At 41.8% G+C, this 288,358-nt stretch overlaps 1 protein-coding gene, 2 long non-coding RNA genes and 1 other non-coding gene across 6 annotated transcripts; 1 reads left to right on the top strand and 3 right to left on the bottom strand.

The window, feature by feature from the left end:
* Window positions 1-1,936: 1,936 nt before the first annotated feature.
* On the bottom strand, window positions 1,937-2,365 carry LOC101127811 (peptidyl-prolyl cis-trans isomerase A-like). The gene has a single exon (XM_055380083.1). The coding sequence runs from the start codon at window positions 2,363-2,365 to the stop codon at window positions 1,937-1,939; it is 429 nt and encodes a 142-aa protein (XP_055236058.1).
* A 52,853-nt stretch (window positions 2,366-55,218) lies between these two features.
* LOC109025896 (uncharacterized) lies at window positions 55,219-248,955 on the bottom strand. 3 transcript variants are annotated; one of them, XR_008677646.1, is made up of 5 exons: window positions 248,818-248,955; window positions 245,998-246,193; window positions 203,366-203,594; window positions 138,286-138,458; window positions 55,219-55,450 (listed from the first exon to the last, which is right to left on the bottom strand). It is a non-coding gene; the product is annotated as an uncharacterized lncRNA (long non-coding RNA). The 3 variants fall into 3 exon arrangements; XR_002004853.4 differs by lacking the exons at window positions 55,219-55,450; window positions 138,286-138,458 and having other exon boundaries at window positions 203,337-203,594; XR_002004852.4 differs by lacking the exons at window positions 55,219-55,450; window positions 138,286-138,458; window positions 203,366-203,594 and adding an exon at window positions 238,784-241,638.
* LOC115933894 (small nucleolar RNA U13) lies at window positions 71,222-71,325 on the bottom strand. Its single transcript, XR_004069736.1, has one exon. It is a non-coding gene; the product is annotated as a small nucleolar RNA U13 (small nucleolar RNA).
* LOC129532053 (uncharacterized) lies at window positions 248,104-253,486 on the top strand. Its single transcript, XR_008677647.2, has 3 exons — window positions 248,104-248,372; window positions 248,865-248,984; window positions 253,185-253,486. It is a non-coding gene; the product is annotated as an uncharacterized lncRNA (long non-coding RNA).
* The last annotated feature ends 34,872 nt before the right edge of the window (window positions 253,487-288,358 follow it).

The raw sequence follows: 288,358 nt of genomic DNA, 5'->3' as shown, positions 1-288,358 counted from the left end.
TTCTTTGTGGGATATTTTAAATTACTCATTCTATATCTTGTTGTAAGCTTATTTCATTTTCTCTTTTTTCTTGAGTCAGTTTTGTGAGTTAATTCTTTCTAATAATTTGTTCATTTTATAGGTTATCCTTTTTTTTTTTTTTTTGCCAGAGACTTCTTCATACTATTTCTTCATAGTACTACTTCCTTATAATCTCTGTTTCTGTAAAATTTTATTGAACTATACTTTTTTAGAGACAGAGTTTTTGCTGTGTTGCCTAGGCTGGTTTTGATGTCCTGGGCTTAAGTGATCTTCGTACCTCAGCCCCCTGAGTAGCTGGGTCTACAGGTACCTGCCACATGCACCTAGCCTAATCTCTGTTTTTGTTTTTTAAATAAATTTCTGTAAAGTCAGTAAGGATGTCCTCTCTTTTATTCTTAATTTCATTAATTTGAGTTTGTCTTCTTTATTCTTGATCAGTCTTGCTAAAGAATGGTTAACCTTTATCTTTTCAAAAGTACAGTTGTTGATAGTGTTGATTTTTTCTACTGTTTTTATGCTCTCTGTTTCATTTAAACCCAATCACATATTTATTATTTCCCTCTTATGCTTGCTTTGGGTTTAGTTTGTTCTTCTTTTTATGGTTTCCTAAGGTTGAGAGTTAACCTATTGATTTTGCCTCTTTCTTACTTTAAAATTTTTTATTATGTATATTTAAGGCATACAACGTGAGGTTTTGACATACATATATAGTAAAATGATTGCTACAGACAAGCAAATGAACATATCCATCACAAACACAAGGTTACCTCTTTTTGGTCTATGTGGGTGTGTAGCAAGAGAACCTAAAGTGTACTTTCTTAGCAAGTTTCCATTATGCAGCACAATATTATTGACTATAGTTCTCATGTGTACATCAGATTTCTAGGCTTATTCATCCTGGATCAATGCAGCTTTATACACTTTGATTTATGTCTTTCCATTTTCCTCTTCTCCCATAACCACCATTCTACTCTGTTTCTATGTATTCAGCTCTTATTTTTTTAATATGCATTTACAGCTATAAAATTCTCTCTTAGCTGCATTTTATAAGTTTTGGCAATTTTTTCTTTCATTGGCCATCCATTTCAAAGTATTGTCCAATTTTACTTGTGATTTGTTGTTCAATTTATTGGTTATTTAAGAGTATGTTATTACTTGCCACATGTTTGTGAATTTACCAAATATTTTCCTATTATTGATTTCTGATTAATTACTTGTGGTGGGAAAACGTACTTGTATAATTACAGTTCTTTTAAATTTATTGAGGCTTTTATGTAGACTAGCATATGGTTTATGCTGGAGAATATCTCATATGTTCGTGAAGACAATATATATCTTGCTGCTGTTGGGTGGAATGTTCTGTCAATGTTTGCCAGCTCCATTTGTTTTTTAATGTTGTTCAGGTCCTCTACAGTGTTGTCTTTCTTTGCTGACCTTATGTTTAGTTATTATAGCTATTATTGCAAGTAGATTACTGGAGTCTCCATCTGTTCTTAAATTGTCCATGCCGTTCTTCAATTCTGTCAGGTTTTTTTCTCCTGTATTTTGGGATTGTATTGTTTGTTAAGTGCACATATATTTGTAATTCTTAGATCTTCAGTCAATCAATCTTGACTGATTATTTTTTCTTTTTTTGACAATTGCTATTCAGTTTTTATTTCATAATCATAAACTTAAGTCTGCAATCCAGCTAGGCATGGAAGGGAACAAGGAAAACATGGAACCCAAAGGGAACTGCAGCTAGAGCACAAAGATTCTGGGATACTCTGAGCAAATGGGGTGGAGGGGTGCTCTCCTGAGCTACTGAAGGAATGGTCTGGTGGTTAAGATAAAACACAAGTCAAACTTATTAGAGTTGTCCATAGTCAGCAGTGGTGATCTTCTTGCTGGTCTTGCCATTCCTGGACCCAAAGCGCTACGTGGCCTCCACAATATTCATGCCTTCTTCCATCTTGCCAAAGACCACATGCTTGCCATCCAACCACTCACTCTTGGCAGTGCAGATGAAAAACTGGGAACCATTTGTGCTGGGTCCAGCATTTGCCATGGACAAGATGCCATGACCTGTATGCTTTAGGATGAAGTTTTCATCATCAAATTTCTCCCCATAGATGGACTTGCCACCAGTGCTGTTATGGTGTGTGAAGTCACCACCCTGATACATAAACCCTGGAATAATTCTGTGAAAGCAGGAACCCTTATAACCAAATGCTTTCTCTCCAGTGCTCAGAGCACAAAAGTTTTCTGCTGTCTTTGGAAACTTGTCTGCAAATAGCTTGAAGGAGACGTGGCCCAAGGGCTCGCTGTCAATGGCAATGTCGAAGAACACAGTGGGGTTGACCATGGCTGATAGTACAGGGCTCCTGGTGGCAGCGGCATCTAAAAAGGCTTTAATAACATTTTTGTTGAAGTCTATTTTGCCTGTTGTTATTATAGACATTTCAACTTTCTTTGCTTATTGTTGGCATGTTACATTATGTCTCATGCTTTTACTTTCAATCTGTTTATTTCTGTTCATCTGAAGTGTGTCTCTTGTAGAAAGAATATACATAGACATTGTTTCATTTTTTATGCATTGTGTAAAACTGTTTTTTAATTAGAGTGTTTAATTCATTTACATTTAATGTCATTACTGATAAGGTAAAATTTACTTTTATCATTTTGCTATGTGTTTTTTGTGTGTCTTATTTCTTCGTTTTTCTATTGCTGCCTTACTGACTTCTTTTGTCTTAAGTAAAAATTTTCTAATGTAGCATTTCAATTCCCTTTTTGTTTCCTTTATTATGAGTTTTGAGTTAGTCTTAATGGTCACCCTGGATATTACAATTAACATCTTAATTTATAGCAAACTAACCTGAATTAATATTAACTTGATTCACGTGTATATTGACACTTTGCTCCTGTATAACTTCATTTCTTCTCTATTGCTTAATGCTATTATTGTTATACAATTACATCTTTATGCAGTCTACATTAATCAACACAGCATTCTAATAATTGCTTCACACTGCTGTCTTTTACATCAGACAGGAGAAGAATTACAGAAAAATACATTTACTTCTTTCTCTCTGACTTGATGACTTTTCTTTCTCTTGCCTAATTGCTCTGGCTAGAACTTCCAGTATACATTGAATGGAAGTGGCAAGAGTTCACATTTTTGTCTTTTTCCTCATCTTAGAAGAAAAGCTGCTGGATTTTCACTGTAGAGAAGAATGTTAGATGTGGCTTGTGATATATGAACTTTATTGTGTTGAGGTATATTCTTTCTATACCTAATTTTTTGAGAGTTTTTTTTTAATCCAAGAATGATGTTGAATTTCATCACAAAATTTTTCCGTATCTTAGATGATCATATAATTTTTTTTGAGACAGAGTTTTTTTTTAACATTCTTTCAATATGATATATCACAATTGTTCATTTGCTTATGGTAAAGTATCCTTGCATCCCAATAATAAATCCTACCTGATCATGGTGTATGATCCTTTTAATGTGTTGTTGAACTTGGTTTGTTAGTATTTTGTTGAGGATTTTCTGCATTTTGAATCTTACTTTTGGGTATTTATCCAAACAAAATAAAATCAGGATATCAAAGAGATGTCTGCACTCCCCTGTTCATTGCAGCACTATTCACAATAGCCCAGATATGGAAACAGCCTAAGCATCAGTTGATGAATGAATTGATAAAGCCAAATGTGATGTGTATGGAATATACATTCTATTCAGACTTAATAAGGAAAGAAATTCTGCCATTTGTGACAACACAGATAAACATGGAGGATATTATGCTAAGTAAAATAAGGCAGACACAGAAAGACCAATATTTCATGATCTCACTTCTATGTGAAATCTTTAAAAAGTCGAACTCATGGTAATAGAATAGAATGGTGGTTGTCAGGGGCTGGGGGTGGTAGAAATGGGGAGATGTTGGTCAAAGGGTATAAACCTGTAGTTATAAGATGAATAATTTCTGGAGGCCTAATGTACAGCTGGGTGTGTATAGTAATAAAAATGTATTGTCTACCTGAAATTTGCTGAGAGTAGATCTTAAGTATTCTCAACACACACTCAGAAAGGACAACTTTGTGAGGCGGTGGATGTGCTGATTAGCTTGATTGTAGTAAGCATTTCACAAGGTATACATATACCAAAACATCACACTGTATACTTTGAATATATACAATTTTTGGCTTTCAATCATACCTCAATAAAGCTGAAAAATATATTTATGCTGTTCTTTATATTTACACAAAAAATGTAGGTATTTTGCTGGTGCTCTTGTGTCCTTTGTGGATATCTGAGTGACTTTATAGTATGCTTTCAAAGTAGCCTGAATTACTCCCTTTATTATTTCTTTGTAGGGCTAGTGACAAATTGTGTTTTTGTTTATCTGTGAATGTCTTTTCTCCTATTTTTTGAAAAATATATTTTCTCAGTGGCAAATTATTGGTTTATAGTCTTATTTCCCCAGAACTTTGAATAAGGCATCCTGCTTCCCTCTAGCTGCCATGTCTTTTGACGATGAGACAGCTGTTAATCTTACTGAGGAAGCCTTGTCCATGAGGAGGCCTCTTTTTTTCTCTTTTGAGATTCTCTTGACGGTTTGATGTGTTATGATATGGATCTCCTTGAGTTTATCTTACTTGGAGTTATTGAGCTTTTTAGACATGCCTATTAATTTTTGTCATTACATTAGAAAGATTCTGGCCACTATTCCTTCAAATATTTTTTCTGCACTCCTATCCATCCCCCTGCTGGGATTCTGATTACGTGTATCACGGCTGGTGGATGATGTTCCACAGGTCTCTGATCCTCTGTCCCTTCTTCTTCATTCTTTTTCTTTCTCCTCCTTAGATTGTATAATATCATTTGATCTATCTTCAAGTTCACCAATTCTTTCTTCTCCAGCTCAATCTGTTGTTGAGGCCCTCGAGTGATTATTTTATTTCAGTTATTGTACTTTCAAATTTCATAATTTGTATTCAGTATTTGGTTATAATATCACTCTTGGTTAATAATCTCTATAATATCTCTCTTCATTCATAATCTCTATTTGATGAGACTATTGTCATATTTTTCTTCTATTGTTTACACATGGTTTCCTTCAGTTTCCTGACCATAGTTGTAATAGCTTATTTAAGTGTTTTTTTTTTTTTGAAACCTCAGCATCTTAATAGAAAGTATCTGTTGACTGCTGTCCCCATCCCCGTTGATGGCCCATACTGTCCTGTTTCCTTGTATGTTTCATATAGTTTTGTTGAAAGTGAGACATTTTAGATAGTGCAATGTGGCAACTTTGGAGATCAGATCCCTCTCCCTCCCACCCCAAAAAACAGTTTGTTGTTGCTACTGTTTCTGTTTTGTTTCTATTATTGCTGTTTGTTTATTAAGTAACTTTTCTGCACTAATTCTGTGGAGTCTGAATTCTCTGTAGTGTGCAAGCCACGAACTCTTTGCTCAGTTACCTTAGTGGTCAGGCAATAATTGAACAGAGGCTTCCTTAAATTCCTTGAACTGATAAGCCTTTGCCCCTCTGCAGAGGCACCCTGTGCGATTGCTGAGGCACATGGCAACATGAATACAGTCTGTAACTGCCTGTGCGCGTCCTCAAGGGCAGCCGCAGGTGAGAGCCCAGGGTTTGGCCAGGTCTCACCTGGGCATGGTCACAGCACCCCCACCTCGACAGAAGCCCTTCCAGGACTCCAGGAATATGTCAGAGCTCCTCAATCCCCTTCATCCTTGGCCCCATGCTGGGCCTTTTGCTCCCTGTGTCTCCCTTTTAATGATTTGGCCAGAATCTCATTTGCCCCAGCTGGCATTGCAGCCTCAGGCAGCTGTGACATTTAAGCACATGTCATTCATGATTTGAGAAATGGCTTGTGAATGGGATTTTTCCACAGACCTGTGAGACAGGCCAATTAGTGACGTAACTCTGAGGATGGGACTTTTTGAGACACTCCAAATACAATTTCCCCCTTTCTGATGGTTCCACGGCTGCTGGTTTTCACAGGCACTGTGGCTGTGAGGCTTTCCAGGCTCCCTGAGCTGGGCGAGCAGAATGAGGTGTGGCAGGTTATGTTGCTGCAAGCCCCACTGTTCTGACTGAGGTGCAGTGTTCTAGAATAAATTCTCCTGCAATTGTTGCAAACATGGTTAATTTCCAGAGCTCTACAAAAGTTTATTCGGACAATTTTTGCGAGTACTTTTGATGCTTTATGGAAGGGCTGATTTACGCTAGCTCTCAGTGCACCGTTCCAGAATTCCTGCTTTTTTTTTTTTACCTCATTTCTCCTATAGCACAGTGCCATGCTCACCAGACCAGTGCCGTGCACGCTCCTGTGACTGAGGGAGCTGTGGTGTCTCAGTGCGTGCTCAACATCACCAGCTGGTAATCAACTGGCTCTCATATCTGCCTGTCCATCCTCTTTAAAATGTACGATTTGGCCAGGTGCAGTGCTCACACCTGTAATCCCAGCACTTTGGGAGGCCGAGGCGGGTGGATCACCTGAGGTCAGGAGTTTGACACCAGCCTGACCAACATGGAGAAACCTCGTCTCTACTAAAAATACAAAAATTAACTGGGCATGGTGGCGGGCACCTGTAATCCCAGCTACTTGGGGGGCTGAGGCAGGAGAATCGCTTGAATCTAGGAGGTGGAGGTTGCAGTGAGCCAAGATCGCGCCACTGCACTCCAGCCTGGGCGACAAGAGCAAAACTCCATCTCAAAAACAAACAAAAAATGTATGATTTGCCCTTCACAGACCAAAGGAGTCCAGTGTCCTTCACCCAGGAGCTGCACATACCCCTTCAGGTCTGTGATTCACTTTTGGCTGCTTTACTGGGCTAGATCCAACCCATGACTGTCAATCATGGAGAATCCCAGAAGCAACAGCACTGGCTCTTCCTCCAATTTATGTATCTGTTCTGGCTGGTTCTAGTATCCTGGGTATCTTTTTCCTTTTTTTTTCCCTTTTTTCCTTTTTCTTTACCAATTGTTGGAAATGATGAAGTCAGCATTCTGGCACAGCCATGCCTGCAGCTAAAGTCATGGAAATATTACCCACATCTTATCTAGTAAATACGTATTTCATTTCACTCCTGACCTTTCTTTCCCGGGGAACAAAGTCTTAGTGATGCCATATTGCATATTCAGCAGAGTTCCAAGCTGTCCTCAGACAGTCTCTTGGTGAACTTTGCATTAGGGTGTGTGGGTGCAGGGCAAAAGCCCAGCTGTCAAGGAGAGAGTCACTCATTCAGGATATTCTCCTCCAAGTTGGAACGGCCTCTTTTCCCCTCTTCTCTGAGCTGGGGAGCTGGTGTTATTCAGGCTCTGCTCTGGCCTCTCTGACAAGCCACAGCTTTTATAGGAGCGCTCTTCTCCAGGCAGATTGAGTTCTTTCTCTGGAAAATAGTACTTGGATTTAATTTTGAGTGCAAACATCACTGGTCCCTGCAGCTGAGGGATTGCAAAGGAGGAAAAGGGTCTCAACATCTGCTCAAGTAAATACCTGCATTAGACAGAACAGACTACCCTGCCGAGGAACGAATTCAACCTGGCCACTTCTGTGGCTTCATATCAAGGACTTATTTCTCATTCGTTTAAATTTTGATGCAATTTTCCAGGAAGCGGTGGCCCATGCAGACGCAGAGATCTAGTTGGCTCCATCTCGTGGTTCTGCCGTGACAACCCAGGGCCTCACTGTTGCAGCTGTGGAAGGGTGAGGGGGACTCAGGCTCGCTCTTCTGTGCCTCAGCATGGACTGGCACATGGATGCTGGAATCACCTCTCCTCACGCCCTGCTGCACAGAAGCAGTCACATGGTCCTCCCTTGTAGCATGGCTAGGAGGAGTTTTCTCCCCATGTGCCCATGAGGAAGAGGAATTTCCATGTGGCTTAGCACAGAAGCCTTATGGCTCCACCCCAGGGTTCGCTGTGGCCTTGTTCTTTGACTCACAAACTTGGCTCAGAATATTTGTGAGATTTGACACCACATTTCTCCCTGGCACACTTTAGGCTAAGATTCTCTTCCCTCTGATTTCTTCTCAGGATGAGCCTCTCTATTTAGCATCTTCCAGGAATCTAAAAAAAATTTGGTTTGCTAAGAACTCCCTTATTTTCTATGTAGTATTGTGATCTAAATAAGGCCCCCTGAGGAACTTTTCCTTATTTTAAATTATTTTTCTTAATTTTCAAGTGATTTTGGACAGACAGGGGAAGGAGTTCACTCTATTGTATAACTGCATTTGTACTTTGAGGACTGCTTGGTGCCCATGCCCCACCAAATTCTAGAACTTCCTGGGTACACGGACCACATCCATTTTGCTGACACAGTGCCTGGCACACAGTACGCATCTGGTGTTTATCTGCTGAATGAACAACTATCTATGGTGGGAGAGGTATGGAAAGAACCCTGAGAGAGGCCGTGGAGCAGTGCAGTCGGCTGTATGGCGTTGATGCCTCAGGGCTTGACTGTTAAAACTGCGAACTCTTCCCATTTAAAGTGAGAATAGCACACAGGTAAATATGTGGTCATGTGAACAAAAAACTTGAGGTTCAACTTAAAAATCATTAGAGTTGAAAAGGAGTGGCTCAACGAATAAAAAAAAAATAGAGCTACCAATCCCATTACGGGGTATATCTCCAAAGAAATGAAATCAGCATAGGAAGAGATGGTGGCACTCCCATATTGGTTGCAGCACCATTCACAATACCCAAGATATACACTCAGCTGGCCGGGCACCGTGGCTCATGCCTGAAGTCCCAGCACTTTGAGAGGCTGAGGCAGGTGGATTACCTGAGGTCAGGAGTTTGAGATCAGCCTGGGCAACATAGTGAAACCCTGTCTCTACTATAATACAAAAAAAAAAAAATAGCCAAGCGTGGTGGCGTGCACCTGTGATCCCAGCTTCTCAGGAGGCTGACACAGGAGAGTTGCTTGAACCTGAGAGGCGGAGGTTGCAGTGAGCCAAGATCGCACCATTGCACTCCAGCCTGGGCGACAGAGGAAGACTCCATCTCAAAAACAAACAAACAAATAAATAAACAAACAAACAAACACACAGATATGCACTCAGCCTAACTGTCCATCACTGAATGGGAGGAGAAAGAGAATGTGGTATAAACACAAAACAAAATACTACTCAGCCTTAAAAAAGAAGGAAATCTTGCCATCTGTGACAACGTGAATGAACTCAGAGGACGTTATAAGTGAAATGAACCAGGCACAGACACATGCTGCATGACCTGACTTATGTATAGAATCTCGAAAAGATGAACTCACAGGAGCAGAGAATAGAATGGTGGTTGTCAAAGGCTAGGAGGAGATATTAGTGAAAGGGTGCAAAATTTTAGTCAGACTGGAGGGATAAGTTCAAAAGATCTACAGTCCATCATGGTGATTACAGTTAATAACAACATATTGTATACTTGAAAGTTACTACAAAGTAGATTTTAAGTGTGCTCACCAAAAAAATTATATGTGAGTTGATAGATATGATAATTGGCTTAGTTTAGTCATTCCACGATGTATATATACTTCAAAATATCATGTTGTACACCATAAATATATAAATTTTTATTTGTTAGTAAAAACACTACTACCAGTTCTCCCCACATCCCCAAAAGGAAACAAAAGGAACGGCCGCAAAGCACACTGACTGTCAGGACATGGCTCTGAGTTGACCTCATGCTGCATGCGGGTCATGTGACCTTAGGCCACTCAACGAATCACTTTTTGCTTAGCTTTCCCATCTGTACAGCGGGTCGACAAACATGGTCTCTGGTCTGTATATCCTGCAAGTGTGTTCTGATGATCAAACCCGCTGCCTATGGTAGGGCAAGTTCCTTTACAAGCTTAGCATCTCTGCAAGTATCCAGGGCATTGTGGGGGCCCCTGCTCTGTGGAAACCATCAGTACTTGCAGGAGTATTTTGTCACTAGCTCAGCCTACCATCTGTCTGAACTCGCTGCCCAAGTCAGGAAAGCACAAGTGACGTTTCCACAAAACTAGATTGAACTAGAATTAGCTGGCTTAGTTGTCAGCTTGGTTTCATTTCAGCTCAGGTGAATGAAGCTTTTAATGAAATCTATTCTTATAGTCTTAATGTCCCCCACGGGCACTTAAAGAGTATTATTATTCCAAGCAGAACCGTTTGGCATGAGAAATAGAATTGATGGCATTTTAGAATTATGGGGAACAATCAGCATTGGAAGATACTGAAAGAAAGTCAACATAAAACCAGGCAGAGAGTCTTGAATCGTCTGGGGAGGAACAGAGATTTCTGATGTTCTGAGGAGTGTCCCAGCATCAAGACTGGGAGGCAGCTGGGAGAAGGGAGTTGGTGGCACAGTGAAAAAGACCTGGACGGGGGTCCCCAAGTCCTAATAGTTGTAAACTAGATCACATGTGGCCCTCCTCAAGCAGGCCTGAATGTGCATTATGTCACTTAGCTGGGGCCTGAGCAGCAGGTCACAGAAGGAGTGGTTCTGGATGTGGCCATGGAAAGAGGAGTCCAAGCATCTGTAGAGATGGTCTGCATTTTCCTCCCACTTAGGGTGCAGCTTTCCATCTCTTCTGCAGGCCCTGAGTGCACAGGCAGCTTTGCCAACCCACTAGGGGCTCCAGAACACACCTCTTGCTTTAGCACCTGCACCCTTGCTGTGAGGATCTGTGTGCACTTCCCTTCCTTTAAGTCCTGGCTTAGACATCCCACTCCTGGAAATGCTCCCCTCAGCCCACTAAGCAGAAACCACCAGCCACTGTTGTCATCTCCCAAGGGAGAACATCGAGTCTCAAAGAGATCAAGGCTTTTGCTCTCAAAGCTCATTTGGACTGAGCAGGCATTCACACTGCACAAACTCAAATGGATGCCGAAAACTCTAGAAATGTTTTAAAATTTCAATAGCATTAGGGGTACAAGCTAAATTGAATTGTATAGTGGTAAAGTCTGGGCTTTTGGTGTACCTGTCACCTGAAGAGTGTTTATTGTATCAAATAGGTCATTTTGTGTTCCTTGTCCCCCTCCCACACTCCCCCCTTTGAATCTCCAATGTCCATTATACCACTCTGTATGCCATTGCATACCTATAGGTTAGCTCCCCCTTACAAGCAAGAACATGCAGTAATTGGTTTCTGTTCCTCAATTACTTCACTTAGGATAATGGTCTCTGGTTCCGTCCAAGTTGCCACACAAAACATTATTTTGTTCTTTTTTGTGACTGAGTAGTTAGTATTCCATTGTGTGTGTGTAATACACACACACACACATTTTCTTTATCTTCTCAGCTGCAATTGTGAATTGTGCTGCAATAAACATACAAGTCCAGGTGTCTCTTTGATATGATAGCTTCTTTTCCTTTGGGTGGGTACCCAGTAGTGGGATTGCTGGATCCAATGGTAGTTCTACTTTCAGTTCTTTGAAAAATCTCCACACTGTTTTCCATAGAGGTTGTACTAGTTTACATTCCCACCAACAGTGTATAAGCATTCCCTTTTCACCACATCCATGCCAACATCTACTGTTTTTTGACTTTTTAATAAGGCCATTCTGACTGGGGTAAGGTGATATTTAACTTTGTTTTAATTTGCATTTCCCTGATGATTAGTGATGCTGAGCATTTTTTTCATACGACTGTCGTCCACTTGTATATCTACTTTTCAAAAAGGTATGCTCACGTTGATTGTGATTATTCGTTTTTTTCTTGCTGATTTGTTTGACTTCCTTATAGATTCTGGATATAAATCCTTTGTCAGATATATAATTTTTGAATATTTGCTCCCATTCTATAGGTTGTCTATTTACTCTGTTGAGTATTTCTTTTGCTGTGCAAAACATTTTAGCTTAATCGTCTCATTTATTTTGTTGTTGTTGCTTTTGCTTTTTGGGTATTAGTCATAAATTCTTTGCATACATAGGCCAATGTCCAAAAGTGTTTTTCCTAGATTTTCTTTTAGGATTTTTATGGCTTCAGGTCTTACATTGCAGTCTTTAAGCCATCTTGAGTTGACATTTGTATATGGTGAGAGGTAGGGATGCAGTTTCATTCTTCTGCATGTGGCTATCCAGTTTTCCCAGCACCATGTGTTCAGTGGGGTGTCTTTTCTGTAGTGTATGCTTTTGTCTGCTTAAAATCCGTAATTTTTCTGAGTCTTGTCTATAGACCTGTGTCATGTGAGCCTCTTGCATTCCTTTGGAAGGGGATCTCACACTGACCTTGTGCCAGCTGTGCCCTTCCTATGGTACAAGGAGGCTGTCAGACAAAGAAATTTGTCTGCTTGGAATAAAGATATCCTTCCTTCTAGATATAGACTCCTTTCCTGACCTAGGTGAGCCTCTTGCTTGGGCCTGCCCTCCTGAAGGTTGCCTCTGACACCAAAGTGTGCAAGTGTGTGCCTGATCCCTGACTGGGGCAGGAGTTAAGTGATGCAGAGGGTGGGGTGGAGCTTGGACAGGCAGATTCAAGTGTCTGCCCTGCATGAGGCCAGCCCCATGGTGCAGGACAGTGCTGGTGTGGGGAGAGGACCAGTCAAGTTGAGCCTCAGGGCAGACAGGTGCTGGTGCTCACCCTGCTGCTCTTTTCTGGCTCAGATCTCTGAGGAGTCCAAGAATTTTAAATTTGAATCTCATCTTCCAGGTTGTTATGAAGGAATACTCATTAAAGACGAAAGGTAGAACATAAATTGCTCAGCAATTTATTAACTTGACTTAGCATTTTAAACTATTTGGACATATGGTTCCTGGACCTCCATTTGTGTTCTTGCCCTGAACCCTACAAATGTCAGGAGGCCTGTTTCTAACACAAAACACCACTCCTCAGAGAATGATGGCTCTATCTTGTGCATTTTAAGCGGCCTTCATCTATTAACCTCTTAGGCCCATGAGCAAAGGCACACATGGCCTAATTCACTGTGCATTCCAGCACCTGGCCCTGGAGACAGCCGTACGCTGTTTTGACTGAATGGAGCCAGGCCTGGAGGGTCCACAGAGCAGGGGTTTTTCATTCTCTATCTTTGAAGAACGATGAACAAAGAATGGAGCTATTAAATGTTTGCTCAAAACCCTGGGAAACAAAATGGCTCTGTATGGGAAGAATGAAAGGGCCTGAGTTTGTAGAAGGCCCTTGACTTAGGCCGAGCATGACATCAGGGAGGGACAGCCCATGGGGGAGGAGGCTGCTATAGACAGGCTTCCGTGAGAGCCCCTCCACTGTCACAGAGCACCCCTGAGTATGGTAGAACTTACTGAAGCAATTGTGGCTATGGGGAGACTCCTGCTGCTCAGTGGCCTTCCATTCCATCCTCCCTGCCTTCCTCACCCACTCTCTGGACTACCCAGAGGACTCCTGTTGACTCTCCCTCCCCATCTCCGTTGTCCACCCTTACCTGCCTGGCCCACCATCAGGGCTTCCCACACGGCCAGCTCCACCCTCCACAAAAGGAGCTCTCCTCATCAACACCATCAACAGCAGGGCTGTCTTCTTTGTTAACAGATGCTCGCTCATGGAGCAGCAAGCACTCAAAGGCTCACTTGGGTGGGACTTCTTAGCAGTCTTTCCTGCTTGATTGTTCTTACATAAACCTTCTGTTTATTACATGTGATCACATACCTCGACCCTCTGTCATGCGTGGTGCTGGGAATATCATATCAGTTCCCAAATTTTATTTCCACAGCAACTCTGTGAGATACGCACGGTCATTACCTCTGTATTGCAGGCAAGAATGCAGTCTCAATCTCAGAAAGGTCACAGACGGGCATTTGAAATCACCTGGTAAATAAATAAATGGCAAGGGGCTGGGCGCGGTGGCTCACGCCTGTAATCCTGGCATTTTGGGAGGCTGAGGCGGGTGGATCAAGAGGTCAAGAGATGGAGACCATCCTGGCCAGCATGGTGAAACCCCGTCTCTACTAGAAATATAAAAATTAGTCCCACATGGTGGCGGGCGCCTGTAGTCTCAGCTACTCAGGATGCTGAGGCAAGAGAATTGCTTGAACGCAGGAGGTGGAGGTTGCAATGAGCCAAGATCACGCCACTGCACTCCAACCTGGTGACAGAGTGAGACTCCATCTCAATAAATAAACAAATAAAATAAAATAAAAAAATGGCAAGACCAGGCATCAGCTGAACCCACATGTTTAATTATTACCATACCTTGTCTGGCACTCTTATGGAACTTTTCCTTTCTATCAGTTTTCCTGTTTCAACTCTCAGTGACCTCCTGAGGAGCAGGGGCTGGATGGACCTGGTACCTCCAGGATCCTCGTGTTCATCCTCCTCCCTAGTATTACAAGAGCTCAAGATATTAGTTGGGTTATTTTGCTAACAACTAATAGGTTAGAGGTATTTTTGATCATCTGACAAGGGGCAGAAGTCCCAGGACTGTTAGGCTGATTTTCACACTGCTGTCACCTGCACACACTCAGGAAGAACACGCTGTAGTGCGACTTTGTTCTGGGGATGCTGCTGTGGTCTTCCAGGGCCATGTAGATCGGTGGAGCACATGCATGTGCCATTAAACACACAAAGGGACACTCATGTCCATTTAAAAGAAAGGTTATTGCCGCTGCATCAGACAGACATGGGCTTGACAGGGCTCAGCTCTGCCCCTTAACAGCTATTTGACGGTGGACAGGATTCTGAACATTTTTTGCATATTATCCTCTTAAAAGACTTCTGGAAAAACTATTGATCAGGTACGGCTAATTTATTAAACCTAGTTGCAGTAAGGGAGAGCACTCCCTTAACTAAGTCTGAGCAGAAAGAGGAAAATGGGGGAGGACTCAGGTTGGGGCTGATTGGCATCAGACAGAGTGAAGGAGAGTGGCTTTGAAATGATGGCAAGTGGAGGGCCTGCAGTGAGCCTGGATGACAGCTGGCTGACAGTCCTACCTCCCAGGAGTCAGTATTTCCTGGAGCAAGTTGCTGAGTGACTTCTGCTTGTTTTTTTTAGCATGATTTTTTTAACAGAGGAACAGGGAAGGATGCTCAGCAGAGTTTAGATGGAGGCTGGGAGTTACACTGTTTTTGGTTCCCACTTTCTAAAATGAGTCCCTAGCAGGGAGCCCTACACATGGTGGGCATGTGTCCCAGTGCCTATCACAGATTATTATAGTGACTGCGTCATGTGTGACGGTGCAGGCAATGAAAGTAGGAAGTGGTGTAGTTTCATGCTGGGGCAGGTGTTAGAGTTTTGGAGTATGGTCCGAGCACATCTACATTGGGAGATGCCTTGAGGGGCAACTCCTTCATCTGGGAGATGTGATCTGGAGAAAGAATGCCGAGAGTCTTCATAGAGGAATTATTGGCCAAACAAGATTTTGAAGGAAGAGTGTGCCCAGTGGAAAAGAGGAGGAAAGACCTTCAAGATAGAAGTAGTGATTTACTCAAAAGCACTTGGTGGGATCTAGAATGCCATGGACTAGAATGGGAAAGGGTATTCTGGCTAAAGTATAGCAGAGGAGTGAGGCAGGAATGTTGGCCTGCTCAGCACTCAGTAACAAGTTACTCCGCAGGAAATTGTTCCCTGGAGGTCACTGCTGTGGCCTGACATGCAAAGATGTAACCAAGGCGAGGTGAGAAGCACATTTGTCCTTTTGCACCCAGAACAATGACAGCCTGGGTAAGTCTGTCCTTGAGTGTGCTAGACCTGAGAGCACTCCTTCCTTAGAGGACAGAACCCTAGAAGGGCAAGATCAGGTTTGGGGACAGAGAGGCCCAGTGTGTCTCCGTCGGCCTGGGCAGATGCTGCGACCACGCAACAGCAGACTCTTCAGGCAAAGGCATCCTCCAGGACGTGGTAATTTCATGGTGGTCCTGATGTTGCTGTCTCCGTGGGCCAACCCTGCACTGGGACAGTTTCTTCCCCAGACTTGTACTTGCACCAAGTTAGGCAGGGGATTGGCATAAGCCTGGGAACATCAGTTTCTCCATCACGTTTGTAACTGATGAAAGATTGCTGGGGCAGTGGAGATGACAAAAGCCACCCACAACTCTCAGTGGTTCATGACAAGGCAGGAATCCTCATATGGCACTAGGATTCACCCTTAGTAACCCACAAGCAACAACTGTTCTAGGAGTGTGTATACTTTGCTCGGGAGTATGGCTTTTTGATTGTTTGTTTTTAAGGAGCATTCTGGGATGGCTCCTAGTTTGATTAAAAAATATTATACATGTCCATATTTAATATACATATATATTTAATGTCTTTAAATACACAGGCTTAGATATGTTTTTATCATGTAGATTACTTTAAAAGGTATTCAGATTTTTAAGTACAGTAAAAATGGATTCTCTTTGGAAGAAAAGCATTCCCCATTATAAAAGTAGGAGATGTTCATTTTAGAAAATAGGAAAAGCTGTCTCTGGTCCTACTACCACAATTTAACAATTGTTAAGATTTGGTTCACTCTTTTCTTCTTCCTTTTAAAAATATATATGTTTTAATTTTAATTGCCCTGTTGAGATATAAGCCACCAATTTAAAATGTATGATGCAGTTCTTTCAGTACATTCATAGAACTGTGCAACCATCACCACAATCTAAGTTTAGAGCATTTTCATTTCCCTCAGAAAAATCCCCTACCAATTAGCATTCTACCCCCAGCCCTCACCCACCCAACCTTAATCAAGCACTAATTAGGTGCTGTGGCTCCACTGGATCCATTCCCATGGTAGCTCATTCCCATGTCTGGCAAGTGGGTGCTGACCGTCAACTCCATCCACCATGGAGTGCCTTGTGCATCCCCATGACATGGTACCTGGGTTCAAGAGTGAACCTCCTGGGGCAGGAGTGGGAGCTGCCGGTTTCCTAAGGGCTGGACCTGGATCTTGGCTCAGCATGACTTCTGCATAATACTGATCAGGCAGTCACCAAGCCCAGATTCAAGGGGAGAAGAATGTCAAAGGGTTTTGGAGCCATGTTTTAAACCATCACAAGGGTAATGATATTATATTGAGAAAGCCACGTGCAAATGAAATAAAGAGGAATGCAGAAGAGTGATGGCTGGTCAAACTGTCCCTTCCTTGGGGAAGGTGTGGGGAAATCTGGGGAGGTCTTGGCCTTGCCAAAGAATGGGGTCACAAGACAGTGGCTGTGACTTTTAAACAAAGGGACAGCACAGTGCCTGAGAGCTCCAGCACTTTTCAGTTGCTGACACTCTATTGTGTCTCCTCCTGTTCAGTCAGGGTCTTTACAAACAGTCCAACTGCTCCTGGACCGAGCTCTCCCTTGTTCCATGAGATGCACAGCGTTTCCTGGATGAAAACTTCAGCACTGGAGATGGCAACTTGCTTTCTTCAGGTCAGAGATAAATAAATCCTTTTGAAATCAAGGATTTGCAATGGCAATTTGCAAAGTTAACTTTGAAGATTTGAGGGCTCAGGACATTAAGTCCATCCTACACACATCTGTAAAATACTTGCAGAGCAGTTTCCTTATCTGAAAAGAAATAAACATGCCTAGACTTGGGGAGGTGGAGAAAGAGAAATGATGGAGAGTGGAGGGGGGTATTTGAAAAGGGGAAATTGTCCCCACAAAAGGTCAGGACTTGGAGGCAGAGAAGTGAAATAGCAGAACCCCAGCAATGTTTGGCATCTTTGAGCAGAGACTTGGCCTTCTTTCCAGGGTGAAGTCCAACATGGTGGCCGCTTTCACAGAGCACCTCCTGGGTGTTAGAAAGGGCAGTCCACAGGGAGGCCCAGGCACCAGCTCAACTCCATAGGTCCTGAGCTGGGGCTTGGCTCTGGACCTCAGGGTATTTTGGCAGTAAAATGTGTTCTTTTAGTGAAATTGATAATTCCACTCCTTAAAAAGTAATAGCTAGCTAGGATTGCTTTCACTGCTTTTTTGCAAATCTGTAAAAAAGGGAAAGCATTTTCTAGCCAGGTCTAGAGGGAAAAGAAAAGAAGGACTATGAAAGCAGAGACCTTTTGACTTAGTACGGGGGTCGAGAGAGGAGGGAGAACTCATTACAGAATGGAGACCATGGGAGGGGACACAGGAAACACCTGTGATGAGCACGTGGCTGGCTCACTGGTGACAATAGGTACATGAGAAGGTTGCTAAGGACTGCAGTGGGTGGTCACCTCCTGTCCTGGTCAGACAGGCTCCTGTCTCCAGAAGCATTAGCTGTGATGGGCAGGTTCCTGGGAATCCTCACCCTCCCTGCTGTTCTCAGGCTTCCTTCAGTAGAGACACCAAAAAGCCCAGGCAGAGAGCCCCAGGCATTGGTCTTTTCTCTCTCTCTCTCTCTCTCTCTCTCTTTTTTTTTTTTTTCCTTAAAAGACAGAAACTGGCTCTGGACTGAAGATCCCTGAAGGTCAGAATGGGAAGCTCCATCCTGGTGACCATCATCCCTTTCTGCTTTCATTAGAAATTATTTTAACCGATAGGGATTCACACCCGAGACATTGCCCTGTATGTGATAAATGTCAGACTCACTCTGCAATTCCCACTCCCACCATAGGCTCTGCAGGAAATTTGCAGCACAGAAAGCAGGGACTTCGTTACATGCCTGTCATCACTGTTAATGGAAATGGCACAGCAAAATCTTCAGGCGCCACTTTGAAACAGCCCCCCTGGTGTTATGATAACATTCCTTCCCATTACTTCTTAAAGAGTGCAATGGAATGTCAAAGGAGATATGACACTCCAGGAGGGAAGGTCTTTGCCTCCTCAAAACCAAATAATGTGTTCACTTTGCATTGACATAAACTGTTGTATCTGATTTAATAAATCTAAATTGATTATGTATAGGCACACAGGGGATACAAAGAGAGCAGCTATTGAGTTAGATAATACTGCTTATGACAGTAAAACCTTTCTTGCCCCTGCGTTTTCTTTAAACCTGAGAGGAGGATGATGTCTCTCTTTTGGAAGGAAGCTTTCTGTGTTAATGCTGCTTGTCAGAGACAGTAATAACACAGAAAGTTTGCTTCAAAACACCTTGAATGCTTCATTCTTCTTAATAACTCATAGAAGGAGAGAGTCCCACCTGGGGTGGAGGAGTACGAACTAATCAAAGGGCACAGTGGCAAGAATGGCACAGCCATGCATTTGGGCAAATCCTTAAAAATGTCTCATCTCCAAGAAAAGGCTAACAGCATCATTTCTTTGGCTACAGAGTGGGAATTATTCCTCAGGATGCTGACATTGGGAATGTCAGCCTCCTGATCTATGGTCTGATTTAGCAATAACTCTGCCTTCCTGTCAAGCCCGGGGAGAAAAGGGACTTTTCATAAGCCCACACTGTAGCTTGATGCGATCTCCTCTCCCTGGGAATGTCATATGGCCTCATCCTGCAGCAGTGTCTCTTGAAATGAGATGCTCTGCAGATTTCTGTGCTGCAGGATCAGGGATGCCAAAAACAGCATATGCACTGAATAAGTCAGTCTGGTGCAAGCCATTTGCACCTTGTAGTGCTGTCTGACAACCCATGGGTCATGATCAATGCACTCTCATCCCTTAGCATCAGGCTCAAGCTCCTGAGAGGCAGCAGGACTTAACTCACTCTGCCTTCACAGTCAGCAGCCACTCTCTCAGAGCTGGTGTGGGAATCCAAAGTGAATAAATCAGAGCCCTCAAGACACTGAATGCCAGGAGCATGGTCTGAGGGACAGTGTGCTATAATAGAGATACATATGGAGGAAGTGGAGGAGGAAGGAGCAGATTGTGTTTGAGAATGGCTTAAGCAGAGTTGAAGCTATTTCTCAGGGTTATCAACTTCCACCAGAGGAACTGGAACTTGTTGTATTTCTCCTAAAATTTTGATGGTGAAACATTTATGTTTAGAAATCTCCTCTTAGTGCCTTTACATTATTAAACATTAAGAGATGGTTGAAGGGAAAATGCACTTTAGACCAGGTGAAATTATGGCATCTTAGACCTATCCTGGGGGCCTCGCTCGTGGGGCCCAGATTTAGTAGAAGAAACTTGTTGGAATTTAGGGGAAACACTGAACATCCTGTGCCCATCTGCCTTCCCATGAGCTGTGTCTCTCCCCCGACCTTTGGGGGAGTTGGTGAAATTAAGCAGTAAGACTAGGCCCACATCAATCCTTCACCTCTCTGTAAGGAGAGGAAACATCCTCTGGACCCCTCTGGGGGTGATCTGGCCCAAGCACCTTCACATACTATGGATTCACCATTGTACCCAGCCCACCATCAGGGCATCTAGCTGCCACACATCTGTGTCATCCGTTTGCCTTATCTACAGTCAAAATCACTTGAGATGCTCTGGGATGATGCATTTAAAATGACAGTCAGATATTTCAGGGGGACCAGACTGGATAAAGGAATAATGACCATTCTGCCTGCCTGTTTACGGCATGTAACAAATAGTGAGTATGGACAGGTGGTGATGATGGCCGATCTGCACAAAGGGGGAAGAGGAGGGGCCAAAATACTGGGAAATTCTATTTATTCTGGGATTCTTATGCTTGCTGCTAGTTTTCACCTCCCTCCATCTTTAAATCTGGAATATTTTGTGTATGTGCCCAAAATGCATACAGTTGTATTTAAGTAAACAGTTTACATTATAATGGTTTCAGGCTTACAGAAAAGTTGCAAAATTCTCATCTATCCCATACCCAGCTTCCTTTATTACTAATATCTCCCATTAATATGGTATATTTATCACAATTAATGAACCAAATTTGATATATGATTATTAACTGAAGTCCATACTTTCTTCACATCTCCTTGGTTTTTAACTAGTGTCTTTTTCTGTTCCAGAATCTCATTCGGAAATAATAGTTGTCATGCCTTCTTAGGCTCCTCTTGACTGTGACAATTTCTCACACATTCCTTGTTTTTGATGACCTTGACAGTGTTGTAAAATACTGGTCTGCTCTTTTGTAGAATGTCCTTTAATTGGGATGTTCTGCAGTGATCAAATCTATGCACACATATCCCCACAAGGCTAAGGGAACTGAGAAGCTGAAGAAAGAAGCTGACAAATCCAGTTTCTCAGAAAGAAACCCTTAATAGAGACTTACAAGCAGAAGCCATGTCTCAGGCAGCTGCAAGATGGTGGATCTCCGCTCCTGCCCTCCAGAAAGTATCCTTTATACAGCAAGCTTTTAGGATAAAACACAGGCAGCTGCTGATGTCTTCAGACTTCCTTGATAAATTCACAACCACAGGGAAGTTAGATAAACTTTTTTTTGTTTTTTTTTTAGATGGAGTTTTGCTCTGTTGCTCAGGCTGGAGTGCAGTGGCGCGATCTCAGCTCACTACAAGTTCCGCCTCCCAGGTTCAAGTGATTCTCCTGCCTCAGCCTCCCTGTAGCTGGGATTACAGGTGTGCACCACCACGCCTGGCTAATTTTTGTATTATCAGTAGAGACAAAGTTTCACCATGTTGGCCAAGCTGGCCTTGAACTCCTGACCTCAACTGATCCACTGTCCTCAGTCTCCAAAAGTTCTGGGATTACAGGCATGAGCCACCACGCCCAGCCTAGACAAACATCTTTATGAGGAGTTATCTATGCTGCAGATGTCGTTTAAAGATCTTGCTGCAGAGCACCTGGGATGTGGAGTTTTGCTTTAAGATGGCATCACTCTTGCCATGCCACAGGCTGTTCTCTTACGTGGAATTTGTCTGATTTTTTTTTTATGATTAGACTGAGTTTTGGATAATTGGAAGGAAAAACACAAAAGTGCTATTCTTATCACATCATATCAGGGATAAATACTATCAACATGACTTACTGTTTATGTTGATCTTGATCACCTGGCTGAGGTAGTATTTGTGAGAATTCTCCACTGTAAGGTTACTTCCTCATTACTAGATAGTTGTTACTCTTTGGAAGGAAGTCACTACCATAGTCCATACATAAAGGTTGGAGACTTATATTCACTCCCTCTCCTTGAGCTGAAGTATCTACATAAATTATTGGAATTTTTCTGAGTAAGAGATTTGCCTGTTGTTCCACATTTATTCATTTATTTATTCAATCATTTATTTATATCAGTATGGATACTTAGATATTTATTTTGTATGTTGGGTCATAGTCCAATACTATGTTATTTATTTTGTTGCTCAGATTGTTCCACCTTTGGCCATTGACAACTTTTTCCATTGTCTTGTGGGTTCCTTTGACATACCCCCATCATTGTATTTTTTAAAAGCATTTCCTTACTTTCTGTCACTACAAGGTGACCCAGGCTCATCTGGTGTATTTCCTGCCTCCAACCTAGAATCATCCATTTCTTCGAAGATTCCTGGTAGAAAGCAAGAGCTGGTCACTGAGTGTGCTCACTGCTACTGGGATGTCATTGCTTCTAGGTCTTCTTGTTATCAGAGCAAGAAAATATATGTATACTGACCCACTTACATATATATCATCAAATATTTCTAAATGTTTTCATCTGTATACTAAAATAAACACAAATTCATCCTCATGTCTCCAATTATGCTCCATTACTGTATGAATTATTCTAGCTTTTGCCCTTTGCCACACCTCCTATGCTAACAATAACAAACTTAGCTCTCACCCTTCATCATCTGTTTACATGATACAGGTTGGGCATCACAAATCCAAAAATTAAGAACTCCATTTTTTTATCATCAACATGACACTCAAAGAAAATGTTCATTGGAACATTTGAATTTTTGATCTTCAGATTTGGGATCTCGACCCATAAATGTAGGGCATATATTCCAAAATTCAAAAAAAAATTAAAATTTCAAAATACTTCTGGTTCCAAACATTTCAAATAAGGAACACTCAACCTGTAATGTGGTATACGACATTGGTTGGCTTTTGTATGTTGAACCATCCTTGTACTCTAGGAATAAATTACATTTGGCCATGGTGTATAATCCTTTAAATATGCTGCTTAATATACTGCCAAGTATGGTTTGCTCTTTTGTATCAATATTCTTAAGGTATATTGGTATATAGTTTTCTTTTCTTGTAGTGTCTTTGTCTGGTTTTAGCATCATGATAATGCTAGCCTTATAGAATGAGTTAAGAATTATTCTCTCTTCCACAACTTTTTGGAAGAGTTAGATAATAATCGAGAAGGACTAGTTAACTAATTAATCCTTTTAAATATTTGATAGACTTAGCCTGTGAAACCATCTTGTCCTCAGCTTTTCTTTGTTGGCTGGTTTTTGAGTACTGATTAAATCTCTTTGCTAACTGAATTGTTCATATTTTCTCTTTCTTCCTGAGTAAGTCTTGCTAGGTTGTGTGTTTCTAGGAATGTGTCTAGGTTATCTAATTTGTTAGTGTACAATTGTTCATAGTACTCTCTTATAATTATTTTTATTTCTATAAAATTGGTAGTAAGATTCCCACTTTGATTACTGATTTTAGTAGCTTGAGTCTTCCCTCTTTTTTTCCTTAGTCAATGTAGGCAAAGATTTGTCAACTTTGTTAACATTTTCCAATAATCAATATTTGGTTTTGTTGATTTTCTCTGTTGTTTTTCTATTTCTATTTTATTTTTCTCCTCTCTACTCTCTAGTATTTTTTTCTTCTGTTAGTTTTGGATTCCATTTGCTTCTTTTTCCCTAGTTCCTTAAGGTATAAAGTTAGGTTATTGATTTAAGATCTTTCTTCTTTTTCAGTGTAGGCATTTACAGCTGTAAATTTCCTTCTTATCTCTGCTTTACCTCATCCTATAAGTTTTTGTTGTGTTTTTATTTTTATTTGCCTCTGGGTATTTTCTATTATTTTGTGATTTCTTCTTTGACTTATTGTTTGTTTAAGAGTGTGCCAGTTAATTCCTATAAATTTGTGAATTTTCCAGATTCATTGTGTGATTGATTTGTAGTTGCATTCTACTATAATTGGAAAATATACTTTACATGATTTCAATCTTTTCAAATTTATTGAGACTTTTTTGTGGCCTAATGTATAATCCATCCTGAAAAATGTTCTATGTGCATTGAGAAAAAATGTTTTTAGTGTTGTTCACTAAAAATATAAGTTAAAAAAACAACCTGACAATACTAATTGCTAGCGAGAATGCAGAGCAGCAGAAACTCTCATTCATTGCCCAGACTCAGTGGAAGACAGTTTGGCACTTTCTTACAAAGCTACACAAAGTCTTATCATAAGATCCAGCAATGACACTCCTAGGTATTCACCTAAATGATTTGAAAACACAAAAGCCCATACTTGAATATTTATAGCACCTTTATTAATACTGAAAGCACTAAGATCCAACAGGTAAATGGACAATCAGACTGTGGTATATCCATACACGTGGTTCTATCTATACACATGTACTATTCAACAATGAAAAGGAATAAGATTTCAAGCCATACAAAGAGGCAGATAAGTGTTAAGTGCACGTTGTTAGGTGAAAGAAGCCAGTCTTTGAAAAGGCTACTTTCTTTATTATTCCATTTATATGGCATCCTGGAAAAGACAAAACTATAGAGAAAGTAAACAGATAAGTGGGTGCCACCAGTTTGAGGAGAAGAGAGGGTTGAATAGATGCAACACAGGGGATTTTTTTAGGGCAGAGAAACTATTCTGTATGATGCTATATTGGTAAAAACATAACATTATGCATTTTTTAAAAAACCTTAGAACTTTAACAGCACAGAGAGTAAAACTTAATGTATACAAATTTTTAAAAAATCATTGAGGAGGAATTAATTTTTAAAATATCAGCAGATCCCAGGGTGGAAAGTCGACTATGAGAAAGAAAATATCTATTATGAGTGTATAAAGTGACCTCAATAAAGGAGGTAAGAGAAAAAGGTGCTAACCTAAGTAACTTTGGAAATGAATGGGGGCTGTGAGGCTAAGTACAAAAGACACTGCTGGTAAGTACTGCATGCTTGTTGTTCACTTCTTTCCCACAGTGGTATAAGTTAACAGGGCAACAGGTTAATGCTTCTGAAATGTTCATATAGGTACACTGGAATTGAACTATACATAATAGAACATAGGGTAAAAAACAACATGATTATCTTAATTGATGCTGAAAAGGCATTTGGTAAAATTCAATTCCTTTACATGCAATAAACTAGGACTAGAAGGCAACTTTCTCAACATGATAAAGGCCATCTATGAAAACTCACAGCTAACATCATACTCCTTGATGAAAGACTGAGAGCTTTTCCCTAAAACTAGGAACAAGCATGCTCAATTTTGCCATTTCTATTCATCAGAGTATTGGAAGTCGTATACTAACTAGGCAAGAAAAATAAATAAAAGACATATAAACTAGAAAGGAAGAAGTAGAATTATTTTTGTTTGAAGATGACACGATCTTATATGTAGACTCTAAGGGTTCCACAAAGCAACTATTAGAGCTAATAAAGAAATTAAGCAAAGTTGTAGGATACAAAATCAACATGCAAAAGTCTGTCATCTTCTATACACTAGCAATCAATAGTCCAAAAAAGGAAGTTAAAAACAATTAAATTTACTGTAGCATTAAAAATAATAAAATATGTACCAATCAATTTAAGTAAGGTTAAAGAGTTGCACACAGAAAAGGCCAAAACATTGCTGAAAGAAACTGAGGAAGGCATACATAAATGGAAACACATTCTGTGTTTCAATCCGTGGATTGAAAGACTTACTGTTAAGGTGACAATACTATCAAATAAAAGTATAGATTTATTGCAATCCTATGAAAATCCAAACAACATTTTTTTATAGAAATAGAAAAACCCATCTTAAAGTTTATGTGGAATCTCAGTGGAACCCAAACAGCCAAAACAATGTTGGAAAGAAAGAACAAAGTTGGAAGACTCACACTTCCTTATTTCAAAACTTATTACAAACCTACGGTAATCAAAAGAGTGTATTACTGGCATAAGTACAGGCATATAGATCAATGTAATAGAATAGACAGCCCAGGAAGAAATCCTTGTCAACAGATTTTTGACAAGGGCATCAAAACTCTTCAATGGAGGAAAAGAACAGTTTTCTCAAAACTGGCACTGGGAAAACTGGATATACGCATGCAAAATATTGATGCTGGACTCTTACATTCTACCATATGCAAAAATTAGTTCAAAATGGATTAGAGACCTAAACATAAGAGCTAAACTTATAAAACCCTTAGAAGAAAACATAGGGGAAAAACTTCATGACATTGGACTCGGCAATGATTTCTTGGATGTGACACCAAATGCTCAGGCAACAGAAGAAAACAATATATAAGTCGTATTTCATCAAAATTAAAATTTGTTGTGCATCAGAGAACACTATCAAGAGGATGAAAAGGCAATTCACAGAATGGGAAAATATTTGTAAATTATATATCTAATAAGATATTAATATCTAGCATATATAAAGAATTCAACAATAAAAAACCCAAACAACCCAATTCAAAATAGGCAAATAAGTTGAATAAATATTTCTCCAAAGAAGAAATACAAATGGCTAATAAGCACATGAAAACATGCTCAGTATCACTAGTCATTAGGTAAATGCAAATCAAAACTGCAATGAGATGCCACTTTACACTCATTTGGATTATTTAAAAAAAAGAAACACATTCAGGAGAAATCTGAACTGTGGTGAATTTCTGATGGGAATATAGAATGGTACAGCTGCGGTGGAAAGCAGTTTGGCTGTTCCTCAGAAAGGTCAATGTAGGATTACTATATGATCCAGCAATTCCACTGCTATGTGTCTCACCCAAAAAATGGAAAGCAGGGTCTCCACTAAATACTTGTTCATCAATGTTCATAGCAGCATTATTCACAATAACCCAAAGTCAAAAAGAACCCAAGGTCCATCAACATGCATAAACAAAATGTGCTGTATGCATACAATGGAATATTACTCAGCCTTAAAAAGAAATGAAATTGTGATACAAGCTACAACATGAACAAACCCTGAAAACATTATACTAAGTAAAATAAGCAAGATACAAAAGGATGACAAGTATAGTCTCATTCTACTGATGTGAGGTACATAGAATAGGCAAGTTCATAGAAACAAAGTAAAATAGAGGTTACCAGGGGTTGGGGGAAGGGGAATGGGAGTTACTGTTTACTGGGTATAGTTTCTGTTTAGGGTAATGAAAAAGTTCTGAACATGGATAGTGATAATGGTTGCACAACATTGTGAGTCTACTTAATGCCACAAATTGTACAATTTTGTGTGTGTATACACACACACACACACACACACACATATATTTATTTATTGGGACTGAGTCTCACTCTGTCACCCAGGCTGGAATGCAGTGACATGATCTCGGCTCACTGCAACCTCTGCCTCCTGAGTTCAAGCAATTCTCCTGCCTCAACCTCCTGAGTAGCTGAGACTACAGGTGCATACCACCACACCTGGCTAATTTTTTGTATTTTTAGTAGAGATAGGGTTTCACCATGTTGGCCAGGCTGGTCTTGAACTCCTGACCTCAAGTGATCCACTCATCTCGGCCTTCCAAAGTGCTGGGATTACAGGCGTGAGCCACTACGCCTGGCCTATGTTATATATATATTTAAAACAATATCGCAAAACCTCCCAGGTGATGCAATGTGTACAGGGATGATAACCTTCCTTTATTTTTATTTTATGTTATTTTGAGATAGGGTCTTGCTCTGTTGCTCAGGCTGGAGTGCAGTGGTGGGATCACACCTGGCTAATTTTTAAATTTTCTGTAGAGATGAAATCTCCCTATGTTGTCCAGGTCTTGAACTCCTGGACTCAAATGAACCTCCGACCTTGGCCTCCCAAAGTGCTGGGATTACAGGCATGAGCTACTATGCCAGGCTGATAACCTTCCTTTAAATAAGCTTCTTCACATTTCACTGTCCATGTGGTAGTATAGACATAGACTTCAAATTAAATAATGTAGCATAGAAGCCTGGCTTTTACCATATGTACTGGGGTGGGGTACATTTTTAAATTCCCTAATAGTCAAATCTTTCGTCTGTAAACTTGGTATGTTTCATAATGTTCTTTTGAAAATTAAACAAGATACTTCTCACAAAAGGGTTATAACGGTATATGGCACCTGGATGTGCAATGGAATAAGCACATGCAGATACCTTGGCCTCAGAAACCAGCAGGAAAAAGGACTCAAGCCCCTTTCCTGTAAGCCCAGTGTATTGTGTGTGAGGCCTGAAATTCCTGCCATGGACTGTAGGTACATTGACAAGTTATTTGATCTTTCTTAGCATTTGTAATCCCACCTATAAATGGGGAGAACAATCTCTACCTACTTTGAAAGGCTGATGTTATACTTGGCACGTGGTAGAAATCTGATGAATGATTGTTGGTATTATTGGTGTTCTTGTTATTCAATGACCCCAGGAGTAGAGATTTAGTCTGAGACTCAGTCCTTGCAGATCATGAAACACACTATCACGTTGATTCTGTTTTCTCCTCCTCTTCCTCTTCATCTGCCTCCTCCCTCACATAAGCATATTTCATGTTGGCCAACTCTTATAGGCAAGTTTCTCAGCAGGGCTTCCTGGAATGTGCTTGTATATTGCCCCCTCCTGCATTGCTCCCTTCTCAGACCCCATTAGGAGAGGTAGCATTCTAAAGAGCTGCTCTAATTCCACTTGAACATCCCTAAAATCAGCTAAGCCGAGGCAAGTAGCAGCCCATGCAGCCTCATTGGTATGCATTCCACTCGAGAGTGTGGGCACGGTAAATGACACATGAATTATGTATGCCAGCGTTCAGTACAACATTTAGCATGCCTAAAGCAGCATGCATTTTGAGGGAAAGTCATTTTGATTCTGTGATATATTTCACATCCACATGATTAGCAGGATCCAGGGCCTGCTTACTGGTTGGTGTCTAGAGCTTGCTGGGTTCAGAACACATGTGGCGGCAGCCCCTGCTCCAGTTCCGCAATCCTCTGCCCAAATTGGGAAGCCTCTCTCCCATTGATCCCTCCCATTGTGCTAAATCTTCAGATTTTAGACTTTCTTATTCCCTGCTATGTGCTGGCTTCTCAAGCATTAAGTTCAAGCTCAGTTAAACCCAGCCTCTCCTTCTAAACCTCGTGGCAGACATGATACCCAAAGACCACTTTGCCCTGGGCTCCACAGGGCTATGGTTCTGCAATCCTTCTGCAGTGATGCCAGGATTCACATGAATCATCCTCTACTCACCGGGCACAAGGAGTAGAGATGGCATTCTTGGCAAGGGAACTAGTGAGTGCCTCCCTGCACAGCTGGGGAGCTGATTAGGGAACTTTATCTATAGAAGTGAAGCAGATCACTCCTGAACTGTCTGTGGCGCCCCGAACTCCTGAACTGCCTCGGCACTCGGTCTCTGCCTTCTTTATTTGAAAAACTCCAGGCATCCTCTAAGGATCTGTTCCAGCTGAAACCTCTATTAAATTTTCCCTACTTCTCCTTTTTGCTGGACCCCACAACCATCCCCTTCTCCCCACAAAAGAAACACACAAAACAAAAACAAAATATCAAATGGACATTTACCCTGTCTAGTAAAAGCCCATTGTTGAACACGTTACATGTACTGTCATTCTTTTGTCCCCACTAGATTCCTAGCTTCTTGAGACACAGAACTATGCTCTCTTTTTAACCAGCCTCTAGCATCATGCCTAGTGCTGGGAAGTTGCACAATAAGCTACATCTTGATTTTGTGAAAATGTGATTTATTCAAGAGATAGCGCTTGCACAAAGTGGCACGTGGCTAGAGGTATCAGCGACTTAAAAATCAGCACACTTTGGCTTCAGTGCTGGCCTCGTTCCTTACCAGACTCTTGACCTTTGACAGATTTACCCAAGTCTGTATGGCTTCTTTGGCCAAAAGGACCAAATCAAAATGGTTTAGGACATCGCCTCGTTTAACCCACAGGGTGGATGTGAAGGGCTTTCAAGCATATGTTACCTGGAAGAATGTGTTCCAGGGAACCATGTGTTACCTGGAAGAATGCATTTCACTTCGAAAGCATTCCTAATTTCATCTTAATTATTTGAAGAAAAAGTTCTTAGAAAGTTAGATATGGTATCTGAAAACTGTCATGTGCATCCTTCCTATTGCCTATACTAAAGGATATTGGACCAAGCAAAAATAACATAGCTACTTTGCTTTGGAAAGCACTCACTTGTTCCTGAAACGTAAGACTGGGAGGCAAATACAACAGCTTCCTTGCCAAACTAACTGCTGGATACATCAGTACTCACTTCAAGACCCTCACCTGTCTGTGTCCATGGATCCTAATCTGTTATGCAAAAATCCTTTCCAATCCTAGTCTGTTTCTTTCCTCAAAAGGCCAGGCTTAAAGTAATCTGGCTCATATCCTAAAATCCTACAGATATCCTCCTAGGGGTCTCCTTTTTGAGATGTTGCTAGAATTCTGTCAAGGTAGTATTCTTCCTTAACGCAATAATTTGATAAAGTCGGCCTTACCCAGTCAGCTTTCTTATTTTTATTTTTTTGAGACAGGGTCTCACTCTGTTGCTCAAGCTGGAGTGCAGCGGCATGATCACAGCTCACTGCAGCCTCGACTTCCTGGGCTCAGATGATCCTCCCAACTCAGCCTCCCTAGTAGCTGGGACTACAGATGTGCACCACCGTGCCTGGCTAATTGTTTTTGCAGAGATAGGATCTTGCTATGCTGCCCAGGCTGGTTTCATACTCTTGGACTCAAGTGATCCACCCGCCTCAGCCTCCCAAAGTGCTGGGATTGCAGGTGTGAGCCACCATGTCCAGCCCTCAGTCACCAGTTTTTAGTGGTCTTTTGGGCAGCTGTCAGCCTATGGCCCCAACAGCTAAAAACATCATACTTATTTGGATGTCACAGGATCTCTCAGCTCTTTAAATCATTGAAGATCAGGACAGCAGCAACAAAACCCTTAAGGTAGGAAAGCCAGAAGAATATCCATGCACTCTATTTCATGCATTTTACTCACCAGTCAGAGAATAGAATTTTTCCCCCTCCAATCTAGTTGCTTCTGTTCTCAATGCTATTCTATAGCCTTGGTTGCTTGATTTCCCACCCTACATCAAAAAGAAAAATTGCTGAGCCTTTACAGAAGTGTGGACAAGGAGTCTCTCTTTTTAGAGCCAGAGAGCACAGGGCCCTCCAAATTGCATCTGGCCTGGAGGGCACCTGCCCAGCATGCTGCTCAGAGACAGAGCCCCGCTGCGCCCCAGGACAGTGCTTCCCCAGATTTAGCACCAGTGCTCTCTGCCCCAGCTCTGATTCCTGGCCTATCCAGTGGACCCTGCTGTTTTGTCCCTGTTATTTGGTGCTGTGGGTGACTCCCCAGGCCAAGTCCCTCAGAATCGAACTGGACTCTGGTACCTCTCCAGAAAGTGCCTGTCTTATCCATGTCCGAGCTGGGATTTTTGACCCAAAGATAATGTTTCCTCTACTTCCTGAACTAATTCAATTTAACGTGAACCTAATCAAAACGTGTGTGTTAAGCCTTCTTTCTCACATGGCCCACCACCTCCAGGCATCTCCTGCAGGCCACCCAGGACGCCTCCAATCAGCCTGCACCAGGTAGAGCCATCCCAGCTTCTCCGGAACTTTCCCTTGTCCTGCACTATCCCAATGAATGATGCTACTCTTCTTCTGGCCATTTAAGGGAAAAACTTGGGCAGTGCTCTGAAGTCCCATTCCTCTCTTGCCAGCCCCATCTCATCACCTGTCACCACACCAAGAGATTCTACTTCCTCAAGTCTGTTTCTCATTCTAACCGCTCACTCCCTGTCTCTTAGATTATTTTTGTAGTTTCCAGAAATGCCGCTTTCAGAAATTGGTGTCCAGCCTCAAGTCTCTGCTCTCCCCTTGGCCCCGTCCAAGTGACTCTGCCTAGCTACAAATCAAATGGTGCCACTTCTCAGTTAAAACCCATTAGACCAACCCTGGCTGCCCTTTAGAATCACTTGGCCTTAAAAATACCGAGCTAGCCCCACTCCTAGAAACCCTGATGTGATGGATTGGCATCAGGGAGTCTGAGCTTCCCAAGTTCTCCAAATGATTCTAATGTGCAGCTGGAATTGCAGACTCTGCTGGAGGACAAGGCCCTCGCACCTTGTGTTCAGCCAACCCCTCACCCTCCCCACCATGGTGGACACGCTCCTGTGGGCCAGACCACACGCAGGCCTCCAACTGCGAGGACGGCCCCAGCTCTCAGCGTCTCTTTTCCTCCCCTCCTCTGCTGGCGCCATGTGGCAGATGCTTACCTTCTTCTGGGAAGAGGCGAGTGAAGGGTCACCGTCTCAGTTAAGTTTTTGGTCCCTTCTGGGTATGATGGCGGCTTCCTCCATGGTGTCCCGGCCTCATCGGTCAGATTTCTTTACTGGCTCACCTGGCACACTGAAGGGCACTGATTGCCACGTGTCCAACGTGTATTTACTGACAGCCAGCTCTAATGATGGCTGTCTGTCAGAGAAAGGACCCTCTAGTGAAGGAGGTAGGAATTAAGTAAGAAAACAAGAAGAAACACAATTGTGACGGGTGAGAAAATAGAAGAAGAGCATACTACGAATGAGGACATGGGAGTGGGTTTGCCCACGGTCTGCTGGGTGCTCAGGGAAGAGCCTCTTTAATCTGTAGCACTGAGTCTCACTGATTCAGGAGGCTGAGAGACCAGGCCAGAAGGCAGAAGAGCAGCCCCAGCCTGAGCTGGGCAAAATGACTTGTGAAGGCCGGGCCTCGAGTGCAGGTTTTAAATTATTTGCAGTGCATTGCACAGCCTGAACTCCAGTACAACACTCAGCTATTTGTTTTTTCAGTCAATGTTGTGTCCTGTGTGCTCAAGTCAATCTGTCTGGTGGGAAGTGAGAAAGAGGCTGCAGGATTCCACGTGGGGACTGATGTGATGGGAACAGCCATGCCACCTAAGGGCACTGTCTTAGTCTGTTTTGTGCTGCAATAACAAAATGCTTGAGACTGGGTAATTTATAAAGAACAGACATTTATTTCGCACAGTTCTGGGGGCAGGTTTGGTGTCTGGTGAGCGCTGCTTGCTGCTTCAAGATGGCGCCTTCAGCACTGCATCTCCCACGTGGAAGATAGAAGGGTAAAAGGTCAATGCTGTGTGAACCCTCTTTTAAAAGGGCCTCCATTTCACTCACAGGGAGAAGCCCGCATGACCTAATCACCTCCTGAAGGCCTCATCTCGCTACACTTTTGCAGTGGAGATTGTTCCCACATGAATTTGGGGGGGGGGGGGCACAAGCATTCCAACCGCAGCAGGTGCCCAGGGGCCATGCACGTGCAGCACCCAGCCCTGGCAACCCTGAGGAGGCCTCCAGCACCCCCAGAGCCCAGAAAGGGGCAGAAGGCACCTCAGACCACTGCCCTGAGGACATTGTGCTTCCCCCACCCCTTGGGCTTGGTCTGGACAATGGGGCTGGGAGGACTGGCTGAAGGGATGTCAACAGGGCTCTTATTTTATATTTTGTGCACGTGCCCTGTCTTTTGTCTAGGTTGGAAACAGTGTGGCCCCTCGCCTCCTGCGCATATAGGGGCACGTCCTCACCATAACAGCCTCACAGCTGTCCACACAGTCAGTCTGTCCCAGATGAAGCCCAGGCTCCTGCCGGAGTCTGCACGGCCTGTGTTGAGTCCATTTCTCAGTAGAAGTGAGCGGTGAGTAGGCTTTGATGTTGGCCTGGCAGTGGGTCAGCCACAGTCCACATCCACAGAGTGAGCAGTCAGGCACCGTTGAAATGTCACATTGATCACAGCACTCATCCAAGGATGTCATCATAGGGCAAGAATGGCCATGCTTACTGAATCATGAAAAAGTCTCTAGCAAGAAGAAAGTCCCTCCTACAACCAGCGCGGGCATCTTGAAGGAAGGTACTGATGGGCATGACCTGAGATGACCTGAGATGACCTGAGGTGGTTCCCTGGCTTCCCACTCTTGAGGGTGGCGGTGTGCATGAGGCGTGGGGGTAGGGGAGGCCCAGAGGGCCGATCACTTGGGACCATGTGACCACATCAATGAAACTTCCATCCTGGCCTTGGGGCGGAGCCTGTGTGCAGGGTGGAGCGGGCCAGCCTGGGGAATCCTTCCCCACAATGTTGTCAGGGAGTGGCAGGGACCTGGAGAAGAGGGCAGGGTCCTGGCTAGGAAGGGAAGGGTAGTGGGAGGCCTGGATGGCCGTCACATGTGGACTGGTGGGGCGGGGGCGTCAGTGTGGAAGTAACTGGCAAAACCCACAGTGGGAGGGAGCTGAGGGAATGAACAGAGGGAGCAGCAGGAAGTGAAGGTCAGCCGGGTGAGGTGCACTATGGGCTTGAGGAGGGCATGAGCCTGAATGTGGCCCTAGCTTTGCCCTCTGAGACACGAGGATGGGTTTCTTCAGGAGTGGTACTTAGTTCTGTCCACCATTTCCATCCACAATGCAGATTTACACAGAGAAGGCCCAGAAAATGTGAACCAATACATGATATACTTCAGGCCTCTCAAAGTCTCTGAGAAGTCACCACTGCTGCTCATGGAAAAGGGGAACACCATCTATATAAGTCATTGAGGGGTTGGGCTGCTTTACCAGCTACACAGTTGTGCGATGACTCGAAACTTGCATCAGGCAAAGCCAGAGAAATGCGCCCAGGCTGTGGTTGGCTGGGGGTTTCGGTTCTTCCATCTAAGGCTCGTAGAATTTTGTCTCAATTCTAAAACCTAGGTAGAAGTAACTGACATTTTCAAAAAGTAGAGGTATAATCTGAAACAAAAACCCACATGCAGCTAGCTTATTTGGGAATGGATTCCAGGTAGCAAGGGAAAGAAACAGGGAAGACAGTGGTGAAACCCAAGGTAAGGAGGTGAAATGCATGTGGCGGTGGCTACCCTGGACTTGGGCTCAGCCCTGTAGGTCTTCTGAGTAAATTTATGGTATGAACTCTGGAGATCAGAGGGTTTCTTGGTTCCTGTAGGTAAGTGTGTCCCCAAGGTCCTGGGCTGTTGTGGTGCCTAGAACTTGAGGTCTGAATTCAGTTCTGGCCCCCACCAGAAGAGCACTGGAGTATCAACCTGATTTCAGGCAGGTGGATCCACCAGTGCTGGTAAGGAGGGGTCCTAACATCTCCCCTGCTTAGCTCTCCTGCATTTTCAGAGGGGTGGTGTGGGACATGGGGAGCACCTTGTCCCCCCACCAGGTAAGGAGTGCATTGCAGGAGGTTATGGACTGTTGCCAACACACCAGCCGTGAGTAGAACCCACGCCCAGAATTTTTTTTTTCCCCCTGAGATGGAGTCTTGCTCTGTCGCCCAGAGCTGGAGTGCAATGGTACGATCTCAGCTCACTGCAACCTCTGCCTCCTGGGTTCAAGCAATTCTCCTGCCTCAGCCTCCTGAGTAGCTGGGATTACAGGCATGCACCACCATGCCCAGCTAATTTTTGTATTTTTAGTAGTGACGGGGTTTCACCATGTTGGCCAGGCTGGTCTTGAACTCCCAATCTCAAGTGATCCACCCACCTGGGCCTTCCAAAGTGCTGGGATTGTAGGCGTGATCCACTGTGCCCGGACCCCATGCCCAGAATTCTATTCTTAGGAGAAAACTGTGGACCATCCAGCACAACCTCCATCACCACAAAGGGCAGAACCCAGAGCCAGTGGCACAGGCCCACGGCAGGGACTGTCCCTGGATGGAGGCCCCGCTCCTGTAGAATGGGGACGCTCTGCCTTCACAGCCTGTTCTGGCTGTTCTCTGAGCCACATCTAGGAAGCCAAGGACTACCCAGTGGCTGAGAGCACATTCATTCCTAAACCAAGAAGGAGGTTTAGGGAAAGAGATCCTTTGCCCTGATTCCACTGCAAGGAGACTTGTATATGCTAAACCTCACAGCAGCTTTAGGCAAACACCAATCCTTGGTCCCACCCAGTTCTCAACAAGAAAGCCTAGGATAAAATGGAGCTTCGGGGAGCCGACTGGTCTTTCTCCTTTCATGCTCACTACCGTGAAAGCCTTGGCTACTTTGCAGAGCCATTTCTTCTCTCCCTGCTTTGTCCTCCCTGAGGTCCCTATAGTAATGGCAAAGGGAACTCTGAGGCTGAATGTGTATGTACAATGGTTATTAAGATGAAAACCCATCCAAGGAAACCCAACAGTGGTTTCAAGACACTGCTTCATTCAGCACTCCTGGAGCAAACCTTCATCTACATTATTAAACCATAGGAGAGCCAGGCTGGCCTGAGCCTCACACACCTGCCTAGGAAACCCTTAGAAAAGCATTCCCATGCAGGCCTCAATTTATCTGGGTCTTGCTGTTGTACCCAGAGCTTCAGGACAGAAGCAACAAACAGGCAGCTAGGACCCTAAAAGAGAGAGGAGTCACCTAATTGTGTCACTCTCTAGGTTTCTACTGCCTTTCATAAAATGTCCACATTCCTAACGTGCCCCATCCAGTTCTTTGCCCATTTTTGGCTCCATCACACTGATGTGCTGAGGTTTCACAAGCACCTATGTTCTTGTTCTTGCCACCTGACTTCGTGTACACCTGCCCCTCTGCTGTGTGCCTGCAATGGTCTGCTGACTCCTCATCTCTTCTTGGGCCCACCCTGGTTCCCAGCCAAGTTCACTTCTGCTCATTTTTTGGGCCCTGACTTGACTGTCATTCCTTCCAAGAATGGCCACAGACTCCTGTGACTGGGTGGGTGACCCTTCTTAGTACAACCAAAGCACCTGACCTGACTCTATCCTGGCACTGAGCATACCTTATCGTGCAGGTGTATTTCCTCGTTTGCCCTTCCTCAACCATCCCAGCAAGGAGCAGCCTGAGGGGAAAGATGCTTGCTGTTATGTCTCCAGCATGAACAGGAACTCAGCAAAGTTCAGTTGAATGTGTCAACCTATAAAAAGAATACCAGAAAAGAATCTCCAAATGTGTTAAATTTATTGATAAATAGAAAAGAGGATTATAATCTGGAATATACCATGGCAAGCCATAGGTGTGACCAGCGATGACCAGTAAGAGGAAGCTTTTTTGGCCAAAAGGGAGGAATTCACTTAAGCTGCTGGGAAATAGACTTCACTAGTTCTGGAGGCCCAAAGTCAGCACTGGCATCGGTCCATTGGTGGAGGTGTTGTTACTGGGCAGGTGCTCTCTCAAGGGCATTTTATCTGAATTGCTGCCGTCCCAAAGAATGTCCAGTGATAAACCTTGTCGTAGAAATGTATGCATGCACGTGAAATGTGCAAGCCATGCAGAGTGGGAGATGCATGAAAGATGTGAAGGGTTTTCTTGTGGGGTTTGAGAAAGTCCTTGGAAACTGTTCTTATCTCAGACAGGCAAGCATGAGCACCCTCCTTCATGCTTAGTTTGCCCTGTTTTGTCTGGGTCTGTCTGACAAGAGTGATTTCATCCTGGTGTCTGTAGCTTTCACAAATGCATAGAAAATAACTGGTAGATTGCTCCTCTGGTTGAACACACCACTTCCAGAGACCCCGAGAGGAGGGAGGAATCTTTAGATTGAATAAAATGTCTGGCAAATGAGGGCATAAATTCTCACCTGCAAAAAGTCAATGAGTAGATGGTCTATCAATTTTTCTCACTGTTCTCAGTGGTTCTGCACTGCCTGAAGACATAGAAACTGCTGCTACTGCATGATCTGGCCTCCTTTTCTCTTCTTCCTCTTGGTTCTGGGCTTCAGCACTGGCTTGGGGAACATTCCAGCTTCCCTCCTATCCATGCTTCAGACTTCACTCTGCAAGGTTGGCACTCGGCCCCAGACTGACCCTTATTGTTTCCATTAGGGCCTTGCTGTGGTCTCTGCTCCTCCATAACCACATTTGTGCTGTGCTCTGGGGAGAGACCGGAGGCCCTGCCACCTGCCAGCTCCATTCCTGGTAGCCCTCAAGCCATTGCTGCCTTACCTGCCCTGGGTGGGCAGACATGATGTGCGTCCACGGCTGCTCTGTAGGTTTCCTGCCTGCAGGAGAGCGTGTGCTTTGGCAGATTCACAGGGCCTTCCAAGAAGAGAGCTCAAAGGGGCATATTGGGTTCCCTCCCTGCAGAGTGACTGGGGGAGGCCCAGAGGCTCTGGGTGCTCGCCAATGCCTGTCCCCTTCTCCATAGCCTGTGCCAGTGGTAGTGGGAGTGGGGACATGAGCAAGGAAGAGACAGTGAGATAGAAGAGAGACAGTGAGACCAAAGAGAGACAGTGAGACCAAAGAGAGACAGTGAGACTAAAGCTTCCTGTAGCTGAGCAAGTCAAGTGCCTACAACTGGAATAATCTCCAAGGTCATCACATGCAATCCATCGTTTGACTCTGGAATCACCACCACACCCTGTGACATGGTCATCTGGACAGTCCCAGTGCATCCTGCCTAATGCAGTAATTGCATCATTACTATTCCCCAGTGAGCATCCTGGCACACTGCTGTTTTTCACACTGCTGTGGGTATTTCTGAAGGATAGGTGTCTGTGGAACGGCTGGGCAGGGGTATACATACTTCACACGGTGCTGCCTATTACCTGCAGGTTCACACACACACATAGCAGTGTACAGCAATTATGGGCTCAAATGAAGAAAGGCCTTTCTCATAAACTGCCCCTTTGCAGATTGGACTACCTGGGTTGAATAAGTGTCAAGAATCTGGATGATTAGGATGCTGTAGCGGGGATTTCCACCCTGAACTCAGCTTGTGAGAAGCTCTGGAGAAGCCCCAGGGCCTCCTCCTAGGTGGCCGGTCCCCAAGCAGGGCTCGCTTGTGGAGACAGTGGATTCTCCAGGCCAGCCTGAGACAGCACCTTCTCCCAGGTCTCTGTGAGGCTTTCCACTGGACCCTGCTTGTCCTCTCCTTAAACTCAGGCTTGTCAACTGCAGTCTCAGCTGGAGGGCCCGGGCACTGCTGTGACCCTGTCCCGGTTGTCTCAGGGAAACAGTGAGTTTTTTTCCCATTAGGCAGGAGATCTTCCTGGGTGTCCTGAATGCAGAAAGAGCAGCCAGTGGCAAGCATGGGTGTTGGATGCTCTACACTGACTCTGAGGGAAGGACCTGCTGGTTCTGTAGGCCTTTGCTGGCTGTGGCCACTCCCTCTGGTGCCGGCCCTGCCTCACCTGGCCTGCTCCTCATAGCCAGGACAGCTGATGGCACTGATGCCAGATAGGGATGATGGGTGTGATGTCACCAACATCCTTGGGAAGTGGGGTTGTGCACAGCTGTCGCCTCTCATTTTGTGCTGATCTGGGCGAAGTTGTTAGCACACATTAGTGCACAGTGAACATTTCACGCTGTCTTCCCATTTACAGCTGTCCCTCCGGGTCCCCAGGGAAGGCACTGGATCTGCCCGTGCCCACAGTGAGGCTGCTGGGGGCTGAGCAATACAGCAGCAGAGTCCTGCTCGTGCTTCTGTCTGATCAGGACAGTTCAGCCCCCCGCTTTCGATTCCCCAAAAAGGAGGCCACTGAGCGTAGGGGAGGAGCAGTGGCCACGAAGTGTCCAGGGCCTCCTCCTTGACCTATACCATTCCATGCAGCTGCAGCTGCACTTCCTTCGCTTTGTGACCAGCTCCTCCTGAGCTGCCCCTCCATGCTGAATGCATGGCCTAAAGATGGGACATCAGGCCATGGACTGGATTAGATCTTGGAAGGAGGAAACTTAGTGAGAGTGCCTCCCACCCCACCCTGCATTTATACTGAGCTGAGAAGGGGGAGAGCTCAACGGGGGGTGTTATGGGCTACACTGTGTCCCCCAAGTTTATATGTTGAAGCCCTAACCCCCAGAACCTCAGAATGTGACTGTATTGGGAGACAGGGTCGGTAAAGAGGTGATTAAGTTAAAATGAGGCTGAGGGTGGGCCCTAATCTAATATGATTGGAGTCCTGATAGGAAGGGGAGGAGACACTAGGGGTGCAGAGGCACACAGGAGAGGCCACTCCAAGATGCAGCGAGCAGACGGCCACCTCCATGCGGATGAGGGAGGCCTCAGGAGAAACCAAACCTACATGCACCTTGATTTTGGACTTCCAGGCTCCAGAGCTTGAAAAAATAAATTTCTGTGGTTTAAGCTGCCCTGTCTGTGACACTTTGTTAGGGCAGCCAGAGCCCACTAATATGGCAGCAGTGGGAGCAGGAGCGTAAAATGAGTGCAGCCGAGAAAGTCAAAGGGGGCTTCGTCTCACAGAACAGGCAGTGTTTCCTACAGATCCACATGGGTTTGGCCATGCGGGTGGAGCTAGTGACCCTGACACTGGCATCCCCTCCCTCCCTGGGGACCATGTATGTTTCTTCTCATATTACTCACCCTTTGGTGTGTGGCAGGGAGCTTTCATTATCCCCATTCAGCAGCTGAAAAAATGAAGTTCACAGATTGTCTGATTGGCCTGTCATTTTATAAACGGTTTGGGGCAAGTCTCCTGACCTCTTATTGAATCCCCCAGAGCAAGGCTCCCAGATTGCTCTATTGAGCAGGGTGATTCTGAAACTCCAGGTTGGAGCCCATTTGCAGCTGCTGCAGTTATTACAGCTTTGCCACATCGGTCTGGCCTGATAGAGCAAAGCCAAGCACAGGCTTCTGTCCCAGGTGGATGCACACATGACGGCGTCTCCACCACCGGCATGGTAGCTGCAGCTGGCAGGAGCCTTTGGTAAGCCCATTGAGGGTGGCGGTGAACTTCAGGCTGGAGCTGGGATCTCAGAGTGGAAGCTGGTTTCCCTCCCAACCAGAGAGGGTAGGGGAGAGCTCAGGTCTCCAGGAGAGCAGACGTGGCTGAAAGGAGTTGACTACCCGCATGGCTTTGACCTGTGGCTCGTGGGGAGAGCCCCTCACTGCTGTCCCCTGCAGGGTCCTCAGCAAGTGTGTGGCTCTGCAATACCTGGTGCAATGGTCTGCTTGTGTTTGTATGCCTGTGTGTGTGCACGTGTGTTTGTTTCAGGAGTGACAACCAGATATTTAGGTTACTCTGGGAGAAAACCAGCCTCACAGAGGCAGCAACACTAATTCTGCTAGCTCCCGCCTCTTTAGGGCTCCCTCTTGCTTGAATACCCCACTCATCCCACAACAGCAGACATGTATTGTGATCCCTCCCCTGGGCCTTGCTTGGGCTTGGCCGTGTGTTGTGTGTCACCATAGAAGACACCTTCTGTGTCTTCCTTCTCTGGAGCCAGAACTTTCTACAGAAGACTTCCTTTCCATGGTTGGCCTAAACACTGCCTTGGTCGTTTCATAAATCTTAGCAAAATGTCCTCTCTCACCTTGGCAACTCTCCCCCGCCCCAACCAAGTCATGGTTGGGATATGGTTCCAGTTGTCTGGAGCTGTTGGCAGCTGTTTGGAGTGGCTCCCACTTTTGTGGAACCCTGAGCCACAGGGCTAGGTGGCAGGCACCCGGGGTGGATGTAGTGAGGAAAGAGATTCCTTTTCTTCCTTGTGTGTGTGGTGAGGGGGTCCACAGCTCTCTGCCAAGGTCCTCTCTGGGTGAGAACAGGGTCTTGGGGAGTCCCTTGATTCATGGGTGAGAGCTGGATCAAGTGTCACAGGTAAGTGAGTAGCTGCAAAACCCAGATGCATGGTGGGTGGGTGAGGGGCTGTCTAGCCCCTAGCCACAGCTGCAGTGTTTGGGAGCAACTTTTTAATGACTCAAACTCATTCCTTGTGAAAAATGGCAATTGGAACACATCATATTTGAGAGGAGAGCAAATGTGCAAAAATAAGATAAGGACCTGAACTGGAAGCAGAAAGAATTCTTTTTTTTCCCCTTCCAGAATTACCGGTATAAACGATCCTATTTTACATTACAAGCTAGCTTCGACACTGAGCAACTTAATTGCATGTTTGTTTTTACAAAATGATGTCCATGACTGGTGGAACTGCAGAATTTAATTGGGGAGGGAGAATCAAACAGCACCTGTGTCAAGCCAAATGAACATCAGCTACGAGTGCCCACCCACGCCTAGAGCAGCTGCATTGCCAGCACTTAGCCCAGGGCTGGGTCATTCTGTGGCCGAGCAGAGAGCTCTCCTCCCTGGCTCACAGCTGGACTGGGGTCTGCCAGCTATCCCATGGGATGCAGGGTGGGTGGGCCTCTGTTCAGGTCCCAGCCCTGATACGGTGTGTCCCCTTCTTATTCTTTTGCAAAATCATCTTTGTTATACTTGGGCCATTAAGTTTCTACATAAATATTAGAATCAGCTGGCAAATTTCAGGGAAAACTCTGCTGAGATTTAGATTAGAATGACATTGAATTTGTAGATGAGTTTTGGGAGAGCTGACATTTTAAGCTGTTGGATCTTGGCAGACATTAGGCTGATGGAGTTCTTCATTTGTTCAGCTTTTTGCTGTGCCTTTCAGTCAAGTTATCATTGATATACACAGAAGTCCTGCCTGTGTTTATTTGGAATTATTTTATATGATTTATTTTCTGTGCTATCATGACTGGAATCTTCTATTTTATTGCCTATTCTTATTGGTTATTGCTAATCAATGGAAATGTTTTTAATTTTTGCATATCCATCTGATAATCAACCATTTATACTAAGTAGTTCCACCATTAGTTCTACCATGTTTAACCATTTATTCTAATTAGTTCTAATGGTTCTAATAAATTTCCTAAATTTTCTAAGTAAGCAATCATAATGTCTCTGACTTCTTTGTCTTGTTTTGTTTTAGCTGACTTAGTGTGGTTATCGTGACTTCTGTGCTAAAGAAAATGTTTTTAATGACTCATTATTAAGTGTTCGTTATAGATGTTCTTTATCATTTAGGAAATTCTATTTCTTACTCACTGAAATTGCCTATTTTTAAACCATGAATAATAGGTGGTAAACTTGATTTAAGCCTTTTTAGTATCTATTGATACAACCCAAATATTTTTCCGTGTTAAAGCATGAGTAATGTATTTCATTTTCCAATGGCTTGTTTTAATTACTGTTTATCATCTATCTAAGACATGCATATCAATATTTCCAAAATAGGGATTTACCTTAAAATCAATTGTCTGTTATAGGTTTGGAGAAGATTTTTTTATCAAATGGAAAGTCTTTTCTGCTTAGTGTTGCATTAAATATACTTGTGTTATAATCAATAGCATTTCAGATAAACAAAATGCACTGATAGGTTTTCTAATGTTTAAATATTTAGCAGTTCTGGCATAAACTCAACTTAATGTATGTTATATAAGATCTCTGTATTTACTTCACAAGAATGGGCTGTCATTTTTGCCTTCTTTACTGTCTTTGATTTTGGTATTAAGGGGTTACGCTTGCTTTATAAAGTAGCTGTGGGATATTCCTTTTAATTTCTTCTCTGGGAGGGCCTTTTCAAAAAGTTGGTTTTATTGAAATGTAACTGCCATTCAATAAACTACATATATTTAATGCATACAGTTTGTTATCTTTTGACGCATGTATGCACCTGGGAAGCCGTCACCACGGCAGGGTAATGAACATACAGGCCACCACAAAAAATTCTTCCTCCTTCTTGAATCCCATTCCCTCCTCTGAATTTTCCCAAAATAGTCCCAGGCAACCACTGCTCTGCTTTCTATTACTAAAGCTTAATTGGCATTTTAATAAATTTATTTAAATGAATCATAGATTACATACTCACTTTTGTCTGGCTTCTTTCACTTGGTGTAATTATTTTGAGCTTCCTCTGTATTTTTGCATGTGTCAAAAGTCCATTCCTAAATGGACTTTTTCTTTGAGACGAAGTTTCTCTGTCACCCAGGCTGGAGTGCAGTGGCGCTGTCTTGGCTCACTGCAATCTCTGCTTCCTGAACTCAAGCGATTCTCCTGCCTCAGCCTCCCGAGTAGCTGGGGTTACAATCATGCACCACCACGCCCAGCTAATTTTTTTTTTTTTTTTGGTATTTTTAATGGAGATGGGGTTTCACCATGTTGGCCAGGCTAGTCTCGAACTCCTGACCTCAGGTGATCCGCCCACCTCGGCCTCCCAAAGTGCTGGGATTACAGGCGTGAGCCACCACGCCCAGCCCTGCTTTCTATTTTGAAATACAGGCTTACAAGGAGTTGCAAACAAATGTTCTGGAGGACCCATTTATCTTTCACCCTGATTCTCTCGATGGTGACATCTTGAACGATTATAGTACAATGCCAAAACCAGGAAATTAGCAATCCACAGAGCTTATTCAGATTTTACCAGTTTGACATCGTTGCCTGTGTGTGTGTGATTTTGTCACATATGTAGATTTGCATCACCACCACTACAGTCAAGAAACACGGTTGCATCACTGAGCAGCTCACCCCTGTTACCCCCTTATACAGCCACACCCACACAACAACCCCCCTCCCTAACACTGGACAAACACTACTTTGTTTTCCTTTCTGTAATTTTGTTATTTCAAGAATGTTCTATAAATGAAATCATATACTATGTGCACTTTTGAGATTGGCTTTTCTCCCTTAGCATAATATTCCTAAGGTTTATTCAGGTCACTGTGTATATAAATATTTCTTTCATTTTTGTTACTGCTAAGTAGTATATACCTTGGTATAGGTGTACCTCTCAGTTTCTTTATTATTCAGCTCTTGAAGAGCATTTGGGTTGTTCATGGGTTTTGGCTATTAAGAATAAAGCTACCATTAATATACCTGTACAGGTTTTTGTGTGAACGTAAGTTTTTATTTCTCTGGGATAATGGCCAAAGAGTGCAGTTGCATGGCAAGTACATGTTTAGTTTTAAGAAACTGACCATTTTCCAGGGTTTGGTCTACATTTGGCATTCTCACCAGCATTGTATGAGTTCGTTTTTCTGTATCTTCACCAGCATTTGGTGCTATCATTTTCTTTTATAAACCTTTGCGATAGGTGTAAAGAGAGAGAGCATTGTCTTTAATCTGCATTTCCCTAACAGCTAGTGAGTTGAACATCTTTTCATGTGCTTATTTGCACTTTGTATATCCTTTCTGGTAAAATGTTTCTGTATGTCTTTTGCCATTTTCTCATTGGATTATTTGCATTTTTTACTGTTAAGTTTTGAGTGTATTATATCCTCTCTATATAAGTCCTTTTAAGGATATGCGTTTTTTGAAAAAAAAAATTTTATTTTTAAGTTCTAGGGTCCACATGCAGGAGGTGCAGGTTTGTTACACAGGTAAACAAACATGTGCCATGGTGGTTTGCTGCACCTATCAACCCATCATCTAGGTATTGACCCCAGCATGCGATAGCTATTTTTCCTAATGCTCTCCCTCTCCCAACCCAACTCCCTCAAAAGGCCCCAGTATATGTTGTTGCCCTCCCTGTTTCCACGTGTTCTCACTGTTAAGCTCCCACTTAACATGGGAGAACATGTAGTGTTTGGTTTTCTGTTCCTGCATTAGTTTGCTGTTATACACCATGGAATACTATGTAGCCATAAAAAGGAATGAGATCATGTCCTTTGCAGAGACATGGATGAGCTGGAAGGATATGTGATTTGAAAACATTGTCTTCCACTCTGTAGCTTGTCTTTTCATTGTCTTTAAAGGGTCTTTTACGGACCAAATGTTTTTAATTTTGATGAGATTCAATTACATATTCTTTTGTGTGTCAACTTTAATAACTTCAGCTAGCTGTAAGTCCCAAAGATTTCCTCCTATGCTTTCTAAAGGATTTGTGGTTTTAGGTGTTACATTTAAGCATATCTTCTCTTTTTTTGCCTGTGGATGATCAGTTGCTCCAGGACCATTTGTTGAAAAGCTCTTCTTCCTTTCCTTTACTGCGTTTGCACCTTTTCAAAAATCAGTTGGGTATATTTGTATCAGTCTATTTCTGGGCTTTCTATTGTGTTTCATTGGTCTATGTGTCTATTCGTGTGCCAATACTACATTGCCTTGATTACTTTAGCTATATAGTTATCATTAACATTGGGTAGAGTTATCCCTCTAACTTTACTCTTCCTTTTAAAATCATGTTTAGTTATCATAAGTCCTTTGCTTTTTCATGTACATTTATGAGTAAGCATCTATGTCTACAAAAACTTTTCTGGGAATTGGATCGGGATTCTGTTAAACCTACTGATCTATTTGCGAAGAGCTGATGTCTGCACAATGTTGAATGTTCCAATCCGTAAACATGACATGCGTCTGTATTTATTTAGGTCTTATTTGATTTCCTTTTTAAGCATTTACAATTTTCAATATACTAATATTTTCAATTTAGTTAATTACTGCTTTTATATATATATGGTGTGGGTTTTATGTTAGTTTTTTAGTTAAATAGATAACTATTTACACAGTATGTTTTGATGAATAAAAATTTAATTTTGATGAAGTAGATTTATCTACTCTTTCTTTGGTTGCTCATGCATTTGTCATATCTAAGAAATTGTTCCCTAATCCAAAATCATGTAGATTTATACCTATTCTTTCTTCTAATGGTTTTGTAATTTTAGCTCTTGCATCTAGGTCTTGATTCCCTTTTGAGTTATTTTTTGTATATCATTTGAGGTAGAGGTCCAAGTTCATTTTTTAGCATGTATACATTCAGTTGTACAGCCATCATTTGACAAAAAGGTTATTCTGTATCCCCTTACATGATTTAAGCATAAGTGCCAATCATCAGTTAACCATATAATTACAAGTTTATATTTGGACTCTCAATTCCATTGTATTTATTCATCTACATTTCTAACATAATGCCAGCACCACACTTTCTTGATCACTATAGATTTGCAGTAGGTTTTGATTTGGGAAGTGTGAGTCCTCCAACTTTTTTCTTCTTTTTCTAGACTTGTTTAGCTATTCTGGCTGTTTCCTTGTTATCCTTGTCTATTGGGCTATTCCTTTGCTCAAATTTCCATATGATTTTAGTTTCCACTTACCCATTTCTGTAAAAATGGCACTTGGTATTTTGATAGGTATCGTATTGAAACTGTAGATCAATTTGGGGATTGTTGCCATTTTAACAATATTAAGTTTTCTGATCCATTACATAAGCTATCTTTGCATTTTTAAGGTCTTGTTTAAATTTTCAGCAATGTTTTGCAGCTTTTAGTGCACAAGTCTTCCCTTTTTATGGTTAAATTTTGTTATTATTATTCAACTTTTATTTTAGAATTGGGGTTATATGTGCAGGTTTGTTACAAAGATATATTGTGTAATGCTGGGGTTTGGAGTATAACTGAGCTCATCATCCAGGAAGTGAGCATAGCACTCAATAGGTAGTTTTCAACACTTGCCTCCCTCCCCTCTCTTGTATCCCCCAGTGTCTACTGTTCCCATCTTTATGTCCATGTGTACCCAGTGTTCAGCTCCCACTTACAAGTGAGAACATGTGGTATTGGTTTTCTGTTCCTGCATTAGTTTGCTTAGGATAATGGCCTCCAGCTGCATCCATGTTGCTGCAAAGACATGATTTTTTTTATAGGTATGCAATATTCCATGGCATATATGTATCACATTTTCTTTATTCAATCTACTGTTGATGGGGCACCTGGGTTGGTTCCATGTCTTTGCTATTGTGAATAGTGCTGCAATGTACATATGGGTGCTGTGTCTTTGTGGTAAAATGATTTATTTTTCTTTGGCTATATACCCAGTAATGGGGTTGCTGGGTTGAATGGTAACTCAACTCTTAGTTCCTTGAGAAATCTCCAAACTGTTCTCCACAGTGGCAACTAGTTTATATTCTTATCAACAGTGTATAAGCTTTCCCTTTTCCCCACAGTCTGGACAGCATCTGTCATTTTTTGACTTTTTAACAAAAATCATTTTGACTGGTGTGAGATGGTGCCTCATTGTAGTTTCGATTTGCATTTCTCTGGTGATTAGTGATGTGTGTTTTTGTTTCATATGTGTTTTGTCTTCTATATATGTTTTTTGGCTTCAATATCTTCTTCTGAGAAATGCCTGTTCATGTCCGTTGCCCACTTTTTAATAAAGTTGTTTGTTTTTTGCTTGTTGATTTAATTTCCTTATAGATTCTGGATAACAGGCCTTTGTCAGATGCATAGTTTTTGAGTTCCATCTTGTAGGTTTTCTTTGCATTTGGTTGATTTTGTACCTGGGAATTGTTTTCTTAATTTTATTTTTAGATTTTTCATTGCTAATATATAGAAATGGAGATTATTTTATATGTTGATCTTGTGTCTACTACCTTGTTGAATTAGCTTATTAGTTCTAATATTTTTGCAGGTTATTCTTTTGGATTTTCAGTATAAATTCATGTCATCTGCAAATAGAGATAGCTTTGCTGTCTTCCCTTTTCTTGCTGAATGTCTTTTATTTTACTTTATTGACCGAAGGACTGGCTAGACCTCCAGTACAATGTTGAATAGAAGTGGCCAGCGTGGACATCATTTACTTCTTCTTGAATTTAGGGGAAATTTTTCAGTCTATCACCATTAAGTTCTATATCAGCTGTGTTTTCATTCTAGATGCCCCTTTTCAGATCGAGTAAGTTCCCTTCCCCTTCTATTCTTAGTATTTGAGGTGTGTGTGTGTGTGTGTGTGTATGTGTGCGTGTGTGTTTTAATGAAAGGATGCTGGGTTTTGTCAAATGATTTTTCTGTGTCTGTTGAGATGATTATGTGTTTTTCCTCCTTTTATTCTACTAATGTGGTGTATAACATTGAGTTTTATATGTTAAACCAATCTTGTCTTCCTAAGGTACATTCCAGTCAATCATGGTATGTAATTGTTCTTACGTGCTGCTGGATTCCATTTGACACTATTTTGTAGAAAATTTTAGTGTTCATATTCATAAGGATTATTGGTCTAATAGTTGTGTTTTCTAATGATTTATTTGGTTAGTTTTCGAATCAGAATGATACCAGCTTCATAGAATGCATTAGGATATATTCCCTTTTCTTTTACTTTTGAAAGAATTTATAAAGGATTGGTGTGAATTATTCCTTAAATGTTTAATATAATTATCCAGTGAAGTCCACTGCTACTGGGCTTTTCTTTGTAGAATTTTTAAAGAAAACTCAGTCAATCTACTTGTTATAGATATATTCAAATTTTCTGTATTCTTTACTTAGTTTTATTTTTCTAAGAATTTGTCCATTTCCTCTTGATTATGTAAGTTTTTGTCATACAATTTTTCATAGTATTAACTTATAGCTCTTCTTATTTCTGTCATGTTGGTAGTGATGTTTCCTTTTTCATTACAATTTTTTTTTTTTGGAGATGAAGTCTCGCTCTGTTGCCCAGGCTGTGCAGTGGCGTGATCTCGGCTTACTGCAAGCTCCACCTCCCGGGTTTAGGACATTCTCCTGCCTCAGCCTCCCTAGTAGCTGGGACTACAGGCGCCCACCACCATACCCGGCTAATTTTTTTGTATTTTGTAGTAGAGACAGGGTTTCACCGTGTTAGCCAGCATGGTCTCGATCGCCTGACCTCGTGATCCACCTGCCTCGGCCTCCCAAAGTGCTAGGATTACAGGCGTGAGCCACTGCACTAATTTTTTACTAATTTGATTCTTCCCCCTTTTTCTCTTCATCAGTCTGGCTAAAGATTTGCCACTTTGTTGATCTTTTCAAGGACCTAGCTTTGGGTTTGTTGTTTCTATTGTTTTCTAGCTCTATTTAGTTTTTAATTTTACTCTAATCTTTATATATGTTTCTTCCTTCTACTTGCCTTTGGGTTAGTTTGCTCTTCTTTTATTAGTTTCTTAAAGTGGGAGGTTAGGCTATTCATGTGAAATTTTTCTTTTTCACCTTCATTTCTAAAAGGTATTTTTGAAGACATAGAATTAACAAGAAACAGTTCTTTACTATAAGTGCTTAAAAATGTTGTGTTGCTTTATCTTAGCCTCCATGATTTCAGATGAGAAATCAGCTGTTATTCAAATTGTTGTGCCCTCGTAAGTAATCTATTATTTATGTCTGACTACTGTCATGATTTTCCTCTTTAGTTTTCAGAATTTTAATTTTGTTGTATCTTGACTTAAGTTTCATTGTATATATTCAGTTTGGAATTTGCTCAGGTAGGGATACAGTGAGGGTTTCCATATGGGAAGGAGTTTGCATGGTTTAAAACTCCCACTGGTACCAAAGGGGGAATAACCTAGGACTCTTATTAGCTTACCTAGATGTGGTGCAGAAAGGAAAAAGGAGTGAGGCTTAGAAGATGTTAGTAGTAAGACATCACAAAATGCAGTCAGACTCTTTATTTTAGTTAAGGTGTGTTTTATAACCCTGAATGTGGTTCTCTCTTGGTTCTCATGAAGAAGATAACTTTCCAGTGAAGACTGTACTGATCATGTATCAAAATGGCTACTTTCCCCGTCCCCCTGCCAGAGACATAAGGTAATTTTTTTTCCCAGCTCTTCATAGTGAGAACCTGGTGGGGTTTCTGGGGGTAAAACCTGTGAAAGTGTGGGCCCTTCCCCAAGACTATGGCCTCAGGAGTTTCTCACTCTCCTGCTAGTTCTCAGCCTTCAGCAATTTGTCAAAATTACCATTTAAGTGTTTCTATTAGCTTATGACTTCAGGCTTTAGCTCCTAGTAAGCGGATCTCAGCTCTGAATCTCAGCATTCAGCTGTCTATCCAAATTTTAAGGTGGTTTCCTCTGCAACCTCAATTCTCTGATGGGTCCAAAGGTCATTGATTTTCAGTTTGTTCAGCTGTTTTCCTGTTGTAAGGAATAAAGTGATAATTTCCAAGCTCTTTTGAGGTTGAATCTGAAACTGAAAATATCCGGTAAATTTTCCATCTCCTAGGATATAGATTTCATTTCAGCAAGTTTGATTTTGGCCTTTATTATATCTCTGTGCCTCAATTCATCTTTTTGAACATATGCAGTACAGTTATAATAACTTTTTACATCATTGTCAGAGTTGACATCTGTGTCAGTTCTCGATTAGTTTCATTTGAATGATTATTGTTCTCACTTGGAGGTTTTGATTAGATGCCAAATATTGAGAACTGTGTTGTTAGATCCTGGGTATTTTTGTATTTCTATTATCATCCTTGAGCTTTGTTCAGGGATGCAGTTACCTAGTTTGAAACAGTTGGGTGCTTTCAAGTTTTTCTTTTACTGTGTTTTAGCTGAGTGCAGAGCAATGCTCAGCTTAGAGCTGATCCTTACCTACTACTGAGACAGGACCCTTCTGAGAACTCTACCCAATGATCTGTGTGTCCTAGATATTTCCAGTGGGGCTGTCGGAACAGACTCTATTGAGTTCTGTGTGTGTGGCAGGTATTCATCATTCTAATCTTTTTCGGTTGTTCTTCTTCAGCCTCAGTTTTCTCATGAATATGTGGTGATCACTACTCTACTAAATACGTGTTGGGGACCCTCTAGGGTTCTCTCTATGCAGCTCTCTTCTCTCTAGTACTCTGCTTTTGGAAATCTATCTGTCTTGGTTTCCCCATGGTCTCAGTTCCATCTTCTTTTTTTTATTATTACACTTTAAGTTTTAGGGTACATGTGCACAATGTGCAGGTTAGTTACATATGTATACATGTGCCATGTTGGTGTGCTGCACCCATTAACTTGTCATTTAACATTAGGTATATCTCCTAATGCTATCCCTCCCCTCTCCCCCCACCCCACAACAGGCCCCGGTGTGTGATGTTCCCCACCCTGTGTCCAAGTTTTCTCATTGTTCAATTCCCATCTATGAGTGAGAACATGTGGTGTTTGGTTTTTTGTCCCTGCGATAGTTTGCTGAGAATGATGGTTTCCAGCTTCACCCATGTCCCTAAAAGGACGTGAACTCATCCATTTTTATGGCTGCATAGTATACCGTGGTGTATATGTGCCACATTTTCTTAATCCAGTCTCTCATTGATGGACATTTGTGTTGGTTCCAAGTCCTTGCTATTATGAATAGTGCTGCAATAAACATATGTGTGCATGTGTCTTTACAGCAGCATGATTTATAGTTCAATCTTCTTAATGCAGGGAGTCTAATGGGCTCCCCTGGGATTTTTCCCTCCTGTGCCATGACTTTGAAACTGTCTCAGTGTAGTAAGTTGTAGCAATCTTAGGGCTCACTTCATTCATTTCCTCTCTCTTAAGGATCTCTGTCCTTTGTTGCAGTGTCTTAAAAACCATGGCTTTACATATTTGATTTACTTTTCGGATTATTTTATCTAGATAAATATATACAGTCTCTTTTATATTATTTCGTTTGGGAATATAGAATTTCCTTCCAAAACTGCCTGAGCTTGAGGCTTGTTTATTTTTGGTGGGTGTATGTGCCCTCCTAAACTTCATATGTTGAAATCTAACCCCCATGGTGATGATATGAAGATATGGGGACTTTGGAGCCTTCATGAATGGGATTAATGGCCTTTTAAATGAAGTCTGAGGAAGCTTGTCTGCCTTTTCTGCCATGTGAGGATGCATAGAAGGTGCCATCTATGAGAAACAGGCCTACACCTTCCACCAAATCTGTTGGCACCTTGATCTTGGACTTCCCAGCCTCCAGAATGGTGACCAATAAATTTCTGTTGTTTATAAATTACCCAACCTAACGTATTTTTTTATAGCAGCCCTAAGATATCTATTTTATATTTTTAAAATATCTACATATTTGTATACAGTTAGCCCTCTTTATTTGTGGGTTCCTCCTCTAGAGATTTAACCAACTATGGATTGAAAATATTTGAAAAAAAGTAACAATACAAAAATGAAAAAATAACACAAATTTAAAAATACACTTTAACAACTATTTACATAGCACTTACACTGTATTAGGTATTATAAGCAATCTAGACATGATTTAAATTATGCAGGAGGATGTGCATAGGTTATGCAAATACTATGCCATCTTATATCAGAGACTTGAGTATCCTCAGATTTCAGTATCTGTGGTGTGTCATAGAACCAATTCTCCGTGGATACTAAGGGACAACTTAGTCTCTACTTTATTCTTAGCATTATTTTTTCTTTTTATTTTTAGAGTCTGTTAATGTTATTAGTCTTTTTTAAAGTATAACTTTTGTTTTTCATGAACTTCTCTATTTTTGGTTTTCTACTGTATACATTTTCACCCATCGGAGTTATTTATCTGTTTAGGTTCCTCAATTTACCCTTGTAATTCAGTCCGCTCTACCTTTATGTATATTTTAAACCGTGTTATGAGGCATTTACAGGCTCTGGATCGCTATAGCTTTCTTGAAAATCGGTCATTTTATTGTGTTCAAGAATTCTTTTTCTCAATAACAATTGCCTTTTGCTTTAAATTTTCTTTTGTTAAACCAGTTTTCTTTAATATTTTCTTAGTATATCTTTTTCTATCCCTTTAGTTTCTTTTTCTTAATATTGAATATCTGAAGACGAGACTTGAGCCTTGTTTAAAAACTGAAATAGTCATAAGTGAGTGATGAACTTCTGGGATGCTCTCTCCGGAATAACTGTCCTGATCATATCTCCTGTCATCCCTGCTGCCAGCCTGTCCCTGACATTACGTTGGGCATGAAAAATCTTAGATTCTTGATTTGAGCATTGGAAAATATTCATGATCAGGCCAAAACTTGTATTTACCAATTTAATTTTTTTGCTTAATAATTATTTCAAAAAATGTTGTTGTTACATTATTAGAATCCTTGACATTATGCTAGATATTTGAGTTTAATTAGTCTAGGTTGGCAGTGTCCCAGTGGCCATGGAGTGGACTGTGTATGTTCTTTGCAACCCCGGGGGAAACAGGAACACTCCTCTTCTCTTTACATTTTTTGAATTAGTCTCTCTGCTATTTTGCCCTCAACCCCTGCAAACCCCAATTTTCCAACCACCTATTTAAAGAACGTAGGATGCTGAACTGGAATTGCCCATGGTTAGCCTCCAATCATCCTAAGGACAGGGGCTGAGACTCCAGCAGGGGAAAGAATGGCTCCTGCTGGTCAGTGCTAGATGCCAGTGTCCACCTATCCATCATGTGCTCTCACTCCCACAGCCCAGCGGTGCTTCTGACTTGCTGCTGTCAGTATTCATCCAACCTGCTCTTCACTCTGTAGCTCCAGCTCTGCATCTTCCACAGTCTTTTCCATCACCATGAACTAGAGCACTCGTCCCATCCTTCAATCTCATCTAGAGACCACACATGGCCTGCACACACTATAAACCTTTCTTCATTGTTGTTCTGTGCCATGAGCAAACTTCTGTTTTGTAAATTTGTGTGGGTTTGTGGACTGTTTTTCAAGTATGCTGTGAGCTGCTGGAGGAGAAAACAGCCTTCTATGCCTCTCTGTGTTCACCAGGGCCCTGATTCAGATATTAGGTCACTAGACACCTTTTCATAGGTTCCTGCCTTGAGTGCTGCATCGCACAGTGAGCTCCTCCTGGGCATGACTGGGAGGGAGCACAGGCAGGGCCTCGAGCCTATTTGTATTTACTGAGCTTCCAGCTCCGCAGCTGCCCCTGGGAGCGGAGGCTACAGTAACTATCTGTCGACTTGAGGAGCTAGTGTGATCCATTTCCTCTCCTTCTCCTTCACCTCTGCATATAAACTGCTCTTTTCCCAAGGTGCTTGCCTTCATTATGACTGTAGGATTACACAGAAATGCTGTTCTTCCTGCACCAAGACTGCACAAAGCTGGGGGAGACCACTTCAGGGATGAATACACCCAGTGACCCTTCAAAATTGCTCTCCCAAACGTTTAAAAAATTCTCCACATTTTTATCAAGAATTGTAATTTTTAATGCTCCTCTTTCAAACCCCCTCATCAAATATAACCTTTTCCTAGTTTTAGTGAGGAAATCTCCCCTGGTTCATTTGAGAGTCTGACAAGCTCTGCATACAAAATTGACAGCTGAAGATTTTTTTTAATAGTAGTCAAGATTAGAGCTGTGTTCTGGCATTTTCCTCCCCACTCCTCTCTCAGCTTGAGTCATTTTGCCTTTTCCTCCAGCTCTGGCACCACACAGGCCTCTCCGAATGGAGCACCTGAATTATTAATGCTGCCCAGTCCCTCAGAGTGCCCACGAAGCTGTGCACAGCTCAATCTGAAAGGATGCACCGAATCATTAGATGCTGGCAGCCCACTCTCAGCCCTGCGATCACACCTGTCTAGAGACATTAATTTACTAAATGATTTTACCACTGCAAGTTTTTAGATTACTTCATGTTTAGCTCAATTAAGTATATTTTAACACACATTTATTAACCACCTACATTTTCCCAAGAGACTGAGGTGGGAGTTATGTTCTAAGTGGATCTCATAAATTAGTGGGGGAGGCTAACAGACAAACAACAAGGCAGGTGGAGGCAGGTGTCTGTAAAGAGGCACAAGGGGCATCAATACAGAGCCCAGGTCATCATCTCAGAATACAGGGTGGGAAACTTCCCGTCCCTGAATGATGAGGACCTAGACAAAGGTGGAGAAGGGATGGGCATTCCAGATGAAGGGAAGGGCATAAACAACACAGCCCAAATGAGACTGAGTGAGGAACGTTAACCAAAAAGTCTAAGTTGTGGGGGCAAGGGGAGGTTTAATAGTGCAACACAGGAAGTGTCACATCATCCTGTTCCTCTAATGGAGGCTTCTCAGTAAGATCCACATTGGAGATTCCTTTAAAGATAACAGTGAACTGAGTGAATACTTACTTGCTGGCGTGGGAGAGAAAACTGCATGCAGAAGTTGGAAAACTCAGGACAGAAAACTCCAGGATAAGTCGGGGTGAGCTGGCATCCAATGGGGGCTTTGCTTCCATGGGGCTAAGTGAGAAACAGAGGATATAAGTCAGTCTTAGTTCTGCAGAGGCCAGCAGGAGGCCAAACCTCCTGGCAAAGCAGGTTATATAATTGGGAATTATTCTAGAATGATACAAATTTATGATGAAAGGCTGAGAATATATTATTTATTGAAATCTGACTGGAAGTATATAGAAAACAAATGAAAATTAAATGCATGGCTCTGGGGACCAGCAGAACCTGGTGATAAGAGGGAGAAGAACCAGAGCTGATCCAGACAGACCCTTCTCATAGATCCATCTGCCTCAGGGCTTGTACCAGTCTTTTCCTGAAGAATGAGGGGAAGTGTTTGTTAAAATATACTCTCTGTCTTTGTCTGTCAAAGTTTCCATTTCAGAAAATCCTACTAAAATTGGATTGACTTGCTGGAATTGTTGTAGTACTCACAGGTTTGTATGCCTGCTGCACAGTAACAGACCAAAACACTGAGACCACAGGGATGCAGCACAGAAAGAGTGTAGTGATCGCAGGCCACCAAGCAAGGAGAAGGGAGGAGACCCTCAAATCCCTCTCCCCAAGGAACTTTTGCCTGGGGTTTCTATGGGGATCATGGAGGGCGAGGGCCTGGAAGACTGGGGTCGTTGATTTGTTGGGGGAAAGAAGATGAAATTATCAGAATGTGGAAACTGCACTCTTCAGTGAGTCAGCTCCTCCTGGGGTCCTCAGACAGCTGGCATCAGTGGGGTCCTACAGACCAGCTGGCATCAGTGGCATCCTTCAGACCAGCTGGCATTGGTAGTTTCACTCTTATACAGGACCTAAAAGAATTTCTCAAAGGGAAAACTTAACCTTTCATAATATTCAAGTTGTTATCTATAGAGCAGGTAAGGATAACTGGAATCTTGTAACAGAGTCTACATGATTCTAGGACATCAGGCAACAAGCAACCATGAGGAAGCAGGTGAGACAGCAGCCTAACCTGGTGATGAATGCTGAATGTGCTGCAAGCCAGCTTTCATTTCATTTCCCCATCTCTCTTCTTCCTTGATTAATTTTCATAAAGTTTATAGGGGTGGTTTCAGAATAACTGAACAGTTCGAGGTCAGGGCAGTTTGGTCATGTCTGAATTGAGCTCAGTGGTGGATCAGGATGTGGCCCCTTCATCTCTTGGCCCTATTCTTCTCTGCCAGCCTTGCCCTCTTGGGGTCATCTCCAGGGCTCCAGGCCAACATGCTCCCTTGTGCACATCCAGCAAAAAGAGGAGCCTCTAGTGCCAATGGCACCAGCATGAGGCCCACATGCCATTCTCATTGGCTGTTACTGGGATTTGTGCACCTCCCAGGATGAACCACTGTGGTAAATGAAATATGCCAATAGGATAAAGGGAGTTAGCTAAGAGAAATCAGGGTGCTGGGAGGTAAGATGAGTGCTAGGTGCTCAAGCAATTACCTAGTGAGTGAGCGTTTAAGCCTCGATTCAAATCTCACCTCCTCCAGGAAGCCCTCTCTGATTTACTGAGTGTCTGCTTGTTCTGTTTACCTGCTTCATTTTTTACAGTCCTGTTTCTACCTCCAAGCTGTGCATTCCTTCAGTGTCCGTAACATCCTGCTACATAGCACCAAACCCATGGGAGAGGTGCTGAGATACATGTACACAGACATGGGGTGCACATATACATACTACATAAGTGGCAGAGACATGCATTTATTGGTATCATTGCATGGATACTTTGAGGGTAAAGTTGTAGACACTCCCACACTTCTTACCAATACTCATCGTATAGCTATAATTTATTGCAGGTAATCTCATTTAATAAAACAGTTCTTGTCACATGGAAGATGCTCAGTAAATAGTTTTTGGATAAGTGAATGCAAGCCTTAAATAATGATACATAATGGTGGATGAGGGAGTTGAGATGGAAACAAAGTTTGTCTATGTCCAAGGGCAATGCTTTTATTGTAATGACTCACATGTTTTCAGGTCTAACAACTTTGCCTAAAACAGACTTCAGTAGAGCGGCCACAGGCAAATGTGCTCTGGTTAAATAGCAGTGTGAAGCAGGTGTATATCTGTGTGGAAAGTTGTTGCCACCACCCACAGAGCCACCCTGAGGTGCTCCCTGGAACCATCTGCACGTCACACTCAAATGCACGCTGCCTGGTTTGAGTCCCTCTGACTGCTTGTCTCCCCAGTGTCACCTGGTTGGCTGGATAACTGGAAGGGGCAGTGAGACCCTGATGTCTCTGGGAGAAAGAGGCCCTCAGAGGCAGTGCTCACTCACCAGCTTTGAGGCTTTCTTCAAGGAAGTCCCCCTGTGCCCCGCTCCTGGATCCCACAAGCTGAGGCTCCATGCCTCAGGGACTGAAGAGCACAGGCCCCACACAGCTCACTCCAGGAGGTTGGGAGGCCTTGGTTGTGTGACCCCAGACAATGAACCTTGGCTAGGTTGGACCTTGATGCTCCTGGCCTGCTTGTCTAGTAACACAAACTATTTCTAATTTAAATGACAATAACAAATTGGAAAAAAAATGCTTGCATGCGTTCAGTGAACTGTGACCATCATCCGTGTTACTCCTGGATCTGGTGCTGACGGAACATTATTAAGCCCTTATCTACAACACCCACACTAAGCACGTTGCTGATGGAATTAGCAGAACAGGTGTGGTATTCTATACCTTGTGCTCTTCAGAACACATGCCCTCCTTGTCTTGTCAGAGCAATAACTGAGAAAATGTTCTCTTAAAAGGAGAGAGCACTCACAAAGAAGTTGACATTCTTTCTTAAGGTAAGTTAAGAGAACACGTTTTCAGATGGAAAATTGTGTTTCCTTTTTACTCTTTTCTGTCCAGAGTCAGCGATATGGAGTAAATCCATCACCAGGAGAACACCTTTCTCTTCTAGAATTGCTGATGAATCATTAGGTAAAGCCGGGGCCACCAGCAGAGTGGCCTTCTGGCACATGGCTGGGGCTTGGGAAATGCAAATCTTCTCTTGGCTCAGCTGTGTGGTTCTTCTTTCTTCAAGAAGCCAAAGTACTGGGTGTACCCCACAGAGTCAGAACTGGGCACAGACGGGAAAGGCTGGCTGTCAGCACCTTGCTGGCCATGGTTGTGGACCCCAGAGTGAGCTGACAAAGCAGTCAGTCCAAGCATGGCTGCAGGAGCGCCAGAAGGCGCTGGGTGCTAACATTTAGGAGGCAGCATGGACAGTGGAGGGCTACAGAGGAGGCCCCACATGAGAGACAGAACAAGGGTCCACTGGCTGCCTGCATTGCCTGATGCTCCTACTATGGCGGCAGAAGGCCAGGCCCCTAGCAGGGCTGCTGCTGTGTGGATTCTGATGCCACTAATGACTCATCGTGCATCTGGGCCTCTGACTCTGGGTGCCTCTTAGGGCTGAGATAAGGATGAGGGGAGAGAACAAATGCGAAATGCCCAGGCTTACTCTCAGCACCAAGTGGTCTGTGCAGCCCAGGAGCCTGAAGGCAAGCCCTCGCAGGAGCCCAAGGGATCCAAACTGAAGCACTGTTTTCTGACATCTTGTATTTAAACCTAACATTTTGCATGAATTTATTTTCCACCACACACTTGTATGAATAAAAACAGATGACTTCCCCTCATAGTTAAGCAGAACTGACATGTACTGGTGGCTCCTGGCCCATGGCGCACACTGAGGAGGAACAACAATAATGTTAGCATGAAAGGTGATAATTGGTCCTTTTAGAAAGCTGTGGAAGTGGGCACTGGAAGACGTGTTTGCCTCAGCTGCAGATGGGTGCGACACATCAAGGGAGCCCTCCTGGCCCGTCCTGCCCTGTACCAAGTTTCACCTGATGCTCACTCTCCCACATCTTCTGCTTCAGGAAAGCCCACCACGCCTCGGTCTGGGAAGGCAGCCTATTATTCCAGCCCCATAACCTTTCCTCTTGCCACTCCATGTCCCCACCCACTCCCACCTGGACACTTACAGGACTCCAGCACTGCCTGCTCCAAGAAGCCTTCCTGGACTCCGTCAGCCCACATTGGGCTTGTTAACACTGATTATCTGAAGAATTTGGGGTATCACCTCATGACATGCTGTGCTATATTCCATCACCACCTTGCCCAAGACTCACAAGCAGCAGGTGACAGTCCAGATTCAAATCTGGGTATGCCTGGCTGAGCACCCATGGCTTCTCTGCAGACTTAGCCCCAGCTGCAGGCCCCGTCTGTCCCATCTGTTTCATCATCTCCTCACCCAGTTTCTGGGTGCTCCTGATAATGTTCTGTTTGTGAGGCTGGGCCCTGAGAAGGTACCCAGAAAGCCTTAAGCATTCATGGAAATGAGTCCACAGGCTGTGTGATCCAGCAGACAAGCTGATCGAGCATGAGAGTGGTCCACAAGAGCAGCCGTGGCACAGCCAGGCTTTAACCTCCTTGTGCTTGGGCTCGTGCTCCACTGAACCATGGAAGTCTTGTGATAGAGTAAGGACCGGGTGGTGTGGGAGGCAAGAGGAGGATGGGTACACATGTTGCCATTAGTCAGCCTTGTCTTCGCCACCAAATCGGGCCTCCTTCATGGGAGGGTCTAATGGTTTATGGTTTTTCCTACAATGTGAGTGCTCAGAAGAGAAAGACTATTCTATTATACGCACGCCCATGTCCAGCACGGTGCCTGGAGCACAGTGAATGCTCACTCCCAGTGCAGGGATGAGCGGCTGATGGGCTGGGGAGGGAGAGGGAGCCTGGGGTTCTCTTTCATCCTAGCTGGGAATCCTGACCGGCTGCTAGGCCCACTTCAGCATCTATAAAACAAGGTATGTCGCTGGTCTTTGGGCTGCTGGAAGGAATAGTGATTTCACATAAGAGAGGCACCACCCGGCCCGGATAGCAGGTCCTTCAGTTTTGTCTCAAGGTGGCTGAGGACGCCTGGGGGTGTCCCAGGAGGGATGCTGAGGCCAGGTCTAGGGCATGGAGAGAGTTGGGCAGGTGTAATATGCATGCCCTGAGTGTGCCTGTATTTGCCATTTTGTCTTTGCAAGAACTCAGAAGAGTAATAATTTGTAGTTCTTCTCATGGAAAGAGTGAAGGGAGCCCCATCGTGCCCCGTGAGGCTGCTCTGCACCTGGCTCTCCTGTTCTGTGGCCCTGCCTTCCACGATGTGAGAATAAATCATCTAGTTAACTGGCTATGGGGTGGGGTGCCAGGAGGGAAACCAGGTGGGGAGATTGGCAATGAGACAGAAATGACTCGTTTTGCCACTGGTTGTGTTGGCATTTTGTAGACACAGCCCTGGGCTCACTCACTGCATCACCTCCCACATCAGGCCATTAGGAAGGGAATTTTTTGTGTAGAGTTCAAAGTATTGATTGTCCATCTTTCTTAACATTTTAATTGCATTTCAGAGAACACTGAGCTGCAGTCAATGTGGGGCTGCCTGGTTTCCCTTTGCCCTCAGGGGAACAGACAATCTGGAGAAGCAAGAATGAAGAAAGTAGCCTTATAAATAAACCAGAAGAATTAGAGTGAGGACAGCTCTACCCAGCCCGGCTGGCAGCTGGCCACACTGCAAACCCGCTTGTGGGAAAGCTGGTTTTTGGGGTGCAAAAGGAAAGTACTAAAATCAGCTTTCTGGTGTGGAAACTCAGGCAAGTACAGGCGCATACGCTCACCTTGGCTGTTCCCAGAAGTGCCTAAGCTGCCACATGCTATCTAGCTGTGTCCTGCTGAGCTGCCTGAGCACAGGGACCATGTTCCATCGCACAGGTCATGCAGATGGCCAGCAGGTGCCAGGAACCCAAGTGGCAGAAGGTAGAGGTGAGAGAGCCCTGAGAAGCTGGCCCTTCAGGGCTCATAGGGAGCCATAGACCGTTTCTGTTCCATGGGGAGTGCGTGCGCTGGGGACTGCAGAGAGGCAGGAGACCCTCCAGGCCCTTCCTTCAATCCACACCATCAGTGCTGTCCTTGGAGTTCTGAGGCTCTGGCTGAAAGAAGATGCATCGATCCAGTTTTAAACCATAGCTAAATAAGCCTGGGGTTATAAATTAAATATAACCAAGCAAAGTGCCTCCAGAAACTGCCCCAAGCTTGGTTGTGTTTAGAAAGCTTCCCAGCTCCCTCCAGGCCATGAGGTCTCTCCAGGTTCTGACTGAGGGCTGGAGTTGCTGGCTCCATTTACTTGGTGCCTGTCATTTTCTGCTTTGTGATTTATTTTGTGCTGGCATCTTCTACAGCTATTTAACTTTTCATGAGTGTGCATGTCTCATCTTTTTGCCTATATTGCAAAATGCCTCAGGGGTTGAGACTGCACCATATGCTTCAGAATCAGCATTTGATCTCTGTTTTGAAAGGTCCTCTTCTCCCAGGGTCTCACTTTGCGGGCGAAGGACCCTGGCCTGAAAGTTCCAATGAGTCTCCTGGGCTAAAGGAGGTATGGGGCAGGGCTGGGCTGGAACTCAGCTCTCCCGAGGCTTAGGTTCCCCAGCACTGTTGCAAAGACTGAATTGCTGCTTTTCCAACTAGGTGAGAGGGGCACACCCCTCAAAGTTATCACGCACAGTGGATCATCTTTCCTTCCTTTATTAAACAAAATCATTTTCACTGATATTCACACGTGCAATAACCAGTAATGGTTTCTTGAGTCATTCTTTAGTTTAAGACAATAAATTATTTAAAAAGAAAAACTTTTAATTTCAAATATATCATTAAATTCAATAAATTATTTCATGTATGAAATAAAGTTTGCGCTTACCAAACAAAAGATATCTTGTGATCTCTGCTGCTTCACTGTGTTGGATTTTCAACATAAAGGGGAAGTCCATGTGGTCACCTGCAGCCACAGTGTTGGGATAGCTCTGGGGAAGTGTGATTCCCTTTACAACCACTGTGAGACCATTGCTTCTTTTGAGTGTACTATTAGTATATAAGAACATGAAGTACCACAGGGCTGGAGTCACAAACTGCACCTAAGCAGGATTTGAATTAAAAAAAAAAAGGTGAATAGCTGAATTGCTGTGAGTTGTGGGGCATTCCATATAACTCGGAGCTCTCTGAATCAACTTCCCTGTAGGGTATAATATTTATTAAAGAGTACGTCATGTCTTCTTTTGAGAAGTGTCTGTTCATATCCTTCGCCCACTTTTTGATGGTTTTTTTTTCTTGTAAATTTGTTTAAGCTCTTTGTAGATTCTGGATATTAGCCCTTTGTCAGATGGGTAGATTCCAAAAATTTTCTCCCATTCTGTAGGTTGCCTGTTCACTCTGATGATAGTTTCTTTTGCAGTGCAGAAGCTCTTTAATTAGATCCCATTTTTCAATTTTAGCTTTTGTTGCCATTGCTTTTGGCATTTTCATCATGAGGTCTTTGCCCATGCCTATGTTCTGAATGGCCAGCAAATATATGAAAAGAAGCTCAATTATACCTGATCATTAGAGAAATGCAAATCAAAACCATAATGAGATACCATCTCATGCCAGTCAGAATGGCGATTATTAAAGTCAGGAAACAACAGATGCTGGTGAGGCTGAGGAGAAATAGGAATGCTTTTACACTGTTGGTGGAAATGTAAATTAGTTCAACCATTGTGGAAGACAGTATGGTGATTCCTCAAGGATCTAGAACCAGAAATACCATTTGACCCTGCAATCCCATTACTGGGTATATACCCAAAGGAATATAAGTCATTCTACTATAAAGACACATGCACAGGGATGTTTATTGCAGTACCATTCACAATAGCAAAGTCGTAGAACCAACTCAAATGGCCATCAATGATAGACTGGATAAAGAAAATGTGCAGAACATGCAAGTTTGTTACATAGGTATACATGTGCCATGCAAACCACCATGGCACACGTATACCTATGTAACATGTCCCATATACACCATGGGACACTATGCAGCCATGGCTGGGTGTGGTGGCTCACACCTGTAATCCCAGCACTTTGGGAGGCAGAGGCAGGAGAATCATTTGAGGTCAGGAGTTTCAGACCAGCCTGGCCAACATGGCAAAACCTTGTGTATACTAAAAATAAAAATAAAAATAAATTAGCCAGGCGTGGTGGTGGGCACCTATAATCCCAGCTACTGGGGAGGTTGAGGCAGAAGAATCACTTGAACCCAGGAGGTGGAGGTTGCAGTGAGCCAAGATTGCACCATTGCATTCTAGCCTGGGCTACAGAGCAAGACTCCACCTCAAAAAAAGGAAAAAAAAAAAAACCAGAATACTATGCCGCCATAAAAAGCAATGAGATCATGTCCTTTGCAGGGACATGGATGAAGCTGGAAGCCATCATCCTCAGCAAACTAACACAGGAACAGAAAACCAAACACACTCATAAGTGGGAACTGAACAGTGAGAACACATGTACACAGGGAGGGGAACATCACACACAGGGGACCGTGGGGGAGTGGGAGGCAAGGGGAGGGAACTTAGAGGATGGGTCAATAGGTGCAGCAAACCACGGCACATGTACACCTATGTAACTAACAAACCTGCACGTTCTGCACATGTGTCCCAGAACTTAAAGTAAAATTAAAAACAAAAAGGATATGTGGTGAAGATCTGCTCATTTGAGACCTACATTTATATTATTAAAACTCAAGAGTAACCATGGCAATTGTTTAGAACTCAGACCAATACAAGATGTTTGTGGAGAGAAGCATGTTATTGCCAACATTCTTTAGAATGGTGGTAATAAAAACTTGTTGATAATCAACTTTTAGTAAGTTTTCATATTGTTTTAAAATCCCCTCCAGGCAATGCATCCCCTATTGCTGACCCCTGGGTGGGCTGTTCCCACCACCGCAGCCTCAGCATGGCTCTGTTGCTGCAGATGGTTTGTGATAATCGTATTTTTTCTGAAAGGTGGGACTCTAAACACCCTTCTAGTCTAGCTGTGTGCATCAGAAGGTCTCTAGTGGGTGAGAATAATGATTAGCAAAGGAGCACTTGCTATTTGGCTTTGGCCCTAATACCCTGAGTGGAATCTCAGAGAGCATGGCTGGTCCACATGGAGGCTTCCTGTATAGACCAGAGGGGCTACAGGACCTAGAATGCAGCCAGATGAATGAACCTCTCTTTCAATGAGGCTCACATGTGTGACTTTCAACTCTGCTGCCAAGGAACATGCTGGCATTGGTAAGCAGGTCAGCCTGTAGGAAAGGGAGAATCACTGAGAGGGAGATGGAGTGTCCACCCACATCTGGAGCTTCCCCCATTCCTTGTTCCCCGTCTTAGGATTCACGGGTCAGTGTAGCACACCAGGACCACCAGACCCTGCCACTGGCATTGAAGAAGGAGTTCAAATAAAGAATAGAGAGGGGAAGAGCTTAGGCAAATGACAAACCCTGCATTTTCAAAGCCATCAACAATATTACATTTGGAGGCAAATAAATTAATTGATATTTAAAATTTCAGATGATTTTAACAAGCCTGAGGCAGAATAATGCATACAGGGGCCTCCATGCCAAGTGAGCTCCACCAGCCAGGGAGAGACATTGGCTTAGAATGAGTCTTGGATGACACCTGTGGTAGTCAGCTTAGGAGGGCACCCATCCTGCAATTATGGAGGCAGTATCTTTTTTCGCAAATAAATGAGAGTGGAGATCACGTGAGCTACTCTTTTCACACAGAGAACAGATCTTGATTAATTTTTCTCATGCTGTAGGATATTGTTGGTTCCAAATGAACTGGCTCTTACTCTTTAATTCTCTGTCGAGATCATGTATAACAATTCTTTTTGATTCCTTGGTTGATTGCAAAAGTTCTTATTTTTTTAATGATCTCTTTAAAATCCGGAGAGTTGCCTGTAGCCAAGGTGATTTGAGTACCCACTTTAAGAGGACTTGCTTTGACACCTTCCATGAAGTATCATTGCAAGATCTCTCCACTGAGTCTGGAGAATACCGGGGGAGGTTTACGCAATTTAACAAGGAAATCTGCAGAAGCTGCTCTTGGCTCCTTCTGTCCCATGTTATTTTTGCCATTTCTGAGCACATAGAGTTTAACAAATTTTCACTACTGTTTGAGGCTTCTTTCCTCAGCACCTAAATATGCAACTTAGTAAGATGCTTTTGCCAAAATCCTCTTGTAACCTCAAGCTTCTTTTGTCCTTGGGCTATTATTGATAAATGTCCAACATGTAACAGAGTGCGTGGTCATGTGTGGCTGTGCTGTTCTGGTGGAAATAGTGCAGTAGCTTCCATGGTATAATACTGAGGCTTGAAAATAACAGGTCAGGGCATGCAGCCTTCACTGAGTTCCATCCACCATCCTCTTACAAGAGGTTTGACAATGAGCAAGGCATTGATTGCTTTATTTCTCCAAGGGACAGAAGAACTGGAAGAGACGGCACTCATGGCACTGACTCTTAGCCGCCACGTCCACATTACCAGAGCTGCCATGCTAGCCTGTTATCACTTGCACACATGTGAGGACACAGCATCATACGTGGTGGTACTAATTCTGCTCTGAACACAGGACTCTAGTGAGCCTCTCACCACTGCTCAGCTGGGCTCCACATAGGAGCAGCCCATGATGCCCGTAGAAGACATCACTCACCAGAGATAGTCACTCTGTATTCTAAAATCCAAAGCACCAATGAACCTCGCATGGCCTGAATGTGAGGGAGACCCAGCATGCACTGGTGACGCACGCATTGGTAAGCGTCACCCAGGCCATTTAGGCAGGTGCGAGCAGGCATTGTTGCTTTCAGCTGGGCTGTCCTAGGTGCATGTGCGTTTGCCATATTTAGCACCTAAACCATGCAAGCACACTCATGGCCCCACAAAGGATGGCTTTCATTACGGGGGCGATTGTCTCAGAGAGAGGACCAGAGGCTGGGATCAGGCCCACAAACTCAGGAGTTTGCAGCATGAAAGCGAAAGCCGACTCCAGGAAAACCTCCTCCCTCCGTCAGACCCAGTGACAGGAAGTGCTGGTCCTCTCCGTGCGTATGTCCCATGGGCATAAGATTCTGGAGGACACTAGCTTCCCTCTGGGGCTGGTGGCCAAAGTGAGTGATGTCACTGGCTGCTGGGCAGTGGGGTGACAGCATACACCAGCCTCTAAGCAGTGAGGCAAGTGTGGGCCGAAGGCCCTGGGGCAGGCAGGAAGAGCACTCACGGGGGCAGAAGTAGAGGCTAGCCGAGTCCTGGGAGGCTGGTGTGCACGGGCCTGTGGCACCACAACACAGCAGCCAGCTCCGTGCCTGGGCCACCCTGTGAAGGAAAGGGGCTGGAGAGCAGCCCCTCTGCCCGGCTTGCCTTCCTGCCTCCTGGATGGTCTCTCAAGAAGCTGAATCTTGGGTCTTGGCGCCATGGTGGGTGCTGTCAGATGTCTCTGGTCTCCTTCCTCTCAGTTCTGTTCTGTGTGTGTGGAGTGGTTCAGTGCCATTTCCCCGCCTGTGACACTCCCCGGTGACAGCAGAGATTAGATCTCCCCTGGTGCCACAGCTGCCCACAGTGTGCCTGGCTCACCTCTCAGTTTCCGCTCTGCCAGCGCGGTCCCCTGCCGCACATCAGGGGTTCCTAGCGAGTGCTAGGCTCCTTTTAGCTCTCGCAGGACCACAGAAGCCCTCCCCCTGCTGATCTGATCCTGCGTCCCCACTCCCCGGCCAACTGCCATTCCTTGAAACCCAGCTCAGTCCTCAGCCCCCGAGGAAGCTCCCTTGACTTACTTCCCAGGCACTCTGTGTGAATTTGGACTTTGACCACAGATCCTAGTTCTGTTTCCATTCACCCCACCGCTCACAGATTGCGGGATTCCTCAGGGGAAGGGCAAGGTGTGATTTGTCCACTTTTTCTAACCTTTAGCATGTTCCATTGATATTAAATGTTCTGTTTGTATTTGTGAAGGAATTTGAAGATTTTCTTTTTATTTTGACAATTTGTTTTTCCTTTGTAGATTGTGAAGTCACTAGAGAGGGATGCAAAAGTCTTTTATCGATCATAGTTCTAAAGACCAAGCAGGAAAGTGTGAAATACGCCCACTGAGGCCAGTTATAAAAGCCAGAAGCGAGCCGGAGCATCCTCCCTGGAGCTGTCAAATCCCTACTTGCCTTAGGGCTGAGTATGGTGGACTCCTCTGCAGGTATCAGGAGGTATGCGCGGGGCAGGCGGCGCCTCTATCCTGTGCTCTGTGTGCTGCTGGGCTGGCCCTGGGGTGCAGCAAACTCTCCAGGGGCCTATAAGTCAAGCCCTGGGAGACAGCTTCTCCAATTCTGAGGGATTAAGCAAGAGGATAGGGCTGCTCTATTTTTTAAAAAAATTTTTATTAACTGTGTTCCTAAGCCTGGCTTGTAGTCAGGTTCAGGCATGGAGGGCAGCTGAGGCTTGCACTGTAATTTATTGCTACTTGCCATAATCCTGGAATCGCATCCCACTACGGCCCAGGCCTGGAAGGCAGAATCTTTCCTCAGCCAAGAGCATGATGTCTGGTTGTTGTGGGGATGCCTGCCTTCCCCTTTGGCATGGGCTGGAAAGCTGCCTGCACTCCACTCTTGATGGCAAAGATGTCGAAGGAAGAAGGAGACTTTAATTGACAGTCATTTCATCTTTGGCATCAGTTACCTAATGACAGAACCCATTGCGCTCCCCTGGGGAGAGCTGTGTTTTCATCCATTAGACAAAAGACAGAGAATGTGTCTCATGCATCACTTCATTCCCTTCCATGAGCACAGGGTAAGTGACTAAGAAATGGTAACTGTATGGATAAATGAACTTAGACCAACCTCAACTATTTTTCTGGGACTCAGTACAGAGATGGATAACTTTTATAAGATACATAAGTTCAAAGTGCTTCACAAATGCCATCTGCACCATGACTAGAGGAGGTGGTATTATCCCATTTCACAGATGCAGGTGGTACAAGCATGTGACCATGCAGTGGAGTGGTGCTTTGTGTTCAAGCCAGGTCTGCCTGTGAGCTCATTTTCCTCCTCAAAGACTTGCTTATCCTCTCAGGTCCAGAGAAGAGAGTCTGCTTTGAGTGCACGCTAGCATGACACATATTCCTGAGGCTGCACATCACAGTGCATAGCGGTTTGTGGGTCCTGCTAGGTGGTGAGATATTTGAAAACGTACAGGCTCCCACAGCTCTTGGATGCTCCTGAGTCTGCTCTGATTGGGTGGAGCAGGTAGGCAAGAAGGGCTCCTGGAGATCCAGAAGGAAGTAGTTGTGATGTCTGATGCCCGGAACCATGGTCAGCAAGGGGCACTGAAGGATGGGGCAGGGGAGGAGCCTGGGTGAACACAGACATGGGTGTCTGAGATGGTCACCAGGAACGTTCCTGTCTAGTTCCCAAGAACATGAACCCAGCAGGGAGAGGAAGGAGACTGAGCATCTCCTGCAGCCAGCATCACTCTCAGGGATGAACTCTGGTGCAGTTTGGAGAAAAGCCACACCATCAGCTGGCCCTCCCGAGGGAGTGTTGCAAGTCCTGGGCTTGCAGTGGTGGCCTGAACTCAGGAGAGCTTCACTTTTCACCTGGGGAAGGAGTCATGTTGGAACTAATCATAAAAATGATTATGGAATTTGAGACATAAACCCATGTAGCAAAATGTTTCAGTGGGCAAGTTGGAACTAGAAGCATTACTCTTGGTCTCTTACTGTTAATCACAATGTGATTTGTTTGTTCAATATGGGTACAGAGTATTTCTCCTATTTGTATAGTCCTGTTCTAGGCAAAGAAAAAAAAAAAGAAAAGAAAAGTCATTAATGGAATGTTCCTGTGAACACAAGACATTTTGCAGTATTCTTGCCAGTGGTCCCCCAATCCTTCTTGATCAGTGTTACTACCATTTGACAGTCAAGAAATATAAGCCTTAACATGGTTGAGTATCTTGCCCAGTTGTCACAGAAGAGAGCAGTTAGAGTACAGTCACATGCAAGTCTTTCTAAAACTTTAGCTCTAAATCTGTTTGCAATTTAAGAAAGAAAATGGCTGGGTGCAGTGGCTAACATCTGTAATCCCAGCACCTTGGGAGGCCGAGGTGGGTGGATCACGAGGTCAAGAGATCAAGAGCAGCCTGGCCAACACAGTGAAACCCCGTCTCTGCTAAAACTACAAAAATTAGCCAGGCGTGGTGGTGCGCACCTGTAATCCCAGCTACTTGGGAGGCTGAGGCAGGAGAATCTCTTGAACCCAGGAGGCGGAGGTTGCAGTGAGCTGAGATCATGCCACTGCATTCCAGCCTGGTGACAGAGTGAGACTCCATCCAGAAAGAAAAGAAAAGAAAAGAAAAGAAAAGAAAAGAAAAAACAAGAAAAGGAACAGAAAACCTTCAACAGGCTTACATTCTGACTGAGGGATGAAAATGAGTGCCTAAGACATGATGGCACAATAAGAAGAATAAGACACCGAAGAGCTGGCAAGTTACCCAGCGATGAGTTTGAGCTCAGTGCAACTCTCCATGGCATCTGGGCGACCAGCACGGTGGAGGGAGGGCAGAGCATCCATGCACCTGCCTAAGGAGCAGCTTGTCTGCCTTCAGACACCTCACAGGGACAGATAGGAAACAGCTCTCTGAAGCCTGTCCCCTGTCAACAGTGGGCTGGGCCAAGGCAGGGCTACCTGGGAGGTGTGCTGAGGCCTGGGGTAGGCCCTAGGGCCAGGGTGTACGGACCAAAGGCTGTAACAAATGGAGACAGCAGGTAGACCTAGAAATCACGTGGGCCAAAGAGGCTCCCAGGAAGTCACAATGGTACGTCTATCTGTGGAAGGACCGAGCATACATGGAGAAGCCCAGATGGGAGGCAAGGAGTGGATAAAGGCATCGGAGGGAGGTCTGGGAAAGTCCCGGAGAATTGTTGAGAATACTTATAGAAGGTGCACACAGGCAGTGAGCAGGCTTGCTCAGGAAGGGCTCACAGGTGTTGAAGCTGTGGCCGTTTAGGACTTGGCAGACTAGGCAGGCATGAACTTATGTCATATGCAAAACAGTGGGGACTTTGGCAGCTTTAGAGCAAGCCCTGTGCAGGCACTGCTGGGGCTTCAGCCTCCAGACAGATGAGCTTCCTGGAGGAGCGTGCTGCAATTCCATAGGTGCTACCTAACAGAGCACAGCACCAGGGAAGGCAGCCTCCGCATGGAAACCACCCCGGCAAAAATGCCTGCAAGCGAGGCCTCATTTGCATTCTTCTTTTAAAAACAGCAACACTGTGAGGCCAAGGTGGGTGGATCACCTGAGGTCAGGAGTTTGAGACCAGCCTGACCAACATGGCAAAACCCCGTCTCTATTAAAAATACAAAATTAGCTGGGCATGGTAGTGTGTTCTTGTAATCCCAGCTACTCAGGAGGCTGAGGCAGGAGAATCACTTGAATCCACGAGGAGGAGGTTGCAGTGAGCTGAGATCGTGCCATTGCACTCCAGCCTGGGCAACAAGAGTGATCTCAAAACAAAACAAAACAAAACACAGTGGTGTATTTTGCTGTAGTTTTGTTTTACTATTATCTCTATGTAAGAGGTTATCTTACACAGTTATCGCTATGGTAATATTTAAAGAAATAAACCTAAGGTCCTCCAGGATCAAGATAGTATCCTAAGTGAGAATATGTAAGCAATTTCCTCTACCAATTCCTGCAGTTATTTCCCACTGAAATAACTCAACTAGTAGAAAAGGCAAAATTATATCTCACAGTGAGTAACCATAAAAAATTGAACACTGACCTACAAAGCATCTGACAGATTTCATCTCAACTCTCAGTATGAATGAACCAGGTATCTCTATGTGAATGTTTGCAAAGAGCAAGATCACAGAATGGAAAGGCTACAAATCCCAAAGAGCAGTACCAGTGTGAACACTTCTTTTTAAATGTCAGACCGGTAATGTACTGACATTGGAACAAGATCTGAGAGAGGCACGTCTCACACTTGAGTATGAAAACCCAATCATCACATTCATAAACCACAAAAACATCCAGCGTGAACTATTTTTTTTTTTTTTTTTTTTTGGAGACGGAGTTTCACTCTTGTCGCCCAGGCTGGAGTGCGATGGCACGATCTCACCTCACTGCAACCTCTGCCTCCCGGGTTCAAGTGATTCTCCTGCCTCGGCCTCCCGAGTAGTTGGGATTACAGATCAAGTGATTCTCCTGTCTCGGCCTCCCGAGTAGTTGGGATTACAGACATGCGCCACCATGCCCAGCTAATTTTTGCATTATTAGTAGAGACAGGGTTTTGCCATGTTGGCCAGGCTGGGCTTGAACTTCTTGGCTTCCCAAGGTGCTGGGGTTAGAGGCGTGAGTCACCAGGCCCACCCCAGTGTGACCATTTAAAGCAAATGGATTCCTACCATTAAATAAAGATACCATGGGGAGGAGAAAAGAAGAGTAAAAAGAGAGAAAAAATGACTTCAGCAATAATAACCACAACCCCAAATCACGTGTTTTGAGAGAGGAAAAGGTGGAGGGACACGGTAGAACAGCCACAGGCTGCTGCAGAAAGCAGTCATCTCAAGAAGGGGCAAGTATACAAAAGGTGTGGTGACTGAAGTCAATGGCACAGTGAAGAGTGAAAAAAACAAAAAGTATTGAATTAGTTCAACGGAATCTCTTGAAGCTCAGATGAAAGTGATAAACAGAGGAAAAATATGAATGACAGGGAGACTCCCAAGAGTCCTAATACACGGACATTAGAAATTCCATAGGAACAGAACTGAACAGATGGAGGAAGGCTAGAAATAACTGTTTCTCTGAACTAACGGCCTGAGTTTTCTGACTGAATGAGCTCACTAAATGTTGATTAAAGTAACTGAAGAAAATACTGAAAACTGGGCAGCACCTTCTGACATTTCTCAATTTCATCTACACAGAAAAATGTTTTTAACCAGCTAAAAAAGAGACAACATTGTTTTTTTTTAAAAAGCATCAAACAGAGAAAATGACTTTCTCAACTAAAATACTGAAAATTAGAAAACATGGAATAATATTTACAGAGTTCTGAAAATTATTAAGGCTCTAGAATACTTCACTCTTCATTACATGTAAAGAAACAAGATAATTCCGACGCAAAGTCTCAGAAAAAAACTTCCTAGCATTTGTCTGTCCTCTCTGGGCTGGGGTCATAAATGCTCTAGAAAAGCCTGCTGCAAATAGAAACTGATATAGAATAGCTCAAGGCAGTGAAAGGTGTGGTATGGAACACAGTTTGCCAAAATAGGGCATTCCTACCACTGGGAAATAGAGGAGAATTTTAAATTATATACAAATGAATATTTGTATTTTTATAGCAATGTATTTTTCCATGAATTCAAAAAGCTGGCCAGGAGTGGTGGCACACACTTGTAATCTCAGCACTTTGGGAGGCCAAGGCGGGTGGATCACTTGAGGTCAGGAGTTGGAGACCAGCCTGGCCAACATGATGAAACCCCATCTCTATTAAAAATACATTAAAAAAATTAGCTGGGCGCAGTGGCAGGGGCCTGTAATCCCAGCTACCGGGGAGGGTGAGGCAGGAGAAGCACTTGAACACAGGAGGCGGAGGTTGCAGGGAGCCAAGATTGCACCACTGCACTCCAGCCTGGGTGACAGAGGGAGACTCCATCTCAAAATAAATAAATAAATAAATAAAAATAAATTGTAAGGAGCAGTATTCCACAAGGACACGTTTATGTGGAAAACTAAAGTGTGAAAGTCACGAGCATTAAGTAAATAACATTGAATAACAAAACCAGCAAGAGTTAAAGTAATGTTAAATGACTGGTTTTAATGTTTTTGTGAGACTTCATGCAAATACTAGGAAATAATTCTCTAAGTGTTGATTCGGGTCTTGGATGCATAAAACGATTCATGTTAGTAGATTAATACACAAAGGGATTATTAAGGGATAAGCTCATAGAATTCTTGGGAGGCTTGAAGAAACAGCATGTAGGCTAAGCCTCCAGGAGCAACAAACATCCTACACCACACGGTAAGCCAGGTCGCCACAGGAGCTGCTGCCCCCGCCATGATCAGAAACTCTGGTCCTATGTAATGACCTCCCTGTAGGCATTGGCTCAAGAACCATGAAGGTCCAGTGCTTCCCTCTATCCCCAAGTAAACTCCTGTCCATGCAAAAGTCTTACATGGGTTCAGAAAATAGGCAGAACCTAAATCACATGTCTTCTTCCTGGGAAGCTGAAAAAATAATTTTTTGAATTTGTATTGGAAAAGTGTAGCTAGCCCTGGAGGCAAATACAGGAATGTTCACAAGGGTGCTCCTAAGATTCAGGGTGGTTGAAATGACAGATAATCATGACAAAAGACATCATGCATTCCAGTGAGTTGATAAATTAGAACTAAACTGCCGTAGTAATACAAGAGAATCTGGTAAGTCAATGGAATTTGGGGAACAAAAGGCTCTGGAGTTCCTATATTAGGAATGAGTCCATGTAAAGTAGCCATTTTTGATGTTTACTTAGGATAAAGTGTGCTAATATTTTTAATGTGTGAATGGCGATCATTAAAAAGTCAGGAAACAACAGGTGCTGGAGAGGATGTGGAGAAATAGGAACACTTTTACAATTGGTGGGACTGTAAACTGGTTCAACCATTGTGGAAGACAGTGTGGTGATTCCTCAAGGATCTAGAAGTAGAAACACCATTTGACCCAGCCATCCCATTACTGGGTATATACCCAAAGGATTATAAATCATGCTGCTATAAAGACACATACACACGTATGTTTATTGCGGCACTATTCACAATAGCAGAGACTTGGAACCAACACAAATGTCCTTCAAAGATTGACTGGATTAAGAAAATGTGGCACATATACACCATGGAATACTATGCAGCCATAAAAAAGGATGAGTTCATGTCCTTTGTAGGGACATGGATGAAGCTGGAAACCATCATTCTCAGCAAACTATCGCAGGGACAAAAAACCAAACACTGCATGTTCTCACTCATAGCTGGGAATTGAACAATGAGAACACTTGGACACAGGGTGGGGAACATCACACACTGGGGCCTGTCGTGGGGTGGGGGATGGGGGGAGGGATAGCATTAGGAGATACACCTAATGCAAATGACAAGTTAATGGGTGCAGCACACCAACATGGCACATGTATACATATGTAACAAACCTGCACGTTGTGCACATGTACCCTAGAACTTAAAGTATAATTAAAAAATAATAATAAAAATAAACTCTGGAGAGTAAAAAAAAAGACCAAATGTCTTAAATTTCTTTAACTCACGTGCTGTTGATTGTTTATTGCATTGCTGATAAAATTTAAACAGCTTTTCATGAACAAAAAATACATGTCAAGTAAGAAGAAAGGACATGTTAACCACCAAGGTTTACATCAACAGCGATAAGCCATGTTGATAGTATGTTCCCTTGATAGGACCTGATGAAGATGTCACTTTACCTCTGTGGTCTTTCTCCCTAAAACCCACAACCACAATATAGTCATGAGAAACACACCGGACAAAATCAAATTGAGGAACATTCTAACCAGTACCCCTGCTACTTGTCAAGGCCACAAAAAGCAAGAAAAGTCAGCAACTCTCACTTATCAGGAGCGCCTATGGAGACTTGATATCTAAAGGGAATGTTGTGCCCCTGAAGAGATCTTAGCACAGATAGGGGGCATCAGGTTACAAGTAAGAGGATCTGAGTAAAGGGTGGGCTGTAGTTAATAATAATGTACCAATATTGGGCCATTAGCTTTAAGAAATGTCTCACACTTAGGTAGGATGTTAATAAAATGGGACACTAAACATGGAATATATATATATATATATACACACACACATATATATACACATATATATACACATGCCTAGATATATATCTAGATATGTATATATGTACATAGAGAGAGAGAGAGAAAGAGAGAAAGAGAAACAGAGAAAGAACTCTCTGTACTACACCTTTACCATTTTTTTCTGGAAATTTAAAATTATTCTGAAATAAACACTTTATTAGCAATAAGCACTCAACTATTAATGAAAGTACATACACATAACAAACAGAACATAATGAATTGCAGGTGCTATGAAGCAAAGTAAGGCTAGAGCGAGTGAGAAGGCAGGCATGCTCTTTTAGACGAGGTGGTCGGGGAGACCTCTGCTCTGGTGACATGTGAGTAGAGAGTGGATGGAGTGGAAGCAAGCCCTATGTCTACTGAAGGAAAAGCACTCAGAGAGAGGAAAAAGCAAGTGCAAAGATGCTGAGACAGAAATGTGCTTGGCAAGCTTGAAGAATAGCAAGACCAGCGTGGCTGGTAACTGACGAGAGGTAAGTGGGAAAGGGATATACGTGGGTTGTAAGTCTCAATGAGGCTTTGACGCCTCATCCTGAGTGCAATGAGGACCATTAATGTGATAGGCTTAAATTTTAAAAGACTTGTTTTGGCTTATTTGACAGAACAGGCTATATTTGGGCAAGAGTGGGTTCACAGATACTAAGGAGAAGGCTATTTTATTTGTCAGGTTGAGAAAGGTGAGGGTCGTGTAGACCAGAGTGGTCATGGAGAAGCAGTCAGATTTCTGATATAGTGTAAGGCCAGAGTTTTAGCTTCAACTGACTTACAGAGAAAAAGCAAAAGGTAGGCAGTAAAATTCTCCACTAGTGGCCTCAGTGAGGAACAGTGAAAGGAGGGAGGTAGCAAGTGCAGGAAATGAGACAGGAGCGAGCACGGATAGAACTTACTTCCAAGGGCCTAGGAAGTCTCAGAAAGGATGGAGACATAGTGCTCTGAAGAAAACAACAATTGTGGAACAAGGTTACCAACTGCACCTTTATGCTGTGTGGACGTTATATGAGCTGTAGGAGAGAACAATTCCAGCACTTCATAGGGCAATAGAGATACATGTGTTCAGAGAAAAGCTAAGTTTTGTTTAGAACAAGTGAGTGAAGGGAATTTTCAAAGAAGAGATTTACCATATAGATTATTTTGCCGATGAGGGTTTGCAATCTCCGGAGCAGAGTGGAAGGACTTGGGTGATGAAGGCTTGTTGAGAGATTGAGTAGGATTAAGTAAAAGAGAAAACTCAGTGAGAGTCTGCATGAGGAGTGCCTTGGGCTTCTTGTTACGACAACCTAAAGAGGGGTATACAGCATGATGTAATTATTCCTAATGGTCTGCTAGGAGCAAGAGAAAAATCAGTTCCAATTATCTCTCTTTTCTGGGACTGGTCACTTAGGCTCTTTATAGTGGTGAGGCATAATTGAATTATATGTCCTTCAGAATTAAATAGCATCCCTTGCAAGTTGCCTGGAAACTTTTGACAGATGAATGTCCATTCCTCGAGTCCTAGACAGTCATTTATAATAATGAAAAAAGTGGTCACACCAATCTGCTAGCTATGAAATTTCAGCTGCCTATTCCATGAGATCTGGCAATGGCCACTGACTATAATGATAATGTAATTCTCATCTTTGTTACTTTCTACATGTCTCTTTTTCCTTAATCTGATTTAAAAATGCCCTTGGTTTGCAGAAGTTTGCCTGACTTTTCCTTGTTCTTCGCGGAAGACAGAAGTCTTTCATGTGTACTCTTACATCAGAAAGAATGGATCCTTGGTTAGGTCCTAGGGACAGGGGAATTTTCTGTTCCTCCCCCCGTAATTTAAGGTTTTTATTTTGCAAGAGGAAAGGTAAAGGGAGCAGTCAGTGCTCCCTGCCCATCTCAGAGCAGCAGCCAGTGCCTTCCTGCCAGTCCACTAAGTGGGGCTCACTATGTCTGCTTCCCAGATCTCTGTACTTCTGGAGATTCAATGAAAGAAGCTTGCCAGTGATTGAAAGCTTGCTTGCTGACTGAGATCTTGATCATTTCAAATGATCTGTTCATGCATAGTTGATCTTCAAAAGATGTGTAAAGTTTGGGGGATGACCTTTTCTTATCCATTTTTGTGGTTGCTTACTTTTCCTCCTTTGCCAAAAATGAAAGAATTCTGTTTATTCTTGGAGGGACTTTTTATTCTGTGGAATTTAGTTCACTTGGTTGTCTTCATCTTCAGCTCTTATATCAGTTTAAGAAAAGTTATGACTGTATAGATTATCCAGCTTTATCATGTTTTTAAGTGTGGGTGGTATTATCTTGCATTTTTATACTTTTTTTTTTTTTGAGACAGAGTCTTGCTCTGTTGCCAGGCTGGAGTGCAGTGGCATGATCTTGGCTCACTGCAACTTCCGCCTCCCAGGTTTAAGCGATTCTCCTGCCTCAGCCCCTCAAGCAGCTGGGACTACAGGCACACACCACCACGCCTGGCTAATTTTTGTATTTTTAGTAGAGACAGGGTTTCACCATGTTGGCCAGGCTGGTCTCGATCTCTTGACCTCGTGATCCGCCCGCCTCAGCCTCCCAAAGTGCTGGGATTATAGGCATGAGCCACAGCGCCAGCAGAAGTAGGAACTTCTTAACTAAAATTTAGAGGATATCAAAAATACATGGAAAATACAAAGAGAAGGTGAAAACATAGGTCATACAATGTAGAGGTATAAAGTTATTAAAGTCCATTAGGAGGGGCAAATAAGAATGTAGAAGACACAATATTTGAAGACTGTGGCTAATAATATTTTCAAAACAAAGAAAAGGTAACAAGCCAAAAATTCAAAGTGCATACACTCTAAACAGAATAAATAAAAAGAACACAAACCTACTAAAAAGGAAAAGCTTAAAAGTTGTTGGGGGGGTGCATGTTATCTTCAAAAAAGCAACAGTTACACTGTCAGTTGACTTCTCAAAAATAAAAGAATTAAAAAGACAGTGGAATGACATCTTCAAAGTGCTTAAATAAAAGTTTTCCTATAATGCAAGTGTTTAACTAAAAAGTTCTCCTTGAAGACTGAGGAAAAATACCCTCAAAAACCAAAGATGAGCTTACCTTCCAGTTGAGGTAAGCTAAAGATAACAGCAGATTTTAAAACTATTTCCAAATTGACTTTTCAAACAAACACAGTGATGTCAGTAAAAACAGTGGACTAAGACCTCCAAAACTTCACACTACATAAAAGAAATTTCTAAAATGGCAAAAACTGTCCAAATTAACTTACGCAGAACTTCAGAAAATTGCCTGTGGCTTCCTGCGGAGTGTTTATAAATTAAGAAAAACAGCTAAATCTTGATAAGAACAGCAAGCAAGCTTTGTGGCATTTAACTTTCCCAGGTTGCATCTCTTGCTCTCCATCCTAGAGATACCATTGAAAAATAACAGCCCACATTACTATGAAAGCTTCACAATGCCTGAAGGAGCAGTATTATGTTGTAACTTCTTCAAAATCACATCCCTAAATAATTCTCATTATGGCACCTGTCTGATGGTTTCCACAAAAACCTGACCTACAAAGGTAACTCAGAGCTCACCCAGTATAAACAGCCATCTCCTTGGTGCACACTTCTGTTAAAGCAAGTTACAGGTAAGTGTTTTAAGTTGTTGGTTGCCAGAGGTGATGAATGAGAGTTGAGGAAAGCAATAGGCTAACTAAAATTCCTAAAATGAAAAAGCTGAAAGATGGACCATCCACAGGGGCATAGAAAAGCTCTGACATGACAGACTTTTGAGACTCTATTAGGTCTCAGAAATGGCTAGGGCTGTGTTCAAGCTCAGGAAATACCTGAGAATGCCCCAGACTCATGATTCTAGCTGACTTGTAGACTCTGCATGGGCAGGAAGTGAAGGCTAAGGTGCTTTGCTGAGTGTTTAGTATACACACAGAATCCCTAGGCAAATACTTGGAGATGTATTGGTTTCATGCATTTAAGGAGACCTCTGTCTAATCATTAGCCGACCACTAAGCTAATCGAGTAAAGGTTTCAGTGGCCACACTTTATAAAAAACAACAGACTTTAAAGAATTAGTTCAGAAAAATCACCAAACAAGCAAACCACTATGACTACAATAAGCAACATCACAACAAACCCTGTGGAGAGGGGGGAGATCTTATTTCTAGAATCGCTGCATGAAACTTTCCAGTATTCAATAGCAACCAAATACATGAGACATGCAAAGAAAAAGAGAGTGTAACCCAGAGCTTAGGAAAAAAACAAGGAATAGAAATGGTCTCTGAGGAATCCCAGACACTGTTTTTCTTAGACAAAGATGTTAAATTAGCTATTTAAAATATGTTCAAAGTGCTAAGTAAAACCATGTCTAAAGAACTATAGGAAAGTATGAGAGTTATGTCTTACCAAATAGGGAATATCAATAAACAGATAGACGTCATGCAATGTAGGTTCTGGAATTGAAAGTGTAATAGCAGGCCTTCTTTATAAGAAATACTACAGGGAGTCTTTCAGGCTCAGATAAAAGATACAAGAGAGTATCTTAAATTCACATTAAGAAATAAAGGTGCCGAGTAAAGATAACTACATAGATAAATATAAAAGTATTAATACAGTTTTAGATCAGATGATTCGAAAGATAATGACACAAAGTAATATAATTGGTTTCTGTTGATGGACCCACAGTATATAAAATGTAATTTGTAACAATAACAGCATATATGTAGGAGCAAAGTTTTGTATACTACTGAAATTCATTTGTAACTAATCTAAATTAGAATTTTATAAATTAATAATTAATTATACAAATGGCCAATGAACGCATGAAAAGATTATCAACTTCATTAGTCATTAGAGAAATGAAAATAAAAACCATAATGAGATTGCATTTCATTACTACTAGGATAGCTATATTTAGTTATAGTATAGCTATTATATAGTTACTCTATAACTCTTTTCTTTGGGCTTATAATCAAGAGAACTTAAAAAATATGTTCACATAGAAACTTGCACATGGTAGCATTATTTATTATAGCCAAAATGAAAATAGCTCAAATGTCCATCAACTGATGAATGACAAACAAAATATGATATATCCATACAATGGAATATTATTCAGTCATCGAACAACGGAGTGCTGATGCATGTGACAACACAGATTAACTTTGAAAATGTTATACTAACTTTAAAAAGCCAGCCACAGTGGCTGCATAATGTATAATTTCATTCACATGAAATTTCCATAGTAGGTAAGTTTATAGAGACAGAATATGGATGAGTGGTGACAAACCATCTATAATGGCAGAACTCAGGCAGGTTTCATGGAGAATACACAACTGTGTGGAGATAAGATAATGATGTCTTTTGCTGCTGCCAAAAGACCCAGAAATCACTATCAAATGTCCCCATAGGAAGGAGAGGAGCCTACTTTGAGTAGATACTGCTCTGAGAGCAACCAGCATAAACTTTAATTTATAAGTGAGTTTTTTTAAAGGCCGTCCTAACTCCCAGAAACTTCAAAAATGTGTTCTAAGAATTCAAAACTCCTTGTTAAGAAAAATAGATATAAAATGCAAATGTAGCCAGATACAAATTATAGAGTAAGTAAAAAAGAAGGTTCTGATTCAGGGTTAAAAAGTCTGTGGGACTCAGATCTCAGAGCTATGGAGGTGACCCCACAGAGAGGCAACTTTGATAATAGCAGCAGAGAGAATTCTTAAGTGTCAAGCTAGGAAAACCACACCTCCGATCTATGCTGGAACTTCCATCTAAAGGTACAGAACACCACCTCATTTTCCATAAGCCACCATGAGGTGAATGAACTCCATACAATGATATTAGGTGATATTAGGAGACAAATGATGAAAAAACATAAAAATTAATAGCTGAATTATATCCTGACAGATAATAAAGGCATATAATAAAATTATGGCTTAGAATATATATATATATATACTATAGTTTAATATTAAAAAATACAAAATTAAGAAAATATAAAGTCCATGAAAAATATCAAAAGTAAAAAATAGAAAATCTCAGAATTTAAATAATAAAAAAGTGGATAATATGAAAAAGAGAAGACAGTGCCTAAAATGTGAAAAAAATCATTTCAGAAATGAATAAATTATATGGAAAAATAAATAGGTAACACAGAAAGTACAGTAAAGGAAAACAGAAATAAAAGACGGACAACAAAAACTAAAGAAATTTAAAAATGAGAGAAATAAGAAAATGTGGCACATATACACCACGGAATACTATGCAGCCATAAAAAATGATGAATTCATGTCCTTTGTAGGGACATGGATGAAATTGGAAATCATCATTCTCAGTAAACTATCGCAAGAACAAAAACCAAACACCACATATTCTCACTCATAGGTGGGAATTGAACAATGAGAACACATGGACACAGGAAGGGGAACATCACACTCTGGGGACTGTTGTGGGGTGGGGAGAGGGGGGAGAGATAGCATTGGGAGATATACCTAATGCTAGATGCGAGTTAGTGGGTGCAGCACACCAGCATGGCACACGTATACATATGTAACTAACCTGCACAATGTGCACATGTACCCTAAAACTTAAGGTATAATAATAATAAATAAATAAATAAATAAATAATAAATGTAGAAGACAAAAAGGGAAAAATATTATATTCTCAAAGGAAAAAAGAAGCAAAAGTATAAAACAAAACCAAAAACTATAATTCAATAAAAATCTTTATATAGGATAAGTCTTCAGGTATATATTGAAATGCCACAGTGTGCAGCTATGAAAATCAGCCAGAAAAAACAACACTGAAACATATTTCAGCAAACTGTAAGACCTTAAATATAAAGAAAAATACTAGTTTCCATCAAGGAAAAAAAGTCCAGTCACAAGGAAAAAACCCAGACGGTTCAGACTTCTTGAAATCAAGATTTCCTATGAGAAGACAATAGGGCACCATATCTAAGATACTCAAGAAATGCAAACATGACCCAAGAATGCTATTTAGTGAAGCTAACCTGCAACTATAAAGCTGTGTAGAAACAGGTATAAATTTGCATGCAATTCCTTTTCTCTTTAGTTTTTTCTATGGAATCAAGAAAGTGAGATATAGACAATCAAATGTCAGGAAAGGTTTGGCATAAAGTCTTGTGTTGAATATTGAATATGTTTAATTTATATTTAATTTTAGAACTAAAGCTCAATGATGGTGATAAAAGTGTCAGAATATATATATATATATATATATATATGTACATGTGTGTATATATAATACATAAACATAAATACATATCCAAATCCATAACACCTTAGGAAATACAAAAAATAGCAGAATGTGTGGAGGGAAGATGTATGGAAAATATAAAAAGCTTTCCAATTACCTATAAAGTATTAATGAGGAGTAAGGATATCACTTTGTAATAATGGGACAAATGAAAGGAATGTGGAAGGATCATAGCTCATTTTATTATTCTCCTACAAGAGAATCATTAGATGTCAATCAAGAAAACAGAGGACCTAGGATATTATGTATAAAATAAAAATTTTCTCTTTACAGCCACATTTAGGTCCACTTGGGTTCAGATATGGCTCACATCTAGAATATATAAAAAGTGTCTACACATCAGTAAGCAGATGAAAGGCAAACTCATTAAAATAGTCAAAATTCTACAAAGACCATTAAAAAAGAAAACAACTAAATAGATAATGAGTAGAACAAGATGATAAGCTGTATTACTCTTCAGGGAATTACAAATTAAAACAATGATTCAGTATCATTACACACACATCAGACGGGCTAAGATGAAAAAAAATCAGATAGCATCAAGTATTAACAGAAAGAACATTTAAAGAAATCATGAGTGGAAACTGCCTAAATTTAATGAGAAACATTAAGCTACACATCCAAGAAGTTAAACTACTTTAAGTATTAATAGTATAAACTCAGTGAGACACAATAAAAAATATTATATTAAAATTGTCTTATAGATTAAATTGTTTCCCCTCCAAAATTTTATGTTAAAGTCCTAACCTCCAAGACCTCAGAATGTGACTATTTAAAGATAGCCCCCTTAAAGGGGGTAATTAGGTTAAAATGAGGCCATTTGGGTATGTCCTAACCCAACCCGACTAGTGTTCTTATAAGAAGTACTATAAAAGATTCAGGAGAGACATCAGAGATGTATGTGCACAGAGAAGAGGCCATGTGAAAATATGGTGAACTGGCAGTGTCTTCAAGCTAAGGAGAGAGGTCTCATGAGAAATCCAACCTGCCAGCACATTAATCTTGAACTTCTGGTTACTACAACTGGAGAAACCAAATTTCCATTATTTAAGCCACCCAGTGATATTTTGTTACAGGAGATTTAGCAAACAAATTTCTTGTCAGAAGCCAAATACTAAAGGAAAATCTTAAAAGCAGAAACAAAAAGAGGCGATTTAGTTGTATACAAGGGATCTTCAAAAGATTAACAGCTGATTTCTCAGTAGAAACCAGAGAGGCCAGATGACAGTGGGAGGACATGTTCACAGTGCTCAAAGGAAAAAACTGTCAAACAAGAGTTTTATGTCCAGCAAAATCTATTCTAAAGCAGAAGGAGTTACTACAGAAAAAGTAAAACTGAGAATTCAGTTTTTCTGAACTAGCTGAACTGCCCTACAAGAAATGGTAAAGATAATCTTTCAGGATGAAGTGAAAGAACCCTAGACAGTAACTTGAATTTATATGAAGGAGTAAAAAGCACCAAGAAAGATAGCTACATAGATAAATGTAAAACACAGTATTAATATATTTTTCTTTGTAACAATTTTTTACTCCCAAATAATTTTCAGGAGTAAAAACAGCTGTATAAAACAGCAATTATAATAATATGTGGATGGAATAATAATATATAAAAATATAATTTGTATGACAATTAAAGCACAAAGGAGGAAGGAGGAAATGGAGCCATATTTAAATACAGTTGAAATGAAATTATTTTAAATCTAAACTGGATTGTTTTAGGGTAAGATGTTAGTTTAGCCTCCAGTTAAATAACAACAACAAACTAACACAAACCAATATAGTAAAAGAAACAATGGAATGTAAATGGTGGACTAGTAAACAATTATTAATATTAGTCATAAAAGAAGAAAAAAATAGAGAAATCAAAGAACAACAACAAAAATGCCAGGTAGAAAACAAATGACAACATGCAGATGTATATCATACCTTCTGGGTACTTACTTTACTGCACTAAAATCCACAGTCAAAGGCTGAGATTGTCATCATAGATTTAAACAGATCCAATTATCTGCTGACTATAAGAGAAAGACTTTAGATTCAAAAACACAAACAGGTTGAATGTAAACAGATAGAAAATTACGCTATAGTTTGAATTGTCCCATTTGAAACTCAATGGCTAATGTGATGATGTTCAGAGGTAAGCCCTTAAGAGGTGATTGGGCCGTGAAGGTGGGTCCTTTAAGAGGTGATTAGGCCATGAGGGCTCCTCCCTGGTGGATGAGATTAAAATCCTTAGAAAAGAGGCTTCACACAGCATTTGGCCCTCTTGTTCTTCCACCTTCTGCCACATGAGGACACAGCAAGAAGGCCCTCACCAGACACCAAATGCTAGTAACTTAATCTTGGAATTCCCAGCCTCCAGAAGTGTGAGAAAATACATTTCTGTGGTTTGTAAATTATCCTGCCTCAGATAATTTGTCATAGCAGCACAAACAGACTAAGACATTATTCAAACAGTAACTAAAACGGAGTTGAAGCAGAAAAAATAGTTTCAGACACAATAAACTCATAATAAAGAATTGTTGCTAGGAAAAAAGAATACTTTAAAAGAATAAAAGGGCCAAATACCAAAAAGACTTACAAATTATTATCATATATAACTCTAACAACTGATTTCTGAATTACATGAAACAAAAACTGAAAGACTTAAAGGGAAAAACAGCAATAAAATTGGAGTCTTCAGTAACCCACATTTAAAAATGAATGGAACAACTAGACATAAAATAAACATACAAGTAGAGAACTTGAACAACAGGATAAACAAACCAGACCTAACACATCTCTGTAGGATAGTCCACCTGAAAACGACAGAATCCACATTCTTCTTAAGTGCACATGGAACATTCTCCAGGATAGACAATATGTAACACCATGAAACAATCTCAGTAAATATTGAAAGAATTAAGATTGTACAAAAAATGTTCTTTGAAGACAATAGAATTAAATTTTATGTCAATTACTGAAAGCAACTTGGAAAATTCACAAAAATGAGAGAAAATGTGGAAATTAAGCATAACACTCATAAATAACTAATGGATCAAAGCAGATATCATAAGAGAAATTAGAAAAGACTTTGAGATAAATGAAAACAAAAAAACGACTCACAAAAATTTAGAGGATGCAGGTAAAACAGCATTTAGAAAAAAATACAATAAGCAATCGTGTGGGAACAACTGAAGTTACTTGGATGAAATGGACACATTCCCAGATGACACCAACTCCCAACTCTGACTCAAGAAAAAATCTGAATATGTATAATAAGCAAAGAGATTGAATTAATAAGCAAAAACCCTCCGTCAAAAAACAAAAAGACAAACCCAACCCAGGTGCACTTCATTAGTGGATTCTATTGAATTTTAAAGCATAAAATAACAATTCTTCACAAACTTTTCTCAAGTTTTTACAAACTTTTCCCAAAAATGCAAGAGGAGAAAATCATTTCCAACCTATCATATGAGCCAGTATTACCCTGATACCAAAACTGAATAAAGATATCTAAAGAAACCATAGACCCGTGTTTCTTTTGAATATAAATGTAAAATTTATATTTTATATTTATTTACTATATTATTTTACATTTATTTACATTTATATATTAGCAAATAGCATATATAAATATATATATTGGCAATACGCAGAAAGGATTATACAACATGAGTAAGTGGGATTTATTTCAGAAATTCAAGACTGGTTTAACATAACAACATCAATCAACGTAATACATTGTATTCATAGAATAAAGAACAAAAACACAGGATTACTTTAATAGATACAGTAAAAGAACTTGACAAACTCCTTTACCCTTTCATGATACAAAAAAAAAAACCTCAACAAATTAGGAATGGAAGGGAATTTCCTTAGCCTGGTGAAGGAATCTACATAAAACCTGTAACTAACATCATATCAATGGTGAGACAAAGAACACTGTCCCCTTAAGATCAGAAACAGGATAAGGATGTCTGCTCTCACCACTTATATTCATTATTTTATTGGAGGGTCTAGCCAGGGTAATTGGAAAAGAAAATAAGTGACATTTAGATTGGAAAGAAAAGAGCAAAACTATCTCTATTCACAAGTTACAAAATCTTTTATGTAGTAAATTATTAGAAACTCACAAAAACAATACTAATAAACAAGTCCAGGATATAAGATCAATATGTAGGAATCAGTTATACTCTAAACATTAGAAGTAAACATATAAACATGAAATTAAGAAAATAATTCTATTTAAAATGGCATTACAAAGAGCAAACATTTAGGAATAAATTGAACACAAATTTCAAGGGTTATACACTCAAAATTACAAAGCATCATTGAAAGAATTAAAGGTCAAAATAAATGGAAAGATACCCTATGTTTATGGCTGTAAAGTTTCTCTCTCTCTTTCTTTTCTTTGGTTTATTTTCTTTCTTTTGAGATGAGGTCTCACTATGTGGCCCAGGCTGGTCTCATACTCCTGGGCTGGAACAGCTCTCCTGCCTGGCCTCCCAAAGTTCTAGCATTGCAGGAAAGAGCCATTCCATCCAGCCTGGATGTAAAGTTTGATAATGTTAATATGGAAATACTCCCCAAGTTGATCAAAAGATTCAATGTTATCCCAAAATCTTTCTTTTTTGCAGAAATTGACAAACTGATCTTAAAATTTACATGGAAATGCAAAGAATACAGAAGAGCAATAACAATCTTAAAAAAGATACTGTTGGAAGACTTACACTTTCTGATTTCTAAATGGACCACAACTCTATAATTATCATACCCTGTGGTATTGATATAAGGATAGAAAGAAAGATCTATGGAATAGAATTGAGAGTTCAGAAATAAATATTCATGTTTATGGTCAATTGATTTTTGACAAGAATGCTAACACATTTCAACGGGGAAAAGAATAGTGTTTTAAACAAATAGTGCTAGAATAACTGGATATTCACATGCAAAAATGAAGCTGAACTCCAGCCTCACACTGTATATAAAAATAAATGCAAAGTGAAGCACGGACTTAAATATAAGAACTAAAACTATAAAACTTAGAATAGCACGTAAGATTAAGTCTTTGTGACCTTGAGTTTGGCAGTTCCTTTTCAGATGAAACACTAAAGCAGAGGCAACAAAAGAAAATGAGAAAAATGAGACTTCATCAAAATTCAAAACTTGTGTACTTCAATGAACACCATTAAGGATTTGAAAAGACAACCAACAGAATAGGAGAAAATATTTACAAATCATATATTTGGATGTCAGTCCAGAATAAATAAGGGGCTCTTATAATTCAACAATAATTTGTTACTTATACAGCCAACCAAGAAATCTGTTATGCAACAACAACAAATAACAGCCCTTAGCGTTTAAGCCACACATCACTTGAAAGTCAAAGTCCCTGTGAAGCTGGCCGTGGCTCAGATGAAGGCACAAGAGGTGAGCCATGGCTGAGAGTTTACAGGGTATTCTGTTACTTCTATTTGAGCTACCCCAGCTGTTTTAGTCTGGGTTCTCCGGGGACACAGAACTGATCTCTCTGTCTCTCTTGTTATGGGCAATTATAGAGATTGAGAAATCCACGATCTGCAGTAGGAAAGCTGGAGATACAGTTCCAGTCCAGGTCCAATGGCTGAGAACCAGGAAGGACAATAGTTCCAGTCTCAATCTGAGTCCAAAAGTGAGAGGAGACTTATGTTCCAACTTGAAGACAGTCAGGCAGAGAGAGAATTCTTTCTTACTCAGTCTTTTATTTTAGTTAAGCCATCAGCAGATTGAATGAGGCCTGCCCACAATGGGGAGGGCAATCTGCTTTATTCACTCCACCAATGCAAATGTCAATATCATCTACAAACACCCTCACAGGCACACCCAGAAATAATGTTTCACCAAATAACTATGCATCCCATGGTCTAGTTAAGTTGAGGTATAAAATTAATCATTATTAATTTGTCAACTGGGCACCCATATGTATATCCTCAAACCATACTTAATCTTAAAATAAAAGACAATAACGATGTCATGATTCTGAATAGCATGATATGACTATCCTGTGTCCAGCTGGAAATGCCCTAACCACTTCCCCAGACAAGGAGGTCAAGCCCATGAGTGATGTTTACTCCTCTCTTTGATATCCTATAAATTAAATACTGTTATGTAAAATTAATAATATATAAATACTATGATGAATCAATATATCCATGTTACACAATAAAGAAATAAGAGAGAAAAGAAAATGATATTTCGATTAGGCACAGTGGCTCACGCCTGTAATCCCAGCACTTTGGGAGGCTGAGGTGGGTGGAACACCTGAGGTCAGGAGTTCAAGACAAGCCTCACCATCATGGTGAAACCTGTCTCTACTAAAAATACAAAAGTTAGCCTGGCGTGGTGGCAGGCACCTGTAATCCCAGCTACTTGGGAGGCTGAGGCAGGAGAATCACTTGAACCCAGGAGGCAGAGGTTGCAGTGAGCCAAGATCACACCACTGCACTCTAGCCTGGGTGACAAGAGTGAGACTCTGTCTCAAAAAATAAAAATAAAATAAAAAAGATATGTCACACACATTCATAACAAAATGAGGAGGAATGCACATGACCATTGCAATCTTCCTTTTGTCATCATGTAGTTATAACTGATACATGTATATATATATAGAGAGAGAGATACATGTATCTCTGATACACACACACACATATATGTATAGAGAGAGAGAGAGAGAGAGAGAGAGAGAGAGAGATGGAGTCTTGCTCTGTCGCCAGGCTGGAGTGCAGTGGTGCGATCTGGGCTCACTGCAAACTGCCTCCCGGGTTCAAGCAATTCCCCTGCCTCAGCCTCCTGAGTAGCTGGGACTACAGGCGCATGCCACCACACCTGGTTAATTTTTTGTATTTTAGTAGAGAGGGTTTCACCATGTTGGCCAGGATGGTCTTAATCTCCTGACCTCGTGATCCATCCACCTCAGCCTCCCAAAGTGCTGGGATTACAGGCCTGAGCCATGGCGCCCTGCCATAACTGATATTTATAGCTTACCTTCTCCCACTACCCATTCTCTACTCCCTTTGCCTTCAGTAAGCATCTCCGCTGATTGTGTTTTTTACCTGATGGAGTGACCATAATCTTCATTTCTAAAGGGTCTGGGCCACTAGTACTCCTGCTTTGTTGTGACTTCCTATTGACTTTAATCACAGGGCATGGTGATACTAAGAGATGCCCTAAGGGGTCTTCTGTATTCCAGGCATAATCTTCCTTACCTCCATTGTGGAGTAGCCATTCAATTTTTCCTTGGTAGTCAGAATCAATCACCCCAGCCAGTGCAGTAATTCCATTTTTTTGCCTGTTGATTCAGAGGCATAAGGAATCCAAAATGGCCAGGTGGCAATCTTAACTCCCGGTTCAATAGAATAATTGTTGTGCCTTCCAGTAGAAGTATTTCTCCCTCTGGAACTAAGCCCTCTAGGCCAGCACACATAAGACTGTGGGAACAGAAGCAAATTTTTTGCTAATGGGTCTCTAGGGGTAAGAGTGAGTGGTGCCACTCCCATTTCCAACCCTTGATTCCTGGGTCTTTGAATTGTGGCTATTGGAGAAACAGCACCATATATTGGACACTGATTCAGAGTATAAGTAGTCGTCTGGAGAACCTTGTCCAGCCTTGCAAGGTATCACCACTTAGCTGTGCTGTGACAGTCTTCAAAAGGTCATTCCACTGTTCTGTCAAACCAGCTTCTTCAGGATCGTAAGAAACATGGTAACATCAGTGGATTCCACAAGCACGGACCCAACTGCCCACATATTTGGCTGTGAAGTGAGTTTTTAAAATCAGAAACAATGCTGCATGAAACACCAGACTGGACACTCAGCAGTGGCTGTAGCCAGGTAGGTCTTCACGAGTAGAAGCTTACGTTGCTGAACCCATGCGTAACCTCTCTCTCTCTCATTATGGCCAGCTTGTTCGCGAGCCCCTTGGGAGATGACAGGGGTGTCTGGGGAAAGAGACTGACTTGTATCCACAGAAAGGGTTATGCTATCAGCTTGATTGTTGAAGTCCTCCTCTGCTAAGGCCACCCTTTGGTAAGTGCTTACATAGGACACAAATAGCTTCGTTTAAAAAAAAAATTCAGAGAGGTCTATCCACATGCTTCTTCCCCAGATTTTTTGGTCATATTTTTTCGATTATATTCTTTTCAAGTCCCTGACCAACAAACATCCAGCTAAACCACTGGCCACAGCCCATGAATAGGTATAAAATTGCATGCCTGGCCATTTCTCCTTCCAAGCAAAGTGAGCAACCAGATCCCCTGCTCGAAGTTCTGCCCACTGGGGGGACTTCCCTTCAACACTGTCCTTTAGGGATCCCGGAAAGGGGCTGTAGTGCTGCCGTGCCCACTTCTTGGTGGTGCCTGCATACCCATCTTTAAACCAGCCCAAGCCTTCTATTCCTCAGTCAGCCAATAATAAGCAACTCCCTCTGAGGCCATAGGTGCAGGCAAGGAGAGAGAAGGGAGGGTAGCAGAAGTAGGGGCCGTGGGCATTTGGGCCACATCCTCATGTTATTTTAGGAGCTGCTCAGACCTGATCACACATATACCAATTTTATTTGTTGACGGAGTGCTATGTGCACTTTCAGCATTACAGCTTGCTGGCTCAGAAAACATCCAGTTCATCAGGGCTGCTCAGCTTGCATGGTAACTCGGTGGCTCATGATTAAGTGTTAAGTCTCTATTAAGGCGCAGCAGCAGGCCAAGAGCTGTTTCTCAAAAGGAGAGTAGAGGAATGCAGGAGTTTTCTCCAAAATTCTAAAAGTCCTGCTTTGCAGTTCACCTACAGGAGCGTGTTAAAAGCTCCAAGTGGCATCCCTATCTGCCGCTGACACTTCAAGCATGATTGCATCTGCTGGGTCATGTGACCCACGTGGCAGAGCAGCCTGCACAACAGGCTGGGGCTGTTGCAGGGCCTTCTGTTGTTCTGGTTTCCACTCAAAGCTAGCAGCTTTTCGGGTCATTCAGTAAATGGCCTGAGTAGCACGCCTAAATGAGGAATATGTTGCCTCTCAAATCCAAAGAGGTTCACTAGTGATTGTGTCTCTTTTTCAGTTGTAGGAGGGGCCAGATGAAATGTCTTATTCTTCATATTAGGAGGGATAGCTCAATATGCCCATACCACTGGACCCCTAGAAGTTTCACTGAAGTAGAAGATCCTGGGATTTTTTTTTTTGGGGGGGAGGTGGACTGGTTCTTGCTCTGTCACCCAGACTGGAGTACAGGGATATGATTGTGGCTTACTGCAGCCTTGACCTCTTGGGCTCAAGTGATCCTCCCACTTTGGTCTCCTGAGTAGCTGAGACCACAGGTGCATGCCACCATGTCTGGATAATTTTCAAATTGTTGTAGAGATGGGGTCTTTGCTGCCCAGGTTGGTCTCAAACTCTTGGGCTTAAGCAATCCTCCCACCTCTGCCTCCCAAAGTGTTGAGATTACAGGCATGAGCCACTGTACCCTGCTCCTCCTCAAATTTTTTGTTGCATTTTCTTACCACACTCTGAAATGCAAATGTCTTGTTAGCAAGTCTAGAGTAGTTGTTACTTCTTGCTCACTAGGTCCAGTCAGTCTAATGTTATCAATGAAATGGACCAGCTGTGATATCTTGTAGAAGAGAAAGGTGATCATGACTCCTGCAAACTAGATTATAACAGGGCTGTAGAGTTGATATATTCTGAGAGAGGACGGTGAAGGTATATTGCTGGCCTTGCCTGCTGAAAGCAAACTGCTTCTGATGGTCCTCATTAACTAAAGCTATGGAGAAAAAAATATTTACCAAATTAATAGCTACATAGCAGGTACCAGGAAATGTGTGTTAATTTGCCTGAGCAATAAAACCACATCTTCAATAGCAGCTGCAATTGAAGTCACTGCCTGCTTAAGCTTAAAATAATTCACTGTCATTCTCTAAGACCCCTCTGTGCTCTATACAGGCTGAATGGATGAGTTGAATGTGGAGGTGGTAGAAATCATAACCTCTGCATCTTTCAAATTCTGGTGGTGGCACTGATTAATTTGAGCCCTCCAAAGAATGTAGCATTGATTTTGGATTGCTATTTTCCTACACAGAGGCAGTTCTAGTGGCTTCCATTTAGAATTTCTCATCATAATATCCTTCACTCCACAGGTCAGGGAACTGATGTGGGGATGCCTCCAACCGTAGAGTATGCCTATTGCAACTATGCATTCTGGAACTGGGGAAGTAACATAGAATGAGTTTGAGGACCTACTGGGCCCACTGTGAGATGGACCTGAGCTAAAATTTCATGATTAACCTACCTCCATAAGCCCCTATTCTGACTGGAGAGCCATAGTGGTGTTTTGGATCTCCTGGAATCAGTGTCAGTTCAGAGCAGGATCGAGTGGTCCCTGAACTGGTTGTTCTTTCTTCCCCAGTACACAGTTACCCTGGTAAAAGGCTTTAGGCTCTTTGGGAAAGGACTGGATAAAGATCAAGAGTATATATTTTTGGTAGTGTACTGTTTCTTTCCATGAGAGAACCCAGCCTTCCCTGCATTCGACGGGCTCTCGGTCTGTAAACTAGCTCAGTTCTGGGAATTTATTGAGCAGCAGTAACTCTCTGGTTTTATGATTCAAGTAAGACTTTCATTCACTTGACCTAGAACTTTTCTGCTTATACAGAACAAGTAAGGATTTAGTAGGCTTCTTCTCTATTTCACTTCTAGGACCATCACAATCAAGCAGCCAACACCATAGGTTTGTATGAGTCAGACTATTCTTTTTGCTGCTCTGACTCTACTGTCCATCAAAGTAGCCACCCTCACCCTACCCTTGGGGACTGAGTTTCCCACTTGGCCCCTTGCACCCCAAGATCCAATTCCTCCCATTGTATTTAAGTTTTTCAATTGAGTGACTGCAGTTTCCTATAGAGAAGAGTGATCATTGAGCTTTTCAAGGACACCAGGGATCCCCTTACAAATTTATTTCTCATAGTACTGGTCAAAAGTATGATTTCTGGACCCTCCCAGTATGGGTGGGTAGGTCTAAAATGACAAGTCCACTGTAGCATTCCAATCTCCCTAAGTCTCTAAATCCCTTCCTCTACGTTAAAACAAGGAAGCTCAGGCATCTCCAACTTGCTTATTGTGGGCCATCTTTTGATTCATGTTTCAGCCAACCAACCAACCAACCAATCAGTGCCCTTTTTCTAACTCCCTAAGCTGCAACAGTAAATGCAGAATCTCTGCTTAGTCAGCCCATATCAATAAGTTTGTTTTGATCCAACTTTGTGTTTCTTTCACCATTATCCCACACTCTCAACATCCATTCCCACACAGCTTCCCAAATGTCTGCCTATATAATTAGAAAAATCTGTTAGTTCTTTGAGTGAAAAATCAAATAGGTGAGTATAATGCATCTCTTTATCTTTATGAGCCTGTTGGGACTTTAGTTGAATTGTAAGTCTAGAAGCAAGGAGGGGTGGATTGTCTTTCATGGCAGCTGCCTCAGGGGAGGACATTGCAGTTTCCTCAGGCAATGCAGAGGTAACACCCTCAGATGGGATAGAGGCACGGCTACCCCTGTGGGAGGGAGAACTCTTTTCCTGGGGATTAGGAGGCCTTTTCCAGTGGCAAAGAAGCCTCATCAGAATTCAGGGGCTCCATATCTCCAGCTTCATCAGGGCCTTCCCTCATGTCCCCATTTCAACTTACAGAATCCCTTTTTAAATTTTGCTTTAATTATACATATAAAGACTGTTGAACTCTGCTCAACGTGCAGAAGGGAAGTCACTTTTTTTTCCTCCTCGACATTAAATTGTACCGGTCTGTCCTCCCTGGGAAAAAGCAATTTGGTATTAGTAGAAAAGCCTTTTGATACCTAGTACTAGGTTTTATTTTACCACCAATTAAGCCCTCACTCTGGAGGGCCATAATGTAATGGCATTCCCCTGCAATGTTTTTCATCTCTTTTATTCTTGGACCATGTCAAACTGGGAGAAATTATAATTGATATAATTATTCTATTCAGTGTTTGGAGTGCAAATAGAGAAGGACAGATCTGTTTCTTCAGTAACAGCAGTGTTTTGCAATAGAAGGCTGTGGTTACTTGATATATTAAAGAAGACACAAGGAGAGTGAACAGCAGTGCTGTCACAAAGTGAAGGAAGACACAGCAAAGTGAGGGGGCCACATGGGAGGTTCTAGGCCTGGAGCTTGCAGACGTTTTGGACAATGGGACATTCACTATCTACTTTCTCTGAACCTTCAGTGTCCCCAGAGTCTACCCTGGAGAATGCTCAACTTGGGCATGTTCTGCTACCTCTCAAAGCTGCTGCCTTGGCTGTTACACATGGTGTCTACTTTCTTCTTCATCCTATTCTAATTCAGCCCCCATTCATTCACTTCAGTTTTTTCAAGACACTCCCGGATGACAGATAACTACTGAGTTCATATGTTTCCCTCCTCCTTCAAGAAAGCCATAGCATTGTAGAAGGGAACTCTGTCTCCTCTGGCCTGTAGGTGGCAGTGGGCTGCAGCACATGATGGCAATAGGTTTTGAGGGTGCACCTGGAAAAGGGAGTGTGACTTATCAGGATTGTCTCTAGTGCTGGCTGTGATGAAAGCTGCAGGGACCATGTTACACATTTGCCATCTCTGATGCGGTCCAACCCTCTTGTGTAAAGCTGGGTGTATGGATGCCAGTCACGCCAGTACCTGTGGATCTGCAGACTGCATTGCCATTCAGGCCTCCCTACTGTTCCCGAAACACAGCAAGCATAAGCTCAGCCCGAGGCATTGCCCCTACAGATCCTCCTGCCTGTTCTTTGCTCAAATATTAGTTTCAGTGAGGCTTTCATGAAGACTTGATTAAAAATAACACTGCCTTCCTTGCATGTTTCTTCTCCATGTTACTAATCATTAACTAATCAATCTACTATTGACTTAGTGATGGTAATGAACTGTCTTCCTACCCAGCACACAGATCCTTGAGGTCAGTGGTATTTGTATCACATTTTCTCTGCTCTCTTCCCCGTGCTAGAAGATTGCCTGGCACAGAGTCACCTCTCACTAAATAGCTGTTAAATAAAATAATAAATTGACTATTACACTTGCTTTTTGATGAACTTTCTCCATTTATATTTTCCTTATTTTTTGCTATATTTCTGTTTTCCTTCTGCTACTTTCTTTGGGCTTTCTGACTTGGGCTTTATCTTCATCTGTCATATTAGGCATATTAATTGAATTTTCAAAACATTCTTTATCCATACTCATGAGGAGTCCTGGTAGGGTATTTTGTAGAATGCCCTCTGTTGGATTTTGTCTGCTGCTTTTCTCAAATCAGACTGGATTTATATATGTATGTACATATTTATGGGAAGAAGACCAGAGAGGTACATCATATCAAGACTCCATTATTCCAACATGACCTATATCTGTTACTGTTGATGTTGACCTTGACCACCTGGCTGAGAGTGTTTGTGAGGTTTCTCTACTCTAAAGTTACTCTTATTTTCCCCTTTTCCATATTTCCGTATTCCTTTGACAGGAAGCCACTATGAACAGCCCACATACTTTAGGGGAATATCTACATACAATTTTTGAAATTATTCTGCACAAGAGATTGGACTCTGCCTATACTTATTCAATAATTTCTTTATATGAGCATGGACTCATGGCTATTTATTTTATATTTTAAGCTAAAAATTTTATACTGCATTATTTATTGTGCTGCTCTAATTGTTCCAGCTTTGACCACTGGGAACTCTTTCAGTTGGTTTCTGTGCTCCGTTGATATACTGTATCTGTGTGGGTTTATATGTTTTTCAGAACTTCTGGCATTACAAGATGCTCCAGACCCATATTGCATATTCCTGTATTGTATCAACCCTAGAAACAGCCATTTCTCCAAGGATCCCTGTTTTACTTTATAGGAGAATCACAGTATAAACCACACCTAGGGACTGGCTATGCTCATTACTAGTGGGGTGTAGTTGCTTCTAGGCCCTCTCAGTTGATCTAGCAAGGGAATTTCCGTGCATATACAACCCTGTGCACATACACATATCTACAAACATTTCTTTTTTTTTCTTAAATTATACTTTAGGTTTTGGAATACATGTGCAGAACGTGCAGGTTTGTTACATAGTATACATGTGCCATGTTGGTTTGCTGTACCCATCAACCAGTCATCTAAGTTTTAAGACCCACATGTATTAGGTATTTCTCCTAAGGCTATCTCTCTCCTTGCCCCCCACCCCCCAACAGGCCTCAGTGTGTGATGTTTCCCTCCCTGTGTCCATGTGTTCTCATTGTTCAACTCCCACTTACGAGTGAGAATATGCAGTGTTTAGTTTTCTGTTCCTGTGTTAGTTTGCTGAGAACGATGGTTTCCAGCTTCATCCATGTCCCTGCAAAGGACATGAACTCATTCTTTTTTATGGCTGCATAGTATTCCATGGTGTATATGTACCACATTTTCTTTATCCAGTCTATCACTGATGAGCATTTGAGTTGGTTCCAAGTCTTTGCTATTGTAAATAGTGCTGAAATAAACATATGTGTGCATGGGTCTTTATAGTAGAAGGATTTATGATTTATAATCCTTGGGGTATATACCCAGAAATGGGATTGCTGGGTCAAATGGTATTTCTGGCTCTAGATCCTTGAGGATTCACCACACTGTCTTCTACAACGGTTGAACTGATTTACACTCCCACCAACAGTGTAAAAGCATTCCTATTTCTCCACATCCTCTCCAGCATCTGTTGTTTCCTGACCTTTTAATGATCACTATTCTAACTGGAATGAGATGGTATCTCATGGTGGTTTTGATTTGCATTTGTCTAACGACCAGTGATGATGGGCTTTTTTTTTCAAGTGTTTGTTGGATGCATAAATGTCTTCTTTTGAGAAGTGTCTGTTCATATCCTTCACCCACTTTTTGATGGGGTTGTTTCTTTCTTGTAAATTTGTTTAAGCTCCTTGTAAATTCTTGATATTAGACCTTTGTCAGACGGATAGATGGCAAAAATTTTCTCCCATTCTATATCTTGCCTGTTCACTCTGATGATAATTTCTTTTGGTATGCAGAAGCTCTTTAGTTTAATTAGATCCCATTTGTCAATTTTGGCTTTTGTTGCCATTGCTTTTGGTGTTTTAGTCATGAAGTCTTTGCCCATAGCTATGTCCTGAATGGCATTGCCTAGGTTTTCTTCTAGGGTTTTTATGGTTTTAGGTCTTACATTTAAGTCTTTAATCCATCTTGAGTTAATTTTTGTATAAGGTGTAAGGAAGGGGTCCAGTTTTAGTTTTCTACATATGGCTAGCCAGTTTTCCCAAGACCATTTATTAAATAGGGATTCCTTTCTCCATTGCTTGTTTTTGTCAGGTTTGTCAAAGATCAGATAGTTGTAGATGTGTGGTGTTATTTCTAAGGCCTCTGTTCTGTTCCATTGGTCTATATATCTGTTTTGGTACCAGTGCCATGCTGTTTTGGTTACTGTACCCTTGTAGTATAGTTTGAAGTCAGGTAGCTTGATGCCTCCAGTTTTGTTCTTTTTACTTAAGATTGTCTTGGCTATACAGGCTCTTTTTTGGTTCCGTATGAAATTTAAAGTAGTTTTTTTCTAATTCTGTGAAGAAAGTCAATGGCAGCTTGATGGGAATAGCACTGAATCTATAAATTACTTTGGGAAGTATGGCCATTTCATGATATTGATTCTTCCTATCCATGAGCATGGAATTTTTTTTTTCCATTTGTTTGTGTCCTTTTATTTCCTTGAGCAGTGGTTTGTCTACAAACATTTCTATATGAAATAATCTGTATGGATGTCAAGCCAAACATCAGTTTCAACTGCTGTCTCCAATGCCAAGGAAGTACCACATGTCCGCATGGCCCATTCCAGGCTTTCTTCCCTGTAACCTCCCTCTCCAAAAGCAAGAAAAGTGGCTCTCACCATCTGCTATCCCTGTGCTTCAATTCCAGTATGCATAGTGGTTTCAGAACTGTTAACTGAAGCTCTGTGAAAATCAAATTTACGAATTAGAGTAGAGTGCTTATGCACTGTCTTTTTTGCCTTTAGTCCTCCTGTCTTCACTCATTTCCAAAGGTAATCAGGTCAGCACTTTTTCCCATACCTCTTTCAATAAGGATGTGTTATATATTTGTAATACAGTTAGACTTTATTATCACCATCTGTATTCCATTCTGGGATACCCTAACTTCCTAAATGTTTTGTTTTATTTTAGAGACTGGGTCTCGCTTTGTTGCCCAGGCTGGAGTGCAGTGACAATTCACAGATGTGATCATAGCCCACTGCAATCTGGAACTCCTGGGCTCAATCCATCCTCCTGCCTCAGCCTCCCAAGTAGCTGGGACTATAAGTGCATGATACCACACCCTGCTCTAAATGACTTTTTTTAAGAGTGTGTGTGCTAGGCTTCAGTTTCTGTGTTGTCAGTTCCATGGGTTTTGACAAATGTGTGTTGCCATGTGTCTAGCTTTACAGTATCATACAGTATCATCCAGATCCTATACAGATACATGTTTTCTAAGTATTTTCTCCAAGTTACTTGTCGTTTCTCAACACCATCCTTAATTGTCTTTTTTCAACCGTGTCCTTGGAGACTATACATTTTTTTAATTTTAATAAAGTTCAACTTATCTATCTATATTTTGTTTTTATTGTCACATTAATAATTACATATATTTGTGGGGTATGGTGTGATATTTCAACACGTATATACATTGTGTAAAAATCAAATAAGAGTATTTAGCACATCCGCCACCTGATACATTATCATTCTTTGTGGTGAGAACATTCAAAATTCTAGCTATTTTGAAATATACAATACATTATTGTTCACCATAGTCACCCTAATTCAAACCAGAAATTATTCTCCCCTATGTAACTGTAACTGTGACTTTGAACCCATTGGCCAATCTCTCCCTAATAATAGCCCCTTCCCCAACCCTTCCCCAGCCTCTGGTAACCACTATTCGACCCTCTACTTCCATGGGATCAACTTCTTTAGATTCCGCATATGAGTGAATGAAAGACAAATATCAGGCAACATTTGTCCTTCTGTGCCTGTCTTATTTCATTTAACATGGCATATTTGTTAATATAACATAGCCCATTTATTATTTCATGGACAATACTTTTGGCATTTATTTTAAAAATCATTACCAAGGTCATATAGAATTTTTTCCTATGTTTTGTTAAGGGAGTTTTATACTTTTGCGTACTACTTTCAGATCTGTGATCCATTTTTAGTTCATTTTTGCACAAGATTTTAGGTCTATGTCTAAGTTCATTTGATCAGTGTTTTGTATTGTTCTGCATATAGATTCTATGCATATTTTGTTGCATTTATACTTGAGAACTCCATTTTTGTTGCTGTTGTAAAAGATAATGTTTCTTTAGTTTTGAATTCCAGTTGTTCATTACTGGGATATGGGAAGGCAATTATATATTGCATATTGATCTTGTATCCTGCAACCTTGTTATACTTGCTTATTTCTAGGAGTTTTTTAGTAGACTCTTGGTGGTTTTCTACATGGACAATAACGCTACCAGGGAATAAATGCAGTTTTATTTCTTCCTTTCCAAACTTTCTTCCTCTTATTTCCTTTTCTTGGCTTACTGCACTTGATAGGACTTCCAGAACAACGTTGAATTGGTGAACTAAGAGAGGACATCCTTGTTCCTGTAATCCCAGCACTTTGGGAGGTGGAGGCGGGTGATCATTTGAGGTCAGGAGTTTGAGACCAGCTTGGCCAACATCACGAAACCCCGTCTCTACTAAAGACACAAAAATTAGCCGGCGTGGTGGCACATACCTGTAATCCCAGCTAATCGGGAGGCTGAGGTGGGAGAATTGCTTGAACCTGTTAGGCGGAGGTTGCAGTGAGCTGAGATTGTGCCACTGCACTCCAGCCTGGGTGACAGAGCGAGACTCTGTCTCAAAAAAAAAAAAAAAAAAAAAAAAAGATGTAGAGTATTTAAGCTATCTATTTAACCCAATGTGGATTTTAGTAGTTTCGTTCTTCCCACGAATTGGCCATTTTATCCAGGTTATAAAATTTGTGGGCGTAGGCCGGGCACGGTGGCTCACGTCTGTAATCCCAGCACTTTGGGAGGCCGAGATGAGTGGATCTCGAGGTCAGGAGATCGAAACCATCCTGGCTAACATGGTGAAACTCTGTCTCTACTAAAAATACAAAAAATTAGCCGGTCATGGTGGCAGACGCCTGTAGTCCCAGCTACTTGGGAGGCTGAGGCAGGAGAATGGCGTGAACCCAGGCGGCAAAACTTGCAGTGAGCCGAGATCGTGCCACTGCACTCCAGCCTGGGCAACAGAGCGAGACTCCGTCTCAGAAAAAAAAAAAATTCTAGGCATGAAGTTGTTCATAGTATCTGTCCCCCTTTGTATTTTCAGTGGCCATGGGATCAGCCATGGTGAAGCTCTTTCATTTCTGATATTAGTAGCTCGTGTCTTAGCTCTTTATCTCTTCATTGGCTTGGCAAGAGGATTTTCAACTGGATATTTTTTTTGAAAGACCTAGCTTTTCATTTTGTTGTTGTTTTTTTAAATTGTTTTCTTATCTCCAATTTCATTGCTTTTCCTCTAATTTTTATTATTTCCTTTCTTCTGTACTTATTTACTGTTATTTAGAGGTGTGTTGTTTAATCTCCAAATATTTGAGGGATTTTCCAGCTATAGTTCTACTGGTGATTTCTAACTTACTTCCAATGTCATCTGAGAACATCACTTGTATGACTTCTATTATTTTAAGTTTGCTTTGGTGTTTTTGTATGGCCTAGAATATGGTCTATCTTGATGAAAGTTTCATATTAGCTTGACAGTAATGAGTATTTTGCTGTGGGCATGTAAACCACTCTATAAATGTCAAGTAGATTAAGTTTATTCATGGTGTTGTTCATCTATACCTTATTGACAGAGGGGTGTTATTGACAGACAACGGGGTGTTAAAATAACCAAGTATGACAGTGGATTTGTCTGTTTCCCCTTTCACTTCTATCAGGGTTTGTTCACATATTTTGATGAGCTTTTATTAGATGCATAAACACTTAGCATTTTTATGTTTTCTTAGAGAATTAACCCCTCTGTAATTAAATAACACCCCTCTTTAACTTTGATTATCCTTCTTGTTCTGAAGTCAGCTTTGTCTTAAATTAATATAGCTACTGCAGTTTTCTCTTGATTGGTGTTAGCAGGGCATATGTCACTCAATCTGTTTATTATTAATCTGAATTGTGATACTTAAAATGAGATTCTTATAGTCAACATATAGTTAGTCTACTTTAATCCTCTCTGACAGTCTCTGAGTTTTAATTGGTTTATTTAGACCATTCACATTTTAAGTGATTGTCAATGCTGCTAGATTAAGATCTTCTAGTTTGTAACTATTTTCATTTGCTGCATTTGCTTTTTATTTTTTTCCTCTTTTTCTGCCTTCTCTTGTTTTAACTGAACATTTTATATGACTTCACATTATCTTCTCTCAGTGTATCATTTATATTTAAAAAAACAGTGACTTTCCTAGAGTTTGTAATATACTTTTTTAAATTTTTGCTTGTCCCCCAGGCTGGAGTGCAATGGTGTGACCTCAGCTCACTGCAACCTCTGCCTGTTGGGTTCAAGAGATTCTTCTGCCTCAGCCTCTCAAGTAGCTGGGATTACAGGCATGTGCCACCATGCCCAGCTAATTTTTTTGTATTTTTAGTAGAGACGAGGTTTCACCATGTCAGTCAGGCTAGTCTCGAACTCCTAACCTCAGGTGATCCACCTGCCTCACCCTCCCAAAGGGCTGGGATTACAGGTGTGAGACACCGCACCCAGCATTTTTTTTTTTTAGACAAGTTCCTGCTCTGTCACCCAGACTGTAGTACAATGGTGCTATCATAGCTCATTGCAGTCTCCAAGTCCTGGGCTGAAGCGATCCTCCCACCTCAATATCCTTATTAGCTGGAACTACAGGCATGCCACCATACCCACCTAATTAAAAAAAAAATTTTTGTAGAGATGGGGTCTCACTCTGTTGCTCAGGCTGGTCTTGAACTCCTGGGCTCAAGCAATCCTCCCATATTGGCTTCCCAAACACGCATTACAGGCATGAGCCACTGTCACCAGCCTGCGGTATATACTTTTACACATAAAAGTCCACCTTCAAATAGCCCTATACCACTGAACATGGAGTGTAGGTACCTTATATTCACAATTTCCCCTCCCTTCCCTTGGACCATTTTTGTCGTTCATTTCTGTTCTTATGTTATAAATAATCCAGTATATCACTGCTACTATATATTAGCTATATAGCTTTAAGTATATTGCTTTTAGATCAGTGAAGAATAAGAACAATGACATTTTATTTTACCTTCACTTATTATTCTCTGATACTCTTCGTTGCTGTAGGTGGATCCTAGTTTCTGCCTATTTATTTTTTCTCTGTCTGAAAAGCTTGTTTTGTCATTTCTTGTGGAGAACATCTGCTGACAATGGATTCTTTCAGTTACTGTTTGAGGAAATCTTTATTTCTCCTTTATTTTTGAAATATAATTTCACTTGATATAAAATTCTGTGATGGTGTATTTCCACCCTACATTTTACGTATTTCACCCCACATTCTTCTTGCTTGTATGGTTTCTTAAGAGGAGTCTGATGTCATTTTAATTCTTATTTCTATATCAGTAAGGTGAGATTTTTCTTTTCCTGGCTTTATTCAAGGTTCTGTCCGTGTCTTTGGTGTTCTGTGATCTTCTTTGACGTGTGTTTTGGTGCCTGTAAATTCTGGAAAACCCTTAGCCGTTATTACTTCAAGTATTTCTTCTGGTTTGTTCTCTCTTTTTCTATTTCTGGTATTTCAATTACATGTGTGTTACACCTTTTAGTAACACCCACAGTTCTTGGGTTTCACAGGGTTATAATTATCATTTTGTATTTTACTTGTGTTACAGCTGGAAAGTTTCCATTAACCTTTTTTAAAATTTACTAATTTTTTACATCAGTTGAGTCTACTGATGAGCCCATTGGAGGTATTCTTCATTTTTGTTATTGTTATTTTGATTTCAAAATTTTTCTTTAGATTATTTCTTACAGTTTCCATTTCTCTACTATTTCGTATCTGATCTTGCATATTATTTTTTCATTGGCACCCTTAACATATTAATCATAATTGTTTTAAATTCCCTAATAGTTTCTGCATGGGCGTCCCATCTGAGTTTGGCTCTGAGGCTTGCATTGTCTCCTCAGACTAATTTTTTTTTCTTGCCTTTGCCATGACTTGTAATTCTTTTGTTGAGAGCAGACATCTTATAGTGAGTAATTGATACTGAGGTAAACAGGCCTTTAGTGTGGGATTTCACATCAATACTTGTAGGAACTGGGCTGCGTTTAACGTCTTCAGTGGAACTGGCTGTGTTTAATGTTTGCTGAAGCCATAGATGCCAGAGATTTTAAATGCCTCTCATTGCTCTAATGTTTGAGGTCCACTTCTAGGTGCAAAGGTTATAGTAGTTAGACAAGGATCCTGCACCGATAGGGCTTATGCAGGGAGACAGAGCACAAACACATAAATGCATTCCAAAATACAGGATAATAAGATCCCCTAATAAGAAAATAAAGCTGGTTATGTGGTAGGGAATGCTGAGGGGCTCCTTAGGGCTGGAGATAGACCCTCTTCCCACCTTGAGCAGAGTGGAGCCCAAGAGAATTTGGAGTCAAACTCTATTGCCTTCGTAGTCTTCTTCCAACAGTCTTTCTCTCACTAGTGTTTCTGACATTCGTGCCCTTATTTAGTCTTCTTGTTTCCCAGGAACCACCAATATGGACTTCTGGAAAGAATTAGCATTCCCCTTTATATTAAAACTCACAAAATTCAGCTGGAAGTGACCATAGTGGCCAAATAACTATTTTTATCATAATGTTAATCACTAAAAGGTGTAGAGTCATTATAAAGAAGGATAATTGAAAAAACCCACGTATCAGTCCAAGGAAAAAAATCATTATTTAATTGCAGATTTTGCAAAACAAGGCTGGGTAGAGATTTTGGTAATTATTTTAGATAAGTAATCTTTCCATCACTCTTTCTTGAGAAATGGAAAATACATAGGGTTTTTATTTAAGTCCAGTAACTAAATGAGAGTCCCACCCACTTCTCATACCAGGCTGAATGTTTTTTATCTTTACAAAGGGCAAAAGATATTCCTGCCCAGTTCCAGAACAAGATGGCATAGGTACATTTTTATTGGCATCTATGCCAGATGCAAATTCTTGTGTGCATCTCTCTTGTAAATGCAACTAATAAATACTTGGATATTACACAACATAAAATAAGACGGTTCTGAAGGTGGAAAAGAAATTGAACTTACTAAGGGAGGACTGTAGGGCTTGATCCACCACTGTGATGTGAATCATGGAGGTTTTCTTTTTATCTCCCATATAACTGTGGATGGAATGTCAGGGAGGCCTGATACACTAACTCTCCCTACAAAGAAAAGGAAAACCTGCCCTCTCCATCCAAAGGGGTGGGAAAGGGGGGAGTCCAACCAAGACCAAGTGTAGACCCCCAACCCCAGCTTCAACCTGGAGGCCTGGAAGGTGGTCTGATCTGCCCCAGTCATCCCCTCCTATTGCATAACCTATGCCCTGGGGTCCAATCCATCAGCAGCAGCAGCAAAGCCCTGGTCATCCCAGCCCATGCTACTCAACCAGTGCACTAGAAGGAGAACTGATCTACCCACAGTGGAAGCAACAGGAATGCCCTACGTGCAGTGGCATGAGGAGATCCAGGCCTAGTGGCTTCTGCCTTTCCTTTTCCCAGAATGTCACTCAGTGACAACAGGTGGCCCAGGGAAGTGCTTCCCACAACTGCAGCTAGCATCAGCAGGGAATGAGGGGGAGCACTAACACCTAAAGAATGAAGCAGAGGGGAATAAATGGAACAACTATCCACTGAAATAGGAGACTTAATAAGATCAAGAGTCTCCCAACACAATAGACAAAATGTATTGCATATAATAGAAAAAAACTAGGATACCACAAGTGGAATGAGAAAGACAATCCAACAGTGCCAACCAAAATGCATTAGATGTTGAAATCATCTGACAAGGATTTTAAAGCTGATCCTTAAATATTCTTCAACAGTCAATTACAAATCTCTTGAAACAAATAAAAAAAAGAAAAATATCAAAAACAGAAATTTTATAAAAATCAAGTGAAAATTATAAAACTGAAAATAAAATAAATTTTAAAAATGGCTGGATGGACAAAATATTATAGTCAAGATGACAGATCATAGAATCAGTGAACTTGAAAACAGGTCAATAGTATTTGTTTAATCTAAACAGAGAGATAGACTGAAAAAACTTGAACAGTCTAAAGAGTCAGTGAGACAATTAAAGCAACGATGTACATTTGTATCAGAGTTGCAGAAGAAAAGTACAAATTTGTGGCTGAAAAGTGTTTGATAAAATAAAACATTTCAAAATTCCTCAAATATGGCATCAGACATAAACCCACAGATCCAAGATGCAGAGAGAGCCCAAAGTAAGATAAACTCATAGAAATTCATTCCATGCACATCATATTTAAACTTCTGAAGCAACCAGAAGAATGATGCACTTCCCATAGGAGAATACAATTTGAATGAGAGCAAATTTCTCATCTGAAACAATGGAGGTCAGAGGAAATGCCTCAACATTTTTCAAGTGCTTTAAAAAAATGAACTGTCAATTGAAAATCCTATATTGATCAAAACAACCTTTAGGAATTAAGGGAAGATATTCTCAGATGAAGAAAAGGTACAAGGACTTATTACTAACAGACCTTCCCTTAAAAATAGCTAAAGAAAGATTTACCAACAAATGGGAAAACAAAGGAGAAGCCTGGGGCCTTCAGAAAGGAAAAAAAGGATAATGGAATTTGTAAAAGTAGAAGCAAACATAGTAGACTGTCCTTCTTACGAGTTTCTTTGATAATGTTTTATGGTTGTAGCAAAAGTTATAACAATATCTGATATGATGCTCAATGTAGAAAAATGTCAAGGCAATTTTATGCAAAAAGTGGTGAAGTAAAGGAACTTAAATGGAAGTCAGGTTTCTATACTTCTCACAAAATGGTAATACATGGACACCAGTAGGCTGTAATCATTTACATATGTAAATAGCAATAAATAAAACAACTGCTAAGAAAAGTATGCAAAAGCCATGCTTAAAATCATTGTAAATAAATCAAAATAAAATTCTCAAAAATATTCTAGTAACAGACTCAAGAAAAAAGAAACATAAGGATTAAACAAAGGCAATTGATAAAATAGCAAATGTATGTCTAAGATATCAGTAATTATATCTTGTAAATGGCCTAAAACAACAATTAAAAGGAGATTGTCAGAGTGGATGAAATAAACACAACCCAGCCATATGCTATATACAAGAAACTCAAGGCTCGAACATAATGTCATAAGTAGGTTGAAAGTAAAATGAGGGAAGAAGATATATAATGTAAACAATCAAAGAAAAAAGTTATGTCTATATTAATATTACATAAAGAAAATTTCAGATCAAAGAAAATTATTAGGGACAAACACGACACTGCCTAATGATAAAAATAGATACATCTGCCTGGCACGGTGGCTCAAGCTTATAATCCGAGCACTTTGGGAGGCTGAGGCAGGCGGATTGCCTGAGGTCAGGAGTTCGAGACCAGCCTGGCCAACGTGGTGAAACCTCGTTTCTACTAAAAATACAAAAAAAAAAAAAATTAACCAGGTGTGGTAGTGAGTGCCTGTAGTCCCAGCTACTCGGGAGGCTGAGGCAGGAAAATTGCTTGAACCCAGGAGGCAGAGGTTGCAGTGAGCCAAGATAGTGCCACTGCACTCCAGCGTGGGCAACAGAGCAAGACTCCGTCTCAAAAAAAAAAAATAGATCCACTCGTCAAGAACATATAATTATCCTAAATGTATAAGCATCAAACAATACAGCTTCAAAATTCATGAAACAAAACACTGGTAGACTTGGAAGGAGATGTAGACAAATCTTCATGCATAGTTGGAGACTTCAACACTCCCTTCTCAGGAACTGCAGAGCTACTAGAGAGAAAACCAGCAAGGATATGGAAGAATTGGACAACACTTAGCCATCAAAATCTAATTGATATTTGTGGAGCATTCCATCCAATAACAGGAGAACACATTCTTTTAAACTGCCCCTTCACCAAGACAGACCTTATTCTAGTCATAAAACAGACCTTAATGATATAAAAAAATTGAAATAATAGAGTAAGTTCTCTAACATTAAGATAATTAAATTAGAAATAAAAAACAGAAACACTAAAGGAAAACTCCAAAAACTCGGAAAAGCAACACACTTCCAGAATTCCCAGAAGAAAATCTCAAAAAAATATGCAGATAATGAAATTAAAGTAAAGCACAGTGTATCAAAATCTGTGAAAGGCAGCTAAAGCATTGCTGAAAGGGAGACATATATCACTGAATAATTACATTAGAGAAGAAGAAAGACCTCATGTCAACAATGTACATTTCTACCTCAAAGCTAGAAAAAGAAGAACAAAATAAACTCAAAGGAGGGGAAAAGAAAAAATAGAGACAGGCAGAAATGAATACATTTGGAAAACAGGAAAACAGCAGAGAAAATCAGCAAGTCAAAAAGGTTCATACTAAAATTTCAAAAAAAGTTGATAAAACTTTAACAAGATTGACAAAGATTTTTTTAAAAAAGCAAAACATTAATATTAAAATAGAAGATATCACAGCAGATCCTGTAGACATCAAAAGGATAATAAGTGAATACTATGAACAAATTCTAGCTTACAAACTAGACAACTTAGAAGATAAGGACCAATTAATAAAGAAACTCCACAGATTACCTAAACTCAGTCAATATGAAAAAGATAACTTGAATGGTTTTATAACCATCACACTAATTGAATTTGTAATTACCCCTGTCTTCTAAGTCTTCAGGTCCAGATGGTCTCCCTGCAGAATGTTACCAATCATTTAAAAGAATTAGCATTATTTTGTACCACCTATTCTAGAAAATGAAAGGGAATTGAACCCTTCCAAACTCATTTTATGTGGTCAGAATTATCCTGTTACCAAGACAAACAGCACACAAACACACACACATGAATGCACACACTCAGGCACCGGTGCACACACACACACACACACACACACACACACACACACCCCTGGAGAACAATATCTCTCAAGACTATAGATGCAAAAATCCTTAGTAAAATTTTACCATACCTTACCCGTCAACATGTATACAGTCCTGTACCTTCTACCAGTGGACTATATTCCAGATATGCAAGACTAGTTCAATATTTAAAAATATATATATATAATTGATCATATTCACAGGGTAAAGAAAAAAAATGTAGCCATATCAATTGATGTGGAAAAACAATTTGACAAAACTCAAATTCAGTCATGATAAAAACTCTGATTACACTAGGAACAGAGGAAACGTTTTCTCAAGCTCAGAGCACTTGGAGAAATCTACAGCTATACCGTTATACTTGATAGTAAAAGACTGAATGCTGTTTCTTTAATATTGGGAAGGGGAGAGGATGTGCTGTCTCACCATGCAGATTAAACATGGTTCTGGAAGATTTTGCCATCAAAGTAAGTCATAGGAAAGAAATAAACAGCATATAAAATGGAAGAGATGAAATAAAACATTCTTGATTTGCAGACAACACGATTGCCTACACAGAATATACTAAGGAATTTTACAATATCAACAATGAATCTCCCAGAACTAATAAGTGAGTTCAGCATGGTCACAAGATATGAGGTAAACATGCAAAACACAATTCCATTTTTATATACTGACAATAAAAAAAATGAAAATGCATATCAAATGCAATACTTTTTCAAAAAAATGAAATACTGAGGTATAAACAGGATAAAACATGTACAGGATTTGTGTGATGAAAATTACAAAATGCTGATGACAGAAACCAAAGACCTAAGTACTTCATGGAACACACAATGCCCCAGGGTTGGAAGACTTATCATACAGAAGGCAATTCTCCTTACATTGATATATGTAGGTTTAACACAATTTCTATCAAAATTCTAGCAAGGCACTTTGAGGATATAGACAAGCATGCTTTAAAATTTATATGGAAAGGGAAACACTCTAAATAGCCAGAACACAGCTAAAAGAGGTAAAGTGAAAATTGCTCTCCTGATGTTAAGACTTGCTGTATAGCTACAATAATCAAGACACTGTGGTGCCGGCAGAGGAACAGATACAGATCAGTGAGACAGAACAGAAAGTCCAGAAGAAGATCCATACAAACATGTCCCATTAATTTTTGGCAAAGGAACAAAAACAACTCGGTTGAGGAGGGATGACCTTTTCAATAACTGTTGCTAGGGTGACTGGATATCCATAGGCAAAAAAAGGAATTATGAGCTAAACTTCATATCTTATACGAAAATTAAAACAAAATGTATCACCATGCTTAAATGTAAAACAGAAACCTGTAAAACTTTTAGAATAAAATATAGGAGACGATATTAAGCCTGAAGCCAAATGCACAATACATAAGAGGAAAACTAAATTGAACCTCATCAAAATTAAAAACTGACTCTGGAAGACCCTGTTACAAATTACAGACTGGAAGAAAATATTTGCCAATTACATATCCAAGAAAGGACTCATGTCTAGAATATATTTAAAAGTCCCTCTCAAACTCAGTAGTAAAACACAAGTAATTCAAAAGCAAACGGGCAAAGAAATGTACAGGCATTTCACTGAAGAGATTATATAGATGCCACATAGGCAGATGAAAATATGTTTAACATCATTAGCCATTAGATAAATGCAAATTAAAACTAAAATGAGGTGTTAATACATACAATCAGAATGGCTAAAATAAAAAAATCAATAACACTAAGTGCTGGTGAGGATGCAGAGAAACTGGATCTCTCATACATTACTGGTGGGAATGTAAAATAGTAAAACCACTCTGGAAAAGAGTTTATAAGTTTCTTTCAAAATTAAAAATGAGCTTTCCATAATATCCCACAATTGCCCTCTTGGCATATATCCTAGAGAAAGAAAAAGTTATTTTCAGGCAGAAACTTATACACGAATATTAATAACAGCTTTATCTGTAAATAGCCCCAAACTGGAAACTACCTAAATACCATTTTTGGTATTAACTATTCAGTAGATGAATAGTTAAATTTATTGTATTAATAGTACATCTGTACCATGAAATGTCACTCAGCAAAAAAGGGAGCAAAATATTGACACACACAACTATGTGGATAAACCTCATAAAAGGTATGTTGAGGGAGAGAAAAACTAATCTTAAAATAATACTCATTGCAAGATTCCTTATATAGGACGTTCATGAAACAACAAAGTTGCAGATATGAACAACAGAGTAGTGGTTGTCAAGGGGTTAGTGTGGAGGGGCAGGGTGCGTGTGGCTATGTAGGATAGCATGAGGGAGTATTGTGCTGATTTTACAGTTAAGTACACTGATTGTGATAGTGATTACACAAAGCTTCACATTTGATAAAACGGCATTGAGCTACGTAAACACAAATGCATATAACTGGTAAAATCTGAATAAGCTCGATGGGTTGCATCATGTTAATTTCCTGGTTGGGATATTGTGCTATAGTTTTGCAAGATGTTAACATTGCGAGAGTCTGGGTGAAGGGTACCTAAGATCTCTCTGGACATTCTTTTGCACTCTCTTGTAAAATTATATTTATTTCAAAATAAAATTTTTTTGAAAAAATGTAACAAAGGTGATAGTGTGGCTATTTCCTAAGAACTTTCACTACTCTCATATTTAGTATGACTCAAATTGTTTCATATGAGAAGAAATGGTGATTTTACTTTTTTTTTTTGAGATGGAGTCTTGCTCTATCATCCAGGCTGGAGTGCAGTGGCACGATCTCGGCTCACTGCAAGCTCCACCTCCCAGGTTCAAACAATTCTCCTGTCTCAGCCTCCCAAGTAGCTGGGATTACAGGCACCCGCCATCATACCCAGCTAATTTTTGTATTTTTAGCAGAGATGGGGATTCACCATGTTGGCCAGGCTTATCTTGAACTCCTTACCTCATGATCTGCCTGTCTCGGCCTCCCAAAGTGCTGGGATTACAGGCGTGAGCCACCATGCCCGGCCAATTTTACATTTTTTAAAAAAAAGCTCTGTGCATTTTGTTCCTTGTTGGAATGGTTAAGAACATGAGGAGGGAGGTAAGGCTCCAACACTGGTCTACTGTCTCATTTTAAACCTGTCTACTACAATGCTCCCTTTGGTCCCCAAACACCAAGCCAGAAGGTACAGGTCCTTATTTATTTATTTCCCATATCTTCTCAGTGAGTTGATTCTCCAGCATATCTGCTAGTTGAGCACTTGCCTTAATATCCATTGTATTTGCCCCCTTGCCAATCCCCTGGCCTGCTTTCTCCAAGTAATAAGTTCTGATATTGAGGCTTGCTCACTTAGGTGGCTGCACACTTTGCTTTCACCGTCCACCGACTCTTGGCTGAAATTCCATTGATCACCTTCCCCTATGCTTTAACTTGGCCCTGCCCACTTAATGTTGAGGAGTCTATTTCTCTATTGTGGAAATAGAGAAAATGACATAGGGCAGAATCTTTTCAACAGCACATTAGTAAATCTGAATTTTATCAGATAGCAAATGGAGAACTAGTTGAAGAGGAGAAAAATAAGAAAAGTCCTATGAGAATGTGACTACAGGGCAACAGGCGGAGAGAATTCATTGGCAGGAAACCTACTCAGTGCCAAGTACATTAACTTGGCACTCACAGCAACCCAAAGAGAAGCTGTGTGTGTGTGTGTGTGTGTGTGTGCATGCACACGTGTGCACGAGTGTGGGTGTGTGCATGCATGCACTTAGGAGCTCACTGCTTTCATGTGATTTGCTCAAATTTTCAGTGAGTTTGCCATTGGCTATGACTGTAATTAACCCCACCATCAAGCTACAGGAAGTACTGACTCCACCTCACCTGTAGATGTTGGCTGGTGCAGGGGTCTGTACTCTGTTGCAGGTGGGATAGACACCTCTACTGCTTTTGGCTGGGCTCGCTCACATATCTGAGGGTCAGTTGGCTGCAGGCCAGTCCAGATGGACCTCAGCTGGGCCAGCGTGGCCCCTCCCCACCAGCTGCTCAGACATGCATGTCTCCCACTTCCCTTTAGTGGGCCAGCCCAGGCACATTCTCTTGGGGGGGGCCTGGGTGGGTTTTCTTTTTGTTGTTGGTTTTTTGTTTTTAATAGCAATGACAGGGAAGTGAGAGAGTGAAATGCATATGCACTTTGTCAAGACTTTGCTTTTGTCATTCTTGCCACTGATCAGGCCCACAGTGAGAGGGAGGGGACTACAGAGTCTCATGGCCACACATACAGATGCCAGGAGTCCATGAATGTGATCAGTCAAACTCACTTAATATGAAGAGAAACTGAAACCATAACCTTCTGGGCCCCCAGATCCATGAGTAGCACCCCAGATGACACTGCTTCTCTGGAAATAGTACTTCAGATATACCTTGGGATGGGCAGCTATGCACTCATAAAACACATAATTGATGACCATTAAAATTCTAACCAGAATCTGGGCTGCCGAGAACTGAGCCCCACTCTGCCTGTCACAAAATGGAAGGGTTAGGAATGCAGCTCCAGCAGCCTGAGGAGTCAAGAGGAGCCACACACCCTGCCCTCCCTCCAGTCCTGATACTGCCCTACAGCTTCAGAATTCTGGTTATAATTTAATATCTTTTCTTACTTCCCTGAGATACCTCCACATCTTAAAGACAATCTGAGAACCCTGAAACTCAAGTCAGAATGAAGCCCACTCTTGGAATCCATCAGAGGCAGCTGAGATGCAAACGGCATTAACTGAATTCCTTTAGACATGTCAAAAGAAATCTTGTCTCTCAGGTAGATAAAAATTAATGAGACATCCAGGATGCTTTTATCTAATTTATTCTATGTAGCAATGCTGGGATCTTTCTGGGGACTGTAATATTTAAAGTTACGTTTCATTATGAAAACTTGTAGAGGATGTGCAAATTACATTTGTTTAATTCCACAGCTATGAAGTGCCAGGCACTTGATGCCTTTGAATATTGGCTCCGAGTGACTTTGAAAACTTGAAAGATTTTGCTTAATTTTCTCCAGGCTTTAACTTTTCAACGAATAAGTGTTGACAGAACAAGGACCCCTGATAATACAGGCCATGCCGGATGGAGAAGGAATTCTCTTCTGAATCCTCAGAGCCTAATTTCCAGATAGCCATTCCCTACAGCACTTCAATTTGCATGGCGAGCTTTTGTTCCCATAGTGTATTTCCTTCCCTTAAAGTGACTCAGGACTCGCCAGAAGGTCTGCCCTCCATGAGAATGGAAAGGTGTCCAGTTTTCAATTCATGGTCAACAAGCATTTACGAAGCTCAAAGTCTGTGGCAGATATTGCGGCAGAGCTAGGGTGTGAAGGTTCATGGGGCGTGTTCCAGCTTGGGTCAGCTCCGGGTTGAAGATGCAGGTGTGCTCACTAGCATGTGGCAGGAAACACCAGGGGCATGCGGGGAGGGTTGAGGGAAGGCGAGTTCTGTTCTTCCTGTGCCTTGACTACCACCTTTTTTTAGAGGAACCTCTACCATTCCTGAAGCCTCCACCCTCAGGGATGGCTCAGGTGAGTCCATGTACCACTGGCTCAGGATTCAACCCTGTGAGCCCACCCAGCTCACTGCAGGGCTTTTGGGAGCCCAGCAACTTCACAGCCCGTGTGTGCCTCGGTACCTTTGCATGGCTCGTCCCTCAGTCTGAAATGCCCTCCCCAGCCATCCATCCTCTCTGTAACCTCCCACTCCCCTTTTAAGATCTGGCCTAGATGTCATCTCCTCTGAAAAGTGGAGCCCATTGCCCTCCCTCCAGGACTGCCAACTCCTTCCCCAAGTTCTCAGAGCACACAGGACCAACCTTAACTACAGTCTCCAGCACAAGTCCAGACTGTGCCCAGAAAGTGGCTGTCAGGCCCTTCTCACCTTCATAGCCAGGAACCTCATACAAAGCTTGTCATCGGTGCTGAAAAGTGACTGTGAAATTCAATCACGTGGCGATTTTTTGTTTTTACTTTCATCTCCCTCACTGGATTCTAAACAGAGACCGCATCCAACCACTCATTTTATTTCCTATGTCTAATACAAGTCCTGGCCCAGAATGGCTGATAAAGGCAGGCCTCTGCATTTGTATGAATGAATGAATGAATGAATGAATGAATACTGAAAACATGTTCTCCGCAGTGATGTTCTCCATATAGCTCCCTTCTGGGCCATGTCAAAGATCCTTTTCCTCTCCTGAAAGCTTCAGAGTTTATAAGATACCCTCTGAGTCCTTGCCAGGGACCCAGATGACAGGAGAGCCTCCAGCTCCTATGAAGCCTTCCTGAGCTCCCAGCAGGTTGGGCCCTGGGCTTCACAGCCCTTTTCTCTGTCTGAAGTCTGCAGGCAGCTTGTTTCTGTGTCAGGCTGCCTGCTCTGCCAACAGTCACCCTCAGTGCAGGCATTGCCCAGCACATCATGTCAACTGGCACCCTCTTGGGCTCAGTGGAACAGTGAGGCCCTGGGCAGACAGGGAAGGCTCAGCCCCACAGCCCCACAGTCCCAGGGTTGGCAGGGGGCTCGGGGAGGCTGCGATCCAGCTGTGAGCATTGATTCTCTCCCTCTGCCTGAGTGGAAGGTGGGGCATTAGGGAGTTTAAGAGGTTCTAGTACTAGCGCAGCTCATTTCCCACATATGGAAAAGGCACTGAGAACAAAACCATGCTTCTATAGCCTTGGCTACCTGGCACCTTTTTCTGAACCAAAAACGAGAACACAGGGCAGGACCAGAGGTGATGTGACAACATGTGGGGGCTGTGGGCAGTTTACCCTGCCAGGCTGACCTCACGTGGATGGATGGTGAAAGTTTGGGGTAGGTGGAGCTGCCTTGAATCTGTCCACGCAGGTGGATGATGGCTCACTATGGCCTGGGGGAACATTTTAAAATCCAGCGAAGGCATTCCAGGAGAGCACCAGGTGTGAGGGGAGCATCTGGAATGTCCTGCCCCGCCCCTTCTGACGCTGCCTCCAGGAGTGTGAGTGGCCTGCAATGGGTGGGGAGCCACAGCACCGAGAAAAAATCAAGAAGTGACTGCCTCTGAGGCAGGGCAGAATAAAAAGTTGGGGGGTAATAGACTCTGCCATCTATGTGGTGGACCGTGATCCTCACCGTCATTCATCCATGCGGCCACCAGAGCTCTGCCTCCTGCACCCGACGGCCTGAGCTGACCTTGGATCCACTGGAATCCTGCTGGCACAGAGGATATACCTGAGTCTCTGTTCATGCTGGAGAGGCAGTGCCACCCTCCTGGGGCAAGCCCCTCCAAGCCCTAGATTACGCAAAGGTGCACACATGGGCAGCCTCATGGGCACACCCTCTAGGTGCAGGTGTTGGAAGGACATTTGGGGCAGCAAAGGCAACGTGTCCTCAAGAAATATGCATGGCTGGTGCCTAAACCAACAGCTCTTGACAGCATCTGTGGGGTATGAGGCTGAATTCTCAGCATGGTGCTAAGCCCGTGACACACTTTCAACTGTTTAATTATCATAGCAGCCCTGCAGGGTAGGCAATTCTAGCTCTATTTTTGAACTGAAGAAGCTGAGATATGGAAATGCTAAGTGACTCGCCCAAGGTCACACAGAGAATGTGAGGCTGAGCAAAGTTGGGCCGGAGCCTGCTCCATTCTGAAGCTCTCTTCTTTCCCATGACAATCCAGGGGCCTGGTCAGGGAACTCTGCTTGCCTTCTAGGAGACAAGGCTGAACACAGGGCTGAGGGTTGGACACGCGAGGCCCAGGAAGGCGTGACGAGTATCATGTTTTCACTATGCTTTTAAACACTGAACACACACACACACTTTCCATTAAAGAAAAACAAAACAAAAAAAATTGTCTGCATAGCAGCCTAGAAAATGCTTCAAGAAAGCATATTTTGCTTCCCATCTCCAGATCAAAGGATAAAAGATGGCATCATGCTTTTGAAAGGCAGGTGCAGATGAGCTGAATACAGTGCATCAAGGGCAAGTCCCACTGGCCAGGGAAGGCCCTTGCTCAGATGCACATGTCATCTTGCATCTTGCACTGAGAAGAGCAGAGCAGAGCACACAGGCATCAGAATGTTGTCACCAAATCAGCATCATCAAAGCCAGTAAATGTCAACATTGCCAAGAAGACTAAGGCTACAGAGGACATACGCATTTCAGTTTCCTTCCTAGGGCAGGGCGGGTTTTGGAAAAAGTGAGGGTGCCTTCTGCTGTGTTTAGCCGCAGGTCTCGTCAGGGGGTGGGAACAGGGCGGGTGTGATTTGAGAATGAACAGGTCATCAGGGGCCCCTCTGCACTGGCTCCAGCCTCTCCCTTGCTGCTTGACACCATTTCTATGGATCCACTAATCCATCGATGATGCTTCCTCCTTTCTGAAGGTGAAGCTTCACAGTATTTCCTTAGATACAGTGATTTTTTTAAATGAGACTAATTGTTAGTAATTATCAGTGATACACAGTCTTGCGTCGCTTAGAGACAGGGATGCAAAATTCTGAGAATTGCATCCTTAGGCCATCTCATCATCGCTGTGTGAACATCATAGAGGGCACCTACACACACCCAGCTGGCATAGCCTCCCACACACCCAGGCTGTGTGGTGAGCCAACTGCTCCTCAGCTACACGCCTGTAAGGAGAGGCAGTGCACACTGCCTTTCACTCAGGATCACTGCGTCGGGAGCTGTGTGTTTGGGCTCAAATTCCATCCTGTCTGGCGAAGCTGGGTGACCTTGGGCAAGTCACTTAACCTCTGTTGACAGTTTCTTTGTAAAATAGGGATACTGGTAGCCCTACTTCTAGGAGAGTTCTGAAAATTAAGCTATTTATGTAGAGCATTTGAAATGAACCTGATGCATATATTAGTGGTTTTATTATCCTTTATAAAGGCAAATTATTGAATCATTAACACTGCATTTGCTCAGCTTTAATAGGACACTCATACTCCTGATTCTGCTAAGAAGGATCGCCTGGGGCAGTCATGATGCTATCCAGCAGTCCTTGAGTCTCCCTCTACCTCAGGCCCTGGTGCTGCTTCTGCAGCTGTGAAGCTACTTATCTGCATGGTGCCCAGTCCCTCTTATTAACCTCTTCTGACAGATGTAGCAGCTGGCACAGCCAGTGTGTCCCTCAGTGGCACTTGGCTGGAAGGGACACTTCCCAGTGAAATTTCCCAAATCCCAGGCTCTTTGCTATTACACCACGCTGCCTCCTGTATTCAAGGTTTGTCGTCTTAGGAACAAGTCACTTTAGCTCCCTCCAGTGAACTGCCCCGTGTGCACCTCCCCCATCCCTATGCTGTGCTGTGGACATGCTGAGGCCAGGCACATTCCAGAGAGGTCCAGTAAAACCTCAAAATTACAGAGTACTCCAGGCTCTGGAGGGCTGAGCTCTGGTGGGTGTGGGGGACTTGGGGGCTGTGAGGCCAGAGTAGGGCTAAGCGAGCTGAAAGTTACCTTTCTGACCAGCAGAGCCAAAGGGAGCCACAGGTGAGGGGGAACAATAGAGTGGATGCTTTGGATGCCTCTCATGCTCTTCTCCCAGAACTGAATCCAGCCTAACATGCATTTCAGAGCACCTGCCATACTGATAGTTAAATTCAGCCACAAGGGGATAGCTAGTGGCCCACAAAGCCCTTAGGAGGCCACAGTCCAGTCCGGGAGCAGACAGGCTTGCAAAAGGAACCCACGGCATTGGCGCGCACAGCTAGGTCCCAGGTGGCCTGGCGGGATGTGGGGCTTCCTGGAGCACTCTGTGCAGAACTGATTGTAGGGGAGAAGGGGAGTGAGACAACAGTGCAGGATGAGCGTTCCGAGAAGGGGGGCAGCCAGAGGCAGTGGGCTGCTGAGTGTGTGTGGAAACCCCATGGACTGGTCAGAGAACAGGAAGACCTGGGGACTGGCCAGAGCTTGGGTTTGAGCTTGGGTGGCTGAGAGGTGCCACCTTTGACTGGTTTTGAGCCCAGGTGGCTGAGAGGTGCCACCTTTGGCAACTGCAGGGACCCAGGGAGGCCGGTGGGTTGGGGCCACCAAAACCCAACTTCAGACAGGTCATGGTGAGGCCTGTTAGGCAGTTGGAAATCCAGGTCTTGCAAGTCTTTCAGGGCTGAAGGAGAGCTTGCATGCAGCTGAGACTACTGTTTTCTTGTCCTGCTGAGAGGTCTGTGGGTCAGCCTTGTGTCTTGGGCATTGAGCGTTGCCAGGAGAGAGCTACCCTTCACGACACAGCCCAGCACCTGCTGCCCACCCTGCCTACTGCAGCTGACTGCTCTGAACACAGGCCCTGCCCCTGACCCCCGTCCTGCCGTTTCAAACTTGGGAACTTGAAAGCAAATGGATGGATCCTACTTGATGAGGAAGTTGTGAGATGTAAAACACATGAGTGTTGTTGGCAGCTCTGATTTTACAAATGTGGCCACGTAGAGAAAGCTGATCATCAGTAAAGGAAAGTAAGGTGGCACCTGGAGACAACGAAGGTGCAAGGCTGAGCTGTGACGTGGAGACACCTGCCTGACACTGCCACCTCAGGCCAGGGGCACTGGAGGAGAGCCCCATAGCTCTGTCCATGGCCTCCGTGTTGAAGTTTCTTCAGATTGTGCAGCCAATACATCCCATTCTCATCTCAGTCTAATCAGAAAACTCAGTTTGTATATCATTTTCACAAATCCCCATTGTGTTCTGGTTGTATATGCTCAGAGGTGTTCAGTAGCTTGCAGCATGGAAGCCTGTGTGGCAGTCAGGACTCAGTTCACATCCACCTGGCCATGCATTCTCCAAGTTTGTTTGTACTACCTGCCGTATAAAGCTGCCGACAAATCTCAGCGACTTAATCTAATACAACTTCTCCCTCACTCAGGCAAAGTCCACAGTGGCTGCTCCTGGACAGACAGTCCTCCCTCAGGCTGCATCCCCTGTGGCCTTGCCATTTTTTGGCTTTTAAGTTCTCTTGGCATCACCCAGCTGCCGATGGGGGAAGACGGATGGATGGAGGGTTCCTCTCACCCAATGCTTGGCACCCTCAGCTGGAAAGTGATGTACAGCATCTCTACAGGTGCCCCATCGGCAAGACCCAGCCATGTGGTCATGCCTGATGCAGACAGCCAGGAGGCCAGTGCTTGGCCAGCAGCCCCAGCTAGCCACAGTTATGCACTGTGGAAGGGGAGCACCAATGCAGAGGCGAGACCACGCCCCCTCCCGTTCAATGGAAAGTCAAAGGGTTGAGCCCTACAGTGCACCCTGATGGAAAGACCTGAGGTTCACATCTGATGACAGCTGGGCATCATGGAGGGAGAAGAGCTGAACCCCAGGATACTCTTTTCCATGTACAGGACCTTGGCCTCTATGGGACAGGTGGAGGGGACGTGGGGGCCAGTGCCCGCCTCTGAGCACAGCCTGGGTCCATGCTTCCTACCCTAGTGAGGACAGTCAGGGCAATAAGTAAAGACGGGAAGAATCCCATGCAGAATCCCAGAGCAGGGCATAGGGATGGAATACAAACACTGCCCTCTGGGCCTGGGGGTGAGAATAACAGGTCAAGGACGGTGCTTTTATCTTCTGGCTTGTGGGCCCCATGGTGATATCACAATACAGAAGATAGAGACCTGCTGTGGCTCATCGTATGGGACCTCACAACTGCCGTGAGAGTCCAGGGGAGGCCTTGCAGGTATGGCAGCAGTATAAGATCTGCGCGCACTTCCAAGGTGGGCTGGAACAAGCTCACACAGCTTTTAGAGAGGCTCCCTGAAGCTGGCACCTGCCCCCCGCATCACCCCCACCACACACACACAGATGCACACACACACACACACTGCTGTCTGCTTTGTGTATCTATAGATGGAAACCTCTGCCTCCTAGTGCTGCAAATATGAGCCTTAATATATGTAAAAATAAAATGAGTGTGCAGGGCCTTTCCTGAAAGGCTTGTTTTGCTTTTCCTTGCACAGAGGAATGGAGTCCTGCTCAAATGATGCTGAACAAGTCCTTTACCTTGAAATAACATAAAGTTGCTATTTTCCGAGGATCTCAGCCTCTGTTTACAATATAATTAGTATGGTAATCAAAAGCAGTCAATGAAACATAAAAAACTATTACTCATGGCTTTAAACTGTTAGTCATAAAATAATACAACTTTAGAAATAGTGACAAACCCTGTTTTCCCAGTAAACTCTCAGGCACGCTATCTTTTGTGAGGCTTTGAAGTAAGAAAAAAAGTAATCAATTTATCTCTGTCTGAGACCTTAGCTTATAAACATCTGCCGATGGCAAAAAGCCAAGACAGCTATTACAAAGTTTCCACTAAAGCAAAAACATTTTTCTTGCTATTCAAAAAGAGGAAAGGTTGATTTACTTATTTCTGGGGTAAAGATCTATAAAAATATATGTTTTCTTTTCCCTTCAGCCAGAATTTGGCTCCTGAAGTGCTCATAAAAATGACGGGCAGCATTGAGTCAAGAGTTGGTGGAGCTCCTTCTCAGCATCCCCACAGGTGCCAGCTCAAGCAGGCCTCAACGCTTGGGCCAGCAGGAAGGGACAAGCCATGCAAGCCAGAGCCTCCCCCACTGCACAAAGCGGCTGACATATGGATCAGCTCACCTGGGGCTGCTCCTACACAGTGTCAGGAAGGTGCAGACAGGTGCTAGCAAGCCTTATGAAGACTCATAATGGGGAGGGGCAGGTGCACGTGGTGGCCACTCAGCTCTATGGACAAAGGCACTGGCTTTGAAGCCTAGCTGCATGCCAAGCCCAGTCTAGTGAGGTAGGAGAATTGTTTCCAGTCCTCAGATGAGAAGAGTGGTGTGGAGTTGGAGTGCTAAAGTTGCTTGCCCAATGCCACTGGCAAGTAGGATACTGACTCCACATCTCATGCTTTTTCCACTGCATCACGCATCCCCTGGAATGGGACCTGAAAGTGCTATTTTCCTGACTGGTTACTTTCCCTGAAGCAGAGACAGTCATCAACTCCAAAGATAGCATCCAGGACAAGAAAAGTATAACTCGAATGCCTGTCTTCATTACGTTAACCATCAAAAGATGGCACTCACCAAGGCTTAATTTTAGATTTGGTTCATCTACAGTGTGCTGGCTTCATGGATTTTTCCCTCTTCCCTTTAAAATGCTGTAGATGGAAGACCAGCTTCTAGGTAAGCTGCTCATCTGAGTCTCCATTTTCTGTTTCCACTGCTGCTCTGGCTGGAATGCAGCATCCGTCCTGCTCTAAGCACATCATTGTAGCATCAGCACTAGTCACTCAAACCTGAAGATTTAGTTTGTAAGCTGGAGTGCTGGAGGGAGGTAATCTAGATTTCCTGCTGTGCCTTCCATCAGAAGTGGTGAAAGAAATTCTGAATTCTAGCACACCTAGCTCAATGACATCAGCACACCCAGCCACAATTACAGGAACATAGTTCAGAGTATACACCTGCATTCATTGTATTTACAAATTTAAATATGCTGTATAGTAAGCTATGGTAGAACTACAGTTGGCTTTCCTCTCCTCACTAGCAGAGCTCACTCTGGAGAATAACACATTAAAATAGAAGTTGCAGTAATATGAGAAACTTCATTTTACCTGAATTGATGGTTTATTTTAGACTTAAATTATTATCTTCAAGAAATAGGATGTAAAAACAAGAAAGATCGTTTTTCTACTATAACAAAAAATGTTGTTTTGAAAACATAAAAACTATAAAATGATATCCCTCATGATTATAGAGTCCAAAGTTCCAAACAAAATTTTATCAAATGGAATTCAACAATATATCAAAAGGACCCATACCTCACATCACATACGTAATCTAACTCAAAGTGAATCATAGACCTAAAGTGAAACCTAAACTATAAAACTCCTAAAAGACAACAAAGGAGAAACACTTTGTAACCTTGGGTTAAGCCAACATGTTTTTAGTGATGTAAGGGCATAACCTATTAGGAAAATGCTAATTAAAACCACAATAAGGTGTCTGTACTGACCCATTAATAGGATTAAATGAAAAAATCCGACCAAACCATTGCTGGAGAGGGTGTGAAGGTCCTGATTTTTTTTTTTTTTTTTGAGATGGAGTCTCGTTCTGTCTTCCCAGTCTGGAGTGCAGTGGCATCATCTTGGCTCACCGCAAGCTCCACCTCCTGGGTTCACACCATTCTCCTGCCTTAGCCTCCCAATTAGCTGGGACTACAGGCACCCACCACCAAGCCCGGCTAATATTTTTTGTTGTTGTTGTTGTTGTTTGTATTTTGTATTTTTAGTAGAGACAGGGTTTCACTGTGTTAGCCAGGATGGTCTCAATCTCCTGACCTCGTGATCCGCCCGCCTCGGCCTCCCAAAGTGCTGAGATTATAGGTGTGAGCCACCGCGCCCGGCCCCTGAAATTGTGATATACTGCTGGTGGACATGTAAAAAGAGAAAAAGAAAAGGAAAGACAGTGGTACAACCACTGTCAGAAACAGTTTGGCAGTTTCATAAGAAGCTAAACATATACCTACTACACTGTATGATCCAGGTTTCCTTGTCTAATGCCCATTGTCTTGGAGACCACTGTTTGATATGTTTGTTCTAGTGTTTTTTATTTTTTAATTTTCTGCACAGGAGGACAAACCCAGTTTCTGTTACTCCATTCTGTTTGAAAGTGTAAGTTTGTGAGAAGTTTTAAGAGACAGATCATTATCCGCAGGGCATGCACACATCTGCTAATAAACTGCCTGATAGCTTCCCACGGGCCACCAAAGCCACACATGGGTTTTCCCTCCTGACTAACCTGGGTGCTTTTCTGTCTAAATTCAAGGTCCTGTCCAGTTTCCTATAAGAGATTTAATCATAGCCCTCAGATTTCACACTGGGGACTGCACTTCAGTTCAATAACAATGTCCTGAGCCCATGCTCTGTGGTAGTTTCTGTGCCATGGACTTGGTAATAGAGACAGGAATCGATCGTGGTCCTCAGACGTGGAAACAGACATGCAGGCATTCCAGGTCAATCTGGGGACCCAGCGAGAGAAGTGTGACAAGGATGTTGAGGGCCAGGGGTGCAGCATGCCAGGGAGAGGCTTTTCTCTGCCCTGGGTCTCCGCCCTGCATCTGTGCTTGGCCCCATCTTAAGCAGTGCTGGTAGCACACATCATAGCCCAACCCGTGCCCACTGGGTTTGTCAGAGTCCAACACTAGAATTTGACCAGATGCCCATCTCCTTTTTCTCAACAATTCTATAAATACATATTATAAGTTATATTTTATGTTGAGAAATTTATGCTCAGAAAAAAACTAATTTTGTCACTCTTCTAAGCAGTGGTGAAAATTTAGGTGAAAAATTAGGTATTTGCATATTCCACAAAAATCTGTTTTTCCATTGCACACTGGACATCCAAAACACAAAACACAGGTACTAGAACACCTGTGCTTTTGATCAATGCAAGTTTTAGTCATATTATTAATGAATCCAGCTGGATGGAAAATAATGGAATTATGCCCATGTATCTCCCTTCTATGGTCTTCCTAACTTGATTCCTCCAAATTCCTTTTACTACCTTGGACTTAATTTTAGAATTTAGCATGTTTTGAAAGACCCCCCCACCCCACCCACATCTTTGTGTCCACATGCTGTCAGAGTGATGCAATGCTACTCTTCTCCACCGTTGGTTAACGTAAAATGTTACCCCTCCCCCTGCTCTTCTTCCAACCACCCCTTGAAACAAATGTCTGGGCTTTTATTCATTTCATGTGTTCTCATCCTTTCTCTGGTTAGGCAGCCTTGTGTATGATTAATACATTTGGTTTTCTTATTTGCTAAATCACTATGTTTAGCATGCTCATTTCATGGCAGGACAGAGTGGCCTGGAGGGAAGTTTGTATTTCACTTAGTGAGGACGGAGGCAGATGAAACTGCTCAGAAATTTATTCTCTAATTATGAAGGTAAGGGGGAATGCTTCTCACCCCAAACTCTAGCCATTATAGCCCCCATGGTTTAGAATAGTCACACACTAGTTCCCTGGAAGCCAACAGTGAGAGCAGCCCACTTATTCATTGCTCAAATGACTCTGTGAAATAGGCGCCATGATTATTCCTTTATTAAAGTGAGGAGACACAAGGTTGGGGGTCACACAGCTAGCAAGCGATCAACATGACACTTGGCTCCCCAGTGTGAACCTCACCCCTACCTAAAAAGGAACCCGTGGATCCAATGACCAGGCAGACCCAAGGTCTCAGTTACAGGATGGGAAGTAAGTACCTGGCTCTTAAGGTGAAGACAACACTTCTTGCCATGAACCACAATGCCCCATGCAGTGGCCCCTGCAGACCGCCCTCCACCACCTTTGCTGATTGGCCTTCATCACGTCACTCCTTCTTCCTCCCTCTGCTCCAGCCTCCAGCACCTTCTTGCCACTCCAGTCCCTGACTTCAAGACCCGAACCTCTTCCCTTTTAGCAGTGTTGTGTGCACTGCTCCCACTGCCTGCCCTTCTTTCTCTTTCTCCTCCTACCTAATTATCTTCTCATTCCCGCATGTGACTCACAGGTAGCCTCTTCCCATGCTGCCCTCGACCCCTTGCTTTCCTCTGAAGCACTCTTCTTCTTTGGTGATCAGGCACTACATACAAACAAGTGTATTTGTGAGTATCCTGTGAATGTCTCACTTGTCCACTAATCTACAAGCTCCATGAGAAGGCAGAAGACATGGGGATTCTTCTCAGCATGGTGTCTCCAGCACCTTCCATGGCAAGTAGAAGACGTTCAAGAGAAGGGCTGCCTACGCACTTGATAGAAACAGCACGAGCTCTGGAGCTAAGCAGACCTGAGTCTGAAGTGCTGCTTTGCCGCTTCCTACCTGTGAGGTCTCTGGAGAGTTGCATGATGTCTGGGGCCTGTTGACTCCCATGAAGTGGGGACAACAGCCATCAGAAATAAAGGTTCCCAGGAGACAGTGACATGTCACCCCAAAGGTTCTGAATGTGCCACCTACACATGGCAGACCCTCAGTAAATGGCACAAGATGCAGAGAAGTGGTTGTGATCAAAAGGGAAGGTGATTTGCTTCTCCTGCTTCCCCTTTATCCTCATGCAGTGGAGCCGTTTCCTTTGCCACCACTGGGAGGGCCTGAGCTATTCCTGTCACTCTTTGTTAATGAGATTCCTCACAGTCACTGCAAGTTGGCTGACGCTGTCTATTTCAGTAACTAAAAATTTAATCTCCTGTATTAATCAAAACTTATAACTCTATTTTAAAATAAGGCGCCTTCTCAATTCCCTCTCAGGAGGGTTGCAGAGGGGCATCCTGCCGTCCTAGGTCCTGGGATGAGGCATGGTCCCATTTCAGTCCCGTTTCCCTCTCCTTCCCCTCACCTTCACCCACCACCTTGCTGAGAAAGGGGTGTGGAGAGGGGAAGGAAAGGAGGCAGGGATGCTCTTTCCTGAGTGCCATAGTGGAAATTGGCCTTGTGCTCTGTGCCTGGAAGATATTTAAGTGGAGTCTCTCCTTGAAGCTCTCATTTGGACTCTACTGCCACCTCACTGACACTGGCGTCGGGTGTGGGGTGTCCTTGACCCACATGAGTCCACACAGGAACCCACTGGTGTGCTTTCTGTTTGCTCACTTCATTTTCAGCTCCTGCTGCTCACAGGATGCATTTCCAGCATCTTTACTGAGACATGTTCACCTGCACCCTCACCCACAATGGCCCTGTTAGAAAGGGTCAAAGGAAACCTGATTTTCTATTTTAATCTTTTTTGTCTGGGTGGGGAATGGGACTCACATACTCCAGAAGCTCTCTCAAATAAAAAATCCTTTACAGAAAGTGGCTGTAATCCCAGATGATCTGACCTTGTATCCTCTCTATGTGAATGAATGGCTTCCAGGGTCGCCTAACCAGAGCTCTTCCTAAGGCCCACATGTGCTCTGACAGCCCCTTTGGAAGGACCGCATGTGTTCTACTGCAGAAGCTCAGCAGAGACTTCCACTCTAGCAAGGCAGCATGTGCAAGGGGCCCTGCTGTGTTCTGGCAGGGTGTGCGGGTGTGGAGACACACACATGAAAATGGTCTGCCTTTTCTTTACCCTCAGGGTGCTGACAGAGTGGGCTCCAGCCCAGACAGGGAGGGTGGGGCCACCCATCAGAGAATAAAACCCAGAGACAATGACTTAAATTCACTTGGTTTTGGTTAGATCCTGTTTCCCAACCCTCCCTATCATTTCATTCCTAACCTCCACTATTAACAAATCATCCCCACTAACACCAACACACACACAAGCCATGCGCCTGCGAATCACAGCAGTCCCTAGCCAAGGAGGTGGGACACTCATTTCTCAAGACGCCCAGGTCTCCTAAGCGCTGCCTACTGGACCCCGACTTGGCTAGGGAGGGGGACATGTCTTCTCTTCCCCATGGGGAGGGGAGGAAGAAGCCAAACTGCTCTCTTTTTATTTTTTTAAGGTTAGTCATTTCTTCGATTACTTAGTTTCTAATATTCATGAGGATAAAATAAAAAAAGTGTAAAAATGAATATTTGTATGTCCTGGGACAAGATGATGGAGATGCCTTTTCCACAGTTCTTCCTCTAAGCACTATGAAAATCCCTGGGAATAAGTAAGTAGGCAAATATGAAAGGTCTCTGAAAGATAGAGAGAAGAAGGTAGAGTGCTGCAGACCTTAAGGCTCGAGGATCAACACTGCGGTGGGTCCCCTGGCTTTTTAAAACTTTCCTGTACATGCCAGACTATGCTCCAGTGCGTCCTGCAAGCTGGAACTGCTAGCAGGTGTGGGCAAGAACATCAAACCAAAAAGGCTGCTCTCTCTGGCCAAAGGATCAGGAAAGGGGCAGACCAGATGCAAAGATGTATGTAAGTATTTTAACTGCAGTCAGTTAACAGAAAACCTAATAAATATTATTTTTAGAGGATCTATCTATAAACATGCATTTTATGAGTGCATCAAATCTACCAACAAATATTTGCTAAGTATATATGATGGCATCAGAAACAACCCTAGGAATTCAAAGTCAAATAGAGAAAAAAGTTTTCCCAGATGATAAGAAGCTGAAAGCCTGGTTTAAGTGGAAGAAATATGTATGAAGAAGTATAGCAAGGCATAATGTTAAGGGATGTGTTAGGAATATGCATAGGAGTTTTGAAATGCAGAAAAGTAGCAAAGAAACTATCCACTGGGGGAAGCTTTTAAACTAGACCTTGATTTGATGATGGAAATGTGATATTCTGGCCACTTTGAATTGTTCCACTACATTGGGTAGATCCTTGGAGGATAACGCACTTTTCTCCAAGGTAGATATGTTTGATCATAGGGTATATTTTCAATCACGAACTGTAGAAAGCCCCACTAAAGCAGCATATACAATGACAGTCTCATCTCGCCTAAAGACAGTGGGATAAGGTCCAAAGTTGGTCAATGGAGCAATGTCTCTAAGGGTCTCTAAGAGGCCTTTTGTGTCTCTCTGTCCTGCCTTACTAACAGGCAGGTGATGTTCCTCTCCAGTGTCACCAAATCTGAAAGCCACTTGCAGATGTGGTGAAGCAACCAAAAAAGGAAACATTTTCTCTTGTGCCTCTGGTATTATAAGTGACGAAAACTTTTCACCGAAGCCTAGTTGACTTTTCAACAGGGAACAGTGGCTGTGATTAAGTTATGAACCCAGAAACCTAGACCTAACTCATTCTTTAGCATAGGCAATAATGACACCATGTGCAGTTTAGACCAACCCAGATGCCCTCTCTGGGCTTAGATAGCCTCTGCTCCCCCAAGCCTACAGTCATTGTATGTGTGGGCCAACCTGGAGTTCTGTTCAGGGGCAAGCGGATGGGCAATTGTACAGGTAGGGAAAGGATAGTGTCCGCCAACAGGAGGGGCTGTGACCTTCTGTTTTACTTGTCTCTACGTGCCCCAGAGCCTGGCCTGGAATTGGGTACATGGGAGTTATTCAGCAATGCTGGTCCAACTAACTGCATTGGCTCAAATGGAAATGCTTGACTTTAATACAATGGAGAGACAGTGAGAGAAACAAGGAAAAGAAGAGAATTGGTTTTTTTTTAGATGACAAATGCAGTGGAATGAGTTACAGCCTTTTATTGGAGGACTCTGACTTTGTATGATTGGCCAATATTAACTTTGCATTTCCTTTAGTTTCCATAGCAATGCACCTCATCCCTTCACTCATATTGCCAATAGCAATTCTCCTAATATTATATTTGTCAAGTAATTTGCAAATATTTCCTGTCATTGTTTTTCTGGTTGTATTTCCTAGAAAGAATACCACCACTTTAAAAATAAATAAATGAAAAGCTACATGGCACACGCACACAGTCCCACTGCTCAGAGTGCATCTTGCTAATCAGTGAATAGATATGCAGAATCCAAACTACATCCCTTTTATTTTCCTCCCAAGGACCAGTTAATTTAAGTCAAATATCATTATAGGCATCTCCTGTAGAAGGAGAAGATCCTTGTGCTAGGCATGGACTTCTAGACATGCCCAGAGCACAGCAGCTGGTCTCGGGGTTCGCTCTACAAGAGAGACGCACAGAGGCCTGGAAGCACAGAGGAGGAGCGCTAAAACCAGTGTAGGGTGGGGATGCTGGGCTGTGTGTGTCTGTGCGCGCGTGCATGCGAGAGGGGTGTGTGTGAGAGAGGGGTGTATGTATGCAAAAGGCATGGGAGGAGGGGAAACAGCACAAGTCAGAAGCCAGGAGGCTAGGCACAGTGGTTTCTCCTGGGCTGGACAAACCTAGTCTGAGGTGCATGTTGCTCTCTACCCTCCTTCTCTTCTCCAAAGCTGGCCCTCAGGTGGACCAAGCAGGAGCAGCTCTGGTGAGTGTGGAGATTACAAAAAAAGCTGAGCTCTTTCTGAGCCAGGTGGGCCCCCAAGCCTCGCACTTGTACCTCCCATGTCATCCTGAGCAGTGTTCACCTCTCTGCTTCATCATCTGTGGAATGGGAATAAGGGAACACAGCACCATCCAGAGGGCTCTGGGGAGCCTGGATGGCTCCATCTGCAAGGGTCCTTGGGAGCAGAGTGTGGCCCAGAGTGAACAGGTGGCCAATGTTAACAATGGCAGGTGATGAGGGTGAGGACGGTGAGCATTCTTGCTTTCCAGCTGGGAAACTGAGATGAGAAACTTTACAAAGCTCACCTAGGAAGCATGGGAAGTGGCACGGAGAGCCAGGGCTACATGTCTTCAGACAGCCAAGTGTGCCTCTGAATCTCCAATCTACTAGCTTTCTAGAGAGGCACACTGTTTAGGAGACAGCCCTGACCTCCCAAGGAATGATCAGTAACAGTAATGGATCACTGTTGCTCACATTTAGTTAGGGCTGCAGTTTGCACGGCACTTCCACATGCACTGTTGTCCTGCATCTCCACTGGGAGTTGTTGGGAATTTCTGGGTAGATACCAAGGGTATGTTCGACAGAATGCTCAAGGCTGCTGGCTTCACCCCCAGCCCCCAGGCAGTAAATCTGGCCACACTCACTGGCATTAAAATGGTCCAATGTGTCCGTATGAACACCATGAATGGCCGGGTGGCCTTCCTAAGCGTGGCCCGAGGCGCTTCAGGCTACAGGATGCTGTCAGCACCGCGTGGTGGCATGGTGCCCCAGTCAGGGAGGGCGGCCTGAACCCATGCTTGCTGAGCTCCCCATACATTCCCAGGCTCTGGAACTCTATAACTCTTTTAACTCCTATTGGCTTTTTAAGGAGCATAATGAAGGTTCTTGAGGAAAAATAGCCAAAAGATAAATACAACAAAATAGAACAATTCTAATTTTAGTGGGGAAGTTTGCTAAGTCAGGCCTTTAATGCTTTATTCTCTGTCAAGAGACTCCTGTGCAAAGCTGGCAGCTTGCTTGGGAATGGGAAGGGAATGTGCAGTGCCTAGGAGCTTAGAGATGGAAGGGACAGCACCCCTTAGAGATGATAGGGACAGCACCCCTTGCCCAGCTCCCCTTGGATCCAAAGTGCGGGCACGTGTTGGGGAGACATGTTTAGTAACCCTGATGGCCTAGGGTTGCCCTAGGCAAATCCAACTGCATGGAGGCCATGAAGCCCTGAGGTTAGAAAGCTCTGGGGAAGGCAGGCCAGCGGCAGAGATGGCCAGGCAGTAAGCTTGGGGGCTTCTCATGGTCTGCCTCCTGGGTCAGCCCGCTCCTAAAAATGATGGCTCTGAGTGATCCAAAGCATGGTGACATTGTGAGCCATCTTTCCTGCACATTAAGCTCAGGGGAGGGGTGCTTTGTCCTCTCCACAGCCTTCAAGGCCTGGAGGAGCAGAGGCTGTGGGGGACCACAAGACGGGGAGGTTGGGTCCAGCTGTGGGGGAGCCCTCCTTCTTAGACTGCCTGGATGAGTGCCCCTGCCCCAGCCTGCACAGTCCCTGGTGTCATAGTGATTGGGAGCTCCCACTCAAGGCTCCAGACCATGGCAAGAGGGCCGAGATGGGGTGCACCCAGCATCAGCAGTATAGTCATGGCTCAGCAGTGACCACCATGCACCAACTGAGGCTCCTGGACACGTTTGCACCTGTGCAGCATGCTGAGTGAGCCTCCCTGGGGAGCACAGTGCACCTGCTCTTGGTGGGCTGTGAGGTCCCTACCCGGGGGGCAGAAACTGATCCCTGGCCCTCGGGACATTTGGAAGTATATAAGTGCCCAGGGGGTTTCTGGGCTTCCTGGGTGGGAGGGGCTGGGGGTGGAAGGGTATAACAGAAATTGCTGATGGTTCATTTGTTTTACTTTGAGATGCTACAGAAAGAGCACCAACTGCACCCCAGTGCTCAAAGTGAACAACTCATATGTGAGTTGTGTTACTCATGAAGTCATCATTAAACAAGTGTTTGTTACTCCTTCCCCAATAAAACTATATAAAGGGCTTTTGCCAGCCTATTATTGTGGCTTTAAAACTCAATTAGAAAGGCTGGGCATGGTGGCTCATGCCTGTAATCCTAGCACTTTGAGAGGTCAAGAGGGGAGGATCACTTGAGCTCAGGAGTTTGAGACCAGCCTGGCCAACATGGCAAAACCTCATCTCTACTAAAAGTACAAAATTAGCCGGGCATGGTGGCAGGTGCCTGTAGTCCCAGCTACTAAGGAGGCTGAGGCATGAGAATCGCTTGAACCCGGGAGGTGGAGGTTGCAATGAGTGGAGATTGCACCGCCACATTCCAGCCTGGGCAGAGCAAGACTAGGTCTCAAAAAAAAACAAAAACAAACAAAACAAAAACAAAAAACCAAAACAATCAATTAGAGATAGTTAAGTTCTAAAGGATCATACTGTGTATTAGGATTAAAAATACCTGTAAGTAATTCTATTTGTTTAATGTGTATATGTAAATACACACATTTGTTTTGCCATAAAAATCCCCAAATTTGTTTCTTTATAGAAGAGTCGTCTGTCCCCTCCCCGGCATCGCCAGGGCCTTTCCTTTTGTAGTAATGCAGAGACTGCCAATGATATGAAGCGATTTTGGTCCAGCAGTCCACACCCTCCATAGTATCTTAGTAGCACGTTAAATAAACTGATTTAGTGGGCAGTTCTTCAGTTCAAGGCTAAAAGGTCTCCTGTGATACATGGGCCTTCAGATAAGTGTGTATATAACATAACACCTTATTTATTGGTTTCAGAGGGGTGATCCTGATCTAAAACTTCATACTGGTACATTCATTTCCCTGTCTTTTTGGAAGGTGTCTCTGCCTAGATTAAAAAGTCCGAGAAGGCAGGTTCAGGGACTTACCTGGTCGCTGCTGCACCCTGAGTCTGGAATAAGACCTCGCATGGCATAGGCCAGCAGCACACGTGGAGGGAGAGGAAGAATAAGGAGCAGTGAAGATCCTATAAGAACATCTAGAGAAGCAGTGTGGGGAGGGAAGCACTCTGATTGCAGGAATCTCTAAGCAGCAATCTGCCAAGGCCCTGACATTTCCCCAGCAGGTGTGGGTGTAAACATTCTTCTAAACAGTTGTGGGCTGTGGTGCTGAAGCCAGGGTTCTCATCCGGAGAAGCTCTCATGACAGAGGCCGCAGTCATTGCAGAGCCTCCATGGGTTCTACCAGCTCCTGGACTTCTACTTCTCAGGGCTGCTTCTGATCTGGTCTTGCTGCCCTCCCTGGCCTCTGTGTTGGTCCAAATGGTGTCATCACCATTACCTGTGACCAGCAGCCCAGCTTCCACTCCAGCCATTGTCTTCGGGCATTTGCTTGTAAAGGCCAAGATGTGAGTGTCACATTCATGTGCTCAAAAATGAATCGGCTGCATCTTCCACACACTTCTGTTCTCAGTGTCTCTTTCTTTTTTCCTTTTTTCTTTTTTGTTTAGTCTTTTTTTCTTTTTATTTTTTATTATACTTTAAGTTCTGGGATACATGTGCAGAATGTGCAGGTTTGTTACATAGGTATACATGTCCCATGCTGGTTTGCTGCACCCATCAACCCATCATCTACGTTAGGTATTTCTCCTAATGTTATCTTTCCCCTAACCCCCAACCTCTCAACAGGCCCAAGTGTGTGATGTTCCCCTCCCTGTGTCCATGCATTCTCATTGTTCAATTTCCACTTATGAGTGAGAACATATGGTGTTTGATTTTCTGTTCCTGTGTTAGTTTGCTGAGAATGATGGTTTCCAGCTTCATCCATGTCCCTGCTAAGGACATGAACTCATCCTTTTTTATGGCTGCATAGCATTCCATGGTGTATATGTGCCACATTTTCTTTATCCAGTTTATCATTGATGGGCATTTGGGTTGATTCCAAGTCTTTGCTATTGTAAATAGTGCTGCAATAAACATACGTGTGCATATGTCTTTATAGTAGAATGATTTATAATCCTTTGGGCCCAGTAATGGGAATGCTGGGTCAAACGATATTTCTTGTTCTAGATCCTTGAGGAATAGTCACACTGCCTTCCACAACGGCTAAACTAATTTACATTCCTACCAACAGTGTAAGAGCACTCCTATTTCTTCACATCCTCTCCAGCATCTGCTGTTTCCTGACTTTTTAATGATAACCATTCTAACTGGTGTGAGATGGTATCTCATTGTGGTTTTGATTTGCATTTCTCTAATGACCAGTGATGATGAGCTTTTTAAAATATGTTTCTTGGCCAAATAAATGTCTTCTTTTGAGAAGTGTCTGTTCCAAATAAATGTCTTCACCCACTTTTTGATGGGGTTTTTCCTTGTACATTTATTTAAGTTCTTTGTAGATTCTGGATATTAGTCCTTTGTCAGATGGATAGATTGCAAATATTTTCTCCCATTCTGTAGGTTTCCTGTTCACTCTGATGATAGTTTCTATTACTGTGCAGAAGTTCTTTAGTTTAATTGGATCCCATTTGTCAACTTTGGCTTTTGTTGCCATTGCTTTTGGTGTTTTAGTCATGAAGTCTTTGCCCATGCCTATCTCCTGAATGGTATTGCCTAGGTCTTCTTCTAGTGTTTTTATGGTTTTAGGTCTTATGTTTGTCTTTAATCCATCTTAATATGGAACTGTTCTACTCCCTGTGAACACAAAATGTCAGCGTGACCTCATGAGCAGAGGCGGCCAGCATTCCCCTAATCTCCACCCCTTTCTGCCATGACTGCTGCACCCTGCCCGGCTTCCGAGGATGGATAGAGATCTACACATATGACCCAGGGACGTAGATATAAGCTAAGGCAGGTCACCAATCACAAGTTAGAAACTGCACACTTGTCTGAGTCCCAGGTCTTCAGTTCCAAAGCCTGGATGGCCTCTCCACTTAGTGGGTCAGACCAGCCTGGACACACTCTTGTCCCAGAAACCTGGGCTCAGGAGTCTGTCTCGATCTTTCCCCTACACCCACATCCAAGGATTGTTGGCTCCATGGATTTTATCTTTTCTCTTGTGAAGTCACAGGGAAAGAGAGTAACAAAGGAACTCCAAGACCTTCTCTACCAGGCCTAGTCCCCACACCTTGCCCCATTTTGCCTTCCTTACCCAGAGCTCCTTTCCCTACCCTGAAGAGGGCTCTTCACAAGAGGGGTTTTGCCTGGCCAAGCAGCTCCTTTGGGGCACATTGAAGGGTGACTTTGCACGTCCTGGAGGTTCAGGAAGAGCATCCCCAGGCAGAGACCTCAGGGGCATGGATGATCTGTGAGGGTGTCTCAGTCATTGATGCTGCTCCTGTCTGTCGGCTTGAATTCCCATCCCAAGCTCTCTATATCATGGTCCTCACCCCAGGACATCCTTAAATATAACTTTTCTTCTTTAGAGAAGCATTTTATGCAAAGCAAGATTATCAAATACATTGTCCTTCAAATAAAACAGCAAACCACCTACCAGTCTCAGTAATGTGTGAAGAAGTTTTCCAGCAGCTCCTATTAAATATTCAGAAAAACACCATAAATGCTTCAGGGACATTTTATGGGTTTCTTAGCTGGCTTCTGTAGAACCATTAAAGATCTCCAACCCAAATCAGGCAGCAGAACTCAGATGATTTATTTCAGGAATCTGTCACTGCTGGACATAATGAAGTGTGCATGAAAATGTATGCGTGTGTGTGTACAGGTGTGTGTATTTCCAGATGCCACAAGGTTCTTGCAGACAGTTGTGTCATCACCTGTCATCAGCAGCAATCTCACCATGCCAGTGCCATTTGTTGAGCAACGGAGCCCTGAGTCGCAGAAGCAAGTGTGTCAGGACCCAGAGGATACATGGCCACCCTGTCCCACATCAGTCTACAGCTGGTGAGAACAAAGCCATATCAAGCATGGACCAGACCAAGACACAGAAGCAGAAAGGCTGCAGGGGGTGCCCATCCTCCCCAGCCCCGGCATCACTTCCTTGATGCTGTGGCCACACTGTCCCTTCTTGATACTCTTTTGTCAGCCCAGTAACTGGAGGCCTGGACCCACAGAAGGTCTCTTCACTTGAGTCTGCGGGGCTCCTCTTCTGCCTGTGGGTGCAGAGTCTGTCTGTCCTCTCCCCTCTTCTCTCCTAGGGTATTCTCGCCTTTTTGCTCCACTGATTCCCAGAGAACGTGCTCATCCAGCATCCATGGCTGTCTAATAGAGTGGGCTTCCAAAGAGGGGCTGGGAGCTCCCTGCCCATCTGCTGCAGAGAGCCGAGGGTGTCACAGCAAGGCTCACAGTGAGCCCACTGAAGACTGGATGTGATGAGTCCCGGGAAGTGACCACTGTTGGCAGTAGGAAGCAGCACCATGTAAGGTACCTCCTAGAGCAGAGCCACAGCAGAGCGCCCTGTAGACACTGAGGGACTCCTGCAGGGACACCCATGAGGGGCATTAGAGGGGAGAAGGTCACTGCCACTGCACTTCAGGACAAGACTCTGGGTCTTGGAGCTTTCCTACCCTCACACAACCTCACCATGAAGGTTGGCAGTGAAGAGCACAGGGGCTAAACCCACACCAGCTCATTTTATGCACTGTCTTTTACAGACAGCAGTGGACACCGAGCGTTTTGCTTGTCTGTTCTTGGTAGTATGTACAGAACCTGGGTGTCCTCAACTATATTAAGATGATATTCATGTAGCAAGGTTCCAAGATAGACCCTAAAAGGTTGCATGCATGAAGCAAGAGAAATCTATTTTCACAAGGACTGAAGGGCTTGCAGTAGAAGGAAGGAAGGGTTCAGGCAGCACAGCCAGGCTGCTCTAGTAACACAAAGGACAGCAGGTTGGGTGAGGGTGTGGGGTGACTTAGCTCTCCCCAGGCATGCTCCCTGTGGACTCAGGTTTGGGTCTTGCTGAGAATGGAATGTTTGTGGACCCCCAAACTCATATGTTGAAATCCTGACCTCCAAGATGAGACTGTGGGGGTGGGGCCTTTGAAGGGTGATTAGCTAATGAGGGTGGAGTTCTCACGAATGGGATCGGTGTTCTTACTAAAGAGGTCCCTGAGAGACCTCTCCTTCCTTCTTCCATGCAAGGACACCGTGTATGAACTAGGAAACTGATCCTCACCAGACACCAGATCTACCGGCACCTAAATCTTAGACTTCCCACACACCAGAACAGGGACAAATTTGTGTTGTTTATAAATCGCCCCAGTCTATGATAGTTGTTTTAGCAGCCCAGGTTGACTGAGATGGGTCTCATGGGGTGCAGGGTGTCTAGACTTAAGATTGAGAGCTGCTGCACTGAAGCCTCACAAAGACATCAAAGCCCAAGCAGTGAGGCTCTAAGCTCTGAGACCCTGCTCAGAGAGGAACCTTCACCCCAGCATGCTGAGGGCAACTCCAAGCAGAAGACCACAGTGTCTCCGAGGTAGGTGACACAAGGACACAGATGAGACTCTTCTTGGGGACTTCCAGACCATATGAGATGAGGCTTTGCAGGACTTAGGGGTGCAAAAAGAATGAGTCTGGGAGAGTTAGGAACAGCGAGAGCCTGCTCAGTTTAGGGAGATAGTTCATGTATTGGTTTTTCTTCATAATGGTTAAAAAAGGTATCTGATCCTGCCTTGGAGAGGACAGAGCACAAACTTTGGAATTATGCAAATATGGGGTTGGGTACCCCATGCCATTTATTTAATTTTTCTCAGCCCCAGTGCCTTCATTTTTTTGTTGTTGTTGTTGTTGTTGAGACAGCGTCTCACTTCATCACCCAAGCTGGAGTGCAATGGCATGATCTTGGCTCACTGCAACATTTGCCTCCCAGGTTCAAGAGATTCTCCGGCCTCAGCCTCCTGAGTAGCTGGGATTACAGGTGCCCACCACGATGCCTGGCTAATTTTTGTATTTTTAGTAGAAATGGGGTTTCACCATGTTGGTCAGGCTGCTCTTGAACTCCTGACCTCAGGTGATCCACCCACCTTGGCCTCCCAAAGTGCTGGGATTACAGGCCTGAGCCACCGTGCCCAGCTGTCTTCATTTTTTAAGCAGAGATAATGTCACCTACTTCTCAGAGAAATTATAAAGAGTGGATTGCTCATGGAAAGGCAGCATCTAGCCCATCTCTTGGCACTTAACATGTACTCAGTAAATGTTTATGGAAAAATATGCATGCATCATGACCACACACTGACAAAACCTGCATTCTTTGAAGAGTTTATTTGTTTTACTAGGATGGATCTTGCTCATTCTGAATTGAAACTTCCTGAAATAAGACACACAGGCCTGCCTTGGTAACTAAGTATTAGGAGGTGAAAGAAGAATGCTTTTTGAAGGGCCCCGCAACAGGAGCTTAGGACAAACCATCTCCACTGGGAATGGGAGGGCTCTTGGCTTCCACTGAGGGCCTGTGTTGAAGCAGGACTCAAGAGGCTTTAGTGAATGACCCTGGCTCTGCCTAGAGGACTCTCCAGTGCACCTCCATGCACAGGTGGGTGGCAAATACCACCCTGGTCCATAAAGCATGGATATCTTTACTTCAATAATTTACATAAGGCCACCTTTACCATGACTTGTTGGCATTTCAGACTAAGCTGCAACACCAGCTTCAGCACCGAGGCTGTGCAGGATTCATTCCTGCATCCCACAGTTACTCGCTGGTGTTGATTCTGTGAGGGGCATTGTTATGGTAATGGGATAATCCATGGGGTGAGCATCACCCCTGTCCTTTATTCTAACAGTGGGGATGACGGTTATTCCACAGTGAGATGAATGTTCTGGTGGAGGGAATCCCTGTGTGCTCCATTTGTCCTGGACTCACAGGGGATGTCAAAAGGGGGTAGCAGCTGAGCTGACATCTCAGAGGTAAGTAGGAATTAGCCAGATGGAAAAGGGAGCTGAGTAAGGTCATCATTCAATCATTATTCATTTAGTATTTCTTACCTTGTCCTGTGGTCTGGTTACAGATGACTAAGAACCTTTGTCCTGGGATGCAGTGGGAAGTGTGGAAAGAGTGACAGCCCACTGTATATTGGGCCAGGTGCTCCAGTCCTAAGGACTCAACAGCTCCTTCTCCCAGGATCTCACTTTTACATCAACCACTGGATTCATTCTTCCTGTAGGACAAGAATTAAGAGCAAAATAATTCCATTTTTCTTTCTTTACCATTCGAGAGATGAAGTTAGTACTGTAAATTTAAAAAAATCTTGATCATCTCTGCTCTAACGAAAATTAGACTCTGATCCGTCATCTTCCCATCCAACCATCTACCAATCCTATTTTTTTAATTTTAGATTTGGGGGAATATGTGCTGGTTTGTTACATGGGTATATTGCATAGTGCTGAGTTTGGCTTCTAGTGTGCCCATCACCCATAGAGCGAGCATAGCATCTAATCCATAGTTTTTCAGCCCTTGCCCCACTCCCTCCCTCCCTGTGTCATCCCCAGTTTCTATTGTTTCCATCTTTATGTCCGTGTGTACCATTGTTTAGCTAGCAGTTACAAGTCTAGACATGCAGTATTTGTTACTTTGTTTCTGTATAAGCTCCCTTAGGATCCTGGTGTCCAGCTGCATCCATGCATGCATACATGCTGTGTAGTATTCCATGCATCTACCCATCCTTAATCCATCCTCCAACCGACCCAGGTCCCTCTGAGCTCTCAGCATGCCACTAAGATACCAGAAGTGGAGACACATGGGCAATGCCCCTTGACCTTGAGGTCCTTGCTGAGGATGACATTTGGCCTCTGACTTCGGGCTGCACTAGGCTAGAGCACACTCATTCTGCTGTGTACAGGTGTTCCCACAGCCACACAGCTTCATGGTGTCTGCCTCTCTGTCTGAGCACATCTAATGTTTTCTGCCACTTTATTACAAAGTCTGACTTTATAATGCAAAGTGACTCCAAACAGGCATTAGTAGACATTTCTTGTTAAAGCATAGATAGCTTTAACATTCTTTTTGACTAGTTGTTTTCCTCCATAAAAATGAGATCTCAATTAAAACAATGGAGCATAAAATTAAATTTTTGAAGAGTACAGGGATATGTCTACTTTGTTATGTTCTCCGCTGTGGACTGGCACAGTGATGAGCACATGGTGGGCACTTGATAAATATTTATCAGATAAAATAGCATTATGGCTCATAATGATGGCATATCCCAAGGAATTGAACAGTGTCTAAGAGCACTACAAATTGAAACATAAAATAGCATGTTTTACACTTTGTAGTAATAAAACAAAACTAAATGGGTAAGCTTGGTTGAATCAGGAGGATTTTAAGGGCCCTTGCAATCTTGCAGTTTTACAATTCTAGGAAAATGGGGCAGGATTACTTGGGAATCAGAAGGAGGAATATTTGGATTCTGCATGGGTTGTTTGGTAGGCTCCTGTGGAGGTAGATGGAGGTGGCACTGCTGAGCCCCTCTATTAAGGGTTCTATGGGGCACATTCCTCATAGCAGGAATAGAAACCATTACCACTACGGTTGCCAGCTGTGCTGAGGACGGTGCGAGTCCATCCGTGATCAGGGTCTAGCCTCCTGACCTGGCCCCCAGAGTCCCTAAGTCAGCAGCTTCAGGAATCTGCATCTATAATGAGCCCACCAGATCGCCCATTTGCATGCTTCGGGTGAGCGCCCTGGGAACAGCACCGCCGAGATCCCTTAGGGAGACAACAGCAGACATGAGATTTGGGCCTTGGCTTGGCTGCCTCCTGGGTGTGTGTGGTTTGAGATTTGCCATCTGACTTCACTGAGACTCCTCTCTGGCCCTCCATCAATGTGGCTATGACTTCTTCCCTAGGAGTCTTTGCAAGTTTCAATGAGGTAGAGTCCATGAAGAGATGTTGAAATGGAGAAGGTTGCTGAAGTTTCAAGCCTCGGGTTAGGAGTAAGCCTGTGCCTAAGGTTAGTGGATGGCTCTCTGTCCAGCATTAGAGATGAATCTTCTGTTGGTATTAGGGGTATCTTATGGCTAACTAACCTTGGCAGTGACAAGGTCAATCTTAAGCCAAGATTAAAGTGGGCTCTATCTTTGCGGGTTAGTGTCAGGGCTTTGGAGAAAGGCAAGGCGGCTCAGGACTAGGACTGTAGCATCCTTGCACCTGGCGATGCAAGGGGCTGCCCCAGAGCACAGTCAGTAGCATGGGGCTGTAAAGCTGGCCTCGCTGGAGGAGTTAGGGCAGGGGTGAATGATCCCCACAAGAAAGCTTGAAGGATTCCTGCTCTGCTTTGAAAGTCAGGCCAGTGACCTCCAAATTCCCCTCCAATTTTATTCTTGCTCATTTTATGACCCTATAATAAGGTAACCAGCCACAGAGTGAGGCTGTTACTTTATATTATAATTTGCCATAAATACTTCAATGATAACCCCAGTATGTTAAAGAACTCTTAAAGCTTTTTAAAATATAAATACATATTCTGCTGGGAATCACTAGGTTATAAGGTACTTCGTGTTTTTATAGAGTTAAAAGGGAAAAAGATGTTAGATGTTACCCTGATAGAATGTTTTTTTTTTAAAGACTCTTTGAAAAAGCCCGCATAACATTTTCTGCTTCACTCCTGACAGCTCCTGCCCGTCTAGTTGACAATGGGATGTCAGTGGCTCCAGCCCCGAGGCGCACACTTGTTGATTCAGGGCCAAGGGAGGATAGGCATAACAGGTCAGAACGGAGGTGCAGGCAGGCACCAAACCAGAGCTGGGGAGGCGCTGGAAACTGATTCTCCTGAAGATAAAATGAGAGAGGCCCAGAAATGAGCAGCGATTGGGTCCCAGTGACACAACTGGCTATTCAGTTTCTCTACCTCCCCTGTCCTGTGAGAAGCAAGGAGTGGCTCTAGTGTTTTTCAAAGCTGGCCATACAGTAATTCTATAAAATTCAATATTCACTATTCACCTACATCCACAGCCAGAATACCCCTCACCTTGTCTCAGAAATAATCCAGACTATAAATTCAGAAAGGAAGTTGGCTGTGCAAGATGTATCAATATCCTATATGTGCCTGAAGATATATTTAGTAGAGAAAGAAAACTATCTGTGCCTTATGTGTTCTCTGACCTGGACACAACCACTAGAAGTGTAACTCAAGATGTATTTTGTCGATCACTAAATCTGTGGGATGTCTGTGGCTGAAAAGTGAAAGGTAAGTTCCACAATCAAGTATACTTGGCAGAATTCATCAGGATTCTTTGCTACCGAGTTTCTCAGAGCTGTCAGTATGGTGATGTATGGTCTGTCTTTCCAAGGAGGGTAAGAGTGTCCTCCAGCGCCCTTCAGCTGCACATCTCATGGAGCCAGTGTTTATCAGAAGATACATTGGAAAATTCTAACTTAGAGGCTTTGGTTGAAGACAAGTACAAAGAAAAAATATCACTCAAATCCACCAGTATGTGGCAGTGAGTATACAGAAAGCTTTTTACTATATTTAATTAATTCAGCAATTAATCAAGTGAACAAAAGAAAAAGAAAATATAAACTAATAATTTTATTAATTGGCTTGACTTTATTAAGCCCTAACTTTTGTGTAATAATGGAATTTTGTGGTCATTTTGATATATGTGGCGTCATAGAAAAAATTAACATTCTTAGAATGACTTGCCTGTTGACAAAGAAAATAAGATTCATTTACGTGGCAAATTAGGAACAGAGGGGAACATCCTTGACTTCATAAAAAACATCCGCAAAATCCTACAGCTAACATCATACTTAATGATGAGAAACTAAATGTCTCTCACCCCAAATCAGAAATAAAGCAAAGGTGGCCACTCTTCTTCTTCTTTTTTTTTTTCTTTTTCTTTTTTTGAGATGGAGTCTCCCTCTGTCACCCAGGCTGGAGTGTAGTGGCGTGATTTCGGCTCACTGCAACCTCCATCTCCTGGGTTCGAGCTATTCTTCTGCCTCAGCCTACTGAGTAACTGGGACTACAGACATGTGAGGTGGCCACTCTTCTTACCACTTTTATTCCACATTGCCCTGGAAATCCTTGCTAATGCAATAAACAGGTAAAGGAAATAAAAGGCATGCATATTGGATAGAGAAATAAAACTGTCTTTGTTCTCAGATGATAAGATAGTCTGTAGAAAATCCCGAAGAATTAACAACAACAAAAACTCCTGGAACTAGTAAGTGGTGATAATTAGGTTGCAGAATACAAGGTTAACATTTAAAAATCAACTGCTTTATATCATACATATATGTAATATATATTAGCAAAGAATATTGGAATTTGAAATTAAAAACAAAATTTCATTCACATCAGCATCCAAAATATGAAATACTCAAGGCATAAATCTAACAAAATACATATATGCAAGATGCATATTAGGAAAACTGTAAAACTGATGAGAAAAACAAATAAAATCTGTATTAATGGAGAGATATTCCATGTATATAGATAGGAAGACAACATTGTCAAGGCGTCAGTTCTTCCCAACTTGATCTATACATTCAATGAAAGCCTGATTAAAATCCCTGCAAGCTATTCTGTGGATGGGGATAAACTGATTTTAAAGTTCATATGGAAGGCAAAGACCCAAGATAGCAAGTGCAATACTGAAGGACACAAACAAAAGTCAGAGAACTGACACTACCAACGATAATCAAGATAGTGTGATACTGGCAAAAAAAAAAAAAAAAAAAGGAGAGAGAGACAGACAGACAAATCAAGGGAACAGAATAGAGAGCCTAGAAATGAATCCACAGAAATATAGTCAACTGATATTTGACAACGAGCAAAGGCATTCCAATGGAGAAAAGAGAGGCTTTTCAACAAATAGTACTGAAAAAGGTAGACATCAACATGCCAAAAAAAAGACACAGATTTTTCACTGTTCACAAAAATTACCTCAAAATAGATCATAGTCTAAGGCACACAACTGTAGAACTCATAGAAGGTATCACAGGAGAAATTCTCGGAGACTTGGGTTTGGTGAAGACTTTTTAGATACAACACCAAAAGCACTTTCCATGAAAGAAAAAGTTAAATTGAGCACCACTAAAATTAAAAGTTTCTGATTTGTGAAAGACATGGATAAGATAATGAAAACAGAAACTATCGACTGAAGAAAAAACAACATTTGCCAAACAAATATCTGATCAAGGACTGTATCCAAATATACAAAGAACTCTTAAAACTTAACAACAAAACAGCACAATTTAAAAAGCAGAAAAAAAGACTTGAACAGGCACCTCACCAAAGAAGACATACAGATGGCAAATAAGCATATAAAACGATGCTCAGCATCATATGTCAGCAGGAAAACACAAATTAAAACAACCATAAGACACCACTACACACCTATAGGAATGGCCAAAATCCAGAACCCTGACCACACCAAATGCTGGAGAAGATGTGGAGCAGCAGGAACTAATTCATTGCTGGGGAGGAATGCAAATGGACAGCCACTTTGGAAGATAGTTTGTCAGTTTCATCTAAAATTAAACATCTTCATTCCAGCACTTGTCCTTCTTGGTATTTACCCAAGTTAAAAACTCACGTCTAGAGAAAAAGCCTCATATAGGTTTATAGAAGCTCTATTAATAACTGCCCAAACTTAGAAGCCACCAAAGTGTCCTTTGGTAGCTGAAAGGATAAACAAACTCTGATAATACATGCAATAAAATATCATTCAGCGAAAAACAAGAAATGAGCTATGAAGCCACATGAAGACATGGAGGAAACTTAATTCATGGGGTGAAAGAAGCCAATCTTAAAGGGCTTCATACTGTATGATTTCAATTATATGACATCCCGGAAAAGGCAAGGGATTTTCGGGGATGGGGGGGGATGAACAGGCGGAATATAGAGGAATTTTAGGGTACTGATATGAGTCTGTATACCACTGTAATGATGGATACATGTCAATATACATTTCTCCAAAACCCATAGAATGTACAACACAAGGAATAACCCTAAACTATGGACTCTAGTTAATAAGGTATCAATAGTGTCTCATCAGTTGTAACAAATCTATCACACTAATGTAAAATGTTGATAATGGGGAAATGGTGAGTTGAGGGGGTTAGGAAATATATGGTAGCTCTCTGTATTTCCTATTTTTTTCTGTAAACCGAAAACTGCTGTAAAAACAGTGTATTAATTAAAAAATACAAAGAAAAAGGTTACTGGAATTCACTGAGATGTGGCAGTGAGTAAACAACGTTTTATCAATTTAATAAAAGTTTTCTTCAGTACTTTAATCAAAGACAAAAAACCAGAAAAACAGAAAATAAGCCAATAATTAAAGCAATTCAGCAGAATTTACTGAGCCTTAACTTTGGTATAATACAATTTGGGGAGCATTTTGATACATACAGAATCATAGAAGAGAATGGAGGCTCTCAGAACGGCTTGCTTGCCTGCTCACAAAGAGAACAAGATCAACTTACACGATTAAACCTCATGGAAGGCGCTTATCACAGTGTTAGGCACATAGTGCATACTCAGGAAAGCTGACACAGTGCCAGGCAGTTTATGGTCTGCACCAGACAAGCAGAACACGAATGCATGCAATAAAATAGAGAACTAAGAACTCATGGTACACTACAGTAACCAAGGAAAGCCTCATAATGAAACTGGAGTTTGAGCTAATATTAAAGTAAACAAAAAATAAGAAGAAAATATGATAGGCAAATAAAAGGAATGCAGGCAAAAACAAGAAAAAGCAATAGAAAGGTAGGAAGAAAGACGATGTGAACAGAAATGCAGAAGCACGCCCCTTACACCTTGATGAGAAACACTGCATGGATCCTTCTTGCCAAGAAAGTGGTGGTTCCCAGGAACCATCAGCATTAGACTCTTGGTTAAGAGGTGAGCTGGACCCAGCAGATGGAGGGGAAGCAAGCGTGAAGTGCAGACAGAAGAGGATGGCTTCACAGCCCACATCTGGGCCGTCCAAAATGGGAGTGGAAGACGACACAGCACAACTTGTCAGGAGGCAGCTGGGACGTCAGTGGAGGCATTGACCTCTTCAGGATAGCGTTCCCTGAAGTTTCAAACACAGAACTAATGGCAGCCCAGGGTGCCTCTCTGCAAATTTTATGCTGTAGCTTGAAGGACATTTCCTAACTTAAGAACAAAATGAGCAGTGGTACATAAATGTTAAGATATTATCTCAATTTATTTTATTTGGTAGTTTTAAAAAGCTTGAACAGTACTGCTGGTTTCATGGAACCTAATGTTAGCCACTTTTCTTTAACAGCTTTATTGAAATATAATACCATAAAATTCACCTACTTAAAGTGTACAATTCAATGTTTTTTAACTAGATTCAGAGTTGTGCCAATATCATCAAAATAAAGTTGGGCACATTTTGATCACCTGAAACAGAAATCCTGTACCACTAGCAGTCACTTCCCATTCACTCCAACTTCAGCCTGGGCAATCTCTAATCTATTTTCTGTCTCTGTAGATTTGCCTTCTCTGGGCATTTCAAATAAATAGGACCCTATAATATGTGGTCTTTTGTGTCTTGATTCTTTCACAAAGTGTGTTTTCAAGATCCATCTATGTTGTGGCGTGCATCAATCATCACTTCATTCCTTTTTATCGTCAAACAATATTCAACTGTATGGATATATCACCTTTCGTTCACCCCTTCTTCATTTGATGGGCATTTACAGTGTTTCCAATTTTTATCTACTATGAACAATGCTGCTGTAAACATTTGCCTACAAGTGTTTCTGTGATCATATGTTTCATTTCTAGGAGAGAAATTACTGATTAATAAGATTAATCTATATTTAACTTTTGAAGGAACTGCTAAGCTGTTTTCTAAGAGGTTACACCATTTTATATCTCCACCAGCAAGATACATGTTACAATTTTTCCACGTCTTTCACAATTGTAACTTTCTATTTTATTATAGCATCCTAGTAGGTGTGAGGTGGTATTTTATTGTGAATTTGATTTGAATTTCTGTAAGGACTAAATGTGTTGAGCATCTTTTCATGTGCTTATTGGCTATTTACCATATTTTTTACAGAAATGACTATTCAGATAGTCTGTTTTTAATTGAATTGTCCTTTTATTCTTGAGTTGTGTTGTTTTAAATACATATTCTGGATCTAAGGCCCTTATCAGATATATGATTTGCAAATATTTTCTCCTATTTTCTGGATTGCTGTTTCATTTTCTTTATGGTATCATTTGAAATATAAAGCTTTAATTTTGATTAACTGCAGTGTATCTATTATTTTCTTCTGCCATTTGTTTTTGTGGTTATAGCTAAGAAGCTATGGTCTAATCCAAGTCAGAAAGAGTTGCTCCTGTATTTTCTTTTAAGAGTTTTATAGTGTTTGATCTTACCTTCAGGTCCATGATTTTAAGTTTATTTTTGAGTATGGTGTGAGGTAGGATTACAACAGATAACTACAGATATAAGTCCATAGTTTTCTATTTTTGTACTATATTTGTCTAGTTTTGATATCAAGGTAATATTGGGCTCATAAATGAGTTGGGACATAATTCTTCATCTGCTACTTTTCCAAAGAGATTGAGTAAAACTGATGTTAAACCCTCTTTAGATGCTTGATAGACTTCCCTGTAGAATGCTCTGGTTCTGGAAATTATTTTTAAGGAGTTTTTAAAGTATAAATTCAATTTATTTGATGCTTGGTTGCAATATTGATTATCTATTTCATCTTGATGGATTTTTGATAGTTTGATTTCTGAGGGATGGGTTTATTTCTTCTAAATTATTAAATTTATGGGAATAAAGATACTCATATTTTGTCATCTGTTATTTTTAATGGCTGTAATGTCTGAAGTGACATCCCCATCTCAGTTTTTATATTGGTGACTTGTCACATTTATTGTAAGTTTATCAACTTACTGGTTTTTTTTGGAAGAACCAGTGTTTGGTTTCATTGATTTTCCCTTGTGTTTTATATTTTCAACTTGGTTCATTTTTGCTACTATCTTTATTATTCATTCCTTCCCATTGCTTCCAGTTTAGTTTGGAACTTATTAATTTGAGTATTTTCTTTTTTTCTAATGAAACCATTTAGTGCTATGAATTTCCTTCTCAGCATGCTTTTGATCTATTATGTTTTACTTTTCGTCCGGGCTGCCTGCACTGGTGGCTCTGGGTGGGTAGGGTAGTCTTGGGCCCAGCAGGGGATAAGACAACTTTCCCTGAAGATGACTTTTTTTCCTGCAGTCCTAATAATTGATCTATTTTTACCTTGGTAAAACTTGCCTGATTTGGTCAGAGGAACACTGTTACATTTGGAGGGAAAATCATCCCACTTGATTGCTAGATTGAGGGTCATAAAATACTGGCTCTGTGTGGCCTTCAACTATTAGGAGTGGTGACAAGAAAACTTGTAGCTATACAGTTTCTCCCAGACCAGTGCACCTGCTTCTCCTGAGCTTTCAGAATTCTCCTTTGGTTGTGTCTTGTACCTTTCCAAGGGCTTATAGTCTAGCAGGGAGAGGAGGGCAAAAAGTGTCTATGGCATGTTGTCCAGATTAAAAAGTATGCAGTTCCTTTTCTACAATTTTCTTTGCCTGGCTTTGGTATCAGGGTATTACTGGACTCAAATAATGAGTTGAGAAGTGCCTCCTACTCTTCTTTTTGGGGGGAAGATTTTGTGAAGATTAGTGGTAATTCTTTGAATGGTAGATATCATAAGTGAAGTCATTTGGGTTTGAACTTCTCTCTGGGATTCAATTTCTTCTAATGAATCTATTTACCATTTCTAATAGTTTGTATATTTCTAGGATTTTTCTCCATTTCATCTAAGTTATCTAAATTGTTGGCATACAGTTTGTCATAGTATAACTTTATAATACTTTGCACTTTCATGATATTGGTAGTAATGCCCCCTCTTTTACTCCTGATTTTAGTAATTTGAGTCCTTTTTTTTTTAACTAAGCTAGTTAAAGGTTTGTCAGTGTTGCTGATCTTTAATGAACTTTTCATTTCATTGAATTTCTCTCATTTTTCAACTTTCTAATTAATTTCTATTTCACTCTTTATTATTTCCTTTTGTCTGCTTTATTTTGGTTTATTTTATTTTATTTTCTAGTTTGCTAACATGAAATAAATGTTAGCTAAATGATTTAAAATATTTCTTCCTTTTTAATGTAGGCATTTATAGGTATAATTTTCCCTCAAAACACTATTTTAGGTGTATCCCATAAGTTTTGGTAAGTTGTGTTTTTCTTTTTATTTATCTTAGAGTATTTTTTATGTTCTCTGTAATTTCTTAATCAATGCACTGGTCATTTTAAAAAGTGCTACTTAATTTCCACTGATTTCTGAATTTCTCAAGTTCTTTTCTGTTATTTCTAATTTAATTCTGTTGTGATGAGAGAACATACTTTGTATCTACTGAGGATTGTTTTATTATATATCATATTGCCTATCCTGGACAATGTTCATGTGTGCTTGAGAAGGATGTGTATTCTGCTGTTGTTGGTTGGAGTGCTCTATAAATGTCCCTTAGGTCCTGTTGGGTTTACAGTGTTGCACACATCTTCTGCGTCCTTGCTGACCTGCCTAGTCGTTCTAATGATTAATGTCCGATGCTGAAGTCATCAAGTATTAATGTTAACTTGTCTATTCTTCCCTTTAATTCTGTCAGTACTGGGGGGGACTCTGTTGTTGGATGTGTATATATTTATAAATGTCACGTCTTCCTGATATGTTTACAATTATAAATTGTCTTTATACCTAGTAATATTTGTTATTTATTTATTTACTTACTTATTTTTGAGATGGAGTTTCGCTCTTGTCACCCAAGCTGGAGTGCAATGGTACAATCTCTGCGCACTGCAACCTCCACCTCCCGGGTTCAAGCGATTCTCCTGCCTCAGCCTCCCAAGTAACTGGGATTACAGGTGTGTGCCACCATGCCCAGCTAATTTTTGTACTTTTTAGTAGAGACGGGGTTTCGCCATGTTGGCCAGGTTGGTCCCAAACTCCCAACCTCAGATGATCCACCCACCTCAGCCTACCAAAGTGCTGGGATTACAGGTGTGAGCTACTGAACCTGGCCTATTGTCTTAAAGTTTCTTTTCCCCTGATATTTCTATAGCCACTCCAGCTCTCTTATAAGTGCTATTTTCACGGCATATATTTTCCACTCTTTTGCTTTCACCCTATTTGTGCCTTTTAATCTAAAGTGTATCATCTGCTGAAGACAGCATAGTTGGATCTTTATTCAGTTTAAAATTATGCTTTTTTATGGGATTGCTTAAATCACTTATATTGGATACTATTACCCATCTGATTATATTGACATCTGCCATTTTGCTTTTAGTTTTCTATGTCTCATGTTTTTTCTCATTCCTCTGTTCTTTATTTACTGCCTTCTTTCACATGAAGTGAATCTTTTCCAGTGTAAGATTTCAGTGTTTAATGAATTTTTATTTTATAATTGTTCGTAATCTTTTTATTCATTGAACTAATGCTTACAAGATACATCTTAACTTATCAGAACCCACCTCCAATTTACATTAATTTAATTTCGGCAATATTTTATGTCTTTTGAAGGAAGCTGAGGAAAGAAAGCACACAAACACACACACACACACACACACACACATAGATAGACAGATAATGAGGGAGAATTTGTAGTAGTCTATTTCCTAGCTTGGGTCTGCATCATCATCTGCTGTCTCCCTTACTGCAGTGCAGCTTTGGCCCCATCCCTTTCCTCCTGAGCTATTATTTTCCAATACATTGCATTTCCATATGATATAGGCACACAATACTATTATACACGTAATGCTTTTTTTTTTTTTTGAGATGGGGTCTCATGCTGTCGCCCAGGCTGGAGTGCAGTGGCACAATCTCGGCTCACTGCAACCTCTGCCTCCTGGGTTCAAGCGATTCTCCTGCCTCAGCCTGCTGAGTAGCTGGGATTACAGGAACCTGCCACCATGCCTGGCTAATTTTTTATATTTTCAGTAGAGACAGGGTTTCACTATTTTGGCCAGGCTGGTCTCAAACTCCTGGCCTCATGATCCGCCCACCTTGGCCTCCCACAGCGTTGGGATTACAGGCTTGAGCCATCGCACCCAGCCCTCACAATGCTTTTAAAAATTTTTAAAAAGATGTTAAGAAAAAAGTAGAAGAAATATATCATTGTACTATTCTCTACAATTTTCTATGTAATTATCTTTAATGAAACTATTTATTTTTTGCATGGATTCAAATTACTCTCACATGTCACTCACTTTAAGCCTGAAGAACTTCCTCTGTATTTCTTGTAAGGCAAGTCTGCTAGCAATACATTCTCCCAGATTTTGTTTATCTGGTGTATTAATACCACAGACCGAAGGCTTAAACAACAGTGTTTATTTTTTCACAGTTGTGGATGCTGGAAGTTCAAGATCAAAGTCTGACATGGTCAGTTTCTAGTGAGGGCTTTCTTCCTGGTTGGCAGATGGCTGTCTTCTCAATGCGCCCTCACACGACACACCCACACACATCCACAGAGAGAGAACAAGAGAGAAAGAGAAAGAGAGAGGGAAAGAGAGAGAGAGAATGCAAGTGCACACTTTGTCCTCTTCTTGTACAGACGTGAATCCTATTGAATAAGGGCCCTCATTTAATCTTAATTACCACCACAAAGGTCCCATTTCCAAATACAGTCACATTGCAGGATGGGGCTTCAATCTATGACTTTGTTTTAGCTTCATTTTAAAGTAGTTTGATGGATATAAGAGCCCTGATTGAGTTTTTTACCCCCTTTCCTTTTGGCACTTTGAATATGTCATCTTACTGATTTTTGGCCTCCATTTTGTCTGATTTGGAGTTGACCATTAATCTTATTGGAATTATCTTGTTCATTTTCTCTTGCTGCTTTCAAGATTTCTTTTTGAATATAATGTGTCTAAGTGTGGATCTCTTTGTGAAGAGCTTCTTGGGTTTGTTGAAGAATGTTTTGCATTGAATTTGGTATGTTGATGGCAATTATTTCTTTGAACATTTAAAATTCTCCTTTATTTCATCTTTTTCTGGTACTCTATTATTTTTATATTGGTGTGTTTAATAATGTCTAATATTTCTGTAAGTGTCCATTTTTTAAATTCTTTTCTTCTCTGTTGTATAATATTTATAGTTTAGATTTTTAAGTGTTTTGCTTGTTTCTTCTGCCAGCTCAAACCTATTGTTGAGCCTCTGTAGTAAAATTTGTATTTGGGCTATTATTATATTTTTCAACTCCAGAATTTCCATTTTGGTCTATTATAATTTATATCTCTTTATTGATCTTCTTTATCTAATGAGACATTGTCATCATAACTTTAAGGATAATTTTCTTTAATTCTTTGAATATATTTATGATAGCTACTTTGATGTCTTTGCCTGATAAGACCAACATCTGGGCCTCCTGAAAGGTAGAGCCTACTGGCAGCTTTTTTCCTTCTTGTGTATGACTGAGTTTTCTTCTTTGTATGTCTGGTAATTTTTTGTTGAAAACTTCTAAAGGAAAATACATTGTAGTAACTCTAGATACTGATCCCCTCTTCCAAGCTTATTGATGTTGTTTGCTGCTTTATATGTTAATTATTTGGCTGTGGTGGTTCAGAAAAGCTATTTCCCTTCAAGTGTGCTGTGTGTGATGTCATGCTCAAATTTCTCTTCTTTTTATCTCAAGCCTATCTTCCTAGGGCCTGTCACATGATCAACACTGTTTAGTTGCCAGCCTCTGATTGGTTCAAGGTTGTGCTTAAGCCCTCTGAGCTAGTAAGTGCCCCCTCCCTTTTATCATAACATCTGTATGTGGCTTGGAGACTTCTAAAAGAAGACTGTTAGAGAAGTTTGTGTTTCCTTCATATTCAACTAAGGACTTTTATCTCAAAAGTTGTCTCTCCAGTCACTCCTCAAATGGAAGATCCTTTACTATGCACAGACTTCCTGACCACCAGCGATGACTGGAAATTCTTTTAGCTCTCTTTAGTCTCTCTCTTTTCCTGAGCTCCCTAATAAACTTCTGGCTAGTCTCTTTGTATTGCTATTACATCAAGCTGTTAGACTTCACTAATTACTAGCTGACTTCAACTATACTTGGGATAAAATTTACTCAATACTCTGATCCACTTGAAGTCCAGCCCCTTGACAGCAGCAGGGTGTTAACGGACATTGAGCTTGTTCTGACCTTCCTTTGAGTAGAACCTCTGCTGTATGGAGCTGAAGTGTGAAGCTGGGGGGTGGGGGTGGTGCTTGCTCTCCATGACTACCCCATGTGTTTTTTTATGAATCAGCCACTATGGAGTGTGGTGCTGGACAGGTGAAAACTGGTGCCTCTTCTGAGCACTATCCATTATAAATCTTCTGTATCTCAGAATGAAGGAGAATAGAATCTAGTGGTTTTCCAGATTGTAAGCCTACCTATAATAGCTTTATCTCAGAAAGCTGGACGCGAGGAGAGTGGCTCTTTATTTTAACCAATCCTACTAAAGAAGCTCCCTCATAATACAAAGACATATGGGAAAAGGAGACTGAATTTTTCACCAGTTGCCCTGCCAATCTTACTTACTTAATGGAAGTTGGGAGTGGGGAAATGTGCATTGCCACTGACTGCTACCATGCACTCAACATAGATCTTCTGTAGCAGGGAGCTGTGCAAAATGTGATTTGCTGGTGTTCACTGGCTTCTAGAAAGTTAGGGGGAATGGGAACTATGACTTTACTGACAAGACCACTGTGACAACTCAGCCACAAGGCAGAAATGTGGGGGAGGAGGTGGGGGCGGTCTCTAGAACAAAGGCCCAGCCTTCTGCTGAGAAATTCCATAGATTTTGTTCTCAATTTGCTTTAAGCCCTTTGATCAATCTCCACGGACTTTGAATGATTGTTAATTTTCATAAGCTTAGCGGGTGTCTCTCTGGGGGAGAGCTTTCCCAGGGCTCTTTGCAGCACCATTCTGGAAGTCCTACCTTCATGCCATTAGTTTTTGAGCACTGACTGCTCCATCCTACAAAATTGGAGAAAATAATATTTTATCTCCATATGTTGTTATTGTGACTGTTATATTAAATTATTTTTCACAATCACCTCCTCCCCTCACTGAACTATTATACCAATATACTGCTTTATAGCACCAAATTTACTTTAGCAAAAATCATTGTCAGTAAGTAGAAATGGCAATTTCAGGTGACTTTGATCTTTGGCAAGGCTATAATTGGTCCACATGATACAATCAACAGACTGGATCATTATTTTACAACAAATTTTATTCATTTTCCCCTCTCTTCAATTTAATTACCCTAAAGCTTTTGATGGAAAGCACATTAGTATTCCAAGAATGATAATATAAAAATGTCCTAGTTACTGGAGAAGCTGTTAAAAAAGAAATGTGGAACAGAAGCATGGCAGGCAGCATTGAGATGACAGTTTGGGAGGATGACAAAGCTCAGATGAGAATTAAGAACTTGCCTACTCTCTCAGCCTGGTCCATCTTACTCTGAGACCTGAAAGGTCGTTCCTATCCCCGTGTCTCATTACACCTTTGGGGGATGCAAGCAAAGCTTTGTGCAATAAAGGGGTTCAGTGAGATCAGCATGTATGTTTAACTTTTTCCTCTGAGTCAAAAAAGCGAAGTATCACATAATAGAGGCATGGGGGTGGCAGAAACAATAGATTATTGCAGTCACAGGATCTGAAAAATAAACGGAGACATGATGGCCATCTAGCACATTCAATTTCTAACTTTTTTAAAAATCAGAAGTAACTTTTTAAAGAGAAAAACATAGAGGGATCCCCAGTGTATAAGTGTTGCTGCTCTGGTAGCCATGATGTTGGGGCAGATTCTGCCACCCTGATTTGCCTGTGCCTCCAGAGGTGCCTAAGACAGTACTACTAATTTCTGGGCTGTTTAGAACTCATGTGAAAGCCTGATCAGAACCAATCCAACTCATGTGAAAGCCTGATCAGCACCAATCTTTCATTCTGGGAGTATGAAATTATATAGTGTGAGGAGGCAGCAAAAGTGAAAAGATATCAACCCTGTGTCCATCCATTCTAAAGCCATTATTGAATCTTGCCTGGGGAGTCAGCTCCTGTCCTGGCCAAACCCTATGTTTGGGCTTTTAGGTCATACCATAAGCAATTACAAAGACCTCCCCTAGGCTATTTTATATAAATGCATATGAATTAGAAACTGATCCTTTTGCTAGCATTCACATGGGTTTCAGTCAGCAATGTACCTCCTCTCCCAATACTTGCAAATCTGATTAGTGCCTAGAAAGAATGAGGTACATTAAAAAATGAAAGTAACACTGAGGGAGAGAAGGGTCTCTTGGCTGAATCCTTTACCTCTGAGTCACTGAGAGGAGCTCCCTTTGCAAAGGCAGCACACCATGATTTCTCTACATCTTCCCTGCCCTCCTTTTGAGATGCAATTTATGTCCTGCGAAGAGATCCACTGAGGCTGGGGAACTGACCTTGCAGCAGACGTTAGACAGTGGCTCACTGGAACAGCAAGCTGGATGAAGGGGCTGCCAAGAAGATCTGCAGCTACTGAACTACTATATGGGGCCAAGTCACCTGGTGGGACCCTCCATGAGCACTATTTTGGCGGGAGAATGATCCAAAAGTCCATGCAGCAATAGCTGGCATCATCAGAGTTTATCGGGGCACAATAGGAACAGGAAGACAAGGCACATCACCTAGAGACCAGCAGACACCAGCTGAAGCCCAGAAGGAGACTGTGGATTTCTTCCCTGCCATTCCCCACACTGCCTTAAAGATCCAGAAGCTGCTCAGCTTCATAAAACTGGACGCCTTCTTAGGGAAACATTCAAGAAAGCCTGGGAGACTAAACATTTCTATTTAAAGAAAAATTAAACACAGGGACTGCATAAATTAATATGTTGCAGTCAACTGTAAATGGTGAAGGAGTAAGAGCAAATATTCAACACACACACACACGTGCACACACACGCACACACATACATGTACACATACGCACGCATGTTCTCATATACATTTTAACCAGCAGGGGGAGGATGGAGCTTTGGCCAGTAGAGGAGATGTCCATCTTCAGAACTGCCTATAGCTAGTCTGACAGAGGGGTCAGGCCAGAGGCCGCCTGAAGCTCATGGAAGCTGGGCGGTATGGGCCAGGTAGAAAAGGCTTTTTCAAAGGGAGGTTTCCTCGATGAGGAAGCCAACCAGGTGGAGGATGCAGTCACCCTGATTCAGAGCCTTTGTAGGTGGGAAGGCCATGGAACACATCTGAAGGGACTTGAGGCTTCAAAGAAACAGTCATCCAAAACTTCTGCCCTTTTCCTTCTTGCTCCATGGCTAATCTCTATGTTATAGATTAATAGTCTGAGTAAGTCTCAGTCTTTAAATGTCTCTCAGTAATTTCTGAAATTTCTTGGCTATGAGCACTGCAAATATTCCTTCTGCTCTATCCTCTCTTTCTTCTTGTTCTCTCATTCCTATTAAGTATAGGCATGCCTTTTGAAATTGTCCCAGGACATTCTGTTCTGTGTTTTTCATCCTCCCTCCTTGTGTTTTGGTTTGAGAAGTTTCTCTTGAGCTACCTTCAAGTTCAGTGACTCCTCCTTGGCTGCATAAAGTCTCCTCAATGAGCCCATCAAAGACATTTTTCATTTTCACTACAATGATTTTTATTTCTACCATTTCCTTTGGATTCCATTTCTTTCATTTCTCTCTCTGTTAGCGTCACCCATCTGGTCTTGCACATTGTGCACATTATTTTATTAGAGTCCTTACCATAGTTGTCATAGTTATTTTAGATTCCCTGTCTGATAATCCTACCAGCTGTGTCCTACATGAGACTGGGTCTAATGATAGCTTTGTCTCTTCAGACTGTGTTTTCTCTTGCCTTTTAGCCCTCCTTGCAATTTTATGTCAAAAGCTGGACATGATATATTAGGTTACAGGAACTGAGGTTAAAGGCCTTTTGTGTGAGAACTTATGTGAATCCAGCTGAAGTTGGGCATGTCTAATGTGGGCTGTTTGTAGGTGCCAAGGCTGCAGATTCCTTCGGTGTCTTGGTTTACATCTCTTCTTGGCTCGGGGGCTTCCTTTTGCACTGCTCCTCAGAGAGATTGTGTTTTGACTCTTTCAGCCACAGGTCGGTCTTTATACTGGAAGCTTGTTTTTGTGGTGGTGAGGTGCAGGGCCTTCCTCATGCTGTGGTCTTCACAAAAGTCTCGGTTCCTCCATTTCCTATCCATGTCCTTGAATTCATGTTCCCTATTGACCGCATTCTTTAATGTTTTCCTTTAGGCGAGACAGAAAAGCTGGAGGGGTCTGGGGAAAGGCAGTATTCCCCAACCCCTTGCTGAGGTGAGGTTACTGTGTTGCCCTCTGGGGATGTCCTGCCCCTGGAGAGTGGGCTTCTGTTAGGGAGAAGGGTCTGGGAGGGTCATACCAGGGCCATTCCTCTCCTGCCCCTGCCAAGGCCATCAGGGCATCTTTCTGGGAGCCTCACCATGAGAAACTTGGTGGGGGTAACTGGAAGGAAAGCCTGTGAAATGTCCCCCCCAACCAATGACAGTGGGGAAGGGACCCTTCAGAATTTTCTCATTATCATGCTAATCTGTACTTGGCCTCCAGCAATTTATCAAACATTACAGGTAGATAAATGTTTCCATCAAGTTATGGCTCCAGTGACTTCTGGTCGTGGTGCAGAAGCTCAGGTGTGATATCTCTCTAGATGTGTCTGACCCCACAGATTTCAGGGTGAAGATGTGCCCTGGACCTCAGGCCTCTCCTGGGCCCCAGAAAGTTGCTGATTTTCACCTTGTCTAACCTTTTCCTGTCGTAAGGACTAACGTAATGGCTTCCAAGCTTTTTTCTTGTTGGAGCTGTGACGAGAAGTTTAGTCACAACCATTTTAAGCAAATGCACTCATCCTGGTGGGCTGAGGAAGACACCTCCTGGAGGGGTCTGCTGAAATGAGGCTAATTTACTGTTTCCACTTTTTCTTCAAAAATGGGGAAAATCTCAACAGGGCCATTGCAGCTGACTTGACAGAACAGTCACACTAGAAGTAAGGCTGAGCTGCCCATCTCTATTATTCCAACATTAATTAGGAAGGAAACAGAACACCAGTAGGAATTTGCCTAAAGCAATTGATTAATTGTCTCAAGATTTCCAAGGCCGTTACAAAAAGTGGAAAATCCCAGGTTTTGAATCCAGACAGACTTGAATTATTAACAATAGCTCTTCCCTTCACTGGTTGAGTTCCCACCAGAAGCCAGTTTCTTTATTTTTAAATAGAGGGGAACAGTCTGTATCTTCTAGTTTGTTCGAGGATTAAATGGGAGCGTCTATTTAAAGCCACTGCACAGTGACTGCCACTCAGAAAGGGCTTGGTGACCTGAGGCCGTCAGCACTGCCTGTGTCTTTCCTTGGCCCCTGCAGCCTTGCGGTCCTGGCCATCACTCTCTGTGGAGTGGGACAGGGCACCCAGCCTCACTTTGCTGATGCCCTCGGCTGCCCTCTCTGCAGGCACACGTCTGTGCCACAGAAACTGGCACACTGCGGGTCAGTCTCGAGTGCATGAGGGTGTTTTACTTCCTAATTAGCAAAGGCACAGCTCTTGTTAAATTGCTGGCAGATCGAATGTCTCATTACCTTTTATCCATTACTGGCTTCTAATTATTCTGAATTGTTTCTTAATTAGAGTCTGTCCGGTGGAAAATAGATGTGAACAGAGTGAGACGCAGGGCAGACCTCTGGGGTGAAACGGACAGTGGAGGGTCCCTCAGAGACAGTCTTTGTCATCAGTGGGGATGCTTCATTGGGAGGTTCTGTTTCCCTGCCAGAACCCGCCCAGGCCCACTTCTCCAGCCCCTGAGGAAGTGCCACTCTCCATGGCTCCCAGGGAGGACAAGCCATGGCCTATTGGGAGAAATTCTTAGCAGACTTCCAGTCCCGGCAGGAGGCCTCCCTGGCGCAGGGGTGAGTAGAGCCTGTGACAGTGGTGTCTCCTTACCCGGGGTCTCCTCACCCGGGGTCTCCTCCAGGGTTCCTCTCCCAATCCTTCTGCAAGTGAAAGCCTCATGCCCCGCCCTCCCCCCCACCAACCCCATAGAGCATGACTCCAGGAAGGAGTGTGACTCTTAGTCCCTACCTTCAGTTTGTATTAAAGATCCTATTCTTACCAGGGGACTCAAGATGTTTCTTATTACATCTCATTGCTAATTGTCAATAAGAGGTTATTTCCCTATCACTTCAACAGTATGCATCACAAAAGTTTAGAGTCATTATCTTTACTCCAGAGAATTTAATCTTAGAAAATAGTTACAAATCCAGACAAATTTTAAGCTCGAAGAGAGTGTTATGGGTTGAATCGTGTCTCTCCAAAATTCATATATTGATGTCCCCAGTACCTCAGGATGTGACTTTATTTAGTGATAGGACCTTTACAAAGATAACCAAGTAAAAATTAGACCATTAGGATGGGCCCTAAACCATTATGACTGCTGTCCTTACAAAAATGGGGAATTTGGGCCTGGGCGGTGGCTCATGCCTGTAATCCCAGCACTCTGGGAGGCGGAGGTGGGCGGATCACGAAGTCAGGAGATTGAGACCATCCTGGCCAACATGTTGAAAAATACAAAAATTAGCTGGGCGTGGTGGTGCATGCCTGTAATCCCAGCTACTCGGGAGGCTGAGGCAGGAGAATTGCTTCAACCAGGGAGTCGGAGGTTGCACTGAGCCGAGATCATGCCACTGCACTCCAATCTGGCGACACAACGAGACTCCGTCTCAAAAAAAAAGGCGGGGTTGGGGGGGGGGAATTTGGACACACAGACACCCAGAGAAGGTGAAATGAAGAAATGCAGAAAGAAGACAGCCATGCACAGAGAAGGAGAAAGGCCTAGGGCACACCCTCCCAGCCCTTAGAAGGAAGCAATCCCGCTAACACCTTGATTTTGTTCTTCTAGCCTCCAGAACTGTAAGATAATGCATTTCTGTTGTTTAAGCCGCCCAGTCTGTGGCACTTTTTGACTGAAGCCCTTGACAACTAATACAGACAGACATAGCAGCACAGTTCAGACCTAAATGTACCGTGTTAGGAAATGATTCAGTAAATGTGGAATATGCATTTAATGCTGTGTCACCCAGCAATTAAAATGTATGTTTACAAAGAGGCATCAATAACATGGAAAAAATGACAAGTGAAATCAAGCTAAAGTTTATAGGCAGAATGGTCACAATACATACACCAGACAAAAAACCTGCCCAGGAAGGTCACTGGGGGAAATGTTCAATCACACTAGTAATCAAGGATTGCAATTTTAAACAACAGTGAAATACATCTGCCAAATTGGAATTTCAAATCAAACTATTTAATTCTGAGTAGGTCCATGAGACGGCTTCTCTCATAGGCTGCTGGAGGGAGTAGGAGTTGGTATAATGTTTCTGGGAAAGAACTTGGCTGAAAATGGAAGAACTTTAACAGTTTTTGTACTTTATAGGCCAATATTTTGGAATTTGTACTAAGGAAATAATCACAGTTTGGAAGAAAGGTTAAAATATAAGGATTTTTTGTACTCATGATAGGAAAACAAACAGATGTAACAAAGTGCCCCAGGATGGAAGCTATGATGCAACTACACAGATCCCGTGAAATCACGTGTCATCAAACAACCGCAACATAATGAAAACACATTACTGGTTTTATGAAATTTAAAAAAAGAAGGTATTTATAAAGAAATGAACCACTGTAATCCCAGCACTTAGGGAGGCCGAGGTGGGTGGATCACGAGGTTAGGAAATCAAGACCATCCTGGCTAACATGGTGAAACCCTGTCTCTACTAAAAATACAAAAAATTAGCTGGATGTGGTGGCGGGCGCCTGTAGTCCCAGCTACTCGGGAGGCTGAGGCAGGAGAATTGGCGTGAACCCGGGAGGTGCAGCTTGCAGTGAACCCAGATCACGCCACTGCACTCCAGCCTGGGCGACAGAGCGAGATTCCATCTCAAAAAAAAAAAAAAAGAAATGAACCAAGATTTTATACAAACTATCTTTACAGGAATGTTTGTAGTTTTAAGTTATTATATTCTTATCCTACCTATAATTTTAAATTAAAACACATATTACTTTATAAAATTAATAATAATCGTGAAAAGTAAGGACTGAAAAGCATCATTAGGAAGATGTGATTGTGTGTGTGCGGGGGGGTAGTAGATGAGGAGTTTTCCAAAATTACTAAAATCAGTCATGTTGTTAGATGTGTTTTATTTTCCTCTTTAGATCTCAAGTAGAACTAACTAGTTGAGCAGTAAAACCACAGTTGCTTCACTAGGGGAAAAGATTAACAAGCAGGAGCGCAGGAATCTTTGACAGAATGTGAAGCAGAGGAGAGCGACATCTACTTTACCAGTACTCATGAGGCTCTCCGGGCCTGTGTCAACCAAGGCGGGAAGCCTGCAGGAGGCGACCAAGATCACGGGAGACACAGCCTAGAGTCTGACAGCCTGCAGGAGGCTGGACCGGAGAAGCATAGATCCGGTAACCCTGGGCTCTTAGGCCCCTGCCCTTTGCCAGCCTACTCCCAAGGGAGGGTCAGAACATGATCCTACTGAGCAGTGCTTCTCAAAAGTTTTGGTAGCAGATTTCCTTCAGACTCTTAATATTACTGAGCACTCCTAAGATCTTGTCTATCAATGTTTTCAGTATTAGAAATTTAAACGGAGATGTATTAATATATTCATTATTTATTTAAAAATAACCAGTTGACAGTAACAAGTTATGTTTTATTAAAAAATTAGCTATATTTTATTTAAAAGAAGAAACTAGTGAGAAAATGGACATTCCTTTACCCTTTTGGAAATCTTTTTTTTTTTTTTTTTTTTTTTTTAGATGGAGTCTCTGTCTGTTGCCAGGCTGGAGTGCAGTGACGTGATCTTGGCTCCCTGCAACCTCTGCCTCCTGGGTTCAAGCCATTCCCCTACCTCAGCCTCCCGAGTACCTGGGACTACAGGTGTGTGCCACCACACCCGGCTAATTTTTTGTATTTTAGTAGAGACAGGGTTTCACCATGTTGGCCAGGATGGTCTCAATCTCCTGACCTTGTGATCCGCCCGCCTCGGCCTCCCAAAGTGCTGCGATTACAGGCGTGAGCCACCGTGACAGGCTGCAAATCTCCTTAATGTCCGGCTTAATGGAAGACAAATCAACTCTACCTGGTTTGCCTGTGTGCACTCCATTGTGATAGCACATGTTTCGTAATCTCTGGAAAACCCTGCCCTACAGCTATGGTAACATTAAAAAAGACACAATACTTTGGCATTGCTATGAAAATGATTTTGAACTCATGGAGTTATTCAAAGGATTTTGGGAACCCCTAAGGGTTCCTGGACCAGAAACTTTAATAACCACTACTATCACCAGAGGTAGAAAAATTGAAATGTGAAATTGTCCGAAGACCCAGTCCTGTCCTGACGCCCTAGAATGCACTCAGCCAGCCTTCAGGAATCTTGCCCTCCACCTTCCCCAGCACACGAAATCATCGAATCAGATAGCTTTGGAGAACGAAAAGCATACCACAGGTGAGTGAGAATTACTAAAAGTGGAAACAAACCAGATCCTACATGGAGTGAAGCATGCATAAGAGCCTGCATTTCAAAACATGAACACACAGCAACTGCTACAGCAGTGCTAGATTGTGGCTTAGAGTCAGCAGCTGCCACAGTCCTCAGGGTGCGGAACAGGGCAGCTGCCATCCTCTAGAGGATCAAGGGACAAGAGACAGCAATTGCTCTAAGGAACATCAGGGTGATGTATGTGGGTTTGGAGAGTCACGACTGTGGCTCACGCGATTGGTAACACCCTGAGGTCAGAGGAGTCCCCACGCTTGGAAGACAGCCTTCAGTTTGATCCCCTTGTGAACCCATCTTGCGGCTCCCATCTGACAGGACAGAGAGATGCGTCTTCTCAAACCAAGACAGATGATGTTCTCAACCAGCCAGCATGCGTGGGAAACCACACTATAAAGCAGTTTCATCCAAACCAACCAGCATTAAGCATTCTTTCAACAAATACCTATCGATCAACAATCATTTGCCAATATAGATATGATATATTTCTTTTAAGAATTTTCCTATAACGAATATTTGGGTCGTTTTAAGTGCTATTGACTACTATATTTACTACTAAAACGCTTTGTAAAAATAATAGTTGACATTATTAAATATTCACAAATCATCAGGTATTGTTCCAAATTTTTTACGCACATTTGAAAAAATAATTCGTTTTCATAAATTGACAAAGAAAACCCGTATATATTTAGGGAATACAACGTGATGTTTTTATATACGTGCACACCGTGGAACAGCTAAATACAGCAGTTGACATATTCATGACCTCACATGCTTATTTTTTTGTGGCAAGAGCATTAAAATCTACTCTTAATAAATTTCAGACATACTGTGTTCGGAGTTGGCTCCTGCCAGTGGGTTCGTGGTCTGGCTAACTTCAAGAATAAAGCCACAGGCCTTGCAGACCTTGCTGGCGAGTGTTACAGCTCTTAAAGGTGGCACTGCCCAGAGAGTGAGCAGCAGCATCACTTATTCTGAAGAGCAAAAGATCAAAGCTTCTACAGCTTGGAAACTGACGCAAGGAGGTTGCAGCTGCTGGCTGGGGTGGCCAGCTTTTATTGCCTCATTTGTCCCCTCCCCTGTTCTATTTCTGTCCTATAAGAATGCTCTTTTTCCAATCCTCCCCCCGATTGGCTACTTTTAGAATCCTGCTGATTGGTGCACTTTACAGAGTGCTGATTGGTGCATTTTACAGAGCACTGATTGGTGTGTTTTACAGAGTACTGATTGGTGTGTTTTTACAAAGCTCTGATTGGTGCATTTTACAATCCTCTTGTAAGACAAAAAAGTTCTCCAACTCCCGACTCAACCCAGGAAGTCCAACTGGCTTCACCTCTCAATACAATACATTGTTATTAACTATAGTCACCATGTTGTACAATAGATTTCTTGAACTTATCTCCCCTGTCTAACTGATATTTTGTGTCCTAAGGCCAGCATCGCCTGAATCTCCACCCCACCTCTCCCCCAGTCACTGGTAACCACCATTCTACTCTTTGCTCCTATGAGCTCCACTTTCTTAGATTCCACATGTAAGTGAGATCATGCGATATTTGTCTTCATGTGCCTGGCTTATTTCATCCAGTATAATGTCCTCTAAGTCCATCCATGTTGTCACAAATGACATGATTTTCTTCTTTTTTAAGGTTGAATGTTATCGAATTTTGCATATACCATGTTTTCTTTCTCCATGAATCTACTGATGAGCACTTAGGTGGATTTCATGTCCTGGGCTATTGTGAATAGTGCTGCAGTGAACATGGGAATGCAGACACCTCTTTGAGATCTTGATTTTATTTCCTTTAGATATAAACACAGGAGTGGGACTGTTGGATCATATGGTAGTTTGATTCTTAATATTTTGAGGAACCGCCATATGGTTTTCCATTTATGGCTACACGAATTTACATTCCTGCCAGAAGTGTTCCAGTGTTTTTCTTCCCCACATCCTCACCAACACTTATGTTCTGTCTTTTTGATAATCACTGTTATAATGGGTATGGGGTGTTATTTCATTGCAGTTTTGATTTGCATTTCCCTGAAGATGAGTGATGTTGAACATTTTTTCATATGCATGTTGGTTATTTTTATGTCATCTTTTGATAAATATCTGTTTGGTTCTTTGCCCATTTTCTAGTTGGGTTATTTGTTAAGTCTCATCACTTTTTGGGAGGTTGGTGTTAAAACCATTCGGGCATGTTTTTGTAAATGTATCTATGTATAAGGATCCTTGCTATAAGAGGAACTTCTGGATGTAAAAGCCATGCAAATTTTAAAATTTGGTAAATTTGGCAAATTGTCTTTAAGATATTTATATGAATTTACTTCCGTTCAAACTATAACAATTTATACTAATTTGCACTTCTGCCAAGAAGAGGTGGTAGCTCCAATTTTTCTTCCAGTACTGAATTGATATCAATATTCTTTTAAATTGTTGTCCATCTGATCAGATAAATAAAATATATATCACTCTGGTTTAAATTTTTATTTTAAAATTATTCATAAAATTGTATTATATTTTCAACTATTTATTGGCCATTTGTGGTTTTATATATGTAATTTGTCTATTCGTAGCCACTATCAATACCCCTATTTTTTTTGTTTGGTGTTATATAGGCATTCCCTATACACCACGCATATTAATTCCTTGTTCACCACATGTATTGCCAATATTTTCTCCCAGGTTGTCACTAATCCATTTATATGATGACTTTTGCAGTACTAAAAATTTTAATATTTATGAAGTCAAATCTTGCCACCTTTTTCTTTAATGGCTTCTGTCAGGGGTCTGTTTCATGCTTAGAGTTTTAAGATTGTATTGTTATTTTATTTTAAATGTATCATTTTCTTTTATAAAAAAAAATCAGTAGTACTTTATAGTTGGGTAAATGCATATTCTAAGCATTTGCATACCCAGATTAGCCGGACTGACATCGCAGGTCTCCTTATAACATGAGGCTCACCATATTTGGTTAGAGCTGATGGGTCAGCCTCCATTGGATTGATGGTTTCATGACTCCATCCACAGTTCCTAATAACCTTTTTGTTGAATATTGCCAGACAGGATGACTGATGTTATCATCACAGTGTTATAAATTAGGAATTGTTCTCTTAGATATATTTTTGGCTACACACCTACCCCATCTCCTAGGAGAAAGGTTCACGCCTCTTGGGTAGACACCGACTCTCTTCAGTGAAGTGTAGTACAGCCACACTCTATTCCCTCTCGACAGCCACTGTGCTGGGGCAAGGTATGCAGGTAGTCTATGAGCACGTTATTCAATCTTTCTTCCAGGATAGGCCTAAATTCATTGGATGTCAGGTTCCACAGGTCCCCTGCTTGGTCCAGTGCAGAGGGCTGGAGAAGCAGGCCTGGAAGTTGCCTCCAGGGGCTCAATTCCATGGGAACCAAGTGGAGGCTTTGGAATTCTAGTCAATGTATTTTTTTTCCTGTCAAAACTATCACAGTCTTATTATGCACTGCCCTTGCCTCCACTGAAGCTATACTGCATTTCATCTATGCCTGGCCTTAGTGAGACATTTCTGCATTTCCAACTATGGGCCAGATAGCTCTCTAGTTAGAAGGGCACCCCTCGTAACTTAGGAGACCCCATTGTGCGTGTCTATAAATGAATTACTGAAGAAAAGATTTGAAGCAACAGAAGCCCCATTCCTCCAAATGAGGCACTATTCTCAAAGAGCCTGGAGCATCAGCCAGACATTCAGAAGACAATAAGATTCGGGATAAATGGAAGCAATTTACTTCCAAGAGATTTCCATCAATTGTGTTGGGTTAGAGGAAACTTTGCCCAAGCTATTTCTTTTAGCCCGAGGCCTAGAAATTTTATCATCTTGTTTACCTAGTGAATGAGGCTGCCATGGAACTGGAGTAAAATATATAACCAGAAGTCACTCAAAGTATAAGCTGAATTATATATTTGTAGTGGTAGAAGGTAGGGTCAGCAAATGGATAATGAGGCAAGGAGTGTGTTTGCAGAGAGAAAGATTGAAAGGTGTTCTCTATCATTCGTTTGTGGTTAGTACTCTCTACCTCACATTTTGCACTGTTTAACTTTATTTGAATTAATTTTAGGTTGACAGAAGGGTTGTGAGGATAATACAGAGATCCTGTCTTCCTTCACCCTCCTTCCCTTACATTAGCATCTTACATAACCATAGAACATTTATCAAAACTAATAAATTAACATCAGCATAACACCATGAACTAAATTCTAGATGTTTTTCATATTTTTTGCCCTAATGTTTATTTTTCCCTTCTGTGAAATGATCCACTCCAAAATACCATGTTGCACTCACTCATTGTGTCTCCTTAGTCTCTTCCGATCTGTGACTGTTTCCGCGTTTTCCCTTGTATTTTATGACCTTGCCACATTTGAAGAGCAGCAGTGGTCAGAGATCTAGCTGTAGAATGCACCTGGATGTGGGTTTATCTGATGCTTCTCATGATTGGGCTGTGTACTATTCTCATCCCATCACATCGGGGGGTACATGAAGTTAACCTGGTTTCCACTATGATGTGTATGTTTATCCTTTGGTTAAGGAGATTTTAGTCAAGATTTTCTTTACTTTTTTCTTTCTTTCCTTTTTTCTCCTTCCTTCCTTCTTTCTTTTCTTTTCTTTTTTGAGACAGGTTCTCACTCTGTCATCCAGATTGCAGTGCAGCGATGCAATCTCGGCTCACTGCAACCTCTGCCTCCTGAGCTTCAGGTGAGCCTCCTGAGTAGCTGAGACTATAGGTGTGCACCACCATGCCCAGCTAATTTTTTAAAAAACTTTTTTTTATAGAGATGATGTCTCACTCAGGCTGGTCTTGAACTCCTATACTCAAGTGATTCTCCTGCCTCGCCCTTCCAGAGTGCTAAGATTACAGGCATGAGCCACTGTGCCTGGCCTAGGATTTTCTACTTGCAAGTTATTCTGTGTCCTTTTCCACCCTCTATTTCAGTGGCTCTCAACGAAGGGTGGTTTGTTCCCCAGAGGATATTCAGGGGAGACATGCTTGGTTGTCACAGATGGGAGTGAGGTTGCTCTTGGGATCTAGCAGGTAGAGGCTGGAGATGCTGCTGTCATCTTAAACCCTGCAAAGGGCATCCCTGCAACAGAGAACTGTGCTGAGGCCAAGAAACCCCACTGTATTAGTAGCAATTCACTATAGTCAGCCCACACTCAATGGGAAGTGAATTAAGCTACATCTTCTAGAAGGAGTAATATCAAAGGATTTCTGAACATATGTTAAAGCCAGCACAGTAATTAAATATTTTGCAGAAAATACTTTGAGGCTATGCAAATTCCTGTTTCTCCTCAAAGTTCCACCCACTAATTTTAGCACGCATCAATTGCCCGGAGCAATTATTACCGTGCTGTTCTGATGGTGATTTTCTGTTTCCCTCATTGCTTCTACATTTATTATTTCTGCCTTGCATTTTAATTAGTTTTTCATGTAACCATAATTTTAGTAAAAGGGAGTGGACTTACTTCCTGTGTCACTAGCAGAATAGGCCTAAAATATTTGATGCTGTCTTATTCATTTATACTCTCATTCACTTATTCATTCATCCATTTATTCTACAAGTATGTGTCGAGTGTTTACTTTGTGCTATGCACTGTTGTTCTAGGTCCTGGAGATACAATAGGGAATGAAATAAACTTTCCTTGTCCTGTGGAGCCTACCCTTGAATGAGGGAAAATGAGGGGGAACAGGTAGTGCACAAGTGAAGGGTTCAGATTTTTTTTTTATGGGGCCTGGGGGTATATTAGCTGAAGAAAAAGTGAAATATGAATAACTCAACTTCTATGGCATTTCTTGTTTCAGTGGTAAATAATTGACTTATCTTTAAACTGGGAGAGTAAAAATATTATGAAGAAGTGAAGCCCCAGGTAGCTAGAGAAGTGGGGGAGAATTGGGTTGCTACTAATCCGGAGGCATGAGAAGGTGGCTTAATGGAATGCTCAGGGGCCCAGGACTGTCTGGGATCCTGATGAGTGTCAGCTCTTCCACAGGGAGGGTTGAACAAGTGGAGGACAGGCTGTTGCAAGCAAAGGGAAGTACAGGGCTACTACCCAAGATGCAGCAGCCAGGCAGGGAGTAAATAGAAAAGATACTTGGAGCTCTTTCTCCTCCTGCCCACCAGTCTCCTGCTGCTGCTGTCCGTGGCTGAATCCACTTGGAACCAGTGGGCAAGAAGCCCAGATGACACAGTTTCTGTGTATCAGCTTGTGGAGATGCAGAGCAGGAAGAGGGGGCTGGAGAATGTGTTTGCGAGTGAGGAGAGGCAAAGGGTAGAACCAGCATCATCACAAGAGGCACATCAGGGGTCTTACTTAACTAGGACCCAGGAGCAGGTGATTTTGGCTCTGAGGGACAGAGGGTCCTCCAACATCATGACAACTGAACCTGGACTTACCGGTCAGGGCAGTCACAGGCTCATCTTCAATCAGAGGCACCTGTGCTGCATAGCACCCCTCAAGAAAGAACCTGCTAACAGCCAACGTTGAACCAGATTGCTTCTAAATAACCCCTTTGTCTCCCGCGGGATGGGGACCTGAGGTTGCATCTCCTACTGACTGGCTTATCTAAGGAGCCTCCACAATCCCTCTTCAGAATGTAACTGTGCATTATTCACATAGAAAATCACATACACATCTCAAGCAATCAGACTTTCTGGGTATGTGATATTATTTCTCTTAATCCTTTATGAAAAATGATTCTATGTGTGCCATGAATGTACTCTTTAGAAAATGGATAGCCATACTTTTATTTTCTCAAACAGAAAACAGAGAAGAGTAATAAATTTTGGGAGAGAAATTCAAGTATTTTCAATATTAAGGTCCATTATTTCACTCTTCTGTCAATACTGCAGATGGTCTTGACTCAAGCCAGAGCCCTAACATGTGATTTCCTGAAAAACTGACAGATGTCAGCTGCCTCAGCAGGAGGACTTGCCTCCTGCTCGGAGAATGGACTATCTCCTGTGCATCAACACGGGGATATCCATAGCAATCTTTGTCTTCAATTTCCTCTGTCTCCCTCTTCTCTTTGCTTACAGTGATGGTTAATTTTATATGTCTACTTGACTGGGTCACGGGATTCCCAGATAGCTGGTAAAATGTTATTTCTGGGTATATCTGTAAAGGTGTTTCTGAAAGAGATTCACATTTGAATCAGCAGAGTCAGTAAAAGAGATCTGTCCTCCCCAGTGTGGGTTAACACCTTTCAATGTATTGAGAGCTAGGACAGAACAAAAAGGAGGAAGAAGGGCGAATTTGCTCTCTCTTTTCTTGATTTAGGACATCCACCTGCTCCTGTCCTGGGGGATCAAAACTGGTTCTCCAGCTTGTAGACTCAGAAGAAGACTTAAACTGTTGACCCCTGATTCTCAGGCCTTCTGGTGTGGACTAAATTACACCACCAGCTTATCTGGTTATTCAGCTTGCAGATCGCAGACCATGGAATTTCTCAGCTTCCATAAATACATGAGCAAATTCCTACAATAAATTTCCTCATATATATGTATGTATGTATGTGAATGTGTGTATATATATATACATACACATATATATACTACCTATATATATACACACATACACACCTATATGTATATTAATAGATATAGATATGTAGGTTCTGCTTCTCTAGAGAACCCTACTCATGTGGTATACATAAGCTTCAGATGAAAGTGGATCCTTGAGAAATGATACAGCTAACCAGTCATCACTAGGTTTTATTTGTTCAGAGGCTGCAGCATGAGCACATAAGAGAATGCGTCCCTGGCCTTATGCTGGCTAGACCTGGCGGCTATGGATTAATCAGCCCCTGCAGGGTAGATTTTATTAAGCATCCTTCTAATGAACCATTTTTTTGTCAACATTTTAATGAAATTGTACAGAAAAGGCAAAGGCTTTGCATTGAAACCTATTAATCAACAGTATGTTTTTATTATTTTTCTTATAGTCTTTCCTAGACATAATATACACAGTAAAACACACATATTTTATATCTTGTACATATTGTACACCTTGATCAATTTTACATGTATTCCTGAGTGGCCAGTCCTCAAATGAAGACATGAAACATTTCATCTCCCTAGGAAATTTTATCACACCCCCTCCTGGTCAATACCCACTCCCTCACTCCCACCTTCACCATAACACTTCTTCACTCCTCCCACTTCTGTCCTCATGGATTCACAGATATAAGCATTTGTAGTTCATATAAACTTTATATAAAGGGAATCAGTGTGCATACACTATTGTGTCTGCTTATTTGGCTCAATATGTTTCTGAGCATTATCTGTGTTGTTGAGCATAGCAATCATTTTGCTTTGTTTTCATTGCCATATGGTACTCCATTGTATGAATTTATGACATATTGTTGACCCATTCTCTCTTGGTTGTGCATTTGGTTTATTTTCAGTTTTGACTACTATGAATTAAATAGCCATTAACATTTTTGCCTGTGACTTTTGATGGACAATACCCACTCCTTTCTGTTGAGTACTGTTACAGCTTGAATTGTGTCTCCCAGAGTATTCATATTTTGAAGTCCTAACCCCTACTATCTCAGAATGTAACCTTATTTGGGAATAGGGTCCTTACAGATGTAATTAATTTAGATGAGGTCATATTGGAGTAGGGTAGTCCCTAATCCTATTGGATTGGATGTCCTTATAGAAAGGGGGGATTTTGGACACACACACACATAAAAGAGAATATTATTTAGATTGCAGTTGTCCTGCCACAGGCCAAAGAACTACCAGAAGCTTAGGAAGAGGTCAGGAAGGAGGATGGCCTTGACATCACCTTGATCTTCAACTTGTGGCCTACAGGACTGTGAGACAATAAGTTTCTGTTTAAGCCTCCCAGTCTGTGGTACTTTGTCGTGGCAGCCCTCTAGACTACTACAGGAGTATAGCTAGAAGGAGAGTTGCCGTGACATAGGGTAAGAACTGGTTTTTGTTAGAAACTGTCATTTTCCAAAGTCGTTGTACAATCCCAAAAGCTCCACTCTTGATAACATTTAGACTGTCCATATTTTTTATTTTGGTCATTTGCATTTTCCTGATAAATAATGAATGTAATCACCTAATCATACATTTATTGGTCCTATGGACATGTTGTTTTGTGAAGTATCTGTTCAAATGCTTTTCTAATTTTTAATTCAGTTTTGTGTTTTCATTGATTTATGTGATTTTAATATACTCTTGTTTCATTAGTTGCATTTATTGCAAATATTTTCTCTCAGTCTAAACATGTCTTTTTACTTCCTTAATGTATTTGGTAAGCATAATTTTAAATTTTGATGAAGTCAGTTTTATTTGATTTTAATTTTTGGTTAGAATGTTTTGCATCTTTTCTAAGAAAACTTCTCCTTCCCCAAGACTATGAAGACATTTAAAAAATGTCTTCCTCTAGAAATTTATTGCTTTAACTCTCACATGTAGCTCTATAATATATTTCAAATTAATTTCTAATAATGGTCAAAGGGTCAAAATACATTTTTTTTCACATGGAAATCCAGAAACATGGCAGCTGTCCCTTGGACCCTGAGTGATCCCGGGCTTGGACTAAATACAAAGATGTTTAAGGGAAGATGGAAGTGCATTAGGGATGCTGTTTTGGGGGTTGAGTAAGATCACCTAAATTTTAACTAAAATCTGGCTGTAGACATCAAGCTTCTTAAATCAGTGATAGACCATTTTTGTCACATTTTGTCACATTTGATCAGACCTCCTCCTAAGCTTCTGGTAGTTTCTTGGCCTGTGGCAGCACAACTGCACTCTACATAATCTTCTCCTTTATGTGTGCCTGCGTCCAAAATCCCCCCTTTCTATAAGGACATCTAAGCCAATAGGACTAGGGACTACCCTACTCCAGTATGACCTCATCTAGATTAATTACATCTGTAATTAATTTTTGAATCACGTGAGGCAGGAGCAGCTGTGTGCTGGGCACATCTGCATGTGCTCACTGGCCACTGGTAGCACCTCCACACACACAATTGGTGTGCAGGGTGAATTTGAGATCATGGGAGTGTAGGAATCTGGTGCTCAACAGTGAGGGCAAGAGAAAGCAGCCAGATGGGGGTGTTGCCAGTGCAATGCATGTGTGTGCAGGCCGTATGTATGTGCAGGAACATGTGTGTGCACATGTGCATGTATGTGTGTGTGCAGTGCATGTGTGTTGTGTGTGCGCATGCATGTGCCCTCTCCAGAATGTGGATAGGGCCATGCTGTTGAGCACACTCCCCAACAACTCAAGAACACCACCAGAAAAAATGGACTATGTGCCCTTAGTGCCTCCTCAATTTGGCCTTTTGTAATGCATTTTGTCTCCTTGTCATTTGTTCAATATTTTGCTCACTCTCCTTCATTTTATCTTTCAACTCTTTTTTGGGGGGGTGGAAGATTGCATTTTTTTAATTTTTAAGAGTTCCTCTCACTACTGTCTTTTTCTTTAGGTAGCCTGTTTCTGCTTTATCAGACATTACAGTTTTAAATTTCACCAAGGATACTAGAGTTTTTATTTTTTTAAAGATGTTAACATATTTTTCATTTCCGGAATTATCTGTTCCCTCCATTGTGAGTCTTTGTTACTTCTCTCGTGGCCAGTCATTCATTCAGCAAATATTCATTGAATGTCTTCTATGTGCAACCACAGTTCTAGCCCTTGGAGTCCCTCAGTGGTCTTTCCTTAAATGTCTGGTTTCCTTGGTCATTATGCTTAAATTCATGTTTAAGAGGGGTGCCATGATAAGCCTGGTTGAGCGCCCATGGCTAGAGATTGTCTACTAGAGGTTTTTAGGTAGGAATGAGCTGGTGAGGTCCCAGCCAGCCTTACTGAGTGGAGGAGAAGGCAGGGCCAGGAGATTGAATGCTTGTTTGCAGTCTTCTAATGACTGCATCAGGCACTCCAGTTCTCCTTCAGGTTCAAATCCTTTAGAACTCTCTGCCTTTCTGCCTGCAGAGAATGAGTCTGACTGCTGAGACTCCGGCGTGTCTGTGTTGGTTGTGGATGATGCTGACGGCAGTGGCTGCCGCCGTCATGCCAGCTGCAGCATGGAAGTGCCGCTGGGGCAGCACACTCCATGGAGCTGGTGGGAGCCTGCCCCTTCTGAGGTGGGACGGGAGCTCCCCGGGCAGCTGCAGCTGCCCAAACCACAGCTGCAGACCCGGGCCTCCTGCCCTATGGAGCCAGCAGGAGCCCTCCTAGGTGGGGCTACAGCCACCCAACCTGCAGCTGTGGATATGAGCCTCCCTGTGCTCTTGAGGGAGCTGGGAACAGGAAGGATCTGCCCTCCCAGGTGCAGCTGCAGCCGTGGAGCCTGCTGCTGCAGACCTGAGCCTCTGGCTCCAGGAAGCAGGCAGAAGAAGGGGACAAACGGGAGCTTTGCCCCTTCCGAGCTGGTGGGGCAGCTGCGGTCGCCCACCCAGGCGCAGGACTTGAGGAATCTCTGCAGCCTGCACCCTCGGGCGCCCCAGGAAGGACCACTCCCCGACCCCAGCTGCCGGCCCTGCAGGCTCAGGGATGTCTGCTTCCACCGCCTGGTCTCTCTCAGCTCCCAGCACCCACTCCCATCTCAGAGAAGGGTTGGGGCCAAGCCCTGGGGCCATGAACAACAGCAGGAGGCGAATTGATTCCTGGGCAGAAAGCTGGCGGGGTCCCCAGAAAGGCCCCACTCTCAGGCCAGAGAGGGCCTGAAGGCTGGTGGGGTGGGGGGAGCTGGGCTTCCAGTCCCGCGGACTGGAGTGGGAACTCGTAGTGCCTCTTCTGGCCCGCCCATGGCTGCCCATGGACCAATCAGCACACACTTCCTCCCCTTCGAGTTCCATAAAAGCCCTGGGCTCAGCCAGCATGGGGCAGAAGACAGCAAGAGAACAAAAAGGGTGGAGAAATGATGGGAGTGGAAGACCAGCGGTGGGACGGCGAGCTGCAGAGCCGTATGTTTTCTGCTGAGAGCTTCAGAGACCTGCAGAGAGGTCAGAATAATTTCCTGAATAGATGACTCACTTTCTCCAGGGAGGTCTCTTTGCTAAGATGCTGAACACTGTACTGGACGACCGGCCTACGGAGGGGAACTACCCACTTCCGGGAGTCGTTCTACCATTAAAACTCGTGTTCTTCACCCTTCACTTGTGTGCTTTTCTCATTCTTCATGGATGCAGGACAAGAACTCCTGTAACAATGGTGTGGGGATGGTGGTCCATTTCTGCATATATAGAACTTAATTTTTCACTTCTCAGGAACTTATCTTTCCAATCCTCCATTAACTTACAGCTTGTCACTCCAGGAGCCCTCAGGGTTGAGCAAGGCCGGTTGGCACTTTCCAGTGGCCTAGCAACAGTGCTTCTGAAACCTGTGAACCTCTTCTACCTCCTGTCTTGAGTTTAAATTCTCTTTTCTGCCAATGCCTTCGCATGTCTCCTTGTTGCTTTGCTATCATTTACGTGAAGTGTAGAGGTGGGGGGAGACATAAATATATGGTCTCAGTCCATTATTTGGAACTAAACGTGTGTCTTTAGGTTCTGATTGGGATTGGGTTGTGTAGGTTAAGAGAAAAGCCAGTGACTTTGTAATGTAGACCTTTAGCAGTCAGAAACGCTGTCTTTTTGTTTGTTTGTTTTCGTAAGTGTCTTGTACATTGAGTGGGACGTTTGTTTTTCACATAGCTTGTAATCGTTTCTGCCAGTGTGAATGTGATTTTCTTTTTAGGAAATTGTATTAGTTCCTATGGTTATATAAGAGAGTATCATTTTTTGATAATTTTGATTTAACCTCTTTAATTCAGCAATGAGTAGGTTTAGTTTGCAAAGACATTGTCAAACTATACACTTTTTTCCAGAACGACTGTACCAACTCACATTTCAAACAAATATGTGAGAAATACAGTTTCTTCACAGCCTCAGCAATATTTACTATTGCCACTATTTTTTATTTCAGCTGTTCTAATAGATGTATGCTGGTATACCATTGTGGTCTTCATTTGCATTTCCTTAATAGCTAGTGATACTGGACATCATTTCAGGTGCTCATTTGTTATCTGAATATCCCCTTAAGTGAAATGTCTATACATATCTTTTGCCTATTTTCTAACTGGATTATTTCTTTAATATTGAGTTTCTTTCTATAACCTTGATCTGACTCCTTTGCTACATATGTGGCTTGCAAATATTTTCACTTAGTTGGTAGCTGGTCTTCATCCTCTTAGCAGGGTTGTTTGAAGAAAAAAGTTTTTTTTTTTTTTTTTTGAAACGGAGTCTCGCTGTGTCGCCCAGGCTGGAGTACAGTGGCGCGATCTCGGCTCACTGCAAGCTCCGCCTCCCGGGTTCATGCCATTCTCCTGCCTCAACCTCCCGAGTAGCTGGGACTACAGGTGCTCACCACCACGCTCGGCTAATTTTTTGTATTTTTAGTAGAGATGAGGTTTCAGCGTGTTAGCCAGGATGGTCTCGATCTCCTGACTTCGTGATCCACCTGCCTCGGCCTCCGAAAGTGCTGGGTTTACAGGTTTGAGCCACCGCACCTGCCCTAAAAAGTTTTAATTTTAATAAAGTTCAATTAATATGAACACATATATCTCTTCATTTTTTAAATCTTATGTGATTAGTTTCATCAGTATTTTATACTTTTCAGGATGTAAGTCGTCTATATGTTTTGATACACATACATAAATATTTTATTGAGCAATTATAAACTGTATTATATTTTTAATTTGTTTCAACCTGTTCATCATGAGTATATAAAACTACAGTTGATTTTGATATTTTTTACTTTGTGTCTTACAAACTTACTGAACTCCCTTATTAGTTCCAAAAGTTTCTAGAATTGTTGGGATTTTCTATTAGACCATCAGGTCATCTGCAAATAGGAAAATTTAATTTTTTTCTTTTCCAAACTGCATGGCTTCTATTTCCTTTTCCTGCCATATTGTGCTGGCAAGGACTCCCAGTATTATGTTGAATGGCAGTAGTGAGAACTAATACTTTAATTCATTGACTGATAGCAGAGATCCTTGGCTTGTTCTCAATTTAATGCGGAAAGTGCATTTAATCTTCACCATGAAACAGGATGCAAGTTGTAGTTCTTTTGTAGATTGTCTTCATTAAGTTGAGGATATTCCCCTCTATTCCCAGTTTGCTGAGAGTTGCTACAATCATAAATGGGTGTCAGATTTTGTAAAATGCTCCTGTGCATGAATTGATATGATCATAGGATAGCTCTCCTTTTAGCCTGTGGATATGGGGGATCACAGTGTTTGATTTTTGAATCCTGAATCAGCCTTGCATCCCTGAAATTCAACTTACTTGGTCACGGTGTGTTATATTTTTTTCACATTGTTTCATTAGGTTTTCTATTATTTTGCTGAAGATTTTTGCACATAAATTCAAAAGAAATATTGGTATGTATTTTCCTCTGTCTTTTTTTTTCCCCCTAATCTTTATCTGATTTTGCTACCAGTGTACTACCGGCTACACAGAATACGTTGGGAAGTGATATCTCTTATTTTCTAGAAGAGATTTATGTAGATTTGGTGTTAATTGTTTGAATATTTGGTATATTTTGTTTTATAAAACCATATAATTTTTTTTTCTGAAAAATATTTTAATTTTACATTCAGTTGTCTTGACAGTTATAGAGCTGTTTAAATAATTTTATTGGGCGAGTTGTGATAGTTATCACCTGTTTCATTCCTGATATTAGTAATTTGTATCTTTTCTCTGTTTATCATTTTCTCAATTGCTAAAAGTTTGTCAATTTTAGTGATCTTTTCAAAGAATTAGCACTTTAATTCATTGATTTCCATGTTGTTTCCTGTTTTAATTTTAATTTTAATTGATTTGCTCTATCCTTGTTACTTCTCTGTCTCTTTCTCCTTGTTTTCAGTTTACATTGCTTTTTTCTCATGAGGAGTCCAGCTCCTGGTTAAATGATCTGTGCGTGATTTTTCAGGCCTGACCACAGGCCATTACAAAGGCTTTACCTGCCCTCCCCACACCAGAGCCTGGAGCATGCCAGTGCATTGCAGTCCCCAAAGGGAGTTGCAGCCAAGGAGTACCTGGCTGGCACTGCTCTTACACAGATGTGCATTCCTAACCTGGGTGCTTCCACTTAGAAGCCTCTGATTCTGGGGCTTCTGCTGAGATTTCCTTATAAGGGAAGGAAGGGTGCACCTTGAGGACACTATATATTCTCTCCTCTGAGTCAGTACGAAGTACTTTTCCACTTCTAGGTCTTCCACCTCTTTCTTCTCCAGGCCCCCAGGCCTGTAAAATGCAGGAGCCTTTTGTTTGGGATACCCTTGGCAGGGAGACAGTCCTCATGTCTGATAGAAAACTGATGCCACCCTTGACTGGCAACTTTCTTTTGGGGACAGTAGAACAGGCGGTAGCTGTGCTTTCTCCAATTTAGTCTGTTGCTTACACTGTCACCGTGCATGGTCCAGCACTTGGCTGTTAATTTCACTTGTGTGTTGTCCTAATTGGCTGCTCTGATACCTGGCTTCTCAGCTCCCTCCAGCTCAGCTCAGCCCCTGACAAAGTGGCACATTAAGCAGAGTAGCCAGTTAAGCACAATTCCATTCTGGAAGAGCAAAAAGCCTGAGGATTCCATGGGCAGCTTTGGGAGGCTCTAGTAGAGAACATGGGGCGCTCTAGAGGGTTGATCCTTTGCGAAAGTTTGAGAGTCCCACAGATTGTTTTGCCAGTGGGTCTTGGAAGGTGCTAGAGGATCCCCTGGGGCACTTTGCCAGCCAGGCCAATGGGTCTTAGGGTCTCATGCCATCCTAGCAGAAGCCATGGCATTTTTGGAGGATGCCAGCAGATTGTTTATGTAAGCCTTTTGGCTCTGAGACGGGGATTAGGTCATTTAGCCCCAGTTCCCCGGTTAATCTCCCCTAGTGGGCCAGATCAGGGATCCAGTAGAGGGGTTCAGAGAAGGCTAGGAGGAAGCAGCTTCCAGCCACAGCTTATGGCACTCTGACAATGGGACCCAAGATTGTTGGAGGCTCTTATAAGTTGAGTCACTCTAAGCAGGTCCTGGAACCTATAAACACCTTTTAATGCAGCAAATTGTTAAAATTTCACAAGAAATAGAGTATGGAGCCCTTCGGTCACTTTGCTTAGCTGCCCATTAGAGTTCGTCGCCTCCAGAGGCAATCCTGCTAAAGTTAGCAAGGAAGAGTGCATGACGTGGAATGCGCCACTGCAAACCCTTCACAGCGCGCTGACTGACAGCAGCCTCTGCCAGGAGAACAAAACGCAACCAACCGGCACCGTGGCCTTCTGAGTGACCGTCTTGCACCACCCTGCCAGTCCTGACTGAGAAACAGCTGTCCACACCCTGGTCCTCTGCCCCTGGCTCCCCACACCCTTTCCCACCTCGGAAAGCATGTGCCCAAATCCTGACAGGTGAGGCCAGAACTGGCCTTTGGCAGCCCCCGTGATTGATGCAAGGTCTGTCCCTTCTGCCCATCCCTGTGGTCTTGGGGGCAGGTCAGAGTGCCCACCTGCTTTTGCCCAAACTTCTTCACTTTCAGAAATGAAGAAGACTAGGTATCGATCAACCCAATGTTCCTCTGTCCCCTGGGGAGACAGGAGATCCTATGTCAGGGTTAGAATTAATGGGGAAATGGGAAAGTTGCACTTCTTGAGCCCTTTAGCTGTTGGTGCACAGGTAACTGTGGTCAACACAACCCTGTCCCCAAGACAAGGGGAAACAGCTCTCTGGTTTTGAGTCACCAAACTGGAGTATGGGCAGGCACATTTGGGGCCCTACAAACCTCTATTTTCATAGCTCCCACCACGGAGTTGGTACGGATTTGATCATTCGTATTGGTTTATTGTCTGTGTGCACCACTGCTAGCCTTCACTCCCATGCTGCAATGGAAATTGCTGCAGTTATGTCCATGTTCCTGCCGCATGTGGAGAACTCTGAACCTACCAGATTCATAGGTTGCCGCTAGTGGCCTGGCCATTTGATCAGGCCACTGGCAAGCCTTGGACTGGTGTATAAAACATGTAAATATTTGGCACTGTAAATTTCCCACTAGCATTGCATCAGTTGTGATTTCCCAATTTTTATAGCTTGTCTTTTGTTTTATGTCCATGTATTTTTGCCTTTGATACTTTCTCTTTGAGACATACATTATTTAGAAGTGTGTTGTTTACTTTCTAATTATTTGACATTATTCTGTTACTGTTCTATTATTGGTTTCTACGTTGATCGTCAAAAAACTCCGTATGATTTCAATTTTTTAACTTGTAAGGGTTTTTTATTGTGACCCATTATACTGTCTATATTTGTTCTATGATCAATAGACTATTGAAAAGAAAGTATACTCTGATTTTGTTGGGTGGAGTATTCTGTAAACGTTCATAAGTTCCTTTTGGTTAATGTTGTTATTGAGTTCTATATATGTGCTGATTTTCTGTCAGTTTGGTCTGTCAATTGTTGAGAGACAGATGTTGAAGTATCCAATTAATTGTGGATTTGACTTTCTCCTTTTGTTTCTCAGTTTTTACTTTGCATATTTTTAAGCTTTGTAGTTTGGTGCATATACACTTTGAGGATTGCTATGTCCTCTTGGTGAATTAATCTTCATTGTTAGGCAGTCTCCCTCTCTGTACACATTAAAGAAGTTTTACTACAATGTGTCATGGTATGGATTTCTTTGAGTTTATACTTTCTGAAGTGTGCTGTGATTCTTGGATCTTATATTTTGTCAAATTTAGGAAAATTTCAGCCATTATTTATTCAAATTCTTCTTCAGCTCCATTTGCTTCTTTTTTTTCTGGACCTCCAATGATACAAATATTAGGTATTTTACTTTATAGCCCCACAGGTCCTAGGTTTTCATCCCAGGATGAAGAGGCTCTGTTTATTTCATCCACAATGTTTTTAGGTGTTTGTTCAGACTGGGTAATTCCTCTTGCTCTATCTCCAAGTTTCCCCTGTCATCTGCATTCTGCTGCTGTGCCTTTCTCCATTGAGGTTATATTTCAGTTCTAAAACTTTAATTTGGTTCTTCTTTATATTATCTGTTTGCTGAGGCTATTTTTTCTGATGATTTTTAATTTTTAATTTGTTTCAAGTGTGTTTTCAATTGCTCGCTGAGGTCTTTTTTATGATGATTGCTTTAAAATTTTGGTCAGATAATTCTAACATCTGTGTGTTTTCACTGTTGGTGTCTATTGTCTCTTAAAGAACTTCCAGTTTCTTGGTATGACAAGTGATTTTCAATTATAACCTGGAATTTTTGGTATTATGTTATAAGACGCTGGATCTTATCTAAGCCTTTTGCTTCAGCAGGCCTCTAATGATGCCGCTCCACTGGGGGAACGAACTGCTTCCTGTTACTGCCGTATGGGGAGGAGTCCAGTTTCTCCACCCAGCTCCACCCCACTACTGTTTGCATCCTGAGGTCCCCAGTGAATTGTCCTTCTACTTTCTACCTTTTAGAGTATTCTTAGGTTTGTATTGTACAGGCTCCAGGATTTTTACTTGTTTTCTTATTGAAGGAATAAGGATAAGTACATCTACTCCATTTTTCCAGAACCTGTACTCTCTAATAGTTTGTTTATTATTTAAATGTTTTGAATTTCATTATGAGGTAGTAAAATCAATAACTCAGGTCTTCTTGGTGGCTATGGCCCTGAGCACATTGCCTGATGGTGATATTGAACCACTGCTCCTTTGTTTCTACTTGTCAATAAATCTTTATCACTTTCTTACAAACCTCCTCTTATTTTTTCACTTTGTTTTGTTTTGAAGTTAAATACAAGTTCCTATATCTTTTTAAAGGCAATTCAGTAAACTTCATTTTATAATGGATATGATTAGATATACTTTCTCCACCTCATTCCATAGTTGCCAATTGAAATCCATTCTATTTATTTTCCCCTTGTTCCTTTTTTTACTTTTGCTAAATTGACCTTTAAATAAAACCTATGCTTTCTATCTTGTAATTTGCTACATTCCTGTCTTGCCTTATTATTTTAGGGATTATCTTACTGTTTTGTTTTAAATATTGATGACTTTATTGTTCGGTTAAAAATTGCAGCAACATGGAGAAGTAAAAACAAATTATTAATCCAAGTACCCTGGTCCAGCATTAATTTTAATTAAAATTTATTAAACATCACTCCAGATGTCACTCAATGAAAAAGTTAGATGGATAATATTTAGTAAAAACGAACTCATGTGAACATATCATTTTAAGTTTAAACAGTGTTAAATCAAAAATTAACAGGAAGGAACAATTAACAATTAGCTAAATGCTTCATCACTGCAGAAGATATGAGTTTTCTAAAATGTTCTTCTGAAGTTAAGGAGAAAAAAAAACTAATGACAAAAGAAAAATTAAGTGGTTATTTATTGCCACTCTGTTATTTGAAAAACATTTGTCTTCAGACAAGTCTTGGCTGCACTGCAAGGAATGATGAAGACACCAGCTCATCCCACTTCTTCTTTTCCCCCTCAACCTTCTCTGGTTGTATGTCTGGAGGCCTGGTCTCTCTTCCCCTCTACTACTACTGCAGCATTCTGGGGCAGGCTGGGAGGTGAGACCCCTGCTTCCAGGGGAGGCTTCATCCTCATGCTGCTCTCTGAGTGTACGAGGAAGAGAAGTCTGTGGTGGGCCCTGCCCTTGCTTCAGAAGTGAGCTTCTCTGGTGAAGAAATTGAAAGGTAGGTAGTCAGGAGTGTGTCCTCAGAACTCTAACGACCCCTCTCTGTGCTCTTTCCAATGTGCCAAGACTTTTAACTTAAGGTCTACCATCAACTAGCTCTGTACCACTAGACAAGTTTCTTCAGGTTCCTGAATTTATATTCTCAACATACCTATCCTACTTGCAAGCCATTTTCAGGAATAATGGTGCTTGCAAAAGCAATTTGAAAAGAGCATGGTCTTGATGCAAATAATCATTCTTTTCAGTTACTTCTTCCTTTGTTCTTTATGTTTTTAAATAATAGGCAACTTTAGCTTTCTCTTATTCCCAAGATCTCTTAATAACACCACTCTGAATCTGTTTCCTCTTTTTCTCTCCCACTTTTAATCCTTAAATAGTAAGGGACTTCCAAACATTGCACTGTCTTTTCTTCCTTCAGCCCACAGACACCCGGTTCCTCCTCTTTGCGGCAGCCTTGGGACCTTCAGCCCACAGTTCTTGTCAGAACTGTGTATATCCAAAAGAGAAGTCCCTTTGTATTTTATCTTGATAATGAAAGTGTGTGCCTTTTTGTCTCCTTTGAGCACAAGAGTAGTCATCCTTTCTAAGAGAATTATTAGTGAGGCTGATGCTTTAATTTGAGGAATGAAAACATGTAGGCAATGAGCTGAAATCATGTGCTGAAGGTCACATCCTGACTGAAGGGCAGAAATGGAGAAAGATAGCAGCAAGATTTTACAGTTGGATAAGCCTTCAGACATACAATCACTCTTATAGAGAATATTGTTGAAATTGTAAGAAACTGTTGATCTTCGCTATTCCACTCACCCCCACCACACACACTTTCAATTCTGTCCTTTTAAAGACATTTCTTAGGAACATACCTGTTAGCCCCTGGCTGTCCACAACCTCCATTCTGTAACCATAATAGAGAATGTCAGTCTGGTCCTAAGTTATTTCCCAGTTTAGGTACATCTCCATTCCTACCACCACTACCACCACCACCATTTTCACCATCACTAACAACACTGCGACCACCAACTACCAACAGCAACAACATTGCCACCATCATCACCACCGTTAACATCAAGATTGCCACCACCACCAACAACCACATCAACATTGCTACCACCACTACCACAACATCAACATTGCCACCACCACGACCAATATTGCTGCCCACTACCACCATTACTAACAACATTGCCACTGACAACACCACCACAACATCAACATTGCCACCACCACCAGCAACAACACCAACATCGCCACTACTACCACCGGCACCAGAACCAGCAACAACATTGCTACAACCACCATCACCACCACTGCTATCAACATTGTCACCACCACTGCCAGAACCAACCATACTATTAACAAACACCAATATCACCATGAATCCTACTAACACCACCACAAATAGCAATCACAGCAACACTTTTCTGTTATCTCCAACACCATTATCAACACCTCCAACAAAACTGTCACTACCACCAACCCCACCAACATGGCCACCACCACTGCTACCAAGTACAACACTGCCATTGCAACCACCACCACTGCTACTGCTAAGATCACGGCCATCCCTGTCGCTACTTCCATCCTCCTCATTTTCACCGCTGCCACCACCACCACCACAATCACCACTGCAATCACCACTGATACTATCACTGACTCTGCCACTACCACGACAATATCGCTAACACCAGCGTTACCTTCACCACCACCAATACCACCAATGTTGCCACAACCCACAATCTTGCCCTCACCAACTACCACCACCATCAACAGCACCCACAACATTGCCACCAAAACCAGTACCGCCACCACCCCACCATCACTAGTGACCCTCACTGTCCTCTACCATTATCATTGCCACCACCACTGCCACTACTATCACTGTCACTGTCATCATCACTGATATGCTGCTTCATACTTTTGTAAATTTCCAAATGACGTCCATTTCTCCTAAAATTCAGTTCCCCTCCGTGTTCACAGGGGACATTTCTAAGTCATTCTTAATGATGCAGCCCAGATAGGCCTGCTTTACTAAAGCCTCCCCTGCCCCTTCTCAGGAAGCTGATAATGTCTCTCTATGCATTTTTGTACCTCATCCACGTGTCTGTGTTGTATGCCTAATTCTCTTCCCACAGTACTGTGTCTTGAGTACACAGAACCCATGTCATTTACCATTATATCATGAGTTTCTGGCAATCAGTGGGCAATTAAAAAATGTTTGATGAATTGTTATTAGGTGAACCTAATTGATATTTACATGGAAATATACAGTTTATATAAAACCTTTACATTTCTTGAGCTAGTTTTAGCCTAACAACCATAGTGTTACTAGAATATGTGGTATATTTTGGTATTTAATTTTAGGCAAAAGCAAACTTCACACCTCTGTTGATGTAAGAATGTGATGTAAGAATGGCCCTAAACAGTTCTGTTTGTGTAATCAGCAGGTAGCCAAAATGGTAATGAACTGAATTTGCCATTAAACACTAAGAAAGGAATATAAATTAGGAAAGTATATTTTTATACTTAGCTTGATATGATCATACCACAATATATGAACCATATATATCAAAATATTAAATTTTATCATGTTAATATAATTATATCAATTACAAATAAAACAATAAAGAAAGTATATTTAATCTGTGTTTGTCTAGATTATAGAGCTGTGTGAATGAGAAGGTACGTGTGAATAGCTTCTTTAATTTTTATTAAACTTTTAATTTGAAGATTATTATAGATTTACAAACAGTTGTAAGAAATAATACGGAGATCTTGTATGCTCTTTACCCAGTTTCATAAAACATCTCACAATTCTATAGTAAGATGTAACAACCAGGACATCAACATTGATACAGTCAAGGTACAGAACATTGTATCTCTACAAAGACCGCCAATGCTGCCTCTTAATAGCCACACCCACATTTCTTCTGCCCCCACTCACTCATTAATCCCTAATCTGTTCTCCATTTTTATTACTTTGGCATTTCAAGGGTATAAATGGAATCAATAGCATGTGTGATATACACACAGGGTATAAATGGAATCGTATAGTATATAACCTTTGAGATTGGCTTCTTCCTCTCCGCATAATTCTTTGAAGATTTACTTAGGTTGTTGAGTGTTTTAATAGTCTACTCTTTTTCAGTGCTAAGTATTATATCATAGTATTGATATATTACAGTTTGTTTAACCATTCACGTCAAGAATGACATCTGGGTTTTTTCTGTTTGGGAGTTATAGCAAATAAAGCTGCAATAAGTTTTGGTGCAGGTTGTTGGTAATCATAAGTCTTCATTTCTCTGGAATAAATGCTCATCAGTCCATTTGTTGGGTCATATGGTAGTTGCTCATTTAGCCTTTTAAGAAACTGCTCAACATTTTTCAAGTAACTGTACCATTTTACATTCATACGAACAATATATGGGCAATACAGTTTCTCCTAATTCTTGCCAATATTTGGCATTGTCATCTTTTTATATTTTAGAAATTATGAGAGGTGTGCAGTGATATCTCACTGTGGCTTTAATTTGTTTTTTCCTGATGACTAATGATGAAAAATATATTTTCTTATACTTATTTGCCATCTGTATATCCTCTGGTAAAATCTCTCTTTTAATCTTTTGCCCATGTATTAATAATTAGATCATTTATTTCCTTAAAGTCGAGTCTCATAAGTTTTCTATATATCCTAGATACTAGTCCTTTTGCCAGGTATGTGTTTTACTCTATTTTAACCCAGCCGTAGCTTGTCTTTTTGTTTTCTTAACAGAGTCTTCCAAAAAGCAAAATATTTAATTTTGATGAAGTCTCATTTATCATCCTTTCCTTCTATGAACTGTGCTTTTGGTACCAAGTGAAAGACTCCTTGGCTTAGTCATACATATAGGTTGCAAGACTTTCTGTGTTTTTTTTCTAAACTTTTTATAAGTTAAAATTTTATATTTAAGTCCATGGTGCACTTTAATTTTTATACACAGTGTAAGGTTTGGATCATGCTTCATTTTTCTTTGTCTACGTGATGTTCCATTGCTTTAGCTACATTTGTCGAAAAGTCTATTTTTCCTTTTTGAGTTCCTTTTTCACTTATGTAAAAAAAAGTTGGAACCCAAACAGCAGTATTAATCAACATTATATAACTGACATTTATAAAATACTCCATAACAACAGCAGAATGCACATTCTTTTTAAGCTCACATGAAATACCCACCAAGCTGCACTTTATTCCAGGTCCTATACCCTACCTTAACACATTTAAAAGAAGAGAAAGCTTACAAACTGTGTTCTCAGATCACAATAGAATTAAACTAGAAATAAATAACTGAAAGATAGTCCAAAATTCTGCAAACATTTGGCAATTAAGTAACACACCTCTAATTCACATATGCCTCACAGGATTATCTATGGGCCTATCCCTCTTTCAGGATGGCACAGTCTTGATACTGTAGCTATAGAAGGGGTCTTAACATTGGGTAGACTTATTACTTCCACTTTATTCTTATTTTTTAAAAATTCCTTACGGTGTTTTAGTTTTTTTGTCTCTCAGTATAAATTTTAGAATAGTCTCACTCATATCTACAGAAAGAATCTTGGGTTTTCATAGAAATTATCTTTAACTAGTATATTGATTTGGGGATAATGACACCTTCACTATTTTAAGTCGTCCAATCCATGATCATATTATGCTTCTCCATTTATTTAGATCTTCATTGATATATTTCATCAACATTTTTCTATTTTTCAACATACAAGTCCTATACATGATTTGTTAAATTTATACTAAATTTTCTCATGTTTTTCAGTGATTTAAATGATATTTTATTTAAAATTCGTCTCCATGTTTCCATTACTAATATCTATGCTAAATTAATTTTATATGGTGATGTAGTAAACTGCAACTTTGCTGAAATTACTTATTAATTCAATGAGATTTTTGTACATTTCTTGGGATTTTATATGTAGACAATCATGGCAACTCAAGTAGAAATAATTTTATTTATTCCTTTGCAATCAAGTGGCCTTTTATTTTTATTCATTATTGCTTTATAGCACTGACTAGAACTTACAGCAGTAAGCTGATTGTTATGAGAGTTGACAACATCCTTGCCTTGTTCCTAACGTAAGGGGGAAAGCATTCAGTCTCTCACCATTAAGTACCGTGTTAGCTGCAGGTTATTTGTACATGCTGTTTATCAAGTTGAAAAAGTTTTCTTCTATTCCTATTTTCGGAGAGTTTTTATGATTGTTGAATTGTGTCAAATGATTTTCTGTATCAATTGCTATGATGATATAGTTTTTATTCTTTAGCATGTTAATATGATGAATTGCATTGACTGATTTTCAAATACTGTACCAGGTTTGCATCTCACACTCGGACACAGTGTATACTTCTTTTTATTAATTGATGAATTCTACAGTTTTAGAAGGATTTTTGCACCTGTATGCATGAGTGATTGTTTCTCCTTTATAGGTTAGTTGTCATTTTTCTCCGTCTAATTTAAAGATTTTTTCTTTGCTTTAGTTTTTAAAACTTTAAGTATGATTTACCTTGGTGTGGATTTCTTTAAGTCCATTAGAGTCACTTAGCCTCATTAATTTGTAGTTTATTTCTCTTTTTCCATATTTGGGAGGTTTTCATCCAGTATTTCTTCAAGTACGTTTTCGGACTCACCCTCTTTCTCCTCTTCTGTAATTCTTATGATAGGATTAGATGTTTGTGATAGTACCACAAATTCCTTAGGCTTTTAATTTTTACAATCTATTTTCTCTCTTCTAAGTAAGTAATCTCTACTTCTCTGTCTTCTAGTTCATGGATTCTTTTCTCTGCCCCTTCCATTCTGCTGTTGATACCATCCACTAAACTTTTTATTTTGGCTACTGTGTTTTTCAGTTCTAAAATATCCCTTTGGATTTTCTTTATAACTTTGGTTTCTGGGTGAGACTTCCTATTTTTTTTTTTTTGGCTGAAGATTTTTACTCTTGAATTTGTTTTCCAAATACTTATAATTTCTCTTTGGAGCACCCCTATCATGTTTGCTTTAAAATCTTAGATATTTTTAACATCTCTATTATCTTGGTGTTGATATGTTGATTGTCTCTTCTCAATTTTTTGAGATATTCCTGGCTCCCAATATGATAAGTGACCTGGACATTGTTGGTAAAACTCAGGAGTCTCTGGATCTTAGATAAGCCCCTGTGAGGAGGAAAGGGGCTAACTACCTCATTACCCCCAGGTGGGAGTGGAAGTCCAGGTTCCCCACCTGGTCTTTACAGCTACCTGAGTTCAGGAGGCTCATGTTTGCTGTTGGTTGGGTGTGGGGTGCTAGCTTGCCTCTAGGCCTGCCCTGGTATATCCTTGGCTGAGAGAGGTAGCAATGACCCAGTTCCCCACCTGGCGTCCACTGGCACCATAGAAGTAGGTGGCCTTGTTACCTATGTGTTGTTATGAAAGTCCTGAGTTTCCACTAGGCTTCCTCTGACACTATCCCACTAGGGCAGGGAAGCAGTGTCCTTGCTGCTGGTTGGGGACAGAAAACCAATCTCTCCCTGTGGTCTCTACTAACACCATGGCAGGAAGGGGAGTGGGCAGTAATGTCCCTACTTGGCCTTGTCTGACACACATAGTACCAGAAAGGGGCGTTGGCTGTCTTATTACAGACTGGCCAGGGTAGACATCTAGGCTGCAGTTGGCTTTTGCTAGCCTGAGCTTTTCTTTCATGTTTGACTTGCATGCAGTGGTTACTGTGTAAAATATTTCTGTCTTTCTTGAATGACCCCATTTCTGGTGCTTTGAGTAGAGAAAGCAAGAGGGTATTTTGTGTTTCTTTTGTTGTTGCTGTTGTATGTATGTGTGGTGTTTTTGTTTGTTTTTGGTTTTGGTTTTTTGCTTGTTTGTTTTTGCCCAGGCTGGAGTGCAATGGCATAATCTCGGCTCACTGCAACCTCCGCCTCCCGGGATTCAAGCGATTCTCCTGCCTCAGCCTCCGGAGTAGCTGGGACTACAGGCATGTGGCACCACGCCCGGTTAATTTTTTTGTATTTTTAGTAGAGATGGGGTTCGCCATGTTGGCCAGGCTGGTCTCAAATGACTGACCTCAGGTGATCCACCCACCTCGGCCTCCCAAAGTGCTGGGATTATGGGTGTGAGCTACCGTGCCTGGCCTTTGTGGTTTTTAAAATCTGCATCTGTTTGCTTTTCTGGGTTGCTGGCTTTTCAACTCCAAGTCAGGGATGTATAATGCAAAAGGAAGCCCAGGGAACTCATTGGTATTGTTCCTTGGGTCCCAAAGTCCCTTCTTGGTGTGCTTCATTCTCTTCACTACTCAGAATCTTCTTATGTTGGTTTTTTTATATAATCTCCAGTGATTTTAGTTATTCTTAGCAAGAAGAATAAGCAAAAATTTTCTTACTTTATCTTCCCAGAAGATGGTAGCTTGTTTTTATATGGAAAAAAGCCAACATTAAAAAGATTGTGAGATTTCCCAGGTTCCTAGGTAATTGCAGAAGTGAAAACAAAACTTTTTTTTCACTTGAAATCTCATATTCTTTCCAACACACTATACTAGTATTTTTATTCTGTATTTACACTGTAAATTATATATTTAGTTATTTATTTGAAATAAACTGTTGTACTATTTTCTCACCATTTCATGCATTTAATCTTTCCACATTAAAAAGAAAAAGATAGCCCAAAGTCCCATCATTAATTTGTCCATTAGCAGGTGAATATATAAGCAAATGTGGTATATTTATACACATGTATATTTGTTTCAGTGTATATTTGTATATAACATGTCGTGTATACCCATACAATAACACACTACTCAAAATGACAATTAACTATGGAGCTATGCAGCAGCATGGATAGATCTCAACAATGTTACGTTCAGTGAAAGAGTCCAGATTATAGAATGCTATTTACATGATGCTCCAGAGCTGGCAAAACTAAGCTATGATGAAAGAAATCAGATTCATGTTTGACTAACGTGGGGGGAATAGCTGGCAAAAGAGCATAAAATAATCTTCTAGGCTTATGAAAAGTCATATATCTTAATCAGGATGTGGATTAGACAGGGGCATCCATTTATCAAATTCATCAAATTATACACTTAAAATCTGCTGCTTTTTATTCTACGTAAACTGTATCACAATAAAGTCGATCTAGGGAAAAAGAAAGGTTGGCTTCACTCCATATTTTTCTTCTGTGCTTCCCAAGGCATGGTAGTAATACTTGACTGTAACATAATAGAGCAAGTGGAGTTGAAATAAAATGCAGTAGAATGAGGCAGTGTGCAGCGTTGTGGAGTGGAAGGAACAGGCTGGGACAGAAGTAGATTTTATTACTTGGCTGAGAAGTCTAGGAGGTAGTGTTGCTAAAGCATTGGAGTTCAGTATCTTCTGGAGACCACACAGTCCGTCCTGCTAATGCTCAGTGAGTGGATGAGGAGTAGGAGGAGGTCTCCTTCGTGTACTAGAGGACTCCATTCTCCCTGAGAGTGGCTCTGAGGGTTGGAGTGGACTGTGCCAATAAGAAAGTGAGGGTGAGGAGTGCTCACGTATCACCTCCCTATAGTCGGAAGTCGTGTGTCTGCCTCATGCTGGAAGCTTCACAGGACACAAATGAGACAGACACAAAGAATCCAGTGTGAGAAACGCAAGCTCCTATTTCTTCATGGCAGTGAAAGGTAAGCTTACACAATACCATGAATCGAGTTCTAGTACATCAGTGGCCTGTATGGGCTGAACGTCATTCAGTAGTGGAGACTCTCCATTGCAATGCCTGCTTCATAACCCTGGACTCTCTTACTGAGGCACATTTAAGAATGTCTGCGGGTAACACCTGTGCCAGGCCCATGAACACTTACAGGACAGAGTATGCAACCAAGGATGTTCAGGTCACACAGCCTGCAAACCTCAGATCAGGCAGTTGGGTATTAATTGCTGTATCCATTAATGCATGTGAGATTCTCCACTAACAAAGTAAAAGTGGGAGAGCAACTAGCATTTAAAAATAGAGTTGAAATGGTGGAGAAAGGCTGCCACAGCGAGAAGCTGCCAAGATTCGTCATTAACCGAGTGCAATTCCTAGTCAAAGCTGACTGTGCCAAGGAATTCTTGTCCTATGGCCCTAGCTCACTGTTCTGCTTAGCAGGATTTAGAAACAAACCCAAACAAAACAGAGACTTTCACAAGGCTGACCTCTTTAAGAAATAATTCTATTCCTGGAGCCATGGTTGACGGTGGTATTGCTGCATAATGATGCCATATGGCCACACTCCCAGTTTCAAATCACACCCTGAGGTTAGGAGAATGTCCTGATTATTCATGAGGCAATATCATATCAGAAGCACTAATTTGCAGTTTCATGCTTGTCCAACAGTCACGCCTTTGTTCTTGGACTCTCTGGGTGGGTGTGCGCGGCACAGACACACTCACATTCACCCACATGGCTGTAATGACATTACTCTTCCTTCAAGCACTGCAGCCATCCCTGGTTGCATTATCTATTCCACAAGTGTACACAGTCGGGTACACCTTTGGTACTAACTCACTCCTGCAACCCCAACTGCCCAAATCTCCTAGACAGGAGGCTGGGACTCAGAGCAAGCCTCCCAGTGAGCTGTGTGGGGGCCATCCTTGAGCCCCTGTCCTCTCTCTGCTCCCCCTCCATAAAGAATCCACCTCTCTCTCCATAAAGAATCCACCTCTCTCTCCATAAGGAATCCACCTCTTTCTGTGTCTCTGAGCATGGCCAAGATGGCTGGTCCTGCTCCTCGTCCTGCACAGGAACCCACCTCAGTGACAACATTTAAAAGCTACTATTTCCAGTGCTGATGACCATTTTTCCTTCAGCAAACCCCGGTCACAAGACCTTGGTCTTTCTGTTTGGGAAGTTCCACAGAGGTGCTCTTTTCTGCTGTCACTGATGGAAAGGGATGGTCGGGGTGGTCTCTGGCTCTCCGTCCAGGCATTCTTACAGAGGGCAGAGTGACCCCACCTGCCAGGCCCTTCAGCAAACCATCTGTACAAGGGGGAGCTCCGGCCTGGCTCTCAAAATCTGAGTGGGTAAGAGTGGAATAGAGGGAGGGTAGCAAGGGGACGCTCAGGCAGAAGGACAGGTTAGTCGCTGGAGCAAGTCGCAGAGGGGTTGTGTGCCAGGCTGGAATGAAAAGCAAACCCAAAAGAGAAACTCCAAAAAGAAACACAGACCTGGTGGAGAGCATAGGTCTGGCGGGCCCCTTCCATGAAGAGCTCGCTGCTCCAGAGACTGAAGGCTGCAGTGGTCAGGCCCCCTGTCAGTTCAGCACCACAGCTGCAGAGAGCCATTCGCTCAGGGCACCCCAGACAACCAGGACTCTGTTAGGCAGGAGCACAGAGGCCTGGCCACCCGGGCCCAACTCAGGACAGCCCCAAAGGCCATTCTAGCCTGAGGACCCCCAGAGCAGGCGACAGAGGCTGTCCTCGGTGCTGCCTCATAGCTCAACCTCATCCCTTTCCTTCATAGGCACTGACGCTGGGGACGCTTCTCAATAAACACCCGCCCCGCTAAAGCCCATCTCAGAGGTGGCTTCCCAGGGATCCCAACCTATCACATGAGCTTTAAGATTGGGGTGGCGCGGGGGTCATGGACAGCAGGAGAGGTTTCCAGGAAGAGAAGGGGGTTCTGAGAGCCCCATGACACTCAACTCAGGCTTACTTCGGTCTGAGCAGGAGGAAACGGGCAGTGGAGGAATCCCATGGAAGCTGTGGCACTAGCATTGTCGGACAGTACTCCTCAGGGGGCCCCACAGCAGCCCAGATCCCTGTGGGAGGGTGAAAGGAAGGAGCGACCCGTTGGCAGGTGGGGTCACTGCAGGGTGGCACTGATGGGGACACACTGAGCTCAGGGATAGGGTGGAGGTGGACTGGAGAGTCCACTGAGAGCAGCGTCAGAGGGGAAGGCACTGCAGCAGGGGCCCGACATAGGCAGGGGTACGTGGTAGGGGTGAGCAATGGTATAGGGTGCCCTCCGAGGCCGAGAGGGAGCACTGTGGAGGCTCGACCCCCACCCCCACAGCTGCGCAGAGTTGGGGAGATTCTGGCAAAGGCTGCTCTTCCAAAGGCCTGTGGGGAGGTCCTTGCAATGGCAGGTGGGATGGCTAGAGTGGTTCATGACATGCCCAGAGCCTGGCCTTTATCTCATGCAACAGGCACCTACTGCCTGTGCCAGCACAGTGCCTGTCCTGCATCAGCGTTTGCGGGGGTCAGAGGTGGGGACACCCCAGAGGGAGACTGCTGCAGCAGAGGTGGGGGCTGCACTAACCTGGAAGACCTTGTGGAGAAGACACATTGGCAGGTCAAGGCCTGGGCTCTGGAGCTGGAAGGGTGGGCTGAATCCGTGAGGCCCTTTGGGGCCCACTGGCTCACATTCCTAAGGAGGAAACATTTCCCCTGAGGGCAAGTGGGAGCTGCTCCCCAGGGTGGGGTGCGTGAGCTGGGAGAGCCACCAGGTGGAGGTGAAGGTGTGGGCCAGAGCCCCATAGTCAGCTGTTAGATTGTTTCTAAAACAAAAGTAAAGGGGGTCTGAATGAGGTTGAGTTTCTCTTTAGGGCAATAGGCACATACTTTGGCCAACTCAGACGCCTGATCTCCTCCATTTTCTTGGCTTGTTTTCTGAAGAAATAAGTCTCACAGCACCGTGGAGGGTGTGTGTGTTTGTGTGTGTGTGTGTGTGTGTGTGCAACTTTTGGGGTGCGGGCTATTTTCTCCAGTCTCCAGTGGGAGGTCACCTCATAGCCCCGCTCATTTCCTCCAGCCATGGGACAGCATGTGGTGGTTAGTGACCTGCATTTGATAACTCAGCATGGGTGAATGGAATTGAGATGTACAACAAATCATAAATGTGAATACTTCTACATTATACAGAATATGTTCGTGTCAAAATATTTATTCATAAACAGATAATAGGATGAATGTGTCTCTATAACTTAAAATCAAACATATAATTAAATTGATTATATGATTTTGAATCCACAAGAATAGTCATTTAAAGACAGATGATTTTGAATGAAGAACATAAATAATAAAATTGATAAAGTAATTGTGGTGGAATTTGAGTCAATCATGCCGTCAGTTCTTTCCCATTTTCTGTTCGGAGGTACACAACCCCTCGATTATTCTCACGGATGTAAAAATTGGCTTCACTTAAAGTGTCTAATAATACTTAATGGTAATTGGTTGGACATGCTCTGCCTGACCCAGATGTAGTTAGCTCTAGGGTCTTGCCAGCTGGGACTGGGAAGCCAAGACTTTAGGGACCACACTGCTCTGTTTGCCTCCTATATGATATCTTGTGAAATATGACATTAACAATGATTTCCAATAAATGGGACATGATGCATTCAGTCCAATCAAAGTTTTGCTGCAGCTTTAAGAAAGAAACAAATAGGAGTCTAGTTGAGCAAAAGCAGCCTCAGAAAGAAGTGACCAGACCAGCAACAGCGTACCATGGATGCGCCAGGTCTTTTTGGCCAATTCTCAGGGCCCTGAAAAGGAGGCATGAAGGCCGACATTTAATAGAGCCTTAAGAAACATTTGTGAGTGAATGAATAAATTATATGAGTGATTGCATTTTATTCATCCATGTCCCTGCGTTGGACATTTAGGCTTTGTAGATGGGTGTTATAAATGATGGTGAAACGCACATCACATGCTCACCTCCTTTATGCCTTCATGTGCTAGAGTTTCTCTAGCATCCATTCCTAATTATTTTCCAGAGCTGTGTTCCAGTATTCCTCTGCACTAATAGTGTGACATGGTTTTATTTTCCTTGAACTTTTGCCAGTTGAGATTGAACATTAGGTAGGCAGAGACCAAGTCTACTTAACTCCTTTTAAAGTCACCATCTGCAGGGTGTCAGACCTGCTATCTGTCTTCCAAATACCCATTCCCTCCTCCTTTTACTACGGAACGCAGATGTTTCAGAGTCCTTAGTAGTATCCTTAGCATTAAACTCCCAACTTCCCTAACAGTAGAGTTGATAATGGGTTAAAGTTCAAGCACATAAAGTGTTGGTAGAAATCCCTCAGAAGGACACACTTTTCATGAGTGGAAAGGCCCAGCCTTGTTGAGAAGGAGTTTCTCTGCCCATTTGCACCTCTAGAACCTGTCTAGGAGGGGATGTGAGACCATGAGGCGTAGCATCTACCTTGTGGCATGAAGTGACGTGCATAAGGATTAAACCTCATCAACTGTAGTAGATTCCAGAGGGCTCTGCCAAGACCTGACCCCCATATATTGAGAGTGGTAGCTGAAGACACAACTGTGTTGCTTCTTAAGGTTGCCCTTGGCCTAAAGGAGGCGCCACAGCCCAGGCAATGATGGGCTGATGTGGAATATGGAGGGCCTGCATTTGGGATGACTCTGAGGGGCATCCCAGCTCCAGAGACTCCTTAAGATTGACTGAGGCATGAGTTGTTACTGCTTTGCTGTTCAGCATCTCCCACTGCCCGGACCTGCCTTCCTCATGTCCCTAACTGGTATGTCTCCTGAAAGCTCTCCCCAGTAAACCCTCTTAAGGAAATGCCTGGTCTCACATCTGTTTCCAATGAACCCAATCTGAAACACTCAGAAGGGATAACAGGGCACATGTGTTGAAAAGGCCCGATGTCATTGCTCAGCTATCACACCTGCCCTGTTTTCCCAGACGTTTTGTAATATGTGACAAATAACACCTTTTCTATTTAAGCTACTGTCATTTGAATTTCTGTTACTTATCTAGACACAGTTCTAACTGATTTATGGAGCCCCATATGCTTGGCAAGGGGCCAAGGTCCTGACAAACACAGGGGTGTTAGGAGTTTTAATGTTTTCCATGATATTACAAGGTTATGTACATAAAACGGAGGTGAATATGGTTCGATGGTCCTCAGCTTCCTCTCCTCCCACGCCTCCAACCCCATTTTTGTCTCATGCTCTAGCAATTTGGAAGTGCCTATGGAACACCACACTGTGTTTTCTTCCTCTTTGGCACACATGCTATTCTCATCTGAGAAGTTTCCCGTGCACTTAGAAAACACGTCATCCTTCTCAACCCAGTTCTGGCTGACTGCTCTCCTTCTGTGGGAGATACGGCTCTCTGCTGGCACCATGCCCATTATCCCCTCTACCTTGAGACTATAGTCCTGAACTATATCAACTTAGCTAAATTGGAACTACTGTTCCCTGAATTCCCTCTTGTATGGTTTTGGGTAAGGGTTGACCAGAAAAGAAAGGAGTTTGTATAAGATTTTGGAGGCAGAGGTGAACCAGCAGGCTCTGCATATGCTCTGAAGTACCATGTAGGGCACCAGACACTGCTGGGCTGGGGACTATTGTCTCTGCCCTGCTGGCTCGCCTTGCTGCGTCCTGGCTCCTGCAGTTCTAACAGACTGCCTCTTTCAGCTGCTCCAAGTTCTGGGTAGCGCATACATCACTTCTTTGCAAATGGCATCAGCTTTTCCTACAGGTCATCCATGCCATTAAGGGTGAAGACTGTGAGAGACAGATGTGGGGTCCAGTTTATCCTCACAGATTCCAGTGTGTCTTTATGGGATCCAGTCATGCGAATAGCTTCCAGTTTGTCCTTGCAATCCCTCATGTCACTTCCAGTCTTCCTCCTGACTAATGGCCAGGCTGACTTAAGCCTCAGAACCAATACGAGGCATAAAGACAAAGGCTTACATAGACTGCTTAACCATCTCCAAAAATTACAAATGGTCCAAACCTGTTCATTACTCCCTTATTCCATATAACTCATAGTGGTTCTGATCCTGTGGTTGAAGACCAGCTGATACACTTAGTAATAAATACCTGATGTATTCAGAGTGTCAAAGTGCTCAAATAAAATACTACATTTCCCACATACCATTGCAGTAAGACAGGCCAATGAGATGTAAGGGACATCAGTGGGTGGAGCTTCTAGGAAATGGCCAGGGTCTTCCTTTTGCTCCTTTACCTTCCCTTTCCTTCTCTCTGGAACTTAGACAAAAGGCTTGAGCTCCAGCAGCCATTATGTGACCTTGAGGAAGGAGGATGCACACCAACATGGTAAAGCAGAAGGAATGAAGGTGGCTTCCTAGAGCCTGCACCAAAGCCCTGGACAGCCAACTCTGTTTATGTGGGGGAAGAAAGCCACAATTTAATAAAACACTTTAGTTAGGAATCTGTAATTAGTCACCCCATGCTGTTTTTATTGATCCTGCAAAAATTGTTTGCCTTTCTGTGAAATCATTTGTACTGTCAAGCTCTTCGCTTGTGTGCCCATCCATTTGGCTAAGGAGTCAACCATGAGCACAGTGGGAATTGCACACTTCATCTGAATCCTCCACACCTGGCATTGCATCTGGCACATAATAGGAATGCAGGCAATATTTGTTGACTATAATTGAACTCAAGATTGACGTGGTTATTAATTCCCCGTGAAGAAACTGAAGTCCTCCACTGAAAGAGGAATTGCTTTGCAAATCCCACACTGATGGAGCACACCATTATTTCTGTTCTTCCCCGTCCATCTTCCCTGTAACTGTCTCTTCTTGAAGAAAGTAAAAATAATTCTATTTTGGGTTTATTACAGGCTTTCCCCTTAGCCCCGTCGCTACTCACTCCATAGTGACTTTTTGGGGTTTTTCAAAATGTTACAGCTGAAGATCATGGATACTCAAGTGGGCTGCAAACTCTTAGGAAGAATGGGGTCTGTGAGCAGCATAGTAGTAGCCAGAATTTGACCTTTACCGTCTGCAGAACCGAAGCCTCCAGTGCCCTGGCTGAGTAGCTAGGGCAGTGTCAGGGCAATGCTCCCTCCTCCCTCTGCCCCACTACCTGATGTGGACGTGTCCCTCGAAAGGCCTGGGGACTACACCCAAGCAAAATTCCCTGGAAGCACTGAATAAGGAGATAAAGCCCCACAAATATTCTTTAAAATAAATCTCCCACTCTCTCTGCACACACACACACGGATGCACACACATACATATGCACACTTTTTTTGAGAAAGATATCGCATTTTATTTTATATATATATATATATATATATATATATATATATATATATATAGTACATGTGCACAACATGCTGGTTTGTTACATATGTATACATGTGCCATGTTGGTGTGCTGCACCCATTAACTCGTCATTTACATTAGGTATATCTCCTAATGCTATCCCTCCCCCCTCCCTCCACCCCACAACAGGCCCTGGTGTGTGATGTTCCCCTTCCTGTGTCCAGGTGTTCTCATTGTTCAATTCCCACCTATGAGTGAGAACATGCAGTGTTTTGTTTTTTGTCCTTGCGATAGTTTGCTGAGAATGATGGTCTCCAGCTTCATCCATGTCCCCTCAAAGGACATGAACTCATCCTTTTTTATGGCTGCATAGTATTCCATGGTGTATATGTGGCACATTTTCTTAATCCAGTCTATCATTGTTGATTTGGGGTGGAGACTTCTGTAGATGTCTATTAGGTTCGCTTGGTGCAGAGCTGAGTTCAATTCCTGGATATCCTTGTTAACTTCTGTCTCGTTGATCTGTCTAATGTTGACAGTGGGGTGTTAAAGTCTCCCATTATTATTGTGTGGGAGTCTAAATCTCTTTGTAGGTCTCTAAGGACTTGCTTTATGAATCTTGGTGTTCCTGTATTGGGTGCATATATATTTAGGATAGTCAGCTCTTCTTGTTGAATTGTTCCCTTTACCATTATGTAATGGCCTTCTTTGTCTATTTTGATCTTTGTTGGTTTAAAGTCTGTTTTGTCAGAGACTAGGATTGCAACCCCTGCCCTTTTTGTTTTCCATTTGCTTGGTAGATCTTCCTCCATCCCTTTATTTTGAGCCTATGTGTGTCTCTGCATGTGAGATGGGTTTCCTGAATACAGCACACTGATGGGTCTTTTTATAAACATTTTGAAATTGAAGTGCAGTATCTACAAAAATTGCACAAGTCATAAGTCCTCAATGACTTATGACAAAGAGAATACGCCCATATAAGAAATACAGAAAGCATAAAATCACCACACTTCAGAGGCCCCCTACAGGCTCCCTGCTATGCCCTGCATCCTCCCTGAGGTAAACACTGTCCCAACTTCAAACAGCACATATTAGTTTTCCTAATCTTAAAGCTTGTATAAATGGAATAAGTCATTATTTATTCTTTTGTGTCTGTCTGCTTTCAGAAAATGTTGTTTATGAAATTCACGCATATTTTAGAGTATAGTTTTATTTTGTTCATTTTCATTGGTGAATAGTATTCCATTGTATAAAAATACCATACTTTATTCATCCATCTTATCAGGATTGCTTCCTCTTTGGGGTCTCTTCCACATAATATCTTTAAGAACATGTCTGAACATATTTTTCAGGACATGTAAGTACCCATGTCTGTTGGGTGAATTTCTGTGCCATATGGTGTGCATATGCTTAGCTCTAGTGCACAGTGCCAAACAGTTTTCCAAAGTGACTCTGTCAATTTGCATTCTAACCAGCAGTGAATGAATTCTCCACTTTGTAACTATGCCAACAGTTGGTATTTTAACTCCAGTCATTCTGGTAGATGTGTAGTGATACCTCATTGTAATTTTATTATATTTTCCTTATAACTAAAAGGTTGGAAAACTGCCCAGTATGTGTGGAAGTATTAGAGAACAATTAATTAATTAATCACTAAAGGACACAATGAATGAATGGAAAGAAAAGCATGGCTTCAATTAAAACTGCATTCGCTGCATTGTGGAAGTAGAGGTTTGCTAATCACTGAGCGCCATGCTCCCACTGGCATGGACTGTTAACAGGGCTCAGTTCTGTCTGAACTCCCCTCCCATTATTCAGAGTCTCAGCAGTCCCAGGGCTCAGAATGCTAACAACCAGTCCTCCTTCCTGGTGCGGGTTCCAGGCCGCCGGGTCTCCAGACTGTTCGCCAACATTGTAGGGTTTCAGCTATGTCCTTTGTAGGCACCTTCTTGTTTAGCTGAAGATGAAGTAGGACAGAAGGACTAACCCTCTTCCCCCACCTTTCCGAAAAATGCCTAAATTTGGGTCCCAAGGATTGTAACTTCAGTGAACATCCTACTGGAGACAGCCAAGAGCAAAGAATGGCTGGGACAACCTTAAGTTAGCCAGGGTTTGTGGGAAGCATTAGTGTCAACTGGGGAACTCAGTGACTGACTATAAGTTTCAAAGGTCAGAGATGGTGTGACCAGTATTGAAGTCAGGCATTGCAGGGCTATTAGCACTAATGGAACCAGAGACTATATGATGATCTGGGTACAGTGTGACCAAGCTGGGGAGAGGGCAAGAGCCTCTTGCACTGCCGCCCTCAGCAGAGTTGTGCATTGGTGAAGCTCAGTGGCTCCCACTCATGGTCCCACCTGTGGCATCTTACCTTGATCCTCATCATTATGTCCAACATCAAACAGCCTCCATTATGCTTGACAAGACTGATACTGAGTCCCATGACTTCCTTTGAAAGAGGAAAACTAACAATTTCCTCAGACCATAATGAGAAATATCAGGGCAGTAAAAGCCACAATTGATCACAGGTCACATATACAGGGACACTGGTACTAACTCACCCCTAAAATGTCACATTGCTTCATTCTTGATCTAACTTGGCCTTGCTGTAATTGGCTTGCTGGTAACATTTAATTAATTGATCTAGGTTGTACCTAAGTGAAAGGAAAAGACTTATAGAGTCAAATGTGTAATCCTTATCCTTGAATACAGGATCTTTTATTACTTTTCTCCTGTTGCCGTTCGTGGAAATCCCGTGAACTCCATCACTAACCACATCTTGCTTAGAATCGTCCCTCCACCAACGACTAGATTTATCACCTTGCATAATTTAAACTGTATGCTAATTTCTTTATCAGTTGATGGCTATTATAATATCTCTGTTCTAATACTGAGGAATTAAACGAGATGTTGAAGCTACCATAAAATTAGTGTTCAAAAAATAATATTCCTTTCTTCTCCTTTCCAAAGCTTGGGGCCTTACTCTCAATCCTTGTTTTAGATTGAACCACTCCCAATGATACAAATTCCTTTTTTCCAAGTGAAAGAACTCACTCAGGGTGAGGACCTTCACTCAGGAGGAAGTCCACCCAACACAGCAGGTACTGTCAACACTTTTGATATGGGTTTCAACCTCACAGGGAAACCTCACAGGGTAACAGATCCAAAGTCTTCACCACTGAAAGGGATGATGGTCCAAGGACACTTACAGAGAACTTCTGAAGCCCCATCTGTTTATGCCAGGTGAGCCCTGCCATGCATATTTTTATTCTGTCACAAAACTTCCAGTCAGTGGTAAAATTTAAACATACAAAGTAAATCCAATATCAGAGAAAAAACAATCCCTTAGTCTTGTTGCCTCATCCCTGGACAATTGTTGCTGCTTTGATATGCGGCCCTGCCTTCAGGCTTCCTTCCGTTCTGCTCCCATGTCTCTACCACACTAATCTTCCTTCAATCTTCCTCCCACAGTTCTGCTTCTTGCCTACAAGCTTTCGATGGCTCACAGGACCTGAGGATAAGTGTTCTAATCCTTCACCTGCCGTGTGAGGACTCTTTATGTGTCAATGTAGCTTTCCAACGTCACACCCATCCTCTGTTTTATTCAAGTATTCCGTTCTTAAAGGAATGAAAACTCTGACCTGTGACTACACATTTAATGTCCTGTTTCATTTTCTTTGCTACTGTGAAAATGTGGCAGACCCTGAAATTTTGACACTCCCCTGACAGTGCTCCTCATCTGATGTTAGCCTTTCTAAATGTCAGTCCTACCTAGGTGCCTTCTTATAATAGTAGCTGGATAAATGGGTTCTCGGATTAGAATGATCACTGAGAATGATTGAACTTAATAAAAAGGCAACGATTGTATAGCCAACTTAGTAGTTACATGTAGCAAACTGCACGCCAGACATTTGGGTATAAATGGAGACTTGGACTTCCTTCCACTCGGTATCTACTGGTACTCACTGATAACCTGATCACTGTGGGTGTGATGTCTTTACTGATACCTGGACCCTTTTCTCCAGGCATTTTTCCCATTCTGTTGATCCTGTTCTGTGAGTCCTTGTTAACAACAAATCTTTATCTTGGCATTCCATTTGGTTAAAATTTATATTTTATATTTATATTTTAACAGATACTATATTTTAATAACTTTTATTATGAATAGTTGCATTAAAATAAATCAGATTGGGTTTGGTAGACCTGAACCTTGTCATTCCTGTTCTTCCATGATTTCATCTAGTAATGTATATAAAAAGCATATGCTCAGGAGTTCAAGACCAGCCTGGCCAAGATGGTAAAATCCTGTCTCTACTAAAAATACAAAAAAAAAAAAAAATAGCCAGGCGTGGTGGCGGGTGCCTGTAATCCCAGCTACTCAGAAGGCTGAGGCAGAAATTGCTTGAACTTAAAAACTCTAGAAGAAAACCTAGGCAATACCATTTAGGACATAGGCATGGGCAAGGACTTCATGTCTAAAACACCAAAAGCAATGGCAACAAAAGCCAAAATTGACAAATGGGATCTAATTAAACTAAAGAGCTTCTGCACAGCAAAAGAAACTACCATCAGAGTGAACAGGCAACCTACAACATGGGAGAAAATTTTCACAACCTACTCATCTGACAAAGGGCTAATATCCAGAATCTACAATGAACTCAAACAAATTTACAAGAAAAAAACAACCCCATCAAAAAGTGGGCGAAGGATATGAACAGACACTTCTCAAAAGAAGACATTTATGCAGCCAAAAAACACATGAAAAAAATGCTCATCATCACTGGCCGTCAGAGAAATGCAAATCAAAACCACAATGAGATACCACCTCACACCAGTTAGAATGGCGATCTTAAAAAAGTCAGGAAACAACAGGTGCTGGAGAGGATGTGGAGAAATAGGAACACTTTTACACTGTTGGCGGGACTGTAAACTAGTTCAACCATTGTGGAAGTCAGTGTGGTGATTCCTCAGGGATCTAGAACTAGAAATACCATTTGACCCAGCCATCCCATTACTGGGTATATACCCAAAGGATTATAAATCATGCTGCTATAAAGACACATGCACACGTATGTTTATTGCGGCACTATTCACAATAGCAGAGACTTGGAACCAACCCAAATGTCCAACAATGATAGACTGGATTAAGAAAATGTGGCACATATACACCATGGAATACTATGCAGCCATAAAAAATGAAGAGTTCATGTCCTTTGTAGGGACATGGATGAAACTGGAAACCATCATTCTCAGCAAACTATCGCAAGGACAAAAAACCATACACCACATGTTCTCACTCATAGGTGGGAATTGAACAATGAGAACACATGGACACAGGAAGGGGAACATCACACTTTGGGGACTGTTGTGGGGTGGGGGGAGGGGGGAGGGATAGCATTAGGAGATATACCTAATGCTAAATGACGAGTTAATGGGTGCAGCACACCAACATGGCACGTGTATACATATGTAACATACCTGCATGTTGTGCACATGAACCCTAAAACTTAAAGTATAATAATAATAAAATTAAAAAAAAAAAAGAAATTGCTTGAACTTGGGAGGCGGAGGTTGCAGCGAGCTGAGATTGTGCCACTGTACTCCAGCCTGACCAACAGAGCGAGACTCTGCCTCCAAAAAAAAAAAAAATCTATATCTATATCTATATATATGTATATATATATGTAGCAAACACAGTTTTCCAATGTAGAACACGATTAAAACTGAAACCACCGGCAGCAACCCGTGTCCCTTTATTCTCACCCTTTCCAGGCCACAGCTCATTTCTCTTTTTGGGAACGGCTTGCAGAAGGCTTGCTGATAAAATAAGTTGTACCTGAATGGATGTCTTGCAGTCTCTGTGGTAGTTGGAGAAGTATTCAAAGCTGCTGCCCTAGCCAGTCTCTTAGATGCACCAGCTAGCTGTGTCAGTGTTCAGCAGTCCTCAAGGTGCATAAACCTTCAGGTCAGTAGCATCTGTGGTTGAGTGCATCTGAAAAGTAATGATAAAAATAAATAGACACTGAAGAGCCTTTCCATTGAGGCTCTAAGAGTGGTCTCAATGCTTTTACTTCTTTTTTTCATCCTGTAAATATACTTATTAATAATATTGTTTGGTAATATTTTCAAAAAATTTTAATAAACACTTTTAGCAGCAGTGAGCTCAAAACGTTAAATGTTTGATGACAAAGTCAGCACATAAATTAGTGTTTCAAGAATGTTAACAAGCATGCACAAAATGCCGACATAATAATCATTAGAGCCAAAGTGTTATTAATGACCATTTAGAAACCAGAAGACATGTCTGCAGAAGATGTGTCAATATCTATTTCAAAAGTTAGTGGTTATTTTAAGAAGACTGCACCCAAAGATAATGTCTTTTTAAAAGTATCTGCAGAAGGAACATTTGCATTTCACTCGAGAAAGCACAGTTTTTCATTTAGACTGATTAACTTGTTTTTCAAAATAATCTAATTTTTTAATTCCAGTATTTTTGCACACATGCTAGAAGTAAAGTGATAGCTAAAAATGAATCGGTTTCATTATGAGAAAATCTCTTCTATCAGTTAAATGATGCGAAAAACTGAAAGAATATCTTACCAACAGACCTCTATCAAAAAAATAAAAAAAAAAGATTTTTTTAAATCACAAGTATATGACCCCACAGGGAAACATATAATTGCAGGAAAAAAGCCATTGAAAGAAGTATATATGTAAGAAAATATTGATGTATATTGATGTTGGTGGAACATATTCTGCACCAACAATAATAGCAATGTGACATAGAGTTTATAATGCATGTAGAATTAAAATTCAGGGGAACAATAGCACAAAAATAGTCCCTGACAAATGCAAGTAAAGTGTTCTGAGGTTTTAGAATTACTGGAGAAAATATAAAATCAATATTTTTTGTTATGCAGAATGCAAATTAGATAGTTTGTATTTCTGTGGGGTCAGTGGTGATATCCCCTTTACCATTTTTTGTTGTGTCTATTTGATTCTTCTTTCTCTTCTTTATTAGTCTAGCTAGTGGTCTCTCTCTTTTGTTATTTTTATTTATTTATTTATTTATTTATTCAAAAAACCATCTCCTGGATTCGTTTTTTTTTTTTTTGGAGTGTTTTTTTGGTCTCTATCTCCTTCAATTCTTCCCTGATCTCAGTTATTTCTTGTCTTCTGCTAGCTTTTGGATTGGTTTGCTTTTGCCTCTCTAGCTCTTTTAATTGTGATGTTAGGGTGTCGATTTGAGATCTTTCCAGCTTTCTGATATGGGCATTTAGTGCTGTAAATTTCCCTCTTAACACTGCTTTAGCTATGTCCCAGAGATTCTGGTATGTTGTCTCTTTGTTCTCATTGGTTTCAAAGAACTTCTTGATTTCTGTGTTAATTTCAACATTTACCCAGGGGTCATTCAGAAGCAGGTTGTTCAATTTCCATGAACTTGTGTGGTTTTGGGTGAGTTTCTTAATCCTGAGTTCTAATTTGATTGCACTGTGGTCTCAGAACCTAGCAATACCATTCAGGACATTGGCATGGACAAAGACTTCATGACAAAAATGCCAAAAGCAATTGCAGCAAAAGCCAAAATTGACAAATGGGATCTAATTAAACTAAAGCACTTCTACACAGCAAAAGAAACTATCATCAGAGTGAACAGGCAACCTACAGAATGGGAGAAAATTTTTGCAATCTACTCATCTGACAAAGGGCTAATATCCAGAATCTACAAGGAACTTAAACATATTTACAAGAAAAAAACAAACAACCCCATCAAAAAGTGGGCAAAGGATATGAACAGACACTTCTCAAAAGAAGACATTTAGCAGCCAACAAACATGAAAAAAAGCTCAACATCACTGATCATCAGAGAAATGCAAATCAAAACCACAATGAGATGCCATCTCGTGCCAGTCAGAATGGCAATTATGAAAAAGTCAGGAAACAATAGATGCTGGTGAGGCTGTGGAGAAACAAGAATGCTTTTACACTATCGGTGGGAATGTAAATTAGTTGAACCATTGTGGAAGACAGTATGGTGATTCCTCAAGGATCTAGAACTAGAAATACCATTTGACCCAGCAATCCCATTACTGGGTATATACCCAAAGGAATATAAGTCATTCTACTACAAAGGCACATGCAGATGTATGTTTACTGCAGCACTACTTACAATAGGAAAGACATGGAACCAACCCAAATGCCCATCAATGATAGACTGGATAAATAAAATGTGGTACATTTATACTACGGAATACTATGCAACCATAAAAAGGAATGAGTTAATGTCCTTTGCAGGGACATGGATGAAGCTGGAAGCCATCATCCTCAGCAAACTAATACAGGAAGAGAAAATCAAACACCACACGTTCTCACTCATAAGTGGGAGTTGAGTATTGAGAGCACATGGACACAGGGAGGGGAACAACACTCATCAGGGCCTGTTGGGGGGTGGGGGGTTGAGGGAAGGGGACTTAGAGGATGGGTCAATAGGTGCAGCAAACAACAATGGCACACGTATCCCTGTGTAACAAACCTGCACGTTCTGCATGTGTCCTGTTTTTTTCAGAAGAATTTTTTTTAAAGTGCAAATTAGAATATCTAAGGTAAATTCTTAAATAAAAGTAAAACAATGCATAAATAATAAGTTAAAAAAGGAATAATAAAAATATCTGATTAATCTAGAAAAAGATAAAAGGGAACATAAAAATGGTAATATAAAAACAAATAGTAAGATGATAGTTAAGAAACCAGATACATTAAATATAAATGGATTAAATAGTCTATATAAAATAGTACAATTTTTAGAGATGGTTAAAGAAGAAAAATTTGGTAAGTTGGGCATTATTAATATTAAAAAGAAAGAAAAACTTTTGCTCTGCAAAAGCTCATGTGAAGAGAATAGAAAGACAAATTATAGCCTGGTTGAAAATATTTGCAAACTATACATTTGACAAAGGACTAATATCTAGACTGTGTAAGGAATTCAACTAGTTAAATATGGAAAATGAGCAAAATACCTGAACAGAAATTTCACCAAAGAGGCTCTGCAGCTGGCAAATGAGCCCAGGAAATGATTTTTGGTACCATCAGCCACCAAGGAAATTCAAACTAAAACCACAATGAGACACCACTACAAATTTATCAGAATACGTAATTTTTAAAAAATGTGATGGTGCTGGCCCTGGGTGGTGGCTCACGCCTATAATCCCAGCACTTTGGGAGGCTGAGGCAGGCGGATCACGAGGTCAGGAGATCGAGACCATCCTGGCTAACGTGGTGAAATCCCATCTCTATTAAAAAATACAAAAAAATTAGCCGCGCATGGTGGTGTGTGCCTGTAGTCCCAGTTACTCGGGAGGCTGAGGCAGGAGAATGGCCTGAACCCGGGAAGCGGAGCTTGCAGTGAGCCGAGATCGCGCCACTGCACTCCAGTCTGGGCGACAGAGTAAGACTCCATCTCAAAAAAAAAAAAAAAAAAAAAAATTGTGTGACAGTGCCAAATATTGGTGAGAATGGGGAGAAGCTGGACCCCTCATACATCCTTGTTGGGAATATAATATGGTCCAGTCACTAAAAAATGGTTTCTCAATTTCTTATAAAATTAATCACGCAATTAACACACAATCCAGCAGTAGCTCTCTTGAGAATAAAATGAAATAAATCTTATGCACACACAAAAACAGTATGTGAATGTTCATAGCAGTTTTATTTGTTGTCACCAAGAACTGGAAAGTCAGGATGCTCTTAAACAGGCCAATGGTTAAACAAACTGTTACATGTATACCATTAAATACTGATCAGCAGTAAAAAGGAATAGACTACTGATACATCCAACAACTGGATGAATCTCCATGAAATTTTTCTGAGTACAAAAATGCCAAATCAAAAATGTTACATACTGTGTGATTCTCTTTATTTAACTTTGTGAAGTGACAGCATTTAAAAAAATGAGGAATAGATACGTTATGTCTAGGGCTTAGGGGAGGCAGCAAGGTGAGCATGAGGAAGGTGTGTTTGGTAATAAATGAGCCGTGCAAAGGAATCTCAAGGCAATTGAATGGTTTAACATCTTGACTGTGGTGGTGGATACAAAATCCTATAATTATGATAAAATTGTACAGAACTAAATACACACACCCAAACAAATGACTACAAGTCAAACTGGAGAAATAGTAATAAGATCAGTAGATTGTATTCCGGTTTTGACATATTACTATACTTTTGCCAAATGTTACCATTGAAGGGAACTTGGCAAATCGTACAGAGGATCTCTCTATATTATTATTATTTTTTTTGCAGCTGCATGTGAATTTACAATGATCTTAATAAAATTGCAGCTACAAAATCAAGTAAGAATAAATGTCATGAAATATGTACCTTCACATTGAGGAGTACACAGTATCGTTGCTATAATCCATATAGTTACTATAAATTAAAGAATAACAATATAAATGGAGGGATACACCATGTTCATTGACAGGAGAAACCCATATTGCAAAGATGTTATTTCTCCCCAAATTGTTATACTCAATGCAATCTCAATCACAATCCCAGCTAGTTGTTTCAAAAAATTGACTCACTGATGCTAAAATGTTTAAAAAATGCAAAGTGCAAAAATAACAGGCAATCTTGATGAGCAGAAAGATTATTCTGCAATATCAGATGTCAAGACTTATAAAAATAAAATACATAACACTTTTTATAATGGTGCAGAAAAAGACAAATGAAATGGACAAAATAAAGGGTCAAGAAACAGATGCATAATATAGTCATCTATTATATGACAAAGGTGGCACCCTCATGTAGTGTATATAAATTTTTATATTCAATACATTATATGAAATCAATTGGTTACCATACAGAAAAAAGTAATGAATTTTTGATCCCTACCTCTAAGTTTACACAAAAATGAGTTTCAGGTGGATTGTTTATGCACATATGAACAGCAAAACAATAATACTTTAAGAATAAAACTTATCTTCATGAATTTCTGTCAGGAAAATATTTTTTAAATAGGGAATAAAACTGCTTTTTTCTTTTGGAGATGGAGTCTCACTGTGTCACCCAGGCTGGAGTGCAGTGGCGTGATCTCGGCTCACTGCAACCTCCGCCTCCCGGGTTCAAGTGATTCTCCCACCTCAGCCTCCTGAACAGCTGGGATTACAGGCTCCTGCCATCATGCCTGGTTAATTTTTGTATTTTTCTAGAGACGGGGTTTCACCATGTTGGCCAGGCTGTTCTTGAACTCCTGACCTCAGGTGACCTGCCCGCCTTGGCCTCCCAAAGTGCTGGGATTACAGGCTTGAGCCCCCATGCCTGGCCAAAAGTGCTGTTTTTAAAGAAAGAGTTGATAAATATGAGGACATTAAAATTGAGAATATACATTTAGCAGAGGACACTGTTAGGAGAATGAAAAGACTAGCACATAGAGCAGAGATTATATATGATAGATATATCTAATAAAGTACATTTTTCCAAAATATATCATGGACACCTTCAAAGAGTTCACTGACTTAAACAATCACTTCACAGAATAGCAGATGCAAGGGCCATCAAATTGTGAAAACGTGCTAAAATCTATTAATGATCTGGGGAATGCAAACCAATATCACAACAATAGTGGTTATATTGTTTGTGAAAATGGCCGTATTAATTTATATCTCTGCAGGTATGTTCCTTTGCAAGGAGTTTTTGCCCCTCCTTCCATGAAAAGGTAACATTTATTTCCACAAATATAACATATTTAAATACAAAACTGTAGAAACTCTTGAACCTGGAATGGCCTTGCCACTTGCTTTTACCATTAGAATGTGAAAGAAGTGATGTTATGTGCCTCCTTGGAATGTTGCTGTCTCCATGCAAAGATGCCCAGGTTAGCCTCCTTAAGGAAAAGAGAGCAATATGGACAGGGAGGCAGAGCCAGCAACCAATACCAAATGTCAAACCTGGGAGTGTGGCCATGGTGAACTATCCAGTACCAATTTAGCCCTTAGATAACTAGAGCAGCATAAATGACCCCTGGAAGGATTAGCAGAGAAACTCCCCAGCTGACCCAAATCAGATTGCTGACCCGTGTAATTGCACAATGTAGGAAGATGGTTTTGATTTTAAGCCTGTAAGTTTTCGTATCGTTTGTTACACAGCATTCACTAACTGAAACAATGATATAACTCTACACACCCACCAGAGTAGCTAAAATGAAACATAGAGGCAATAAAAATATTTCGCACAGTTCAGAGCAACTGAAATGCTTATACTCTGTTGCCGGAAGTGTAAACTGGCACAATTCTTTTGGAACACCACTGGCAGTATCTACCAAGTTTTAAAAAAAGTAAATGGTGATACATTCCTGTATTACACAGCCATGAGAGCAAAGAACCACAGCTATACACAACTACCTGGATTGGTATCACAACCACGATGCTAAGTTCCTAGGAAAGAACTAAACCAAGCTACGTGGAGACAAGAGTCTCTGCTTTCCTGGCAGTTTTAATGTTTTGCTTTCTCCATGCGTTTTTCCCCTTATTGGAGATTATTCTGCAGAGAAAGAGCAGCTGCTAGACAGAAACTTAGACAAAGCTTCCCTCAGGCTTCCCTCCCCTCCTCCCTCATCAAATATGTATTATGGTGCAATGTGCCAGCCTCAGAGAGGGGTCCTGCAACAATATGAAAATTAATTTTATTTCCTTCTCAATGAACTCTGTGGAAAATTCTGTGAGATTAGACAAATGAACCAAAAAAAAATCTAAAATGGACTTCTAAGTTGGAGTGAGCCATGGAGGTCCTAAACAGATATCTACAAATCAATATAGGGAATCCAGGAAGGCTCTGAGCTTCTGATGGGAAATAAACATCTACCAGGTGCTGGGAATGGCAACTATCAGATGGCAGAGAAAACAGCAACAGCAGACACTGAGATGTATGATGCAGTACACTCTGCAGGTCACACTGCCTGCTGGGTGTGGACAAGGAGCACAGGGACCTGGCAAGAGATCAAGCAGCAAAGGTAAGTGGGCACCGGGCCATCCACGTCCTGCAGGAGACAGGGAGCACAGCTGTCATCACTGCTTTCCTGGTGAAGATATGCAGACCCTTTACTCCAAGGGTAAGATGAAATAGTCATTACAAGTGCAGATTTCAGAATTAGAAAGATTTGCTGGCTGTGTGATCAGGGGGAGTCACATTACCTCTCACAGCTTCCATTTCTTTGTCTGTAACATCTGGATGTTAATGATACTTATCTCATAGGTTTGTTAGTAGAATTAGTCCAGAAGAGATATAATCTACTAATGCCGAGAGCCTGGTACATAGTTAGTCCCCGGTAAATAGCAACCGTTATAGTGCCACTGTTTTCAGGCATCTCAGAATGAAGTTTTTCACACCAGATCAAAGGTGCTTGCTGCTCTACTATACCAGAGGCTTCCACAGTTCCTCCAAAGGGCCTCTCGGTCCCAGGCTCGAAAGTCAAGTGTAAGCGTAGGACACGAGACACAGGAATGAGCCCTCTGTTTAGTATTCTGGAGCAATTGAAAGCCCTCTTACCCTCAATCACATTTGCATCAGCATTTCTAAATTGCACATTGTTTTCTGGTGATCCTCACGATTTAAATTTTAATCGTCTTTTTCTTAAAAACAAATGAAAAATAAGAAACAAAAATGAGCTGGAGATACTGCATTTCTCTAAAAGGCTACCACTAATTAAGATGTTGAAAGCAATGTTAACACCATTCCTCACCACTGTGACAAATCTGACAGGTTTACAAATTAGTATTCTGGGACTCTCAAACTGGATGTCCATGTTTTGTCAGATTCTGTGAAGGATCACAAACGTGCTTGGTGATTGCTGCAAGTAATACAATAGCTCACAAAAAACACAGTACACTCTCAGGAAACTGGCCCCTTGGGGAAATATTTTGGGCAACAGAAAATGCTGCCCACTGTCCTCCCCACCACCAACTCTTGCTAAGAAAAGAGGGCATACTCCACAACCGGTGTGTGATGTTCCCCTTCCTGTGTCCATGTACCCTAAAACTCAAAGTATAATAAAAGAGGGCATACTCAGCCATGGAAAAATCAAGGTGGATTTTCAGGGACCCCAAGGTGGCAGAGGCCAAGTAGCCTCCCACTCCTGGGTGTCTTCTATAATCTATACTGGCCTGAGCCAGCAGAGCATAAGAGTCACCCAGCTCTGGCCATTAAAACCCTACTTCTTTTAGTGAAATCTTTCCCTCTAGGGCTTTCCCCCATTAGTCCTGGAGCAACCCTTGGGTGCTGCACACAATGAATCTAAAGCCACTTTCAAACACCAGCCCTTCAACTTCAACAACAGCAGCAGGGAAGCAATCAGAGTTCGTACTTTAACATGGGTCACCTGCTTTCCCATACATAATTTTGTTGTATGCATCATAATAAACATTTTATCAATGGGAAACCTACATTCTCCCTGACTTTGCTAGTGAGACCACTTAGATTCAGAAAGATTAAGTGACTTGCTCCAATTCACATACCTAGTAAGTGGTTGATTTGGGGCATCAGTAATGACCCCAGAACTTGGTTTAAAGTCCTCACCAGTGTAAAATAAGTTCACCACTTTGAAATAAGTTCCAGCTAATTTGTATCCATAAATATAAAGCTTAAATCCCTGAGTTCCATAAGGCAACTGGATCCACTAGGATAGCACCACTCAAAGGAATGCTATTTCAATACAATCACATTCAGCAAAGGTTTGCTGGGCATCTGCTATGGTTTGGATGTGATTTCTCCTTGCCAAAACTCATGTTGAAATTTGATACCCGATGTAGCACTGTTGGGAGGTGGGGCCTAGTGAGAGGTGTTTGGGTCACGGGGACAGATCCCACACGAATAGATGAATGCCATCTTGTGGGAGTGAGTTCTCACTCTTGCAAGGTTGGATTAACTATTGGACAGCTGGTTTAGAAGCAAATTTAAATTCCTAAACTCTCTCTTGCTTCCTTTCATGCCATGTGATGTCTTTGTACACACCCACTTCAGTTCTACTTTCTGCCATGAGTGGCAGCAGCATGAGGCCTTCATTAGATGCAGCTGCTCAGCCTTGGAATTTCCAGTCACTAGAATCATGAGCCAAATAAACCTCTTTTCCTCATAAATTACTCAGCTTCAGGTATTCTGTTACAGCAATATAAATGGACTAAGGCAGCCTCTATTTTGGGCCAGACACTGACCTAAGTACTAGGGATTTAATTAGGAGATACTGACAATGAAACAGGTACAAGCTGAAGGAGAAATATGTCGTTAGAAACATGGTACTTGATAAATCCAAGAGGAAAAGAGTGATTCCCCTAGAGAGGTGATACTCCCACAAGAGTCATGAGCACTGTCCTGAGGATATGGGGCATGAGACTATAGGGAGGACCCCACTGGTGCTGTGACTTTGCTGATCTGTAGCCCTCCCAGAGTGTGTCAATGCATATGGATGTCATTACCAGAAGTTTCTTGATACCATTTACATTTGTCAGTTCAACCAGGCCTTCATGTGTGGGTCCATAAAAAACTTATATCAGATATTGCTGTTATTACACTGTGTTGTAGTTAGAACTTGAGTTCCTTATCGCTATCATGACTGGGTTCCTAAAGGATGGAAATCATGTCATATTCATAGCTAGTAGCCTGCTGCAACACAGGGGCTGTCAGGAAAGAAGTGCTTGGTAAATATTTGATACAAAACAAATCCTGAAGTGTTTCCTAAGCCATTACACAACACATTAGTAACAATTTGAAGCCCCATTAAATAACACTTTCTGTTGAATAAAATTCATTTGAATCAAAAATGATTGTTTTGGCAGTTATGAGGAAAAAACTGCACTTGTTAAGGCCAAGTTACTAATTCTCCCAATGTCTGTGCTAGAGATTCAAATCATTTGGTCTTCTTATTAGGGCCCTTCCAGGATATTTGGAACCCAAGATGAAGGTGAAACCACATAGCACAGGGTGCTCCAAATATGTACTTTTACAGCAAATAAGCTATTTAGGATAGTTTCTCATTTTATTATGTGCTGTAGCTGCAACTGGGCTTGCTGAATTGCCATTTCCCACTGGAAAGGAATAATTCCAGAGGCAATTCTGAAAGGTCATTCCTGCCAGGGAATTTTTGATAAATTGTCTGACATAAACTCAATGTTAGATGACAATGTTTTTCTCTTCTTTTCTCTCTTTTTATCTTTTCTTATCCTCCCTCTCATTTCCCTTCTTTCCTTTTTCTTCTTAATATGAAGACATTCTGTGTTGGTAAATTTAGCACGTAGGTAACAATGGAATAGAGAGATTCAGGTTGAATTTCAATAACATCTAGGACATCATCAGAGGTGTCAGCTTCAAGGAGAATTTAGAAAGTGGAACCAGATATAACTATAAGCATACCTTTTCTCACCATTGTCCCTTTCCTGTGTGTAGGTCATTCTTCCCCTGGGTCCCAAGGTAAAGACTTGTAATCCTAGCACTTATAGTAGTAATACTAACATTCAGCACACTTCAGATTCAACTATGAGCTGAGAAAGTTTTACCCATTATTTCATTTAAATTCTATTAATCATGCAGTTAATTGGTTTATTACTACATTTCAGAGCGATATAAAGAGGCTTAGAGAAGTGAGCTATTTCACAGTAACATTGATAGCAATAAAGTAATATTCATCCCAGGCCTGTGTGCTTCCAAAAACCTGTGCATTTAGTCCTGTCTTGTTTCTCCATAACACACAGTATTCTGTATCTGATGATGTCTGTTGAGGGCACAGGTCATGTCTTTGTTCTGCCTTATAGATGCCTGCATAGTGCACCAACAACAGATGCTCAACATGGGTTTATTGGAAGAAGGAATAAACAAATGAATAAACAAGTGTGTGAAACCACTGTTGCCTCAATAAGTCATTTATTCAACATTCCTTGAGTATTTTATCATGAGCTAGACCAGAGTTCCTTAGAAGCAGAGCCTGAGACAGGGATTTGCATGATTTATTGAGGAAATGATCTCAGGAGAAAGGGGATGAAGGAAGGATGACAGAGTAGGGCAAAGATAGGCAAAGATGTGGTCTCAGCTGGAGACTGACTTCAGCCTGATCCCATGGGGAGTTCTTGTGTGTGAATTGTATTGCAGAGTGCAATTAGGCAAAAAGCCAGACTTTTATCACTTAGTCATTAGCTGTGAGCTGTCCATAGGGGAGGGGCCACAAACTCCCAATCAGGCAGCTTCTAATAGCTAAGAGTGATTCTCTGGAGAAAGGGGCAGCTGTGAGCCATTAGCAGCCAACACGCAAAGGAGCTGAGGGTAGGTGACCAGTGGCTGGCGAGAGAGTGGAGTGATTGAGGGATCAAGAGGAACCAACAGCATCTCCCAAAGCAGACATTATTAGAGCTCTACAGCCATTTCTACAGGGGATTCCCAGTTAGTATGTGCTTTCATTGCCTACATCCCACTTCATCACTGCCCCTCAGGGCCTGTCTTAAGACAGGCCTCCCCATGAAGTCTCCCTGGACAACTCCAACCACATGGATCTCTTTCAGAAATCCTACAGTACCTCTCTGAAACACGTGGTCATATAGTTAACCACTGCCTTTAAATGCCTTCAGATTGTTGTGCATGCATGTATCTGTTTCCTTATTAAACTTGGAAGCTCTTCCAAGGCATGGATTGTGGCATCAAATGGTAAGCCTCTATCCAGCAGACTTGCTGCCCTCAGTCCAGTGCCCTACATGCTGTGAGCGATACAGCAGAAGGCACGGATCCTGTACAGTAATAAATAGTAACGACAGACTGAATAGTGACTCATAAACATGTAAAATTGCCATCCTTTCTATTTGTCAGGCAATGTGTTCATCCTGTATCGCAGGAAATCCGGAGAGAGTCTCCCTGGCAGTGATTTTATGGCTCTCTGTGATTCTTATGGCCTTTTCCATGGGCCTCTTACCCCATGGTCACCAAATGGCTACTATTGCTTCCCCAGACATCACATTTACATCCAAAAAGGAAGAGTTGTTGCCAGCTACATGTGTCCCTGTTATCAGACAAAGTAAAATATTTCTCAGAAGAGACCAGAAATCTTTCATTCCTACGATACGGCCACAATTGTGTTATAGGGTTATCCTTTTTTAGCAAAGAGTTTTGGCAAAATATGCATTTAATTTTCTCAGATGGTAGAGTACAGTGGGATGAATTGCAACAAGAGAGAAGAGGAGTTGGGAATGTCTGTCAGGTCAGCACACAGATGTCACCTGCTACATGCAGCTACTAACTTACCTCCATTTCATAGATGAGAAAACTGAGGAGGTAATTGTCCAAGAACAGATTCACAATGAGTCCAGTATTCTTGCTGAACTCTGACTGTGCAGTCTGCACCGTTGACTACTGTGCTTTACTACTTCTTCAGTTACTGCATCTTGTACCTCATTCCTATCTCAAAATGCCACCTCCAGGATGGGGGTAATTTAGAACACTAACTTAGAGCATTCATCAATAAAGGTGAACGTGAAAAATTTCTAAATCCTGGATTGCTGTTGATTTCCAGTGAAGACTAGAGGTGAGAAAGCTGGGCCTAAGCTAATTTGGAAGAGGTCATCATGAGTACAAAATTAATGGCTGAACACTGTTAAACAGAAAAACAGGCAGATGTGTGGCGCCCTCAATGCTTACTACAGAAAAACGGTTATCCAGCAATTTTCTTTTCCTTTGGCCTGGGAAAAATAACCATTATTTTAGTTGATAGCAGAACACCTAGGTAAGTTTTGCACATCATTGTTTTTATAGTTCAAACCTTCCTGTCTTAGACGATTCATTACTTTTGATGTTGTTTTCTAAATTTCTGCTGCAAGGAAGACAGTTGGCAGAATGTCTCTTGGCAGAAGGAAGAGTATAAATGTGAAGCTCATAAAAGAAAGGAGTCCGAGGCATTCATCTTCTAATGTGGAGATAGGTGCAACTTCCAGGACACAAGCCGGCACAATACAGACAAGGTGTGTTGGCGGTTCACACTGTGTGGGCTGGAGTTGGCTCATACTGACTCATAAGAGCTGATTGCTAGCCTTTCTTCCCAACTCTGAATGCAGGGGCATCACATTGACAGCTTGAAATCATCCATAGTGGGAGTATTTAAACCACACTACATTTAGACCATACATTGACAAAACACTGCACATAAGCTCCTTTTTCTCAGAGAGCTAGTTGTTAAATACTTACTGGCACATCACTTGTTAAGCAATTGAGCAGCTCATGCAATGAGCACAATCATGTTTCTCAAAACAAAACCAAAATGACAAGGAATCTGAACAAAATTATGCCAGGCTGGCCTAGGGTTTGGAGAAGACCTCAGGTGTGAACTCAAAACTGCTCATCTTGCCTCCTGTTATGCACACAGTCGTGTCTTGTTTTCGTCAGCGTCCTAAAGTTCTAGGTAATGCTGCTGGTGGGCAACTGGCCTCAGTTTCTTTAATCAGCATTTGTCTGTTTTTTGCTTAGTACACCTGTTATTGTTAATCGGAAATCCAATGGCAGGTGGTTACATGTATTATAAGTTCCTTAATGCTTTGGGGCAAGTTTAAATACTATCAAGTTTCTGGAGGCAAACTTACGAACTCACTTCACATTGCACATTGGAACTCTGCTCTCCCATTCATTATCCCTCTGATGAAATGACCTTTCACAGGTAATCAATAGCTAAACTGATAAACGGTAAGGCTTCTTAAAAATCCATTGCTTGATTGCTGAGACGGAATGTTTTATTCATTGACAGGTGTGATTTATCATTCAGTGGCAAGGAAGAGAACATTTGTTCCAGCTGTTCTCACCCGCATTGCACAGCAGTGGGGGCTTTCAGTCTGCTTCCATAGAGCAGACTGAGCTTTTGGTTAGGGAACTGCAACTATATTTAGCATATTAGGCCATTAGCTATCTGTAAACAGTCCGCATGCATTATTCTTCCCATTGTTCATAATTAAACTCCTCATCATGGTAATTGCAATGCAGATCATCTTTGATCTCCTATTCAGATTCCAAAAACTATGAAGCCTTTTTGTCCATGTGGAACTGCTACTAGAGCTTGACCCAGCTTTGTAATGAAGCAATTAGTGATAGCTACTCTTGTTGAAGACCTACTCTGTGCTAGGCATTCAGTTAGGCCCTTATATAAATGATACATACATGTATGTGTGTGTATAATCTTTACAGTAACTATGAAATATTCTTATTCCTGATGTCCTCTGGTCATCTACAGAGATGCACAGTGAAAACAGAACTTCTCAGATGAAATCCAAGAAGCAAAACCACTAGGAGTGATACAAAATAAGGGACTTATTATGGAGGTTTGATCTTATCCCATTGTGGAAGCTGGTTAAGGTTTATCTGCAGCTGATGTTGCACCTGCAGTCATCAGGGTTTCAGCAGGCAGTATGGAAAGACAAACAGAAACCACAAGGACCATCAGGAACCCATGCAATGAACTGGAAGCCACATTGCTCTGTCACCACCTCCAACCCTGGATAATAGGGGTGTTCTACTCTTATTCCTGAAACTAAACATGGATGTGGCCCAGGAGCCTAAGAAGCTGAATGAGAAGACTTGGTAGAAGCTGGAGGACTTGAAGGCCCAGCTGTCAACCAGGAAAAGGAGCAGAGGACAGGGCAGATGGTGTGAACCAAGGAGCTGGCTGCTGCCTTATGCCAACAAGGCACATGTGAGCTGCAGCAGCCTGTGCTGGGCAAGGCTAATTCTAGGCTGGCGCTCCTGTGGGTCATCTGCCTGTGTGTTGGTGTTCTCATTCCTGTGGTGGCAGGTAGGAGCCTACCTGCCTCCCATTGTCCAGTCCCTCTTGGTAGGCTCTTCCTTCATAAAGTCGCAGAACCATCCTGGCAGGCCAGCAAGCACAGGGGACTTCAGGAGCACTGTTGCAATGGCACAGACTTTAGAGCCCAAGCAGGGTTTGGATCTCACTCAGTCTTCGTGATGAACTAGGGGCTCTGAGCCCAGTTACATCAAGTGCAAACTATGTTGTAAGTAATACTCTCTGGCTTGTGTGAGGATTCCTTGGGAAAAGATTTGCAGGCAGACTGGTGCAGTATCAGGAATGTGATATGCGACGTACACTTAGCACATGCTGGTTCCTTTCTCTTCCTTCTGTAACTCAGCACTGACCTTCAGTCCCTGTGCTGACATCCCTACCCCTGCCTCACTGCCTATTTGAGGAACTTTCCTACTCAGTGGTGCCTTATTGAAATGGAGCATATTCCTGCCACCCATAGGTTGGAGCACCCACCCCTGCTGGACAAGACCCTTCCTGGGGGGGCCACCTTGGAACTCTGAATGTAAGTACCTCCACCATTCCCGTCAGTGACCCTCCCACCCGGCCCAAGATCCCAGTTACCCTGACGCAGGCCCTGAGGCCCCTCCGAGCTGCCCCTCTCTGATTTCCCATTGCTCTCTAGAGGGCCAGATATCTGCATGGCACCTGTAGCCAGTTCTGACCTTATCACTGGCACAACCCAAGGTGGGATCCTGTTCAGGTTCAGACCATCTCAGTCTTCTCTACTCTCAGAGTTTACCAGGCCAAGCGTATACCTCACCTCAGTTTACAAAAGGCAATCAATTAATACTCAGGGATTTTCTAGTTATGCTTTTATTTAAAATAATAAATAAATAAAATGTATTTTTAAAAATTGTCTGTATTTGCAGCATAAAACTTGATGATTTGATATGCTAATATATTGTAAAATAATCAACAAAATCAACCTAATAAGTATATCCAACACCTTACGTAGTTACCTTTTTTGTGTGTATGGTGAGAATATTCAGGTTCTGCCCTCGTAGCAAATGTTAAGTAGAGAGTACAATATTGTTACCTGTAGTTACCATGCTGTGTATTGGATCTCCAGAACATATTCACCTTGCATACATGAAACTCTGTGCTCCTCAACATCAACATCTACCCACATCCCCTTCCCCTAGCCCCTGGTAACCACCATTCTATTCTGCCTCTATGAATTGGACTATTTTAGATTCCACATATAAGTCAGATCATACGGTGTTTATCTTTCTGTGTCTGGCTTATTTCACGTAGCATAATGTCTTCCAGGTTCATTCATGGTGTTGCAAATGGCAGGATTTCCTTCTTTTTAAAGGAGGGCTAATATTCCACTGTATATACATGCCATGTCTTTTTCCATTTATCTATAGATGGACGCTTAGATTTTTTAAACTTTGGGTATTGTGAATTGTACTGTAATGAACATGATTGTACAGATATCTCTTCAATTTCAGTCCTTTTGGATATATAAGAGAGATTGCTGGGATATGATAAGTCTATTTTTAATTTTTTTGAGGAACATCCATACTATTTTCCATAATGGTCAGAATAATTTACATTACCACTAACAACGTAACAATGTATAATGGTTCACTTTTCTTTTTTCCACACTTTCGCCAACACTAGAAATATATATATATATATATATATCGCATATTTTTAGAAATATGTTACATGTATATTACATATACATTTATATGTGTATTATGTATACTCACACATGCTATTGTAACAGGTGTGAGAGGTAATATTAATATTGTGGTTTTGATTTGCATTTTCCTAATGATTGGTGATGTTGAACATTTTTTATATATCTATTGGACATTTGTATATTTTTAGAAAAGTTTCTATTCAGGTCCTTTGCCCGTTTTTAAATCAGGGTATTAATTTTTTTTTTTTTTTTTTTTTTTGCTATTGAGTTGTGTGCATTTCTTATATATTTGGCATATTAACCCCTTATCGGATATACAGTTTGCAAATACTTTCTCCAAATCTTTAGGTCCTTTTCATTTTGTTGGTTTCTCTTGCTGTACAGAAGCTTTTTAGCTTAATGTAGTCCCATCTGTTTATTTTTGCTTTTGTTACTTGTGTTCTTGTAGAATCCTAGTCAAAATATCATTGCCAAGACCAATGTCAATGAGCGTTTTTCCTAAGTGTTCTTCTAAGATTTTTATTATTTCAAGTTTTACATTTAGGTCTTTAATCTATTTTGTGTTGCTTTTTGTAAATGGCATAAGGGTCTAATTTTATTCTTTTGCAAGTATATACCCAGTTTCCCCAACACCATTTATTCAAGAGATAATTCTTTCCCCATTATTTCTTCATTGAAAATTAGTAGACTAAATATGGTTGAGATTATTTGAGCTTTCTATTCTGTTCCATTGGTCTGCGCATCCGGTTTTTATGCCAGTACCTTGCTGTTTTGATTACTACAGCTTTGTGGTACAATTTGAAATCAGGGAGTGTGATGGTTCCAAATTTGTCTTTCTTTCTCAGGATTGCTTTGGTTATTTGGGATCTTTTGTTGTGATTCCACAGGAATTTTATAATTGTTCTATTTTTGTAAAGAATATCATTGGAATTTTGATAAGGATTATGTTGAATCTGTATATGACTTTGGGTAGTATGACCATTTTTAAAATACTGATTTATTAAATCCATGAACACATTATATCTTGCCATTTATGTATATCGCCTTTAATTTCTTTCATCAAAGCTTTATTATTTTCAGTGTAGAGATCTTTTATCTTCTTGCTTAATTTTATTCCTAGTTTATTATTTTGATGCTATTATAAATGGTATTGTTTCCCTGATTCCTTTTTCAGATAAATCATTACTGTTGTAAATAAATGCAAATGATTTTTGTACTTTGATTTTGTATCCTGTAACTTTACTGAATTCATTTATTGGTTCCTTTTTTTTTTTTTTTTTTTTTTTTTTGAGATGGAGTGTTGCTCTGTCACCCAGGCTGGAGTGCAGTGGTGCAACTTGGCTCGCTGCAACCTCTGTCTCCCAGGTTCAAGCAATTCTCCTGCCTCAGCCTCCCGAGTAGCTGGGATTACAGGCACCCACCACCACACTTTGCTAACTTTTTTGTATTTTTAGTAGAGACGGGGTTTCACCATGTAAGCCAGGCTTGTCTTGAACTCCTGACCTCAAGTGATTCACCTGCCTTGGCCTCCCAAAGTGCTGGGATTACAGGCGTGAACCACCGTGCCTGGCCTCATTTATTAGTTCTAACATCTTTTTATTTTTTGCAACCTTTAGGGTTTTCTACATGTAGAATCATGTCATATCCAAATACAGATTGTTTTACTTCTCCCTTTCTGATTTGGATGCATTTTATTTTTTTTTCTTGTCTGATTGCTCTTGCTAGTACTTCAGGTACTATTTTTAATAGAGGTGACAAGAGGGGGTAATTCTTGACTTCTTTATCTTGGAGGAAAAGCAACATTGAGTATAATGTTAGTTGGAGGCTTGACATATATGGCCTTTATTATGTTGAGGAACATTCCTTCTGTACCTAATTTGTTGAGAGTTCTTATCATGAAAGGATATTGAATTTTGTCAAATGATGTTGCTGCATCTATTGAGATGATCCTATGACTTTTCTCCTTCATTCTGCTAAAGTGGTGAATCATATTTATTGATTTGCATATGTTGAATATCCTTTTATCCCAGGGATAAATCTCATTTGATAATGGTGAAAATGCTTTTATTATGCTGTTCGATTTTGTTGAGGATTTTTACGATAATGGTGAAAATGCTTTTATTATGCTGTTCGATTTTGTTGAGGATTTTTACATCTGTGTTCATCAAAGATATTGGCCTGTGATTTTCTTTTCTTGTAGGGTTTTTGTCTAGTTTTGTTATCAAGGTAATGCAGACCTTGTAAAATGAGTTTAGAAGTGGTCTCTCCTCTTCGATATTTTGGGAGAGTTTGAGAAGGATTCGCATTAATTCTTTAAATGTTTGGTGAAATTCATTAGTCAAGTCATCTGCTTTAAGGCTTTCCTTTGTTGGAAGGTTTCTGATTACTGATTCTATCTCCTTAGTCATTGTAGTTCTGTTCATATTTTCTATTTCTTCAAGATTTAGTCTTGGTAGGTTGCATGTTTCTAGGAACTTATCAATTTTCCCTATTATATCCAATTTGTTGGCATAAAATTATTCATAGTAGTCTCATGTTCCTTTATAACTCTGTAATAGCAGTTGTAATGTCTTCTCTTTCATTTTTAATTTTATTATTTGTCTTCTCTCTTTTTTTATTAGTCTAGCTAAAGGATTGTTAATTTTGTTTACCTTTTCAGAAAAACAACTCATTAATACTTTCAATGATCTTTTCTATCATTTTTTAAGTCCCTATTTAATTTATTTCTGCTATAATCTTTATTATTTCCTTCCTTCTGGAAACTTGGGGCTTGGTATATTCTTTTTTTCTCAAGTACTTTGAGGTGTAAATTTAGGTTGTTTATTTGAGATATTTTTTCCCTTAATGTAGGCATTTATTGCCATAAACTTCTTTCTTAAAACTGATTTTGCTGCATCCTGTAAATTTTGATGTTGTTTTTTTCAATTTCATTTGCATAAAGATATATTTTTAAATTTCCATTTTGATTTCTTCTGTGACTTTCTTGGTTATTCAAAAGTGCACTGACTAATTTCCACATGTCTGCAAATTTTCTAATTTTCCTTCTGTTCTTGATTTTTATTTTAATACCATTGTGTTCAGAAAATATATTTGTTATGATTTCAATTTCCTCAAATTTGTTAATACTTTGTTTTGTGGCCTAACACATGACCTATCCTAGAGAGTGTTCCATGTGTGATTGAGAAGAATGTATACTTTGTTGCTATTGAATGAAATGTTCTATATATGTCTGTTATGTCCATTTAGTCTATAGTGTTGTTAAAATGTAGTATCTTTATTAATTTTTTGATCTGCATAATCTATGTAATGTTCAAGGTAGAGTATTAAAGTCTCCTACTTTCTTCGTACATTTGGACTGCTATAACAAAATACCTTAGACAGGGTAATTTATAAATAATATTAATTTATTTCTCACAATTCTGGAGGCTGGGAAGTCCAAGATCAAGGTGTCAGCAGTTTGGTGTCTGGTGAAGGCTCACTCTCTGTTTCTTAGATGGTATCTCTTGCTGTGTTCTTCCATGGCAGAAGGGGGGAACACTGGACTCTCACATGAAGGGCAATAACCCTATGAGGGCTCTGCCCTCATGAGTTAATCTTTTCTCAAAGCCCTCACCTCTTAATACAATCACATTGGGAATTTAGTAATAACATATTAATTTAGGGAAGACACCAACACTCAGACCATAGCCCCTACTATCATTGTATTGTTTTGTATTACTCCTTTCAGTTTTGTTACTATCCCTTTTATATACTAGTGGTTCCAATGTTGGGTACATCAATATTTATAATTGTTATCTCCTGTTGAAAAATGTACTGCCTAATCATTATATAGTTACATTCTCTGTCCCTTCTGACAGTTTTGATTTGACATATATTTTGTCTAATATAGGATAGCCATAACTGCTCTATTTTGGTTATAATTTGCATACATTATCTTTTTCTATCTCTTCACTTTCAGCCTATATGTGTGTTTAAAGCTAAAGTTAGTCTCTCGTTGGTAGTATTTAGTTGGATCTTGTTTTTTTAATCCATTTAGCCACTCTATGTTTTTTGATTTGATAATTTAATTTACATTTAAAGAAATTATTGATAGATGAAGACTTACTTTTGCTATCTTGTTAATTGCTTTCAGACTGGTTTGTCATTCTTTTGTTCCTTCTCTTGCTCTCTTTTTTTGTTCATGTAATTTCTATGTATGATTATGTTTAACTTTTTTTCTCTTTATCTTTTGTGTATCTACTACAGGTTTGTTTGTGTGTGCTTACTATGATGCTTACATAAAACATACTTGTAACAGTCTCTTTTAAGCTGATGTCAAACTAACTTTGATCACATAAAAATCTCTATTTACCTCTTTTTATAATGTGTATTTATCAACGAATTATTGTAGCAATAATTATTCTATAATTTTGTCTTCTTTCATACTAATATTAAACATGATTTTTACACCACTATTAAAATATTAAGGTATTCTGAATTTAATTCTATACTTACCTTTATCAGTAAGTTTTATAATTTCATATGTTTTGTTGCTATTTAGTGTTCTTCTCTTTCAACTTGAAGAACACCTTTTAGCATTACTTGTAGTGCAGATCTAATGGTGATAAACTTCCTCAACTTTTAGTTGTTTGGAATAGTCTTTCTTTCTCTTTCATTTCTGAAAGACAGCTTTGCCAGGTAAAATACTCTTTCTCGGCAGCTTTTTTCTTATAGCACTTTGAGTATCATACCACTCTCTCCAGGTCTGCAAGGTTTCTGTTGTGAAATCTGCTGATAGTCTTATGACAGTTCCTGTGTATATGATAATCCAATTTTTCTCTTGCTGTTTTAATTTTTTATCTTCAAATTTGGACAATTTGAACATAATATGTTTTGGTTAATATTTCTTGATGTTGAGCCTATTGAGGTCCTTTGTGTATCATAGATATGGATGTTCATTTCTTTCTCCAGATTTGGGAAATTTTCTTTTATTATTTCTTTAAATAAGCTTCCTCCCTGTTCTCTTTCTTTGCTTTTTCTTAGATTTCCATAGTGCATACAATGTTTCTGTTGATTGTATCCCATAAATCACATAGGCTTCTTTCATTCTTTTTTGTTCCTTTTTAAATTGGTGTTCCCTCCTGAATAATTTCAAATAACCTGTCTTCAAGCTTGCTGATCATTTCTTCTGCTTTATCGAGTCTGCTCTTGAAACTCTCCATTGAAATTTTTAGTCTAGTCATTATATTATTTAGCTCCAGAATTTCTGTTTGGTTCTTTTTTTATGGTTTCTCTCTCTTTGTTGAATGTTTCCTTTTGTTCACGTATTGTTTTACTAATATTGTTTAGGTTTTCTCTCTGTGTTTCCTAGATTAGTTTGAATTCTTCATCAGGCAATTTGTCGATTGCCATTTCGTTGGAGTCAGCCACTGGAACGTTATTTTGTTCCTTTGTTGGTGTTATGTTTTCTTGATTCTTTATGTTCTTTGAAGTTTGTCTTACTGTCCTTGTGTTTGAAGAAGTAGTCTTCTCCTCCACTCTTTACTGACTAATTTTAGGACAGAAAGACTTTTATTAGTCAGCCCAGCTAGATATTTGGGGAATCTGTCAGGCCTTTTCTATGGATGCGCCTGCCTCACACCTCTTGTTTCTTCTTTTTAAGATTGTATGTCCTCTTTCAATATTCCAAAATCAAGCTGTCTCTCTGTGAGTGCTTGTTCATAATCTGCAGGGACTCACCTGTGCTGCAGAGACTTTCACATACCATCTCAAGGATACCTGTGGAATGCTAAGGGCACACATCAGTTCATGCAGGGGCTTTAGGTGAGATGTCTCACAGGGGTCATGGGCAGGCCTCTTGGGAAAGTTATCAGGACAGTTAATAGTATCTGTGTCCAGTTTTTGAAATTCACTTGAAAGTTTCAGTGAGCCCCCATCCTTTTCCCCCACTTCTAACTCCTCTAGACTGTATAGTTATGCTGACGCTCTCAGTAGTTTGGGTGGAATGAGGCAGAATTGGGCCTCTTGGGCAATATCTCACAAGCCCGGGGAAGTCAGGATCTCACATTACTCTCACTTTCACATGTGGGACAAATTGTGGGCCAATGAGGTCTCTCTTGGCACTGAGCTGTGCTGCTTTGGGGGAAGGGTAATATGTTAAAGTGACACTGTTCTTCTTACCTTCTTAACTATATTTGTAATTATATTTTTGCTAGAACAGCATGCTGGAATCTCTCCATTGTATTCCTAGATTCCCATATAGATATTCCTGACAGTGTTTGATGGTCAAAAATCAATGTTTATATGGGTCTGTGAGAATTGGAATCTCGTATTTTTTCAGCTTGCTGATGTCACTTCTGTTATGAAATATTTTTATTCAATTTTATTTAGTCATAAAGTTTACAAACTTTCTTGACAGTGAGCTTATATTGGATATGGATCTGATTCCTCTTCCACTTGCTCACTTATGGTTGAGTGCAGTTACCCTTATCCCAATTAATTTTACTATTAACCTATTATGTAAATCATTCCAAGTGTCACATTATCTGCACTTTATTCACTGATTTCCTGCAGCTCTCTGAGTATTCTTTCTAACATCCTTATTCTGTATTTCTATTTTGAGGTTCAAGAAAGGCTTTGATGCTGAGTACCATGAAGTGTTAGAATACAAGAAAGTTTCACATTGGTTATTAATCTCCAGTTTTGCAGATGAGAAACTCAAGAATCAGAAAAATGATGAGATTGTCCCACACTCTTTGCTAGTAAGTGTTATATTGAAACAATTGAGATTTTTTCACTCCCAGCCCATCCAGTTGCCTCTGAACTATCTCCTTAGCAATATATACCTATCTCTCATAATCAGACAATTCCCTAATGACTAAATCAAAGGAGTCCTTTGTAACTTCACCCTTTCTTAGTTGCTTTGTTCTCAGTAGATGCAAATATAAGCAACTCCTTGAATAGCATGTGCTCTACCTTCATAGCTCTCTATGATCCTCTTGTCACCTTCAGTGTTGTTAGTGAATTAGCATGAAAGTTTGAGCTATTAGAGTCTTATTCCAGCAAGTGGATTCAGGTTTTATTCCCCTTTCCTGAAACTCTAATAGAAAGGTGCACTCAAGGCACAGAGATACAAAAAGTAGCTGTCATGGGCTAATCACAGACTTGTCTCATCTGATTAGTGTACAGCCTCAGCTTGGCCTGCATAGATCACATTCCCTAGACTCTCATAGGATTTGACCATATTATTGATGGCATTGGTGAGAGCAGGTGGGATCTGAACCCCAAGCGCCCCCACTAAAAGTCCCTTGTAATACAGGGAAAATGGTGTGGATTTTAAGCTGCTTCATGGATGCATGCACGGTTGACCCACATCTAGATTCTTTAGCTGCAAAAACCAACACAAGTCCAGATAGATCACCATAACACTTCTGGGTCCTGGCTGGGATTTTCATGTTTAGAAAGGAAAAATAGTAAATAGTTCTTAATCTCAAGGTTTACTTGTCTCTGAAACATCATGCTACATTCTGAGTTTAGGTTACAGCCTCTGCACTTGATTGCTCCTTCATATTTTTTGGGACACCACGACCTCAGCCTCCCTCCTGATCTCACACCTGAGTGTCCCTGGGTCATGGGAATTGATAAGGGCTGCAGATATCCCTGACATCCCTTGCTAATCATTCCCAATCAGAGTTATTGGGCAAGATCCAAACTACACTCTCTGAAGAGTCTTTCCTCAAAGTAAGTTGTCCTGGCCAACACTCCTGTGGCACCTATGAATGCCAACTATGTACACACTTACATATGTCAAATGGTTTAACCCTCATGTCAACCCACAGGAGAATGTATTTTTATCATTCCCCTTTTTTTTTTTTTACAAATGTGTAAGCTGAAGCATAGGGAAATTAAGTGATTCAGTGCTTGTAGCAAGTAGGTGACAGGACTGGGATGAAGCCAAGCAGGTTATCTCAAGAGTGCATTCTCTGCTTGCTAGGCTGTGACCCTCTTTCTCCTATGTTATTTGTCTTTCTCTATTACAGTGAATGAATGGCTGTGCATAAGTCCTAGAATGCCAATCTGGATGGGCACAGTGTTACTCTTACCGTGATTAATCTTCATTTCAAATATTTATTCTAAAGACAAAGATTTGGAAAAAACATTTCAAAGAAAATCTGCAAAATGACCTTTTGGTATTTTCAAGAAAATTCTACATCCCACCATTTAATGCCATTACCCTAAAAAGTCTGTTGAAGACTCCCTTCTGTTACCTATCAATTCATTTTGTTGCCATTCCTTACTATAAAACAATCCATCCAGATTTAAAGAAATTGGAATGAGCACTCACATTGAATGAGAAGAGCAAGAATGATGTTCAGCCTTGCAGTTTAAAAATAGAGAGCAGATTGCTGTGATTCTGTAATACTCTGTTCTGCCTACAATGGTTGCAAACAGAATAAATAGTGGAAGGAAAGGAAACCAGTGAAATGCAGGTCATGTGGGAGGAGAAGTTTTATTGATGCATTGGCCATAAAATCTCTAAACTATCATGGTTTTCTCTGTTAGCTTCCCATTAATTGAGTATAGGTCACATCTTATACTCTTTCTGTGCACAAGATAAATTACTGTAGGCTTGAAAGCACAGAAGCTCGAAACATATTGAGTGCAAAGACAGGGCTGAGAGAAAAAAGGCAGACAGAGGGGGCTGTCTGGCCATGGGCAGCTGCAAACAGCCTCTCTTCACAAAAGGGCTGCCATCTCTACTTTGTGTGTGCATTTGCATTCCAGGTCACTACTCAGGCTGCACTGCATGGTTTGAGTGCATATAAATTAAATAAACAGATAGGCAGCCAAGCTCCTGACTAGTAGCACGCTGTTAAGCTTTGGTGTTTATGTGTTGACTAGTAATAAACCATCATTACAGAGTAGTTCATCTAGAAAACTTACGGTTTTTAGGATAGAATAGATTTTCAATAAGAAAATTAAAGCTCAAGGAGGGAAAAAGAAGATTTGCCCAAAGTCCTGTAGGTGATTACTGGTAGGGATGGAGCCACTATTCAGGACTCTTGGACAAATGCTCTTTTCACTCCCTCATGCATCCCCTGTACCAATGTCAGATGACTGTTCCTAGTCTGGGTTTATAATTGTGATGTCTGCAGTGAGCTCTGAAATTCTGGAATGGTGCAGACTTTGGAAAAGGTGATGGTACAGATTTGTCCCCCTATTTTTATATATGTTTGGTGAGGCTATTTTTATACATGCTTGGTGAGGCTAATAGCTAAAATTAGATGTAGAATAGGTAATTCCATGTGTTTTAGCTACATATTCCTTTTGGAAAAGGAGTATCCCAGAGGCTTAGTGCCTCCTAAGAGTCACTAAAGGGCTTTGCTAAGGTGAAATGAGCTGTCCTCAGGGGCTCTTGGTGGTGTTAGATCTCCTCCCCATTTCATGAACCTGACTAACTGAAACAAAACCCCAAAGACCTCAAATGCCTAGATAAAATTAGGTCCTCTTACTGCTAATTTCTAGCTACTCTTAATCATTGTTAATGCAATTGAAGTATCATATTACATGAACACAGCTTTAACACACTTTGAATTCACCTTGTGAAGGGAGTCTGGATAGGGTTCCAGAGCTTTGGGAAAGGTTGTTGCCAAAACTCTTCTTGGAAAAATCCTATTGCCTTTGTTTCTTCTTGTGATGTACAATGTTAGCTGCATATTATAGTTTCTCAAGTATAGGCCACCTCTTTGTTTCTAATTCTCCTATTTGTTTTACCCTCATTTGAAAGCAAAGAAAAAACAGGAAACACTAATACAGAAGTGTCAATAATAACCTTTTTATACAGGATAAAGAGGGTAGGCTAGATTATTTTCTAGTAACCAACATCCACTAGATTGTCAGACTTACACAACAAAATTTATAGCTCGCTCCATGCAAAGTTCACTCTAGAGGGCAGTTACCTCTCTGGGGCCACTTTTTCTGCCTCAGCCCAGGAATGGCACTGGTGACTTATGCTCACATTTCATTGGCCAGAACTTGTCTTTGGCTCCACTACACTGCAAGGGGCTATGACCACAGCCACTTGAATGTCTCATAAAGGAAGGACAACTGCATATTGTGAAAACCAAAGACACTATTTGCCCTGGTAGTTAATTTCTAAGATATTTAAATCCGCAATTCCCAACCAAGTTTATACTCACTGATAGAAGTTTTAGCAAAGATGGTAGCTGCAATATATGTATTTACCTATTCTGCATCTTTAGCTATTAGCCTCACTAAACACATATAAAAAATAGGGGGAAAATCCATACCATTACTAAAAACTAGGAAATTGGATGTGATTACATTCCCAAATCTCCTCCAGACAATAGATCTATGACATGAAACTGGATTTAGGGAAATGTTGACCAGTCACCAAAATACTGCATGAAGGAATAGTTTTCACAGAAAACTATGAATGTAAATGGAAGAAAAAAATCCCAGCATGATCCCCAAAACACTCTCTGACACCCAGCAGCATTGGAGGTAAGGATAGGCAAATAGGGGGAGTCACCGGCCCTTACCACTTCCAGTGGAGCCACCTTGAATTCCAGAAGGCACAACCAAAGGAAATCCAGGAAGTACTCATCCCAGTTACTGCCAGCCCCAGGCCTTGCGAGGCAAAGGGGAGGAGCTTCTGTAGTGGACTCTCTATGAGGGTGGTCATTCCTCAGACCCAAAGCTCTTAACATCTTGTTTATGCCCACAGGCTACTAAATCTTGTATCTGACACAGTAAGGTCACAATAACTTGAGAAGCTTCTCTATGAAATTCAAACAGTGACCCACACAATCCCTGACAAACTCATTTCAACTTGAAATTTTGGATAAGCATGGACTTTATGAATAATTAAAGAAGAAAAAGCAAAGACACATATGTGTGTATGTGATTGTATGGGTATATATGTATATTTATTGTATAATTATATGCGTATGTACACAACATACACATATACACATATATGTATTTATGTATTTGCACTAATATTGGATAACAGTCAACACATGTGACAGCTATGGGCTATTATCATTATTATATCAAGATCTCTTGCAAATCACAAAGAAAGAAAAATATGAACATCTCAAGACCAAAACAGGCAAAGGCTCTGTATAGACAATTTATTCATGAAGATCTGCAAATGACTAGTACCAAGTAAACAAAATGGTACTTCATATTTCCTACACAGGTTCTAAATCACTTGAGAAATAAGACAAAGTCAGCAGGCTTACTATAACATGCTGGGCAGAAGGACACAGCTAGAAAAGATGCTGGACCCAGTCTGGAGCATGAGAAGGCCCACTGGAGATCACACCTGAAAGGCATCACAGTTCCCCAAGTCACTGCTCCCCCTGGCCTGAGTGGAAGATGGGGGCTACAAAAAGATCAAGCATTTGGTCCACTGGCTCCAGCTAATTGTGAAACATCGAGCTAAATGTTGCCACCTATCAACCAACTAACCGCTTTTACTTCCAGGGAGAGTAATGAATGGAGGGAAAGAAGAGTATTTAGAGAAAAATCTTCCTCCTGGAAACCAGAAGGGTAGGATAATGGAGTGTTCTCTAAGACACCTTTACTGAAAGGAAAAATATGTAACTTAATACAACAATACAATTTCATCTCTATTAAAGTATTAAAATTATGATAATTATTATAATACATCTATATTAATAATGTGTAAAAATAGATAATCTCATATACTATTGATGAGAATATAAATCAATGCCATCTTTTGGGAAGAAAATTTAGTAATACATATCAAAAATCATAGCAAAATGTATAAAATTTGTCCAAATAGTTTTACTTCCAGAAATCTATGTCAAGGGAATGTTAAGTAATTTTTTTAAGGAATGTAATATCATGAATCTTGTAAAAATATAAAATAAATACATATCAAAGATGGCATTTATCTCATCTTTAATGAAATAAATACATTATTACAACTGGCTCAAAGGAGAATGGAAAGGACACACATTTACAAGCTATCAGGAAAGTTGAAATTAATTTACAAAGAATTTTTAAACTGGCCAGCACTCCAATTGCATTACACAGGACACAATTCAGTTGTTTTTCTATGAAAAAAATCATTTGCATTATTAACTTTTTGTGTGTGTGTGTGAGATGGAGTCTTGCTCTGTCGCCCAGGCTGGAGTGCAGTGGCGCAATCTTGGCTCACTGCAAGCTCCATCTCCCAGGTTCATGACATTCTCCTGCCTCAGCCTCCCGAGTAGCTGGGACTACAAGCGCCCGCCACCATGCCCAGCTAATTTTTTGTATTTTTAGTAGAGACAGGGTTTCACCGTGTTAGCCAGGATGGTCTCGATCTCCTGACCTTGTGATCTGCTCGCCTTGGCCTCCCAAAGTGCTGGGATTACAGACGTGAGCCACCGCGCCTAGCAATTATTAACTATTTTTATAGTGGTAAAATAGTTTAGAAACAACTAAAAGCAGAGATACACTGAAAATTATTCTAGACAGGATACTCAGCAGTCTTTATTGCCCATTTTGAAGTATTTCAGGAATAAGCAGGACAAAGATTTACCAAAAAAGAGTCCCTTCAAATATTGAGAATAGTGAAAAACAAAGGAAACAGGCTAATGTCTAATAATAAGTTATCAGTAAATTTAACTTTGGCACAGTTATAGATTGGAGTGCTATAAAACTATTGGAAATTGCATTGTAAGAAATATATAATTCGGTGCAGAAAAATACACACAAAAATAATTATATGTTCACATTGTTGTCCAGAAATTAAGTCTAATATAAGAAAACAGCAATTGCCAAGCATCTGTATGTTTTTGTTTGTTTGTTTTTATGCGTACATTTGGGTTTTTTTGGTGTTTAACACTATGTCCAGAGCCTTATTTAGTGTTGGAAACAAAGGAATAAATTGCTCATCCTAATAAAGAAACTGGAATATCATGGACCAGAACAAGCAATGGAAAGGTAAGAGAATAATATTTAGTCAGAAATAAACCAAGATAATGACAGTGAGCCAGGTCTGAGGACAACTGAGAGAATAGACCAGGAGCAAGACACAAATTCCCTGTTGCTAATGAAATATCATCACAGGGATAGCTAATACAAAACCATGGCTTCTGCCTGTACTACCTTATCCATTAAGTAATTTTCTGTGCTTCAAGAAAGTTTGTTGCATATTAGAGCCTTTGGATAGTGATGCTGTGGAGAATAAGAAAAAAATGAATAAGAAAAAAGAAGACAGAAACTTACAGAATCAGTAAGGAAAAAGAAGACAGAAACTGCAGGAAGAGAAGAGAGTGGGATTAAGCATGTTGCAGAAGCAGAGGATTGGAGTGAAAGTTGAATGTAACACAACAATGCTTTTGCCTATTTGTTAAATAAAATGCTGGGTTTCCTGTAACATGTGGACTGAGTGATCAAACCATCCTTGTCAAACATCAGAGGATTGTAGATAGACCTGAAGATGCTTGAAGGAATATTTGTGATTTGCATATGCATAGAAATAATAAATACCAAAATATTAATCGTGTCTATCTGTGATTAGGAAAATTATTTTGGAATTTTAATTCGCTTTTTATTCTTTTCCTCTATTTTGCATATATTCTTCAATAAATATTATTCCTTTTGCAATAAGATAAAATTTTACTTTAAATAACAAAAAAATTGAATTTTTCAATTTAAAAACCTAAGACCTATAGAGCCCACTGCCCTCCACACTCCTCCTCTACATTAGTGTGCAAGAGATACCACACACTCAACTGATCCTAAGCTAAGTTTGTGATTCTGTACCCAAATCCTGTTCCTCCTCCTGCTTGTCTTGGTGAATTCCAACATCTTGGAAAAGTTAACTCTTTCTTCAACTCTTCACTCTCCGCATCTGATGGGAAAACTGGTCCTTGTGAATTCCTCCCCTTTACCACCTTCGATATACATTCTTTGTACTTATTGTTAATAAATCTTCATCATATCTTGGCTAGATTGCATCTATACTATATTTCTTTAATTTAGTTACTTTAATTAAATTTACTTTATACTATATTTCTTTAGTCACGCTTGCTCCCCATTTATTCTCCATTCTGTAATAAGAATTTCTTTAAATGCAAATTTGATTTTGTCTTTCAATTTATTAAAACTCTTTAGAGAACTACCATAGCCTTTACACTTCAATCCAGACACTGTGGAGTAGCTCTGTAGGCTTCCACACATCCCCTCTCATAATCCAATCTCATCTTCCACCACTTTCCATCCCTCTACACCTGTTCATGTGGGATGAATTGCAGGTGTGAGAACACCTTGAAGACCTCTAAGCCTTTACACAAATCTCCTCCATTTCCTAGGGTGTTCTTTAGCCATTCTCTACCTCATTCTTCAAAACCCAGTCCACATACCAATCCTTAGTGAAGCCTTGTGCACCCTCAAGTTGAGGCAGGCATCCCCCACAACCTCTGTCATCCTTCTTTTGACACCTGTTATAGCTTTATCAAAGTATATTTTAGCTATTATCTCAATGGCCTGTCTCTTGAAGGTGGCTGTGTTTTACTGCTGTGTTTCTCCTGGGACCTTGCCACATGATGGGCATTCAATGAATTGCTGTGGAATGAAAGACTCTGGCACACTTTCCATTAAAGGGGATGAGACTTGTGTGGGTGTAAATTGTGCATGGATGAGGATCTATGTGTAATTAACACTTTTCCTAAATTTCTAAATCGTGATTAGAAATCCACCCTGGGAGAGCATCACCATCATGATGGCTATGGAATGAGAGAAGAGAATGGTCATCAAACCTTGTGCTTGGCCAGGAAGAGGCTAGAGGAAAGTCTTCTAAGAAGGGTAGTTGGCCCACTGCCTCTTGGCCTGGAAACTGGACTGGTTGGGGCTTTGAATGAAAAACTTGTCAAATAGAGAATCATCCCATTTTTGCCTGGAATTTAAGTCTCTGTCTTCAGATCTAGTAAAGTTCCTGCAATGGAGGATGTGGCTAAAGTTAATCTAGATAGAGATTCGCTGCAGTCTCTACTGGTCTAAGCTGTGGCAAGAACAGGCAATAACACAATGGTGTTCCAGCCTAGCAGACAGGACCAGATGAATGGGTGAATTAGAGCCCCCTTCTGCCAGGGTCCTCTTTCAGTGAGGGAATTTTGCTTACTAAACATGAATAGCCACGATTTTGTTTATCCTATCTATGCATAAAGATCTTCAGCATCTTTGGGTAATGGTACTAGTGAAGATGGCTATGCAGTCATTTGACTGGTTGTGTTATAGCTTTTGCCCCAGGTCAAGGCAGAGTTCACACCTGTGCAGACCACAAAGGCCAGGTGTTTGTTTGCTGGGTTCAAAGACAAGCTTGGCTTGGAGCAGGAAGCAAAGAGTCTTTCTTTGGCTTCTAAGATATTTTCTGGGGTTGGGAGTGGGAACAGAGGGAGTCATTTAACTTCCTGTGCTTCCTCAGTATGGTCTTCTGCAAAATGAGGACAACCCTTCAATTGCTCTCCCTTCCCCACTCCTACCCTTGGAGACCTTTAAACTTAGATAACTGGAAGGATCTGAGAGACCATAGTCTATAACTTTATTTTTGCAGATGATGAAGTCAAAGCCCTCATTGCTTCACTAAAGAGACCTTTCTCAAATGCACATCTGCAGTGAGTCATTCCTGCCTATAGCCATGTTAGCACTTTCCACTGCCTCCACGTTGAGTCGTAGCTCTCTTTAGTGGCTAAAGAATCCTCAGGTTGGTAGGAGCTTCCCCTGCTGGTCTCTCCAGACCATCTCTTGCCACCCACCCATCCTGCCCCACCCTTATTCTACCCCATGACTTTCCTAGAGAAGCTGCATCCCTCAGCTCCAGACTTCTGCTCCTGCATTTACCAGCACTTTTTTTCTTACTTGGAGACTAGCCTCTGAGTTCAAAGCTCCTCTCCTGTCTCCCTAGGCTGGGTGATGTCTCTCTTCTCTACTCCTGCCTCGCGTTGCTCTTCTCTGTCATTGTACACTCAGTGATACAGCCACTGTCTGTGTCCCTCACTGGGCCAGAAGAGCCTCTTAGCTGGCACCTGAGCCTGATTCACCTCTTCCTCCCCACAACAAAGCTCACGGATCCCAGAGGTCATTGGTCAGTAACCTTTTGTGAGAAGGTGAAGGAGTAAGGGGCAGCTTCGCAAGTGACAGAGTACATGAGTGTCTATGTGGGTGGATGAGAGGATGGGTGAGTGGGTGTCTATGTGAGTTAGTAGGTAGGGTCTAGGTGGGTGAATGAATGATTAGGTGCCTAGATGAGTAAGTAGGTGGGTGCCTAGGTGGATAAGTGAGTGAGTGTCTAGGTAGATGGATGAGTGAGTCAGTGTCTAGGCAGGTGAGTAAGTGGATGTGTAGATGGGTGGATGACTGGGCATCTAGGTAGATGGGTGAGAGAGTGTCTAGATGGGTGAGTAAGTGGGTGTGTAGATGGAGTGAGTGGGTAGGTGTCTAGATGGGTGAGTGATCCTTGGTGGATGAGTACTTGGGTGCCTAGATGAGTAAGTGGGTGTCTAGGTGGGTGAGTCAGTGGGTGTCTAGATGGGTGGGTGAGTGGATGTTTTGGTGAGTGGATATTTAGGTGGGTGAATGAATAGGTATCTTGGTGGGTGGGTGGGTGGGTGAGTGGGTGTCTAGCTGGGTGGGTGAGTGGGTGTCTAGGTGATGAGTGAGTGGGTGTCTAGGTGATGAGTGTGTGGGCGTCCAGGTGGGTGAGTGAGTGGATGTCAAGATGCGTGAGTGAGTAGGTGTTTAGGTGGGTGGGTGAGTGGGTGTCTAGAGGGATGAGTGAGTGGTTGTCTAGGTGGATGAGTGACTGGGTGTCTAGGTGGATGAGTGAGTGGGTATCTAAGTGAATAAATGACTGGGTATCTAGGTGGGTGGGTGAGTGGATGGATATCTTGGTGGGTGGGTAGGTGAGTGGGTGTCTAGGTGGGTGAATTGTTGGGTGTCTAGGTGGGTGAGTGGGTGTCTAGGTGGGTGAATGAGTGGGTGTCTATATGGGTGAGTGGGTGTCTAGGTGAATGAGTGGGTGTCTATATGGGTGAGTGGGTGTCTATATGGGTGAGTGGGTGTCTAGGTGAATGAGTGGGTGTCTATATGGGTGAGTGGGTGTCTAGGTGAATGAGTGGGTGTCTAGGTGGATGAGTGTGTAGGTGGTCTAGATGGGTGGGTGAGTGGATGTTTAAGTGGGTGGGTGAGTGAATGGGTGTCTTGCTGGGTGGGTGAGTGAGTGGGTGTCTAGGTGGGTGGATGAGTGGGTATCTAGATGGGTGAGTGGGTGTCTGGGTGAGTGAGTGGGTGTTTAGGTGGGTGGGTGAGTGAATACGTGTCTTGCCGGGTGGGTGAGTTAGTGTCTAGGTGGATGAGTGGGTGTCTAGGTGGAGGGTTGAGTGGGCGGATGAGTGGGTGCTAAAAGAGAGTGTGAGTAGCCAAGTACCCAGGTGGGTGGATGAGTGAGGTGGGTGGATAATATGTGAGTTTGTCTGTGAGTGGTGACAATGTTTGGTGGGGGTAGGAAGAGGTTGGGTAGGAGAGTAGGTGGTTGGAGCAGGTAAGCAGCTGAGTAGTGGGTGTGTGGGCACATGGGTAAGTTGAGTGTGTGACTGAAGCATTAATGGAATGGAGCAGGAGCAGCATGATAAGCCCGAAGTCCTACAGAGCCCAGGCAGGCACCTCACGTTCCTGACAGGTGCTCTCTACACACCTGGTGCTGTCCCTGCCCCGTCTCTGAGTCCCCGCTCCTGTCACTCCACACTCATATTGCCCCTTCATTTGCTAAAATACATGCAACATGGTCACTTGGAAGTAGAAGGCACTAAGAGACAAATCAAAACCAAGTTGGCCCATCAGCCCTGTACAGATGGAAGGCTGGCATAGATGAAGCAGCTTCTGTCAGACCCTCTAGCACAGGCCCTGGGCAGGGAAGGGGCCCTGGGGCTGGAGCAGCTATCTCTTCTCTGGCAGGTGACCTCACACTCAGCCATGCCACCAGGGGAGAGGCAGTCATAGCAGGGACATGCACATAGCCAGGTCCAATGGTGTGAGAGTGGATGCAGATCTTCTGAGATCAGAGGCAGCATCCAGTCCATCTGTGAGTCCTCAGGACCCAGCTCAGAGCTGGAAGAGGTGGGGCTCAGAGATGGCATAATGAGGGGCTGAAGGAAGGTGTCCACCAGACTCTGAAACTCCACTGGAGGAAGTGGCAACTCTCCTAAGGTAATGTTCTCCCATGCATGCTGAAAACCCTGCAGGGACACAGCATGGTATTAACTATGGTTATGGTAAATAGATTATAACCAAAAAGCTGAGGGCATTAAAAAGAACGATAACAAGTCAGGTGGTGTTTGGAATCTCAGCTCCTCATAAAACTGAATTCGCAAGCAGCATCAGTGGGCGAGAATGGCTATTTCCCCAAGGTGGAACCTTAAGAAAAACACATTTTGAAAGTTAATGAGGGGGGAAGAGGCAAAAAGGAACACAGTTTGCTTTAAAAACATATGGAGAGAAAAATTCTCAACAGATTCCCACGCAGTATTTGTGATCCTGGTTGTCTGACATTTGTGTGGCAAGGACAGACCACCGACTGCTTAGACATGGCCTACATCTACAAAATCACATTTATGGGTGGTTACAAATTCCATTTCTTTTATTAACTGCTTGAAATGTTATTTACTTGATTGAATTACAGTTCTGGCCATTAACACTTTGGAATAACAACCCAGTTAATTAACATGGGAGAGCAGTGACAATGCCACCACCATCCTTAAGAGGGCCACATCAGCACAGAGAGCTCCTGGTTCTGGGCGCTCCACAGTGAACACCCTGAGATGGAGCAGGCGCAAGCCTTGTTTGAGTGGGCTGAACAGCGTGACTCCTTGGGGCTCCTCATTCATCCACCTCCTCCGGAAGGGATGATGAGGCTTCCTTCAGGGCTTCTCAATGCCCTTGTATTTGACTCCAGGAATGAAGGAGGGGCACTCAGTGTTTCTGGAGTGCCTGATGTGCACCAGGGGCTTAGGTACATTATCTGATATTACCTTGTTATTAGAGGATGAGTCACATGTTTCTAGTCCATACTTGCAATAGAGCAAACTAAAGTTAGTGTGATCAATGGAGTTGCTCATGTTTATACCCTGGGAGGGGCAGAGTGAGGTTGGACTCACACGGCTGTAGTGGTGACGGCTGTCAGCTGCTACAGTGGTCATCAGCTGTCCCTTAAGAAGCTTTCTGGAGCATCAAAATGGGAAACTAAGAAAGCTAAGATGAGGGTGGCGTGTTTTCCATTTTCACAAAGTGGCTGTGCCTCTCTCCATCCCTGTGGCTTCTGCCCACAGCCAAATCTTCATGGGATCTGCAGGCGTGTTGAAACTCCTCACAAGTACACCTCCCCCGGGGAGCAGCACCAAACCACAGGCCTCCCTGAACTGTGCCTCTGCTGATGAACAGCCTCTGCTGCAGTCACTCTAGAATTTTTTTTTTTTTTTGCCTTTTATAAGAAACACACACAGTGTAATAACCATCTGGCCCCTTTATTTCTCAGTGGAGCTGCGTGTGTTCAATGCTGACCTTGCTGGCCCTGCATTTGGCTGGAAGCAATCCTCTTATTAAATCAGAAACCAGAGGGGACCCCTGCCCCTTACCCCTGACCCCAAGACAAGCCTGGGGCTGGCCTCATCCTGACTTCACCAGATTGTCTGGCATTTAAATGCCAACATCTCGCCTAAGAGCCGTGATGCAGGCAGGAGGCTGTGCACAACTTTTTATACTTCATTTCTCATTTATAGGAAGAAAAGAAAAGGGAAAATGTCAGAGAAAATTCAGTGCTGACACCCAGGGCAGATAGCTTGTTGGACTAAGAGGACAAATGCCTATTGGATGAGGCTGCAGGACTCCCCAGAAACATTGGGGGCCCTCCCACGTGAACCCATGACCTCTGATTGTTGCCTGCAGTCTACTATCAGTGTAACTGCCTTTCCAGAGCACCTACTGTGTACGAGGGACTGTGCTTGGCCATTGGCATGCCCTCTCTCACTCCTCAACCTTCACACCTATCCTGAGAAGCAGCTCGTGCAGCAAGTGTGAGAAAGTCCAGCTTGGCAAGGCGCAGAGAAGGCCTGCTGCCTCCAGGCCTGTGGCCCTGACCATCCAGATCCTGGTGATCAGTCTGCAGCTTCAAAATCTGTGAATGGGGCATTCACTGTGGGCACCAAATGCAAATAGGGGCTATGACCAGTGCTTTCTCTGCCATAGACCATACAATGCAAAACAGTGATGAGAAACTGCTTGGCCAGATGGGATTCGAATGGGCAAGTTCAGTAAAGAAACCGCACATTATCTGTGGTGCCCAGCCAAGATGCCTAGGGTCTCTCACTGTATTTGGAATATTGGGATTTCCCCTGGACCGCCCTGGCATGCAGATCTGCTGCATTTGTTTGCACAAAAGCCCAACTCTGCTTTTGTGGCTCCTTGACATTCACAACCCTCTGCTGACTGACCCTGACTTTCTGTAGATAATTTATTTTTACCTAGTGTTTCCACAGCCTGGGTTCCCATGAAGGCAGGGACCTGAAACAGAGGCTTGCATGCAAGTAGACTATTTGGGATGTGATCATTGAGATCAAGAATGGGGACTACAGGTGTAGGAGGAGAGCTTGCGGATGAGGGGAAAGGCAAGACAAGGATGAGTATGGGATTTGCCATCACTAGGGCAGAACATTTCTGAGGAGCCTTAGGAGCTCTTTCTCAGCCCCTAACCCCGCTTGGTGAAAGGTAGCCCAAGGCGTTCACTCTCTGGCATCTCTGGGTTGTGCAAGGACTGAGGCTGAGGTGCACAGATGCTGCAGGCCATGGCATCAGCTCATCCCATGGCAAGAAGCAAGAGTCAGGTAGCATCTGTCTGAAGTTGCCACAAGGCTGCTCAGCCCCGGTCACTGAAGTAGTGGCTGGAGTGAGAAGGGCTGAGAGGATTTGGGTGGTGCACCCATGATGTGCTACACACTTGCCATTGCACCTTTCACTTTTAAGTCAAGACGTTGACTCAGGATTTAACCAATATTCTACCCTAAGCAGTTATTCTTTAGATTTTGCTTGCCTCAAGGATGTTCCATTTCTTTTTGTTTTGTTTTGTTTTATTTGTTTGTTTGTTTGTTTGTTTTTTGAGATGGAGTCTTACTCTGTCACCCAGGCTGCAGTGCAGTGGCATGATCTTGGCTCACTGCAACTTCTGCCTCCCGGATTCAAGCAGTTCTCCTGCTTCAGCCTCCTGAGTATCTGGGATTACAGGCATGTGCCACCATGCCCAGCTAATTATTTTTATTTTTATTTTTAGTGGAGATGGGGTTTCACTGTGTTAGCCAGGATGGTCTTGACCTGCTGACCTCGTGATCCTCCTGCCTCAGCCTCCCAAAGTGCTGGGATTACAGGTGTGAGCCACTGCACGTGGCCCGGATGTTCCATTTCATACAGCCAACTTTGCCTATCTCTGTTCTTATGCACGCAGACATAGTAGTTGATTCCTTCTGGGCCAATCAGAGTCCCCAATTCAGAGATGCCCTGTTGCAGACAGAGAAATACAATGAGACTCAGAAACATCAAGGAACTTGCCTCAATTCACTGAGTGTATAGCTGCTGGGAGAGGTCTTAAACCCAGGCTTTGTCCTTTTTTCTACTGCATCACCCTACCTCTTATCCTATTAGACTTTAGGAATTTAATGTTTTTCATTAAGATTGTCTCAAGTAACTCTCTCTTTTTGTTTGTCTTGATCTATGCAAAATTTCTTTCTCATTAGTCTTAATAAGACTTTGATGCCTCCTTGTTGTCTACAGAAGAGACTGCAAATACCTTACAATGGCTTTTAAGGTTCTCTAAGAGGTCTTTCCCAGCCCACCTTTACTTCCTAATAAGCACTTTATTAAGCAATATCAGATTATTGTCTATTCCTAGAATTTTTCAAAACCATCCTAGTTCGCTGCCCTTGCTATTTCCAGTACTTGGCATTCCCTCTACTTCTCTATGCCTGAAAATGATGGAAATGGCTTTAGAATTGGGCAGTGAGTGGAGGCTGGAAGAATTTTGGAAAGCATGCTAGAAAACTCCTAGGTGCCTTTGAACAGACTATTAAATAGGGACACAATTGAGGAAAATAAGGAGAATTTTAGAAAAATCTTAGAAATCACCTTAGAAAAAGCCTAAATTGCAGTAAACAGACTGTTAGTAGACATCTGTACTTGAAGGATACTACTAGCCAGGGCTCAGAGGGAAGTGAGTGACTTGGTATTGGAAACCAGAAGAAATGGGATCCTTATAATACAGTGGCAGGAAGCTTAGCAAAATTGTATCTTGTACGTTCACAGAGAGACTTGAAGAGTGAGGAAGACTAGGAGGCTGCTGCCATTTGAAGATGAAGTGTACAATATGACAGGGAATCAAGTGAACAGAAAGTGTTGATGGGGATCCCAGCAGATAGCCAACAAAAGGGAACCTCACTTCTGCAGCAGCAAGGAACTGCATTCTGCCAAAAACCTAATGAACTTGGAAGCAGATTATTTTCTGGAGTCTGTAGGTAAGTGCCTGTCTTGCGGACACCTTGATTTCAGCCCTGGGATACTCTAAGCAGAGGGGCCAGGTGAGCCCACCTGGATTTGGGACCTACAAACTATGAGATAATAGATGTGTGTTGTTTTAAGCCACTGATTTTGTGGTAATTCGTGACAGCGGTGGTAGGAAATGACTACATTGAGATTCATAGTACTTCTTACATCTGTTGTCATGTTTTTCATTTGTTTTAGAAAATTTTCATCCACTCCTAATACATTTTGTCTGATACATTATTTCTGCCCTCTCCTCCTGGATATTGAATTAGATGAATGTTAGATATTTTCATCATTGTCCTTAGGTTGCTTATGTTTTGACATGTTTCATGTGTATTGTTCATCTTTCTTTCTCACTAGTGTTCAGAGAGACAGGTAAGTAGAGCTTATTCCATTTGATGTCTCCCAATCTCCTCATCCTCTCTTCAGTGTCGCCCAATCTGTTATTAAGCTCACCTGCTGTGTTCCTAATTTCATTTTTGTTACCTTCAGTTTTAAAAATTCAATTTGATTCTTTTCGATATTAATACATTCCAGTCCTCTGGTTGATTTCTCCATTATGTCATTTATTTTCTTGACCATATTAATAATATATATTTACTAGTATATTTTTCATTGCTATATTTCCATTGTTGGATTTTTCTCTTGATCTGGTTGTTTATGCTTCATAACATTAAATTAAAAGCCACTCATGGCTGGGCACCATGGCTCATGCCTGTAATCTTAGCACTTTGGGAGGCCGAGGTGGGCAGATCACTTGAGGACAGCAGTCCAAGACCAGCCTGGCCAACATGGTGAAACCCCATATCTACTAAAAATACAAAATTAGCCGGGTATGGTGGTGGGTGCCTGTAATCCCAGCTACTTCAGTCCAGAGGCTGAGGCACAAGAATTGCTTGAACCCGGGAGGTGGAGGTTGCAGTGAGCAGAGATTGTGCCACTGCATTCCAGCCTGGGTAACAGAGTGAAACTCTGTCTCAAAAACAAACAAACAAACGAACAAAAAAGGCCACTCACTATGTACCAAACATTGACGAGACCCTGGATAATGTTCTGTTTCTTCAGCTGTGGGTTTTACCACTTTCTGCTCACCTTAGGCTCTTGTGTTCTAGCTTGAGAATAGGCTTATTTCCCTTCTCTCTGGGACCTTGGTCTTTTTGGCAAATCTTGTCTTAATTTTGTTTTACTCTTCTCAGAAGGCTCCAAGGGATCTGTGAAACCACTTCTTTCACTTGACTTTCTCCTGGGCTTCTCATCCTTCTATCAGCACAAGCCCCAGCACATCAGTCATTTCAAAGAACTTCCTTTCTCTCCAGGAATTTGGCCCCTTAAGTCTAAGCTCCTTTCAGTCTGTGGTCACATTAATCCTGGATCCTTAGAGGACTTTTTCTTTCTTCTTGCAGTTAAGGAAATAGGAGGAGTATCAGCTGTATGAGCTTTGGATGGGCCAAGTAAAACATATGTCTTTTGTTTGTAATCTTTTGCCTAGACTTGAGTCACATGATTGCACCAACCACAAGGAAGGCTGGAAAGTGTGGTCTATGCCTGTGCCCAGAATGAAAGAGACAGGTTTTGTGAGCATATAGAAACCTGTGCACTAGCACAGTCTAGATTTAATAAGCTGAGAGACTTAATTTAGGGAGTTTAATAACATTGGAAATGTGGAAGTGACCCAAATGACCTCTGAAGGTGCCTTCGGGCCTAGCGATTCCTATTTGATTTCTAAATGTGGTTTACTAAAGAATTGCATACAGCATGCTGATACACACACAAAAAATAAGAAGACGAAGACATTCTGCTCATTTTTAGGAATTAAATGCTACATTCACAATATAGCATATTCTTGTCTGAGGTGCCAAGAGAGTCTTCGTGATTTAGAATTTACAATGGCCTCCCTTAAAAATACCATTCCTGCACAAATTAATTCAGTGAGTCCTCTGAATATTCAACTTCAATGAGCTGGAATAAATGTTCACTGGAGACTGGATAACTTAAAAGTTTCATCTAGCACAAAGCTAAAATGCCTTTGTATCCAAGGAGAATATTATCTTATTTCAAATTTTCACTGTTGTTAAATTATGGTTTAAGTCTTAACTCCATGTATTTACCACCTCCGAACTTTTAACAGGTATTTGGGGGATGCAAGAAAAGCAAAACCAACGTATCTTTTTAAAAGATATTATATTCTAACTAATGAAACTTAGGTGCAGAAACTGATAATGAAGTAATGCATCTGGAGAAGATCAACATTTGGATCAGAAAACAAGAATCACACAATGAGGGCTATTATTGGTGATTTTTAAAAGTTAGTTTATTTTAATTTTAGAGTGGTTTTAGGTTGACAGAGAAACCAAGCAGAAAGTATAAAGAACTCTCATACACTATGGATTAGTTGGGTGCATTTACTACAGTTGATGAACAGATATTGATATATTGTTATTAACTAAAATCTATAGCTTATATTAGGATTCACTTTTTGCGTTGTACAGTTTTATAGGTTTTGACAAATGCATAAAGTCATTTACAATAATATAAAGAATAGTTTTACTGCTGTTGTTTTAATGTGAAGTTTTCCTGATGACATTTGATGTTGAACATATTTTCATGTGCTTCACTGCATCTTTTTGATGAGGTATCTGTTCAGATATCTTGCCCATTTTGTAACTGGGTCATTTGTTTTCTTATTATTGACTTTTAAGAGTAGATTGTATATTTTGAATACCAGTTCTTTATCAAATATGTGTTTTGAAAATATTTTCTCCAAGTCTGTTAGTTTGTCATTTCATTCTCTTAACCATGTATTTCACAAGTCAGAAGTTTATTAAAGTCCAAGTTATCAATTTATTCTTTCATGGATTGCACTTTCGTTGGTGTATCAAAAAGTCAAACCTCAGGCCACCCAGAATTTTCATCTATGTTATCTTCTAGGAGTTTAATAGTTGCACATTTTACATTTAGGTTTATTACCCATTTTGAGTTAATTTTTATAAAAGTGAAGTCTTAGTCTAGTTGTATTTTTTTGTATGTGATGTCCATTTGTTTCAGTATCATTTTTTGAAAAACCTCTCCTTTCTCCATTGAATTACCTTTGCTCTCTTATTTGTTTTTTTGTACAGGAGGGGTGGGGAGGAGGGTGAGGTGGGTGTTTAGGGATTAACTTTGTCTTTAACTTTTAGAGCACATGTAAAACTCTTTGGAGGTGTTTCATACCTGTAGGAGGAAGTCCAGATGTCCAACTGGGTATTCAAAAGCATTCAGAACGTATTCCCTGTTTACTCTTTTCTAAAACATCATCTATTACATTTATTACTGTACACATACCTGTCTACTTTCTGTTCCTCAAACTCCCCTCAGACTCTCATACCTTCTTTCCTTCTGTACATTGTTCTAATTAGAATGCCTTGCTTTGAATTCACCTGGACACATTTTCTGAAGACTGTGCGGGCAGACAAGAGTCTGTTGACTTTGCAGTGATTTGTGACGTCCATGTGATTGGTGACACTGAGAAGAGCAGTTTCTGTAAGTGAAGGCAGAAAAAGAATAAAGAGTAAATTACAAACTCGAGGTGAAGAAATTTGCCGTAAGGCAAAAAGAAGGCAGGCGAGAAGGATAGTAGGTAGTAGCTGGATGGACATGTGGGACTTAGTAGAATATTTTTGTTTTTAGAAGGGAGTAAATAGAATGTTTGTTTTTGGATAGAGGTCCTTCCTCCTTTGAAGTACTCATAGCTTTATGATACTCCTCTGAAGTACCCACACCTGTTTACTTCTCATATTCCTTACTTTCACTTACAGGTGATTTGATACCAGTCCTCAAGCACCCGCCAGAGGGCCTTGTGCACATCGGCCTCTCTGCCAATGCTGTTGAATGAGTGACAGCCTTCTGAGGGCCAGGCACTGATGACCAAGATTAGGAAACTGCAGAGGGTGGTGAGAAGGCATTTGTAGGGAAAGTGGTGTAGGGCCCATGATTATGCAGGGAGGTCAGCACCCTGAGCCACTGCTGGGGGGACTCAACTGATGCTCAAGACATGGCTCTGAGCAGCAACTCATGAGTGCTCAATTTCCAGAGGAAATGCGTGAGTTCCTTTAAAAGTTTTTCCTTCACATTTTTGTTGATAGAAACCTAATTTTGCATTGGAGCAGCAATGTGTCTGGACTGAGAAATTTTGCTGGAAGTTTTCACTCTCAGCATCCCTTGCAGCTAGGGCTGGCCATGTGACTGATATTGGCCAATGATATAAGAAGACATCTACTCTGAGGCTTCTGGGAAAGTTTATATTTTCCAATAAAAGAAGAGAACTTTTATCCCCATTTACATCCTGCATGTCTAGGAGTCTAGGATGAAAATGCAGCCTGGAATTGCTGCAGATATATTTAGATTGGAAAAATTATGTGAGGATAAAAATCTAACATACTGCAAGAGACTGAGTCCTTGATGAACTTATTGAATAAACCCTTAAACGGCCCATTGCACAACTTACTATTGAGTGATTGATTGATATCCTTAAGATTGAAGACAGTAAATTTTCTGTTTCTTGCAGCTGAACACATTCTAATATTAATAAAATTTCTTTCACCTTTTGTCTCAATATTTCTTACTTTTCCCAGAGAGATGAGCAGGAAGAGGGATATTAGAAGAGAGAAAGTGAAAACTAGACTGAAACATTGCTAGCTGGGGATCTTAGGTAATTTGGTTAATTTCCTTCAGCCTCCAGTAAAAACAAAATAATTCAGATGTTCCTACAATTTGGGCAAACCTTATTTTCCACTAACGATATCTGAACAAATGGGATTTTTAGATTAATATATTTATTGATTGTAACGTACTTATTGCTGAGACATGCTGACACCATCAAGCTGTAAAATGCAGTCCGGGTTTCCTGATGAGATAGAGCAGGTCCTATCTCAGTCAATGAGGGGAATAGCACTTCAGATCAAGCACATTTAGGCTTCCTAAAGGAGTCAGGATCAGAAATACGGGCAGTGCCTGCCAGTCAGTGACAGAGAGGGCTCATGTTCTGAAGCAAAAGAAGTCAATGGTATGTCTTGATAAAGCTTGACTATGAACTTATCTCAATTTTCTTTTCAAGCAAGCACGCATCTGATGGTAAGGGCATTCCTTATTGACTGAGCACAGGTTCTCCTTTTAGCTCTTGCTCACCAGATCAGTGTGGAGGTTGCCCCATCTATGAGGAGCTGATGACCAGCTAGTCTTTGTTCGAGGGTCTTGGCATGTGTGTGTGGCTGGGAAAACAACCCATGACTGTGGCCTATCTCCCAGGCTCCTTGATGCCCCCAAGCCAACAGCTCTTTAGATTTTTTCCTGTCTTCCCACCTTGCAGCCAGCTTTCTCTTTGTAGCTAAAAACAAATTATGGCCTTAATCTTAATTTCCAGAGATAGTAGTTCATTAAATAGGACAGGAATAAATGCAATTAGGTTGTGATGCGTAGAGCTGATCTCAGAACTTGGTTTTCAATCACAATAGCCTCTCTTTAGGCAACTCACTCCTAGTCCTATTCTCTGCACATGTGGGAATTATAATGAGCACCAAGCAGAATGAATGAAAATAAATCCAGACCAAGAACCACTGATGAAACTGCAACCCACAAGAGAAAACTAGCCAGAGTATCTGCACAGGAAGGACAGGGAGACTTCTCTTTATAATAACAGAACCCAGAAGACGACCTACAAGGTGAGCATGAGAACTGAAGGTTATTCAAATAAAGATGTTTCTGAGCAAAGGCTAAGTTAACCACTCAAAGACTGAAAGAACTAACAAAATATATGCTTCATGGTGAAATAAACTTAATCCTGAAGAAACAATTAAGACAAACATGAAAACAGAGAAAAAGAAAGTTGTCAGGATAGAGTATATCAAGCAAGAAAGAATTAAATATAGAAACAAGGTGAATTGAAACATCAGGTAGGAAGAAACATGCAAAATGAGGAGAGTGAGTAATTCGAGTTTCAAGAAACAGTATCAAAGTTCTTACACTTGTTGACCAAAAGTGGAAATTATGGATCAACTTTAGACATTTTGAAATAAAGAACATATCCTCAAAGCTTAAGTGTAACCACCAAAAAATGAAAAGGAGATTTATAACTAAATCTCCTGAACCAGTAGAAGTTATACTTACAGAAACCTTAATAAATCTAGCTCATGTGACTTTTCTCTTCTTCCTAGGTTCTGCCCACAGGGGAGATTGTGACCTATTGCTGGCCCCAACACCAAATCGAAGTTACACGTTTGCCTTGGCCTTGTCCTGAGAAGGTGCTGTGACATATTGCTGGGCCCAGCACCAAGGTGATGGGACTCTCCTCTTCTAACTGGACCCTGCCCACAGAATAGAGGGTGACATATTGCTGGGCCCAGCACAAGGGCAATGTGATTCTTCTGCCTGGTCCCTGCCCACGGGGGTCATTGTCACGTATCTCTGGGCCCATCTCCTAGATGAGTGACTCTCCCCTTTCTCCTGGAACCTGTTCACAGTGGGGATTGTGACATATTGCTGGGCCCAGCACCACGGTGATGTGACTCTCCTCTCGTGCCTGGGGCCAGCCCACTGGGGTAATTGTGACGTATAACTGGACCTAGCCCCTAGGTTATGTGACTCACCTCTCCTTCCTGAGCCCTGCCCACAAGGGGGCCTCGTGACATATCTCTGGACCCCTCACCTAGGTGATGTGAGTCTCTTGCCTGGGCCCACCCCTCGGGGTGTATAGTGACATATTGCTGGACCCAACACCTAGGTGATGTGACTCTTTTCTACTGCTTGGCTCTGCCCAAGGAGAAATTGTAATATATCACTGGGCCGAGCACCTAGGTGATGTGACTCTCCTCTCCTGCCTGGCTCCAGCCAAAAGGGGGGATTGTGACATATCACTGGACCCAACACCTAGGTGATGGGACTCTCCTCTTTTGCCTGGGCCCACATATTTTGGGTATTGTGACCTGGGTGATGGGAGCCTACTGCTTGAACCCTACCCAGGGGGAGTTTTGTGACATATCTCTGCATCCATCACCTAGGAGATGTGACTCTCCTCTCGTGCCTGGCCCCAGCCAAAAGGGGGGATCGTGACATGTCACTGGATTCATCACCTAGGTGATGGGACTCCTCTTTTGCCTTGGCCCCACATACTTTGGGTATTGTGACATAATGCTGGGCCCAACACCTGGGTGATGGAAGGCTCCTGCCTGGGCCCTGCTCAACAGAGAGCCTTGTGACAGATCTCTGCATCCATCATCACCTAGATGATGTGACTCTCCTGTTCTGCCTGCACCCTGCCCATGGGGAAGATTGTAACATATCCCTGGGTGCTGTTCCCAGTCTCGCCTCATGGCCTGTGCCCCAGCTGTGTCCTCTGCCCTGCAGGATGCACCTCTGCTCCGTGTGGCTCCCTCCCACTCTCACTCTCCAAATGCCCCGAACCCCTGAGCCCCACTGCAGCCCCACTGTACCCTGGCTCTGCAGCGCTGCTTCTTCATGATGTGTGTCTTCCAACAGCAGACGGGGGCATGAATGTGGACGCCTCATTCACTGCTGTGTGCCAGCATCCAGAGCAGGACTGGAGCCCAGAGCAGGCACCTGACTGATAGTTGTTGAATGAGTACAGTAATGAATGACAATGAAAACACTGTGTAGAAACACTGGCTGAATAGTACCTAGAAAGAAAATGTCTCAAATACCTACGTTAGCAATGAAAAAAACACTGCTAATTAATGAACTAAGCATCTAATTCAAGAAACAAAGCAACACATCTAACTTATAGAAAAAGTGAAAAAAATAAAAAACATAAGATCAAAAACTGATGGAATGAGAGCATCAAGAAAAACAAGTTCCTTCTTTGAAAAGCGCTGTTCAATAATACCTTCTGCAACGTGACGACATTCTGTGCTAACTCAGCAGCCACTAGCCACGTGTGTGTTCAGTACTTTAAATGCAGCTAATCCTCTCACTGAGGATCTACATTTTTAATTGTATTTAAGTTTAATTTTAATCCATTTAAATAGCCATATAAGGCTAGTGATACTGCATTTGACAGCACAGTTCTAGAATATTTCAATACAGTGTTCCCAAGTTGACATGTATAATAATTATTGTGGGAACATAATGGGGGATAACTAGATATACCCTAAATGACTACCAGCAGTAAAAGGCATTAATAAATTGTGATAGATTCATGCAATATAAAATTAAAGTTAAAAATGATTTACTAGAGCTGTGCAATTGAGTGATGTACAAATCCTAATGCTCAACTGCTTCAAACCTACAATAACAGCAGTTTCAAGGATTTCAGCCTAATACATTTATAAATATATTTAAATTCCAAAAATATTCAATTCTGTGTCAAAAGCAAATTGCATAATCATATTTAGAGCATCATGTTACTAAATATTATTTAGAGTAACATTTTAAAACTCTACAAATTAGCACTTTAAGTTTTGAGGATGGGAATAGATGAAGAAAAATTGTTTATTGATATTTGACACAAATGTTCCCATCTCTGGATGAGGGACACGGATGCCCTCAAGGAGGGGTATGCGAGGTCCTCAGATTGCTTAAAAATCTGAAGCCAACGGACAACATATTCAAACTTGCTAAAGCTGGTGGTGAGGAAATGGGTGTTCATTATTTTATACAATTTCTCATGTAATAAGAAGGAGACAACAGGAAAGGGAAGGAAAATAAATCAAGTCTCCGGTGCTCTGTTTCCACAGCCTCTGCAGTAGACTTCCTGGAGCCCCTGACTGTGGTTGCAGCATAGGAGGCCTGTGCCTTGCAGAGGCAGCAGGCACAGGCGGCCAGGAACATGGCCTCATCTTGCCCATCTCCTGTAGAATGGGGCCCTTTCGGTGTGAGGAGGGCATGAGGAAGCATCAAGGAGAGCGTGGACAGGCTGCGAATCTCTTAGTGTCCACTCTCAGTCTCCCTGGAAGACTACAGTGAGGGTCTCAGGTCACCTGGCTGAATCTCACATCACAGTGAGCAGCGTAGCTGGGCCTGCCACCACCATGGAGTGAAGGACCTCTCATAAATGGCTTGGAATCATCCACCTATCATACAATGCACACACCAACCAGGAAGGTCCAACGCACATCTTGTTACTTCCGGGAAGTCACTTTCTGCCCTGCAGACCTCTCCCTTCTCCAAAGGCCATGTCTGCCCGATCCCCACTTATCAAAGGCAACTGGCCCCATCCACCTCACTGCCTGGCACATGCAGCCAGCACAGGGCCACCTCCCCTGCTGTGACGGGGCTTATGTCACCACTCTGCCTGCCCCTTTGGTGTAGTTTTCCTTGCTCTTGTTTTCTCTGGGAAAGGAGGTCTCACACAGGTGGACATTAGATCATGGTCCTGCAGTGGGGGAGCTGCTGGGACGAGGCTTCCTCAGCTGAACCCCAGATGGGACCAGCCGGCTCAGTGCCAGGCAAGGAGGAGCTTCAGCCTCCCTTTCTGGGGCAAAGCCTGTGCCTGGGAGTTCATGGCATGAAGGGACAGAACCAAACGAGGGTCCCCCAATGTGGCAAATCCCCAAGAGACAAGAAGGAGAAGCTAACTGAACACATGCACCCAGCTTCTACTCCCAAATGTACCAGTTAGATAATTCACTCCTCCTTCCCTCACAGAGAGTGTGGGGGCAGAGAGGAGGCCCTTCTGCATGGAATGAACAGCTAAGACCTTCCCCTTATTTATGTTGTGTTGGTATTTGTTGCTATTTTGGCCAGCAAATGGGCTAGGCCATTTGTATTCACTTCTCCTTTTACCATCCCCTCAGTAGCATGAGGTATGAACTTTTCTTAGAATAGAGATGACAGTAACAGTGGGTATCAGAGCTGTGCTTAAAATCCAAGTCCACCTTGGAGCCAGAGCTTCTGCTGGAGAGCAGACTGCTCTGTGACTGCAGGTACGAGGTGCTGAAATGAGGGCCTGTGGGCCCTGGGTGCAGACCCCATGCGTGGGCCTGGACCCAGCTCTGTTCGTGGGATTGTGGGTAGGCTGGATGCTGGGGGTGGGAACCCCACTGTCAACAGTCATGGATTGGCCTGCCGTGAATCCTGTGAATGCTGCTGTAGGGGAGGGGACCGGGAAGGGAGGAAGAGGCTGCTAGCTGATCTTGGTATAGGACTCTCACTGTGATTCCAGCCTCTCTGGAGACAGATCAGCACTGGGTGGGATGTCAGGGCTGAGCTGACACAGTTCTCTCCCCACAGTCAACTCCACCAAGGGTCAGTTGTTCTGGTGGAACGACTGTGTGCCCAGAGTCTAAGATAAATTATCAACAACAAGTCTGTTTAATGAGCACAGACATTTGGTTGAGAGCATAATGAAAATAAATCTGCAAAGCATTTTCAGCTGATTTCCCCATTTAGGGTCTGTCATATTAGCATGGCTTTCTGGTTTACAAAATAAGCCTACATAAAGGCACAATTAGAACCTCCTGAAAAATCTTTATTCCCTTTCCTTGTTGATTTAAAATATGGCTTTCCTTATTCTTCCTCAGCACCCTGGCGCAGAATGCAATGTGCTCCTAACCCCACGCTGTCTGCTCAGCCCACTGAGGACAACAGGAATGAAAGCCTGGACTCTGCCAGTCACTGGGCAGGTGCAGAGAATGCTGTTGGGGCAATCCTGGCATGGGTTGCTGCCTTCTAGAACCTGTGTGTGGATTCAGATGTCACTGTCTCTCAGGATTTTGGCAGGAGAGCTAATTATGATACAAGATACACAAAGAGAAAGCATACCTCTCTTTTCACAGCCAAGCACAAGGCTGCAATGTACAAGGGATGCAGAGATCTGACCACTGAACGCCTTACATTTTATGCAGAAAATGCCTCCCTTCTCAGATTTAAAAAATAAAAAAAAGCAAGTGGGCTGGGCACAGTGGCTCATGCCTGTAATCCCAGCATTTTGGGACACCAAGGCAGATGGATCACCTGAGGTCAGGAGTTCGAGCCCAGCCTGGCCAACGTGGTGAAACCCCATCTCTACTAAAAATACAAAAAATTAGCCAGGCGTGGTGGTATGCGCCTGACATCCCAGCTACTCGGGAGGCTGAGGCAGGAGAATTGCTTGAATCTGGGAGGTGGTGGTTGCAGTGAGCCAAGATTGTGCCATTGCACTCCAGCCTGGGTGACAGAGCAAGACCCCATCTCTAAGTAAATAAATAAGCAAGTTATGATTTATTTCCACAAATTATGCCAGAGGTGGGGGATGGGAGCATGCCAAGGTTGTGCCCCCACTCTATTTTCTAACTTCTTTATAAGGACTTTCAAATAGAAAAAAGTGGAAAGAACTTGAAAGCAAACACCTGGATACCTGTTTTAGTTCATTTTCTGCCACTATAACAATACCACAGACTGGGTGATTTACAATGAACATAAATTTATATAGCTCAGGATTCTAAAGGCTGGCAAGTCCAGGAGCATGGTGCTGGCATCTGGTGAGGGCCTTCCTGCCGAGTCATGACAGAGCAGAAAGCATCACATGACTAGACAGCAACAGCATGCATGACAGCTCAGCTGTCACTCCCTCTTCTTATAAAGCCATCAGTTCTGATGACCTTTTAAAATCCTAATTAGCTTCCATGGCCCCACCTCCCATCAACATATGAATTTAGGGATTAAATTTCCAGTACATAAAATCTGGAGGATGCAATCAAACTAAAGCATTTTTCCCTCACCCCTAAAATTCATGTCCTTCTCACATGCAAAATACATTCACCCCCATCCCAATAGCTCCAATGTCTTGACTCATTCTGGCGTCAACTCAAACAATCAAAGTTCAGAATCTCACTTGAATCAGATACATGTGAGACTCAAGGCATGATTCATCCCATGGCAAATCCCATCCAGCTGTGAGCCTTTGTAATCAAAATGAGTTGTCTACTTTCAAAATACAACGATTGGACAGGCATGGGATAGATATTACCATTCAAAAGGGAGCAACAAGAAAGAAGAACAGATAACTGGCCCAAGTACAAAACCCAATTGGGAAAACAACATTAAGTCTTAAGACTCCAGAATGTCCTTTCACTCTATGTGCTGCCTCCCGGACACACTAGTGGAAGGGTTGGGCCCGCAAGGCCTTAGGCAGCCCCACCCCTGTGGCTTTTGTGGGCTCAGTCCACACTTCAGTGCTTCCAGGCTGGTGTTGCATGCTGGGAACTCTACAGTTGTGGGGTCCTGGTGGTCCCAACTCTGTAGCCTCATTAGGCATTGTCCTAGTAGGCACTCTCCGGGGTGGCTACACCCCTGCCACAAGTCTCTGCATGGGCCCCCAGGTTGTTGATATATCCTATGCAATCTCAGTGGAGGCTGCTGTACCTCCACAGCTCTTGCTTGCATTCTGCACACCTGCAGAGTTAGCACACCATGGTCTTCACCAACGTTTATGACTTGTACCTTGCAGGGTAGTGGGTCAAGCTGCACCTAGACTCACTAGAACCACAGTTGGTGCAGCAAAGCATTACTGCACCAGAATACAGGGATCAGAGACTGGACCCAGGCTGCAGCTCATCCGCTGAAATTGTATGTGCTGGAAGTTTAATTGCTGAATTCACGTTGATTGGAGGCAGGCCATTGAGAGGTCATTAGGACTTTAAAAGATCATTAGGATGAAGCCTGGTGATGGAACTGGTGGTTTCATAAAAAGAGGAGGAGACACCTGAGCTGTCATGCACAGTGTTGCAATCAAAGATCTCTAAAATGCCTTCGAGTTTTTCTCCCACTGTTTTGGCGAATAACCTCTGGCTTTGTTCTATCCACACTAGTTTTCTTATCAGTCAGTCACTTGGTCACACTCTTGGTTTCCTCTGCTGAAAATGCTCTTTCATTCTCTACTGCATGGAAAGGCTTTTTTTTTTTTCAAATCTTTATATACTGCTTCCCTTTTAATTATACATTCCATTTCAAGTCATTTTTTAACTCCCACATCCCACTGTCTACAGTTAAAAGTAGCCATGCAGCAGTTAGAATGCTTTGCTGCTTAGATAGTTCTGCCAGATATCCTAGTTCATCACTCTTAAGTTCTACATTCCATAAAGCTCTTGAGCATGGATACAATTCAGCCAAGGCCTTTGCAACTGTATAACAAGAATGGCAAGGATGGCCTTTACCCTAGTGTCCAATACCTTGTTACTCAGTTCATCTGAGACCTCAGCAGAATGGCCTGTACTGCCCAGATTCCTATCAACATTTTGGTCATGGCCACTTAATCTCTAAGAAGATTCAGGCTCTCCCTAGTCATGGAGTATTCCTCTAAGTCCTCACCAAAATTGCCCTTAGTGCTCCATTCATGTCTTTACCAATTAGTCATTTCCAAAACTTTCCAGGTATTTCCACATTTCAGGTATTTACAGCAACCTTTTCAGGTATTGATAGCAACAGCTGGGTACCAATTTTCTGTCTTAGGTGGCTTTTTGTTGCTATAATTGAATAACTCACACTGGATATAAAGGAAAAATTTACCTCTTACAGTTCTGGGGGCTGTGAAGTCCAAGATCAGGTGGCTGTGTCTGGTCAGCTTCTGGGGAGGGCTTTGTGCTGCATCATGATATGGTTGAAGGCAACACAGTGAGAGAGCAAGAGCATGTGTGTCAACTCAGGTATCTCTCCTTCATCTTACAACCCCACAAGCCCATCATGGTAACCCCAGCCTGATGACTTTATCTAATTCCAATTAGCTCCCCAAAACCCCACCTTTGATCAGCAAGGGAATTGGGGGATTACATTTTCAACACATGAAACTTGGGAGATATATTTATACTACAGCATTACTTATCACCTAACCTCCACAATCAGTAGTTTGCTTTCTTTGTTTTAATCAGTTTCTACCCGTCCATCAAATAATCTTATTTTCAATCCTTTTCAAGGCAAGTTGCAGACACCCTGACAGAACATCCCAAATACTTCAGCATGTGTATTATTAACTAGCACTCTACATGTGTTCATGGTTCTTGTTTCTATAGATAAATTTATACAAAGTGGAATACACAGACCTTCTGTGTATCGTTGCATGTGTACGGTACAATGTGCATAGCTGTGTAAGACAAAACCTCTTCAAGATGTAGAACATGACTCCACCCCAGGAAGTACCCCGTCCCATGCATCCATCCTCACCCTCATCTCCACAAAGGCTGTTCTCCATGGTTTGATGTTTTCAGAACAAAGAATGTTTTCCCTCATTCAGAATTTCACATGAGAAATTATACTCTGCATAGTCTTCTGTGTACAGCTTCATTTATTCAGTATTGTGTTTTTGAGACTCTTTTACATTATTGCATGTAAACACATTTTGTTCCTTTTGAGTAGTATTTTATTTTATGAATAGATTCGTTTATTTATTCACTCTCCTGTTGATAGATACCTGTGATGTCTCTATTTTTTGCTATTTTGAATAAATGTAACATAAAAATTCTTGTATATGGCTTTTTTTGGGAGACATGTTTTTATTTTTCTTGGATAAAATAAATTCCAAGCACATTTATGTAGCCTCCATGAAAGGCCCCACAACAGAGAGTGGAGTGCATCGTAAAAGAAATCAGGGCTATTTGTGACCCTGGGGCCACAGTGCTGCAGGGAGCTAGACTCACCTCCACCTCCTCACCCTTTACCCAGGACACCTCCAGTTTGCTGGAAAGAGTTGGACAGGAATGGAGCCAGTTTAGTCTTTTCTGACGGTGAGGAAGTGATTGCTTTTCTCTTTAGTCTATGTCTGTGGACATGCTGGTGACATGCCACTCCAAGCAGGCAGCTGGGACCCTAGCAGTGGAACCTTATGTCCCCAGTCAGTGGGGCCTGGCAGAGATCTCTGATCCAAAGAAAACACTGCAACCCTGAGTGAGTCAGAGTATAAAGGGTTAGGTCTCAGTCCAGGTTTCTGACCCAACATACAACCCCCATTGACTCTGTGTGTTCAATATACACCCCACTCCAGTAGTAAAATCAAGAATAAACAACCTTAACCAACTCTATCTTAATTACAGAAAAGTTATTACATTTATACAAAATAATACCCTCGCAGCAGAAACAGTGCAGAAATCAGTACATGCACCATCAGCCATCTGATCCCCAAACACTCTTTTTTCTAACCCTACACCCCAAACTCCGTGTCTTAGAAAACAATAATTGGTTATTACAGTCCCTCACAGTTCTGTGGACTAATTGGGCACAGTGAGTGGTTCTCTCTCTGGGTCTCTCAAGTCATTTAAATCAGATGGTGTTTGGCCTGGAGTCATCCAAAAGGCTTGCTCACTCACAGGTCTAGACATTGATGCTGGATGGCACCTCAGGAGGGGATGCTGGGCAGAATGCTCACATGGGACCTCCCTGTGTGGCCACAAGAAAATGTGGCTTCCTCCTGGCTTGGCAGCTGGGTTCCAAGAGCAAGCATCACAAGGCAGAGAGAGCCAGGCTGAAGCAGTAATTCTTTTTAAGACCCAGCCTTGGAAGTCACCCAGTGCCACCACATTCTATTCAGTTGAGAGGAATTACCAAGGCCAGACCACACTCAAGGAAAGGGGACTCGGGCTCCACTTCTTGCTGGGAGGCATGTCAAATAATTTTTAGATGTGGTGTAAAGTCATCAGTTTTTTAAAAAGCCCTATGCACTGTACTGCCATAGGAAAACAAAACAGAGAGCCAGGCGCTTGGGTGTCCATGCTTAGAGAATGAATGTGTACATGCTTAGAGATCCTGACCTGCAGATGTCACCAGAGCTGTGTTTCTTGTAAGACTCTACAGGATGCAGGGATGCTGTTAAACACAGCCACCACCCTTGGCTGCTCGGTCTGTCTGGGCATGTGCCCCACTCACTGCCCCCATCTTTAATACGCCAAAAGGGGTCCATGCCACTCCCCACTTGCTTTTTTCTCACAGCAACATGGAATGGGACAAGGGAGTCTCTGGCATCCTTGGCAAGGGCAGTGGTCAGTGAGCCTAAGAATGTGCTAAGTGGTTGTTGGAGTTGATGTTCTCTGTAACTCCTAAGGAAAGGAAGGTTGTGGCTTGCAGTGTCCGTGTGCAGGATGTGAGTCAGATCTAAAGGAATAGATTCCTACTGTCACTTTTGATACTCCCTAACTCCCTAACCCTAAATCTAATTCATGAGGCAAGACTTCCCCAGTAAAAGGAGCCACTTGCTAAGACAACAACAGCAAATGCCTGTGTCCTATGTGGCCAGTTCCCTTCCTCTGAGTCCCTGGTAGACACGACTAGCTAAAAAGATAATTGTTTTCTTGTTGTGCCTAAAAGTATGCATATGTGTTTGTGTGTGTGTGTGTGCACGCGCGTGTGACTATGGACAGAAAATTCAATGGCAAAAAGAATGCACCTATTGCACTGGGCAAGCAACGTAACTTTTCTGAGTCCCAGGTTGCTTTCCTGTGAGACAATATTAATGCCTGCCTGTGGACTTCCGCGAATTGAATGCATCACTAGGGATTTTGAAGCAGGAGGGGCTGTTGTTATTTGTGATCAGCACTGCATGGCAAGGCGGGCAGTGGGAGCCCCGCCGCAGGCTTCTGTAAAGAAAGCTGCTGGCTGAGCACTCCCAGTGTGGCAGCAGCTGGCACGTCTTGTCCTTTAGGGTGTTGGGACCCAGTGTACCATCCAAGGCTGGGCTGGCAGCTTCTCTTTCTATTCTTCAGTCGAATAAATGTCTTTCTTGTCTTAATTACCTCCTTGAGGGCTGAGCATGCCGGTTCTCAAGCTAAAGGGCTAGAGCACTGGAAAGTGGGAATTGTAATAAAAAAGCAACCCACCCTTCAAGTGGTACTTCTTCCTAATAATGAAGGCTCTATGCATGCTCTGGTCTTGTTAATAACTTCTACCTGGGTCCTATTCTTCTCTCAGCAGCTTTTTAGGAGATTTTGTTGCAAAACATTTTCCACAGAAGTGGAACTGAGACAAAAACAAGGAATGTACTGATACAGTGTTCCTTTTCAGGGTAGGCAGTGGGTGTGGGGAGAGGATAGAGAAGGAGAGGAGAAACTAGCTTGCAAGCTCCAGTTTTTTTTTCTTTTTTATTATACTTTAAGTTCTGGGATACATGTGCAGAACATGCAGGTTTGTTACATAAGTATACACATGCCATGGTGGTTTGCTGCATTCATCAACCAGTCACCTACATTAGGTATTTCTTCTAATGCTATCCTTCCCCTAGCCCTCCACCGCCTGACAGGCCCCAGTGTGTGATGTTCCACTCCCTGTGTCCATGTGTTCTCATTGTTCAACTCCCACTTATGGATGAGAACATGCGGTGTTTGGTTTTCGGGGGTTCCTATGCTAGTTTGCTGAGAATGATGGTTTCCAGCGTCATACATGTCCGGGCAAAGGACATGAACTCATCTTTTATGGCTGCATATGGCTCCATAGTGTATATGTGCTACATTTTCTTTATCCAGTCTATCACTGATGGGCATTTGGGTTGGTTCCAAGTCTTTGCTATTGTGAATAGTGCTGCAATAAACATCTGTGTGCATATGTCTTTATAGTAGAATGATTTATAATCCTTTGGGTATATACCCAGTAATGGGATTGCTGGATCAAATGGTATTTCTGGTTCTAGATCCTTGAGGAATCGCCACACTGCCTTCCGCAATGGTTGAACTAATTTGCATTCCAACCAACAGTGTAAAAGCGTTCCTATTTCTCCACATCCTCTCTAGCATCTGTTGTTTCCTGACTTTTTAATGATCGTCATTCTAACCGGCGTGAGATGGTATCTCATTGTGGTTTTGATTTGCACCAGCTCCAGGGGGCATGGCTGAGAAAATGACAGGCACAGTGAGAGACGGCCTGGCCAGCAGGATCATTGCTGCTGGGAATCCAACCCACCTGTGAGCCTGTACCCTCAAAACCCATCTGATCTGATCTCCAGTGAGAAATAGGAGTACTCATGGAAACCTTCTAGGCCATTTAATCCACTGGCCTCTTTCAACAGATGCAGAACCCAAGACCTACCCAGCCTGAGTAGGCGTGTGGTCTGGAAACCAGCTCTCCAGACTCCAAATGTAGGAAAGAGACTCGAAAACAGTAAAAAGAGCTAACATTTTAAAAGCATTTACTTTTTCCAAGCACTGCACTACACATACGAGACCACATAAGTTATTTTAAGAACTCTAGGCTGGGTGTGGTGGCTCATGCCTGTAATCCCAGCACTTTGGGAGGCTGAGGCGGGTGGATCACCTGAGGTCAGGAGTTAGAGACCATCTGGCCAACATGGAGAAACCCCATCTCTACTAAAAATACAAAAAATTAGCTGGGTGTGGTGGTGTGCACCTGTAGTCCCAGCTACTCAGGAGGCAGAGGCAGGAGAATCACTTGAACCTGGGAGGCGAAGGTTGCAGTGGGCCGAGATCGCGCCACTGCACTCCAGCCTAGGCAACAAGAGTGAAACTCAGACTCCACACAAACAAACTTTATATGGTAACCACATGTGTTAACCTCATTTCACAGAGGACAGACCTCAAACATAGAAAGTTAGAAAGAATTGTCCATGTTTAGATGCCACAAATTAAGGCGACCAGGATGCCCCTAGTAATTTGTGTTAGAGCTTGCACCTTTATCCACTACACTTCGATAATAGTCTAGTCATGATAGCAGTTGCTGTTACTGATATCCTGCTGTAGGACAGGCTGTATACCAGGGGCCATACATGCACCATCCTATTCAGCCTCTACATCAGCCTTGTAACATCCATGTTTCACAAATGAGAAGAACTGAAACTCAATCATTAAATCCAGGGCCCTCTTCCACTTACTTGTGCTCCTGAAGGCAGGGTGCCCTGGAGTGGCAAGGACATATATCTGACTGCTTTCCTTGCTTCTTCATTCTCAGCCAGTTGCATATGAATATCTCTATTATACAAACACTACTTTAAATCATCTTCAGTCTCCTGGGATCAAGCAAAGAAAAGTTTAAAATGTAGCACTACTTATCCAGTGTTTAGATAGTTTAAGATCTTTCTAGATTGGCTTGGGAGGTCAAGAGGATAATTACAGCCTATTTGGCATATCAAAGAATGAGAAAAACTTATTGAACAGGGTAAGGACAGAAGTCTTCTGTTTTTTGTTTGTTTTGTTTTGTTTTAGATGGAGTCTCACTCTGTCATGAGGCTGGAGTGCAGTGGCATGATCTCAGCTCACTGCAACCTCCGCCTCTCAGGTTCAAGCAATTCTCCTGCCTCAGCCTCCTGAGTAGCTGGGACTACAGGCACGCAATGCCATGCCCAGCTAATTTTATATTTTTAGTAGAGACAGGGTTTCACCATGTTGGCCAGGATGGTCTCAATCTCTCCACCTCATGATCTGTCTGCCTCAGCCTCCCAAAGTGCTGGAATTACAGGCGTGATTCTTCTGTTTTATAATAAAGCATTTGGCTGGCCTTGTGCCCGATTCCTGGCAGGTGTCCTCTATGTCCTTGGAATGATAGGAGTGTCTGTTATTCACGGCAGGCCCCCTCAGATCACACCTGAGTTGAGTTTATGTTAATGAGGTAACTCAAGTGGGCACCAAAATACTTTCAGAAAGGGGGCGGACCATACTCGACAGACCAACCATGTGATTAGAGATTGGGGTTTTGAGCCAGCTGATCTTGGTCTGACCTCCCAGGAGAGGAGGGGGACTGCAGACTGAGTTTAATCATGTGGCCAATGATTCAGTCAGGCCTATGTAATTAAACTGCTGGGAAAACTGGCCCCTGAGGCTCGGGTGACTTTGTCTGGTTGGTGATATACACAGTCGTGCTGGGAGGGGGTACGTCCTGAAGCCATGAAGCTTCACGTTCAGAACCCTCCAGAGTTCACCCGTGCAGTCTCCTTATTACTGGTTCAGGCTTGTATCCTTTTGCTACAATAAAATTAAGCACATAAGAAGGGTGCTTCCCTGAGTTCTGTGAGCTGCTCTAGCATATTATCAAACCTTAGGAGGCAGCAGGAACACCCAAATTTGTAGCCAGTTGGTCAGAAGTCAGCTGGTATTTGAAGTGAGAGCAGTCTTACAAGCCGAGCCTTTAACCTGTGACGTCCGTACAAACTCTGAGTATGTGGTGTCAGAAATGCATTCTACCTGTTTCTTCCCAAAGTGGAGATGTGCAAGAGCTTTTCAGAACAAAGGGCAAAGGCTGAAAGTTCCTTTGCCTTATCTCCTCCATCGTCACAACAAAAAGAAGGCTACGAAGGACTCTGTGGGTTCAATATCCCCCCAGTAGTAAAATCAAGAATAAACCACCTTGACCAACTCTATCTTAACTACAGAAAAGTTATTACATTTATACAAAATAATACCCTCACAGCAGAAACAGTGCACAAATCAGTACATGTACCATCAGCCATCTGATCCCCAAACACTTTTTTTCTAACCCTACACCCCAAACTCAGTGTCTTGGAAAACAATAATTGCTTATTATTACCCTTCACAGTTCTGTGGACTAATTGGGCCTAGTGAGTGGTTCTCTCTCTGGGTCTCTCAAGTCATTTAAATCAGATGGTGTTTGGCCTGGAGTCATCCAAAAGGCTTGCTCACTCACAGGTCAAGACTGATGCTGGATGGCACCTCAGTAGGGGATGCTGGGTAGAATTCTTACATGGGACCTCCCTGTGTGGCCGTGGCTTCCTCCTGGCTTGGCAGCTGGGTTCCAAGAGCAAGCATCACAAGGCAGAGAGAGCCAGGCTGAAGCAGTAATTCTTTTTATGACCCAGCGTTGGAAGTCACCCAGTGCCACCACATTCTATTCAGCTTGCAAGCTGATGTGAGCATTCATGTAAAAAATGGATGGTAAGAGACAAATAGATTGCTTAGCACATAGAAGGTCTTCAGTAAAATATTGGAATACAAAAGCATTGCTCAACTCCCAAGGCATAGCCAACATTATGGCCCCCATATGTTCTCCCAAAATTCTGCTTGCCAAAGACCTCCATCTGAGTTGAGTCACCCTGGGACCCTGAGAGAGCCAGTCCATCAAGAGAAGGGACCCAGTGTCTCTTAGGGATGATGGGTTGGATGGGTTGTGGGAAGCAGGAGGTCCCTCATGACATGGAAGACAGCTGCTGCAGAGGCTTGTTGAGGGTGGGAGCCAGACTGCCAAGGGCATGAGGAGAGGGTGCTGAGGATGCAGATGAAGCTTAGCTGCACAGTGGCAGGGTGGTGGTTTCAGAGGGAGGAAGGTCAACTTTTAGTTCAAAAACTTCCAACTCAAAGATTGACTGGATCCAATGACAGTCAAGTGATTTCCACAAATGAAAGATTTTCTTTTATAATTCCCCAAATTGTTTTGTCATGAAGAGACTCAATCCTAGCCTTATGCAAATCTGAAGCACTTACATCTAATTCTTTGTTCCAGCCCCAAGGAAGAAATGCATCAGTAAGTGTCACTTACTGATCACCTATCACATGCCAGACATCTCATGTGCTTTATGTGTTAGGTAATGCAGGAGCTCCTCCAGGAAGGAATTCCTAGTCCCATTTTACAGGTGATGACTCTGAGGCTTACAGAGTCCTCCTTATCTGCTCACAATCAAAAAAGGAATTAGTGGAGGGCTCTGTTGGATGCCCTTTGATCTTTTCACTACCCCACAATATTTCTGTAGACTTGGTGGAAGAAGATGTGGGTACCTAACCAAAGAATTTAGATTATTTAGTCCACAAGGAAGCGGAAGGAAAGAAGATTACAGAATTGTGCAGGACCTAAAGAGGAGAACATGGATTTCAAGTTCATTCCTTGTCCCACATCTTAGAACTCCTGTGGTAGTTCCAAACCTGTCAAAATGCTTATAACCAAGACATGTCAAAAACTAGAAACTGTTATGAGATTTAGCTAATTGGCTAAACTAATTCAACTGAATTATCAACAACTGTTAAGAAGAATTCCGTTTGTGTGTCAGCTAGATCTCTGAGCTGTTGCAGTGAAGTCGTGAGCATCCTCGTGAGGCCTTACATAAACCACTCGTGTGCCCCACCCACACATGGGAGTATTAACTGACAGGACCAGTTCAATGCAGAGGTGGGGAGTCCAAACCTAATCCACTCATGTGCAGCTGAAATGTTCTGGTATCTATATTTAAGAAGTAAAGAGAGTTAAGTATATGAGTATACTTCTATACTTACTATACTTAAGCATATTAAGTATGATATAGTTGCTTATATGTAAGTGTGGGAGTGAATATTTAATGATTTTCATGTCTAATGCTAGCTTTCTAGTAAACTTTATTCTCTTATGCAGGTTTTGGGGAAGCTGGCTGAGATATTCCATTTTAATCATCCCCAATCATTATCAGTCGTGGGGTTTGGTTCCAAAGTGGTATGAAGTCAGAAGAGACTACACACTGAGGCTGGAGGAGGAGCCAAAAGTTACATGGAAGGCCAGGAGCAGGACTGTGAACCAGAGGGGACGTTGTCTTAGGCAGGAAACAGGACCCAGAGTGGGAGGCAGGTGGGACCAGGAAGCAGCAGCTGGGATGGCGCTGCAGGGGTGTGGGGCTGGCTCCATAGGCCCAGCTTCATAGCCTAGATCTCCCTCACAGCTGCCGAGTGAGTGTGGCCACCTTGCCCCAGCTACAGCATCCCATTCATTCGGACAAGCTGCCTCCCTCACCCTTTTCTGCATTTGAAATATGTCTTTCTTCTACAATAATCATGATTTTTATTTCTTAACAGTTCATAAAACAGATGTCTTACAGTTAATAGTGTCAATTTCAATAAACAGAATCTGAGCCTCGATTTTATTATATGTAAAATGCTAAAGATGATACTTAACTCACAGAATCCATAAGAGAAAAAGCAAGATAACATGTATAATACATATGCCAAAAAAACACAGATGTTATTATTATTGCATATTATAATCATCGAGTATCTGCAATTGATGTGTCAGACTAGCTTAAAGCCCACAGTGCTGAGAGTGACATTTTTTAACAAATTTACTGTTAACCTAGACTTTTGCTTTGTCACTCTTGAACATAGTCAATCATCCATTGGGTTGACAAATGGTCTCCATCTTCATGCATCCATCCACCCATCCATCTATTCATCCATGCATCCATCCAGTCACTCCATTAATATTTGTTATCTTTTCATTTTCTTTTTACATTTCACCTCCAATATACTTCTTCCTCTAAAGTCATTCCTTAGGAGTGCATTTCCACTTCCTAATGAGAAGAAACATCTCCCTCCTGCCTAACCTCTCTTGGCCCTCACAGACAGTTATTTTATCACCCTCTTTCTTTTATCACCCTCCAGACTGAATGAAGCCCATTTGTTTCACCTTCTTGGAGAGGTTTTCTCTCACAGCCTATCTCTCATTTAAAAAAATAAGCTCTTGGAGTAAAGGTTAGGAAAAGTAATATCAGTAGCAGCTCTTCGCGCGGGGGAAGCACCTAGTCCTCTGGACTTCCTTCCCTGAGCTCCAGGGAAACTCAGCAAGAGAGCTGCAGGTTAATAGTCTGGCAGAGGAGGCAGCTGAGTGTCGCTCAACAGTGTTATTACCTGGGGAAATGAAAAGAAATTAGAGAGATCCCCCTTTCACCTGTCTGTCTAGGTTCTGAAAACTGCCCAACACAGAGACCTTCCATGATGGGAAAATATCTGCAGGATACATTTGACATTCGCAGGGAAGGGCTTTTATTCCCTTTTTCAAAATCCAGCAATTAAGCCTTGCCTCCAGGGCTCGCTCTTGCATTCTCACTTTGAAAGTATTAAATGCTGTCTGCTCCTCGCTTGCTGGGGCAACACGCAGAGGTAACAGAAAACTCTTACATGAGCTACTTCTGTCACTGTAGCACTCAGAGCCCGTTTGCAACCACATCACCACATTACAGAGGTGTGTTAGTGGTGGGAAGTTTGGAAGGGCCTCACCCAGGGTTTCCCTGCCTGTGCCTCCTTGGCACATGGCTCTGTGGAATAAATATAAGCTCTATACTCATGTGAAGTTGAGAGATGTTGGGATATGTGTAATTCCACAGGCGTTTTTTTTTTTCTGATGAAATTTCTCAAGTTGTTAATATGCTGACATTCATTTTAAATTTCCAGGAAGAAAATACAATTAAAATATTTCATAAATATATTTGAACCTTGAACTCTTCTGGCACTCCTATTAGCATTTCCTAAAAGCAATGTGGCAGGAAAAGGAGTGCTGTAGGTACTGTTACAAACCAACGCTCATAGATGGAGAAGATGCAGCCTGACTTTTGAGAAGGAGCCATGGTCACATGGGAAAAGCATGACATGGCATGGTGAGAACCCAGGTCTCTTGTCTCCCTGCACAGCCGCTGTGGAAGTCTGCTTCTTGTCAAACATGTTACCAATATGTTTTACTGCTAAGATAAAAGAAATCCAGAGGAATAGGAACACGTCCTCTCTCTTCTGTGATATGCCACTGTGGTCAAGAAAATAAAGAGATGGGCTGGGCACGGTGGCTCACGCCTATAATCCCAGCACTTTGGGACACCCAGGCGGGCAGATCACAAGGTCAGGAGTTCGAGACCAGCCTGACAAACATGGTGAAATCCTGTCTCTACTAAAAATACAAAAATTAGCCAGGCATGGTGGCAGGCGCCTGTAGTCCAGCTACTCAGGGGGCTGAGACAGGAGAATCGTTTGAACTCGGGAGGTGGAGGTTGTAGTGAGCCGAGATCATGCCACTGCACACTAGCCTGGATGAAAGAGCAAGATTCCATCTCAAAAAAAAAAAAAAAAGAAAAGAAAAAGAAAAAAGAAAAGAAATAAAAGAGATGGGGCAAATAAATGAGAAAGAAGAAATAATGCCCCTAGTCTCTCTTTGCTGAAAACTGCCAGGCCTTCTTGCTTTCCTTCCCAACCCTTTCAGATGGCCAGAATCAAAGTGCAGATCCCTTCCAACTGAACTCTAGAAATAATTTCCTAGGCAGTTGCTTTGGTTTCCATTCTTTCTATTTCCAATTCTTCTTGAATACCACAATAATAACAGCTAACATTTATGAAGCACTTACAGCTGACAGGACTGTTCTATGAGCTTCCAATGTATCATCTCAGTCCTCTCAACAGCCCTTTGAGGTAGACGTTTTTATTCATTTTATTGTACATATGACTGTATGGAGGCACACAGAATTTTAGTAAATTGCCCAAGCTCACAAGGATAGTAAGAAGAGGCAGAGCTGGGATTCAAATCTAAATAGTCCAGTGCTCCTGATCATGAAATATTTAACATTAGCTTTCCTCTAGTTTGACTTTCTTCAGGTCTGTCTTCTACTGAAGAACCCTCCATGGCTCCCTACTGCCTGCAGATGTCTCGGTGGCCTTGTTGACTCTCTACACCTGGGCCAGCCATCCACTCCTAGCCTGTGTCCATGTGCCCTGTCTGAATCCCTCCCCACAGCCAGGGCCCTGACCTCATGTGATGCAGTCTGGCCTCGGGGCCCAACCTCAGACTCCCACTCTTGCTGGCACCTTCATTAGCTAGTTTGTTTCCTCTCCTCTCTCCCATGGGGCACCGTTTCTTTCTGTCTTCTTCTTGAAATCGCCTTTGACAATCCCAGCTCACATCAACATTGTCCTTTTCTGAAATCCCCTGGTACCTGAAAAAATAGATAGTCCTTTTTGTTTTGCCCTCATAGTGTCACATCCACTCATCCCAGCAATTTAGCCACTTACCTTTTTTTTTTACATCCGTCTTTCTCAAACTAGACTCTCCCCATCATGTGTCTAGTGGAGAGGAGGCACTCAGAATGTGTGTGCTGAATAAATCATGAGCTACTGTAGAATGTATCACCTGACACTAGTGTGATGTCATACTGTATCACTTGGAGTTCACAGTGGTGACAGCACTGCAGTGGCAAAGATGATGGCGACAGTGATGCTGTGGCGATGATGATGGCAATGATCATCTGCAGCAGATGTAGCTGTCATCGTTGCCTTTTATGATGGGTGGTTCACGGCTGGCCCGAGGTGCACAAACAGGCCATATCCATATTTTACAGATGATGGCACTGAGTCTATGAAACTATACTTGACTTGCTGAAGGAGATGAATAGACAGCCAAGACTTGAATACCAAATTGTCTGGACATCCCCAGGTGCTTCTTGCTCTCTGAGCCACTGCTTTTCAAAGACAAGCACTGCTCAACGATGTTTCATGTCGCTTTTGGATTTTTTGGTGGGAGACGTAAAATACACATGACGTAAAATTCAGCATTTTAAACATCTTTTTATTGTGGTAAAATACACATAGCATAAAATTTGCCATTGTAACCATTTTTAGGTATACTGTTTTGTGGCATTAAGTTAATTCTCATTCATTGTGCAACCATTACCACCATCCATTTTAAGAACTTTTTACCTTCCCCAGGTGAAACTGTACACCCATTAATTCCTACCTTCCTGTTTCTCCCTTCCGCAAGCCGCTGGAAACACCTATTCTTTCTGTCTCTATGACTGGTCTTATTCCAGGTACCTAATATAAGTGGAATCAAACAATATCGTCTTTTTTACTTAGCATAACATCTTCAAAGTTCTTCCATGTTGTAGCGTGTGTTTAGCCTTCCTTTTTAAGGCTAAACAGTATTTCATGGTGGCCATCCCCAGGCAGTAGGGAACCACAGAGGGTTCTTCAGTAGAAGACAGGTCTGAAGAAAGTCAAACTAGAGGAAGGCTGACGTTAAATGTTTCATGATCAGGTGCACTGGACTGTTAAGATTTGAATCCCAGCCTTGCCTCTTACTATCCTTGTGAGCTTGAGCTTGGGCAATTTACTAAAATTCTGTGTGCCTCCATACAGTCATATGTACAATAAAATGAATAAAAACATCTACCTCAAAGGGCTGTTGAGAGGACTGAATGATCACTGGAAGCTCATAGAACAGTCCTGTCAGCTGTAAGTGCTTCATAAATGTTAGCTGTTATTATTGTGGTATTCAGGAAGAATTGGAAATAGAAAGAATGGAAACCAAAGCAACTGACTAGGAAAGTACTTCTAGAGTTCAGTTGGAAGGGAACTTCACTTTGATTCTGGCCAGCTGAAAGGGTTGGGAAGGACAGCAAGAAGGTCTGAGAGTTTTCACTAAAGAGAGACTAGGGGCATTATATATATATACCACATTTTGTTTATCCATTCATTTGTCAATGGACACTTGAGTTGCTTTCACCTTTTGGCTCTTATGAATGATGCTGCTATGAAATGGGTATACGCATATCTATTTCAGCATCTGCTTTCACTTCTTTTGAATATATAACAAGAAGTGGAATTGCTGGGTCATAAGGTAATTCTATCTTCAATTTTTTGAGAAAAATCACTGTTTCAGTGTGTGGAGAATACACTGTTATCTATAGCAGGTGCACCATTTCACATTCCTACCAGCAATGCACAAGGGCTTCAATTTCTTCACATCCTCACTAACATTTGTTATTTTGTTATTTTTTATTTCATAATAGCCATGCCAAGGGGTGTGAACTGGTGCCGCATTGTGGTTTGACCATTTTAACGTGTACAATTTAGTGGTCTTTAATACGTTCATATGTTGTACAAATATCACCACTATCTAGTTCCAGAACGTTTTCATCTCTTCAAAACGAAGCCCTGTACCTGTGAGCAGTCACTCTCCATTTCCTTAGCAATCACTACTTTGCTTTCTATATCTATGGATTTGCCTATTCTGTATATTTCAAATAAGTGGAATCATCCAATACCTTTTGTGTCTGCTTTCTTTTAATTAGCATAATATCATCAAGGTTCATCCATACTGTGGCATGTATCCACACACGTGATGGTTAATTTTAAGTGCCGATTCGAAACACATCTGCATGCATGTTGCTGTGACGATATTTTTAGGTAAGATTAATATTTAAGTCAGTAGACTTTGAGTAGAACAGATCACCATCTAGAAAGTGGCTGGGTCTCATCCAATCAGTTGAAAACCTCAGTAAAAAGAGTGAGCCTCCCCCACCACCCAAAGAAGGAATTCTGTCAGGAACTGCCTTCAGACTTCAGCTGTAACATCAACTCGCCCCTGGGTCTCTAGCCTGACAGCCTGCCCTAAAAATGTTGAATTTCCCAGACTCCACAATCACATACGCCACAATCGCATACTTCAAAATCAATTTCTTTCTGTATACACATGCTATTGACTCTGTTTTGCTGGAGAACCTTGACTATTATAGTACTGCATCTTTTTTATGGATGAATACTACTTCACTGTATGGAGAGAACACATTTTGTTTGCCATCAGTTGAAGGACACTTTGGTTGTTTTTTCCAGTGTCAGCTATTGTGAACAATGTTTCTATGAACATCTGTGTTCAAGTTTTCCTTTGACACCTGTTTTCAATTTTTTGGGCTGTATACCTAGGAGTGAAATTGCTGGGTCACATTCTGATTCCATATATAACTTATTGAGGAGTTGCCACTGCTGGTTTTTACTGTAATTCTAGATACTAATTAAACATTTTTTTTCCAGAGAAGCTACACCATTTCACATTCCCATTAGCAGTATATGAGGATTACAATTTCTTCACCTTTGTCCACATTTGTTCTTTACTTTCTTTTCTTATTACAGCTATCCTGGAGGCTGTGAAGTCATGTTTCATTGTGGTTTTGATTTGCATTTCCCTAATGACTAAAATGTTGAGATTATTTTCATGTGCTTGCTAGCCATGTGTACATCTTTGTTGGAGAAATGGTTAATCCAAATATCTATTTTAGTGAGGGTTTAGAAAAACACCCCTTTAAATTCCTGAGGAAACTCTAGAAGGCTCTTTGCTCTTGGTGGAAAGTTGCCTACGTTGGGGAACCTATGGAAATTTGTTCTCACTCTCCCATGGCTCCTCCTTGCACCCTCCAGATCTGTGAAAATTGTGGTGTCGTTACAGAAGCTATTACTTATCAGCAACCATTGAGTTCTAGGCTTTGGAAGAGCTACACATGCATTCTGTTATTTAATTCTCACCACTGCCCTGCAAGTTAGAGTTATAGTTGAGCAAATTCATTTAAAGTTTTTAAAAATTGAGAAAAACTGAAAAGAAGAAAACTTTATCTCCTTCCTTTCTAGAGAGCAGTGAACTTATAGATAATTTCTAAGCCAGATTTTTTTGAGATGTAATTCATATACCACACAACCCATACATTTAAGTGTACTATTTAATAATTTCAATTACACTCAATTATACAAACATGACCATGATCAATTTTAGAATATTTTCATCACTTTAAAAAGTAACATTATACCAGTTAGCATTCATTCTGCATTTTTCCCTCAAACTTCTGCATCATAGACAACCACTAACCTTCTTTCCCTGTAGATTTAACTATTCTGAACATTTCATAGAAATGGAATCACACAATGTGTTTTCTTTTGTGACTGGCTTCTTGCTATTTAGAAAATGTGTTCAAGGTTCATCCATTTTGTGTCATGTGTTCAAGAGAATGCACTTTACTCTTTTTGTACTTGCTAGGTGATACGCAATTGTATGGATATAGCCCATGGCATTTACTAATTCTTAAGTTGATAGACATTTTCCCTTCTTCCAATTTTTGGCTATTATGTAAAATGTCCTGTACACATTTTACTGTGGACATATGCCTCTATTTCTCTTGGGTACGTAACTAGGAGTGGAATTGCTGGGTCACACTGCAAATCTATGTTTAACAGTCATTGCAGTATTTTACGATCACACTAGTAGTATGTGAGGGTCAGATTTCTCCAAATTATTGTCAACACATAATATTTTATGTCTTTTTAAATGTTAGCCATCCTAGTGGAGGTGAAGTGGTACCTCACTGGAGCTTTGATTTGCATTTCTCTAATGCATAATGATATTCCGCATCTTTTTGTGTGCTTATTCGCCATTTGTATTTCTTCTTTAGAGAAATGTTAATTTGTATCCTTTGCTCATTTTTAATTGGGTTATTTATTTTGTTATTGAATTGTATGTATTTTTTATATATTATAGGTTAAAGTTCTTTATGACATATTTGATTTTCATATATTACCCTCTGAGTTTTAAAAAATTTTCTTGAAAGGTGTCATTTATAGCACGAAAGATTTTTTTTAACTATATATGTATTTATTCACCTCTGTTAGTCCGTTTTTGCATTTCTATAAAGAAATACCTGAGGCTGGGTAATTTATAAAGAAAATAGGTTGAATTGACTTACAGTTCTGCAGTTGTACAATCATGGCACTGGCATCTGCTCCTGGTGAGGCCTCAGGAAGCTTCCAATCACAATAGAAGGCAAAGGGGAAACAAGCATGTCACATGGGAAAAGCAGGAACAAGAGTTGGGGTGAGGTGCCAGACTCTTCTAAACAGATCTGGTGTCAACTATCAGAGTGAGAACTCCCTCCCCACCAAGGAGATGGTGATGGTGCTAAACCATTTATGAGGGATCTGCCCCCATGATCCACGCACCTTCCACCAGGACCCACCCCTAACATTAGGAATTGTATTTCAACATGAGATTTGGAGCGACTAACATACAAACAATATCATCACCCTTTTCATGTGTGATTTTATTATCTTCGCTAAGATGGTTCTGCCTAATTCAAGGTCATGAATATATGCGGTTATGATTTCTACTTATAGTCTTTTAGTTTTAGCACTTATATTTATAGAAAAAATTCAGTTAACCATACATTTAAATACTTACTTCTGGATTTTCAATAATAGTTCATTGTTTCATATGTCTACCCTTATGCTGACAGCACAATATCTGGATTATGACAGCTTTGGAATAAGTTTCATCAATTGGGAAGTATGCGTTCTCCAACATTTTTCTCAACAAATTTTTATTGTGGTAAAATATACATAAATACAATTTGCCATTTTAACCAATTTAAAGTGTATAATTCAGTGGCATTAGGTGCATTCACAATGTTGTGCAACCATCACCATTATACAGTTTCATAACTTTTATACCTATCTCCAGCAGAAAATCAGTACCCGTTAAACAATAACTTCCAGTCTCCTCTCCCTCCAGCCCCTGCTAACTGCTATTCTTTCTTTCTCTACAATTGTGACCACTCTAGGTACTTCATATGAGAGGAACCATATGATGAATATTTGTTCTGTACTGGGGTAGTCCTTCACTGATTAGCTAGCTAGCTCTAAGCCTAGGAATTAGCCCAAGGTGTTAGTTTAAGATTATATCAATTTTTTTCTGAGTAGTCTATGTGTTATCTGGGCAGGCCCACTGCATTCTAAAGTCTCCTATTTCCATGGCTGTTTTAAATGTCCTCAATTCCCAAAGAGTCTCATGCAAGCTTCTCCTCTGGACCTTAGATGATCTACTATATGTCTCCACCCATACTTTCTTGTCCTAGAAGCCTGTGGGTTTCTAGTACCATGTAGCTTTTATAAGAAGCGCCAGCAATTTTTCTGCCTGTATTCTAAGTTATGTGAGATAGAGACCAGTGAGTAGTCCTTCAGGTAGCTCCCAGATAGGTTAGACAGTTTAGAATAGACATAGGCACAAATTTGCAATTTAGGACCTCTCTTTTTCCTCCAGTTCAAGGGAGGAGTCTAGAACTAGGCTACCACTGCTCAAGACCAAAACCACCACCATGCACTGGGGAGGGAAATGGAGCAGGGGTGGTAAAATGCCTCATAACTTTCTTCCAGTTTTGAACATGGGTTTTGTTCACGGGGTGTTTTCTAGGTTGCTGTATACCTTTGACTAAATTTTTCAGAGTCAGTACTGACAACTCTTAAAACATTTTTTTTCTTTTTTTAAAATATACTTTAAGTTCTGGGATACATGTGCAGAAAGTGCAGGTTTGTTACATAGGTATACATGTGCCTGGTGGTTTGCTGCACCCGTCAACCCATCATCTACATTAGGTATTTCTCCTAGTGCTATCCCTTCCCTTTCCCCTCCCCTTTTCCCCCACCCCCTACAGGCCCCGGCATGTGATGTTTCCCTCCTGTGTCCATATGTTCTCATTGTTCAACTCCCACTTATGAGTGAGAACATGCGGTGTTTGGTTTTCTGTTCCTGTGTTAGTTTGCTGAGAATGATGGTTTCCAGCTTCATCCATGTCCCTAAAAATATATATTTCTGTGTAAGCACAAGAGCTAGGAACTTCATAGTCTGCCATTTGCTGACATCCAAATACTCCCATTTGATATCATTTTTTCAAGGTTATTTTGAGTACGTGCTTCTTGAATTGAATTTGAAATATGACTTTCAGGATCATCTTGTCAATATCTGCAAAGGAAAAAAACCTAAGCCAGCTGGGATTCTGATAGAGATTGTATTAAATCTGTAGATCAATTTGGAGAGTATTGCTATCTAAACATTATTAAATATTCGAATCCATTTATTTACATCTTTAATTTCTTTCAATAACGTTTCATGCTTTTCAAAGTACTAGTCTTGTACTTCTTTTGGTAAAATTATCCTCAAGTATTCCATTCCTTTTCATGCTATTATAAATAGAATTGTTTCATATCATTTTTGGATTGTTCATTGTTGGTGCAAAGAAATATAATTATACATTAATTGCTAAATTTACTAAGCCCACTTATTGTTTCTTTCCTGGATTCATTTATTAATTCTAATAGTGATTCAGTGCATTATTTAAGACTTTCTCTATGTAAGAAATTTTTCCAAACTCATTCGTTATTTCTATTTTTTGTGAATTATCTTATATTTTCTGTATACAAAATTATATACTTCTCACATACAAGTAGGGATAGCTTTACTTCTATTTTTAGAATATGGATACATTTTATTTTTTTCTTATACATTTGACTTGGCCAGAACGTCCAGTAAAATATTGAGTAAAGTAGCAACAGTGAAAGTCCTTATCTTATTCCTGATCTCAGGGGGAAACATTCTGTATTTTGCCATTAGAAATGATGCTTGTATCTTTCACAGATCCCTTTAGCAGGCTGAGAACATTTCTAAACCCAGTTCATTGATGTTCATATCATGAAAGTGTGTTGAATTTTTTCCAAAAATGTTTTCTGTGTCTATTGAGATGATCACGTGTTTTCTGTCCTTTATTCTTCTATGGTGTATTACATTAATTGAGTTTTGGCTTTTAAACCAACTTTACATTCCTGGGATAAACTCTACTTGGCAATAGTGGATGATCCTTTTTATACGTTGCTGGAGTTGTTTTGCTAGTATTACGTCGAGGATATTTTTGTCTATACTCATAAGAGTATCAATCTATAGTTTTCTTTTTTTGTGGTATATTTATCTGGTTTTGATAGCCAGGTATTTAAATTTTCTTTTAATAATTGATAGAAATCACCAGCAAAGCTATCTGTGTCTTCAGTTTTCCTTATGCAAACTTAAAAAATATATTGCTAGTTTAATCACTTTCCTTATTTATATTTATTGAGATTTTCTATTTCTTTCTGAATTACTTTTGGTCATTTATATCAATAATGTTATTGTCAAGTCAGTATATTACCTTTGTATATGTCAGACACAATAATAATTGCTTGATAAATCAGTTCAGAGAAAAAAGGGAAGTACATATCCAATGATACTGCCTATTGTAATTACTATTGTTGTTGCTTTTTGATTTTTCACTTGGATTAGAATTACTCTCTGGGTCACTTCCTTATGTTCTGAATATCTTCCTGTATTATTTCTGTAAGGCACATGTGCTAGGAATAAATTCTTTGTTTCTCTTTATTTGAAAACGTATTTCTTTCACCTCATTTTTATAGATAATTTTGACAGATACAAAATTCTTGGTTGAAAGTTTTTTTCTTCTTCAGCAATTTGAATATGTTATCCCACTGCCTCTGGCCTTCATTGTCTCTGACAAGAATTCAGCTGTTAATCCTGTTGAATTTTCCTTGTATATGACGAGCAATTTTTCTCTTGCTGCTTTCAAGATTTTCTTTTTGTCTTTATCTTTCAATATTTTTACTGTGATGTGTCTGAATGTGGCTTTCTTTAGTTAGTCCTACTTTAAATCATTTGAACTTCTTGGATGTGCATATTTATGTTTTTCACCATGGGAAGTTTAAAAACATCATTTCTTTGCATACTTTTCTCCTCTCTTCTTTTTCTTTCCTCTTTTTCTGGAACTCCCATTATCCATATGTTAGTGCATTTGATTGCATCCCATATTTCTCTCAGGCTGTGTTCATTTTTATTTTTCTTTATTCCAATTGCATAATCTTTATTAATATACTTTTAAGTTTGCTGATTTTTTCTTTTCTTTTCTGTTTGAGACGGAGTCTCACCCTGTCACCCAAGCTGGAGTGCAGTGGCATGATCTTAGCTCACTGCAACCTCTGTCTCCCAGGTTCAAGCAATTCTCCTGCCTCAGCCTCCCAAGTAGCTGGGATTATAGGCATCCACCAACATGCTCAGCTAATTTTTGTATTTTTAGTAGAGACAGGGTTTTACTGTGTTGACCAGGCTGGTCTCGAACTCCTGACCTCATGATCCACTTGCTGCGGCCTCCCAAACTGCTGAGATTACAAGCATGTGCTGATTTTTTCTTAATGTCAGATCGTGACAACTCTTGAGCTCCTCTAGTGAATATCTCATTTATACTATTGTACTTTCCAACTCCAGAATTTTCATTTAAAAATATATTATTTCTTAATATTATCTATTTAAAGGGACATTGTCATTATACATCATCTTTAAGCATTATTTTATTTAGTTCTTTGAATATATTAATAATAGCTCATTTGAGACTTTATCTCCTAAGTCCAACATTGGGTTCTCTCACAGGCAATTTCTTCTTTTAATTACCTATGTATGAGCCACATTTTCTTATTTTCTATCATATCTCAAAATTTTTAGTTAAAAACTGGATATTTTAGAAAATGTATTTTCTAAATACTGATATTGATACTGTCTAGATACTGATTCTTCCTCCCCACAAGGCATCCTGTTATTCTTGTTTGCTTTTCTTATTTGTCTAATGTCATCACCACATGATTTCAGTGAAATCTATTTCCTCCACAGTGTTGTCTCTGAATGTCCCTCACAGAGGACTTAGCCTTGGGCAGGTGTACAGTCACCCTCAAATGACATGGTTTTACTAGGGTTTTCTTTTACTGTCCTTGTGAAGGAACTGGGGCAAGGAAAATTGGGGGCCAACATTTCTCAGTTATCATTATCTGAGGTAGAGCTTCCACTTCCAGCCCTCTTGGAAGGCCTTGCTTGGAATAGAGCTTTTAGAACAGAGAGTTGAAGTGGATGAGAAATTCTAGAAGACTGCCCCTCCCAGCAAGAAAAATCCCACTCCCAGGAAGCCAAGAGGGAGCACTTGGTCTGAGGGAGACCAGGCTGCAGCAATCTCCTAGGACACAGATGTTTATGATTCTACCAAGGTTTTATTTAGCGGCGTTTAGAAACCCAGCATTGAGATTCACCAGCCAAGGGGACACAGAAACAGAAAATATGGTTCTCCTACAGATGCTCAGTAATTTGAGAGAATACAACTTTAGATAAAGGAAACAAAATACACAAATCTTTTCAATAGTTAATGAGTTCTCTCAGTTCAGTGGGTAAAAATAAAATTTTTAAAAATACTATTTCTTGGAATTTGCTTTATCTTATAAACTTTTCACCATTTCACTGCTTAAAATTAACATTTAAATCTGATTTAAAACCTCAATGTTCTTTTTTTAATGAGATGTCTTTTTAAAATTTAAACATCAAACTTTAAAATACAAGGTCTTAGGTATTATTCATCATCTTTTGTTTCTGAAGCTGGACAAATCTCATCTATCAGTCAGCTAAATCTTTCAGAGGCAGAAATGCCATCAACTTTTTTGTTTTTATATCTTGTCTAAATCAAAGCATCTGGATTTCACACATGTGAAATGCCATTTCCTTCAAGATTTAACTCATCTTTCTGGGGCTTGAGGTCTTGAACCTAGCACACCTGGTCTCATTCAAATAATGTGAATATTCTTTTCTCATAAGAAATTTTGTAGTTCAAGAAGAGACTTGTGTTGCAGTAAAGATGTCGATGCAGCAGTGAACAATCCCACTGCTACCCACAATGATGCTTGCAAAGGGTGCAAACTAGAACCATTCCATTTCTATTGCCCCAGTGTTTGTTGTCCCAAAGTTTCTTTTTTTCTTTTTCAAGAAGACTGAGCTCTACAATGATGAGACTTAGGTCTTGCCACAGGTTCCTCTGGGCCCTTCAAGACAATTGTGTGTGCATTCAGAGTGACACTGATATGTTCTGGGATGGTTCCTGAGATACTTTTTGTTTTCACAGTAAATGCAGCAAAGAGCTCAATGCTATTTTGATTTTAAAGTTTCTTCCCATTCTAGCTCATAAATGCCACTTCTTTGGTGACACTTTTCCCTTCTTCTCTTTTGGATTTAAATCCTCTCGTATTAGGGAAGGAAGCTATGGATGGAGGAAGGCAACTCTAATTTGTTGCTGACTTTGGAAAGCCATTCTAGTCTTCTTGAGTAGTCTGGTTTTGTGTAGTGTTTGCTATTCCCCATACAGATGTATGGGATTAGATAGTTTGGGGACAGTGTTACATGTTATCTCAGCCTCCCTCTTCCTTTGAAATGCTATTTCACCCTTAGCATGTCAGCCTGGGGAAGTACGAGGCTCAATTTAGATCATAAGAACTCAGTGACTCTCAATCTTTTGTGAGTCTTGGTCATCAAATGCAAGGAAAAAGACCAAGCAGACCCTCGCACAGATGCACATTGGGACAGATTGCTTATCCTACATTATAACTACCGGAAAATCTCAGAGACAAGAGAGCTCCGTGACCTTACCAGTGTTTGCTCAAAGTTTCTTAAAGGGGGTGAAAACATTGTAGAAGTTAGAGGCTGATTTCATAAGCTTAGAACAAAAGAAGGAATTATTATTGAATATCTTGACATATGAGAGCTGATAAATTGTTAGCAGGTGCTGAACGTGCAACCTAAAGCAGATAGCCTTGTTTGCCACTGCCCTTACATCACGACATGCCAATCATTTACCCCTGGATCATAATACGTCACAATACATTTGGTGAATTGCTGGACAATAAACATGATGTGTTAAAAGCTTTTCCTTGGAGTGGGGGTCACTTCCAGAATAGTACAGTAAGGACCAAAAAATATCTTCTCCTCTATAAAATCAACAAGAATACTTGCAACATTTTTCAAAGGCAGCGTTTTTGGAATTCTGGGAATTAACCAAGTCTTTCAACAATCCAGGAAAAAAGGCTGAATGTCAGTACTAACAGAGAGCTTTATGGCATTTCAACGTACCTCATTTCCGTTTCACTCTCATCAGTTCTGCAGCAGCCTTGAAAACAGCCAGACTTACCATTACGGTAGCTATGAAAACTAATGACCTAGGAGCCAGAGGATGAAGCAGGTTTGGAACTCCCAGAAAAGCCCCATTTGCATAGAATTGTTATTATTAAAAGGTCTGGCTGTTCCCTGGAAAACCCTACTCAAATATTTTGTCTTTATTTGATCTGAATAAAGTACATTCGTTGTGAACAACCTTCTCCCAATGTTGTCTACCAAAATAATCGTGGCAATTGTTTAACATTGCATCTTCTGAAGTGGTAATAACAGTAGAGGCTAACAAAAAGTCCACTAAAACCCATGAAAGGAAAAGCTGGGGAATTTGATGTCCATGGAAGGTATTGGAAAGCTTTGGCTGATTCCTGGGGACCTAGAAGGTCTCACATATTTGCAATAGTGTGTGCATGCCCAGGGATAACCTGAGAAAGTCTCTCCCTCAGGCCGACTCTGAGGCTTTGCAGAAGCAAGAAGTGAAAACAAAGACAGAGTCCCAAGCCTTCTGACTGATGAGGTCAGAAACGTGTGCCCTAACCTGCCCACAGTGCTCCTTACTGAAGGCTGGGAGACTTATTAAGAGGTTTAAGGCCGGGTGCAGTGGCTCATGCCTATAATCCCAGCACTTTGGGAGGCCGAGGCAGTCAGATCACCTGAGGTCGGGTGTTCGAGACCAGCCTGACCAACATGGAGAAACCCCGTCTCTACTACAAATACAAAAAGCAGCCAGGCGTGATGGCGCATGCCTCTAATCCAAGCAGCTACTCGGGAGGCTAAGGCAGGAGAATGGCATGAACCCGGGAGGCGGAGCTTGCAGTGAGCCGAGATCATGCCACTGCACTCCAGCCTGGGCAACACAGCGAGACTCCGTCTCAAAAACAAACAAACAAAACCAAAAACAAACAAAAAGATGTTTAAGAAGATATCTGAAAATGTTTAGCTCACCATTAAGCCTTTAGTGAACATGAACAACAAAGAATACAAACTTTACAGAATTAGTTCAGGAAAATCATTAAACAAGCAGCAATAAAAACAATGTAGCAGTACCAAAAGACAGACAGGGAGATCAATGAACTATTTTCCAGAGTCTGTAAATAAACCCTCACACATACGTTTAATTTTCAACATGGATGTCAAAATAATTAAATTTTGTTGAGACAACTAAATATCCACAAGCAAGAGAATGAACTTGAATCCCGTCCTCACCATTTGACCTGACCTTATTTTATTTAAACACTCCCTTCCCCTCCATACTATTCTAGAGAAAAGCCCAATGCTATTTCATCCATACAATTCTAGTATCTCTAAAATATAAGGACTGTTGTTTAAAACATAGCCACACTACCATTATTAAGTTTTAAAAAATCATGAATTTTTTATAATCAGAAAATATTTACTCAGTGTTCAAATTTTCTCTGCTTTCTTATAGGAAATACTTTCACAGTAGAATAGTTTGACTCAGGATCCACATTTTGCATTTAGTCAATCTGTCTATAGGTTCCTCCCCTCAACTTCTATTTCTTTTTTCTTTGCAATTTACTTTTTGAAGAAGGTAGGCCACTAGTCCCATTGAGATTCTCACATTCTGAATTTTGCTGATTGCATCCCTGTGATGCCATTGAACATATTCTTTTAATTTAAAAAAAAATGTTTTTGAGACTGAGTCTCGCACTGTCGCCTGAGCTGGAGCACAATGGCACGATCTTGGCTCACTGCAACCTCCGCCTCCCAGGTTCAAGTGATTCTCCTGCCTCAGCCTCCTGAGTAGCTGGGATTACAGGTGCCTGCCACCATGCCCGGCTAATTTTTTGTATTTTTAATAGAGACGGCGTTTCACTATGTTGGCCAGGCTGGTCTTGAAATCCTGACCTTGTGATCTGCCAGCCTTGGCCTCCCAAAGCGCAGTGATTGCAGGCATGAGCCACTGTGCCCATCCTGAACATGTTCTTTTGTTCACTGAATTTCCCGTAAACTGGAAGTTAGATGTAAAGAGTTGATTGTACACACAGTCAATGTTTGGGTGTTGCACTGTGCGCTTCCATCTGAATTTCTGGATGTAACCCAGATAGTTTTCAATGGCATCCCTGCTTTCATTTGCTACACTATGGTCCGCTTCTTCTCTTCTGCCTGGTCTCTAGTGCAATGCATGTTAGACTTTCTGATATTGCTCCACAGATCCCTGAGCCTCTGTTCATTTTATCCATCATTTTTTACTGCTGTGTGTTTCAGATGTGTTAATTTTTATTAATCTATGTTCAAGATCCTTTCCTTTCTCATCTCCATTTTCTTTTGAGCCCATGTAGCAAATTTTTATTTCCAATGCTATAGCTTTGACTTCTAACATTTCCCTTTATTTCTTTCTTTATGGTTTTTATTTGTCCTCTGAGAATGCTTAGCTTTCATTCATTTCAAGGTTTTGGGGTTTCATTTGTTAATTTTTTGCTTTTACAGAACAAAGTTATAGTAGCTACTTTATAATTTTTTTCTGTTTATTTCAACATCTGACGCATTTCAGGGTTTGCCTCTGTTGACCATCTTTTTCCTTGAGAATTGGTCATATTTTGCTGATTGTTTGTTGTGTAATTCTGGATTGTATCCAGGACATTATTAATGTTACATTGTGTGAGCTCTGGATTCTGTTATAAGGCTCTGGATAATTTTGGATTTTCTCTTTTAGAGGTCAGGTTTATACCACAAAGTGCTTTGTTTTGCTATGCATCTGTGAGCCTGTCCCTCACATATAACACTGAGGGTTGAGTCTGACACTCGTGCCATGGTTTAGATATTAGTTCAGTTCCCAAAACCTTTGCTATTTTTATTTGGTCTCTGTTAGTGTAGCTCAGGGGTGGCACTACAGCTAATGTGGATTTCTACAGAGAATAATGGATTCCCTATTCAGTGCTCTCCTCTCTGGCACCACCTCACTGATAATCTCCAGATCACAGAAGGCTTCTGTTTAAGTGTATACACTACTGCATTGCCTCACAGCTCCACAACTGGGGCCTGACATAGGGACAGAGCCACGGTGGGAAATGGCATTCTTACCTCCATGAATATCTCTTCTCTACATTTTGACTTCTTTCTACATTTTACCTGCTTTCATTTACTGTTCTTAGTTCTCAGGGAGCTGCTTTATGTAGTTTGTCCTAAGATTTTAGTTGTAATGAGCAGGAGTGATCAGCTATAGTGTATTTAAATAAAATAGGGAATTTTCTGACTGCTTTTTAAATTGTCTCTTTGTCATTGGTTTTAAGTAGTTTTTCTAAGAGTGGATTTCCTTCTCTTTAGCCTGCTTGGAACACAGACTTCTTAAATATGTATATTTCTATTATTCATCAGTTTTACAATGTTCTTATTTATTCTGTCTTCAGTTTTGCTTCTTTGTCTTGCCTTATAGGATACTGATAGCTCACATTTTATATTTTCTCACTATATTCCTTGTCTTTTGCCAATTCTCCTCTGTTTTTCATACCTTTTTTCTTTCTGCTTCATTCTAGTTATTTCTTAAATTTCTTTTGTGTCTAAACATTTATGGACCCACTAATTGAGTTCTTCATTTCAGTTATTCCATTTTTCATTTCTCAAATTTCTATTTGGTCATTTTTTATAATTCTGGACTAGTTTCTGATTCTGTGCTTAAATTTTCAACCGCTGGTGTTTTCATTTTTTTAACAAATAAACTATAATTTAACATTTCTATCTGATTCATTCATTGTCTCCCCATGTGCTTGCTTATTTTTAGTTATGTGACATATATTTTGTTAGTTCATTTGTGAAAATAATTGGAGGCTTAGGACGGTGTTATAGTCTTCCTGAAGGTATTTGCATCTTTCATTTTCCAGGTAATATGGGGTCACTTCCACCCAATTTCAGGGTATGAGATTATTTTGAAGGAAGCTGCATTCCAAGCATAGTTTTAGTTTGTCTTCACTGCCAGGGACCGTACTCTTGGTGTTTCAACCCAAATTGAGTGGGGATTATCGTGGAACACATTGGCTGACTCTACAAAAAACGTTTATGACCAAGCATTTTGAAATCAACAAACAACCTTAGTGAAAAAACAGCCCCAAATCCTGTACTTACTTTTCTGGGCCTCTGTCTTTTCCTAGAGTACTGGATGGTAGTTCTTCACTATTTTCATCTCTCCAATACCTTTATTTATTTATTTATTTATTTTATTTTATTTTTTGAGACAAAGACTCGCTCTGTCGCCCAGGCTGGAGTGCAGTGGTGCGATCTTGGCCCACTGCAACCTTCACCTCCTGGGTTCAAGCAATTCTCCTGCCTCAGCCTTCCTAGTAGCTGGGATTACAGGTGCCCGCCACCACGCCCAGCTAATTTTTGTATTTTTAGTAGAGACGGGGTTTCACCATCTCGGCCAGGCTGGTCTCAAACTCCTGACTTCAGGTAATCTACCCGCCTCAGCCTCCAAAAGTGCTGGGATTACAGGCATGAGCCACCACGCTTGGCCTCTAATGCCTTTAAGTAGCTTTTATTTTGTTTGCTTTTATGATAGTCCTTAGTCAAAGGACTGGTTCCTATCTTAGTCCACCATTGCTGTGACTCCCCCAGGGTTATTATCTACACTGCCAGGTAAGCATGCACAGGGAGGGATGTGGAAGATGCACCTGAACAGCATCTACTCAGCGATCCATAGTTGGCTAATGCTTCTCTTCTTTCTTTAGTATTGCCTTCCAAATTTTATATGGACAGTTAAAATATGCAGTTCTCAGTTCCTTTTAAACTATAAATGCCCAGAAGGGATGAGTGAGACTTCTGGTTTATGTCTTTGAAGGGAATGGTCTTGCTCTCCCTTCCTTTCTTTGGGGTATGAATGTGGTGCTGAGCCCTCTTACCATGTGGACAGGGCCATGCACTAGAGACACAGACTGCAAGACGGAAGCAGAATAATAGGTCATGGATGGTGTGAACGCATCGTACTGGTCCTTACCTACCTGGTCTGCCTGTTGCATTTGTATTTTGTTTAAGCCATTGCTTTTTGAGACTTCTACCAGGCTGCCTGTACCCTGATAAGTAAAAATATATTACCACGAGTGGGATACTGCTAAAATAAAGCCAAATACGTGTAGCAATCCCTTAGTGGAATGCAGGCAACCTCTAGAAACTAGAAAATACAAGGAAGTGGTTCTGTTCTAGAGCCTCCAGAAAGCAGGTCTTAACCCTGCCAGACTTATTCTGGGCTCCTGGCCTTCATGACATTAAGATAATAAATGTGTGTTGTACCTAAGTCCCCAAGTTTGTGGTAATTTGTGACAGAAGCACAGGAAAGGAAGAAGCTGAGATAGGATTCAGTCCCAGGCTATCTAACTCTAAGCCCTACATAATTTCCTTTATCTGGTGACCTTCCTTATGTCCTAGGAAATCACTGGTAAAACTGTCTGGGCAAAGCTGGGAAGGGAGACTGCGTGTTCAGGGGCCTGCAGAGAGAACTCAAAACTCCAGCACATGCTTGGTGCTCCTGCAGCTCATGGCAAAGCCTGCGGGGAACACAAAAGTGGGCTTTGGAAAAAATCTCTCATAAGAACAGCATTATCTGTGGCTGAATTGTGGCTTCAAGCCATTATGTAGCAATTCCAGTTAAGAACCTTCAGTTGGACATTGGGGTTGTCATGGTGGCATCAATCAGATAAGGAGAGCTAATTCCCACCCATGCCTAGTGTTTCAGATGGCCTTAAGACAGACACCATGAGCTGAGAGGGAGAGAGGGCAGAGCACAGAGGCCATCAAACAAAGACCAGAAGTTTCAGGAGTGAAAAGTCTACCTGGAGGAGCTCCCTTTGGCTGAAGATGCAAGCAGACTGGACACAGAAACAATGTTTAATGAAGCCTGGTCTTGGGTCTCCAAGCCTCTGACAATCACCTCTAGGAATTGGCTATGAAAGGAAAGGGAAGCAGTCCTCAAAAAAGGGCCTTGTTTCTGATGCCCATTGCATGCCAAGCCATGGAGAACCAGAGACAGAGAACAGCTTCTTGATGGCAAAGCCAGGAATCATGAAAGACAATGAATACAAGAATTCACCTGAAGGCAAAACATGGAGTGGCCAGATGGACAGTCCATGGGACATGCTCCACTGCAGAGGTGGCAAATGAGTGTAATTTTTGCAAGCTGTGATCCCTGCAATAGCTGAATAGGGCTTTATGCTATGTCTTTTGGAGAGGGGATGAGTATGGTATCTGACTGGAACAAGGGTACTTACGGATATTAGAGCGTTGAACAGATCTACTGATCTCAATGTACAAAACAGAAGCCTTGGTTTCTCTTGAGTCCATGGTTTCCCAGCTAAAAGCTGCATGCCTCATCCTCCCTTGCAGCTAGATATGGCCATGTAACAGAGCTCTGCCCAAAATGTGTGCATTAGAGTCCCCTCCTTCCTCCCCTCCCCTCACCTCTAGCTGCAATGTGGATGAGGGACTAAGCCGTGATGGGCTTTGGGAACGAGTGCATGTGCAGTCATGGCAGAGATCCAGGTGCAAGGGGCCTGCCATCCAGCACTATTGATCCATCACAGTCACCGGGATTAGCGGTCCCAACTGTTCCTTCCTACAAAGTGAACTTCCACGTCGTTTAAGCAACCCTATCATGGAGTCTTCTGTGACAGAAACCTGGCTTGTAATCTAACAATATCTAGAAGTCAACATTATGTATTCTGCTTTTGATTTAGTAAAGAAGAAAATAGTTAAATTTGAGAACACATCAAACTGCAGTCACAAAATGTGTGTGTTTTTATTCAGTACCCTCTTCCAAGAAATGGGCAGTGAGTATAAAATTCTGCTCTCCCCCATAAAAGTGCCCTGGCTGTCTGAGAGAAAGCTGTCTATACGACTCTTTAGAATGAGGACTGAAATAAAAAGGTATCTCCTCCTGATACTGAAAATGTCAGCAAATCATTTATATGATTTTGAAAGACTTATTCAAGTGCTATACCACATCAGTAGACTGAGTAACTTGTAAAGCCTCAAACTATCACTTTTAGAGCTGAAGTTGAAAGCTCAGGATAATCAGGTTTTTGTAGGAAGACTAAAATATGGTCCAAATTGCTCAATCACTGCATTTGGCTCATTCTCAGCATTTAATGCTTGCTTTACTCTTCTGATAAAGAAATCGAGTATGTCTCCTGATGGGAAATATTAAAAAGCAAATCTAATTCCTGCAGCAGATCACAAGGAAATGCAGTCCACAGATTAATGTAATCTTACAGGGAGACTAAGAATTAATATGCCACTCTATTTTGACTTCCAAGACTTCTATATATAGTGTCTGATGAAGCTCTCAAAGTAATTTTTTTTGACTTTTTTTTTTAAATTTTACTTTAAGTTCTGGGATACATGTACTGAAAGTGCAGGTTTGTTACATAGGTATACATGTGCCATGGTAGTTTGCTGCACCTATCAACCCGTCATCTAGGTTTTGAGCCCCACATGCATTAGGTTTTTGTCCTAAGGCTCTCCCTCCCCTTTCCCCTGACCCCCCTGACCCCGATGTGTGATGTTCCCTGTGTCCATGTGTTCTCACTGTTCAACTCCCACTTACAAGTGAGAACATGCGGTGTTTGGTTTTCTGTTCCTGTGTTAGTTTGCTGAGGATGATGGTTTCCAGCTTCATCCATGTTCCTGCAAAGGACATGAACTCATTCTTTTTCATGACTGCATAGTATTCCATGGTGTGTATGTCCACATTTTCTTTATCCAGTATAGTTCAACCATTGTGGAAGACAGTGTGGCAATTTCTCAAAGTAAATTTTAAGAATACTTTTTACTTAATGTTGAACCGATAAAAATTATGTGTGTGTGTGAGACAAAGCATGTAAGGCATGTGGTTCACAGCTTCTTTGGAGATGGCTGGCAATGGTCCTCACCCCCGTGCATTGTGCAATCCTCTCCCCACAAATGTGTGTGAAACCTGTGACTTGCTTCTAACCAACACAGTGTGGAAAGGTGGAGAGATGTCACTTCTGTGACCAGGTTACATAGGAGAGTGACTTCCATCTTGCTAGAGATTTTCTCCTTTGCTATCTTTAATAAAGCAAACTGCCACATTGAGAAGGTCCACATGGCAAGAAACAGGGAACCCCAGCCAACTGTCGGGGGAGCTGAGTCCCAGCAGTCTGTGGGGAGCTGCATGAGTTACTATTGCTGTGCAACTAATCACAAGCACAGGGTCTTTGAAGTCGAGTTTTCTTACCTTTGGCACACTATGAATTTCTACTTACTCCAGCGTCGATTAATATCCTTCAACATATGGGTATAATTTTCTCCATAACATGGTATACTTCTTTTGTTATGTTGTTTTCCTGATTAAATATTTCCGGTGAATTGAAATTCTTTTCACTATGCAGTGGCATTTTATATCAAGAAATGCTTTTCATCTTTAAAATCTATTAAGTCATAGTTTCATCAGCTTTTTGTGCTTATAATTTTGGATCCTATTATAATTAGATATTTA

The sequence above is a fragment of the Gorilla gorilla genome, chromosome 11, assembly GCF_029281585.2.
Source record: "Gorilla gorilla gorilla isolate KB3781 chromosome 11, NHGRI_mGorGor1-v2.1_pri, whole genome shotgun sequence".
Taxonomy (NCBI): domain Eukaryota; kingdom Metazoa; phylum Chordata; class Mammalia; order Primates; family Hominidae; genus Gorilla; species Gorilla gorilla.
Note: the sequence above shows the minus strand (reverse complement) of the source record. Positions and strands in the feature narration are given on the sequence as shown.

Excerpts from the sequence above, each read along its gene's own strand:
- LOC101127811 (XM_055380083.1), bottom strand. The coding sequence starts at position 2,365 with ATGGTCAACCCCACTGTGTTCTTCGACATTGCCATTGACAGCGAGCCC.